Source organism: Salvelinus namaycush, chromosome 42 (assembly GCF_016432855.1).
Source record: "Salvelinus namaycush isolate Seneca chromosome 42, SaNama_1.0, whole genome shotgun sequence".
In the NCBI taxonomy this organism is placed as follows: Eukaryota; Metazoa; Chordata; class Actinopteri; order Salmoniformes; family Salmonidae; genus Salvelinus; species Salvelinus namaycush.
This window is the reverse complement of record NC_052348.1, coordinates 883,273-1,171,630: the sequence shown is the minus strand read 5'-3', so window position 1 is coordinate 1,171,630 and position 288,358 is coordinate 883,273. Positions and strand designations below refer to the sequence as shown.

The window sequence follows — 288,358 nt, the reverse complement described above, 5'->3', positions numbered from 1 at the left end:
GGATGTTTTTCAGCGACTGGGAGAGTCAGGAGTCAGGAGAGGGAAAGATGAACGGAGCAAAGTACAGAAAGATCCTTGATAAAAACCTGCTCCAGAGCGCTCAGGACCTCAGACTGGGATGAAGGTTCACCTTCCAACTGGACAATGACCCTAAGCACACAACCAAGACAACGCAGGAGTGGTTTCTGGACAAGTCTCTGAATGTCCTTGAGTGGCCCAGCCAGAGCCCGGACTTGAACTCGATCTAACATATCTGGAGAGACCTGTGCAGGTCCCCGTCCAACCTGAGAGCTTGAGAGGATCTGCAGAGAAGAATGGGAAAAACTCCCCAAATACAGGTGTGCCAAGCTTGTAGTGTCATACCCAAGAAGACTTGAGGCTGTAGTCACTGCCAAAAGGTACACTACCGTTCAAAAGTGTGGGGTCACTTAGAAATGTCCTTGTTTTCCATGAAAACGTACATGAAATGAGTTGCAAAATGAATAGGAAATATAGTCAAGACAAGTCAAGTCAATATTGACAAGGTTATAAATAATTTTTTATTGAAATAATTGTGTACTTCAAACTTTACTTTCGTCAAAGAATCCTCCATTTGCAGCAATTACAGCCTTGCAGACCTTTGGCATTCTAGTTGTAAATTTATTGAGGTAATCTGAAGACATGTCACCCCATGCTTCCTGAAGCACCTCCCACAAGCTGTATTGGCTTGATGGGCACTTCTTACATACCATACGGTCAAGCTGCTCCCACAACAGCGCAATAGGGTTGAGATCCGGTGACTCTGCTGGCCACTCCATTATAGACAGAATACCAGCTGACTGCTTCTTCCCTAAATAGTTCTTGCATACTTTGGAGCTGTGCTTTGGGTCATTGTCCTGTTGTAGGAGGAAATTGGCTCCAATTAAGCGCCGTCCACAGGGTATGGTATGGCGTTGCAAAATGGAATGATAGCCTTCCTTCTTTAAGATCCCTTTTACCTTGTACAAATCTCCCACTTTACCAACACCAAAACATCCCCAGACCATTACATTGCCTCCACCATGCTTGACAGATGGCGTCAAGCACTCCTCCAGCATCTTTTCATTTTTTCTGCGTCCCAACAATGTTCTTCTTTGTGATCCGAACACCTCAAACTTCAATTCGTCTGTCCATAACACTTTCTTTCAATCTTCCTCTGTCCAGTGTCTCGGTTCTTTTGCCCATCTTTTCTTTTTATTGGCCAGTCTGAAATATGGCTTTTTCTTTGCAACTCTGCCTAGAAGGCCAGCATCCCAGAGTCGCTTCTTCACCGTTGACGTTGAGACTGGTCTTTTGCGAGTACTATTTAATGAACCTGCCAGTTGAGGACTTGTCATGCGTCTGTTTCTCAAACTAAACACTAATGTACTTGTCCTCTTGCTCAGTTGTGCACCGGGGCCTCCCACTCCTCTTTCTATTCTGGTTAGACCCAGTTTGCGCTGTTCTGTGAAGGGAGTAGTACACAGTTTTGGTCGAGATCTTCAGTTTCTTGGCAATTTCTCACATGGAATAGCCTTAATTTCTCAGAACAAGAATGGAATGACGAGTTTCAGAAGAAAGGTCTTTGTTTCTAGCCATTTTGAGCCTGTAATCGAACCCACAAATGCTGATGCTCCAGATACTCAACTAGTCTAAAGAAGGCCAGTTTTATTGCTTCTTTAAATCAGTACAACTGTTTTCAGCTGTGCTAACAGAATTGCAAAAGGGTTTTCTAATGATCAGTTAGCTAATCCACGTTTATCATTTTAAAAGGCTAACACAACGTGCCATTGGAACACAGAAGTGATGGTTGCTGATAATGGGCCTCTGTACGCTTATGTAGATATTCCATGAAATCTGCCGTTTCCAGCTACAATAGTCATTTACAACATTAACAATGTCTACACTGTATTTCTGAAAAATTTGATGTTATTTTAATGGACAAAATAAATTGCTTAATAAAAAAAAAAAGGACATTTCTAAGTGACCCCAAACTTTTGAATGGTAGTGTACCTCAACAAAGTACTGAATAAAGGGTGTGAATACTTATGTAAATGAGATATTTCCGTTTTTTAGATTGATGAGGGAAAACGACTTAATCCATTTTAGAATAAGGCTGTAACGTAACAAAATTTGGAAAAAGTCAAGGGTTCTGAATACTTCCTTCTCGGGACTAACACCCGTGCCAATATCCTCCAAACACTTAATTTTATATAACTGCCATAACATTGCTGGACCCCCTTGGCAGCAGTAGATGGGGATCCTTAATAAATACACTGGCTTCTAAGAAGAAGATTTTAACCCACTTAACCCCAACATTTCGCCAAGTTTTTACCATCATTGTAAAGCCTTAGTTATTTTGTTGCTTTGACAAGGTCCTTTCTGAAGATTATTATTTACTTAATTTGATTAGTGATTCATTTACGTTTGTCCCTAATTTTATGGTCAACCCTTTTACGTGACATTAACTCTTTTTAATATGGTGAAACTAATTCCTTAAAAAAAATAAAAAAAACATTGAACATTAATAGTCAAATCAAAGAGTAAAAACAGAAACTGAGCGGGGGGCGCTAGAGAGCGTGCTATATTTATCTTAACCTCTCGCCACCTATAACTTCAAACATTGTCTGACACTATGACAAAGCGAAAAGGCACCAAAAAAGGGGGCGCTAAACAAGATAATTTAGATGAGACAAACAACGAACCAATTTCAACATCGCCAACCCACGAGGAGTTAGCTGAAGGTGCTAGCTCCCAAGAGCTCCCCATAGAACCTACTCCAACCTACTGGCTGCTATAAACTCACTAAGCAAGAAGGTGGGCACAAGGTTGGCTGACATCTCAAAGAGTATTTGGACTTTAACTGTGAAGACAACTAAGGGCAGGGTGCATGAGATCGAGCAGACAGTCGATCACGAGGCCAGGCTACAGGACATAAATAAACAGTGCACACCATTCAAAAATGACTAGATCACTGGCAACAAAACCAGCCAAGGGTGCGCCACCAAGGCCATTCATCGCACGGCTGCACTATCCCCAGACCAGGGATCTCATCCTCAAGCTCGACAGTCAAAAGTTCCCCCTTAACTACAACTACCAGGTTGTCTTTCTACTCAGATCTTCCTTTGGAGGTGAGTAACCAACGGAAAGAGTATGATGAGTTGCGCAAGAAATGCAGGGTCGAGGGTGGCCAACATCCGATATGGATTCCTCTTCCCAGCCCGGTTTAAGGTGACAGCCGATAGGATCAACACGTATGTTTAACAACCCAAAAGAGGCCGACCTGTTCTTGTCAAGCATGCTCCCTGGCTGAGGATACAGAACTGCTGTGTCAACCGGCTAAGTGGCCAAATATAGGCCAGGAATGTGTTTGAATTTCCTGCCTATGTCTTTTCGATCAGAAATTGGGACTTATAATGATGTTATTGCTTATATAGCATTGTTTAGCCTATCGTGTTTTAGCGCCACTCACCCCCTAACGTGAGAGTTAAGTGTTATATAATATTTGTTTATATGCGGAGCATCTATAGATGACGAGTTAGGGTGCCTAGACATGAAGCCGGAACTACGGTTTGTGTGTTAGTCAAGGAGTGCTTCGTTTGGGCAAGTCACTCAGTAATGGGACGGGAGGGGGGGGGGGTCTGTTTTATGATCACTTTTAATACAGGTGGCATGACAAGCTCCTGCACGGAGGGACGTTTTTCTTTTGAGTTTGGTATGACAGCAACAATTTGCTCTAAAATAAGAAATGCCACATAGTGACCGGGCACAGAGTAGACCTGGTGTGTTTTCACAGTGGAGGGAGAAGGGGCTCACAACAATTATACATTGATGGTCAGTTAGCTTCATTTCAACAATTACAGTGTAATAAGTTTAACATGCCAAAAAAAAAAAAATCAGATACCTCCAAATCAGGAATTACTTAAGGACACATATCCCACAGTATGGCATTAAGACAAAGAATCCTAAATTAGATAGCCTGATCCTGAAACCCCATTCAAAAGGGCCGGTCTCTAGACTGTATGATGTGCTACAGGCCCACATAGAGGTATCTACAGACACTGTTAAAAGGACTTGGGAGCAGGAACTTAGTTCAGAAATTTCAGATGAGGACTGGGTAGAAGCTCTCATGATTATAAACCACAGTTCAGTGAATGCCAGACACAACCTTTAAGGTGATACACAGGTTACATTACTCAAAACAAACTGCATAAAATATTCCTGGACACCTCACCACTGTGTGAGAGGTGCAAGCAGGATGAGGGGACGTTGACCCACTTATTTTGGACATGTCCTAAATTACATGCTTACTGGGCTCTCATTTTTGATTACTTATCTAAAGCCTTTGATAGAGTTATAGCCCCAGACCCATTGATCGCTCAGTTGATGAGAATAACCAGGAAGGGAAGGCTGTCTCTCTTTGTACTCTATTAGCCAAAAGGCTCATATTGCAATTTTGGAAATTGGAGACTATACCTACCTTTGAAATGTGGTTACGGGATTTAGGGATTGTAATGCATATGGAAAAGATTCGATGCAATACCTCCAATAGAAGTCCAATGTTTTACAAAATATGGCAGCCGATACTGGATAAATGGTCTAGTCCTGCTTCATAACTGGGTTGATAATCTGCTGCTACTCTGTGCTGCACTCGACTCAATATTTATTTTTGATTGGAGTGCAGCACATAATAGTTTTATTTTTTATGTGCGAGTTAAGTTTTGTTTTGTCTTCTAAAATGTGCCATCCCATTCAACAATACAATGAATGTCAATGTCTTTTTTATTGGAAAATAAAAAAATACTTTAAAAAAGTATAATGTTTAACAGTTAAGCTGTTTCTACTCTTTTTGGCCATTTTCTGGTGGAAAACTGAGCGTGTCGAGCATAACACGTCAACCCTGATACCCATAGAGGCTAGAATTATTTTAACAATTAAAAATGTTTGAAGCTTGCATTAAATTGCCACTCTCTGTTGCACACAACACGCTTCCATTCCCCATCACAAGGGGATTTCTGGCTGATTTAAGATGAAATCATCAACCCTGTTACAGTCAACCATGTTACTTTATTTGGCACATAATAGGCACTGACTATAGTCATTTAGTTAACCTCTTGAGATGGGAAAAGGTGTAAATTAAGTTGAACATGTGCTCTTTATGACAGAATGTTACAATTATGTGAAATCATTTTTTTGGGGGACCAAGTTGCACTCCTCAAAATGCACCGAACTGGTTGAACAACCATCCTGATAAAAAAAATATAATTTACTATTCCAATGTAATTGTCGACACCAAGATCAACCAGTTATGGTTAACAGAGGGAGTGTTTTTGGGTGGCGTGGCTAAAACAAGCCGGGATATCTTTGCACCGAATCACCTCAGTGAGCTGCTAACATCTTCTACCCAACAACAACAAACTTAAACCTGGACTGTGTACATTAGGCACCAAACGGAAGAAAATAAACTGAAATAGGAAAGGACTACCTGGACTTATTTAATAAGAAACGTTTTGCTTAGGTGTGAACCTACTGAACACAGCCAAGTGCAGGCAGATTACGTAAGAAATCAACGCAAACATTTCACATAAACCTGAGACACAGCTAGTCCATTCACAGCACAGCCCTGCCTACCTGAGCCTGACAAATACAGAGGAATGTAAACAATTTCAGCATTCGGTCAGCAACTTTAACTTGCTATCAACAGGTCCCAATAATTTGCAACCCTGACAGGATTACCTTGGTTCCCCTTTGCACTGAGCAGATGTAAACCTAACTAAAGTGTGATGCCCAGTACACATCCTTTTTTTGGTGGGAATACAAACCCCCCCCAAAAAACTGGTCCAACTTAAGTGATATTATATGTCAGGGTAAGGTTAGGAAATGGGCACCATTTCTACGTAAAAATGGAACTAGGCAAATTCTACTTCCCATCAAACAATTGAAAGCATGTTTCAGTTCTGCGCCAACTGTCAAAAGGTTTACACAACCTAAGTGACCAGGCATTTGAAAGCTTTTCAAATAGATTTTATCCTAGGTTCAATTAAAAGAAGCCTCTGCTGTCTGCAGGTATTAACGTGACAGTCCGCCGTGGCTTCACTGATAATCAGTAAAACTAAAACTGTAGTGTTGTCCTGGATTACATAACAAGTCAAACATAACAGCTGCGGCATACTTCGCCAAAATGCAAGGCACACCGCAGCACTGACACAACTCATTACTTGAAATTCGGGACGTTTCTGAGGTGTCATCATGAAACTCTTGCATCATAGTGCCAGTAATGCAGGCGAATTAAATCATATTTGCATCTATTTAGCCAACTTCATTGATTTGAATAGCTAGGTTATTTTCTCTGTAGCATAGTAAATGTTAGATATGAGATGGAGTTCAAATTAAATCATATTTTATTTGTCACATACGCCCTTAACCAAGCATTTCACGGTAAGGCTCTTCTATTCCGCGAAATAAAATCTGTTAGATATGTATGAAATGTAGATATTTCAGACAGGGCTTTGCTATGCTGTTCAGGGACACACTCTTATTGCACACTTCAGACAAGTAACAGGGCAGGCCACACGCCAGGTATCCTTGGCAAGTTCTTCCCTCCTCCATTTGGACTCCTCGCTTCAACCATAAATCCTCACTTTTCAAACAGAAACACGTTTAGCTGACTTCGCAAAATATAACAACAATGAACAGTTTGACGAATTAGAGAATACACAACAGTGATACAATGTAGCAGTAGCAAACTAATCTCCTTGATATGATTGCGCTCCAAGGCACGTCCAAACCGGAGCTAAACAACGGGGTGATATACCCATGCACATGTGAGGTGGTAGGCTTTGTGTGAAGAAATATACACTAACGTTAAAAAGTTTGGTGTCACTAAGAAATGTCCTTGTTTTTGAAAGAAAAGCACATTTTTTGTCCATTAAAATAACATCAAATTGATCAGAAATACAGTGTAGACTTTGTTAATGTTAGTAAGCTACAATAGTAAGTGACTATTGTAGCTGTAAACGGCTGAATTTTTATGGAATATCTACATAGGCCCTTTATCAGCAACCATCACTCCTGTGTTCCAATGGCACGTTGTGTTAGCTAATCCAAGTTTATCATTTTAAAAGGAGAATTGCTCATTAGAAAACCCTTTTGCAATTATGTTAGCACAGCTGAAAACAATTGTCCTGATTAAAGAAGCAATAAAACTGGCCTTCTTTAGACTAGTTGAGTATCTGGAGCATCAGCATGTGGGTTCGATTACAGGCTCAAAATGGCCAAAAACAGAATTTTTTTCAGAAACTCGACAGTCTATTCTTGTTCTGAGAAATGAAGGCTATTCCATGTGAGAAATTGACAGGAAACTGAAGATCTCATGCAACGCTGTGTACTACTCCCTTCACAGAACAGCGCAAACTGGCTCTAACCAGAATAGAAAGAGTGGGAGGCCCCTGTGCACAACTGAGCAAGAGGACAAGTACATTAGTGTCTAGTTTGAGAAACAAACAAGTACTCAACTGGCAGGTTCATTAAATAGTACCCGCAAAACACCAGTCTCAACGTCAACAGTGAAGAGGCGACTCCGGGATGCTGGCCTTCTAGGCAGAGTTGCAAAGAAAAAGCCATACCTCAGACTGACCAATAAAAAATAAAAGATTAAGATGGGCAAAAGAACACAGACACTGGACAGAGGAACTCTGCTTAGAAGGCAAGCATCCCGGAGTCGCCTCTTCACTGTTGAAGTTGAGACTGGTGTTTTGCACAGGAGTGATGGTTGCTGATAATGGGCCTCTGTAGATATTCCATTAAAAGTCAGCTGTTTCCAGCAACATTTGTCATTTACAACATTAGCAATGTCTACACTGTATTTCTGATTAATTTGATGTTATTTTAATGGACAAAAATGTTCTTTTCTTTCAAAAACAAGGACATTTCTAAGTGACCCCAAACTTTTGAACTGTAGTGTAAATGGCTGACTGTCTTTATGTAATCTGCAACTAAGGTTTATACCAGCTCAATAAATTGGGTACTGCATTTACCTGAGTTGGGACTACTGGGTCAGCATCCTCAGCTTGCCAAACCTCGACCACGCTGGACATTTGACTCAGGGCTTGGTGGGAGGGAAGAGAGGGGAAAATAGGTAAACAATGAAAAGCTTGAAGAAACAAGAACAAGAAACTCGCTGTCAAACAGATCAGATAGCGGTTAAAGAAATACTGTCTAGATAAAATGCTCTACCCAGTGTATAACCATGGAGCGTGGACAGCGCAAACGGTTGTTTGTCAACGTTTAGCATAAACTTGTGCAAATGCTTGACTGACAAAGGCGTGTATTCAACTGTCCGTGATCCCACTCCCCGAGTGTGTCTCAGGGAGAGTTGGGATATGCAAGAAATCACATTTTCAATTCACACATGCGTATTAATACACACTTGTACATGTGTTAAATAGGCCAATAAGCACCCGCCAAATGATTATTGTTATTATTAACTGGCTAGCTTGGTTTTAGGTTAGCTTGTAAACACATAGCTTTAACGTTTATAAAAGCCGAGCTATACATGTATAACATAATCAAAAAAATTGAAACATTTAAAACAGTCAAAACAATGGCATTTGGCTAGCTAACTATAATTAAACGAAGTTCCCTTGTAGCTAAGTTAGCTAGCTACTGTAAACGCGACACTTCACTGAAATAACGTTATAGCTTGCATGAACCAGCACAGGAAACTGGCCACTGATTTTTTTTTAAAGAAATACTAAATAAAATAGTCTTAGCCCTTATAAGTAAATAACGTTAGCTACATGTCTGCATACATCAACATATTTGACACTATCGTTTTTAATCTACAATACAATGGTTGCAGTAGCATTCCCGTTTTCGCATAGCGACTTGTCTTCACTGTCAACTCAGTAACGTTACTGGCAGTTCTCGCCGACATTTTCGCAATGGGTGTTTAATTATTTAAGAGAAATGTACTTCTCCAGACCTTGTAATTGAGCCCCTCCATGCTGTATGCAGGGCAAAAGTAGCTGTAGAATTCCGAGTATAATATTAATCCACGTTGTTCTGTGACAGCGGCTGCCTTGTTGGAACTCCCGTACCCCCGCCATGCTGTCCTGTTCATCTAGCAGCCTGCCTTGTGCTACGCTTGGCTTTCTCTTTCTCTCGCTCCCCCGTCTCGCAAACCCTCCCACTCTGTTCTGTTCCTCAACCCTCGCCCTCTTTCTCGCTGTGTGTGTGGAAAGTATGCGCCGACTACAGCCAAGCGGTTGCATTCATCTGCCTGCGTTGGCTGATTTTGGCACAATGAGGCTGACCAGAACATGACAAACTAAACGCACCAAATTATTAAACTGATGGGAATATCGCGTGGCCAGTCCAATGCGCAAGTAAATCTGGCAGAGAACAAAGTTTATGCGAAACATTCTATTTCGTTTTTTCCCCCGCTGGCAAACAACTGTCATGCGGTCAACCAAAGCAAATCTAGGTTCTGATGATGTGCTTGTTTACCCATTGTTTATAAATGACCTATACTACCCCACTACTACCGAAGTTGAAAAACATTGTGCCAATCAAAAGATCATGAACAAAGTCAATAACATCATCACTCCAAAGGTTAAGAGAGATTCCATCACGTGGTTCCCATATAGAATAATCAAACTGCCATATTCATAGTGCTAGAACATCTGAATTTCCTGCAAACTCAAATTATTCCATGAGAACCCTTTCACATAAAACACATTTATTGCACTTTATCTAATACTAGCTTTATAACAAGTTATAAAGGTCATTGGTATTCAAGTTCAACATTGAAACAGGTCATGTGCCAGTGTTAGGTTAGCAACAATGGTTGGTAGACAATTAGTGGCGTACATAAAAGTCAATAGCCTATATCTAAATTAAGTACACTTTGGACACAACTGCTCAAGGGTGAACAGTTTTTTTTGGTGCAGACTTCAAAGTTGGCACATTCGGGTCAACCTCATGAATCAGAATGGACAGGCTAAGCAGGGTCAGACACAAATATCACACATACTCCGTGGTGGGTGTCATTGTTCAAACGTTTAGGCCAAGCATGTTTAGACTAGGTATGTTATGCTTGAAATAATATCTGCACACTGTAGTGGGCAGAGGGTTCAGGTAAAGTATACTGAACAAAAATAAATTCAACATGCAACAATTTACTGAGCTAGTTCATTTAAGGAAACAGTCAATTGAAATTGTCATTAGGCCCTAATCTATGGATTTCACATGACTGGGCAGGTGTGCAGCAATGGGGGGGGCTTAGGAGGGCATAGGCCCACCCAAACATAATTAGTTTTTCCCCACAAAAGGGCTTTATTACATACAGAAATACTCCTGTTTCATCAATTGTCCGGTTGGCTGGTCTCAGACGATCCCGGTTGTGAGGTCGTTTGGACGTACTGCCAAATTATCTAAAGCGACATTGGAGGCAGCTTATGGTAGAGAAATGAACATTAAATTCACTGGCAACATCTCTGGTGGACATTCTCGCAGTCAGCATGCCAATTGCACGCTCCCTCAAAACATGAGACATCTGTGGCATTGTGTTGTGTGACAAAACTACACATTTTAGTGGCCTTTTATTGTCCCCAGCACAAGGTGTACTTTTGCAATGATCATGCTGTTTAATCAGCTTCTTGATATGCCACACCTGTCAGGTGGATGGATTATCTTGGCAAAGGAGAAATGTAAACAAATTTATGCACAAAATTGTAGGGAAATAAGCTTTTTATGTGTATGGAAAATTTCTGGGATCTTTTATTTTAGCTCATGTAAGTAACACTTTACATGTTGCGTTTATATTTTTGTTCATTATAGTATTAGTATATTTGTAGCAGCAGGTCCTACTGGGTGGCAGGAGCCTGGCTGGTAATCGAAAGGTTGCTGGATCAAATCTCAGAGCCGCCAAGGTAATAATCTACCGTTCTGCCCGAGCACGGCAGTTAACCTCCCACAACAACTGCTCCCCAGGCCCTGATTACATGGATGTCAATAAAGCCACCCCCTACACGCCTCTGATTCAGAGGCATTTGGTTAAATGCAGAAGACAGTTTTCAGAAGAATGCATTCAGTTTTACAACTGACTAGACAGCCCCCTTTCCCTATGTACAATAATGCTGAATCTGCTCTAATGGGAGCATGGAATTATGAATACATTAAACATTTTGAACAACATGCATAAGGATACAGCAGTAAATAATTGCAGTGTCAATCCATGTACAGTTTGAGCAACATGAAGAGATGGGTAGGATCTGTGTGGATACTTTCATTTTGAACAAATGGGTTGACATTTCACCCCTAGTAGTATAATGGCATCTGGAGTCAACTCCATGAGCACAGCAATTCTACCCATTGCTTGTGCAGTTTTACAAACACAGTCAAAACTTCAAGTCAGCAAAAGCACAAAAATTATTCTGAACCGATCACGACTACAATACCCCTTCTGCTCTTACCACGTTGGAATAAATCCCGGCGTACAGCAGAAAAATGCTGCCCTTTATGTTTGAGAGGTTTTCGCCACGTTCCAGGTCTGACAGAAAATGAAAGGTGATGCGTTCACCCTGTTGCTTGGAAATTCAAGGCATATGAAATCAATTAAGGTACATGTAGGCCTGTGGAAAAACAACAGTTAAGTAAGAAAACATAACATAAAGACTTTGAAATGCTAACGGGTCATTCACCTCTCCATTCAAACAAATCATCCATCATGTTTTCAACAACAAAACCTGAACTGCTCAGTCTCGAGTCTACAGAGCCACAAGACTATAAAGCACATTTACAGGGAGTTATAATGTATGGCTCTTCTAAATTGTAAACATATCCCCACTGTAAAGCCTCCTCATTTCAGTGGCGCTTCTGTGTGTGTTTCGGTGCTCCTTGCATTGCTCTCCACGCCACTGCGTTGTCAATCACCAAGCACGTTTTGTCCACAACGACCCTCTCCGTCTTGATTTAAACAGGAGATAAGGAAAATTCAGTCAATCCTGGTGCCACAGTGGCAGATGCTTCTTTTGTCAAAGTAAATTACGAAAAGAGAGATGGGGAGAGCAAAAACAACATGAGTGGCTGTTTTCATTTCCATCTGTTTAAAACAGTTAAGATCAGATTTTTAACATCGCATGGGAGTTTGATGTGCCGCTTCTTTTTCTGTGTGTAGAGTGCTGAACACAACTCATTTCCGTGAACGACTCTGGGCGCTTGATTTTCATGCGAACAGGTGTCCCAAATGTAGGGCCCCCCCACCACGGACGAAACAGCCAAAAGGTTAGCACAGCGCCTTCTCAAGTTCCACAGAAGCAGCATTTGCACCTGCGAGGGCCATGAGCGAGCGTCAAAATGGCAGCTGCCCCAAGTCAACTACAAAAAGCATAAGGCTGTTTTTTGAGGGGCTTGTCTGAGTGGATTTAAGTAACATGTCTGACTTGTGTTGCAACCTGTGCAGTGGCTGTCACTCAATTAACAAAAACAATTAATAGAAATTACAGATCGTGCAGTCAGTCCATGTAATCAAAGTCTTCAGGTATCCCGAAGGCTTTATCGATGCGTCCGTCATCGAAACCAAACTTCCTCTTGGCCCACGACTTGATAGCAAAGACATTATCTGTAGACAAAAATTCAATGATTAGAAAACTACTTTATTAAACAACTCATGTTTCTTACTGATCTCATGTGTTCAAAACTGACTGAAATGAGTTAATTTGAATCACAAAAGTCAAATTAGAACAATTGGATCACCGCATATTGTTGTGTTCTCACTCCGATGCGTCGCATTATTCATCAAACGGAACAAAAATAACTTACGTCAGAATTGTTTAAAATGTGACTTCAATGTTGCCAAATAGAGATTTGTTGTGAGTAAAAGTTGATCCTTTATGAGAAGGTTAGCAGAGCACTTTCACTCCCTGGGATCAATGGATAGGTCTAATTGCACCTTTAAGTGACTTGTCAGGCTTAACAATAAACCCAGGCCGGATAAACATTCACTCGCTAACGTCATGCAATGACACTATTTACAGAGTGGGTGGTGGTGTGATCCCTGGGGTGTGTGCGCTCATGCAAGGCTTTGTGTGATAGTGAGAGGGAAAGCCTGTGTGTGTTCACCCAGTGTGAAAGGCCGTAAATTAAAGGCGAGTTATCCACTGCAACACGATAACTGGTATGTAAATACTAACCCTGCTCCTCACTAAACTCCACCTAGTAGCCCCTAACTCCCTGTAGTCCCTCCCCACGACCATAATCACCCTGAGGTCACTGGTCGCCCCAGGTTACTGCCGGGGGTCACGTAGTGCACATGGAGCCTGTGCAGGGTATGCTGGGAGTTGACACAGGCCACAATGGGGAGTGCTTAGGGCTGCAGTTAGTTAGTAGGTACTGTGTTTTCAGCTTTGTCATCACAGAATGGGATTCCCAGAGAAATACCACTTTGTAATGGATGTGCCTTTTCCTACACGACTCAAAAAAAGGTCAGGGGAAGAAAACGTGTGTGTGTGTGTGTGTGTGTGTGTGTAAATGGCCAGTAATGGTGAGTGTGTGGGGCCTTTCCCTACACCACGTTGAATCATGCAACCCAGTGTAATGTCCATACGGTCTGGCGGCCTGTTCGTGTGTGTGTGTGTGTGTCAGGTTTGTCTTTCAGTTGACTTACCTGTCCATCTGGACACTGCCTCTTTAGCTGTGACATTGGACTTTCCTGCAAGACACAAACTGACCATCAACACATAGGAACTGTACTTATGAAACTGTCTGCAATGTTAGACAAAGACCAAAAACAAAATCAGACATTGAGGGTAGGTATCCCTGACCCAGTGCCTACTCCTGGACTTAATGGCAAATGTATCTGGAAAGGGCTTTGAGCATGCATTTTATTCCAGGAGTCATCTGGGTCTGAGAACCAGCCTCAGTCTTTCATCAGAAAGAGTTGATGCATTTATTAGAACATTTGTACATATCACTTGACTACAGGAAACAAAAAAGGTAAAGTTTATACACTACTACACAACCACTACAGTGCCAGTTTTACATCGAGTCCTTTGTACATTATGCTGTGGAGTGCGTTTCTTTTTCAATGCTCTGACCAGAGAAATCCCTTCCACAGTCCGACACCCCAGCCCTGACGCCGCTTTGTAAGCCAAACCATCACTTTGAGCGCACAAAAACCACTTTCAATTCCAAAGTGAGAGTTACCCTATGTGCGCCATCCATTACAGCCCTTTGTGAATAGCCGTGGCGGAGATGGCAGGTCAATCTGCTATGTCAGTGTAACATGCGCCGAGGAGAGTGCAGCGCTGGGGCTCCAATTTCTTGGCAGAGGGGCACGGGAGTGCCAGCCAAGGGAGGAGCTGGGCCACGCAAGCTTGGCCAAAGCCGCATTCGTCGCTGGAAGCCAAGTAAGACCTCCGTCTCCAGGGAAAAGATGCCCTCGAAGGAACGGTTGCTGGATCAGATTTGACACCGGTGATGATATGCTGAGTGGTTATTAGATGAAAGGAAATCTTGCTTCGGATCAGCAAGTAGAGGCAGGGGGTTAACTTGATTTTTAGCTATTGCTGTAGCAACAAATGCAACAGAGTCATCTGAAATAAATATAATTTAATGTCATTTGTGGCCTTTTTTGTTTTGTCACAGGCCTATGTCCCCAAAGAAGAACTCAATACAGCTCAATCAGGAAAAGGATAGAGCTATACCGTTACGCTCTCTTAAACTACAACTAATTAACCAAACCCATTGAGACCAAAGAATACATAACAGTAACTGTGTCCAAGTCAACGTACTTACACAGGTTTAATCACAAAGGCTGTGTGGGAAATGGTCAAATGAGTAACAATAAGTAATTCTCATGTAAGAGAGAGAGGATACTAAAAAAAAATGGTTTTGGGGAACAAACTTGACATTTCAGAGGACGCACTTTGAATTGCAAATTCCATTTCCCCTCTTGCTTGCTCAACTGGATTTCACTGGCAACTCAAATTTTCAAGAAAAAGTTGTGCAAAGAAATAAAAGCATAAAATGATCAAGTGTATAAAGTAAGCATAAGTCAAGGTTTATGTCCACACAGATTTGATGCTGGTCTAGGATTTTTTGTTTTACATTTTACTTAAGCAATCCGATTGAAGCTGAAAGACAAGGGCCAACTTGAACTGAACTCTATTCTTTACAAAGCAACACGCTATCATAGCTCTTAGACACCAAACAAAGCACTCATGTCAGTCTTAACACTAAACCCTGACTTTATAACCAAGATTAAACATCCATTGCGGACTTACAGTATATCCATAGCGCCTGTGTGTAAATGTTGTCCCTGGCAATAACGACAAGAGTTGCTGTGCTTTAGAAGGGAGTTGTTTACCGATCCTTGATGTCTCTGATGCTGCTAAAAGGACGGCAAGTTAAGACAAGCAGCAGTGTAAGATCAATTAAAAACTGCTGAAGCTAGTTGAGCTGTAAGAACTGAAATTCAGGTTAAAAATGGACATGAGTGTTGACTGACACAGGCTTTTAAAGTAAATCTGCTCGGAGTTTCACCTACACTGAACAAAAAGATAAAACGCAACAATCTCAAAGATAGACTTACAGTTTATATCAGACAATTGAAATAAATAAATTAGGCTCTAACCTATGGATTTCACATGCCTGGGAATACAGATATGCATCTGTTGTTCACAGATACCTTAAAAAAAACGGACTGAAATATAGGGGTGTGGATCAGAAAACCAGTCAGTATCTGGTGTGACCACCATTTTCCTCATGCAGCAAGACATCTCCTTCGCATAGAGTTGAGCAGGCTGTTGATTGTGGTCTGTGGAATGTTGTGCCACTGCCCTTCAATGGCTGTGCGAAGTTGCTGGATATTGGCGGGAACTGGAACACGCTGTCGTACACTGCGATCCAGAGCATCCCAAACATGCTCACATGGGTGACATGTCTGGCGAGTATGCAGGCCATGGAAGTACTGGGACATTTTCAGCTTCCAGGAACTGTGTACAGATCTTTGCAACATGGGGCATTATCATGCTGAAACATGAGGTGATGGCGGCAGATGAATGGCACAACAATGGGCCTCAGGATCTCGGTCTGCCATCTGCCCAGTAAAGTTAAAACGCTGAAGAGTACACTTCTTCAGCGTGCCAGTGAGCATTTGCCCACTGAAGTCTGTTACGATGCCAAATTGCAGTCAGGTCAAGACCCTGGTGAGGACGCAGGTGAGCTTCCCAAGACGATTTGACACTTTATGCAGAAATTCTTCAGTTGTGCAAACCCACAGTTTCATCAACTGTCTGGGTGGCTGGTCTCAGACAATCCCCCAGGTGAAGAAGCCGCATGTGAAGGTCCTGGAATGGCGTGGTTACACGTGGTCTGCGGCTGTGAGGCTGGTTGGACGTACTGCCAAATTCTCTAAAATGACGTTGGAGGAGGCTTAAGGTAGAGAAATTAACAAAATGATCTGGCAACAGCTCTGGTGGTCATTCCTGCAGTCAGCATGCCAATTGCACGCTCCCTCAACTTGAGGTATCTGTGGCATTGTGTTGTGTGACAAAACTGCACATTTTAGAGTGGCCTTTTATTGTCCCCAGCACAAGGTGCACCTGTGTAGTGATCATGCTGTTTAATCAGCTTCTTGATATACCACACCTGTCAGGTGGATGGAATATCTTGGCATAGGAGAAATGCTCACTAACAGGGATGTAAACAAATTTGTGCACAAAATTTGAGAGAAATCAGCTTTTTGTGCTTGTCTGGGATTTTTTATTTCAGCTCATGAAACATGGGACCAACACTTTACATGTTGCGTTTACCTTTTTGTTCATTATAATAAAAGAAAACTCATACAGTGCTTTTCTGAGTCATGTTGCCTTTGACAGCAAAGGTAACAGTTTATTTTTGGGTCAATTGAAGAACCACATGCTGGATAGAAGTTTTGGACTCCCTTGTGGCGCAGCGGTCTAAGGCACTGCATCTCAGTGCTAGAGGCATCACTACAGACCCTGGTTCGACCCCGGGCTGTATCACAACCGGCCGTGATCGGGAATCCCAAAGGGTGGCGCACAATTGGCCCAGCGTTGTCCGGATTAGGGGAGGGTTTGGCCTGGGTAGGCCGTCATTGTAAAATAAGAATTTGTTCTTAACTGACTTGCCTAGTTAAATAAAAGGGTAAATAAAACATTTTAATAAAATAAGTTAGTCTCACTCCGGCAGTTACACTCACTCCAGCAGTTACACTGTGTGTACAGAACTAGTTTATTTTTTGCCATAATTTTCAATGATGTGAATTTGCTAGGCCCACTCCTCAACCAAAAGGGACACGCCTCATGCTTTTTTGACGGAGCAATCTGGCCGCCTGAACTTAAAATAACCGCACTGCAGCCAGTCACATATAGAAGCCTTTCTCTTCCTGGTTTGACAGGAAGTCCCTAACTGAGTCCCGAACTAAACAGAACTGTCACAGACATGTATTAGACAGCAGTAAAGACATTCTGGTTGAATCGGAAGGCCATAGGTAGTACATGGAGATGTAAAGGTCTGAGAGTATCTATGACAACATAGACAGCATTGACAGGGGTGAGGCAGAGGCGAGTAAATATGAATATCTACAGCAACATCTTGTCAATACCTACAGCAGTGCAGGCAGCCTCAGAGGCCTTGACCCCCAGCACAGAGACAGAGGGACACACCCCAAGGAGCCAACCAGTAGATAAGCATCCCGTTTTGGAGATCTCAGCGAAAAAGAGCTGCTGCAGTATGTCTGGGGTTGTTGTGTATTCTTCTACTGGCTGGGATCACTATACTGGAATGATTCTCAGGGCGAGCGTTTTTAAAACCCACTGCGCTGCTGAGAAAGACCAGTGACGGGCTCTGTGCTAGAGCAAAACTCTCAACGGGGATGGAGATATTTAAGCTCCAGTTTCTACTACCTCTCATGACGGTGAGTGTAGTGTTTATACTAAATCCTGGGAGGAGTGCAAACAGGACCGTCTAAGAAGAGGAACAGACCTGGTGATCATAAATGAAGTCGTCGACAAGGGATTCTGGATTGGTCTAACTGACCGAGATGAAGGGACCTGACAATGGGTGGACGGCACCCCATTGACCACAGTGTACTGGGTGTAAGGGGAGCCTATAACAGCTATCAGGGCAAGAAAAAAAGAACTGTGTGGCGTGATAGACAGAGGAGAGCTAGCATAATACACAATGCAGTGAATTGCTCCTCTGGATCTGTGAGAAAGTAGCATATCAATAACTGAAACTCCAAACCCATCAGTGCTAAGGGGCTAACTGCTAAGTCAAAGCAGGCTCACATGGAGTCAAGATTTCTTATAAAATGTCAATTTAGGTTTGAAGTACCTCCATTTACTTTTCCCACATCCATTGGAGACTCTGTATTGCTGAATTTAAAGTATCAGTTCAATGTTTGAGTTTTCAAAGATAAAATGACCTAACTACTGGGGTACTTACAGTGCAGAAAGTATTAATACCACTTGACTTACTGCACATGTTGTTGTGTTACAGCCTGAATTACAAATAGATTAAATACATTTTGTGGAAGCACCTTTGGCGGCGATTACAGCTTTGAGTCGTCTTGGGTATGTCTATCAGCTTTGCACATCTGGATTTGGTGATTTTCTCCCATTCTTCCTTGCAAATTTTCTCAAGCTCTTAAGTTAGATGGGGAGCGGCGGTGAACAGCAATCAAGTCTTTCCACAGATTTTCAATGGGATTCAAGTCTGGGCTTTGCCTGGGCCGCTCAAGGACTTTCACATTCTTGTTATGAAGCCATTGCTTTGGCTGTATGCTTGGGGTCATTGTCCTGTTAGAACGTAAATCTTTGTCCCATTCTAAGGTTGTTTGCTTTTTGAAGCAGGTTCTCAAGGATTTGCCTGCATTTGGATCCATTCATTGTTCCCTCTATCCTTACCAGTCTCCCAGTCCCTTCGCTGAAAAGCATCCCCATAGCATGATGCTGCCACCACCATGCTTCACAGTAGGGATAGTGTTAGACGGGTGATGAGCTGTGCCTGGTTCTCTCCAGACAGCGCTTTGCATTCAGGCCAAAGAGTTAAATTTTTGTCTCAGACCACAGAATCTTTTGCCTTATGATCGATCTCGGTCTTTCACTTGCCATTCTGCAAACTCCAAGCATGCCGCCGTGCCTTCCGTTTGGCCACTCTCCCAGAAAGCCCAGATTGGTGAAGTGCTGTAGAGACTGGTTCTCCCATCTCAGCCAAGGACCTCTGTAGATCTGTCAGAGTGGTCATTGGGTTCTTCACCTCCATGACCAAGATCCTTCTTACCCAGTTGCTCAGTTTGGTCAGAGGGCCAGCTGTAGGCAGAGTCTGGGTAGTTCCATATTTCTCAATGATGGAGACCAGTGTGCTCTTGGAAACATTGAACACTATAAAAATAGTTGTACATCCTTCACCAGATATGCCTCATTACAATTATGTAGGAGATTTGACATGCTTTGTCAACAGTGGGACTTTCTATAGACAGGTGTGTTTTCTCTCTAAATCATGTCCAACAATTGAATTGGCCACAGGTGTACTCCAATCAAGTTGTAGTGACATCTCCATCTCCTTAAGGAGCATTTAACATCATACAACAGAATCTGTATGATTTAAAGCTGATTCTAAATTCGGTTAAAACAAAATGCATGGTATTTTCAAATGCCAGGCATGTTACAAATCATGTCATTGCTACATTGGCTGGACATACTATAGAGGAAGTTAAAGTGTACAAATATTTGGGTGTGTGGGTTGATGAAAAGCTGAGCTTCACTGTGCATGTAGAGAACTTGATAAGGAAGCTCAAGCTGAAAATAGGATTTTATTACCGGCATAAGGCTTGTTTTTCTTTTGAGGCCAGGAAGGAGCTGGTACGATGTACATTACTGTCGGTTTTAGATTTTAGTGAAGTTTTATATATGCAGGCCTCAACCACTACCCTGAGAGCACTTGATTCAGTGTATCATGCAGCCCTCAGGTTCATTACAAATCAGAAACGTCTAACACATCATTGTGATCTCTACAGCGCTGTTGGCTGGTCGTCATTGACCTTGCGTAGGCTTAAACACTGGTATACACTGATTTATAAGGCCATATTGGATAAAATGCCATTTTATCTCTGTTCTTTTTAAGTCAGGTCAGTAAATAAAAATCATTTACGGTTTCATTCTGATTTGCTTCTAACAGTACCAAAAATTAGAACAGGTCATGGTAGAAATAGTTTTAGTTACTTAGCACCGTGGTCCTGGAATTCTCTCCTGAACATTTTAACATGTGATGATCTAGTTTCGTTGGTGGAGTTTAAACACTTGATCGATGTATATATATATATATCATAGAAGAGTGTAATTGTTTTTAGGCCAGCTGTTTTTAGTCAAGATGTTTGTGTTTTTAATGTAATATGTAATTGTTGTACTGTATGTGTGTTTATAGTTTTGTTTAATGTTGTGTATGTAAGTTATTGTCTGAAACGTTGTTCCCCCTGCTGCTATTGGACCAGGTCTCTCTTGGAAAAGAGATATTTTCTCAATGAGAAAAAAACCTGTATAAGTAAAGGTAAAATTAAAAATAAAAACAATTCTCAAAGATGATCAAAGGAAATTGGATGCACCTGAGCTCAATTCGGAGTGTCATAGCAAAGGGGTGTGAATACTTATTTATGCATTTCATTTTCAATACATTGAACATTTCTACAATGTCAATCAATGTCAGCAGTCAAGTGAGTCAGCTAGCAAGCTACACTCCCAAGTTGTCTCCCCACTTAAAGATAAAACTACTTTAAATCAAATATTTAGGCACAAATGTTAGTAAAATGATCGCACTGTACAGCCCTGAAAGTGAGGTCACATTCTATTAGGAAGTCACAGGCATATTGGAATATGATTGAACAGAATGAGCTTTTAAGAATGAGTTTGTTATTTTGATCATTTGCTTCAATGTGGAAAAACTACAAAACTCTGCTCAAGCCCGAGTTTGTATCGAAAGTCAAAATGCCAATGCAGAGAAGTGTTTCACTTAGCCGACGACACACTTATGACTTTTTTCAAAAGAGCGAGTTTTTTTTGTCATTGTTTTCAAAGGTCAAAGCTATTTTTTGCAAGTCTGTCTTCCTATCATAGCATCCTGTTTACTGAGGGAGATAGGCAATACAGCATGTAACTGGCCAGTATTGTCACAGAGCTTCTGTATTTTAAGGTATTACTGCACTGTTGGAGCTAGGAACATAAGCATTTCGCTACACCCGCGATAATATCTACAAAATATGTGTACGCGAGCAAAAAAACTCTATTTGACTTGAGCAGAGACCCATGCAACAGTACAGTGCAGACATTTGTTTTTTGGGGGGTAACTCAGTGACATAAGTAGTGGAGAAGTCTGAGTATCTATGGACACTACTGACAGTGGTGAGGCAGAGGAAAAGATGATGGAGCTCTATGTTAATACAGACACCCTCAGGGGTCATGGTCCTAGCATCAAGAATGAGGGGAAACACCCCAAGGAGCCGACCAGGAGATCTGATCCAAGATGAGATGATCTTCAGCTCTCTGCGCAAGAGCAATATTCTAGATGGAGCCATTTCAGCTCCAGTGTGTACTACATCTCTACGGAGACAAAATCCTGTGGGCAAAGCCGACAAGACTGTCTAAGGGAGAGGAGCATGCCTAGTGATCATAAACAGCAGAGGCCTGGCCTATCCATAACTCAAACTCAAAGCAAGCTTCTCCAACTACGAGGATATCAGTGCTAGGGGCTAATTGTTAGCTCAAAGCAGACTCACCTGTAGGCGCCAACACAGCGAAGTATAGCTCAGCTGCATAATATGTACAGTACAGAATAATGTTCATGTTCTTTTTCCCCGTGATGCTTTTGTATTATTTGTTATACAAATGTCCCGAGGTTTGTAGTCTATTTGCTTTTAATCTTTTAATTGTATCCCTTGACTGTCCTTCAATGTAAAACATTTGATTAATTCAGTTCAATTCATAGTTGTATTAAGTGTCAATCTCTTGATAGCAAGTCTAATAGTAGGTTCTTAATGAACCCCTATGCCCACAGCCTTCTGCTAGACCAGAACCGGACTCTAGGGATGCCTTAGCACACTGCAGGCTGAATCCACACCCCGTTTGAACCTAGGCACAACACGGTGTCCTATAACCTCACAAGAACCACAAGCAGCTTTGGAAATACAATTAACGCTTCATGGGGGAAACATGGAGACGATTATGTGAAAATGTGTGCGGGGCTGAACGCCCAGCCGTGTGGAGCCCCTCCGGCAACGAGACAGCTGCGGGGGGAGAGATAGATGGTGGTGAAAAGAGAGAAGCGGTAGGGGCGGAGTCCTCCTTGGCATCTGCCTGCGCCGGGGTATTCAGTTCGCACTGCCGACAACAGCGTCACCAGAATCAATCAGTTCCTGAAGGACATGTGGGCAAACCCACTAGCAGGGGGAACCAGAATAGGGGAGGTCCCCCTCCCTCCCTCCAGCCATCCATCTGGGAGTGCCATGCATCTGTAGGATATGGATCACGTTATTCAACTTTCACGCCTCATCATTCAGGCTTAAGCAGAACACACACGGGGTGAGGGTTTGACAGTTTGCCGTGTACTCGTCTTTCAGAGCTCAGGGGACGGGCTGTGGGGGCTAGGGTGGGGAAAGGCGGGAGGCATCCACTTTCACTAGGGAGCCACAGTAGATGGGCCACAATTAGAAACCATTTTGGGGGGGGGGGGGGGGGGGGGGGTTCAGATACCAGTCAAGACAAGTGAGTGATGGGGGATGCCTTCAGGGGTTGCAATGCACACGAACACGCACGTGCTCACACATACATTCATTCCACACACACACGACTCTTACTTTGATTGCAAAATAAGGCACCATTTTAACAGTTGTCCCCCAATCTCGAAAACAAGTGTAAATATTAAATTGTGCCTTCATGTATTGTGCCTTCAGAAAGTGTTCACACCCCTGGACTTTCTACACATTGTGTTTTAGCCCAAATTTAAAATTGATCAAATTGAGATTTTTGGGTACTGGCCTACACACAATACTCCATAATGTCAAAGTAGAATTATGTTTTGAAATTTTTACAAATTAATTGAAAATGAAAAGCTGAAATATCTTGAGTCAATAAGTATTCAACCCCTTTGTTATAGAGCCCCATAGTGGAGATGTCATAATACCTAGCGGTCAAACAGGGAAATGGTTCCAATAATTTCTCCACCATTCATTTTTCCCATAGGGGATTTTAGGAACACTTAAAATAAGTGCTGTGTTTCGTGTAGGTTTAACCTGGTGTTACGTTTTGATAACCATGTAAATCTCTCGGACAAGGTGACTTATGAATATATTTCAGGTTTACTCACTCTGATTCCAAAATGCTAATTAGCCTCAATGTAGACATCATCCAAGACTACAAAGCCCTGCAAGCACGTCACCTTTAGCTGACACCTTTGCTAACAGGTATTGTGTCAGTGGAGGCTGCTGAGGAGAGGACAGCTCATAAGAAAAGCTGAAATGTGGAACCACATGTTTGATACCATTCCATTGACTCCATTCCAGACATTATTATGAGCCGTCCTCCCCTCAGCAACCTCCACAGAATTGTCATGTGCAGACCAGCTGGCTGTTGTGTTCTGACATTTTCAATCTCTACCTAGCTCAGGCCTCTATACCCACCTGCTTCAAGATGTCTACCATCATCCCTGTGCCCAGGAAAGTGAAAGTAACTGAACTGAATGACTAAAGACCAGTAGCACTCACTTCAGTCATCATGAAATGCTTCAAGGCTAGTCAGACCATATCACCTCCTCCCTCCCCGACCCTCTCCAATTCGCCTACCGCCCTGACAGATCCATGGACGACGCATTCGCCTTTGCACTGATGGTGTCGCAGGAAGGCCGCAGGAAGGTGTCGCAGGAAGGCCAAGAAGATCACCAGGTACCCCAGCCACGCCCTGTTCTCCCCGCTTCAATCACTCAGACGAAAGCAGTACAGGAGCATCATGGCAAAAACTGAAAGACTGGCCAATAGTTTCTACCCTCAGACCATCAGGCTGCTGAATAGCCACCACTAGTCAGCTACCTGGTCCCCCCTCTTACTCCCCCTATGGACATTCCCCCCCACATTGAATATCCCTTTGAGCATGGGGCAGTTCTTAATTACACTTTGGATGGTGTATAAATACACCCAGTCACTACAAAGATACAGGCGTCCTTCCTAACTCAGTTGCCGGAGAGGAAGGAAACCACTCAGGGATTTCACCATGAGGCCAATGGTGACTTTAAAACAGAGTTTAATGGCTGTGATAGGAAACTGAGGATGGATCAACATTGTAGTTACTCCACAATACTAACCTAATTGACAGAGTGAAAAGGAGGAAGACTTTACAGAATAAAAAATATATCCTGTTTGCAACAAGTAATAATCCCAAAAATGTGGCAAAGCAATTCACTTTTCATCCTGAATACAAAGTGTTATGTTTGGGGCCAATCCAATACAACACATTTCAAGCATAGTGGTGGCTGCATCTTGTTATGGGTTGTAATTGTTAAGGACTGGGGAGTTTTTCAGGATATAAAAGAAAAACGGAAGGGAGTTAACCACAGGCAAAATCCTAGAGCAAAATTTGGTTCCCACCAGACACTGGGAGATGAATTCACCTTTCAGCAGGACAATAACCTAAAACACAAGGCCAAATCTACACTGGAGGTACTTACCAAGAAGACGGTGACTATTCCCGAGTGGCCAAGTTAGATTTTCACTTAAATCTGCTTGAAAATCTATGGCAAAACCTGAAAATGGTTGAGTAAATAAATGGGCATATGGTGCACAATCCAGGTATGGAAAGCTCTTAGAGACTTACCCAGAAAGACTCATAGCTGTAATCGCTGCCAAAGGGTGATTCTAACATGTATTGACTCAGGGGGTTAAATACTTACCTAATTCTAGACATTATGCATTTTATTTTTCATATTTATTTTTACAAATGTTAATAGTTCTTTCACTTTGAGTCGTGTGTAGATCGTTGACAAAACATTACAACACAACCATTTGAATCCCACTTTGTAACAACAAAATGTGGGAAAAAAATCAAGGGGTCAATCAAATGTATTTATAAAGCCCTTTTTTACATTAGATGTCACAAAGTGCTTATACAGAAACCCAGCCTAAAACCCCAAAGCGCAAACAAGCAATCCCGATGTAGAAGCAAGGTGGCTAGGAAAAACTCCCTCGAAAGGGAACCTAGGAACACAGCCATTAAGGCCAGATCGTTAAGGGGGGTGAATACTTTCAGAATGCACTCATGCTAAAATGTTTATTCTATTCTAGTGAGCGTTTTACCTTGTCCGTATTCTTTGTTATTGTTGTTGCATTGTCAAGAAGGAACCTGCATGTAAGCATTTCGTTGGACAGTATACTATGTGTATCCCGTACATACCACTAGAAACTTGAAAACACACACCTGCTAGGGCCTTCACTGGTGCACTAGGGCCTTCACTGGTGCGCTTGCGCCTATTATTTTGATGTGCAGAGCAATTGCACAGGCAAAATGGAACGAATCCGTTCAACCCATAAAAGAACAGACTAAAAGAGTTCCCTGTCGCGGGAGCCACACAGCTGTTGTAGCGGTTTAGCCGTGTGAGTACAGCATTGGGAATGGGCTGTTTTTTCAAGGGGACAACGTAATGGACATGAGGCCAGATGTTTCCCCAAAATTCTGAGCACAGTCCGTGTTTTAAGTCACTCTGGACTGTAATGGCTTCTTCAGAGAGAGTACCGCCCTGTAGCACTCACTTCTGTCATCATGAAGTGCTTCGAGAGACTAGTCAAGGAACATATCACCTCCACCTTTAACGTCCACCCAAGACCCACTTCAGTTCGCATACCGCCACAACAGGTCCACAGACGATGCAATCGCCATCACACTGCACAATCCCATCTGGACAAAAGGAATACCTATGTAAAAATGCTGTTCATTGAATACAACACAGCATTCAACGCCATAGTACCCTCCAAGCTCATCATCAAACTGGAGGCCCTGGGTCTCAACCCCACCCTGTGCCACCGTCGCGGCCCTCTAAAAAGGACTGCGCCCCCCCCCCCCCCCTTCTCCGTGGCTGACATGAGTAAAACATTTAAACGAGTTAAACCTCGCAAGGGTTAAAGGGTGGGGCTCCAGCTCAATCATCAAGTTTGCAGACGACACGACAGTAGTGGGCTTACCAACAACAACGAGACAGCCTACAGGGAGGAGGGCACTCGGAGTGTGGTGTCAGGAAAACAACCTCTCACTCAATGTCAACAAAACAAAGGAGATGATCATAGACTTCAGGAAACAGCAGAGGGAGCACCCCCCTATCCAAGTCGAAGGGACAGCAGTGGAGAAGGTGAAAAGTTAGGTTCCTCGGCGTACACATCAGACAAACTGAAATGGTCCACCCACAGAGACAGTGTGGTGAAGAAGGCGCAACAGCACCTCTTCACCCTCAGGAGGCTGAAGAAATGTGGCTTGTCACCCAAAACCCTAAAAAACTTTTACAGATGCACAATCGAGAGCATCCTTTCGGGCTGTATCACAGCCTGGTATGGCAACTGCACCGCCCTCAACCGCAAGGCTCTCCAGAGGGTGGTGAGGTCTGCACAGCGCATCACCAGGGGCAAACTACCTGCCCTCCATGACACCTACAGCACCCAATGTCACAGGAAGGCCAAAAAGATCATCAAGGAGATCAACCACCCGAGCCACTGCCTGTTCACCCCGTTATCATCCAGAAGGCGAGGTCAGTACAGGTGCATCAAAGCAGGGACCGAGAGACTGAAAAACAGCTTCTATCTCAAGGCCATCAGACTGTTAAACAGCAATCACTAACTCTGAGAGGCTGCTGCCTACATTGAGACCCAATCACTGGCCACTTTAATAAATGGATCATTAGTCACTTTATACAATGCACTCTAAATAATGCCACTAATAATGTTTACATATCTTACATTATTCATATCACATGTATAGACTGTATTTTATACCATCTACTGCACCTTCGCTCATCCATATATTTACATGTACATATTCTCATTCACCCCTTTAGATTTGTGTGTATTAGGTAGTTGTTCGGGAATTATTAGATATTACTGCACTGTCAGAACTAGAAGCACAAGCATTTCGCTACACTCGCATTAACATCTGCTAACCATGTGTATGTGACAAATAAAATTTGATTTGACACACACACACTAAAGCCACTACAACGATTCCTTTTTAGACTCCAAATAGCCAATCGCTTGTCGTGCCTATACCAGTTGAGAGGTGTGTAAAAATAAACAGTCTATAAAATCAGGACACGGGCAGACCGTTAAAAGCTGTCAATCCCGACCGGTTAATGTTGTGTATGCAATAACAACTATGGGCTTAGTTGGAGTTCCTGGTTTAAGAGATGGGTTAAACTGAGTTGTGAAACCAGAGAAGTCGAGGAAGGGAAGGCACTGAACTAGAACAGCTGGGAAGCATAGATTTGGAGAGGGATAGAACGGGCATTCCGATTTAAAGCCATATGCAGTAGCGGTGGACCGACGGGTGTTTAAAATTGCTATATTTGGAATGCTCGATGACTAGATTCTCAGTGCATCAGTTCTTTACCTTTTTTACGTGCTTCACGCAACTGCAAGGTGCACAAATCTGATGGCGTCGCCATTTTGGATTAGCCATGACTAATCATGAGGAGTGTCTGTTCTATGGATCCTATTTCATTGTGCTGGACTGGGTCCATGTCCAATCTATCCATTCTATTTCTACCCACTGGAGCAGATCCAGATTTTCCAAACTTAACCATGGACTCGTAGGCTACTTGTATAGGGCTGCTTGATTGCTTTCTCTTGGACGCTGTCCAGGCTTCTCAGTCTCTGGGCTTCCACCTGCCTGATGGACAGCTGTGGATTGAGCCATCTGTCCAGACTAGGCACTTGATGTTTCATTGGATTCCCTCCTTTTATTAATTCGATCCAAACTGAATTTGTATGGGGAGGTTTCAACAATGGCGAAAGTTTGAAGATACACAAAATGAGGGCAAGGTTCAAAATCCAGTCAAATGAGCTTGTGGTTAAAGCAGGACACATTGTTGATATGACATATAAAATACTAAATAGCCTCTTTCTCGAGAACCAAAAAGAGTACGGATAAAAGTTAACACCTGACATTTGGAGGGACATCTGGGTGTATTTCCATGTGTATCCCAATGATTCCCCTATTCCTTGTTCCTGAAGTGTGCACTTGTTCATCTCCCTTCATGGAAATGACTAGTAGAAGAAAATGGTGTTAACTCCCTCTAGCTCAGGGGTGTCAAACTCATTCCACGGAGGGCCTAGTGTCTGCAGGTTTTTGGTTTTTCCTTTCAATAAAGCCCTAGACAACCAGGTGTGGGGAGTTCCTAACTAATTAGTGATGTTAATTCATCAATCAAGTACAAGGGAGGAGCGAAAACCCGCAGACACTCGGCCCCCCGTGGAATGAGTTTGACACCTGTGCTCTAGCTCATTCCTACACCAATCCAATGCTTGTAAATTTGTGGTGAGTAGTGAACGAGTGCACACTTCAGGAAAAAGGTTAGATTATTGGGATGCAGCCTCCTTGTTTTTGAGAGGCTGGTTACAGGGTACTCACTCATCTCCTCGGTCACTTCCGGGTCACACTCCCTGTACTTCTCCAGCTTTGCCTTCAGATGACTACTCTTCTCCCTCAGAGCCTGCAGCTCCTTTAGAAGAGTGGCCCGCTCCTCCTTTATAGGTGGACACACACACAGGTGAAAACCCAAAAGACAGACACACACCAAGTGTGCAAACACATTAGGGCAGGGAATTGCCAGGGATCTCACGATACGATACTATCACCATACTTAGGTGCCGATATGATACAGACGGCAATTCTCACGATTCAATATGTATTGCGATTCGATACTGATTTTATTGCGATTCGATGTTCCAAACATACTTCTCACCATGTCTGCTACAGAGAGACAAAATACATTTATATTTGATCAGTCAGGGAAATGTGTTGAAAACAAAATTGGCTCCCCATTTAAAAAGATTGAGAACAAGCTATGAAGGAAGGAGTTTGTGCAGTACAGTCAACTACCGCTAAAATAATATTGCGATAGTCAAAACAATACATTGTCAAAAATATCCCAAAATGTAACTTGATTCACCCCCCATCACCAATACCCTGACACATCGCTCGCGTCGCGTTGCGTGCGCTCACGTCGCAAAAATGTATTTAGAAATCGATATAATTCAATTATTGCACCCACACTGCTTGTGCGCGTCAACCAGCGTCTGCGGTGCCAAGGGCTAAAATAGAAGTCCTTTCTATTTCTGACGCAGATCGCAGTGCAAGTCCTGCCTCTCCCATCTCCTCATTGGTTTATAGAAGCAGGTACCCACGTGCCATCTCCTCATTGGTTATACCCATGTGGGTGATTGAAAGACGAACTGTGTCGTCAGTCGTCGTGGTAATACTATGAAAGTTTAGATGCCAATCACCATATAAAGTTCAAAGAAGCATTTCAGGTAAAATAACAACTCAATGTTTATATCCAGGACAAATTAGCTAGCAAGTGCAAGCTACTTCTATGTCATACTATGAAAGTTTAGATGCCAATCAACATATAAGTTCAAAGAAGAAAAAGCCTGGAAGGAGGAGAGATGACTTTTTCGTAGAGCTCCGTGACAGGATTGTGTCTAGGCACAGATCTGGGGAAGGATACCAAAACATTTCTGCAGCATTGAAGGTCCCCAAGAACACAGTGGCCTCCATCATTCGTAAATGGAAGAAGTTTAGAACCACCAAAAACCTTCCTAGAGCTGGCCGCCCGGCCAAACAGAGCAATCGGGGGTGAAGGGCCTTGGTCAGGGAGGTGACCAAGAACCCAATGGTCACTGACAGAGCTCCAGAGTTCCTCTGTGGCGATGGGAGAACCTTCCAGAAGGACAACCATCTCTGCAACACTCCACCAGTAAAAAAGGCACATGACAGCCCGCTTGGATTTTTCCAAAAGGCACCTAAAGTCTCTCAGAGCATGAGAAACAAGATTCTCTGGTCTGATGAAACCAAGAATTGTTCTGAATGCCAAGCGTCACGTCTGGAGGAAACCGGAAACCATCCCTTCTGTGAAACCTGGTGATGTCAGCATCATGCTGTGGGGATGTTTTTCAGCGGCAGGGACTGGGAGACTAGTCAGGATCGAGGGAAAGATGAACGCAGCAAAGTACAGAGAGTTCCTTGATGAAAACCTGCTCCAGTCACTCAGGACCTTAGACTGGGGTGAAAGTTCACCTTCCAACAGGACAACGACCCTAAGCACACAGCCAAGACAACGCAGGAGTGGCTTCGGGACAAGTCTCAGAATGTCCTTGAGTGACCCAGCCAGAGCGCGGACTTGAACATCTCTGGAGAGACCTGAAAATAGCTGTGCAGCAATGCTCCCAATCCATTTTTTATTCTTAATAAATTAGCAAACATTTCTAAAAACCTGTTTTTGCTTTGTCATTATTGGTATTGAGTGTAGATTTATGAGGGGGAACAACAATTTAATACATTTTAGAATAAGGCTGCAACGTAAATGTGGAAAAAGTCAAGGGGTCTGAATACTTTCCAAATGCACTGTATATGCAACAAAATACACACCCCAACCCCCCTTAGAGGTGTGGATTCTAGTCCTTTTATCTTACAATACAAAAACTATTTCTCAATTATTGCAGATAATTGATAAAATGAAGGATAATAAAATGGCCTGCTTTCCCTTTAAGGCGTAAATGTACTTACGGTTTCTTCACGTCCTACTTTTGATTTGTCGACAGCCTGCTGCAGAGACATCTTCCTTTGTTTCTCCTCGGTATGCTATGGCGAGAAAATACATTTAGAATTATCACAATTTAACATCACAGTTACATTTTCACATCAATGTTGTGTTTTGTGGGCTTGAACTTCAATTTCACACATGGAACTATGCATCACACACACATAAATATGAACTAAATAATCATGCAGATAACTAAATATCATACACATACATTATCAAATTCTTAATCGTGTCTGCATGAAACAGCTGCCATTAGGCGATATACCGTTTATACTGTATATCAAAGTATTTCGAAATACCAACGGTATGATTTTCAATAACTGCGGGGTTGCGTACTACTTAAGTATAACTATAAGAAAGCTAAGATATGTCAAATAAATGATATCGAGCTCAGTGCTCCAGCTTGCATTTGGTTTGTTAACTAAGAGGCTAGATGTCAAGATCAAGCTTCTTGGTTTCAGCAGTGACATTCAATCCCCTCCTGGATCAAAATACCTGTTGCCGAGAATTGTTTTGCGCGTCAAAATAAATAGTGCTCTGTGTGTGCACTTCCGGTAATACCGTAGAAACAGGTATGAAAATCTGGATACTCCTCAACTCAGTCATCCCCATGGTAACAGAAGGCAAGAGTCAGGCAGCTATAATATTTCTCACTCAATCAAAAGTCATGGCAAAGAACTATGAGCCAAAATTATTCTGCACTGGTTAGTATTCTTGCACATTGGCTCTGTCCCCCTATGGGTCCTGGTCAAAAATAGTGCACTACACAGGGAATAGGGTGTCATTTAATTTACATCTCTCTATACATCATAACTCGCATTAAATTGTTTTTTTCAAAAGTTCAGACAGTGACAAACCAATAACTCAAATACAATTTTAATAAAAGTTTATTGACTATAAAACAAAGAAACAGTCACCTTCCTTGTACACTGTTTATAGAATGAGAGACGGGAGGGTTCCCATATAAATATGTCACCGATAACAGACCACATATTCACGCCAATGTGTTAAATTTCCAACTCGGCGGCCGCCGCAATTAGTTGCACCACTGGCGACTAGAAGCCATTTATTCACCGCCCAGTACACGCCTTCATACTGTCTGGTCTGTGGCGTGGGGAACTTGGTCATCACGAGGATGAAATGCTAACGAGAGGACCACCAACTGTTTAAGTGACACCGCCACCTGCGACAAGCCACACAGCCACCACCTTCAGCGCTGCTACTGATAACGAGTCACTACCCACAACTCTGCAATGAGATTATTAGGTCTTAGACGTAGGCTATTTTGGTTCTGAACCTAGAGCTTCCTCGTGATCATGATCAAATGAGACAGAGTTGACAATGTACTCCTTACACATGTTATTTTTGGGGGGGATAGATAGTGAGAGAAAGACAGGGAAGATGGGAGAGAAGATTGTGCCAGAAGGGTGTGGGCTGGATTTCGAACACACGCCGACATGGTAGACTGTGTGAGTGCTATGAAGACAGCGGTCTTAACCGCTCCCCTCAAACTCAACTCTGGACCTCGAAGCCAGTCTAGGTACATTTTAATTTTGTCTTCAGTCATTATTTTGAAGATATGTAAAGTGCCATTTGATTAACAAAATGAAATACTGATCATACAACATGGACAGTTCGAGTTGTGTGCAAACATTACACTCTGTTTCGTATGTCTAATCACGTTTGAGTGTTGTAGTAAGTGTTGTAGTACCTCCCACTTACAGTGAAAGCATATGCTTTACTGCAAACAAGTGTGCCTGCTTGGTGTGCTAGCTACAGAAATCAGAGTACAGTTAAGAACAGATAACGCATTTGGGACAGGAAATGCCCCGGTCTGTCTGTGGGCTTGAGACTATGCAGATAAGGGCAGCATCCCAAATGGCCCCCTATTCTCTATGTAGTGCAATACTTTTTACCAGGGCACATAAGGTAATTTAGTTAAGTATGGAAGTGCACTATAGAGAATAGGGGGCCATTTGGGACACAAACTAGGTACATGAGGTCTATAGGCCTGCGATGTTCTGTAATAAGAACCACGTGAATCGCCGGCGTGAACTCGATAAAGAGTCTAGCAAGCTCTTAAAACTGGAGGGGAGAGAGGCCAGTAGACCCTCAGCATTAGCTTAAGGTTAGAGGTCAGGTGGGGGGGTGACAGTGTACTTTGCCCTATTGAAAATCAAAATACACCCCCCCCCCCCGCAGTGTCAGAGAAGCTCACACAATTAAGGGGGATGTCCCACACATATTGTGTTTATTGGATAGGAAAAATAGAAGATAGAATTTCTGTAGCAGTGGGTCAGATTCTAACCCATGCTGCAGCGGTATGCTCTGGAGGCAGTGGCTTAGACCACCATAGGCCACAATACACCCGTTAAAATCACCTGCTTGTCCAGCTCCTCCAACCTGCGCTTGCGGGCGTGCAGGGCCTTGCTGGGGAAGGCCCAGTAGTAGTTTGAGGTGCCCACTCTCTCACAGTCCACCATGTTGTCATCCACCAGAACCTCCTTCACTGACATGGGTGCTGCAGACAGGAGAGGCTCATTCTCAGTTAATCTTTCCTGGGTTCGTCGCATCCGCTCTCCTCACCTTCTCAAAACCCATTAGATAAAAAGGTCAGAGTGGAGGGACCTTGGACCATCTCCTCCAATATGATTGAAAAGGATGTGAGGAATCACAGAAAGGTGAATTGATGTAGAGCCCAGGAGTGTGTTAGTGCCCTAGTTCCCTAGGAAGTGCACTTTATGTCTGAATTGAGATTGGGGTGGCAGGTAAGTGTACTTAGTGGGGACATGTTACTGTACCTCAGTACCCCTCTCTCAACCTGGTCATTAGTGGACGGCAAAACCTGTGGTTCTTGTAACCTCATTGTCATTCTTGTAACCTCATTGTCATTGCTAGTGTCAAGTGCACCATCTGGGACTCATCCTAATGATAGTGCATTGCAAAAGTATTCATCCCCTTGGTGTTTTTGCTATTTTGTTGCATTACAACCTGTAATTTAAATAGATTTTTATTTGGAAATCATGTAATGGACATACACAAAATAGTCCAAATTGTTGAAGTGAAAAAAAGAACTTGATTCAAAAAATTCTAAAGTGGTGCTCGCATATGTACTCACCCCCTTTGCTATGAAGCCCCTAAATAAGATCTGGTACAACCAATTACCATCAGAAGTCACATAATTAGACAAATAAAGTCAACCTGTGTGCAATCTAAGTGTCACATGATCTGTCACATGATCTCAGTATACACAGTTGAAGTCGGAAGTTTACATACACTTAGGTTGGAGTCATTAAAACTTGTTTTTCAACCAAGTCGTGCATGACAAGTAATTTTTCCAACAATTGTTTAGAGACAGATTATTTCACTGTATCACAATTCCAGCGTGGAAAATTCCAGAAAATGATGTCATGGCTTTAGAATTAGAGGCTAATTGACATAATTTTTGTCAATATGAGGTGTACCTGTGGATGTATTTCGAGGCCTACCTTCAAACTCAGTGCCTCTTTGCTTGACATCATGGGAAAATCAAAAGAAATCAGCCAAGACATCAGAAAAAAAAATTGTAGACCTCCACAAGTCTGGTTCATCCTTGGGAGCAATTTCCAAACGCCTGAAGGTATCATATTCATCTGATCGAACAATAGTACGCAAGTATAAACACCATGGGACCACGCAGCCATCATATCGCTCAGGAAGAAGACGCGTTCTGTCTCCTAGAGATGAACGTACTTTGGTGCGAAAAGTGCAAATCAATCCCAGAACAACAGCAAAGGACCTTGTGAAGATGCTGGAGGAAACAGGTACAAAAGTATCTATATCCACAGTAAAACGAGTCCTAAGTTGACATAACCTGAAAGGCCGCTCAGCAAGGAAGAAGCCACTGCTCCTAAACCGCCATAAAAAAGCCAGACTACGGTTTGCATCTGCACATGGGGACAAAGATCGTACTTTTGGAGAAATGTCCTCTGGTCTTATGAAATAAAAAAATAGAACTGTTTGGCCATAAAAACCATTGTTGTGTTTGGAGGAAAAAGGGGGAAGCTTGCAAGCTGAAGAACACCATTCCAACCGTGAAGCACAGGGTGGCAGCATCATGTTGTGGGGGTGCTTTGCTGCAGGAGGGACTGGGGCACTTCACAAAATAGATGGCATCATGAGGAAGGAAAAATATGTGGATATATTGAAGCAACATTTCAAGACATCAGTCAGGAAGTTAAAGCTTGGTCGCAAATGGGTCTTCCAAATGGACAATGACCCCAAGCATACTTCCAAAGTTGTGGCAAAATGGCTTAAGGACAACAAAGTCAAGGTATTGGAATGGCCATCACAAAGCCCTGTCCTCAATCCTATAGAAAATGTATGGGCAGAACTGAAAAAGCGTGTGCGAGCAAGGAGTCCTACAAACCTGACTCAGTTACACCAGCTCTGTCAGGAGGAATGGGCCAAAATTCACCCAACTTATTGTGGGAAGCTTGTGGAAGGCTACCTGAAACGTTTGACCCAAGTTAAACAATTTAAAGGCAACGCTACCAAATACTAATTGTGTATGTATGTGTAAACTTCTGACCCACGTGATGAAAGAAATAAAAGCTGAAATAAATCACTACTATTATGACAGTTCACATTTTTAAAATAAAGTGGTGATCCTAACTGACCTAAGACAGGGAATCTTTACTAGGATTAAATTTCAGGAATTGTGAAAAACAGTTTAAATGTATTTGGCTAAGGTGTATGTGAACTTCCGACTTAAACTGTATACACCTGTTCTGAAAGGCCAAAGTGTCTGCAACACCACTAAGCAAGGGGCACCACTACGCAAGGGGCACCACCAAGCAAGCGGCACCATGAAGACCAAGGAGCTCTCCAAACAGGTCAGGGACAACATGGAGAAGTACAGATCAGGGTTGGGTTATAAAAAAATATCAGAAACTTTGAACATCCCACAAAGCACCATTAAATCCATTATTAAAAAATGGAAAGAATATGGCACCACAACAAACCTGCCAAGAGAGGGCCGCCCACCAAAACTCATGGACCAGGCAAGGAGGGCATTAATCAGAGGCAACAAAGAGACCAGAAAAACCCTGAAGGAGCTGTAAAGCTCCACAGCGGAGATTGGAGTATCTGCCCATAGGACCACACTCCACAGAGCTGGGCTTTATGGAACAGTGGCCAGAAAAAGCCATTGCTTAAATAAAAAAAATAAGCAAACACATTTGGTGTTTGCCAAAAGGCATGTGGGAGACTCCCCAAACATATGGGAGAAGGTACTCTGGTCAGATGAGACTAAAATTGAGCGTTTTGCCCATCAAGGAAAACGCTATGTCTGGCGCAAACCCAAAACCTCTCCTCACCCGAGAACACCATCCATGTTTTTCCACCGGCAGGAACTGGGAAACTGGTCAGAATTGAAGGAATGGGGCTAAATACAGGGAAATTCTTGAGGGAAACCTGTTACAGTCTTCCAGAAACTTGAGACTGGGACAGAGGTTCACCTTCCAGCAGGACAATGACCCTAAGAATACTGCTAAAGCAACACTTGAGTGGTTTAAGGGGAAACATTTAAATGTCTTGGAATGGCCTAATAAAGGCCCAGACCCCAATGCAATTGAGAATCTGTGGTATGACTTAAAGATTGCTGTACACCAGCGGAACCCATCCAACTTGAAGGAGCTGGAGCAGTTTTGCCATTAAGAATGGGCAGAAATCCCTGTGGCTAGATGTGCCAAGCTTATAGAGACATACCCCAAGAGACTTGCAGCTGTAATTGCTGCAAAAGGTGACTCTACAAAGTATTGACTTGGGGGGGGGGGGGGGCTGAATAGTTATGCACGCTCAAGTTCTGTTGTGTCTTATTTCTTGTTTGTTTCACCCCAAAAAATATTTAGCATCTTCAAAGTGGTAGGCATGTTGTGTAAACCCCCGCAGAATCTATTTTAATTCCAGGTTGTATGGCAACAAAATAGGAAAAATGCCAAAGGGGGTGAATACTTTTGCAAGCCACTGTACATTCACACTCCATAGCAAAACAACTAGATTTGTTTCAAATCATCATATTACCGAGTGAAGCCCATTATACTATCCAGGCTCATATAGCTTCAATCTTCCAACTCTGTGGTCCAGATGTACCAAGAGCAGAATCAATCTGCATCCCATTTGGCATCCTATTCCCTATATAGTGCACTACTTTAGACCAAAGCGCTAATGGGCCCTGGTTAAAAGTAGTACACTATATAAGGAACAGGGTGCCATTTGGGACGCAGCCATAGCCCACTCATCTGCCACGTAATCGCTTTACATTTATTACAGCGATAAGGGAAAACGTTGATTTAAATTTGCAGAGTCCAGGGCTCTTCTGTGTATTCCCTCCCTCTCTTAACTGATCCCAAATCAGCTGAGAGTAATAAAGCTAGTTTAGCATTTTTCCCACAATGGTTAAGGATAGATTGGGGAAGGCAAGCTGGTCCTAGATCTCTACCTAGGGGAAACTTTACCACCAAGCATAATAGAACGTTCTAACATCTGGAACGAGGACGTCTGGTGAAATGTGATAGTCCCACATCATGCACTGTTCTGTTCCTCTGCCGTAGCACTAATAAAGTTGATCTGGTGTGTTTTGGAACGAGCTGTGTTATAGAGAAAGTTCAGTATTTAACAACTTAAAGTTAGATGGCGCCACATCCTGAAAGTAGTCTATGGCCAGGAGAAACTGTAATCCATTGTTTTGTTTTCTCTAAACAGCCACTACAAACTTTAGCTATGTATCGTACACTGTGAATATGAAAAACACTGAACTTCCCCTTTAAGTACTGGGAGGATGTTGGGCAGCAGGGAGAATCAAACTAATGGGCCCTGTTTAAGCAAACTCTGGAACAAGGATTTCAGGGGCCTCATTTATCAACATGCTTAAATTTCTCAATAGTCTGGCACATCTGGAATTGCTAGTTTCTAGTCCCTCTGTCTCGCTCGTTTGCCTCTCCGCCTTTCTCTCTTCCATCGCTCACTCACCATTTCTCTCCTGAGACTTTTTAAAAATATATAATTCCCTCCTGTCCCTCAAGTAATCACTGATATAACATAGCTGGATTGGTGGAAAGCGATGTAGTTGAACCCTTGGTTTTGCTTATCCAATTATTTGAAATCAGTGATCAGGCTACATCAAGGAAAAGAATGGATGCATATTCAACGTTTTAAAGGAGGGCCCCTGATCTCACCCTCTCCCCCTCTCATTCTCTCCCTCCTTCCCTCTCTGCAGTGTGTGATAAGTGACTGTTATACACAGCAGATGCCAGAGCAGGGCCTTTAAAAACATGTGATTCTAATAATTTGCGGGCAGCCCGATCAAGTTTCCCCAAATTAATGTAACGTCCACTGTAAAAAAAGAAAAGGAAAATAAAGACCCGTTTGGGTGCGTACCAAAACAGCACAGCTCTGTTTCTCTATGGTGCCAGCACTTAAAACATGTGCTTTTCCCTATTGTTGTTCTCCCTGTACACACCCCCCCCCACACGTTAGTGCCTTTTGGCAGTAGTGTCGTCCCACTCCATACTACAGGCTAAATTTAGGGATGAATCAAAGTGATTTGGGCTAGACTCGGTTTCCAAGATGATGATGTTGGGACTATTTTATCATTATGTTGTTACGGGTGCGTGAGGGCAACTTTCAGTGTTGACACAGACCGCACATTCATGGGAAGAAAATGCGCAGAACTACTTCAGGCATCCGCAAAATGCTCGCCCCAAAAACATGGATACACTTAACTTCAAGAGGTGAAATAAAGACCTCTGGAAATGTTAGTTCGCCGGTCTTAAAGATTTGGGATCCATATGCCGTCACTGAATAGAAAATGCACATTGGCATCGCAGGGACATTTTTTTAATTTAATGCAGAGTTTTATTTCATATAGAAAATAAATCACGAGTCCCAGGTTTCACTTGTAAAACGATCCATCTGGTTCATCTCAAATAATCATTATTCACTTATTCCTTTAGTCTTGGGGGCGATTTTCTCTATGTCCTTCAGCTGAAACACTTCTTTCTGGTGAGAGAGACAAAAAAACAACTCCATACTAATATATTTTATTAAATTTAAAAAAAAAAGTATGAGCAAGTTAGACAGGGTGCCAAGCTGTCCTAAACTAATACTCTAGAAACTGGGCCATAAGAGAAAATAACCCCTACAGGCCAAATGCATGCATTCAGTGAGTCAACATTCTTTTTTTTTTCTTTTCTTTTTTTTCACCTTTATTTAACCAGGTCGGCCAGTTGAGAACAAGTTCTCATTTACAACTGCGACCTGGCCAAGATAAAGCAAAGCAGTTCGACACATACAACAGAGTTACACATGGAATAAACAAACGTACAGTCAAAAACACAATAGAAAATCTGTAAACAGTGTGTGCAAATGAAATAAGGAGGTAAGACAATAAATAGGTCATAGTGGCAAAGTAATTAGCAATTAACACTGGAGTGATCGATGTGCAGATGAGGATGTCCAAGTAGAAATACTGGTGTGCAAAAGAGCAGAAAAAAAAAAAATATATATATATATATATGGGGATGAGGTAGGTAATTGGTTGGATGGGCTGTGTACAGGCGCAGCGATCGATTAGCTGCTCTGACAGCCGATGCTTGAAGTTAGTGAGGGAAATATAAGTCTCCAACTTCAGTGATTTTTACAATTCGTTCCAGTCATTGGCAGCAGAGAACTGGAAGGAAAGGCAGCCAAAGCAGGTGTTGGCTTTGGGGATGACCAGTGAAATATACCTGCTGAACCACGTGCTACGGGTGGGTGTATGCCTTATGATTAACGAGACGTGGTGTGATCATAACAACATACAGGAACTCAAGTCATTCTGTTCACCTGATTTAGAATTCCTCACAATCAAATGTCGACCGCATTATCTACCAAGGGAATTCTCTTCGATTATAATCACAGCCGTATATATTCCCCCCCCAAGCAGACACATCGATGGCCCTGAACGAACTTTATCTGACTTTATGTAAACTGGAAACCACACACCCTGAGGCTGCATTCATCGTAGCTGGGGATTTTAACAAGGCTAATCTGAAAACAAAACTCCCTAAATTCTATCAGCATATCGATTGTGCTACCAGGGCTGGTAAAACCTTGGATCATTGTTATACTAACTTCCGCGACGCATATAAGGCCCTCCCCCGCCCTCCTTTCGGAAAAGCTGACCACGACTCTATTTTGTTGCTTCCAGCCTACAAACAGAAACTAAAACAGCAAGCTCCCGCGCTCAGGTCTGTTCAACACTGGTCCGACCAATCTGATTCCACGCTTCAAGACTGCTTCGATCACGTGGATTGGGATATGTTCCGCATTGCGTCCAACAACAATATTGACGAATACGCTGATTCGGTCAGCGAGTTCATTAGAAAGTGCATTGACGATGTCGTACCCACAGCAACGATTAAAACATTCCCAAACCAAAACCGTGGATTGATGGCAGCATTCGCGTGAAACTGAAAGCGCGAACCACTGCTTTTAACCAGGGCAAGGTGACCGGAAACATGACCGAATACAAACAGTGTAGCTATTCCCTCCGCAAGGCAATCAAACAAGCTAAGTGCCAGTATAGAGACAAAGTGGAGTCGTAATTCAACAGCTCAGACACAAGAGGTATGTGGCAGGGTCTACAGTCAATCACGGATTACAAAAAGAAAACCAGCCCCGTCTCGGACCAGGATGTCTTGCTCCCAGACAGACTAAATAACTTTTTTGCTCGCTTTGAGGACAATACAGTGCCACTGACACGGCCCGCTACCAAAACCTGCGGGCTCTCCTTCACTGCAGCCGAGGTAAGTAAAACATTTAAACGTGTTAACCCACGCAAGGCTGCAGGCCCAGACGGCATTCCCAGCCGTGTCCTCAGAGCATGCGCAGACCAGCTGGCTGGTGTGTTTAAGGACATATTCAATCAATCCTTATCCCAGTCTGCTGTTCCCACATGCTTCAAGAGAGCCACCATTGTTCCTGTTCCCAAGAAAGCTAAGGTAACTGAGCTAAACGACTACCGCCCCGTAGCACTCACTTCCGTCATCATGAAGTGCTTTGAGAGACTAGTCAAAGACCATATCACCTCCACCCTACCTGACACCCTAGACCCACTCCAATTTGCTTACCGACCCAATAGGTCCACAGACGACGCAATCGCAACCACACTGCACACTGCCCTAACCCATCTGGACAAGAGGAATACCTATGCGAGAATGCTGTTCATCGACTACAGCTCAGCATTTAACACCATAGTACCCCAAAAAAAAAAAAAAAAAAAAAAAAAAAACACCATAGTACCCTCCAAACTCGTCATCAAGCTCGAGACCCTGGGTCTCGACCCCGCCCTGTGCAACTGGGTCCTGGACTTCCTGACGGGCCGCCCCCAGGAGGTGAGGGTAGGTAACAACATTTCCACCCCGCTGATCCTCAACACTGTTGCCCCACAAGGGTGCGTTCTGAGCCCTCTCCTGTACTCCCTGTTCACCCACGACTGCGTGGCCATGCACGCCTCCAACTCAATCATCAAGTTTGTGGACGACACTACAGTGGTAGGCTTGATTACCAACAACGACGAGACGGCCTACAGGGAGGAGGTGAGGGCCCTCGGAGTGTGGTGTCAGGAAAATAACCTCACACTCAACGTCAACAAAACAAAGGAGATGATCGTGGACTTCAGGAAACAGCAGAGGGAGCACCCCCCTATCCACATCGACGGGACAGTAGTGGAGAAGGTGGAAAGTTTTAAGTTCCTCGGTGTACACATCACGGACAAACTGAATTGGTCCACCCACACAGACAGCGTTGTGAAGAAGGCGCAGCAGCGCCTCTTCAACCTCAGGAGGCTGAAGAAATTTGGCTTGTCACCAAAAGCACTCACAAACTTCTACAGATGCACAATCGAGAGCATCCTGTCGGGCTGTATCACCGCCTGGTACGGCAACTGCTCCGCCCACAACCGTAAGGCTCTCCAGAGGGTAGTGAGGTCTGCACAACGCATCACCGGGGGCAAACTACCTGCCCTCCAGGACACCTACACCACCCGATGTCACAGGAAGGCCATAAAGATCATCAAGGACAACAACCACCCGAGCCACTGCCTGTTCACCCCGCTATCATCCAGAAGGCGAGGTCAGTACAGGTGCATCAAAGCAGGGACCGAGAGACTGAAAAACAGCTTCTATCTCAAGGCCATCAGACTGGTAAACAGCCATCACTAACATTGAGTGGCTGCTGCCAACATACTGACTCAAATCTCTAGCCACTTTAATAATGGGAATTGATGGAAATTATGTAAAAATGTATCACTAGCCACTTTAAACAATGCCACTTAATATAATGTTTACATACCCTACATTACTCATCTCATATGTATATGTATATACTGTACTCTATATCATCTTGCCATCTTTATGTAATACATGTATCACTAGCCACTTTAAACTATGCCACTTTATGTTTACATACCCTACATTACTCATCTCATATGTATATACTGTACTCTATACCATCTACTGCATCTTGCCTATGCCGTTCTGTACCATCACTCATTCATATATCTTTATGTACATATTCTTCATCCCTTTACACTTGTGTGTATAAGGTAGTAGTTGTGGAATTGTTAGGTTAGATTACTTGTTGGTTATTACTGCATTGTCGGAACTAGAAGCACAAGCATTTCGCTACACTCGCATTAACATCTGCTAACCATGTGTATGTGACAAATACAATTTGATTTGTTCCTATGGAGACCAGTGAGCTGAGATAAGGCGGGGCTTTACCTAGCAAAGATTTATAAATGACCTGGAGCCAGTGGGTTTGGCAACGAATATGTAGCGAGGACCAGCCAACAAGAGCATACAGGTCGCAATTGTGGGTAGTATATGGGGCTTTGGTGACAAAACAGATGGCAATGTGATAGACTACATCCAGTTTGCTGAGTAGAGTGTTGGGGGCTATTTTGTAAATTACATCGCCGAAGTCAAGGATCGGCAGGATAGTTAGTTTTACGAGGGTATGTTTGGCAGCATGAGTGAAGGAGGCTTTGTTTCGAAATAGGAAGCCGATTCTAGATTTAACTTTGGATTGGAGATGCTTAATATGAGTCTGGAAGGAGAGTTTACAGTATAGCCAGACACCTAGGTATTGTTGTCCACATATTCTTAAGTCCGAACCGTCCAGAGTAGTGATGCTAGGCGGGTGGGTGGGCACGGGTAGCGATCGGTTAAAGAGCATGCATTTAGTTTTACTAGCGTTTAAGAGCAGTTGGAGGCCACGGAAGGAGTGTTGTATGGCATTGAAGCTCGTTTGAAGGTTTGTTAACACAGTGTCCAAAGAAGGGCCAGATGTATACAGAATGGTGTCGTCTGTGTAGAGGTGGATCAAAGAATCACCCGCAGCAAGAGCGACATTGATATATACAGAGAAAAGAGTCGGGCCGAGAACTGTTTATTTTTTTTAATCGATGGTGGTTATGATATCGTTTAGGACCTTGAGCGTGGCTGAGGTGCACCCGTGACCAGCTCGGAAACCGGAGTGCATAGCGGAGGGATTCGAAATGGTCGGTGATCTATTTGTTCACTTGGCTTTTCGAAGACTTTAGAAAGGCAGGGCAGGATGGATATAGGTCTAACAGTTTGAGTCTAGAATGTCTCCCCATTTGAAGAGGGGGATGACTGCGGCCGCTTTCCAATCTTTAGGAATATCAGACGATATGAAAGAGTGGTTGAACAGACTAGTAATAGGGGTTGCAACAATGGCGGTGGATAATTTTAGGAAGAGAAGGTCCAGATTGTCTAGCCCAGCTGATTTGTGGGGATCCAGATTTTGCAGCTCTTTCAGAACATCAGCTGTCTGGATTTGGGTGAAGGAGAAGCAGGGGGGCTTGGGCCAGTTGCTGCGGGGGGTACAGAGCTGTTGGCCAGGGTTGGGGTAGCCAGGTGGAAAGCGTGGCCAGCCGTGGAGAAATGCTTATTGAAATTCTCGATTATCGTGGATTTATCGGTGGTGACAGTGTTTCCTAGCCTCAGTGCAGTGGGCAGCTGGGAGGAGGTGCTCTTATTTTCCATGGACTCTACAGTCTACCAAAACGTTTTGGAATTAGTGCTGCAGGATGCACATTTCTGTTTGAAAAAGCTAGCCTTTGCTTTCCTAACTGACTGTGTATATTTATTCCTGACTTCCCTGAAAAGTTGCATATCGCGGGAACTATTCGAAGCTAGTACAGTGTGCCACAGGATGTTTTTGTGCTGGTCAAGGGCAGTCAAGTCTGGAGTGAACCAAGGGCTGTTTCTGTTCTTAGTTCAATTTCTTTTTTAAAGGGGCATGCTTATTTAAGATGGTGAGAAAAGGCACTTTTAAAGAACAACCAGGCATCCTCTACTGACGGGATGAGGTCAATATCCTTCCAGGATACCCGGGCCAAGTCGATTAGAAAGGCCTGCTCGCTGAAGTGTTTCAGGGAGCGTTTGACAGTGATGAGGGGTGGTCGTTTGACCGTGGACCCATAACGGACGTAGGCAATGAGGCAGTGATCGCTGAGATCCTGGTTGAAAACAGCAGAGGCGTATGTAGAGGGCAAGTTGGTCAGGGTGATATCTAAGAGGGTGCCCATGTTTACGGATTTGGGGTTGTACCTGGTAGGTTCCTTGATAATTTGTGTGAGATTGAGGGCATCTAGCTTAGATTGTAGTTTGTTGTTTCTTGAAAAGACAGTGAAAACTGACATTTATTGGTTTTTCTTCAAATCAAAGAGGGCATGGAAAACGTTAAAGGATATCAAAAACCGGTATAGGCCTATAATTCATGATCAAACATGTGATTAAGTATTTCTATGGTTTTAAACCTTAGAAAGACGTCCGGTTTCTAGCAGTTATTTATCCCGGGAAAAGGGAGTTGGTTTGGGTGGGAAATCGCAGTAACCCAGTTTCCGTTATTCAACCGCAACTTTACTCTGAATCAGCAATACAGCATGCATTGTCCTGAAAACCTCTTCTACTGGTTAACCCCACCTTGGAAACCAAGTTCCCTGCCCCAACATGTCAGAGAGTGTTTCACACTAGAGGGAGAGCCGGTGTGTGTGTGTGTGTCTGAGAGATGGAGGCACGCTCAAGGTGCTATGTATGGTCTGTTTACTTTAGCTCAGGTGTCATAGCCAACCCTGGCATCAGCGGCAGCTTTCTAACTGCGACACGAAACCAGTCCTCGGTTTCACCAACTGACTCAAAACTCCCACAATCTTGCTACTCTCCATGGATACTCTTGGACCTCCATACACAGCTTGAAGTGAAACGGCATTTGTGTTATGAAATACACCTAAGTGTCAAATTATTAAAGGGAGAGTTCACCAAAGTTACATTGGTTTCCTTACCCTGCAGGCCAGCAATTTTGCCGTAACACTACACAACTAATTCAAACTGTCAATGATTGATGATTGGTTGATTATTTTAATCAGCTGTGAAGCGCTAGGGCAAAATCAAAAATGTGCACCCCTTGGGGTCCCTAGCAATTCATGCTTTGGTTTAGTTTCCCTGGCACTGTTTCCACATGCTAACGTTTAAGAATTTGTGGCAGAAATCCCATTCACGTTATGGAACCGATTAGCAAAGACACCGATATGTCATTTTGGTGAACTATCCTTTTAACTCACTGTCTCAAAGAAAATCTCCATCATGCGAGTCCTCTTCTCCTCAAGACTGAGACCTTTTTTTTTGGACTGCAAAACAAAAATACAGAAGAAATAAAACAAGTCAGTTGTAATGTGGCAATCTGTAATCGGTACATGCATTGACTTTCAACAATTCTTCAAGAATCAATCAATGAATGAATGAATGAACTTTTAAATGCCTCATGATCCTAGTTCAACTGTCATACACCATCATAACCACAAATATAACTTTAAAAAAATGTATAGCCTCAGAACATGGATAAAACTATAAATGTTAATCTCATGGATGGTCAGTCCTTGCATCCGACGTCTGAAGTGGCCATACAGCATTTAGTGAGATGCTGCAGACTTCAGGGTGCTGCAGACTTCAGGGCTGTCATACTTCTTGCGCTTAGCGGAGCCGAACTATTGCATAGGAAGTCAGTTTGTTTATACTGGACCTCCGGTCCCCACCTATCGTTAACCAATCATGTCAATTCGGGGCCCTCCACATTATTACAACATTTTAGAGGCACACGGCGATGTGGTACAGAGCTTGATTTGACCTCTTCAAGCCTCCACAAATTGCGTCATACCTTCCATACGAAGCATCCGACCACAATTTCGGATCAAACAGAAAGTATTTGTCTACATCTCTCCATCCCTCAGCTATTTACCGAAAACAGAGGTGGGGTTGACATTGCAACCCCTCCCCGTTTAAAACATAATGTGCCTCTTGATATATTAGTGGCAATGAAGCTTTGCAGACTTTCGCTGAGGGGCCGTGGCAAGCGGCTTATTTATACACTGGCAGACAAGCTCGAAGGAGCATGTGAACATAAATAAACGCCAACCACATAACGTCCTAGCTAGCACATGGACTAACTGGTTATTTTCTGTTGTTGCAAAGAGACATGCGAAGCTAGCATACATGCTAGTTAGCTTTATGTAAGTGTGCTAGCAAGTTAGCCAGTTGAAGAAGCTTTGGTTGAACTCTATCTAGCTATGCCATTTAGCCAGTGTGCAATTGACTGGGAGTAAGGGTGTTGACTGTGAAAAGGTTTAACTAACTTACCATTTTGCAATGTAAATAACCTTCACGGACTGAGTTTCTCCGGCTTCAGTGATACAGTGCAAGCAATGAGTTTCCCGCGGTAATTCAAAGGTTGTCAACGAGGGAAGGGGGGCGGGATATTAAACTCACCTCTCATACCCTGGCGCCATCTGTTGTCAGTTTAGGAGAGCTACAGTCCTACACAGTACAGCCTACTATGCAGTCCCTCCAGGATTCTGAGTACGCATAATTCAATCCAAAAAAATCAACCAAACCGCGCATATTGCGCGAGAGCTCGCAATTTTAACAAATTCCCGCACTTTCAGCGCATAAAAGGGTTCAATCAAAAGCGGGTTCGTAATTTTGACCAATTACTGCACTGTTACCGTGGAAAATGGCCCAATCCAAATACACGTCAACAACGTTTTTTCCCCCTGGCCTGTCAGCGTATTCACGTGGGAAGATGATGGCTGATTATTGATGGCTGACAGGCAGTACAATGAACAGAAATCAATCTCATTTGCCAACAAAAATAACAGCTAACGACAGTGCGAAACGACCACTCTACTAAAGCTAAGGTTAGCGGAGTAAAAGTTTGAGTAAAACGCCACTCACCTTGAGTCTTTCAGCATTTGCCAGTCTTCCCTGCTACCACTTCAGTCATGGTGATCTGCAGCTGCTGTGGGAACTGTTCTAACGTTCTCATATGCTTTGCTGATTTGAAGTGACTGTTGATTGTCGACTTTCTCTAGATTCCAAAAACATTTGGAAATTGTTTCGCACTGTCGTTAGCTGTTATTTTTGTTGGCAAATGAGATTGATTTCTGTTTATTGTACTGCCTGTCAGCCATCAATAATCAGCCATCATCTTCGCACGAAAGTGGTCGGCACTCTGCTCTCCCCAGTCTGTCAATGGAGAACGCTGCTCAAAGCGCTGAGTGCAATTTGTCAGCATTGCCGTTTTAAACTCCAAAACTTAATACGGATCACGAAGGCACAATCTTTCTGGATTTTTTAGAAATGTAATAACAATCAACCACAACTCTATTTTTCCGTGTTCTGTTCTTTATCTCCCTTACGACCCTTTCAGAAGAAAAATCACAATCAAGAATTTTGAAGACAACTTATTTGAAAGAAATATCGATCATCAAATTGAAAGTGATTGATCAGCTTTGAACCTATTTGGGTTTTTTTAAGAGGGAGAGAGAGAGTCCGTAGGAATGGGAGGTGCATCTCGTTGATAGCAAGCCCCAAGCCTGATGGAGAGGTGTGTGAGTGGATTATGACAGAGCTGTTTGTTCAGGAAAATAAACAGAATTGAGCACTTTAGATGTTTCTAATTGTTTTTGTATGATGTATTCTGCTTAAAATCACATGTGACTTTTGTTGCTTTGTGAAATTAACGTGTGATTTTTTTTTTTCGCTAAATGAAATTCAGAAAAGCTGCAGAAATCCCCAAAATTTTGCGAAATCCTGGAGAGACTGACTATGGTTATAATCAGTGATGTAGTGGTGGGGAAAAAAAGTGGCAAGTAAACTCTGATCGCAGGTCGCGGTGAACGCTCCCTATACTTTCAATGCATTTTCTGCAAAAGGTGGGTGCTATGCCCAAGTGCGCCAATTGATTTTGTCCCCCACACCAAAAGCGATCACACAGGTTGAAATATCAAAACAAACTCAACCAATTATATTAATTTGGGGACCAATTATATTAATTTGGGGACAGGTCGAAAAGCATTAAACATTATGGCAATTTAGCTAGCTAATTTGTCCTATTTAGATAGATAGCTTGCTGTTGCTAATTTGTCCTGGGATATACATATTGAGTTGTTATTTTACCTGAAATGCACAAGGTCCTCTACGAAAATTAATCCACACATAAAACTGTCAATCGAATCGTTTGTAGTCATCTCTCTTCCTTCCAGGCTTTTTCTTCTCTTGACTTTATATTGCAATTGGCAACTTTCATAGATTAGGTGCATTACGGCCACTGACCTCGTCTTTCAATCACCCACGTGGGTATAACCAATGAGGAGATGGCACTTGGGTACCTGCTTCTATAAACCAATGAGGAGATGGGAAAGGCAGGACTTGCACCGCGATCTGCATCAGAAATAGAAAGGAGTTCTATTTTTAGCCCTTGGCAACGCAGACCGCCGAGCAGTGTGGTGCAATAATTGAATAACATAGATTTCTAAATTTATTTTGCAACGCGAGTGGTGTGGTCAGCCTATTAGCGCCTGGCAACGCATATGCTCGTTGGTGTGTGTCTGCGTAAATGTATTTTGCGATGCGCACGGGCTTGTCCGGCTTGGTGTTAAAAAAGGTGAGTTTACCCTCCACTACCCAGTGTTTTTCCCTCATTAAAATGCAAATCAATTTATAACATTTTTGACATGATTTTTTTGTTGTTATTCTGTCTCTCACTGTTCAAATAAACCTACCATTAAAATTATAGACTGATCATTTCTTTGTCAGTGGGCAAACGTACAAAATCAGCAGGGGATCAAATACTTTTTTTGAAAGGGGAATAGCACTGCAATTTTTAACAGGGTGTTGTGTAAAGTTGGAATGTATGACATTCATAACACTTGCAACAATACACCATTTTCAAAAACGTTTTACATACACATTTTGGGGGTGGAATGGAACAGCACAGTCATTGCAATGCCACTAAAACGTAGTTTCTGTACAAATATGTTCAAATTGCATATCACACTTGCTGCATTACTGAGAGCTAAACATACAGAATATGGGCCCTTCTTCCATTGGCATCAGGGTATCAACATGGACGAGGAAAACAAAAAACTTAAGGACAAATACAAAATGGCTGCTTGAAACTAATGAATTCAGTCAAGTGCTTTCTAATCTAAATTAATCAAAACAGATGCATGAAGAAAAAAAAAGATAAGGAGAGCATTTTTTTAAGGCTGAACCTATTAAGATGTAGGCTAATTACCCTTTTGAACAGAGCGCAGTGTATTCACACAGATTGCATCTCGACTGTTAAGCCATTGTATGGTTTTTTAGATATACTATTAGACAGTGTCAGCTACAGTATCAGAATACTACACCTGAGTAGTATCAATAGTTGTGACAACAGACAAAAGGGCACAACAATTGAGGATGGGAGGTAAGAGATGACAGGTTTGTAATATCAGTCTCAATATCGTCGTTATTGTTTCTAACAGTTCTACAATGACCTACAGTGCAGAGTAGCAAGAATAACACATGTATAACTACATTTTTCATTTCCAGGACTGATTGAAAGTGAACTAAACATCCCAGAATGCTTTGAGCCATCATAAGTAGTATCATAAAGAGTTTAATGTTAAGTGTCCCTCATTGTATTTTACACCACGCGTGCGCACGCACACACACTATTTTGCATTGAGCAACAATACCTAGTCTGTTATTATTGTGGAAGAGAAGCAAAGTGTAAAACCACTGGACTAGAGGAGATAAGATACTATATCATACATTGAGCAGTATGTGAAATCCTTATTGTTAATATATGTAAATATCAAGTGGTGGTGTGTAGATTGAAAAAAGCACTCCCACGAAGAACTATCTCCTAAGCAGAATGTAACAATTGGGCAATGTCACAAAATGTGTCATCTGATACCAAACTACGATAGCTTCGATAGCTTCTTTGACAAACGTTTCGCATATGTTGGTGAATGATTTACACATGTTTGTGGGAAGGTTTTTGGACAGCGTTGCATGCACTTGTTATAAATACCATGCTTTAAAAATACCCTGATTATATTTTAGGTCCTATATGTATGAAATTGAACAGGTGAGGTGGGTAGAGAACTCATTTTCACTGAGAACATTTGACTAGAAGCTACTTTACCCGGAGATTACTTTGTGGTGATCATTGATGCCAAATAATAATCATGGGATGCCAAGAAAGTGAAACAATCTAATTGATTAAAATTGGGGAATGAGACATATTTTTGAAGCTAGTCTGTGATCAAAGTCCAGGCACTTTATTTTAGATTTTTACTTCCCTTCAATCTCACTTCCATACACATTGGTGACTGTCAACATATATTAGCAACAACCTCCATACTTGCATGATAAACCTTAATTTCCAGTTTTACATCAAGTGCCATGTCACAACAATAAATAACAAAAGGAAGAATTGGTCCAACCTTACCATGATACCCAGTTATCATTTCTCATTGTCCCAACAAGGATCCCTTTAAACAAAAGGGATGTATTGTATATCAGCTCTGGGTTGAAGTTTCCCCTAAGTTCAGATCTAGGATCAGCTTCCACTCCACCAATCCTAACCTAAACTATTGGTGGGGAAAATGCTAAACTGACCCAAGACCAGCATCTAGGAGCAACTTCACCCTACTACTTCTGTATATCACATTAGGGGCAGGGACAGAAACGAGTCGAATAAATCTCCATCCTCCAATCCACGGAGATCTCAATCATAGTCCCTCCCACCTACAACACATCACCAATTCTCGTTCTCTTCTTCCTCTTCCCCATGGCCGACAGTAGAAAAAGTTTGAGGAAATACAGGGTTGCTCTTGTGAACTCCAGGGGGTCAGTGGAGGACAATGTTAAAGGTCAGAGGTCATGAAGGAGGCTACAGAGGCACATGTCAGGGTGAACGGCTAGAGAGAGGTTCTGTATGGCACGGTGTTGGATGGCGGGATTGAATTAGTGGGGGAAGTGGATGAGTGAAAATCCACCCATTTACTCCGTACTGAGGATGGTGTGTGTGTGCAAGTCTTCGTGTGTGTACACTAAGTGTGCGAGGGCTACTGCAGGTAACGGTAGACTTTGAAGCAGTGGTTCCCAGAGTCAGCCACCACCACGTGGCCATCGGAGGTGAGGGCCAGGCCCTGGGGACCGTAGAGAGGGTCTGCCGATGTGTTGATGTAGGAGAGGAATGAACCACTGCCATCAAACACCTGAGAGAGAGATTAGTCATATTCCAAATTTAACTGACTATTCTAGATGCAAATATAATAAATCTAATCAAAATATTTGATAATAAAATTATACTTTAAAGTGCATTCTAGGGGACAGTATTCATTTTCTCATTTACAGTTTAGTTAACACCAAAACAAGGTCTCTCACTTCCCTGACCTTGGTCTCACTTCCATGCTCTTTGGCCTCACCTGTATTCGGCTATTGCCCCAGTCTGCCACGATGATGTTGCCGTTGATGTCTACCGCTACCCCCGTAGGGGCATTGAACTGGCCGTTCCCCTCCCCGTTGGAACCAAACTTCAGAAGAAACTCCCCCTCAGGGTTGAACACCTGCAGAAAAGGTACACATCCTTTTTTCAGAAGGGTACACAATCCCTTTTTATTTAAAGAAAAGGTACATATCATTTGGTTCGGTGGGTGCCATTTTGCCGTGAGGTCGCCTAGGCAGAGAGCTGCTGCACATTTTGTAAATATTTAATTCATACATGTTTTTTTGTTGGAATCTTTTTTCTTTATTTTTGGTTTTGAATAGCCAAATGTTTATAGATTATATCTGTATTAAGTCTATTTGTTTCCTGCCCATGAATTCATTGCAAATCAGTGTCTCATGATAGCTAACAATGCTACCAGGCTAGCTAGCTAACGTTAGTGTATTTAGATTTGAAAACTCCCAACCTATTTTTTTGTTGTTATTTCTACGGTCTTATGACCCAATGAGGAAGACTAATGCATGACGAGCTGGCAGTGACGTCATCTCGGGAGGTTTCATATGAGCGGCCTGTCATCATATCTTTAGTGACTGGAGAGCTCAAAAACAAACTTCTTCTCTTTCTACGCTACAAGACCAGAGAGTCAACAGCTATGGAGAAAATCTCAGTCAGATGGCGGGGGGGACGACAAGGCGCCACAGTTCACTCTCAATGGAGAATGAACTGTGCTGTCTGCCTGCCAGTCTCCGGAGGACCTGCTCATCTCTCCCCCATTGACCTCCTTTCTCTGTTCAAGCCATGTGGTTCCATCTTGATTGTCACTCCACCTGTTGGAGGATTGAAACACTCAACTTTCAACACTGTCTGAAAATTATTGTTCCTGATCTACTCTATCCTATAGCTGTTTTATTTTATTGTTTTTTTGTTGTTGTTTTGTAGCCTTGTCGTTTGAATTTCATATGTTGAACAATTCAGAAAACAATGTTGAATTGAGCTTAACCAACTTTAGATTTTCTCCCCCCAAGACAATGGGTCGTACAAATGGCTCGACACCTAGGGGTGATACCATGTGACCTAGCATGACTATAAAAGTTCTGCTCCCCTATCTCTTACCCTCTTTACTCTGGACCTCCATCACCAGCAGGCTGACCATAGGTCCTGGACCTTTGCCTTTAATGGCCAGAACTGGTAACTGATCATTTAGGGAAAAAGTTTATTTTAGGGAATAATACCTGTAATCCAGTACAGACATTGGGAAGGAAGTGCCCACGCACTAAATAGGCTTCGAAGAAGAGTTAGTATCAGAAGAAAACATAAGACTTAAAAGAGCTAGCGTAGCCTGAACGGTACACGTAAGCTAACAGTCTTCAACCCAACCCCTCTGAATCGGAGAGGTGCGTGGGGCTGCCATAATCGACATCCACGTCATGGACACCCGGGGAACAGTGGGTTAACTTCCTTGCTCAAGGGAAGAACGCTAGATTTTAAGGAGAAGACAATTAGAGCACAGCGTCTGCAACTCAAGCAAGGAGCAAACAGAGAAGAGCAACAAGCATAAGGACACCAACTCTGGACCAAAGGAGCAACCTGATGGAGGAACCCCAATTCAACAAGACTGGACACACAGCCATCTTCTTTCTTTGTTTTCCGCCATGCAGCCATCAAGAAGCCACAACAGACTTTGATCACAGACTGAGTACAACATCATTTAATGTTCAGGATCTCAAGGTCTTCATTTGTCTTCCAATCTATTTCCTACCTTTTCATGATCATTCTCATTTTGTTTAAATATATTGATTATTAGTATTATTAAATGTTGATTGTATAAAGAAATTGTGTTTGTCTTGGTTTTCTGGTAAAGCACTGTCGTGACGTGACTACCATTAATGCTTTGATGATTATTTTACCAAATCAATTAACTGTTTAATTATTACGATGATTAAATTAATCATGTAACAATTAACTCATTAGCAATCTTGGGGCACCACGGAAAAGGTTTGTTTAATGAGTTACCGTTTACCGAATTAACTCAAGAGTATCAGAATATCGTTATCTTAGTCATCCATTCATTATTATTACCTCATATCAGTCTCATTCTGAACGTTGCATAATCCGTTAAATCTGCACGAACCCTAGTCTACAGTCGTGGCCAAAAGTTTTGAGAATGACACAAATATACATTTCCCCAACACTGCTGCCTCAGTTTGTATGATGGCAATTTGCATATACTCCAGAACGTTATGAAGAGTGATCAGATGAATTGCAATTAATTGCAAAATCCCTCTTTGCCATGCAAATAAACTGAATCCCCCAAAAAACATTTCCACTGCATTTCAGTCCTGCCACAAAAGGACCTGCTGACATCATGTCAGTGATTCTCTCGTTGACGAGGACAAGGCTGGAGATAACTCTGTCATGCTGATTGAGTTCGAATAACAGACTGGAAGCTTCAAATGGAGGGTGGTGCTTGGAATCATTGTTCTTCCTCTGTCAATCATGGTTACCTGCAAGGAAACACGTGCCGTCATCATTGCTTTGCACAAAAAGGGCTTCACATGCAAGGAAATTGCTGCCAGTAAGATTGCACCTAAATCAACCATTTATCAGATCATCAAGAACATCAAGGAGAGCGGTTCAATTGTTGTGAAGAAGGCTTCAGGGCGCCCAAGAAAGTCCAGCAAGCGCCAGGACCGTCTCCTAAAGTTGATTCAGCTGCGGGATCGGGGCACCACCAGTACAGAGCTTGCTCAGGAATGGCAGCAGGCAGATGTGAGTGCATCTGCACGCACAGTGAGGCGAAGACTTTTGGAGGATGGCCTGGTGTCAAGAAGGGCAGCAAAGAAGCCACTGCAGCAAAGAAGCCACACATTCTCCGAGAGCAACTTCTCCCAACCATCCAGGAACAGTTTGGTGACGAACAATGCCTTTTCCAGCATGATGGAGCACCTTGCCATAAGGCAAAAGTGATAACTAAGTGGCTCGGGGAACAAAACATCGATATTTTGGGTCCATGGCCAGGAAACTCCCCAGACCTTAATCCCATTGAGAACTTGTGGTCAATCCTCAAGAGGCAGGTGGACAAACAAAAACCCACAAATTCTGACAAACTCCAAGCATTGATTATGCAAGAATGGGCTGCCATCAGTCAGGATGTGGCCCAGAAGTTAATTGACAGCATGCCAGGGCGAATTGCAGAGGTCTTGAAAAAGAAGGGTCAACACTGCAAATATTGACTCTTTGCATCAACTTCATGTAATTGTCAATAAAAGCCTTTGACACTTATGAGATGCTTGTAATTATACTTCAGTATTCCATAGTAACATCTGACAATAATATCTAAAGACACTGGAGCAGCAAACTTTTTAAAATTAATATTTGTCATTCTCAAAACTTTTGGCCACAACTGTACATGATGACTCAGTGATACACAAATTGGCTTAATTATTTATTTACTAACTAACTAAATAATCACACAGAATTACATAAACACACAGGATAGCTTATACATTGATTACTACATAATGCAATGAAAAGTCCCTAGTGGACTAACCCAATATGACGGCTGGTTACCCAATGAATGTGGTGAGGAAAGAAAGAGTAGGAGAAGGAGAGACAAAATAATTCAACTATCGTACATACAGTTGAATAATACGCTCATCGTAAATATGGATATTTGGCACCCTAACAACCGCTCATTCGGATTTAGAAATGCAATGTACATATTTACGCTTGTATGTCTTTGTTGTCTCTCTCTGTTGAACTCGCCCGATCAGTCTGTGGCGAATAGTTCGACAGAAAGTCTCTGGTTGTGTAAGTCTCTGGTTGTCCACCAGAGGTCACCATGTCCTTAGTAGTTGTAGTAGGTTTCCTTTTGTTCTGGAAGTGTCTGTTAGAATGGAAACATCAGACGTACCAATGGTCGTTTGATAGGGCAATATTATTTTCTCGTCTTCGCTCGAGTTTCCTAAACTACGTTACATGCAGAGCTGCAGGCGGTGCATGTCTAGTCTTCTTCTTTGTTGAGTTTGAGGATCTTAACATTTTCTCTTTCTGGAAGAGTCTAACCGTTTTACACGTGTAGCCACAGCTCCACGCTTTCTGGTCTAGTAGTTTTAAACCATCTGTGACGTCCGGCTTACCGTCCGTATACTGGTCCAATGTAAATTTCATTAGGAGTCCTTTTATAAATGTTCCATCCATCCTTTTTGCATAATGCCTGTGCCTGTGCTCACGTGGGGTCGGTTACTGACTGGGTAAAACTTTACATGAAAACAATTCTCATTTAGAAGGCTAAAATTACATTTCATCTTCTCACAAATAGTTTCATATTTAATCATATACGTTTTACAACATTTAGATGTAACTCTGACATATACATTGTAAAAGCTCTTAAAGTTAATGTTTACGTTATAAATTATTTAATGATATCACAGAACAATAACTGATCTGACATGATTGTTCTTTAAGTCCCTCCTGACCATTTCCCACATTTATGTTAGAAATATTGTTTCAATGTCCAATCTTTTGATGTTAAAGTATTAAGGCCAGAGTCTCTCTCTACACACAAAGGATTTTTAACTCAATACTACAGAGCAGAAGTGAGGGTTTCTGCCAGGTATTTACGATCTGGTTGTTAAGTCATAAAACTCTTGTGGAAGAGAGAGAAGGGGGGGGGGGGGGGGGTCTGGCTGTCTGTCAGCCCTGTGCCGAGCTGATCTGGCACCTATGATCCTCACCCATGGGAGAGAGAGACTCATGACAGAACTCCAATTGATTCTCATAAGAATTCATACCTTCAGATAAGCCAATAATTACTATTGTTAAAATGTTAGTCTTATAGAGTTATTGGTAAAATAACTCATGAACCAGGTCTTCTTAAATACAATTTTTGTCCAATACTGGACTGGTGCTTCGTTAATAATCTCATAGTAATAAGTGTACACACTATTTTATAGCTTTTTCAAGTGCTTTGAGAATTTTTGTAATGAAAAGCGCTATAGAAGTTGAATAAATTATTCATTATTATATCCCTTTTTCAGAAAGGTGCACATCATTTTTCAGAAGGGTACACATCCTTAAAAAAAAGTTACACTTTTTTCAGAAAGGTACACAAACTTTTTATGGGAAAATAGACATACTTTTTTCACAAGGGTACAAATCATTTGTAATTGATGAGATGGTCTTACCTTCACAGAATGATTATGGAAGTCTGTAACAATTATCTCATTGTTATGGTTCACTGCTGCAAAGTGAGGACCTGGATCAAACCGAGAGATAGGAGCAAGGTTAAATGCATGTACTATAGCAATGTAAACAACGAAACAGAGGAAAGTGGTGATGGCAGAGACATGAGCATTGTCATAGCCTACTCTGGACTACCGATGAATAGTGAGCTTTTTGGCGCCAGGGAATCACCCAAGTGGGTGCTACTTGTTTGTATGGAGGAATGGCTACAAAAGTAAAGCGGCTATGCTACGGACGGCTGGGGACGTCGAGGTGCGCTGCTAAACAGCTCCGGACCTGTCTGGCCCTGATCCACATCCCTGTGATGCTGCCTCCCACCGCTCAAGCCATTGTTTGATATTATCAAGACCAACTGCTTCAGCTCCCATCCTGACTTCCTGAATTACTGTTTTTGTTTCCTTGTTTAATTACATTTGTGCTGTATACATAATTCAGCTTTAAGCTGGCATACCACGGCCTACATGTAAATGCAATAAAACTACTACTACTACTAGTAGTGACTTTGTCACTGCTGACAAAGTCGAAAATGGCTTGATTTAAAACAATGTATCATTTGATGTGATATGTTTATGAAAGACATGCCAAAACACGCCTGCCAAAACACACGTAGATACTGATTTCACTGTTTGTATTTTTTTCTTTTAAATTGTAAGTAAATATCATCATAAACTATAATCATAAACACATTTTTAAATGAAAAGACATGTATTTAACTGAAATGGAAAGCTACAGGGAAGAGTGGGGTAAGTTGAGCAAAGGGGTCAGTTGAGTCACCCTTGTTTCTAGGAAACCATAAACAACATTTACAATTTGAACAAATATTTAAGAAAGGTTATCATTTCATGGAGTCTGTAAAGGAAGAAACCATATGGAAAAAGTGGTCCCATTTTTTTTATTTGTACATTTTATTTTTACAAAAAAGCGATCGTAATTGTGTTTGGGAAATAAAGAGACATGGTTTTAAAATGGTACTTGTAATATGTGACCCATTTCAGGAAACTAGGCGTATGTCGCGGATCACAACTTCACACGGGAGCCATTTGAATTTTTTTTTTTTTTTTTTTTATCTAAATGCGTTTTTTGGCAGAAATGCCTTCTGGAACATGTGAACTTTCATGTGCCTTAATAACAAACTTGTATGCCATCTGTAAATACAAATACAATTGTTAAAATGACAAGTCTAGTTGGTTTAGCCACAAAAAAAGCTAGCAACCTTCCCGCTAGCCATGATTGGCTGAGATAATGAGTGGGCTGGACATGCCGAGAGATGAGTTTGGATTGGTCTGCCATATAGCGCGCTTCTGTCTATTTGATCTCGTTAGAATGTGTAGGTAATCCTGTCTAATGTGGCTTTTAAAAATATTATATTGCTTAGAACTGCAAAGGTGTTGATCTCCACTTTCTGGAGGACCGAGTTTTGAAATCAGTGGAATTAGAGTATGATAGCTAAGGAGATGGAGAAAACACCTGTCTCCGGATTACATCTTGAAACTATGAGCAACCATGGCATCCGTGACAGGGAAAAGTGTCCAACCATGATGTATACGAGTAAAATAGTCTAGCTAGCTACATTTTCAGATATTACATGTTACTAATTTTGACAAAGTCGTTTATATTTCAAGTTAGTGTACCGTTAAATTGTTGAAAACAGCCTAACCAGCTCTCCTAGGGCAAGTGAAATGGTCAGAGTAGGGTGTTCTCATTTGTGTCTGGAAGTAGCTAGCAAGCTAGACAATGTTAGCAAGTTCGCTTGGATGCTTGACTGCCGTTGTGAGGTCAGAACGCTCAGATTAACCCTACTCATCGGCCAGAGCGTCCAGTGTGCGCTCTGAACACTCCCGAGAGCGAAACGCTCTGAATTTAAGAATGGACAATCTGACAGAACAGTTGCAGTCACCAACGCTCTGGATAAGATAAAAACAGCCTAACCAGCTCTGCTAGGGCGAGTAATATTCAGTTAGCTGTTCTCTCATTTTGAAGTAGCTAGCAAGTTAGCCAGTTAGCTTGACTGCTGTTGTTGTTAGTACAGAACGCTCGGATCAACCCTTAAAAGAGATGGGTCGGGCTAAAGCTTAAGAGGGTGTGAACGATGCTGAATGGGTGTAGACAAAGAAGAGCTCTCCAGTTGGTAGCAAAACATTCAAAGGCCATTTTCTCAAAAGTGAGGTAACAAGTTTATCAAATTTAAAAGCAGAATTACTTTCCCATTGTTCCTCAAATGCAGTGTATGATATACCATTTTTTAGCTCTGTCTCTCTGCTTTTATCCAATGTAAAAATAAAAAATTTAACATTTGAAATTTTGCTACATAAGACTGGATGAATCAAGGCGGTCGGTCACATATTTCATTCGGTATAGAAAATGTGTAGGCGGCTTAACTTACCCTGTCCCGCAGCTCAACAAGTGCCAAGAGACTACTTTTCAAAACTGTAATGCTTACTTTAATTCTGATTATTTCCAGGGATACACAACATCCTGAAATATATGTAGATATTTTTGTTAGAAAGAATACTATATTTCCCTTGACGGAGTGATGATGAATATAAAAAATCTAATCAAATCAAATTATATTTGTCACATGCGCCGAATAATTCACCTTAAAGTGAAATGCTTACTTACAAGCCCTTAACCAACAATGCAGTTTTAAGAAAAATACAACAAAAAATAAATAAAGTAACAATTAAAGAGGAGCAGTAAAATAACAATAGCGAGGCTATATACAGGGGGTACTGGTACAGAGTCAATGTGCGGGTGCACCGGCTCAACTTACCCCACTCTCCCCTACTGGATGTTTTTGACAGGTTATTTGCTATTTATGTGTATCCTTAGGCCTACAGTGTTTTTTTATTTTTAATTTTTTTATTCATTTGTTTTGTTTATTTATTTACATTTACTATGTAAATCATGATTTCTGACTTTGATGCAATAAAGAAAGTATTGGATAGATTATATTTGATAGTCCCAGTCGGTATTAGAACATCAAGGCCGCCGGTGGGGAAAACAACCTGTGGTTACCTAGGTTACCCCCATTGGCTCACAGCTCACACCTTTTTCAAACGCAATGTTCTTGTTGTCTGCTTGTTTTAGTCAATTACAAAACTACATGGAAGAAAAGTACAACATGCCTAAAGATTACTTTACTTTTTTTTTTTTACTGCCTGCTCCGGAACACTGCCTGCTCCGGACTACTTAGAAAAATGTAATGTTGTAGGGCTTCCCTCATGATGGTGCAAGCTAGCTACCGACAAGAACATTAAGCTAGCCAAGACCAACAACACAAACAAACGGACTATACTAAATAAGTTTAATGTCATACCTGTGATCTACACACAACTACTTGTAGCATACTTGGACACCGGGTTCCCACATTTCCCACTCTCCCACTCCGAATACCCTGAAGCCACAGGGCTCTTCTCGCAGGCTCCATTTCCCTACGTGGGAGCATTGCAAACCTTAGGTTGGGATTTTTTTTACCGCTTTTTCTCCCAAATTTCGTGATATCCAATTGGTAGTTACAATTTTGTCCCATCACCGCAACTCCCGTACGGACTCGGGAGAAGCGAAGGTCGAGAGACGTGTCCTCCAAAACAAGACCCTGCCAAGCCACATTGCTTCTTGACACACTGCTCGCTTAACCCGGAAGCCAGCCGCACCAATGTGTCGGAGGAAACGCAGTACAACTGGCGACCGAAGTCAGAATGCATGCGCCCAGCCCGCCACAAGGAATCGTTAGAGCGCGATGGGACAAGGACATCCCCGGCTGGCCAAACCCTCCCCTAACCCAGACGACGCAGGGCAAATTGTGCGCCACCTCATGGATCTCCCAGTCGCGGCCTGCTGCGACAGCCTGGGATGGAACCCGGGTCTGGAGTGACGCCTCTGCAATGCATTGCCTTAGACTGCTGCGCCACTCGGGAGGCCGTGGGTTGGGATTTTTGACCTGGGTACATTGAACAACATTGCAGCTTTTCGGCATGTTTTGTTATTTCAGTATAACAAAAAAAAATCTACGAAGTTGGCTCTTTTACAGAAACCCCAGAGCCTCCCCTTTACATTGGTGATCTTCATCCTGAGGTTACTGACGCCAGGTCGTTAGGGACCAAATCACCCATTGTTCACTGACAAGCACATATGTCAACTTTCTTAGCTCAGCCAATACAGAGCGTGCCCTGGACACGAGAAACTTTGAAAGCATCCATGTAAAACTTATGCAGATCATGTGGTCGCAGCATGACCCATCCTTGAGAAAGAGCAGGGTAGGTAATACTTTTGTTAAGAACCTGGACAAGACCATCTGCCTTCAGACATTGTGTCCAGTAAGCTGGTTTGTGACGAGAATGGGCAGTCTAAAGGCTATGCCTTCGTTCAAGGAGACTTCTGAAAGAGCCATAACAAAATTAAACGGAATGCTGCTAGTGTAGCGCTTACTCCTCAGCCTAAAGTGTCCCCACTTGCGCCACAGAATAGCTAGCGTTTTACATGGGGCAGACTGGTAAGATGCTGCAGGAGGATGGTCATGTGTGCTAGCAAGGCAGAGGTCCTTTGTGTCCACCAAGCCAATATATGTGGCCCCAGCACAAGGCTCAGCGTGTCAAGTTCCTCACGAACCAAAACAAGGAGAGGATGGTCCGCTACAAGGAGAGGACAAGTAATCTAACAATTCCCCAACAACTACGTAATACACACAAATCTAAAGGGGTGAATGGGAATATGTACATGTAAGTAGGGTTGGAAACTTTCTGGTAAACTACTGTAATTTTTCCGAAAATTTTCCATGGGAAGTTAAGACTGGGGAATTTTGCTTAACTTCATCAAAAAAGTTAGCAAGTTAGTTTTTGCTACCATGTGGGTTTTAGCTTGCTTGAGCCTGCTAACTGAGGACTGTTAATTCAGCTGTTTTCATACATGTTTACTTTGAAAACATTTATCTTACAAAGGAGTTGTTTAATCTAACTGCTTAACTATTTATCGCTACATGGAATTTTATTTGGTTATTTTTTTACTCATTTGTTTCTAATCTTTACAGGGAAATGCCACGGGCACCGTCTGATGTGTGGAGACATTTCACTGCAGCTAATATAGAAGGAAAAGGTGTGTACATTTGCAAATACTGTGCCAAATCATATGTAAAGAATGAAACAAAGATGCAGAATCATCTGACCAAGTGCATAAAGTTCCCTCAGCGCTCACAACAAGCAACCTCTGACAAAAGTCCCTCTACTTCTATTCGAGGTGAAAATTATGAATCAGACACCTTATCGATAGCAACAGCTCATGGTCCTCCTGGAATCAGAAGGTTTTTTTTCACTCAATAGAGGAACGTAGCCAGAGAAATGCTGATGAATGTCTTGCTCGAGCAGTGTATGCAACTGGTTCACCTCTGATGCTCACAGGCAATGTCTATTGGAAGAGATTTCTGAATGTTCTTCGCCCAGCATACACCCCTCCAACCAGACATGCTTTATCTACTCAATTTCTGTATGCACAGTTCAACAGAGTTCAAGTGAAGGTCAAGCAAATCATAGAGAAAGCAGAGTGTATTACAATCTCTGATGGGTGGTTGAATGTTTGTGGGCAAGGAATAATTAACTACATCATCTCCACGCCTCAACCAGTATTCTACAAGAGCACAGACACAAGGGACAACAGACACACCGGTCTCTACATTGCAGATGAGCTGAAGGCAGTCATCAATGACCTTGGACCACAGAAGGTATTTGCACTGGTGACAGACAATGCTGCGAACATGAAGGCTGCTTAGTCTAAAGTGGAGGAGTCCTACCCTCACATCGCACCCATTGGCTGTGCTGCACATGCATTGAATCTGCTCCTCAAGGACATCATGGTACTGAAAACAATGGATGCACTCTACAAGAGAGCCAAGGAAATGGTTAGATATGTGAAGGGTCATCAAGTTATAGCAGCAATCTACCTCACCAAGCAAAGTGAGAAGAATAAGAGCACCACATTGAAGCTGCCCAGCAACACCCGTTGGGGTGGTGTTGTCATCATGTTTGACAGTCTCCTGGAGGGGAAGGAGTCTCTCCAAGAAATGGCCATATCACAGTCTGCCGATATGGACAGCCCAATCAAGAGGATCCTCCTGGATGATGTATTTTGGGAGAGAGCGGTAAAGCAGCCTGAAACTCCTGAAACCTATAGCAGTAGCCATTGCACGGATTGAGGGAGACAATGCCATCCATTCTGATGTTCAGACTCTGCTTGCAGAAGTAAGAAAATAAATCCGTACTGCCCTGCCCACTTCATTGTTGCTCCAAGCAGAGGAAACTGCAGTTCTGAAATACATCAAAAAGCGTGAAGACTTCTGCCTGAAGCCCATACACGCCGCAGCGTACATGTTGGACCCCAAGTATGTTGACAAGAGAATCCTGTCTGGTGCAGAGATCAACAAGGCCTATGGTGTCATCACTACCGTGTCTCGGTTCTTGGCAGTCTGGCGAAGTACACTTCCAAGCAAGGGCTTTGGGATGGAGATGCAATATGGCAGTCGTGCCAACATATCTCATCAGCCACCTGGTGAAAGGGACTTTGTGGATCTGAGGCTCTTTCCCCTGTTGCCTCCATCATCCTCCAAATCCCACCAACATCAGCCGCCTCAGAGCGCAACTGGTCCTTGTTTGGGAACACACACACCAAAGTACGCAACAGGCTGACCAATACAAGGGTTGAAAAATGTATGGCCATCCGGGCAAATTTGAGGCTTTTTGAGCCTGATAACGAGCCATCATCCACAAGGTTGGAAAGTAACAATGAAGATGAGGCCTCAGAGTCTGATGTTCAAGAGGTGGACATTGAGGAGGTCCAGGGAGAAGACATGGAAGCCTGAGAGGAAGACAACCAAAGCTTTAGTCTCTAGACTATCATTTTACAGATGTATGTTAAAAACGTTTTTGGGAGATGCGATGGATCATTTGGGATCATTCAATATTCCCTTTCTGTTTCTCCATATGATATGGTAAATATATCCAATGCAAAAACATCTATATTTAAATGGTATTAATATTAATTTGCATATATTTCCGTTGATTCCCATATATTCCCGTTAATTCCCACGGAAAGATTCCACCTCTGAATATTCCCCAAACTGTGCAACCCTACATGTAAGTATATGGATGAGCAATGGCCGAGCGGCATAGGCAAGGTGCAATAGATCGTATAAAATACAGTATATACATATGATATGAGTAATGTAAGATAGGTAAACATTATGAAAGTGGCATTATTTAGAGTGCATTGTATAAAGTGACAAGTGATTCACTGGACTCTTTCACGTCTAGGTAAGGTTAACCCATACCTTTTTAAAGCAGCAATCAGCAGTTGAAACAATTACAAAGCATACTCCCCACCACTGTTTCTGTAAAAAGAGGGGGGGATGCAGCAGAAGAAATGTAACCACTCAAATTCAATATGTATAGTTTTAATCATGTTTTGAGGCTATACAGTGTTTGTTTACATTTACTTTGTTTACAAACATTGGAGTAAAACAAGCTATATTTTGGGTTCTGATGGGGTATATCTGTTGAAGTAAGCTGATGAGGCACAAGTTACTTTCTTCAAGAATCAATGGGTATATATCATTAAGTACAAAAATGGATGTAGCAACTGCTGATTGCCCCTTTAAGATAAGGTTGGGTTAATTTCAAATCAAAATCAAGTTTATTTTATATAGCCCTTCGTACATCAGCTAATATCTCGAAGTGCTGTACAGAAACCCAGCCTAAAACCCCAAACAGCAAGCAATGCAGGTGTAGAAGCACGGTGGCTGGGAAAAACTCCCTAGAAAGGCCAAAACCTAGGAAGAAACCTAGAGAGGAACCAGGCTATGAGGGGTGGCCAGTCCTCTTCTGGCTGTGCCGGGTGGAGATTATAACAGAACATGGCCAAGATGTTCAAAATGTTCATAAATGACCAGCATGGTCAAATAATAATCAGGAATAAATGTCAGTTGGCTTTTCATAGCCGATCATTAAGAGTTGAAAACAGCAGGTCTGGGACAGGTAGCACGTCCGGTGGACAGGTCAGGGTGCCATAACCGCAGGCAGAACAGTTGAAACTGGAACAGCAGCAAGGCCAGGTGGACTGGGGACAGCAAGGAGTCATCATGCCCGGTCGTCCTGACGCATTTAATTTAAAATTGAAACATTGAATTGAATGGAAACACACACACACAAACACGCATGACTGACAAAAGCAATGGGCTTCGAGACAGTAGGAAAAGCATGCGGGAAGTCCCCCTTGATCAAATCTAATGTTTTTGCTCGAAAGGTCACGGTCACGTTCTAAAGGTCACTCGCCTGGGGGAGTCCTCATTCCGCATGCTGTTGGTGAGAGCAAAAGAGAGGGAGCTGAGAGGGGAGTGCAACACCATTACCATTGAGTGTACCTGCAAACTGCCGGTCGCCGTTTCCGCGGTTACCAAACTTGGTGACCAGCTTTCCGTTGGGCTGGAAGATGAAGACGCAACATGCCTTGTTGTCCACGATGATGACGTGGCCGTTCCTGTCCACCGACACACCTTTGGGGCCCATCAGCTTGCCCGAGCCAATCTTATTCTGAGATAGAGGGACAGTGGATAATACCCCAGTATTTCTGTTGGTTATTTTATATAAAGAAATAACAAACAGGTTCTCGCAAGTTAATGTTTCAGGCTGACATTTTCAATTCAGGCTAACGTCAAAGTCTCATAGTGGCATGGGAACATATTTTTCAGGTGCTGCTGGGTAGAAAAAGACTAAGTTAGAAAGCATACCCACATTGAGTTATCCATTATCAGTAAGTATCAGCCATCCAAAGCATCACTTAGGATAAAGCAATTCTGACAGCAGCTATTGATATGATGGAAAAGACTGGAATCCAAACTGAATAGCCCTCCATTTCAAAATGTTTTCACTTCAATGATGAAGTCTGGACCTGCTCCAACAGAGAGGCACTCGGACCGACAATTGGGGCAGCTAGAAAGCAGCACAAAGGATTTCAATGAAGGCAGGTCCAGACTGAGGGTTCCGGATCCAGACTGAATCAGTAAAGTGGAACAGAGCGATATCTAGTGTGGATTCCAGGATGAATGACAGCATTGTATAAACTTTGAACTCACCTTGAACTTCCCGTCGCTGGAGAAGATGCTAACCCACTTGTTGTCGTAGTCGGCTATGATGATGTCACCGCTGGGGTGCACCGCCACTCCTGTGGGCCGCTGCAGTTGCCCTGGAGACCGTCCACGCACCCCAAAGCGACTCTTGAACAGACCGTCGTTAGAGAAAATCTGCGAAAGAAACACGGGGCTGAATCACATGACTGAATTTGATCTGATTGTCAAAATGCTTTGAAATATAAAACTTAAATCAACGGATAGTCAGTGCTCTTTTTTATTCAAATCAAATCAAATGTTATTTGTCACAAACACATGGTTAGCAAATGTTAATGCGAGTGTAGTGAAATGCTTGCGCTTCTTGTTCCGACAGTGCAGTAATATCTAACAAGTAATCTAACAATTCCCCAACAACTACCTAATACACACAAATATAAAAGGGTGAATGAGAATATGTACATGTAAGTATATGGATGAGCGATGGCCGAGCGGCATAGGCAAGGTGCAATAGATGGTATAAAATACAGTATATACATGTGATATGAGTAATGTAAGATATGTAAACATTATTAAAGTGGCATTATTTAGAGTGGCATTGTATAAAGTGACTAGTGATCCATTTATTCAAGCGGCCAGTCACTGATACCCAATGTAGGCAGCGGCCTCTGAGTTAGTGGTTGCTGTTTAGCAGTCTGGTGGCCTTGAGATAGAAGCTGTTTTTCAGCCTCTCTGTCCCAGCTTTGATGCACCTGTACTGACCTCGCCTTCTGGATGGTAGCGGTGTGAACAGGCAGTGGCTCGGGTGGTGATGTCCTTGATGATATTTTTTGCCTTCCTGTGACATCGGGTGCTGTAGGTGGCATGGAGGGCAGGTAGCCCCCGACATTGTGTTATGCAGACCACACCACCCTCTCGAGAGCCTTGCCTCCACCCTGTAGGCTGTCCCGTCGTTGTTGGTAATCAAGCCCACTACTGTTGTGCCGTCTGCAAACTTGATGATTGAGTTGGAGGCGTGCATGGCCAGTCGTGGGTGAACAGGAAGTACAGGTGGGGGCTAAGCACGCACCCTTGTTGGGCCCTAGTGTTGAGGGTCAGCGAAGTGGAGATGTTGTTTCCTACCTTCACCACCTGGGGGCGGCCCGTCAAAGTCCAGGACCCAATTGCACAGGGTGGGGTTGAGACCCAGGGCCTCCAGCTTGATGATGAGCTTGGAGGGTACTATGGTGTTGAATGCTGAGCTGTAGTCAATGAACAGCATTCTTACATAGGTATTCCTTTTGTCTAGATGGGATAGGGCAGTGTGAGTGTGATGGTGATTGGGTCGTCTGTGGACCTGTTGGGACGGTATGCAAACTGAGATGGGTCCTAGGGTGGCCGGTAAGGTGGAGGTGATATGATCCTTGACTAGTCTCTCAAAGCACTTCATGATGACCAGTGAGTGCTACGGAGCGGTACTAATTTAGTTCAGTTATCTTTGCCTTCTTTGGTACAGGAACAATGGTAGCCAACTTGAAGCATGTGGGGACAACAGACTGGGATAGGGAGCGATTGAATATGTCCGTAAACACACCAGCCAGCTGGTCTGCGCATGCTCTGAGGACGTGCTAGTGGCCAGCAGCCTTGCGAGGGTTAACATGTTTAAATGTTTTCCTCAAGTCGGCCACGGAGAAGGAGGGGGGGGGGGGGGGGGGGGGGGGGCAGTCCTTGTTAGCGGGCCGCAATGGTGGCACTGTATTATCCTCAAAGTTGGCAAAGAAGGTGTTTAGTTTGTCTGGAAGCGTGACGTTGGTGTCCGTAATGTGGCTGGATTTCTTTTTGTAGTCTGTGATTTCCTGTAGACCCTGCCACATACGTCTCGTGTCTGAGCCGTTGAATTGCGACTCCACCTTGTCCCTATACTGGCATTTCGCTTGTTTGATTGCCTTGCGTAGGGAATAACTACACTGTTTATATTCAGTCATATTCCCAGACCTTTGTCCATGGTTAAATGCGGTGGATCGCGCTTTCAGTTTTGGCGAATGCCGCCATCCATCCACGGTTTCTGGTTAGGGTAGGTTTTAATAGTCACAGAGGGTACAACATCTCCAATAACACTTCTTTATAAACTCACTCAATGTTGTTATCTGAGGCTGACTGGAACATATCCCAGTCCGTGTGATCAAAACAATCTTGAAGCGTGGCTTCCGATTGGTCGGACCAGTGTTGGATGGTTCTCGTCACTGGTACATCCTGTTTGAGTTTCTGCCTATAAGACGGTAGGAGCAAGATGGCGTCGTGGTCGGATTTTCCGAAGGGAGGGCGGGGGAGGGCTTTGTATGCATCGCGGAAGTTGGAGTAGCAGTGGTCGAGGGTATTGCGCATGCGTGTAGCACAATCAATATGCTGGTAGAATTTAGGTAGCCTTGTTATCAAATTTGCTTTGTTAAAATCCCCAGCTACAATAAATGCAGCCTCAGGATATATGGTTTCCAGTTTGCATATTGTCGAGTGAAGTTCCTTGATGGCCATCTTAGTGTCTGCTTGAGGGGGAATGTACACAGCTGTGACTATAACTGACGAGGATTCTCTTGGTAGGTAAAATGGCCGGAATTGATTGTACGGAATTCTAGGTCGGTGAGCAGAAGGAGTTGAGTTCCTGTATGTTGTTATGATTACACCATGAGTCGTTAATCATGAAGCATACACCCCCGCCCTTCCTCTTCCCAGAGAGGTGTTTTTCTCTGTCGGCGCAATGCATGGAGAAGCCCGGTGGCTTAACCGATTTCCGCCATCATATCCCGAGAGAGACATATTTCCCGTGAAACAGAGATGTCTCTCTGGAAGGCAACCCTTGCTCGAATTTCGTCTACCTTGTTGTCAAGACTGGACATTGGCTAGTAGTATACTCGGGAGAGGTGGGCGATGTGCGCGTCTACGGAGCCTGACCAGGTGGCCGCTTCGTCTGCCCCTTCCGCTGTTTTGGGTCGACTACTGGAATTAGATCCATTGTCCTGGGTGGTGGTCCGAACAGAGGGTCTGCTTTGGGAAAGTCGTATTCCTGCTGACTCAAAATTAATGTGTGCTGTAGTAAATAAATAAATTAAAACCTTTGTCAATTTCCATTATTCATCTGGTATTCAAGCCATGTAAATCCACAGATCAACATCGCCTGTATGTTCATTTGACGGAACATATTCTCAGCCCTTTTCAACTCAAATGCATTAAAGGGAGGACGGACAGCTGATGGTTGGTCTCCATGGAGATGACAAAGTGCAGCTCTCACCAAGCGAATTATGTTCAATAGCGACGATGAGTCATTGTGCTCAGCCTACCAGCATCCCACAATTCCTTCAGATATTTCCCTCAGGCCAAGAGAAGAAGCATAATGTGTTTGTTGATCCTACCCTGAACAACTGGTATCATCTGAATATAAAACATTCTACTGTACAATGTTAACCACTTTGAGATGTAAACTCAATCTATTATTGCAATCCGTTATATGACTGCTAGTTATCTTTTGAAGCCAAATGATTTTAGTGAGGTAGTTGGCTGAACTACATTTGTGTGACAAGTAACCTTGCCTTGAGACCTCTGCTAGGTCTAACAGTAACGCCTGAGCATTAGCTCAACAGGCCTTGGTCAAAAGCAGTGCACTAAGGAATAGGGTGCTATTTGGGATTCAGGCATGGTCTTGAGTCGCGCCAATGACACGGGTTTAATTAATGATCAATGAAATAGAGCTAGAGATGGCATTCTCCAGCCAGTTCCCTTACCTGAACACACTGGTTATTGCTGTCTGCTATCAACACCTGGCCTACTGAGGAGGCAGCCACACCCTGTAGATTGGTGAATTCCCCTTTGTTTCTTCCCTTTGTACCTGGAAGGCATGAAATAAGTTTCCATGTTAAATCACAAACAAAGTACTACGGTAGTAAATTGATGTTTGGTTCCGCTGTAAACTAGCAAAGTTAGCCTACATAGCTTGATGCTACCCGTATCTTCTTGCATTTTAAAGTGTTCTAGCCTGTATGGACATTGTTTTGAGAACAGTAATTAACAGTTTCAACATGCCGTTTCGCATTATTTAAGTGTGTTAACTTCTGTGCAGAGTGGGGAGCTAACATGATGCAGTCCAGACTCCCAGTGCAGGCTAGCAATGAGTAAGTGTAGCAGGCACGGTACGCGCCTCACACTATAACGGGACATCGCTGAGCTGATAGAGTTGATCCGTGAGATACATTTTGACAGAAGTACTGAACGTAACCAAAATTCAAGTACCAAACCAATTTTCATGTTCTAGTATCGAAAAAGTACCGACGTTTCTGTATACCGCAGTGGTGGGAAAAGTACCCAATAGTCATACTTGAGTAAAAGTGACGATATCTTCATAGAAAGTTACTCAAGTAAAAGTGAAAGTCACCCAGTAAAATACTACTTGAGTAAAAGTTTAAAAGTATTAAAAGTTGCTAAAATATGCTTAAAGTATCGAAAGTAGAAGTAAAAGTATAAATCATTTCAAATTCCTTATAATAAGCAAAGCAGACGGCACCATTTTCTTGTTTTAAAAATGTACGGATAGCCAGGGGCACACTCCAACACTCACACATTATTTACAAAATATGCATTTATGTTTAGTGAGTCCGCCAGACCATAGGCAGTAGGGATGACCATGTGTTCTCTTGATAAGTGCGTGAATTTCACAATTTTCCTGTCCTGCTAAGCATTCAAAATGTAACGAGTACTTTGGGTTGTCAGCGAAAATGCATGGAGTAAAAAGTACAATATTTTCTTTAGGAATGTAGTGAAGTAAAAGTTGTCAAAAAATATAAATAGTAAAGTACAGATACCCCAAAAAACTACAACATATAATTATGTATTAGGTGAACTGTCCCTTTTAAATGTGTTAAACACCAATGATAAGACAACCATTACCGATCCTGAAAATTTGGTCATCTTCGATGGGGTTCTCTTTCCTCTTCCCCGTGCTGTACATACTGGCTGGCCTCTTGATGACCTTCTGCTTGACGTGGCTACTCCCGGGCGACTTCAACCTCTTCTTAGCGCTCTCCGTACTGGGCGACACATCCGCCGACTTTGTCGCTTTAATCTTAAAGGGACTCCCCTTAATATGCTGGTCATACAGACGCAGCGACAGCGTCAAACTACCCTCTTTCGGCGCCGTGTACAGATACTCGTACGTCCCGTTCTTGTTGTCCAGTATCTCGCCGTCGCCCACGCTACCGTCCGGCGTGGCGATCTCCGCCGTGATGTTTGCTTTCCCCATCTTACACAGCTCACCGTCCTTGTCCTTGGTCGTGATGGTGACAGAGGTGGGCAGGCCCGCTACGCACTGCCTCAGGCCCTCGCCTGTGGCCACCGTCTCGGACGCCACGGCATTTGTGGTAACTATAGTACCCAGGTTGTGGATGGACTTCTTGAGGCCCTCTGTCTCCACCAGGAAGTCCAGCTGGTCATTCTCACCGGGCTGGAGGGGGAGCCCTTGGCTGGCCAGCTCACTGAGCCGCTCGCTCATCTGCTTCTTGACGAGCAGGACCTCGGCCTCGGTGCCGTGGCTCAGGGCCTGTTCGGTGAAGTTGCAGCTGCTGTTGATGCCATCCTGGCCCTGGAATAACGTGTCCAGCTGGGCTTGGAGTACCTGGGAGAAACATAATGTAGAGAGGGCAAAAGAGTGAGGGGGTGGGATAGTAGAGAGGGTGAGGGCGTAGAAGGGTGTCAGGTGGGTGTGAATGGAGATGCACATGTGGGCATGCAAACAGGGGCTGTTTGGGCTGACAACACACACACACACGTGTAAACACTGTATACAATCTGTCAATGTACACACATGGACGCATGTGCACACACACACATATATACAATCTGTCAATGTACACACACAATCTGTCAATGTAAACACACAAACATCTGATCAACAAACACATACACCGGCCTCCCGGGTGGCGCAGTGGTCTAGGGCACTGCATCGCAGTGCTAGCTGCGCCACCAGAGTCTCTGGGTTCGCGCCCAGGCTCTGTCGTAGCCGGCCGCGACCGGGAGGTCCGTGGGGCGACGCACAATTGGCTTAGCGTCGTCCGGGTTAGGGAGGGTTTGGCCGGTAGGGATATCCTTGTCTCATCGCGCTCCAGCGACTCCTGTGGCGGGCCGGGCGCAGTGCGCGCTAACCGAGGGGGCCAGGTGCACGGTGTTTCCTCCGACACATTGGTGCGGCTGGCTTCCGGGTTGGAGGCGCGCTGTGTTAAGAAGCAGTGCGGCTTGGTTGGGTTGTGCTTCGGAGGACGCGTGGCTTTCGACCTTCGTCTCTCCCGAGCCCGTACGGGAGTTGTAGCGATGAGACAAGATAGTAATTACTAGCGATTGGATACGACGAAAATTGGGGAGAAAAGGGGATAAAATTAAAAAATATATATATATATATTAAAAAAATAAATAAAATAAAATTAAAATAAAAACACATACACCTAACAAATGTGCGGACACAGACATGCAAATATATACTGTAAGCAGGGCACTGGGAACATACACAACAAATTAAAACAGTCATCTGCTTTTAGACAGCTGTCCACATGCCACATGAATAACAGTCAATTTGCTGTATTGAGAATAAAGCAACATTTTCCATTACCAAGAATAAACATAGAATTGCAGAATACGCTAAGTGGACTTTTGACACATCCACTGGTATAGGCATATGGTAGAGTGTTGACTAACTATCATATTTATCACTTGTTAACATATCACCACAGCACAAAAATGCTACAGGGTCGGGTCAAAACACTGAGCATCGCACACACGCACACAGTCTCACTGTCTCCCTCACACACACACTCACCTGCATCTGGCTATCACACTCATCCTCTTCGACAACACGAGCGGCCATTGAGCTATCAAAGTCCCCAGCCAAAACGACTTTCTCCACCACTATCTATATCAACCCTTGCTTCATACTGTATAAGACTCACACTCTGAAAGACTAACACAAATATATTCCAGATAGAGAAAGAGGACGCACTAAAGGCAGGGAGATACAGTACACACTCACACCACTGTACCTACCCACTTTATCAACCCCTCTCTGCTTCCAAGACTCACCCTCTCTTTAAACATGAACAGCTCAGCTAGCTTGCTAGAAGATACAGCACTTTCAAAGCCTAAATTACCAACTAGATAGACATAATGGCAACACCAAAGCCTAGATATAGAAAAGTAGAAAGTGTCCACACCCTATAGGAAAGGGCAGACAGATAAAAGTAATTTATGCAGCACTCTGCCTGCTCTAGCCAGCCGGTCCTACTTGTGAATCATTCCTATGTGATGGTGCTCTCCTCCCTAAGGGGGAGGGCGCTAGGCCAGCCTGGGTGATTGGTTCTCTGGGCTGGGTGAGGCGTCAGCTTTTCTGCCCTGGCAGTCCGTCTCTCCAGCCCTCCCCAATCCATGTTTTATTTAATCATTTATCAGAGAACTGCCTGATCGACAGCTGAGCCACTGGCATGCAAAGTAGAAACAGTGTTAACAGAGCCTCTGCTGCTGTGTGGGATAGTAGAACTGAGGACTTTATTTCTATGTTATTTATCCTTTATTAGTACAGGTTTAATTTAATTGAGATTAAACAATCTCTTTTAGGCAGGCACATTGGAATCAGAAAACGTTTCAGTTGTAAAATTACCACCTATTGCTTTCAATATATACTACATTTTCAAATTGGGAAGCATCTATTTTCAGTATTTTTCTTGTTCACATCGTGAGTATAATGCCGTTCATTCTTGGTTTAAAAACTATGCCCATGTTAAGAAATGTCTTTCCTTTATCTCCTAATCATATATCTGTTTACTTTCATGGACCACCTGCCTCTAATTTCATATCATATTGTCTGTGTTCACCAAACAGATTGACAAAACAGAAACCCACAAGAAAAGGTTGTAATAAATGTCCCACTCAACCCTCCCCCCCATTTATCAAACATTGGGGCCTCACCTTCTGCTTGAGGCCGTAGTTGACCTCAAGCTCCATGAGCAGGACACTCTTGCGGACGTTCAGGGTCTTCTGCAACTCGTCGAACGTGGTGTGGATGTCCCCCTCGATGGAGCTCTTCTGATTGGTCAGCTGCTGCAGGATCTCCGACAGCACCTGCAGAGCTGAGTCGATTTCAGGCAGCCTGAAGGAAGGGAGGGAGTCAGAAGGTGGGTGCGATCAGTCATAGGTCAAAATTAGCTGACTGTGACTAAATCGCTTTGAAGGATGGAGTGTTTTGACCCTCAAACTGGGCCATCGGGGATAATTCTTAGGTTGCCTCTGACACATATTTTACACATGTTGTTAGGTTACACTTTTTACACGTTGTTAGGTTACAGCCTTATTCTAAAATTGTCCCTCATCAATCTACACACAATGCCCCATAATGACAAAGCAAAAATTGTTTTTTAGAAATGTTTGCTAATTTATTCAAAATAAATCACATTTACATAAGTATTCAGACGCTTTACTCAGTACTTTGTTGAAGAACCTTTGGCAGCAATTACAGCCTCGAATCTTCTTGGGTATGACGCTACAAGCTTGGCACACATCTATTTGGGGAGATTCTCCCATTCTTCTCTGCAGATCTTCTCAAGCTCTGTCAGGTTGGATGGGGAGCGTCATTGCACAGCTATTTTCAGGTCTCTCCAGAGATGTTCGATCGGTTTCATGTCCGGGCTCTGGCTGGACCATTCAAGGACATTCGGAGACTTGTCCCGAAGCCACACCTAAGTTGTCTTGGCTGTTTGCTTAGGGTCGTCGTCCTGAGCGCTATGGAACAGGTTTTCATCAAGGATCTCTCTGTACTTTGACCTGTTCATCTTTACCTCAATCCAGGTTTCCTCCAGATGTGATGCTTGGCATTCAGGTCAAAGACTTAAATCTTGGTTTCATCAGACCAGAGAATCTTGTTTATCATGGTCTGAGAGTCTTTAGGTGCCTTTCGCAAACTCCAAATGGGATTTCATGTGTCTTTGTTAGGTGAGAATTATCGGTTAATAGAATGATTAGAATATTCCGCCCTGAAACATATAATTGTATGGAAGTGATTTGAATGTATAACATCATAATCAATAAATGTGTAGTCTAGTCAGAATTAGGGTAAAGACAATATGTCTTTATGGTATTTTAAACACAGACTGTCTGAGCTTGGTGCCGACCTGACTAGAGATTTGGGAGAAGAACAGGGTGTATGTCTCAAGGACAAGGTCACTAATCTCTGGCGGCTGGGTAGCAGGACATGTGTGTGCGTCTGTTTGTATGCATGTGTGTGTGTGTGTGTGTGTGTGTGTGTGTGTGCGTCTGTTTGTATGCACGTGTGTGTGTGTGTGCGCGTATGGTTGTGTGAATGTGTGGGCGTGAGAAGTCAGTATAAAATGAATTGTTTTGTATTCCTGACTTTAGAACGTTCCGTGAATAAACCTTTTTTGACTATCTATTTTAGCTGGGCCTCCGTCTGTTTCAATCGACCAGGATCTTACAAATTCTGGTTTGCAGACTGAGTAATAATTAAATTGGGTTATATACCTTGAGAACAAAATTCTCTTATCAGTCTTTTACTGAGGAGTGGCTCCCGTCTGGCCACTCTACCATAAAGGCCTGATGGTGGAGTTCTGCAGAGATGGTTGTCTTTCTGGAAGGTTCTCCCATCTCCACAGAGGAACTCACCTCCCTGACCAAGGCCCTCCCCCCGATTGCTTAGTTTGGCCAGGCAGCCAGCTTTAGGAAGAGTCTTGGTGGTTCCAAACTTCTTCCATTTAAGAATGATGGAGGTCATTGTGTTCTTGGGGACCTTCAATGCTGCAGAAATGTTTTGGTACTCTTCCCCAGATCTGTGCCTCGACACAATCCTGTCTCGGCACTCTCCGGAAAATTCCTTCGACTTCATTGCTTGGTTTTTGCTCTGACATGCATTGTCAACAGTTTTACCTTATATAGACAGGTGTGTGCCTTTCCAAATCATGTCCAATCAATTGAATTTACCACAGGTGGACTCCAAGTTCTGGAAAAATCTCAAGGACGATCAATGGAAACAGGATGCATCTGATCTCAATTTTGAGTCTCATAGCAAAGGGTCTGAATACTTATGTATAAGGTATTTCTGTTTCTTATTTTTAATACATTTGCAAAGATTTCCCAAAAACGGTTTTCGCTTTGTCATTATGGGGTATTGTGTGTAGATTGCTGAGGAATTTGTTTTATTTAATCCATTTGAGAATAAGGCTGTAACATAACAACATGTGTAAAAAGTCAAGGGGTCTGACTGAATACTTGGGTAGATTAAGAACTTTGAGTCTAATAGTAAAAATCAATACACTAGTGCAAATTGGAGAAGAACATATGGTGTACATTATTCTGTGTACAGATGCAACCAAAGATGGCACCATTAACCCACTTTCCCCAAGGGTGTGTTGGGCCATTACCTTTTTATTTTATTTTATTTATTTATTTTGGTTGTAATTTGTTTTTATGGTTGTAAATATGTTTTATAACGTCCCCCAGGGGTATGTATTGGCCCCTACCGGTTTTTGACGGCGTCAAGCTGGTCCTGCAGCGAGGCCTTGTGTTGCTCGACCACATCTTTGAGGGGCACAGTGGGGTGCTCGGCATGCTCAGCGCTCGTACACTCCTGGCACATGGCTGTCTCACACGGTGGACAGTAGAACTCCATCACCTAGGCAAGAGCAAAGCAAGAGTTTAAAGGTCAAGGTGAAGAAACGGTATGAGAATCCGTTTTCTCCTCTCCTTTTCCTTTCCTCTGACATGATTGCAAATGCATACTGTGCAGGTGTGCGAAAGCACTACCCAAATATTCCCAGAATATATGAGGGTACAAAATACTGTAGATATCTACTAACCCTAAAACGTATTTCCAATTAACTATACAAAAAAAACACCACAATTAATCTCAAATAATTTTTTCCCCAAAACATCACACCCTGTAGTAAACCTCTGTATCAAGCTTTGAAGCAAGTCACTTAGGAGTTCAGTGCCAATGTGGTAGTGCCCCGTGCCAGTATCCCATAAAAATAAACTTGTTGCTATGGTGACGAGCTAGAGCAATATGCAAGAAAGTCGAATGTCACGGAATCTCCTGCTGAAGTGCCACAGACATGTCTAGATTGTTAAATGCCATCGATATCACCCCCCCCCCTGACCATCACTGTAATTTCAACAAGGTGACCGATCGGTAGAATCATTTACTCCTGCAATAACGTTATATGGACACTGATGGATGGAAATTATTAGCTGTGTGTGTGTGTGTGTGTGTGTGTGTGTGTGTGTGTGTGTGCGTGCGTGCGTGCGTGCGTGCGTGCGTGCGTGCGTGCGTGCGTGCGTGCGTGCGTGCGTGCGTGCGTGTGTGAGAGAGAGTCTGTCTGTCGTTATATCCTACATTTCCCACGTGGTTGAGGCAAGAGAACGGTTGTCCCGTGGCCACAGAGTTGATGGTCTCCAACACTGCGCTCTCCTGGCTGCAGCTGTCGCTGGGGGGCCGGTGCAGCACATCCATCAGGTTGGTTATGAAGAAGTTGCTCTGCAGCGCCGCCGCGCCCTTCTCCGGCAGGATAGATGTCTGGCGGCACACGGGGCACGTCAGCGTCAGGCTGTGGGCGGGGATGCAGTTCTGCAGGCACCTGGATAGGGTAGAGGAGGGTAGAAGGGTGGAGTCAAATGTCTGTGATGTAGATATACTTACTAGTGTTTCTAGACTATTTCTATACCGCCACAGCCCTAATACCTGTCATGACAGAAAATACAGGCTACATGCTTGTGTCCCAAATGGCACCAATGGGCCCTGGTCAAAAGTAGTGTCCTAACTAAGGAAGAGGTTGTCATTTGGGATGCAACAACAGACATTGTATCATACTTATATGTTATTATGACTCTCGTCTAGTATATTCTACTTGAGTCAGGCAAAAAATAGTTTTCATTAGATTCGATGGCTTTACAGGATCAAATCCTAAAATGTTGCAGTATGCAGACATGGGGTCATTTCCACCATACACCAACAACTCTGACTTGTAATACCAGTGCGTGACTCTATAACACATTGTATGAAGCGGTGGGATTCACAGTCACACACTACCTAGCTTTAGATAGCGTCCTGCAATACGTGTAGGTACTTGATACATGGCAGAAGAACAAAAGCCCAGAAAAAGGTCCCACAAAATATATATATATATATATACACTTTAAATGGTCTACTGAATTGCTAGTTTGATATAATTTTGTCATACACAATTTACACAGAGACGCTGATAAATTAAATCACTGTTTAATTCCCTGATTAATTAAGTTGTCCGATGGTAATCAAAGTCAACGCGGAATTAAAATGGAAGAAAAACCTAACATGTCAATCAAGTTAAAGTTTTCCTCCCCTCTAATACAAACTGAATTTTTAAATTCAGCACACAGTTGCCTGCACCACACTGAGTCAGAAATGAACAGAGAGAGACCAGACTGAAAGATGGAGAGAGGGACAGAGTGGGGGGGAAAGAGGATGGGAGAGAGAAGACAGATAGAGGGGTAGTTGAGAGAGAAGACAGAGAGAATGAGAGAGAACAAGCGAAAGATGGAGAAAGAGCGAGAGCATCTTGATTCAACAGCGTCATCAAATCTAAATGAGTATTGTCACGCTCTAGATGCTATACAGAACAATGAGACAGGCAGAGACAGGCACTGAGCTCTCCCTTCTCTCAGGGACAAAGACAGCTAGTCTAGGAGAGTGACACGGACAGACCAAACGTAGTCACAGAAAAGACAGACATTTTGTGAAGATACAGTATTTAGTTTCTATATTCAGCTGAGTTCCATGACAAAAAGAAAGACACTTTCTTTGGTTAGGTCATCTTTAAGGAAAGGGGGATACCTAGTTAGTTGTACAACTGAATGTATTCAACTGAAATCTGTCTTCCACATTTAACCCAAATGAATCAGAGAGGTGCGGGGGGCTGCCATAATCGACATCCACATCTTCAGTGCCCAGGGAATTAACTGCCTTGCTCAGGGGCAGAACGACATATTTTTACCTTGTCAGCTCGGGGATTTGTCTTCCACATTTAATAAAATTTGATTTGATTTGATTTGCTCCAGCAACCTTTTGGTAACTGGCCAAACGCTCTAACCACTAGGCTACCTGCCGTCCTTTTAATCTAAGGTTGTGTGATGAGCAGGCATGAGCAAGCATCACCCTTAATTGGCAGAATATTCACATGTTTGCCAACCAATAAATCTCACTCTCAAAGACAATCAAGCTCACCCACTCTCCCAAACTGGACATAAAGAACAAAATGAGACAGGCAGGCAGCACGCACACACACACAACTCACCTCTCACAGAAGGTATGGAGGCAGGGCAGCACTTTGGGGTTGTCGTAGCGGTCCAGGCATATGCTGCAGATCAGGAACTGCTTGTCGATCTGTCGCACCACAGGGCTGGAGATGCTACTGGAGCCGTCACTGGCCATCCTAATACTCTGTCATAAAGTTCCCTCTTCCTCTCACCCTGCACCCTACAGAGAGAGGGGGGTTAGAGGGGTTCACACACACATTAGCACTGATACCCATGCTAAGACTTGGACATAGAGGGAAGTGGGTTTAGGAGGTATGCACACACACATACAAAAGTCTCCAAAATGTTGTTCGCATTTTCAACCAGTATGCATTCGCACGCACACACACACACACACACACACACACACACACACACACACACACACACACACACACACACACACACACACACACACACACACACCACACACACACCACACACACACCACACACACCACACACACCACACACACCACACACACACACACACTGCCAAAGAGAGAGATCAAAGGCAAATTCACATACACACAAATCAGCTAGAAAGAGAAATAAAGGTCAAAAAGAGGACACACACACACACACGTCAGCTGCTGTCTTCCTCCCATCCTGCCCCTCACTGAGACAGGAAATGCCAAACACACAAATTACAGTTCTGTCACAGGCTGAACAGACAAACAAATCTCAACATTGTCCACATACCAGTATGTATATGAACAACACAGGGTCCAAGTATTAATGTATTATCTTAAATAATATTTCCCACAATATGGCCTATAAGCCTAAGGACATAACCAACACACACAATGGCATTATGAGATTGTACTGCTTAGTAGTAGTCATCAAGAAGTCTATAAAATAAATCACCCTCAAACGCATGGAACAAGACCTAAGAAGTTAGCTGCTCACTCAATGACTTACATAACGAGAGCATACAGATTCACTACCAACCAAATGAAATCCACTCGTGTGCTAGCCTTTTAGTATTTTCACTAAATCACAGTCCTTTCAAATGAGACACAGACGCTGTGGCTTTGGCTGCTTTGGGAACAGATATGATCCCCAGGGGCTGGTCCCAGACCTGTTTGTGTTTGTGCCGCCTTGCCAACTCCTATGGTCATTGTCATGCCAAAATAACCTATAGATTGGGGACCAGGCTAACATGACTGGTAGGGGCAAAAGACCCAGGTAGGAGGTCAATCTCATGCCATGGCACCAGCTGAATAACAGCAGTAGAGCCAACAACTGGGGACCAAGCAATTCTGGCTATGGCTACTAGCCACAGAAGGGAAGAACGTCCCCAAAAAGGAGAGAAATAAAATAATTATCCTCTGTGGTTTTGGGGCCTTGCTGTCAGTACTCTTCAAGGCTGAAACTTGCCAGGAGCCCCAGGCCTAGACTGGCCACCTCGCATCCCTACCTAGGATTGAGAAACCAAGTTGGGGCTCGGTTTTAAGAGAGATGGGAGTCCTGGATGACCTCAAAATAGATTTGAGGAGAGCTGCTATTTCATGCCGCCAAGCTTTTCGCTATGGCTTCAGTGCTATACTAGGTGGATGTTTCCAGAAAAAGCACTGAGTGATAAATAGTTGATAACAAAGTGAAAGCAAAGCAGTACATGTACAGTATAAGCTTAGTGCAGCTACAGTGACACCCCTGAGGACAGAGTTGAGTGCTGAGCCATAGGAAAAGTAAAGTACAATATACAGTTCAATATAGGCAAAAATAGTAGGCCTCAGATTCACGGGATTCCTCTAACACGGGTGTGCTTCATATCAATACATTTACAAGCTGATACTGGGCAATTCAACTCCAGTAGAGTATAGTTCAGTACAGTACAGTACAATATACTGTACAATAATGTATTGTACTGTACTCTGGATAGCACAGTGAGAAGAGCACAATCTTGTGAAACGTGTCTAACGTGTTCAAATTTGGTCCAGTTCGGTCCGTCTTTGGACCTTAACAACAAGGCCAGGGTGGACTGACCAAATTTAAACTAATTTTCAACGTCCATGGATGTCCAGTGTCGATCGGTGCTCAGAGGGTGAGGATGCTGGTTAAAGTAAATAGAAAGAGAGGGGGCTCATGGGTAGGTGTCAGTAAGAGCTGGGAGAGGTGACTGGAGAGTGAGCGAAGGGTTTGGTAGGGTTTTCCAGACTGTTTTAACACTCTTGCTTTGACCACCAGACAACAGAAAGAGAAATAAAACAGTTATGAGCTGAGCATAACAGTATGCCAGTGGAAGGGAGGACAGTAGCAGGTGACCCAACTGTGGTTTGTAACTACTATAATTTCTCATTGTAGCCAATTCAGTTAAAGTAATTCCAGTATTGATTTTTGGTTAATTCCGTTACCAATTTGGTAACAGAATTACGAGTTTTAATCACTTAATAATTCATAAACAAAATGAACATTAGTAAAATCACTATAACTAAACGTTCATTATTCTCCATCCTCATGAGGGAGAGAAATGAGAAAATACAGTGGGGAAAACAAGTATTTGATACACTGGCGATTTTGCAGGTTTTCCTACTTACAAAGCATGTAGAGGTCTGTAATTTTTATCACAGGTACACTTCAACTGTGAGAGACAGAATCTAAAACAAAATTCCAGAAAATCACATTGTATGATTTTTAAGTAATTCATTTTATTGCATGACATAAGTATTTGATACATCAGAAAAGCAGAACTTAATATTTGGTACAGAAACCTTTGTTTGCAATTACAGAGATCATACGTTTCCTGTAGTTCTTGACCAGGTTTGCACACACTGCAGCAGGGATTTTGGCCCACTCCTCCATACAGACTTTCTCCAGCTCCTTCAGGTTTCGGGGCTGTCGCTGGGCAATACGGACTTTCAGCTCCCTCCAAAGATTATCTATTGGGTTCAGGTCTGGAGACTGGCTAGGCCACTCCAGGACCTTGAGATGCTTCTTATGGAGCCACTCCTTAGTTGCCCTGGCTGTGTGTTTCGGGTCGTTGTCATGCTGGAAGACCCAGCCACGACCCATCTTCAATGCTCTTACTGAGGGAAGGAGGTTGTTGGCCAAGATCTCGCGATACATGGCCCCATCCATCCTCCCCTCAATACGGTGCAGTCGTCCTGTCCCCTTTGCAGAAAAGCATCCCCAAAGAATGATGTTTCCACCTCCATACTTCACGGTTGGGATGGTGTTCTTGGGGTTGTACTCATCCTTCTTCTTCCTCCAAACCCGGCGAGTGGAGTTTAGACCAAAAAGCTCTATTTTTGTCTCATCAGACCACATGACCTTCTCCCATTCCTCCTCTGGATCATCCAGATGGTCATTGGCAAACTTCAGACGGGCCTGGACATGCGCTGGCTTGAGCAGGGGGACCTTGCGTGCGCTGCAGGATTTTAATCCATGACGGCGTAGTGTGTTACTAATGGTTTTCTTTGAGACTGTGGTCCCAGCTCTCTTCAGGTCATTGACCAGGTCCTGCCGTGTAGTTCTGGGCTGATCCCTCACCTTCCTCATGATCATTGATGCCCCCACGAGGTGAGATCTTGCATGGAGCCCCAGACCGAGGGTGATTGACCGTCATCTTCCATTTTCTAATAATTGTGCCAACAGTTATTGCCTTCTCACCAAGCTGCTTGCCTATTGTCCTGTAGCCCATCCCAGCCTTGTGCAGGTCTACAATTTTATCCCTGATGTCCTTACACAGCTCTCTGGTCTTGGCCATTGTGGAGAGGTTGGAGTCTGTTTGATTGAGTGTGTGGACAGGTGTCTTTTATACAGGTAACGAGTTCAAACAGGTGCAGTTAATACAGGTAATGAGTGGAGAACAGGAGGGCTTCTTAAAGAAAAACTAACAGGTCTGTGAGAGCCGGAATTCTTACTGGTTGGTAGGTGATCAAATACTTATGTCATGCAATAAAATGCAAATTAATTACTTAAAATCATACAATGTGATTTTCTGGAATTTTGTTTTAGATTCCGTCTCTCACAGTTGAAGTGTACCTATGATAAAAATTACAGACCTCTACATGCTTTGTAAGTAGGAAAACCTGCAAAATCGCCAGTGTATCAAATACTTGTTCTCCCCACTGTATCTTAAAGATATGTGGGTTTTTGGTAACAGAATTACAAGGGACAAGGCAATATTTCTTAAACTTCCAGAAGGTAAAGAATTTCTCCAAAACGAAATATTGGTGTTGGCAGGGGTCTTTACGTGAACATTCTCGTGTTTCGATGCATTTCTGATACCTTTTAAGACTTTCTGGTAGATGTTCTCTCTAATCGCTTTTCCATCTGTTTATCCAGAAATAAAAGCCTTTACTTGTGCCTCATTTTTAAGATGGAAAATGGTTTAAAAATGTATCTATGCCCCCCCCCTGTATCTATGCTCCTATGAACTTCATGTTGGTGCTCATGGGTCCTTTTCGATAGAAATGCGTTACTGTATTCTGCCCTACCAAGCAAAAGAGCAGTAACTGCTCAGAGTGAAACTGCGAAAAATTACTTCAAAGTTGTTTTATTGTACAGCCAAATTAAATGTAGGCAGATCATTGGTTATCTGTTGTCTTACTATGAGTTTACTTTTTCTTCATATTGATCCTGACCTCTGTTATGACCTTTGACCCTAGACGGCAGTCACATAGTTACATACATTGTCGTATAGTTTGATACGTGTATCAGCGAAGAACAATAAATAATATCAAGGGAAACAGTAGACACTGCATCCCAAAGCTCAGTGAAACCAAGTTAAAAGGCAGCAACTGATGGTTCCACTGTAACTTTTTTTGCAGTTACTGCAAACATGACCCCCCCCCCATTTCCTCCATAACACTACACAATGGAGGCATGACATTTGTCCACGTGATAAAGCATGTACTTAAAAGGATCGGTGTCCCTAAACCGGGACGGTTGTTGCTCAATATGCGATAATGTGACTAGAAAACATTTCCAGGACATAGACATGTCATAATTGGGCAGAAAGCTTAAAATTCTTGTTAATCTAACTGCAGTGTCCAATTTACAGTAGCTATTACATTTAAAAAAAAGACCATGCTATTGTTTGAGGATAGTGCAAAACAACAAAACACCATCACGGCAACTGGTTTGATACATTCACCTCTAAAGGTAAATAATGTACTTACATTCAGTAATCTTGCTCTAATTTGTCATCCTGAGGGTCCCAGAGATAAAATGTAGTGTAGTTTTGTTTGAAAAAATAATACAAATAAAGGAACTGTGTTCTACAGTTTGACCCCACTGCTGTCACTGGCTCCACACCCACCCCGCCCGGCCATCTAGATGTGTCTTTTCTGTAGGGAAGCTAATGATCCATCATGTATGACATTCTCGGGAGTGTGTAAACTTAAATTTGTATTACCATAGCATTTTTGTATGTTCTCTATAGTTATGTACTTATACGTTTAAAATGTATAAATTGACCAATTCAGCACATTTGGGCAAACTCCTGGCAAACTTGGTGCAAAATGTTGTGTATTGAGGTAATTCTTCACTGGATCAGTCTGAAACTTTGCACACACACTGCTGCCATCTTGTAGACAAAATCTAAATTACATCAAGGCTCCTATGTTAATGTATGGCCGTTCTCTTGCATTTCAAAGATGATAAAAAAATGAAAATAGAAAACGCATGTTTTGTGTGTGTATTATCTTTCACCAGATCTGATGTGTTATATTCTCCAACATTAATTTCCCATTTCCACAAACTCCAAAGTGTTTCCTTTCAAATGGTATCAAGAATATGCATATCCTTGCTTCAGGTCCTGAGCTACAGGGAGTTAGATTTGGGTATGTAATTTTAGGCGAACATTTTAAAAAGGGTCAGATCCTTAAAAGGATTTATTAATGTATAAAAAAAATGTGGAGTTACTGCTCTTTTGCTTGGTATGGCAGTATTATAGACTCAGTGGCCAGTTTATTAGGTATACCCCCCCGTTAACAAAAATGGTTCGCTCCTACAGACAGTGAGTCACATGCCCGTGGCTTGCTATATAAAGCAGGCAGACAGGCATTGAGACATTCAGTTACTGTTCGACAACATAACAATGGGCAAAACGAGTGACCGTAGCAACCTTGAACGTGGTATGATCATCGATTTGGTGTAAGCAGCATGAGTCCATGGCCCCATCCTGCCTGTTGTCAACGGTACAGGTTGGTGGCGTAATGGAGTGGGAAATGTTTTCCTGGCACACATTATGTCTCTTAATACCAATTGAGCAACGTTTTCATGCCCCGAAGAATCCAGGTTGTTTTGGAGGCAAAGGGGGGTCCGACCTAGTACTAGATAAACTGGCCACTGAGTGTATGCATGCTTTAATTTGACATACTCCTATGAACTTCACATGTTGGTGTTCATGGGTCCTTTTCGATGGAAATACCCTACTGTATTATATGCATGTATATGTTGTTGCTGTTTTTTGAAGAATCAAATTTCTTCCTTTATTAATAAAGTTCATTAAATTAAATTAATGTAATGCAGCTACCACCCCCATAGGACTTTATATTGTCAACGTGCAGTTTGTCATTTTCTCTTAGACTGTCATCATGAATCATCAGATTCATATGTGCCAGTCATAAGGATAGTAGTTTCTTACCACAGTCAGTAAAAGCATAATTTTTCTGACATGTTGCAAGGCTGGCTAGAGGATAGGGGACACTTGTCAGACAAGACTCAGTGTGAGCAGAGTGAGCAAAGCATGTGGGTCAGCTAGCTAGCGGTCTCAGGATGTATTTAAGTCAGGCAAAGAAACAGGACGCCTCTGCCGCTTGTAGAAAAAGACCCTGAGGGAGACTCTCCTTCCCTTGCTGATGTCTCGTATAGTATGTGCCAGAAAATAGCTTGACAGGAAAAAGACCATTGCCATAGCTACCAGGATGGAGACCCTTGGTTTAACCCTTTCCGTATAGTTTGTTTAAATCTTAAATGCTGACTACTCGACAGTACACAGCAGAAGTCAAGTCATTCATAGTGTCTGTCGCTAGCTTATCTAAGCTACAATATTTACATAACTTTGGTTGTGCGGCCACTGAAGCTTAGTGGGTTTTAGCCAAATTGGTGAATTGATGTAAAAAAAAAAAAAAGAGAAAAAAAAGTGATTTGAGGTCAAATCAAGCTAGATTTATCTGGAAAGCTTTATCTGGAAAGACATCATTACACAATCCTTTTCACTTCCTGGGTCAACGAAGGGTTAACTCTCCACACGTGGGATCTTTAAGAGAATGACAATCTGGTTCATGGTGTATTGAGATACCACCGAATATTTATGACACCATAACACTCAAACATAAAGAAAGAAAGGCGGACACTCTTATATGCTCCCAACAATTGAATAGTAAACCTAATAACCAATGTTTTGGCAACGCAGTGCCTTCTTCAGGGTTACATAATGAATGCTTGAACCAGGTTATGTAGGAATATTTTTGGGTGTGCGTCAGCTCATGCTTTTTATCATAACACTCAATATCTCAAGGGAATCTAATAAAATACACTATACTGTTGATCACAATTTTTACATTGAAAAAGCTACCGGTATATGCAAACACAAACCCAGCGCAACGAAAGCCTTGTCAATCAAATAGACGATTTGATGAATCAAAATCCAGCTCCTTCCCTGATTTATCAATTCCATGAAATGTCGCTGCATATCTAGGTGGATTTGCAGCACATGAAAGTGACTATGAAACTATTCCACACATCCTTCTCTCAGACGCAGACACAGCACAGCCACAACAGAGACACGCAGACACAACAAGGGCACAATAACTCAGACACAACAGACAAAGGACACAACGAAGACAACACCAAACAACATACAGGACACATACAAAGCTCCTGTCGTCTCACAAAGGGAGGTCTCGCTGTTACATCATCTTTATGTAAGGCAGCTTGAAATGCAACTAAATAAATCCTGCTTGATTAGTCCATCAACATACCACTAGCAGAGTCTCATAGGCAAAATATGACTGACAGGCATTTCTGTTGAAGATGTCCAATTATCTTCACCAATCAGAGAAGCCGAGTGCAACTTACATGAAAAAAACATATTTGTTAATGTCCTTAAGTTCTGTAGATATCAGCATTAACAATGACCCTATTTGAAAATGCCCAATGTTAATCAATCAAATCAATAAACAAAACCACAAATCCATTACTCAAGCACATAGAGTGCGTCCCCCGACTATATGACGACATTGCAAAGGCACTATATGAATCACTCTAAAATCCCTATCCCAAACACAGTCACAGCATCTGTGAAGCAATCAACAGGCGTCACCGCCAAGCCGATATAGTCAGTGACACTGTCACCCACCCAGTGCTACCCGTGCCAACATAAGACTGTGCCACCATGCCATTTACCCACCACGTTCTGCAGGAGCCCTACCATCGCCGAGTCATCCTCTGAGTAAAACGCAGAGCATGCTTCTGCCCTCTAAAGACGCTCCTGTCCAGGTAGCAGAGAAATTACGAGCTGCTTAAAGAGCTGCTAAACTTGAAAAGAGATGACGGCACATATCAAGAGGAGGGAGAGTGAGAGAGGAGGATTAACTGCGAGAGCCAACAGTGTGGACCTATGTCTGGACTCGTAGCCAATCAATGTCTTACATCTCTTCCCCTCTCCCTCCCTCCGTTGCTTTCCTCCCTCCCTCTGTCGCTTTTCCTTTTTCCCCTCACCCTCTTTCTGTCTCCCTCCCCTGTTTCCCACTCACCCTCTATACCCCTCTTTTCCCCCTCACACTCCCCCTCCCCCTCTCCCCATCCCTCCCTCTCTCTCTCAAGTTAATGCTGGCTCACTGCAGAAGAGCTGGCAAAGGATCCTGGGAACGGGATGAAGCAGCGTCAGTAAGCAGCAGGGAGCGGATTGGCTGGCATCTTGAAGAGCGACCAATGAGACGGGGAGCAGCCGGCGTGGGTCAGCTCGGCAACCAATGAGGCGGAAACTAACATGATCAAAGGGAGCAGCAGCGTGCGTGTGTATACACATATTGCTGACTCACTGCACAGGCAGCGAGCGGAGAGGGTAGAGAGAGTAATGCTAGGGCAAAAACCAAAACGTGCACCCCTTGGGGTCCTGAGGACCGAGTTTGGGTAACACTGGACGAGAGAGAGAGACGGAGAAGCAGTGTGCTGCCAGTCGGCCTAGATCAAAAAGGCAGCCTCAATTGCACAATGCATGCAGACACAAATAGACACACACACATAGATAAACACGCACGCAGACTGTGACTCGCAGACACAGCCGGACACACACACACACACACATGCATGCAAATGTCAACATTAAACAGCGACAGCGGGGAATTAAGGTCAACAGCAACTCGCTACGTAGTACGATCATTAGAAATGACAAGACACTTCTTCTGATCACAAAATAACTAAGATATGGCAAAGCTGCTGGCTTCTGTCTAGATAACATAGCCTATAGCATTTTACAGTGAAGAACTACAAAATATTGAGAGGGCATCCAGAAACATGACAGTATGCACGTGACAATTCAAGCCTTCTGCATAGACTTGGGCTGCATCCCATTCTCTATTATAGTCCCTAAGGTCCCTGTTCAAAAGGAGTGCACGACTGTATGTAGAGAATAGGATGCCATTTGGGACACACCACCCTCTTTGCTCTTGCGTAATGAAACACCAGGTTTCATCTCACTCCCCACTTAGTTCATTATTAGGGTGACACTGTCACCTCATTGAGCAGGTCCCTATGTACTATGATTAAAAAGGAAAGTGGAATTCCACTAGCCTGGTCCTTGTCATGCCAAGGAGGGGCATGATGGTACAAACAGACTGGTACTCGGGCAAGAATTGCCCTCTTATCTTTAGTATGTTTTGATAGCATGAAGCCGATAGGGAGATAAAAAGGAGACACAGTAGGAAGAGTGTAGATGGGGATTGAAGCCTGGTCTCCAGTGAGGAGGCATGTCCTGGCCAGGAGTGTTACCCACTTGACCACGGCTCTGGACAGTACTGCATGATCACCAGGATGCTTGGGAGGCTCGTAGACGTCTAGAGAAATTAGAATCAGGTCATGTGTGATGGATGGATGGACGGACTGGGAAGGCTTTTATCAAAGTGAATTGCGTGAGCTGTACCAATAAGGGCACTTGTACAAGCGCAGATCCAATTCATTGCCCGCAAATTTCAAGTTGAGATGCATCACACCAAGAAACACCGTCTCCTTTCCAAGAAGTGCAGACAGAAGTGTTTTCCGGTACCATTATGCTGCTGCACATTCTTATACCTTAATGCCGCCCGAAAACAGAGCATACGCAAAGACAAAACAGGGTGGAAAAGAAAGAAAACAATCCGCTAAACAAGACACTGCATTCAACGAAAGGATTTTCCTCTTTTAGTGGGTCTGAATCAGAACTCACTTGACCAAACTTGACCCATAGCCATAGGCTCATAGCGTAGCATACTGATGGGGAGTGTTCCAATCCAGTGCTTTACACACAAAGATTCAGTCCCAAATGGCAACCTACTCCCTATATAGTGCGGAGGCACTACTTTTGACCAGGGCCCAACTCTATAGTGCCATTTGGGCCGTAAACTTATTATCAAGGGTTCTTGCTGCTCATGCTATACAGCTCAGAATGAGGAGTCATCAACACATTAGTAACTGCGCCAAAATGCGCATGTGGAATGCCAGGAACATGCACAGCAAAATAATGATGTTTTTCTGCAAGGATTTGTAGGATAGCTTGATATTGGCAATTCCACGGTAATGGAATTGCGTTGAGTCGCAGATATTTCACTTAAAATATATGCCAAACAAAGCCATTGATTTCATAGTTTAACATGCATGCCTTGTGCCATTGAGGCTGCCTTTTTGATCTAATAATATGCACAAGGACTACTCTTAACAATTTACAATGAACATTTTACAAAAACACATTTACTGGAAGAACTGTGCAGAGGAAAAGTTTGGTGAGAGAATTTTGGTAAAATCTCCTTCAGTTTGTGTCCATGTTAAAATATATGCTCCGAATTAAGATTCAAAGATGTTTGCAGAAAGAATAGGGATTCAGCTATGACATGACACATTGACTTTGAAAAAAATCTTTTTGGGTTATTGAACTACATTAACTGAAATGGATTTACACCCTGTAATGGAAATGCGGTAACAGAATTTCATCAAGGGTCCCTGACCTGTACTAAACAGAAATCCATAATCTCTCTCTCTCTCTCTCTCTCTCTCTCGACCAGGGGTTGCATACACAAAGCATTTTAGTCAATAGCAGAAGGGTTTATGGATATACGTTTTCATTCTCAGTGCAATCAAATTGTGTCATTGGTCTGTGTATCCGCTAGGAGATCGGGCTGCTAGGAAATTAACTAGTTCTGTGTAACCACAACAGAGTGTGGAGAACCAGAGAGACTAGAAAGAGATCACAGACTACAAACTAGTCCCTTACTGAGAATAAAAAAAGAACAGATCAGAGGGATTGTGGAGGAGGTGAGAAACCTGGAAAGTAGATGCATGCATGCTTGTGCATCCACACCACCCAGTCAGTCCATTTCACCATTCCAGCTGTGAGCTCTGATTGTGTGTGTGTGTGTGCGCATCTCTAAATGTGTCCACCTTCTCCTTTTCCAGACGCCAGATTGAAGATTACATCACCCCATCCAGAGGGAGGTCTGCGTGACTGTTGGCATCTGTAGACGCCCCCTACCCCACCACCCTCACCCCTCTGGACACAAAGACACTGGGCTGGAAAGAACACTCGATAAAAAAATGGCAAACTTGTGTTTTTGCCTCTCAGATCAAGGATATGTGGTACAGTAGGCTTATGACGGCCTCTCAACTTCTCAAATGTAACACACACCAGGTCAGATATATTACTTATACTGCCAATATAGGCCAAAACCCTATTTGATTAGTTTATAAAGTCTTCATTTTTTCCTTCTTTCAAATAATATCAGATCTGACACGATTGGAAAAATGTGAAAGCCGTTCAGTTTCAATCTATCCAATGTTGTTTGACCTATTTTTAAAAGTCAATGTGTTTGACCCACAATACCTAAGGGAAGGGAAGAAGTAGTATTGGACCACAGCCCAAGCTCCAAAATCAACTCCTCATATATATATATATATACCACTCACTCATCTCAATGGAAAGCAGTGTATGTGTGCAGCCCTGTCTCGTCCCTCTAAGTCTTGGCCTGAGGTTATTGGCGTAATATGGCCCAATGTCAATACTCAGCTCTGCACTACTACCCTTTCCATCCCACAGCTCTTTCCAGAGCACTGACCTCAGCGGTTTCCCCTGACGCTCCCTCTCTCGCTCCATCTCTCTCTGGGAACAACAAACTGCTTTGTCATGCTATCACAACGGTGACGCTGTCATGCTATCACAACGGTGACGCCGGCGACATTTTCTAAACGTAAACCAGTGTGCGATGGGGACACAAACACGCCGTCACGCAAACACATGACTAAAAGGGACACAACAGGGTAGAGCAGAGGGCCCAACGTCCCATAATGAAATCACTAGTAGCATTAGCATCATGCTAACACACCAACTAACTGTCTGAGACCGTATACAGACACATGGCTTGGTTTTCAGTGAGTGGAGGGATTATTTTCAGAACTGTAGACAGTGTGTGTTAGAAGAGGCCCAGTGTTCCAAAGGGGAATCCTAACAGGTTTTTATTGCTTGGGTTTACTAGCAGTGCCAAATACCGAGCACACACACAAACACGCATGCAGGCACAAACAAACACTCATGCACAGAACACACACACATACTTCACCTGGCTGGGGTATATATTATCCACAGCTAGACTGGCCACGCAAACAAGGAACATAAATGGACACACCCGCCCAATTGCTGTGCACTTTGTTACCCGAGCAACGACCGGGGCCCCCGCATTGTAATTGGGCTCTAAAATCACCATAATGTCAAAGGACATTATGGACTTAATGGCTGACATTAAAGTCCTCCTACGTTATAGTGTGCATCCCAAATGGCACCCTATTCCCTACATAGTGTAATACCTTTAACCAGGGCCCATGGGGTCAAAAGTTGTGCAACCATAGGAAATTGGGTGTCATTTGTGTTGGGTTAAATAACAGCCATTTCTGTGAGTATTCATTTGATTTAAGATTAGTCTTCGTTAACTGGGGAATACAAGTCTTGTTCAATGGAAGGCAACAAAGCTAAATTATAGCATTGGTCTATAATTAAATGGACAATGAGAATGACAACAGTCCATGAAGACTACAACAATCCTGAAACGTTGGCACTGCTGTAGATCAACAACTAGCACAAAGCACTTATCATTCAGATGAATTGGGCAGGATAGTGATGCAATTACAAAACACAATTAGAAATGACCTATCATTAGCACAAGACCACCTATCAGAGCAATTAGAGCATATGAATCTAACCAACATAGCAGGTCTTTTTCATTATATTGAATTATTCTAGCCAGTTTCCATTTAGCCAGTTTGTGAGGCAGATGCAATCTTTGAGGCATCTACCACTATTATCAGTGACTATAGAATCCACAGCGCCGAATAGCATATGTAATTATTCCTTAAAAGGGCAATCTGCAGTTGCTACATTCATTTTGGGATTTATAAATTAATGATATGTACCCATTGATTCTTGAAGAAGACAACTAAATATGTACACAATGCCTTCGGAAAGTATTCAGACACCTTGACTTTTTCCACATTTTGTTACGTTACAGCCTTATTCTAAAATTGTTTCTTTTAAATGATCCTCAGCAATCTATACACAATACCCCATAATGACAAAGCAAAAACAGGTTTTTACACATTTTTGCAACTGTAATTCAAAATAAAAAACAGAAATACCTTATTTACATAAGTTTTCAGACCCTTTGCTATGAGATTTGAAATTGAGCTCAGGTGCATCCTGTTTCCATTGATCATCCTTGAGATGTTTCTACAACTTGATTGGAGTCCACCTGTGGTAAATTCAATGGATTGGACATTATTTGGAAAGGCACACACCTATCTATATAAGATCCCACAGTTGACAGTGCATGTCAGAGCAAAAACCAAGCCTTGAGGTCGAAGGAATTGTCCGTAGAGCTCCGAGACAGGATTGTGGTCGAGGCACAGATCTTATGGAGGCCACTGTGTCCGCAAGAACACAGTGTCCTCCATCATTCGTAAATGGAAGAAGTTTGGAACCACCAAGACTCTTCCTAGAGCTGGCCGCCCGGCCAAACTGAGCAATCGGGGGAGAAAGGCCTTGGTCAGGGAGGTGACCAAGAACCCGATGGTCACTCTGACAGACCTATAGAGTTCCTCTGTGGAGATGGGAGAACCTTCCAGAAAGGCAATCTTTATGTAAACGCACATGACAGCCCACTTGGAGTTGGTCAAAAGGCACCTAAAGACTCTCTGGTCTGATGAAACCAAGATTAAACTCTTTAGCCTGAATGCCAAGCGTCAAGTCTGGAGGAAACCTGGCACCATCCCTACGGTGAAGCATGGTGGTGGCAGCATTTTCAGCAGCAGGGACTGTGAGACTAGTCAGGATCAAGGCAAAGATGAACGGAGCAAAGTACAGAGAGATCCTTGATGAAAACCTGCTCCATAGTGCTCAGGACCTCAGACTGGGACATTGGTTCACCTTCCAACAGGACAACGACCCTAAGCACACTGCCAAGACAATGCAGGAGTGGCTTCGGGACAAGTCTCTGAATGTCCTTGAATGGCCCAGCCAGAACCCGGACTTGAACCCGATCGAACATCTCTGGAGAGACCTGAAAATTGCTGTGCAGCGACGCTCCCCATCCAACCTGACAGAGCTTGAGAGGATCTGCAGAGAAGAATGGGAGAAACTCCCCAAATACAGGTGTGCCAAACGTGTAGCGTCATACCCAAGAAGACTCGAGGCTGTAATCGCTGCCAAAAGGTGCTTCAACAAGGTAAAGGGTCTGAATACTTAAGTAAATGTAATATCAGTTTATTTGTTTTTATAAATGTACAAACATTTATAAAAAACAGTTTTTGCTTTGTCATTATGGGGTATTGTGTGTAGATTGATGAGGGAAAAAATTATTTTATACATTTTTAGAATAAGGCTGTAACGTCACAAAATGTGGAAAAAGTCAAGGGGTCTGAATACTTTCCGAAGGCACTGTGCATTCAATATAACTTAACCTCATGAGCTTGGTTCAACTGTCGTATCCCCTTCAGAACCCAAAATAAAAGCTTGTTTTACGCCAATGTGTGTAAACAAAATAAATGTAAACAAACACTGCATAGCGTCAAAACATGGTTAAAACTATACTTTTGATATCACGGCTGGTCAGTCCTTGCATCCATAGTTTTGTTTATGAATTTGAGAGTGATTACATTTCTCCTGCCGCATCCCTCAGCTTTTTAATCAAAATTGGCAGGGAGTATGCTTTGTAATTGTTTCACTGCTGATTGTCCCTTTAAATCTATTATGTTGAAATTGTTGCTTAAATTGTTAGGATAATCCTCATCTGGGCTATCTATACCTTGGTGTTTTCATCTCAATCCCTCTCTGTTGAGAGGGATTTGTCGGTTCAATGTGTGTTTACTGTTGGAAAGGGTGCGTTGAGTCCCCCACCCCCGCTCTGTGCGTGGACACACACACACACACAAATCTAAAGCATCCACTGGGCCCATACATTAGGGATGGGATGATGAGGGATTATGGAGATATAGGGAAGAGGAAGGTGGATGGTAGAGTATCTCATCCTCCCGCCCCCACTGCCCTCAAGTATACCACCATCTCCCACCCACAGCTATAGAGCAATGCTTTGGTCATTGCGGTTCAAACCAAAAGGCATCATGATGTTATTAGATGTTGTTACGTAATGCCACGGCAGCCATTTTTTGTGCCTGCTGGGCAACGTTGACCCATAGCAGTTCAGGGAATGTTCTGAATGCTCAATATACTGCATCTCTTCTCCCACTCCCTGGCAGTCAGAGAACTATAGCTATATACCGGTATGCATGCTTTACTGAGAAGAATACTCTAACATTGCCTACTGTTCTTTGTACTCAATGTCGAACATTATTTTTCCCCTTTGCTGGCTGTGTATACGGGTGAAGGCCTGTCTTTTTGAAAAGCGGTTTGTCCATGACAATAACATGGGAAAAAGAGGATGTGCTTCAGAATGGTACTCCTTCAGTGGCTCACACTCACTCTGCGCATCTAGCGACAGCACTGTCTGAGGATAGCAGATATGGCAACGGGAAGCATCAGTGTGTGTGTGTGTGTGTGTGTGTGTGTGTGTGTGTGTGTGTGTGTGTGTGTGTGTGTGTGTGTGTGTGTGTGTGTGTGTGTGTGTGTGTGTGTGTGTGTGTGTGTGTGTGTGTGTGCGTGTATGTGTGTTCCAGTGACCTTAAATTAGGGCCTGCAACTGTGCTAGCGTCAGGGCAACAGAAAACGTGGACTTTGCACATCTGTCAACCAGAGTCAGATACACTTCCCAGTTCAGCCCTCACTGACCAAGTCAGCCATACGACGAAATACACTGCATCTGTGAGACTGAGAAGCAGTACTGTTAAAGGATCACTTTACTGAAAAACTGTCTTTTGGCATTTTGTTAATTAGTCCACTGTTAATACTACCCCCCAAAACAGTGCACGCCAGCAGTAAAAGTTTTCAAGATAGAGCACGTTCAGTACAGAGCATAAAATGTGATGGGTTTTGCATGGTTTCATGTTTTTGACGCAAACTCAATCACAAATGTGTTAGCTAAATGCAAATAGAAAGGGTAAACGTTTCAGAGCTAACATGAACACAGTATAATCCACTTGGCTCAATATCAACCATCAGAATATCAGAAAGACATAAAGAAAACAGTTCATGGAACAATAAGGGAAATAGGAAATATAATTTCATGAGATGAAATACAAAGCAGACCTCAACAAAATAGTTCATTAATTCCCAAATATATTCCAAGCAAGATGAACTCCCATGAAATTGTGAAATAATCATTAAAATAGCATATTCAATTCCAATTATACTCTGGATGGAATATGATTGTATCGCATCATAACCCAATGAAGATTTCAGGGCTTGACTTGTTACAGAGCCCCACACCCATTGTAGCCCATAGCTGCCCACAACTGTCTGCATGATGAACAGTGAACCAGTGTAACCGCCAGATATCAAGTTTCATCACCACAGCAATCAATACATAGGCCGTGTCCCAAATGGCACTCTTCCCAAATATAGTGCACTAGTTTTGACCAGGGCCCATATGGCTCTGGGCAAAAGTAATGCACTATATAGGGACTATGGTGCCCTTTGGGATACACAAACACTCTCACAGCCCTCCTCCTATCAATGTATCATCAGTGTCTGGTTTCCTCGCATGGGCGTTAGTCTACAGCCTGACCCTGCTGATGAAACTCAACACACACACGCACGCACACACACACAATGGGAGAACAACTGCAAGTGACAAACAAAAATACTGTAGACGAATGCACACACACATGTACACACAGTAAAATCTAAGTTCAACATTCAGCCACCACACCATTGCTCATTGTGTTGTGATAGGATGTTCCTATTCAAGAAAATGATTCCAGTAATATTTCAAGAGATATGAGGAAATGAGGAAGTCTACTATGGATCTTTCCCTTGACATTGTATGTGTCGAGTCAACTCATCATCTCTGACTGTTTGTGCTAGAGGGGCAGACCTACAGAGACACACACTTAGTGACATTACATGTAGACTTCACACACACTCACCCAACTATCACCCCAAAGGAGACATCACACAGATAATACAACTGCCTCCCTTCTTCATTTATCTCTGTCAATGTCCCTCCCCCCCCCTCTCTCCATCTCTCTTTATTCCCTTTCTCCATCTCACTCTCTTTCCATCCTCCCTTCTCCAAACCCAGAAAACACCACTTACTTGAACTCCATGTCTGTTCTGTTTCTATCTCCTCTCTTCCCTCTCGGTATGTGAGAACGTCCACACACATCTCCCTGTCACATAAACCCTCTCATCTCTGTGTGTATGAGCGGCTGGAGATGTTACAATAAAGCAAACAGACTGACAGAAAAGCCACCAGCTGAGCGCAGACGGGGGTGGGGGGGCGCTGTCAGGGGAGAGGCACTGACCAATCACAGAGCTCAGTGAGGCTTGGGGGCAACCACACGTGTGTGTGTGTGTGTGTGTGTGTGTGTGTGTGTGTGTGTGTGTGTGTGTGTGTGTGTGTGTGTGTGTGTGTGTGTGTGTGTGTGTGTGTGTGTGTGTGTTTGGCTTGTAGCCCCACAGGGCCAGAGGCGTCAAAGGCAGAAAACAACAGACTTCACAAGTTAAGGAGGGAGAGAGGAAGGGATGTGTAAAAAGAGGAGAGGAGAGGGGGAAACAAACAGGACATGCTGTCGATTTGAATGTCATGTTTTAGAAGAGCATGTTTTGCATAAAGGGATGATATTTGTATTTACAATTGTGTTTGTGTTTTATACTCACTCTCCGGGTGAAAATGATAGTCAAGCTATTTATTTCAGTTCTATTCAATCCAAGGTAAAAGCACTATGATACCGTACATAATACATGCATTTTCGTAAGATGTAGAACCAGTATGGGAACCTATTTCACATAAATGTATGTTTTATAGTACAGTACTGAATGAATCAGGCACCTTTAACTGGTTTAAACTTCAGGACTCCTACATAAAGTCCCTGATGAGGAGTGGGGGTAAAAACATCATTCCCCATTAGCCCTCAAAACCAAACAAGCGGTCGTTGAGTTCTCCCCCATTACGGTTTCATGGTCTTGTCCACACCTCTGATGGTTGGCAAACCATTCACTAACCAGAGATTAGTATTTTTATTATGGGGGTTTATGCATAGATTGGTGAGGGGAAAAAACGATTGAATCCATTTTAGAATAAGGCTGTAACGTAACAAAATGTGGAAAAAGTCACGGGTCTATGGAGACAGAGGCCTACTATGACCTATTAGCATCACCATCACATTGCCATAACCAGGACAATCCTACAATAACATACACAGTTACAATGTTTACCCCATTTTTATTTTATTTGTCAGGGACCATGCACAAGAACTGTATTTCATCAGATGTAGCCAAATAGCTAATTTCTATCTGTGGCCCTGGGAAAACATAAAACATCATGACATCACAGAATACAGCGTACAATGTGTACTTAAGCACACTGGGACAAAGTGTACTTGGTTGACTCAACAGAGGTGTGTATACAGCCTAGCTAGCCTCTGTGTTGATAGATAGTAGAAGGGATTCTTTACAGAAGACAAACACACACTTACTGGGATACAACAGCAAGTGTGAAAGATAGAAATAGTTGGTGTCTGGAGTGTATCTCAATAGTCTAAATATAGCTTCCTCTCCTCATCTCCTTTCCTTCATCTACACTGACATGAAATGACTAGGCGGGCAAAAGCGAAATCTGGGTGGACACTCACCACTGATTGGAAATTAGTACAAAGTAAGGGCAGGAAACAAGGAGAGGAATCCACAGACTATTGAGACCAACCCCTAGAATCACCCTTCACATACAAAAAAATCATCTCAATTTTAACCTCAACCATGATGTGGATGGAACATTATCTGATCAGGATTCAGTGGTTAGGAGCCACTTCAATGTATGCACGCTCACATATGTTGGCCTCAGCGGAAGATAAGTGAAGGGAGTTGGTCTAAATCTGCTTGGAGAGAGAGAGAAACAGAGGTTCCGTCCCAAATGACACCCTATTCCCTATATAGTGCAATACTTTTGACCAGAGCCCATTTGGGGCACAGGCAGAGAGCTTACATGCTATTTCATGCTTGGATTGGCTGCAAGATGAGAGCCTTGGAACTACTGTACGCATACACAGACCTAGACATGTAGAGACAGACAGACAGAAAAACGCACACACAGGCAAGCAAACACACACACGATTATCCTAGGTAAAGCATTGCGGGCAGGCAGCGCTCATCCATTTATACAACTATCTTCTTCGCTAAGACAACTCATTAGTCCATGAACGTTTCCTAAATCTACTCTATTGGTTCTCTGAATGTAATCAATTACGAGCCATCTTTTCAGGGTACATTAACCCATTTCCTTTTCAGAGGAGCACGCCACTTTACACCATAACATTATGGGTGCCATGGAAACAAGCTATTCTCTGTATGTGTGTGTGTGCGCATGTATGTACGTATGTATGTATGCACGTATGTATGTAATACAGTATAGAGGGTAGTAGGCCACCCGTGAATGACATGCTGATATGTCTCCAGCACCACCATATTAAAATGTACTTTAACCTCTCCAATGTGTGTGTGTGTCACTCATAATACACTGCATCACAAACAGCAAGAGAACTCTCCAGTGTTATACCTCCAGCATCTACATCATGCTCTCGGGGTGAAGTTTCACCAAGCTACAGATCTAGGATCAGCTTCCCCTCCCCCAATCCTTACATTAACCATTACTGTGCGAAATGCAAAACTGACCCTAGACAACCATCTCTTTTGTTGTTGTGAAGGTGTGTGTGGGAGAATTTCTCTACAATGGTGGATTTCATGCATTGATTTATGAGCTCATTCTCCTTTTGTGAGTCATTGACATCCCCTACTGGTATGAGTGGGAAATACACTTGTTGTGAGTCGGTATTTGCGCGTGTGAGTCTGTGTGTGTGTGTGTCTGATTTATAAGTGTGTGTGTGTGTTGCAACCAATTACCTCCAGCTAGTCACCCTGCACATTGACAAGCCCCAGCCAGAACCAGCCTGGCTTCCAGCAGCAACCATTGCCATCGACCCACATCCCCACACGGGTCACCAAATGTCAAAGGACACCAGTGTTGTAAGCCTTTAGGGCCCAGAGGCTGTGTCCAAACTGGATAAGTCAATACGTGGTCAACTGTCCAGTAGCCGAGCCACTACAAACAATCAATACTGCCATGTTTGGGAGGCAAGGCTATATTGCCACGCATGGTTTGAGCAACATGTATGAAAAATAGTGATATCCACTGCATGCAATAGAGAGATTAACCTAGACACTAAGTCTTATCGACCTCTCCAATGTGTGTGTGTGTGTCACTTTTAGATCTGATGAGTGGATAATGTGAATAAGCAATATGTCATTTAGCTAACCAGAAGGCTATGCAGCGCTACTGCAACTTTCTTATACCCATCCGATCCTTAAAATCTACGAGGGCCCAAACAAAGGAGTGAACCGCATAGTGACTGGTACCTTCCTCCTGACTATATACACGTAGAGGTGTTTCTCAATACATTCCTGGAGGGAGCCGCCAGGGTTGCAAATGTTTTGTTCCAGCCCAGTACTATCTCAATTCACACCTTTCAACTCAACTAATCCCCATGCTCTCGATGAAGTTAATTAGGTGTGTTAATACTAGGAAATAACAAAAACCTGCACCCCCTGGGTATTACCACTCTTAATCCTAACCTTAACCATTATTGGAGAAAAAGTTCAACTGACCCTAGATCAGTGTCTAAGGGCAACTTCTCCCGACTCCTGAAATGACAAAACACTGCATATACAATCTCCCCAAAATACAATATATGTAGGCCATGAGAAGAGCAAAACAATCTCTCAGGTCCAGCTCTGGGGCTGCACTGCACTGGTGCAGTAGTGGAGGAACGCACATCCGGGCTAACATACTGTGGCACCCGTCCCACGCTACTTCCTGTTTCTGAGAAATAGTCACTGCATTGATGAGCCACTGATGACACAGGGAGGACTTTGCCACAGTCTGGTGGGTAGCCATCCAAGACAAAAAGATGGGGAGAGAGGGGGGTTAGAGGGAGAAAGACAGCGAGAGAGTGGATACCCACTAATTGTTAGAATCCAGAAAAGAGCCATTCAATTCTACAACCAGCTGAAAGGAAGCGATTCCCAAACCTTCCATAACAAAGCCCTCACCTAAAGAGAGATGCACCTAGAGAAAAGCCCCCCCAGCAAGCTGGTCCTGGGGCTCTGTTCACAAACAAACAGACCCCACAGAGCCCCAGGACAGCAACACAATTAGACCCAACCAAATCATGAAAAAATGACTTGACACATTGGGAAGAACTAACCAAAAAACAAAGCAAACAGGAATGGTATTTGTCCCTAAACAGAGAGTACACAGTGGCAGAATACCTGACTACTGTGACTGACCCTAAACAGAGAGTACACAGTGGCAGAATACCTGACTACTGTGACTGACCCTAAACAGAGAGTACACAGTGGCAGAATACCTGACTACTGTGACTGACCCTAAACAGAGAGTACACAGTGGCAGAATACCTGACTACTGTGACTGACCCTAAACAGAGAGTACACAGTGGCAGAATACCTGACTACTGTGACTGACCCTAAACAGAGAGTACACAGTGGCAGAATACCTGACTACTGTGACTGACCCTAAACAGAGAGTACACAGTGGCAGAATACCTGACTACTGTGACTGACCCTAAACAGAGAGTACACAGTGGCAGAATTCCTGACTACTGTGACTGACCCAAACTTAAGGAAAGCTTTGACTATGTACGTACAGACTCAGTGAGCATAGCCTTGCTATTGAGAGAAGCTGCCGTAGGCAGACCTGGCTATGGAAACTGAGCTGCACTTCCTAACCTCCTGCCAAATGTATGACCATATTGGAGACACATATTTCCCTCAGATTACACAGACCTACAAAGAATATGAAAACAAATCCAATTTTGATAAACTCCCATATCTATTAGGTGAAATATCACAGTGTGCCATCACAGCAGTAATATTTGTGACCTGTTGCCACAAGAGAAGGGCAACCAGTGGAGCACAAACACCATTGTAAATACAACCTATATTTATCTGTCTATTTATGTTTCCCTTTCTTACTTCAAATATTTGCACATTGTTACAACACTGTACATAGCCAGTAATATAACATTTGAAATGTCTATTCTTTTGAAACGTAATGTTCACTGTTTATGTGATGTTCACTGACTATTTTTTTTCACTTTTGTTTGTTATCTATTCCACTTGCTTTGGCAATGTAAACGTGTTTCCCATGCCAATAAATCCCTTTTGAATTGAGAGAGAGGCAGAGTAAGAGAGATGGAAAGAGAGAGAGAGAGATGAAAAGAGAGAGAGAGTGGTGTTTATGTAATAAGACATTACAGTGTGTTCACTGACACGTTCTCTTTAGAGGAACTGGGGGGTCTGAGGAAAAGGAATGTACTGAATGACTGTATGAAGCCGTGGCTGAGGCAACGTTATTGATTATTGAAGACTACTGGAGCATACCAAAGTACAGGATGAATGCAAGAATGCCTGGATTTCTTACAAACTTCACGAATGAGTCTAAATGAAAGAAAACAGCAAATTAGATAGTAGTACGTGCAACCACAGACATACCATCTTATCCAGCAACCGACAATGACCGAGTAGTGAAATAAGTAAGCTGAAGCAATCACATTTTATGGCCATTGCAAGTAAAACGATTCAACAAAAACAAGGCGTACAAAAAAAGTATAACCTAAAATGCTTACATAGCATTAATCCAGCGCAGGCCTACGTACTCCAGTCCTGTCCTGGGGCTGTTATGGATCAAGCATCTCAGAGTAGGAGTGCTGATTTATTAAATATTGTAATGAAACAGGCAGGGAGCAGGTCTCGAACCCTCGACCTTCTAGCCCGAAGTCCGGCGCGTTATCAACTGTGCCGCAAAAGCATGCTCGAGCGGCAGAGTCGATTTCCGCGCTTATAAACACAGGGTCGTTACAATATATTATATATATTAAATCAAACAAGACGGCATATGACACGCATTGCTTTCTTGTGCTGATAAAGCAAGTGATGAGAGTAACTGAAACAATGAAACAACATTTCAACATATAGTCACTGAAACAATCTTCGGACAATAACGCATGTGTCCCACGCATGCGCTCTAGACTACATGCATCGTTTGATAAAACGAATTGCAATCATTTACAATAACGCACCAAACAACGAACACATTGAACAGATCTCAGAGTACCCCTCCAGGAATAACCTGAGAAATACTCACGTTTTGTCAGTCAGTATGCTCAGGGCAATATTTACGAGAGAGGAGCAAAAACTGTGCGCCCTCTGCCTTCTCTGTCAATTTCAGTGGAAATTAAGCAGTGGGTTGAATCTAAACTGCAGCATTAAAGACATATCTGATCTGACAAAAAAGCGAGGCAGGGAGGCAATGCCAGCGGAATACACACATGAATTAACCCAATCAGCTTTAAAACGCTATCAATATTCATTGGATGGTCACAGCAGATGTACAAAAATAAACGAGCTATATTTCATTCATTATTCAAGTGCATGCTGCTTTTGTGATTATTTTTGGGGGGTGACAGGGTGGAGAATTTACTGTTTTGTTTGTTTGTTTTCTATTTTATTTTAACATACACATATTTATATGATCAATGTTATATACACAACCAGTCAAAAGTTTTAGAACAGCTACTCATTCAAGGGTTTTTCTTTATTTTTACTATTTTCTACATTGTAGAATAATAGTGAATACATCAAAACTATGAAATACCGCATGTAGTAACCCAAAAAGTTTTAAACAAATCAAAATAAAATAAAAATCGTAGTGAATTTACATTTATGAATATGAAATTTTGCGATTAGCACAATTAGATTTATGGGGTAAAATTGTTTTTCTTTATCCATTTTAGAGTTAAGGAAACCGAGCAGCACATTCTCCCATAAAAAATAAAAAAAAGTCATCAAGAATACTAACAATTATAAACTTTGAATATCTTTCCATAATTTCTTTACATGTAGACAATGCCAAAATAAATGCAAAACTGTTCCTGGATGGTCAACACAAAAAGTACAGTTAATGTTAATGTCTTTTTTTTAGTTTCTTCAGGTAATGATTCGCAGGGTCATATTTATGGTTAATTCTGAAAGAGACATGTTTGACCTTGTTACCAAGCAGGTATTTATGTGGTAGTAACCATACTTTTTTCCCAACAGATATTATTGACAATTGTATTGCAGTAAGTTGTGACATAAGGAATGGATACAATATCCCTTTGAAATAAAGCACGTATAGATCTGTTGTTCTGAGGGAGCAAGGAGAAACACATTTGTCCTATTGGAGAGTCAACTGGGTTAAGAGAGGGTAGGTCAAGAAGATGAGGTCTGGTTACACCTCCAAGCAACATGAGAGTCCCAGATGGAATAGCATCAAAGACTATGGCGAACTCTCTTGGTGTAACAGGGATATTGTAACGAGATAAAAATTCCTCATAATTGAGTAACAATCCTTCTGCATTAAAACATTGACTCACCAGCAGGATATGATTATTAAAACAGTTGTTTAAAAAATAAAGACGTGTTTCTATACAAAATATCCTTTTTGTTCAAAATGAAATACCTATGCGGGGATTTAAAAAAATATATATTAACAATCACGCTAAGAATACTTGTCTATGAAAAGCAGATCATTTTGCAGGAATCTTATCAATGTTATAGTTACAAAGTAACATACAATTGAAACCACCAAAACGGGAGAAGATATAATCCGTTTGAATTAACTTTTATTTGGCATTTTTCAGTTACAAGAACAAATATTAGGATAAAGATTTTCATGCTAAGAGCTTTACATCAATGTTAATTCATGGTTTAGCATTGCTCCATGGCAATGACATTTAATGACAACTTAAAGGACTGATTGACACCAAAATAAAAGTTTCACAAAAGTGGTCCACTGTTGAGATCAGTCCACCTCCCAGGCCATTTGTTAAAAAGATACAATTTTATGATAAGGAAAGACAGGGAGCACCGAATTTTGGAATGTAATGATGACAGAGGCTGATTGCTGCATACTCTATGTCTAAATGTAACCAGTGAATTTAGTTTTTGTACTAGATGCTGTATTTACGTTTCGCTATTGTCTATTATGTTCTGTCTTTATGTATACCCTTTAAAATACATTTTTTTAAACAATTGCAACAAGGCAACAGTAAACATGCCGTCCCCCATGAATGACGCATCACCTCCTTGGTCAAATCACTGTAATTTTGTAAATTATCGATCTCTATGGCAAGACTTGACATTCACCCACGTTTTGTCAAAATCCTCCCAGTGGTGTCTGAGATATCATGTGGCTTAGCTAGACTCAAATCCTTGAGCATGTGTGCCAAATCTCAGTCAAACAGATCAAGAGATTATAGCGCCACCGTGAGGTTGGTATGTTCTTGTATATGTTGAGTCTTGACAGTGTTTGCAATATGTGTACCAAATATTGCGTTGAGAGAACTTTGTCCATAGATGACACATTTCAAGTTCATTGCATATTGGTCATTCGGTGCCAGAAGAGTAGCGTTTGAAGTATTTTCCTCAAAATTCCAAATTGCGCAAAATCCATGACGCACATTATGGGTCTCTGACGCAAATTTGTTCCTTGTGAGGAGAGGGACTTATATACTTAATGTCATGACTTTAGGTTAAACAGGGTGATGGGCGTGACCTTTCAAAGTTTGTATTTTCAATCGCTTGTTATAGCACCACCATCTGGCCAATCAGTGTCATTTTGTAAATGCTGGATCTCTATTGCAAGATGCATCATTCACCCAAGTTATCGCATGTGACTAACAAATGAACGAACATACTAACGGACAGAGACAGATCCACAGTTCCCTCCCCGATTTAATCGTGGGTGTCGCACCCTGATCTGTTTCACCCGTCTTTGTGATTATCTCCACCCCCCTCCAGGTGTCACCCATCTTCCCCATTATCCCCTGTGTATTTATACCTGTGCTCTCTGTTTGTCTGTTGCCAGTTCGTCTTGTTTGTCAAGTCAACCAGCGTTTTGCGTCTCAGCTCCTGCTTTTTCCAGTCTCTCTTTTCTCGTCCTCCTGGTTTTGACCCTTGCCTGTCCTGACTCTGAGCCCGCCTGCCTGACCACTCTGCCTGCCTCTGACCCTGAGCCAGCCTGCCGACCTGTACCTTTGCCCCCCTCTGGATTACCGACCTCTGCCTTACCCTGACCCTGAGCCTGGCTGCCGCCCGGTATCATTGCCCTACCTCTGGTTTACTGACCCCTGCCTGCATTGACCTGTCCATTGCCTGCCCCTGTTGGAATATTAAACTATTGTTTATTTGACGTGGTCTGTATCTGGGTCTTACCTGATAGTGGGGGACAATAATTATAATGATGACAGGGGTAATATATATGTTTTTGTCTGTTTCATCACAGGATATCTTGGAATTACGCAATATCACTTTGAGCACTATCACAAATTCATATCACCCTGCGTCCTCACAGTCTCTTAAATGTCACTGCCTATCACCCTTAAAAACAATGCCCTCCTTACTCCGACCATGGTAATGAAGACAAGAACCTACCTAATATGACCGGACATCAGAGAGTGGTGACTGTCTCTCTGCAGTGGCAGGCACTCAAGCACCCCACCAAGTAGGCTACATTAATGCTGAGACACCCATTCTGAGATACCCAATGTCACTCACCTGCAGTTCGGCATTAGAGTTGGGTACATACTTCATCTGATAAGCATCCAGCTGTGCCACCACCGTCATGTTATGGCGACATCTCTCTTTCTGCCTTGGGTAAGAAACAATGTGCTATGTTTAACCCATTTACCATTGAAATAGTCTGACTCCTAGTCCAACTGTTCCTTCATCATCTAATTTCAAAAGAACTGAGAGAAGAAAATGGATAGAATAAATCATTTCATTAATTTATCCGTATTCTTGGTGTTTACAACTGCTCCCCACTTCATTTGTGAGAAGATTAGTCCCTCGGAGACACAGAGTGAAAGTGAAGACGTCATTCAGCAGGTGTGGTGGGGCTGAGCCAGGGGATAAAGAGGGATTGGGATGGACTGAGAGGGAGGGAGGTAATCCCAAGCGCATGGGTTGATCTACAGATAAACGTGTCAAGGCCACGGGAGTCTGTCAAACTGGGGGTCCGTCACTAAGACATATTTTCTGTCATCTGTGGCCCTGAGCGCCAGAAGACTGTGTTAGCCTGCTGAGCTAAAGCCATGGCATTAGCATGGGGAGCTAATGCAGCTCTTCAGGTCTCAGGCAATGTTACTGCCTTACATGTCACCTCTCCTGCCACTGTGATTGTCTCAGTGCCTCAGATTTAAGACCGGAAGCAACATGGAGTAAACTTGACGATCATAGGATGTTCAAGAGTCACTTTGCAGATTATAAACAACTTTAGTAGGTCTCGTACGTGGTGTAGATTGCGTTAAACTGGTTGTTCTTCTCGTTCTGTATCATTGACAGTTGGTTTGGGTGCGGAGTGCTGGGGTAGCATAATTCAGCTTTCTTGTTAAATGTAGTTAAGTTCAATCAGTAAGTTCTGGTCTGAATGCATCTCCTCACATTACTCTTTGATTCAGTATCCTCTATCATGGGCATAGCAGGAACAGTGGGTATTTCTGTCTGTGATGTTTACAAAATGTAATGTTCTCGACAGCACAGCGGCATGTCACTCCTCTACTATCAATTAGCCAAGTGCGGAATGTAAGTCACCTATTATCCGCTAGCCAATGAGGACAGCAGAATGAGGTAACGTTACCACGCTTGCTAAATAACCAATGGGCATACGTGTGCAATAATCACCTTGCTCTCTTCTAACCAATGGGGGCGTAAATGTTGTGATGTATTTAAATGATTGCTTACCCCTTGTTCTCTCACTTGCAGGGGTTGAAGTGTATTAGGCTCAAAATACTAGTCTAAGTAGTCTAGACGTAATGGTGCAGGAGGTTGAACACGTACCCTGAAACCCCAGGGTTGCTGGTTAAAAGACCTGCCTCAGCTATTCCTACTCAATTGCAACAACAACAGTTAACCCACTCTTTATTTGAAACTATAAGCATGTAGATGTAGGCCTACCATTGTAGCAGTTAGTACGAGTGATGTACAAGCAAGTTCCTCTTTTGATACCTAAAATTGAGGCATTGAAAAAAAAACATTCATGAAGATATACAATGCATTAGGAAAGTATTCAGACCCCTTGAATTTTTCCACATTTTGTTGCGTTACAGACTTATTCTAAAATTGATTAAATTGTTATTTTTTGTCATCAATCTACACACAATACCCTATAATGACAAAGCAAAAACTGGTTTTTAGAAATGTTTGCAAATGTATAAAAAAAAAAAATTGAAATATAACATTTACATAAGTATTCAGACCCTTTACTCAGGACTTTGTTGAAGAACCTTTGGCAGTGATTACAGCCTTGAGTCTTCTTGGGTATGACGCTACAAGATTGGCACACCTGTATTTGGGGAGTTTCTCCCATTCTTCTCTGCAGATCCTCTCAAGCTCTGTCAGGTTGGACGGGGAGTGTCGATGCACAGCTATTTGCAGGTCTTTCAAGAGATGTTCGATTGGCTGACTAGTCTCCCAGTCCCTGCTGCTGAAAAACATCCCCACGGCATGATGCTGCCACCAGCATGCTTCACCGTAGGGATGGTGCCAGGTTTCCTCCAGACGTGACGCTTGGCATTCAGACCAAAGAGTTCAATCTTGGGTTCATCAGACCAGAGAATCTTGTTTCTCATGGTCTAAGAATCTTTAGATGCCGTTTGACAAACTCCAAGGGGGCTGTCGTGTGCCTTTTACTGAGGAGTGGCTTCAGTAACCTCCACAAGCCTGGTTCATCCTTGAGAGCAATTTCCAAACGCCTGAAGGTACCAGGTTCATCTGAAAAAACAATAGTACGCAAGTATAAACAACATGGGACCACGCAGCCGTCATAAAGCTCAGGAAGGAGACGTGTTCTGTCTCCTAGAGATGAACGTATTTTGTTGCGAAAAGTGCAAATCAATCCCAGAACAATACTGTATTCCATATAAAGCATACAGACCTTATGAAAGTTGCCCAGTGTATGCAAACTTCCGACTTCAACTGTACATGACACAGGTGTATTTCTAGTAATAATAACTGATAGAAACCAGGCATATCAATGGATAGAAATAGATAGAAATAGAAATAGATAGAAATAAATAATACAATTAAAAGTAAAAGAGAAGCCAGATGTGGAGGTCCTGGGCTGTCCTGATTCTCCCTTCTGATAAGTCTCCAGTGTCAACATTTCTAAGCAAACAAAAACAGGGAGAAGGGGGAATCTGTAGACTGAGATAAAATAACATACTCTTTGCCAGAATTCAGCCAGCCTTCACAAGACCATAACATATGCAAATATTTCCCCTTTTGTGTTTTACACCTCCAGCAGAGGAAGTACATTTTCTGAGTGCCTGTAATTCAGTTTCACTGGCATATAGTACATTCTATAGATGGTCTTAAACTGCAGTAATTTATGTCTGCGATTATATGAACATGACAGGGCATTCAAACATATCTGTATAAATTCATCATAATTTATAATTAATCATAATTTCATAAACTCCACCAGGTCTTCCTCACATTTTTGTTTTACATGTTTTGTGTCATCGGGAAAAGCCTCTGTCAACACTTGATACAGTTTGGAACTCAACTTTGGAGGTTTGTCAAACTGCCTTAAAATAGTTTCAATCTTTGAAGCATCTGGCTTGTCCAATGTTTGCTGCACAGAGATAATAGGGTGTTGTATCTGCAAAAATTCCCTGGTTGCCTGACCCTGCGGAGACCCCTGTCACTATCTGACCCTTCTAAGATGAGGCATGTCAAAGAAGTACCTTGGTGTACATTTATACATGATATTATCCAAGAATATAATTAATGGTTCAATCATTTACATGATTCTGAGATCCCAGACTGTATCTTTAAGCTTAAGCTGCTGTCCTGTAGCTAGTGTAGGTCTACCCATCAACTCAAGATGTAACATTCACTGATATTGTTAATATACTGCAAAATTGACCTGAGCTCCGTAGACTGGAATTCCCTGGATGTCTGACCCTGCTGGGACACCTGTCACCATATGACCCTGCTGAACATAGTATTGTGTAATCATTTAGGCAGGTTACCTTCGCTTCCTTGTGCAAAGGGACTATGGTGGTCTGCTTGAAACATGTAGGTATTACAGAGGTTGAAAATGTCAGTGAGAGGTTGAAAATGTCAGTGAAGACACTTGCCAGTTGGTCCGCACATACTTTGAGTACACGTCCTGGTAATCCGTCTGGTCCCGCAGCTTTGTGATTGTTGACCTGTTTAAAGGTCTTGCTCACATCGGCTACCGAGAGCGTTATCACGTAGTAGTCCGGAACAGCTGGTGCTCTCATGCATGCTTCAGTGTTGCTTGCCTTAAAGTGAGCATAAAAGGCGTTTAGCTCGTCTGGTAGGCTCGCGCCACTGGGCAGCTCGGGGCTGGGTTTCCCATTGTAATCCGTAATAGTTTTCAAGCACTGCCACATCCGACGAGCGTCAGAGCCGGTGTAGTAGGATTCAATCTTAATCCTGTATTGACGCTTTGCCTGTTTGATGGTTCGTCTGAGGGCATAGCGGGATTTCTTATAAGCGTCCGGATTAGTGTCCCACTCTTTGAAAGGGGCAGCTCTAGCCTTTGGCTCGATGAGGATGTTGCCTGTAATCCATGGCTTCTGGTTGGGATATGTACGTACGGTCACTGTGGGGACGACGTCGTCAATATACTTATTGATGAAGCCGATGACTGAGATGGTATACTCCTCAATGCCATTGGATGAATCACGGAACATATTCCACTCTGTGCTAGCAAAACAGTCCTGTAGCATAGCATCCGTGTCATCTGACCCCTTCTGTATTGAGCGAGTCACTGGTACTTCCTGCTTTAGTTTTTGCTTGTAAGCAGGAATCAGGAGGATAGAATTATGGTCAGATTTGCCAAATGGAGGGTGGGTGAGAGCTTTGTATGCATCTCTGTGTGTGGAGTAAAGGTGGTCTAGAGTTATTTTTCTTCTGGTTGCACAAGTGACATGCTGGTAGAAATTTGTTAAAATGGATTTAAGTTTGCCTGCATTAAAGTCCCTGGCCACTAGGAGCACCGCTTCTGGATGAGCATTTTCTTGTTTGCTTATGGCCTTATACAGCTGGTTGAGTGCGGTCTTAGTGCCAGCATCGGTTTGTGGTGGTAAATAGACGGCTACGAATAATATAGATGAGAACTCTCTTGGTAGATAGTGTGGGCTAAATCTTATCATAAGGTACCTCAGGCGAGCAATATCTCGAGACTTTTTTGAAATATTAGACATTGCACACCAGCTGTTATTGACAAATAGACACACACCTTTGTCCCTCGTCCTACCAGACGTAGCTTCTCTGTCCTGCCGATGCATGGAAAATCCCACCAGCTCTATATTATCTGTGTCGTCGTTCAGCCACACTCGGTGAAACATAAGATATTACAGGATAATCTTGATCGTAGATCATCCATTTTATTTTCCAATGATTGCACGTTGGTCAATAGAATCGATGGCAGTGGGGGATTACTCACTCGCCTACAAATTCTCAGAAGGCAGCCCGACCTCTGTCCCCTTTTTCTCCGTCTTTTCTTAACGCAAATGACGGGGATTTGGGCCCGTTCCCGAGAATGCAGTGTATCCTTCGCATCGGACTCGTTAAAGAAAAAATATTCTTCCAGTTCGAGGTGAGGAATCGCTGTTTTGATGTTCAGAAGTTATTTTCGGTCATAAGAGACAGTAGCAGCAACATTATGTACAAAATAAGTTTAAAAGAAAGTTACAAACAACGCAAAAAACTAACAAAATAGCACCGCTGGTTAGGAGCACAGCAGGCATCTCCTCCGGAGCCATTCCTATGTAGATGGCATAACATGGCATAAGTCATGGCAAAATGGGTAGAATTGCAGGAAGTTAGCTTTAAGCTACAAAAGAATATCTTTGCCCCATGGCAAAATGAGTAGAAGTGCATGAAATGTGTCATAAAATTGCTAAATGTTCTCTCCGCCCCATGTGTAGAATTGCAGGAAATGTACTTTAAAACATACAATTTTCTCTCCACTGGGCATTTTTGTCTCTGCATGCATTTGGAAGATAGTGCAAGGGCATTTCTTGAGCAATTACGAATAGGGTTCCTATAGTCATTGCGCTAACGCTATTAACAATGGCTCTGATAAATACCTTCAACTACCTACAAACTGTAACCAGAGACATAAAAATGGTAACCATCTGACTCTGGGTAATGGCCAAAATGTCACACTGTCCCTTTAAGGTAACCATCTAGTGCAATAGTGTGCAACTGCAGCCTGCAATTCTGGGCGTTCCTGCATGTGGGCATGCCTGCATCTGCAGCTATGTAAACCCCACGCCGCCTCGAGCATCCAATTGGTTCCATCATAAACACACCTCCTCCCTCGCATCCCATTGGTTCCTGCATGATAACCCCTCCCTTGAGCATCCCCCCCACACACATAATGATACTTACTCCAGTGTCTGTAGTTTACAGCTTGGATCCTCCAGTCCAGAAGCGAGCAGGGTAACTCCCAGTGGTGTAGTGGTGCCTGGAGAAGTTGGTATACTCTAATTATGCCAAAATGTTTCCAAACGGCCAAATTGTTTCTAGCTTTCAAATAGGCTAGATTCTACAAGTGGACCTAAACCATAGCAGGAAAATGCTCCCCACACCATAACATATACATACTTTGTATGCAGTTACCGGTATACCTATAGTCGGCAAGTCCGGAGTTTGGGCAGCATGGTTGCCAAATATACAGGTTGTTATGGCCATAGACATATAATCCATAGAAGGGTTTTGTAACCTCATACCCTGGCAATTTGACTGTTAAACTCGCAATGGATGCCAGTCCTGACTTGAATGGGAACTGCCATTTATCGATTATATTTCTATAGTCTATGGCTGTCGGTTTGCCTTTTGCAGATACAATACAATTGCGGGAAAAACAGTTTGGAAAGCAAGTGCCGACTGCTGAAAACAGAAGACTAATCTGTCTGTCGAAAAAATCCCAAAATGTTTTTCTCAACAACTCCCAATTCTTGGTTAACAGCAGCACTGTTTTTCAAAGTATCTCATCTTGAGATAGGGTATTGCCACGATGAGCGCATCAACCATCACCGTGAGTAGCCTATGGCTTCATCTTCATCATTAGGTGAGTCAGTGTGCCACTGGAAATTGTATTTAGTAGTCTACTGTAGCCCATGATACAGTATTATATACACTGTATATATATTTCCTTCCAGGGGGCCTATAAAAAAACAAAGCCCCGTGGCCTATGAGCTCTTAATCCAGCCCTGTGCCTGACAGATGATATTTTTCAGAAATATGCCTATGTGTACACTACTTTGATATGCATCAGTTGGGATTAAGAAGTGAGTATATGCAGTGGCGTCATTGGCCTGGGCTTCCAGGATTTTATCCCCGGATGTTTTTGTCTTCTTCTTTGTTATGCTTTTACGGCGGACTACATCCAAAAAGTTGCATTGCAACCACCTACTGTTTGGGATGAAAATAAAAGTTATGTGGATATAAATGTTCATACTGACTACCAGAAAGACACTGAACATGCTCCTTGCCTGTACTGTTAAAATCAATCATCTATGTCTGATCCCTTCACAGGCTCAGAAGCCTGGGAGAGCGGCACATCTCCCGTCGCCAAAAAACCCTTGCAACTCTTCTGCTGTGAATTCCTGAAGCCCCAAATAATTTCCTGCCGCAGCCACAATGATGCCCAACTTCTTTGACTTCCTTGCTACTCTAACCGTGCAATTTATCACAGTTGCAATGAACGCCACAAAATCCCTTTCTTTACATACAACATGTTTGGTTCTCTTAGCTGACAAACATTCACTATGGTCTGTTGTGCATCCACAACCATCTCCTCAACACTAGGCGCCACTTTCGCTCTCCATTCTTTTGATTGCCTCTGCATAGGAGATCCGATTGACTGCCCACCTCAACCTTCTTTGCCCTTACAGAGCGCTCCGCGAACTCTGCGTCATGATCCCGGCCACATGGCCGTTCTTCGCTCCGATCTTTTGCATACTCCTTCCATCTGCACACATTTGAAACATGACCAAAAGCACTTATGTTGTACCTCATATACTGCATCCTAGCTTAACATGCATAGGGAGGTATTCACTATCAAAAAACAACAGCACCGACAAACTTTCTTCCTTTCCTCCCTTCACCATGCAGGTCAGGCGACGGACCCTAACCACACCTGGGAAACTCATCGCAAGGATTTCCTCCTTTATTTCCACTGGCACCCCTGAAATGACTCCCTTAACAGGTGCTCTACTCTGGAGGTCGAAGCACGACACATCAGATGTCCCAACTCTCGTGATGCCCGCTGCCTTCTTCCTTTGTTCCTCAGACACACAATTAATCAGGACATGCCCACTCCTGGTGACTCTGATTGATCCCACTTTTCCCAGTACAAGATTCACCTTCTTCGAGACCCCAAACGGATCTCCCAGATTCACCTCGTCATAAAAAAATTGCATCCCAACAAGAAACTAATCGTTGTCCAACATACACTTATCATCCCCTTCAGTTTTCAACACTTTTTCCATTCCTTGATTTTATACTACTGTTCTCCAATCTTCTTCTCCAACTCCACTCAACTCACTTCTCGTTTCACTCTCAACATCCACTTCCGCCATGATGTTTTTGATCAGCAGAGTTAGCCACAGGTTTGGGGAGGGTTAGTGGTAGCTAGTCTCCCTCAGCATAAGGGTTGGCTAATGCTAATAAGCTAGCATTAGCACTCAGCATCCTAAAGCTATTGTGTGTCATTCAGAGTTATTTAACCTTTTATTGCAGTGGGCTAAATCAGGGTCACACAGTGTTTCTTGGGAGTCTTAAACAAATCCACTTTGAAACAAAAGTATACACCTTACACACATGGTTATGGGCTTAAAAAAAGAAGCCCTGTACCATGTCATAGTTCAAATGTATTACATTTTGAGTTTGCATCCCAATATTACACTTTATATACATCACAGAAGACTGAAATATAACAAAACCATTTGACATAGAAACAGCTGATTTTTGCCGTTTTTCTTTTTTATAATGTTGATTAATTATTGAAATTATGAAAAATATTAATAACATTCCACCCATGAGGCCACTAGAGGGCGATTTGGTCATTTGACTGAAGGAAAGTGGTCAGTTTGGCTCATTGCACAGGACAGAGTCTGTTTGAAGTTGTTGAGTGGTTTTTCATGATACACTGTAGATGTATGTAGATGAGTGTTCCAGAGTAGAGAGGTGCACAATAGCAACTGGAATTGAGTACTGGCAGTGTCTGTTGTGGAAGGGGCAAGTTACCTGAATAATATCTAATCTCTCAATATTCTAATCTTTCAATGTTCATTTCAAAGTGCACCAAATTCATGCATTTAGCTGTTGAAATTATTTTTTTATTTGCAGGGGGAGAATGTCCCTGGAACCCCCTACTGGCTTTGGGCTAAGCCCCCAATGTCTTCAAATCCTAGAAACGCCCCTGAGTATAGATAATACCCACTGAAAAAAAGTGGGAATATGGTGTACACCCGTTTACAACCCCCACTACACCACTGCTAACTCCTGAGTCCTACAGGCTCTTGTCTCTCAGCTCCAGCTGTTTCAGTTCTGAGTTGGGTGAATGCAGAAGTGTGGCCAGATCTGCACAGCTACCCTGAATCAAACCACACTGACCTAGGCTGCTGAAGGAAGGCAGTTAAAAGAAGCACGTGATAACTCAAGATCATCAAGATAGTTCACACACACAATGGTAATAGCCTGTTTCCAAGAACCCTTTATATTTGATAACTGTGCCAGCAGTGGTCTGGATATTTCATTTCCTTTAAGGCCTATGTGAAATGGTAGGCTATGTATCAACTTTAGAACAACTTTGATTACCGAAGAACGGGAACAAAAGCGTGCACAGGCAGTAGCTCTCTGGGACCGGAGTTAGAGAACCCTGTAGTAAAGGGTTTTGAGAGAAATCATACACGGTACTCTTCTGCCCTCTGGTAGTTTATCCTAAACTCACTCTGATAAAATCAATTCTTCAACAGAATTATCAAGGCTGTTTCTTTCACCGCCACTGATAGTAGACAACAATATTTTGTAATATCATCAATCAATCCCACATATCATCAATCTCACGTATGAACCCTGGGTTGTGTTCAGTAGGGTAAACCGTAGCAAAATGAAAAAAATAAACGTATTACTTACTTATTAAATATTGGACAAATTTAGGTAGTACCTCCCCGTTTCAAAACGTTTTCTCCCTACTGAACACGACCGTGGTCATTGGGTAGCTCTAAAGATTGCCAGAAAACCGTTAGATATCAACAGAATACACAGCCATACACCTCAAGGTAGTAAAAGTGATCTATAGACACAATCACAGTCTGGAGTTGACTGATCTACACTCCTAGAAACAAAGGTTTAGATTTGTACTTAAATGAGTCTTTTATACCTTTTAGTTATAGGTACATAGTTGTACCCCGGTTCATACCTCAGATAGTTTCTTCCTTATATACAATGCCTTCGGAAAGTATTCAGACCCCTTGACTTTTTCCACATTTTGTTACATTTACAGCCTTATTCTCAAATGGATTAAATCGTTTCCCCCCTCATCAATCTACACACAATATCCCATAATGACAAAGCAAAAACAGGTTTTTAGAAATTTTTGCAAAGAAACAAAAAACCCCCCGGAAATATCACATTTACATAAGTATTCAGACGCTTTACTCAGGACTTTGTTGAAGCACCTTTGGCATCAATTACAGCCTCAAGTCTTCTTGGGTACAAAACTACAAGCTTGGCACACCTGTATCTGGGGAGTTTCTCCCATTCTTCTCTGCAGATCCTCTCAAGCTCTGTCAGGTTGGTTGGGGAGCGTCATTGCACAGCTATTTCCAGGTCTCTCCAGAGATGTTTGATGTTGGAAGGTGAATCTTTGCCCCAGTCTGAGATCCTGAGCGCTCTGGAGCAGGTTTTCATCAAAGAGCTCTCTGTACTTTGCTCTGTTCATCTTTCCCTCGATCCTGACTAGTCTCCCAGTCCCTGCCGCTGAAAAACATCCCCACAGCATGATGCTGTCAGCACCAATCTTCACCGTAGGGATGGTGGCAGGTTTCCTCCAGACATGACGTTTGTCATTCAGGCCAAAGAGTTCAATCTTGTTTTCTTCAAACCAGAGAATCTTGTTTCTCAGGGTTTGAGATTCTTTAGGTGCCTTTTGGAATAATTTGTTCTTAACTGAATTGCCTAGTTAAATAAAGGTTAAATTAAAAATTTAAAAATAAAACAAATTGGCAAACTCCAAGTGAGCTGTCATGTGCCTTTTACTGAGTGCTTTCTATCTGGCCACACTACCATAAATGCCTGATTGTTGGAGTGCTGCAGAGATGGGTAGCCTTCTGAAAGGTTATCCCATCTCCACATAGTGTCACGGTTGTTATGATAGACGGACCAAGGCGCAGCGTGATTAGAGTTCCACATATTTTATTTAGTGAAACTTTAAATAAAACAATAAACGACCGTGACGAAACGTAGTGCTACATGCACCTACACAAAACAATATCCCACAAAGCAGATGGGAGAAAGGGCTTCTTAATTAAATATGATCCCCAATTAGAGGCAACGATTACCAGCTGTCTCTAATTGGAAACATGCCAATCAGCCACCTAGAAAATAACTGACTAGAACACCCCCCTAGTCACGCTCTGACTAAACACCATAGAGAACCAAGGGCTCTCTATGGTCAGGGCGTGACACATAGGAACTCTGGAGCGCTATCAGAGTGACCATCTGGTTCTTGGTCACCTCCCTGATCAAGGCCCTTCTTCCCCAATTGCTCAGTTTGGCTGGGCGGCCAGCTCTAGGAAGAGTCTTGGTGGTTCCAAACTTGGTACACAATCCTGTCTCTGAGCACTACGGACAATTCCTTCGACCTCATGGCTTAATTTTTGCTCTGACATTCACTGTCAACTGTGAGACCTTATATAGACAGGTGTGTGCTTTTCCAAATCATGTCCAATCAATTGAATTTGATTCCAAACAAGTTGTAGAAACATCTCAAGTATAATCAATGGAAACAGGATGCACCTGAGCTCAATTTTGAGTCTCATAGCAAAGCGTCGGAATTCGAAATAGTGTGCCTTGCCTTTTCGAGTGAATTCGTTCATTTTCAGTCCTGTGGTCTTCACCAAGTGAGTTCCTAGGCTAATGTTATCATAAAAATGTAACTATTTATGACAATAAATTACATATCTCATAAGGCCTTATTTTGCGGCCTAGTTTTACCCTAATACAGTCACCTTAGCTCATGGTTTACAGGCCACAAGTAAGTACAGGCCTGCAAGTAGGGTTGCAAAATTCTGGTAACAGATTTCCTGCATATTCCCTCCTGTTTCCAACAATCTTCCAACCGGGATTCCTGGAAAACCTGGTCGTTTTGGGAAAGTTACCAGAATTTTGCAACCCTACCTGCAAGTCACATTATGCTGGCTTGGAAAGTGCTGTGGATTTTCCTATCAGAATCCAGCCAAAGTTAGGTTATCCAACAATTTTTACTCACCTGCAACCTGCATTCAGATTGAGAACTTAAACCATTGAAAATTGAACAACTATTTCAGTAAAGGGTGCAAAAAAATGCAACTGATTGCATTAGTTTAGAAAAATATGTTATTTATCTTTGCATAAGATTACTCGATCAATCTACATTAAAGATAAATCACAGATATTCAAAACATTTCGAGAAAATCAACCTGCATTAGAGCATGCTGGGAAATATTTTTATTATAATGATTATAGTACAAATTTGTATTTTAGGGTACGACCACAGTGACAAAGCCATTAGTTCCTTTTAAGTGGCAAAAATACATCATTATACCATGACGGTACACAAAATACAGTACGTTTGTATTCTAAAAAACAAACAGAAAAATAGCCTCACAGTAGAGTGGGATGATTGTATATTTTATATTCAAAATATAGGGTACAAAAATGTACCATTATACATGGTTATCTGCACATATACCCTAGAAGGTACTGAACAGTACCATGTAAGATTATTATGTGTACCTCTAAATGTACATTATGTGTATTTGGATATTTTTTACCCCAGGGAACAATTTGTACCCTATCCGTACCCTTATATATCATTTTTTTGGTGCTTTTTTGTTGCTTTTCCATAATATTTTTTTACAAAAATCTATAAGGTTTTACCACTGATATGTTACAGAGCTGTGAATTCAGAAGGTGTTAATAGACTACTTAAAGGGATAGTTCTCCCAAAATGTTTGCCAGCATTTTCATGTCATAAAGACCAGGGACGCAATTAGCAGGACGCAACGTTTTGGAACGTTCAGATAGAAATAGGCTATGTAGAACAAACATGCCTCTCCAACATGTAGAATAAGGAATCACGTATTCATGGCATTTCTATCTGCAACATTCGAGAATGTTTGGCAACTGAACATGGCCCAGCTGGCCATGTTCCACTTCATGATTGGTTACTCTCCCTTTAATTAATAAAACAGATGAGAGAAAGGGGGTTAAATGTCTAGCACACTGTAGCGCAGCCCTCAGTATGTCTGCTTAGAACAGCCCCTTGTAGAATGCATACAAAAAACAATATGATCCATGCAGAGTTTCAGATTCACAACAATGTCCATTCCTGACGGAAAAAAAGCTGAGAAGGACAGAGAAAAAAGCTTCAAGGCTTCAAAGAGACACAGCATCAGGTGATTTTATTGATTATGTTTCACATCATAACTTTTAAAAAGTATCAGTGCTGTAGAATAACATTATATTATTCAGCCCTGTGTAGTCTAGTGATTACAGTCATTTTCTCCAGGTAGAAGTTTGAATTTATTAACAGTTTATTAACAGTTCGAAGACAGTGACTTGGAGAAGAAGGCGGCAAAGCAGAACCAAGGCAATTAAGTGGAGCAGCTATATAGAGTGATGGGAACTCCAGCTAAGATATGCGTAGTCTGATCCCCATAAAGAATCACATTAAAACAGTTAAAAACACCAAGCCTGGTCCCGGATCCGTTTGTGCTGTCAGGCCATGACAACAATCATATCGTTGGCTATAAAGCACAAACAGATCTGGGATCAGGCTAGAAAACATTCCTCCTTGCTTTCAGTTCCAACACACAAGCACCATCACCTAGGTCCATCACCTAGGAATCCATGCCAATAGCTCACACTGTGATTTAAGGTCAACATTTGAAGGTGAACATGAACTGTAGCCTACTGTGGATGAAGTCACTGTATTGTGTACGTGCAACTTCTCGAGCTGGCTTGAAAAACCACCAACATCAATCAATCAAAGGGAAAATCTTAATCGCCACCATTCGGTTTGGGTTGGGCAACATTGGACAAATGTTTCAACACCGTTTTGGGTTGCCAGGCGCCTGCTCTGTCATGATTAGGAGTCGGGCCTAAGTTTAGAAAGGCTAAGGCTATTAGTCAGACGGACCACTTCTAGTGTTCAGTCCCACAGCGTCCTGACTGAGCTGCTGGACCGGGATGTCATGGTTACCATCACATAACAAGGAAGTGGAGGCAGAGTGGTGGGTGGATGCACATTCCGTATTGAAGTCCCACCGTATTTAGTGGCTCTGACGCAAGACCACCAATTGTCGGCATGCCCCTCTTAAAATGAGCCCAGCAGCAGGAGGCATTGTGTGATAAGATGTGGGAGGCCGCTCTTGTAAAGTGCCATCCTTGTAAAAGACTGGACATTGTGTTAAGTCTGGTGGACAAGAGATCTATCATACAGTTTGACTGTAGATGGGAAAAGAGAGGGAGAGAGAGGAGCATTGTGTCTCGCTCTTTAGTCATTAGCCATGTCGTAGGCCGGCATCCCAAATGGCACCCTATTCCTATATAGTGCACTACTTTTGATCAGAGCCCTATGGACCCTGGTCAAAGGTAGTGCACTATATAGGGAATAGGGTGCCATTTGAGACGCAGTCCCTCTGGGCTGACGTATGGCCTCTGGGTCTTTTGTGACATTCACTGCCTCACTTCATTTGCATTGCAGAGAGCAGGGAGATACACATATCATGGCCCACTGCAGGGATGTGGCCTGTAGGATCGATTTAAAATGGGCTCTTTTAAGCTTACTCTGAGAGTTGCAGACAGAAATGGTACAACAATCACAACAGCAGCAAGGCAGCGTCTTACAAAGCTCACACCCTAATGAAGACACAAACACAGTCCTCAAATTGTCAAAGCTAATTAGCAGCATTCAAACATTTTCAGTAGTGGGTTTTCAACATTGCAGACAGACATGGTACAACAACTGTATAGATGCTTGAGATATCCTCGGACTTAGAGTACAGTAGATTGACATTGTTGATTCAAGACAAGTTGAACTGAGTGCCTCAATGTCTGTGAACAACGATGCTGTTCATTGTGACAATTTCAAGAAAGGAAAAAGTCTGGTTAACCATTTCCTCTTGTCAACAGGATCCTTTCACCTTCACTACTTCCAAGCCTCCATATACAGTTTGCTACGTGTAAACATATTGCGAGCTCTACGTATAATCAAAAATAATATGTCTTTACACTATGTACACAGAGTGGACAGCTAATCGGCTAAGCCCGTGATTTGTAGTATCCAGTCTAATAGCTATTTTGATAGGTGCAATGGAATGTAGGGAGGAGTTCTACTCTTATTTACAATTTAGGAGACACTGATTATGGGACGGCTACATCAAGCTTCAAGTTAATGCACTCTAGTTGTCGTTGTTTATGTCAATGGCACAATGCTGTTTGAAAGGCAACTGGTGTGACAAGCTGGCCTGGTTCCAGATCTGTTTGTGCTCGCTTGCCAATGACCATAGGAGTCAGCAAGACAGCACAAACTGATCTGGGACCAGTCTAGTGAGGAGCAAGTGCAGGGCTGAAGAATCAACAGTATTACTTTGATCACGACCGGTGGCGGTCAAGGAACACAATTACACGATATCAAGTAGTACAAAAATCAGGAGATAACAACATTCCCAGTAGAAAAGTCAAGAATTACAAAGACGATTATTGTGACAAAACGCAGAGACAAACAACACCATGTTGGGTGTTACTTCAGTCTGAAGAGCTACATGTTCAATGTTGTTTTTCGTAGCGTTAGTGTTGGTCTAGCTATAGCATAAAGCCGGAAAAATATTTCCTTCGTGTGCACTTCTACTCCATGCTAGAATGGAGGCGTTTTATCGAGAGCATTTAGAAACATTGCTTGTTATTGATACATACATACAAATGTCAAAAGTACCACAAGTACATGAACATACATTGCATGACAAAGTACACCCTTGGCATGTACTGTATTCTAAGAGGTAAAGGTAAAACTTTACAGTGGAATCATACCAAAGGACTAACTGGAGTATCATAAACAGAGGATAATGACTCAATAACTTTCTGTACTTGCTAATAGTAATAGTTCATGTATTTGACTCAGTACACAATAGGATACCTGACTCAATCAAACACTGACTACCAGGTATCCAAAACTTCATTGACATTAGAAATCAAATATAGTTCAGTTTCCTAATGTCTGACTACACATATAATTTTGTCCAAGACAATGCAGCACATCAACAATAATGTCTATTTATCTTAACCCCGGAAACCTGGATACCCGGTTGGATTGAATAGGGCCTATGGGCATTTTTTCTGTGGCCTTTTATTTTAGATTTTTTTTACTATATACTATTTCTGCAATGTCAAGTATAACCGAGGTATAACTTCAGTGGAGCGGGAAAGGAACTCAGTGGCCAACTGCTGAGGAGTACAATGACACTGAGCCAGGGGCATATTCATTAGTGCAAACGGGAAACGAAAACAGTTGTTTCTTTGTTTGGTTTCTAGTTTCCCGTTTGGTTTCTAGTGAATAAGGCCCTGAATAGTTATTTTCATTAATGTCCCACACATAGTATCTGAGAAGACACTGATTGGGACCAGCTCTTTTTTGTCAATTCCAAATGAACCCTATTGGATCAGACTCAGACTAAATCAGTAAAGTGAAAAACAGAGCAATATTCAGTGTGGACTCCAGGCTACTGTATAGTACGGCTGTGCAAAGGAAAGTAGAGAACCACAGAAATCAAAGTCACAAAGTCACAATCACAACAGAAGAAAGGTAGCTCACACCCTGAATGAAGACACTAACACAGTGCCCAAATTGTCAAAGCTAATTAGCAGCATTCAAACATGTTCAGTAGTGGGTTTTCAGTAACACTTCGTTTTCCAGTCACTGTTTACCAGGTAGTTACCTAGAAAGTACTTGTTTAAATGGTCATTATCTAATAATTTCATAGTAATCACATGATATTCATTGACACACGTGTCTCTATGTACCATTTGGTAACAGTCAATTACCAATAGTGTTGAATTCTTTGAGGTGAGTACCAGACAATATCCATTGTTACTACCACATCGTTTTTAAGTAAATACCATGTAAACACCATCTGAAAATGGGTTGTAAAAAAAGCATAATCATTTTTCTTCTGTTTTGACATGTTATTATACCTTATTACATATAGTTTAAGACCACAACACAGGCAAAGAAGGAAAAAAGGGGGATTTTGCCTTTTTTTTTGTCAGTTCTGTCTCCCCGTGAAGAATGCTCAAAAACAAACGGGGGCTCATGACGAAATAATCTTATACAGTGCATTATATATTTTTGCAGTTCATACAATATGTGTTAACGGAGCCCTGTATAATGACTTCATATGGATGAGGTGGGCTGTCTTAGAGTAGCTAATGAAAGAGGACACAAAATGTCAGTCTACAGCATGTGGGGAAAACCATAGTACATTTCTTCCTCTCTTGCTCCAATCAAGTTCCACCATGTTTGTGTTCTACTTCCAGGTGGGCTTGATGGTCCTACATGACGTAGTGGATTGGACAGATTTTTCGGAGAAGCTGCTGCTCTTGCGTGAGCGCTCGCGGGTGGGTGGCGATGGGGGGGTGTCGCTACGCTGGGTGCTCGCTCGGCTTGATGCCCTGACGCTCTGCACCCTCTGCAGACCACCCCCTTGGGCCTTCTCCTTCTCCTCCCTCTGGGGTGAATGCTGCCCCCCTTTGGCAGGAGATGTGGTTGTGGCAGCGGCTGGAGGCCGAGCGGGTGCTTGACTCTGGGAGCTGCTCCGGGATAGGAGAGAGGGGCTCCTGGAGGGGGTCGGGGGGTTGGAGAGGGTTGGAGCGAGTTCCTTCTTGGTGGTACGAGAGGAGGAGGCCACAGTGTTGCGTGCCCAGCCAGGCAGGGTGGCAGATGGGGTTTTGGAGCTGTGGGTAGCGCTAGCCTCAGAGGGTGTCCTAACCTGACCTTGGGCCTGAGCAGCCAGGGCTCTCATGGTGGAGCGGCACATCTTCTCCTCCGGCGGTGGCTTGGGCAGGTTCCTCAGCGGCTTGGCGCTGGGCTTGCGGAAGGAGGGCTTTCGTGGGTTGAGGTCACGTGCCCAGCCAGAGAGGCCAGCGTTCCCCTGGGATTTGGTCTCCTCTGGGGGCAAGCTGGAGTGGCGGGCGGGCCTACCGGTCTTCTCACCCCGCTCCCTGGCTGGGGTGCTCTTGTCGATGAGCGGCTGCCTGGCACCCTCATGGCCCCCGACGGGTCTCTCCACCCGCCTGACGTTGCTGCCAGTCCGGCTGAGCTTGGTGATGGGCACCACCTTCCGCATGTCCTGGTTCTCAGTGGTGGTCAACATCCTGACGCCGCGACCCACTTTGCTGTTTTTGGAAACTTTTGACACTTTCTTGGTCTTGGCGTGTGTTGGTTTAGGGCTATATGTCTGTACAGCTTTCTCACCCACCTGCCTAGCCTCCGCCGTGTCCCAGCTATCTGTGTCCCCCTCTTCACTGGTGACGAGGGAGCCAACGGATGGGGCACGTTCGTCTGTGGACACCGACAGCTCATTTGTGGGGGCAAAGACGGACTGATCGTTTTTGGATGTGGAATCAAAATGGGAGTTGGAGGATAGTGAGCTGGGGTCTCGAAGGTTCCCCTGGATGTTGTTGCAGTCAGTGTTTTTTACATCGGGGACCAATCCTTCCCTCATTAGAGGCGAGCTTTCGATCTCAGAGTAGTCAAGCGCTACGGAGCAGTCCGTTTCTGTGCAGTCTAAGATGTAGAACACCGGTTTCTTATTTGATACGGAGGGGTCAAGAGGTAGGGGCATATCGCAGGTGGTTGAGGAGACGGTGCTGCTGTCCTCCTCTTCCTCCTTCTGAAGCGAGCCCACCACAAACTGAGAGGACGGAATTTTACCTTCCCACGCAACTTCCAAACTCTTTGGACAAGGAGGAGGGGTATCCAAAACGAGTGCCTTTGGAGATTCCTTCTCCATTTCCAAGTCTGTCACCACCACGTCTTTGTGGTCAACAAACTGCATGTGATTTGTGTTATTGTTCGGACTGGGGAGGTCAAACTGTTGAATTCCCGGGACTAGCGTGTGTCTCTCCACGCTGACGTTCATGTGTGCCGTGACGCTCGCTCCGGGGTTGGGTGTCTTCTGAAAGACGTTACGGTTCTGACATGAGCGAGGCAGATAGCTCCCCTCGGACACGGTCGTGTAGTTGTTATTATTGTTATACAGTTCCTCGTTGGCATTAAAGCCCATGGAAGAGTACATGGCCAAGGGGCTGATGGGCTCCGTCTCAGCCCGGTGTGACGTGGCCAGCACCTGCTGCCCATTCTCCAGCTTGTGGTTGTCATCCTGGGACACAAGCCAGGGGGCGGTTCTCCGATGGAGGGTGCGGCCGGAGCGCGGCAGGCTGTTGAACTTGTTGGCATAGTCCGCTGGCAGTGTCGTGCCACTGCCGAACAGCTCCAGGTAGTCGTGAAGCTCGCGGTCGGCCATGGCGGCCACGGTGTGGCGGTGGCGACGGGCGCTGGCTGAACGACCCAGGGGGCTGTGGGGACGCTGCTGGAGGAAGTCCAGGAGGCCCTCCTTGGTGAGCATATCCACGTCGTTCTCGCTGCTGCTGCGGCCGAAGCCGCCATTACCGGCGCCAGCCGCCTGCTGCTGGTCGGCATTCCAGGCAAAGCGCTTATTCTCCAGCTCTCTGAGACGCCGCTGCCTGGCCGCCTCCTTATGCTCCCGCTCCAGGTTATCCTGACAGAGACAGCGAAAGGACGGGCTAATAAATAACATATTGTGTACAGTGCCTTCGGAAAGTATTCAGACCCCTTGACTTTATCCACATTTTGTTATATGTTTACATACACCTACATCAGTATGTCCTTTTGAAGAGTTTATTAGTTTTGTTACTTCAGGAAATGCAGTGCAGGTTAATGTGAGTGTGCATTTTGTAGGTTAGATAGAGAATGTGAGTTACATTACTTATCTGAAACTTCATAGTAGAGACTTAAAAGATTTGAATTTAAATATTTAAAGAGAACACCTCTCACCTTGACAGCCTTTTTGAACTTGAGACAGAAGTCCTGAAAGATGCGGAAGCACTCGTCCAGCATGAAGGTGTCCTTGTCTTCACAGAAGAAGTCAATAAGCGCATTACCCTCCTTCCGCAGGTCCAGCCTACACCTCTTCAGGTCCTGGAGTGTCCTTGTGGAGCACTGTTGGGGATGGCAGACAATGGATGACACACACAGATTAGATATAAAAGAATTATAACATATTATTACCATCAAAATATACCTAAAACAGGGGGCTTGGTGATACAGTATATCAGGGATGTAGGATGTTGGCCCATATTGGCCAATATTTTGTTATGCTTATAGGGTGTTCTTGCAATTGAGACCATAGTGGTAAGTTATCTGATATACATTTCTTTGTTACAGTCACCCTAGGATCCGCTTTTGTACCACAACTGGCTAAGGATGCCTTCACTGTGTGCCGCCCTCATGCACCGTAATCAGCATTCACAGAGCAGAAATGACAAATTTAGATTCTGACTGAATGTGCTGCCACCTGCAGGAAGGGGTCCAGCTGCTCCAGGAGCTCCGGGTCACTCTGGACCTTCTCCTCCAGGGATCTGGTCCTGACGTAGAGAGACGAGAACTCCAACTCAATGTTTTCCACTGATATTCTGCGGGGATATGCAAATCATCCAAAGGCTGTTAAAATACATTGTGTGGCTCAGTTGGTAGAGCGTGGCGCTCGCAACATCAGGGTTGTGTGTTTGATTCCTGCTGGGACCACCCGTAAAATAGATGAAAGTGTATTTTAAATGGCGTATATTATATACATATATATTATAATGAATGTGAGTAGTTTAAGATTCTGGAACTTTGTGGACTGCTGTAGCAGATGGCTATGTTAGCATTGTAACATGTGACTGTGTAGCAGATGGCTATGTTAGCATTGTAAAATGTGACTGTGTAGCAGATGGCTATGTTAGCATTGTAAAATGTGACTGTGCCTTCCTGAGACTTGAAGTACTGCTGACCCTGAACACAGAAATGCCTTGGCTTGTATCAATCAGTGGTATTGATGGTGCTTTAGAAATTGCTATGTTGTTGGGAACTGGTTCACCGTGGCAGAAATGGACCATGTTACACTGTAATGGCACTTCAATTCAAAGGCCTATCTACAGTACATTCGATAAAGGTGACGGCACGACAGTCAGAGAAGGCTGAAAGTAAGGATGATGTGTCAGCATATCCACAGCGGAGCGTTATCTGTTGGCACACCAGGAGAGAGGGAGAGCTGAACTGTAGCATGCAGAGGTCACCTTGTAAAAGATCTTGACAGCCACAGGGAAGATAATGCATCCTAAACAGTGCAGTCTACTCCCAACGACATTGGGAGCTCAAATTCATTTGAAATTCAACTCAAGGCGTTAGAAGGGATCTGTGATTTCATTCAATGCTGCTATTATTCTAGCCAATTACCAACTTCTTCATTTGATTGCATTTAAACTATGAATATGTATTGTACCATATATTATTTTCTATGTCATTAAAGCTGCAGTCTGCGATTCATAAAACAACAAAGTGGGCACCTCGCCACTTGGTAAACAGCTGAGGTATGCGGCTGGAGAAATGTAACCAGACTTAAAGCTGCAGTCTTATTAAAGCAGCGGTCTGCAGTTCAGAAAAACTACAAACAGGTCACCCCGCCACCTGTTTAGGTAAACAGCTAAGGGATGTGGGTGGGGCTGCAGAAATGTTACCAGACTGCATCTTTAAGCACAGATCATCCTCCAGTAGTAGTCATATAAAGGCAACATATACAGATAGGGCTAATGGAGGGAAATAATCGTGCTAATGCTCTCTAAGAGCAGTGGCTGAAGCAAGAACCTATAGGCTACACATAGCATTCCAGGAACTGAGTTAGTGATATTGATTGTGAAAAGAGCCCTATAAAAGTCCTTATACAGTATAGGGCATTCATAGATAACGGGTGTGGAATTGACTGGGCGTCTTCTAGGTGAACTAGTTCTAAAACTCCTGTCAAAGGAAAGCAGTGCAGATGCTGCGTTCTCTACGTCAGAGTGTTTTGAAACAAAACTTACAAACTCTGAGCATTAAGTTGTATGTATTCACGTGCTTTGAAGTCATTGAAAATGCCAATTGGCTAACAGCTAACTAGGTATGTCAACCATAAACTACAGTTATTATGGTCACAAACAAATTAGTGTTCAAAAACAGTATAAATAAACCCAGCAAAAAAAGAAATGCCCCTTTTTCAGGACCCTGTCTTTCAAAGATAATTCGTAAAAATCCAAATAACTTCACAGATCTTCATTGTAAAGGGTTTAAACACTGTTTCCCATGCTTGTTCAATGAACCATAAACAATTAATGAACATGCACCTGTGGAACAGTCATTAAGCCACTAACAGCTTACAGACGGTAGGCAATTAAGGTCACAGTTATGAAAACTTAGGACACTAAAGAGGCCTTTCTACTGACTCTGAAAAACACCAAAAGAATAGATGCTCAGGGTCCCTGCTCATCTGCGTGAACATGCCTTAGGCATGCTGCAAGGAGGCATGAGGACTGCAGATGTGGCCAGGGCAATACATTGTAATGTCCGTACTGTGAGACGCCTAAGACAGCGCTACAGGGAGACGGACAGCTGATCGTCCTTGCAGTAGCAGACCACGTGTAACAACACCTGCACAGGATCGGTACCTCCGAACATCACACCTGTGGAACAGGTACAGGATGGCAACAACAACTGCCCGAGTTACACCAGGAGAGAGAGGGGCTGGACTGAGGGCTTGTAGGCTTGTTGTAAGGCAGTTCCTCACCAGACATCACCGGCAACAACGTCACCTATGGGCATAAACCCACCATCACTGGAACGGACAGGACTGGCAAAAAGTGCTCTTACCTGACGAGTCACGGTTTTGTCTCACCAGGGGTGATGGTCGGATTTGCGTTTATCTTCGAAGGAATGAGCGTTACACTAAGGCCTGTACTCTGGAGTGGGATCGATTTGGAGGTGGAGGGTCCGTCATGGTCTGGGGTGGTGTGTCACAGCATCATCGGACTGAGCTTGTTGTCATTGCAGGCAATCTCAATGCTGTGCGTTACAGGGACGACATCCTCCTCCCTCATGTAGTACCCTTCCTGCAGGCTCATCCTGACATGACCCTCCAGCATGACAATGCCACCAGCCATACTGCTCGTTCTGTGCGTGATTTCCTGCAAGACAGGAATGTCAGTGTTCTGCCATGGCCAGCGAAGGGCCCGGATCTCAATCCCATTGAGCACGTCTGGGACCTGTTGGATCAGAGGGTGAGGGCTAGGGCCATTCCCCCAAGAAATATCCGGGAACTTGCAGGTGTCTTGGTGGAAGAGTGGGGTAACATCTCACAGCAAGAATTGGCAAATCTGGTGCAGTCCATGCGGAGGAGATGCACTGCAGTACTTAATGCAGCTGGTGGCCACACCAGATACTGACTGTTACTTTTGATTTTGACCACCCCCCCCCCCCCTTTGTTCAGGGACATTATATTCCATTTCTGTTAGTCACATGTCTGTGGAACTGGTTCAGTTTATGTCTCAGTTGTCTCAGTTGAACATGTTGTTATGTTCATACAAATATTTACACATGTTAAGTTTGCTGAAAATAAACGCAGTTGACAGTGAGAGGACGTTTCTTTTTTTGCTGAGTTGAGATTGATTTTGATAAATAATGTATTGTTGTTGCATTTAACTGCTGAAAATGCTGTCTTCTAAGTAATTTCCTGAATAGGTGACGTAGTAGTTGCGGCACATATTTGACACCTGAGTGTGCTACTTTACGGAAATTATGAGTCGGAGGATTGTTCAAACGGCTTTTTCCCAGTTTGCAAGTTTCCGACATCATGAAGACCGCATAATGAAGGACTATTTACCTGGAAGCGCTCTGGATGCCCTGAAGTTTCTCAGGGAACTTCAGCAGCTTCTCGTCCTTCTTCTGTGCCTCCTGAGTAGATAGAAAAGGAATTATAATTAGCCTTGTATAATGCTTTATTACGTGTTCTGTACACCCATATCCCACTTGTAATTTCCAATCTGAAAGCTTGAAAAAAGCTTGAAAATACATAAGGATGGTGGAACTCAACTCCTTAACATCTGCCATTCTGCAATATTCAACATTTCTCTCATTTAGTCTCTGTTTACTCAAACATCGATGTCATGGAATATTTACGGGTGACAACTTCTCTGCCGTCTAAAGGGCATCTGTGGAAAGCCTCTCCTTTTTCTGTGTCAAAAAAGACGTATTCACACATTTCAAATTCTAATAACCTGATTCAAACAAACTACTGAATTCTGACCCACTGGGCACACCACGTCATTTAAACGTGGACATTTTGGTCAAATTTGGTTGACACGTTGATCAATGAGAAACCTTTATTCACCCACTCAAAAAGACAGCCAGAAGTTTGTTGAATTCCCAATGTGTCACTATGCTTTCAATCTTCTAAAAGCAAAACCAAATTCCAATGAAAAAACTATGTCTGATGTTTGGTTTAGTTGTCATCTAAATGTGTTATCACTGCACCTTCCATCATATAGAAGCACAACAAAGTTCAAATGGGAATACAATGTCAGATATTTTGTATCCATACACTGAGTACAACAAACTTTAGGAATACCTTCAATAAGGGATCAAAGCTTTCACCTCGATTCACCTGGTCAGTCTGTGACATTGAAAGGGCAGGTGTCCGTAATGCTTTATATACTCAGTGTACAACAACTTCATGTGTTCTCACTGTGCTTCATCTAATAGCAAAACCAATGTATAGCTGTGAGCAACAACGAACAGGGTTTACAGGATGACAGAAAGGACACGAGATCAGTTGGATAGCAAAGCAAGCACTATATCATGTGACTATATTCATTTATGTGCAATCAGTGAAAGCATTACCATGTTTCTCTTTCAATACCAAAAGTGAAGTTTTGTCTAGTGCTGTAGGTTGGTTACCTTTGAATGCAGCAGGTAATCATTCTTAAAGTCATTACTTAATGTATTGAGTTTATAAACCAACTCTGGGGTCAATCTGACTAATGATTTATGTTAAGATTTGTGTTTATTGGTATATTGTGGTCATCTTTGAAATCTGGGGCTCCCGAGTGGAGCAGCGGTCTAAGGCGCTGCATCTCAGTACAAGAGGTGTCACTACAGTCCCTGGTTTGATTCCAGGCTGTCCAGCCATGATTGGGAGTCCCATAGGGCGGTGCACAATTGACCCAGCGTCGTCCGGGGTAGGCCGTCATTGTAAATAAGAATTTGTTCTTAACTGACTTGCCAAGTTAAATAAAGGTTCATTTAAAATGTGTCAATCTGTTTTTGGAAATGATTTAAATCTCAGTTGGTACACCCCACATTAGCATTCCAAAATACTTCAATACACTCTCGCAGCTGTAATACGCTGACTGCGCAAGCGGCAGGACCCAAATAAAATAGCCACTTTTCACTAAGTTCAGACTACATAAAAGGGCAACTACGTGTGATTATACAGATATACTAATCACAATACATCACATTGTTCGCCTGCATCATTTAAACTTAACACTCATTTGCATGAGACAAAGTCCACCTGATTAATAGTTATTGCTATAGTATCCTATGGTGCCACTGGTGCCAATGACATCTATGGTGCTACCGATTCGTCTGGTGCAACCATCTAAGGTTGCAGTGACTTTATATTCATATAAGATCTACATGACACATTTCATGGCCCCATGTCCATCGGTTCAGTTCTTATAGCCATGGTGTGACATGGTGCAATCTAGTGGTGTACTGTGGCCGACTTTGAATGCAGCACCTTATAATTCTAAAATTCATTAGAGGCTAATTCATGGAGTCTATTTAGAAAATCTTGAGTCAATCTGACTTAATAACGTTTTGCTGCATTCAAATATGGCTCCACTGTACCTATAGGTGTGTCACGCCCTGCCCTTAGAGATCCTTTTAATTCTCTATTTGGTCGGTCAAGGTGTGACTAGGGTGGGAAATCTATGTTTTTATTTCTTTGTTGGCCGAGTATGGTTCCCAATCAGAGGCAGCTGTCTATCGTTGTCTCTGATTGGGGATCATACTTAGGCAGCCCTTTTTCCCACCTTCAGTTGTGGGATCTTGTCTTTTTGTGTTGCAGGTGTTGCACTCCTAGCTTTACGTTCGTTGAGTTGTTTATTGTTTTTTTGGTGGCACATTTAAATAAAAAAAGAAAATGTACGCCTACCACGCTGCACCTTGGTCTTCATTTAACGATGGACGTTACAAGGTGTACTATAGCAAATAGGATAATGCTAAAAATACTTTTAAAAATTAACATTTTCAAAAGTATTTGTAGCATTAGCATATGTGCTAACATGCATCTATAGGTACAAAGGTCTCAAAAACCATTAAAGACTGATGTAATGAGTCTAAATACAAAATCTGAAGTGATTCTGACATATTTTTCATGAGGATAAGGTGAATGCAGATGATTTTGAGCATTAGCGTTACACATGCAAAGAATGAGTTGTTAAAATTAATAGTTTCCTTGTTTTTTGAAAAATCAATACCAAATTCAGTTTGGTTCATTTTAGGGATGGCCATGATAGCAATGATAAGTTTCAAGTTGATAAGCCACTGTGGAGTCGATTTACATTGTTTAAAATGGACAAGGGAAATCAGGTTTTTGATTTGTCAATAACTCAGCCATGTTTTGGCCAATCCCTTAGCTTTTCAACTAAGTTAAGACATGTACAATAGGCCTACATTCCACAGTTGGTGTGTACATTCAGCAAATTTTAGCATATTAGTGTATGTGCTAATATGCATCTACTGGTATAGTGTGGACATCTTTGAATGCATCAACATAGGGACTATGAATCTGACTTTTAGTCCATGAGAAGATTCTTTATAATTATTTTAAGCATTTGCGTAAAAAAGTAAATTGTTAATAGTTTCCTTATTTTTTAGGATATCAATGCCAAACTTAACATGGTTCATCATGGTAATGTCTCTGACGGATGTAAACGGTTTCAAGTTGATAGGCCATTGTGGAGTGGATTTACATAGGATTTAAATGGAGACGTAAAATCTGATTTATCAATAACTCAGCCATTCTTTTTGAAGTTACTTATGGCCTCTAGTTTCTGTGTGCTTCACTGTGAACCCTGAATTACCTGGATTGTAGTTGAGATTACATTAAATGTACAAGTAATCAATGCTGTTTAATATTCTGCACAGATTATTATAACAACTGTGAAGATTTCCATAGACCTGCGACCTTTGCATACTATCTTGAACATGCACGCTTTCTATGATTACAGAAGAAGACCTTTATAGTTACAGGAACCTCAATAAGCGGCTCTGGATGTGTTACTAATTTTAAGGTTGAATAAATACTGTTACATTAGTTTGTAAAATAGCATAACTTTAGGCTATTAACTGTATTACAAAAGTTATATTTGTAATACAAATATTAACATTTAAAGGAGCTGTAGCTAATGCTTGGATAGTTTAATCTGAGGCACACGCTTAATCCTATTCTTGAAATTATATTTTTGTTTTAGTTGGAGACGTGAATCCAACATATAATTTGTTAACTTGTAGACAAGTTAATAGGAAAAAGTGCATTGCAAAAGTGATATTGAATTGTGTTTATTGTCCCCGCAACCAAATATCAACATTTTAAGGAATTGTATCTTTTGTACCACTGACTTAGTCTGACTTTAATTCCAGTTTATCAACAAGTTAATAATTAATATGTTGAAATAACTGTCTCCATCTCAATCAAAAATATAAGTTAAAGATCATGACAAAATCAAATCAAACTTTATTTAAAGTGCATTTACTGTTTTATTTAATTTAATTTAGTTCATTTCTTTTAAGTTAGATGTTTGGCCGAAATGGAGACGTGAATCAAACATATCAATTATTCATTTGTAGACAAAGTGGATTTAAAGCCAGACTAAGTCATAGGCACAGATGGAACTATCAAAGCAAAAAATACATCCGGGGATATTTGGTTGCGTTGAACCTGCCAAATACAATTCAATATCTTGTTTGTCTACAAATTAATAATTGATATGTTGGATTCATGTCTCCATCTCAACCAAAAATCGAAGTTAAAGAATAGGACTAAATCAAATCAAACTTTAAACACACTTTAAATAAAGTTGCAAATTCTAAAACAATAATAATATTTATAATACTAATAATAAAAGGCAAAATATAGGCCTAAATAGTATCATTGATGATATATGACATATAAAGTATGGTTAAATTTGTTCTGTTAAACCCATCTCTTGAAATTACTTCGATAACAACAGTGAATCTATTTAGTTATTAACTTCTTCGGGGCAGGGGGCAGCATTTTCACTTTTCGATAAATAGCATGCCAAAATTCAACTGCCTGCTACTCATCCCCAGAATATAAGATATGCATGTTATTAGTAGATTTGGATAGAAAACACTCTGAAGTTTCTAAAACTGTTTGAATCATGTCTGTGAGAATAACAGAATTTATGTAGCAGGCATAACCCCGAGGACAAACCATTCATATTTTATTTTTTTTGATGTCACTGTCTTTTCAATTTTCTTAGAGACACCAGATTTCTAAGGGACTTGCTTGCAGTTCCTCCCGCTTCCACTGGATGTCACCAGTCCTTGGAAATCGGTTGAGGTTATTCCTTTGTGTAATGAAGAAGTAGGGCTATCGTAAATGAGGGTCACATGAAGTAAATTGTTTGAGAGATGCACGTTACGAAAAAAGTTGCGTCAGTTTGTTTTCTTTTTGTATTGAACACAGATCATTCCGTCTTCAAATTGATCGATTATTAACGTTTAAAAATACCTAACGTTGTATTACAAAAGTAGTTTGAAATGTTTTGGTAAAGTTTACATGTAACTTTTGATATATTTTGTAGTGACGTTGCGAAAGTTAGAAGCTGTGTTTTTCTGGATGAAACGGTCCAAATAAATTGACATTTTGGATATATATCGACGGAATTAATCGAACAAAAGGACCATTTGTGATGTTTATGGGACATATTGGAGTGCCAACAAAATAATTTTGTCAAAGGTAAGGCATGATTTATATTTTATTTCTGCGTTTTGTGTCGTGCCTGCAGTGTTGAAATATGCTACTCTCTTTGTTTACTGTTGTGCTATCATCAGATAATAGCATCTTATGCTTTCGCCGAAAAGCCTTTTTGAAATCTGACATGTTGGATGGATTCACAACGAGTGAGGCTTTAATTTGGTATCTTACATGTGTGTGTCACGTTCCTGACCTGTTTTCCTTGTTTTTGTATGTGTTTAGTTGGTCAGGGCGTGAGTTGGGTTGGGCATTCTATGTTATGTGTTTCTATGTTGGGTTAAATGTGTTGCCTGATATGGTTCTCAATTAGAGGCAGGTGTTTGACGTTTCCTCTGATTGAGAACCATATTAAGGTAGGCTGTTCTCACTGTTTGTTTGTGGGTGATTGTTCCTGTGTCTGTGTCTGTTGCACCACACGGGACTGTTTCGTTTGTTCGTTCGGTTGGCTAGTCTTTCCTGTTCGTGCGTTCTTCGTGTCTATATGTAAGTTCTCAAGTTCAGGTCTGTCTACGTCGTTTTGTTGTTTTGTATTTTCCAAGTGTTTTTCGTGTTCGTCTTGTCTTTAATAAATATCAATTATGTCTGCATACAATGCTGCGTTTTGGTCCGAGCCTTACTCCTTCTCCTCATCCGAGGAGGAATTAGACAGCCGTTACAGTGTGATTTAATGAAAGTTTGATTTTTATATCATTTTATTTGAATATGGCGCGCTGTATTTTCCCTGGCTATTGGCCTGCCCCAGAGAGGTTAAGAGATCGCTCAATAATCATTCTCACGATAACAAATTGGTATTAGTCAGTGACAAATTCTAAAGCTAAGTAGAGCTGGGTTTAGTTAAAACTTCTTAAGGCTAGGGTGCAGTATTTTGACGTCCGGATGAAAAGCGTGCCAAAGTAAACTGCCTGTTACTCAGGCCCAGAAGCTAGGATATGCATATTATTTGGATAGGAAACACTCTAAAGTTTCTAAAACTGTTAAAATAATGTCTGTGAGTATACTAGAACTGATTTGGCAGGCTAAACCCCGAGGACAAACCATCCGGGGGGGGGGAAATTTAGGTAATAGGATTTCCCAATATTTTTCTATGGGAAACCCTATTTATGAGGAACCTGGTTGCATTTCCTATGGCTTCCACTAGATGTCAACAGTCTTTAGAAATTTGTCAATGTTTTTCTTTTGAGAAATTAAGAAGTACAGTAATCCCTCGTTTATCGCGGGGGTTACGTTCCGAAAATGACCCGCGATAAGTGAAATCCGCGAAATAGAAAACTTTTTTTTTTTTTTACAATTAGCAACTATTACATGTATACAAATACAGTGACTCACGTGTAGGCCGTTTCACTGCTCTTCAGACTGGGCCGCTGCATCCTGACTGCGCTCTGCAGTGTTCTCTTCTTCTGAAGCCCGCGGTGCAGGTGTGTTTGTTCGGGAGAAGAACATAGTGATAGGCAGCTGTTGTCGCTCTTTTTTCTTCTTTGCAAAAAGATCCTTGTACACCGACATGCCACCATCGATTACGTTGGAGAACTGTAATGAACGGCTCATCAAAGGGTCCCATTCCTCAGCTACTCGCTTAAGTTCAGTGGCCATTCGCACCATGGTTGCTAAGTTCGAAATTACAAGATAATTTGGCCAACTTAATGTAAATTTGCCAAGCTGTTTTATGTACGTACACATAACTGCACGAGACGACAAAATGATAGCACAATTCGTAGCATGTTTTGATACAAGAAGCGGGAGTGAGTTTTTAGCGAATCAGAATGCAGAGCACAATGCACCAAAAAAAAAAAAAAAATGCATTATGAAAATCCGCGAAATAGCGAATCCGCGATAAGTGAACCGCGAAGTGGCGAGGGATCACTGTAGTGCAATTCATTCCATGTGTCACTCTGAAGGTCCCTACTATTTTGGTGCGCGTGAACAGGAACGCGCTTCACGTTGTTTTCTTAAATTTGATTGATTATTTACATTTTAGGATACCTGAGGTTGGATTAGGAATGTTGTTTGAAATGTTTGGACCAAGTTTACAGGTAACTTATTAGATACTTTGTAGTCATGTTGGGTGAGTTGGAACTGCTGTATTTCTGAATCAAACTGAATCAAATAAATTGACATTTTGGGGATACAAAGAAGGAAATTATCGAACAAAACGACCATTCATTGTGTCACTGAGACATTTGGGATTGCAAAAAGAAGAAGATCTTCAAAGGTAAGGCATTCTGACTTTTGTGTCTCGCCTGCCTGGTTGGAAAATGATTTTCATGTATGCGGGGCGCTGTCCTCAGATAATCGCATGATCTGTTTTCGCCGTAAAGCCTTTTTGAAATCTGACACAGCGGCTAAATTAACAAGAAGTTAAGCTTTATTATGATGTATTACACTTATATTTTCGTAAATGTTTAATATTGATATTCCTGTAGTTTGAATTTGGCACTCTGCAATTTCACTGGATGTTGTCAAATCGATCCCGCTAAAGGGATTGGCGCGTGAAGGGATCACTAAGAGGTTAAAATCCTGGATGAGAGACCAAATGGATAGCTGTAGATAGATCAGCTCTCCAGTAGGATGTGCTTCCCAGCTTATAGTTTTTTTTCTGATAGTGGATATAACGTTGAAGATCTGATGTTGTTTCAAATGTACAAATTGAACAATGTTGAATTTGATAAAAGGTATTACTATGTTGAAAATCCTGTGGTTTAAATTTGATCCTCAAAACAACAGTTGATGACTTTTTGCAAATTCAATGTATTTTCCACTAGATTCCATGTCTCAATACATTGACAAATTACATTGAAACAACATTGATTCAACCAGTTTGTGCCCGGTGGGTAGTGTCTGTACTATGGTCGAATGCCAAAAGGATCCACAGGTCAGCACACTGACTCATAGTCCCAAACGGTGACACTTCATTTTAAAGTGAGCATGACCAGCAGACGAAACCTGAAGATATTCCTGCACACTGCTTGCTTTACAAAGGGATTCCCCACTAATCTGACTCTCTGTGTCTCCTCCAATCTCCCCTACCCAATTAAGGTGCCATCAATATCCTGTGGTGTGTGTGCAAGTCCGTGTGTTTCCCCCAGTGTGTCTCCTTCAGTGTCTCCTCCCATCTCTCTCTGTCAGACTCACCAAAGCCACAAAATGCAGCAGGTTCATGCCAGGTTTGTTGGCCTTGGTGTCGGCCAGCGAGAGGAGCGATGACAGCTTGAAGCCCACGGCGTTGCCCGCGTAGCCACCCTGCGGGACAAGGAGGAGGATAAACGAGCAGTGTCATAGTGGTGACATAAAAGCCATTATCCCACCTCAGCCATCGTCATATTAGACAGATAAGGAGAGAGGGAGAGAGGAGAGATGGGGAGAAAGAACGAGACAGATGTCACAGGTTGATGGAGAGAGAGAGAGAGACCGACTGAGTGAGTGAGAGGGTGAGTGAGTGATTGAGGAGAGAGAGAAAGAGAGGAAGAGAGAGTGAGGATAGCTAAATAGAAAGGGGTGGGGTGGGGGGGTGGGGGGGAGTGAGAGATAATGGCATCGTTGATTTACAGCGTTCATGATGTTTCCAGCCTGCAGGACCAGGTGGAGGATGGCGTGTAGTTCCTCACAAGTCATCAGCTCTACAGAGAGAGAGAAGAGAGGGGTCAATACAAACTCATAGCACACAGAGCATTCAGCAGCAACCTCCATCAGATTTGGGTTTCAAATACTTTACCTGTGCCTAGTTGAGCTTGCCTGGCTTAATAAACTAAGAAAAGTTCCAAAACTGCAAACCCCGCCCATCTGGCACTCCAGGCAGACTCAAGCAAAGTATTTGGAAATACTTTTCAAGTATTTCAACCCAGGTCTGCCCCCCATCAAACACCATCTCTGTTTGGAATTAACTTCCACCATACACTCCACTACAACTCAAGCTAGCTTTCAACTGAGGTATACAACTGTATAGAGATGATGTCATAGTTCTAGCATGACTATAGGCCTATTTATATTTCAAATACTGTACAATACAGCTAGCTACTCATTAGGAGTAATGTCGGCCCACACCAAGAGTCTGGTTTCACTAGTAATCACAATCAGGAAGTAGCCTGTCTGTGACTTGACCTTTGTTTAAATAGCGAATGGACAACAGCATAACAAAATGCATCATATATGTACATGCACATCCTAGATCAAAATCTATTCATGATGAGATGGAGTAAACACAAAAAACACCCACAAAATAACCACGGCTCATACCAACTTTTCCAACGTTGCATCAATGTGCAGAGCTGTGGTCGAGTGGATAACACTCCCGACACGTGTCACGTAAGGCTCTGCACTGGAGATCAGGGCTCAATCCCTTCTACCTGTGTTATAAAAGCCCCAAATTCACTGAGAGGTGAAACTCTGTGTCAAGACGTTTTATGAATCATTCAAAAACCCTGCGTCATGCCCTAAAAGGCCTCACAATACAAATGTTACAGCAGCCTGCACTCTCAAGACATGGTTAGCTCACTAAATGTATCAGGGCAAATAATTAGCTAAATTGGTGCTGCTCTTTAGGCACTACCAAGCTCATTTGAATGCATTAGCTACAGTAGCTGCATACCAACAAATCATGCATATATAATCACCGCAATAAATGTCAACGACTTGCATATTTCAGAGCCCAAATTAGCAAAACAAGTTGCCTGGGGATCATATGATTGGTTTCAGACGCAGAGCTTAATGGGCACCCTACAACATAACAACACTGACACACCGTGGCACCATCAGCACAGTCTGTTTTGTCCTTTGCGATCATTAACCATTAACCAAATGAGGTTTACTGTCCCTACCCCTGAAAAAATCTCCAGGTGCATCCATCCATGTCTCTATATATCTGTAAATACAGTATGTAGCTCAGTATCTTTCTATCTCTGTATCTCTGTATTTACATGTCTGTTCATTGCATGAACCCCCATTTATGTCATTAACCTGAAAACCTCCTCTGCATGAACCAGGGTTTGGGACCAAAATAATTTTTCAGTCGATTAGTTCTGAACAGAACCATTATTTATTTTGTTCCGTTCCACTGTTCTGACCAGAAAAATAAAGTTCTGAAGCGGTATGAACCCCCCCAAAAAGTACTGGTTTATATCATTTCTTTCTGTTCCTTTGTAAAACTCTGAAATATTTGTCTTTACATTTAGCTCGACATTGAAATTACTTCACCAATCAGTGCGGATAGAGAAACTTGCTGTGGAGCAGGTAAACAATTTAATCTGTATTAGGTCCACAGAATTATACCTACGGAGCGGCTTCTATGGAGGAACTTTGAATGTCTTTGCACTTCCGAGTTGGTTTAACGTTGGACCAGCAAACGTTAGCGAGAATTAAAAACGGGTCTTAGCTTTTGTAGCTAATCAATCCAATGTGAAACATGATAACTATAGTATCCTTAACAAGCATTGAAAAAGTCTATCCATTCTTCTCTAATTAAACATCTCTCCCTAATTTTTGAATTACGCTAGTAATGTCGTCTGTAGGCTACAGTAACCTATGCTTCAGAGGGGAGGGGCATGTAGCCTACACATACACGCACACCCACTGGCAAAGATTTCTGGCTGGCAGGCAGACTCTGGAATACGTTTCTGAGTGACAGAATGAGGGCTTTGCATAGGCGCTTTGTTGCGATTTTTTGTCGGACTGGACGAAAATGCCCCGAACGTAAAATAATATTATTAACCGGTTCCCATGCTTTCAAAATAACAGTTCTGTTACGGAACAGTATAGATCACTTTTGTTTTTGGTTTGGGTTCTGTTCCTCAAATCATTTTGTTATTTTCCGGTTTTCTGTTCTGTTCCCTGAACCAGTTCCTTACCTGCATCTATCACTCATCTACTTTATAAATCTGTCTGAATACAGCACCAGCTCATATAACACGCAGGCACCCGTACATACACACTGGGTACTTGTCACACCTCAGTGCCGGTGGCCGCTGGCGGGGCAGTGGTGTGTCATCATCATTACCTTTTGTGGCCACGCGGATGACATCGATCTCATGGCTCATCACAGCGCAGGACTGAAAGAACTCCTCACGCAGGACCATGGCCTCGATGCGCAACTCAAACCTGGCAGGGGCGACAGAGAACAGGGGGTGTCAGATTCACTGGCACACGGAACTCCAGGCCCTCGATCTCGTGGGCCAAAGCACTGCTGGTTTTCATTCTCTTCTAATCTGGTACTGATTTACACTTGGCCTTGATCAATTAACTACCAGGGAGAAAAACAGCAGTAGCTTAGCCCTTGAAGGGAAATAGAATAGACCTTATGTACAGTACCATATACTGCACACCCTTTTATTTAATTGAAGTAAGTACTCAGTCAATTTCTCAAACCTGCATAGTTTATGCTATAGCATATAACCATGCATTTTTCTTTTGAGCAAATTAAATTGCAGAATGAACAGTTGTGGGTACTGGAAAATACTAGCAAGGTAGGTAGACTCATGGCTGATTTGATTGACAAGTGAATCAAGATTTGATTGATTCATGCAGTAACAGGGATGGACTGAGTCCAGAAATTGTCTCTTTCATTTCTAACACGCCTGCCTAACGTTTTCCTCGAGGCACCCACACCGGCCCATTTATTTTGTTGAGGCCCTCTTTATTAGGCAAATAAGGATCGTTGAAGATGGACCAGCATTTGTCCAAACTGCCCTGTGGCCAATCCGTTTCTGTGCTGTAATACCAATGAGTGCAGCTTACCGAGGCACCTGGATCAACAGGTACATGAAGGAGTCTGCCAGGGTCAGTTTGCTGGAGTCCCCTTTGAACGCCCTCAGTTTCTTTACCTGTGGATACGACAATAAACATATAAACATGTTCCTGTGTGGCTCAGTTGGTAAAGCATGGCGCTTGCAAAGTCGGGCTGATGGGTTTCGATTTCCACTGGGGCCACCCATGTAAAAATGTATGCACACATGACTACCTGTAAGTCACTTTTGATGAAAGTGTAATAATATTATTAATATTATTTTGTGCTCCAATAAGTGCAATCCATAAGAAACAAACCTCAACAACACAAATTTACCTTAAAAATGTGATGATGTACATAGTTGTCACGTTCCTGACCTGTTTTATGTTATTTTTGTATGTGTTTAGTTGGTCAGGGCGTGAGTTGGGGTGGGCATTCTATGTTTTGTGTTTCTATGTTTAGGTCACTTGTAATTAGCCTTATATGGTTCTCAATCAGGGACAGGTGTTTGACGTTTTCCTCTGATTGAGAACCATATATAGGTTGGCTGTTCACACTGTTTGTTTGTGGGTGATTGTCTTCCGTGTCTGTGTCTATGCACCACACGGGACTGTTTCGGTTTGTTCGTTCGTTAGTTGTAGTCTGTACCTGTTCGTGCGTTCTTCATGTTATATGTAAGTTCTCATGTTTTAGGTCAGTCTACGTCGTTTTGTTGTTTTGTAATTTTCCAAGTGTTTTTCGTCTTCGTCTTCGTCTTTAAATAAATTCATGATGTATTCACAACCCGCTGCATTTTGGTCCTCCGATCCTTCTCTCCTCTCCTCGTCCGAGGAGGAGGAAGATCTAGACACCCGTTACAATAGTAACTTAGAAAATGTCTGTCATTGAATTAAATAATTGAATGATCGTGCTCCATCCATTTGAGAATGATTTAAAGGCATTTATAAACTGGATGGTTAGAGCCCTGAATGCTGATTGACTGATAACCATGGTATATCAGACCGTGTACCACGGGTATGCCAAAACATGTATTTTTACTGCTCTAATTACGTTGATAACCAGTTTAGAATAGTAAAAACGGCACCTCTGGGTTTTGTGGTATATGGCCAATATACCACGGCTAAGGGCTGTGTCCAGGCACTCCGCGATGCGTCTTGCCTAAGAACAGCCCTTAGCCATGGTATATTGGTCATATACCACACCCCCCTTGTGCCGTATTGCTTAATTATATCATAGACATAGAGGAAGCCTATAGTAGCTGGGCTGTGCTAGTATCCTATTCATAAACTGTGGTGCATCGGTGCCTTGCTTGGCTGGTACATTATGTGTGTGTGTTGTGTGTGTGTATGTGTCCCTCTCTCTTTCACCCTCCCTCCCTCCCTCCCTCCCTCCCTCCCTCCCTCCCTCCCTCCCTCCCTCCCTCCCTCCCTCCCTCCCTCCCTCCCTCCCTCCCTCCCACACACACACACACACACACACACACACACACACACACACACACCTCTTCAGACTCGGGCAGGAGTTTGAGCAGGTCTTTGAGGAGTTCAGCGCCGTACAGCTTGCCGTCTCCCTGGCGAATGTCCTCCACGATGGAGTGATTGGACCTGGATGAGATGGACACAGTGATAACCGCTATAGTGCATTACGATGCGGTTATAATGCATGGCAAGATTTGTTATAAGCATGTACAGTATTAAAATATCTTATGAACATCTCATAAGGATCCTGACTGAATAAAAGCCATTTTGAGTCAGTTGACAATTTGGTGCAGAGAGACTTAACACGCTATAAGCCTTGTTCTAAGAGGCTCTTAACAAGTTATAAGCATTATACCCGTCGGTTAAAGAAACATAACATATTATACACCTTATAATAGGACATCCTAAAGGCTCATACAAAACAAGTTATAAAGCCTTATACCCATTGGCTTAAATGGTACCAAAACAGTCAGTTCAGTTCATTGGTAAACAGCACAGGCTCTCACTCTCTGTTTGCACGTAGCAGTAAATCCAGCCATTCATCACACAGGCACTCCGATGTGTGAGCCTGATGCCCAGGCCTGATATGGATTTATGAGCCATGGGACTGGAGAATCCATGAATTGAAAGGGGTTCGGGGAGATGCGGTGGGAGCCCGTGCAACTGCAACAACATGCCGCTAATTCAGTAAAAATGAAATATATGTGGAAATTTGAGTCATATCAAATCGGGAGAATCACTTCAAATATGATATTCTCATTAGAGGTCAACTGAAAGGAGGAGAATGTATGTTTCAAATGTCTAGTTAGCTTAGTTAGCATTATCAACCTGCCTCTTTTCTGCATTCAAGGTTCCCATCGACATGAATAACGAATAACATCCTGTAAGTAGCTAGAGTTACTGTTAGCAACATGCTAGCTGAGAACGGCTGGAGGCTATGCTAGCCACATGCAAAAAAAATTGGCGATATACTGTACTGCACTAGCGACTGTGTTACATAAACGAAAGTGTCCAAGTCCAGTGTGGACGAGGCAGTGTTAATAGGTGCTCCTGTGATAAGAGTCAAATGCTATGAAAATTACAGGGGGAGCCATGCAAAATGTCCTATGAGATCAGCCCTCTGATCACACTCAAGTTAAGTTAAGTTTACTCAAGTACACACTCAAGTTGTACAACTGATGTAAAATGCATTTGGCAAAACCGTTGTGATACAAGGGAGAGTTTCTCTGCACAATTGTGTAGACAAACTCTCCGTTAGTATCACAAAAATATCAGTTAAATCACACCCATTGTGTCAAATGTGTTGTACAAGCTGAGTGTATACAGCACATGCTCTGTGCTGGCATGCAAATCCCGAGCTACAACTCTCCTCTCTCCCAGTCTACCACTCCACAGTGAGTTAGCATTAGCCACTCCAGACTGCTTATGTAATACATACAGTAGGACATATTGCTAGCCAAAGCTACAGCCACCCTGTCAGGCTGTATCACCGCCTGGTACGGCAACCACCTGGTACGGTAGCACGCCTGGTATGGTAGCACGCGCTCCAGCAGGTATATCTCACTGGTCATCCCCAAAGCCAACACCTGCTTTGGCCACCTTTCCTTCCAGTTCTCTGCTGCCAATGACTGGAACAAATTGTAAAAATCGCTGAAGTTGGAGACTTATATCTCCCTCACTAACTTTAAACTTCAGCTATCTGAGCAGCTAACCGATCGCTGCAGCTGTATACAGCCCATCTGTAAATAGCCCATCCAATCTACCTACCTCATCCCCATATTGTTTTAATTTACTTTTTTGCTCTTTTGCACACCAGTATTTCTACTTACACATCATCATCTGCACATCTATCACTCCAGTGTTAATTTGCTAAATTGTAATTACTTCGCTACTATTGCCTATTTATTGCCTTACTTCCTCACGCCATTTGCACACACTGTATATAGACTTTTACTTTTATTGTGTTATTGACTGTGCGTTTGTTTATTCCATGTGTAACTCTGTGTTGTTGTTTGTGTCGCACTGCTTTGCTTTATCTTGGCCAGGTCGCAGTTGTAAATGAAAACTTGTTCTCAACTGGCCTACCTGGTTAAATAAAGGTGAAAAAAACATTTTTTTTAAAACTGCACCGCCCACAACCACAGGGCTCTTCATAGGGTGGTGCAGCCTGCACAACGCATCACCGGGGGCAAACTACCTGCCCTCCAGGACACCTACAACACCCGATGTCACAGGAAGACAAAAAGATCATCAAGGACAATAACCACCCGAGCCACTGCCTGTTCACCCCGCTATCATCCAGAAGACGAGGTCAGTACAGGTGCATCAAAGCTGGGACCGAGAGATTGAAGAACAGCTTCTATCTCAAGGCCCTCAGATTGTTAAACAGCCATCACTAGCACAGGGAGGTGGCTGCCTACCTACAGACTTGATATCATTGGCCACTTTAATAAACGGAACACTAGTCACTTTAATAATGGCATTTTAAGAATGTTTACATATCTCACATTACTCACCTCATATGCATATACTGTATACTTCACTATCTATTCTTTACTATCTATTGCATCTTAGCCGCTCTGTCACTGCTCATCCATATATTTTATACTTATATATTCTTATCCCATTCCTTTACTAGATTGTGTGTATTAGGTTTTGTTGTGGAATTTGTTAGATATTAGGTATTGTTGTGGAATTTGTTAGATATGACCGGTTAGATACTGCTGCACTGTCGGATCTAGAAGCATAAGCATTTCACTACACTCGCAATAACATCTGCTAACCATGTGTATGTGACCAATACAATTTGATTGGTGATTTGATTTGAACAATGTGGACCTTTTCTCCAGGATTATCAACCCAGATCATCTGAGGGTCAGTTTTGTGATATTACTAAAACCCTCTATTTTGTGTGTGTGTGTGTGCGCGGCTGCATGTGTGTATGTGTCCGTGTGTATATGTGAGTGTGTATTGTATGCCGTGCATTGCTCTTTCTGCGCAGATATCTTCAGTGCCAATACTAATATTCCTCTGTAAATGCAGGAATTAGTCCAAAGAAATTATATATATTTTTTTACATAAAACAACTTTGCAGGGGCCTTTGTAGGACATGCACAGACAGCGATGAGGTAAGACCAGACTGTACTTCTTCTGCAGGCCATCATGTTCCCATGCCATACTTATTAACTGTGTGTCTGGGCTGAGGAGAGCACTGCCAGTGACACACACACTGAATAATACAGTATATGCCCAGTCAGGCTTGGTAGAGAAATACTTTGATTATAAAACCAATTCTAGAGGTTTTTCATTAAAACGACTACTGTATAAAGCATGGAGATTTTAGGGTGAGGGACTTAAACATTTGCACTATAATGGTGACTACCGGTGCCCACGAACTGTTAGGGCCTACATAAAGCTGTCCCAACAGCGGAGCTTTCCTTTCAGCACCATGGAGTGAATCCTTACCACTGCTACACCTGGCTATCAGCGGAGCCTCGTCCGGCAGCGAAACAGTTCATTCAGCCTCATTTACTTCCTTTTTAAAACCATAGCTGATATGGCTGACTTACTTAATGAATAACAGACATAAAACAGGACAGGAACAGCGTCTGGACAGGGTAACGACATCAATGCAGACACAGGGAACAAACAGAGGAAACAGACAGATAAAGGGGAGGCAATCAAATAATGATAGCATTCAGGTGGGTCCAATGAGGCGCAGGTGCGCGTAACGAAGGGGACAGGTGTGCGTAAAGATAGGCAGTCTGGCACCCTCAAGAGGGCGTGACAACAACATACACTTAGTATTTACTTTCTTAGCTACAGTCTACATATCTCCCTGGCATATTACATCATTTATGCAGCAGCATACAAGACATTTTTGGACTCACCTTGTTGTGCTGTGCTCACTTTGAACAGGAAGGTGGCAGTCCTTTGTGGGCAAATTTTGTCATCAAACTTTGCCATCAAAGTCTGGCATTCTCTGGATTTATGGTGCTTTCAAGACAACTGGGAACTCGAAGAAAAAAAGATGAATCATGATGACGTCAGTGATCTTCAGGTGATTGCTCTTTCTAGAGGGCAGAGTTCCGAATGTACAATTCCAAGTTGGATGAAAGTTCAAAACGTATTTTCCCAGTCGTAGCTCGTTTTCCCGAGTTCCCAGTTGCCTGGAACTCACTAAATTCTGATTTTGCAGTTCCGAGTTAAGTTGTTTTGAGCGCGGCACAAACCATGCTTCATTGACATGCTTGGCCAATGTTGAATGTTTATCATTTTAAACTAGGAAAAGAGACCATTATTCTTAGACTTGGGACCACACAGCCACTCCACTGAATAGCAGGCAAATGATTGCTTTGCAATGCTTACAGTTAGCCATACTAATTCCTTCCAAACCACTCATTGTTGAATTTGCAATTTTCAACTTGTTTAATGTTTATGTCCAATGGCCGATGAGCACCGATATGCTCTGCCCCACCTGCCCTGAATGACGGGTCGCCACTGTCCCTATGTTAGTTTCCAAAAGTCTTAGTCGAGTATCATTACGATACCGCTACGTCCTTCGCTGAGTCGATTACAGAATCGACTAAGACGAAGTCGATTACAGAATCGGAAACCTTTATCAACTGGTTTTTCTTGGCATTTAGGGAAATTGTAGCCTGTTGACACTGTTTCTGCATCCAACCATACAGCAGTGGCACCTTGCCAAATAAGACAACGACAAGCATAAAAAGATTGGCAACAAGCTCAAATTTACCCAAAAGGATTTCAATAGCATTTTGATTTAAATATCTATACTGTCATGGCAGGTTGTACTACAATAAAGTATCTTCCTATATAGAGTAATAGGTTTGATAATATTGCGTAAGTGATCTGAGTTTGGATTCATTCAGAATGGTCTTGATCTGCTTTAGTCACTGAAATGCTGCATCAGTGAGGTAGTCACCTTGGGAGTTGGGACCATTTAGCATTCGAGCTACATTGTTTCGCAATGGAAAAGTCAGCTACATAAAATAAGGGATAAAGCTGGGTCTGATTACGCTGGGGACCAGTGGGAGGAGAGCTGGACTGTCCACTAAACACTAGGTTGCTATGGAGATAGGTACAGAGAAACAGATTAATGACGCAAATATGCACACACGAGAGCGTGGGAGCATGCATGCGCATGCACACACACACACCTGCACAGAGATATACACAAAAACACCTGCACAAACACGCATGCAGATACAAACACAGGACACGTGTTCGGTACACACAATATAAAGGTCACTTATACAGTGCCTTGCGAAAGTATTCACCCCCCTTGGCATTTTTCCTATTTTGTTTTTTTACAACCTGGAATTAAAATGGATTTTGGGGGGGGGGGGGGTTTCTATCATTTGATTTACACAACATGCATACCACTTTGAAGATGCAAAATATTTTTTATTGTGAAACAAACAAGAAATAACACAAAAAACCCAGAAAACTTGAGTGTGCATAACTATTCATCCCCCCAAAGTCAATACTTTGTAGAGCCACCTTTTGCAGCAATTACAGCTGCAAGTCTCTTGGGGTATGTCTCTATAAGCTTGGCACATCTAGCCACTGGGATTTTTGCCCATTCTTCAAGGCAAAACTGCTCCAACTCCTTCAAGAAGGATGGGTTCCACTGGTGTACAGCAATCTTTAAGTCATACCACAGAGTCTCAATTGGATTGAGGTCTGGGCTTTGACTAGCCCATTCCAAGACATTTACATGATTTCCCTTAAACCACTCGAGTGTTGCTTTAGCAGTATGCTTAGGGTCATTGTCCTGCTGGAAGGTGAACCTCCGTCCCAGTCTCAAATCTCTGGAAGACTGAAACAGGTTTCCCTCAAGAATTTCCCTGTATTTAGCGCCATCCATCATTCCTTCAATTCTGACCAGTTTCACAGTCCCTGCCGATGAAAAACATCTCCATAGCATGATGCTGCCACCACCATGCTTCACTGTTGGGATGGTATTCTCGGGGTGATGAGAGGTGTTGGGTTTGCGCCAGACATAGCGTTTTCCTTGATGGCCCCAAAAAATATTTTAGTCTCAACTGACCAGAGTACCTTCTTCCATATGTTTGGGGAGTCTCCCACACGTCTTTTGGCGAACACCAAACATGTTTGCTTAATGTTTTCTTTAAGCAATGGCTTTTTTCTGTCCACTCTTCTGTAAAGCCCAGCTCTGTGGAGTGTACGGCTTAAAGTGGTCCTATGGACAGATACTCCAATCTCCGCTGTGGAGCTTTGCAGCTCCTCCAGGGTTATCTTTGGTCACTTTGTTGCCTCTCTGATTAATGCCCTCCTTGCCTGGTCCGTGAGTTTTGGTGGGTGGCCCTCTCTTGGCAGGTTTGTTGTGGTGCCATATTCTTTCCATTTTTTAAATAATGGATTTAATGGTTCTCCGTGGGATGTTCAAAGTTTCGTTTTTTTTGTTATAGTCCAACCCTGATCTGTACTTCTCCACAACTTTGTCCCTGACCTGTTTGGAGAGCTCCTTGGTTTTCATGGTGCCGCTTGCTTGGTGGTGCCCCTTTTTTTCATTTCACTTCACCAATTTGGACTATTTTGTGTATGTCCATTACATGAAATCCAAATATAAATCCATTTAAATTATAGGTTGTAATGCAACAAAATAGGAAAAACGCCAAGGGGGATGAATACTTTTGCAAGGCACTGTATGTCATGCTGTAAACAACAAATGCAACAGGCACAGACAGTACAAACTAGTTGTACTGTAATTTGCCTCGCCCCTCTATTGAAATACCCTAACCCAGTGGTTGTCAATCCTGGACCTGGGGACACAAAGGGGTGTAAATGAATTTTTTTGCCTCAGCAAAATCAATTCACCATCAAGCTTTGGTGATTTGAATCAGGTGTGTAGTGCTGTGGTAAAAAAAAAAAAAAAAAAGTGCACCCCTTTGGGTCCTCAGGACCAGGATTGAGAACCACTACCCTAGCAGATTGACAACTCTACAGGGGCAGCAGGTAGCCTAGCAGTTAGAGCGATAGGCCAGCAATCAAAAAGTCGCTGGTTTGAATCCCCAAGCCGACTAGGTGAAAAATCTGCTGATGTGCCTTGAGCAAGGCACTTAACCCAAATTACTCAGGTAAATTGCTCTGGATAAGAGCCTCTGCTAAATGACTAAAATGTAAATACAGCAAACACCATAATTACGACACACACACACACGTGACCTTATCCCCTAGCATGCCAGACTAAGGAGGCCACCACTTAAAACAAGTTACACAACGGTGTCGTGTTTCACCCAAGGCGTCTCGTTTCTCTCCCTCAGGCCGATCGGTGGAATTTTATCCCCGCTTTATGTAAGCTAATCTAACAGAACCGGAGGAAGACTTACTTCTTGAACTGCCTGAGGAAAATGCCCACGTTCATGCCCCGCTTGGAGTCCAGAATGCTGATCTGAGAACAGTAGAAAGAGAAGAACACGATTCAGTACAGGAGGATCATGTGGGAATGATTGTGATGCTAGATTAGGGTTGCAAAGCTACCGGTAATTTATCAAAGTTTCCGGGATCAATAATGTTGGTAAATAACAGGTGACATTCTACAATTAGTACACAAAACATTAAGAACACATGCTCTTTCCATTACATAGACTGACCAGGTGAATCCAGGTGAACGTTATGATCCCTTATTGATGTCACTTGTTAAATCAGTGTAGATGAGGAGGAGGAGGAGAAAAGTTATTGAAAGATTTTTAAGCCTTGAGACAATTGAGACATGGATTGTGTATGTGTGCCATTCAGAGGGTGAATGGGCAAGACACAAAACGTAAGTACCTTTGAACGGTGGATGGTAGTAATTTACGCTTGTATTTATGTATTGTATTAATGTTTTATATCTGCGTCCATATTGTCCACGAGTTTCAAGTGGATAGACCATATGGATCAAGAGCAAGTTGCCTCGTTAATGAAAAAAATAACAACTAATCAACAATGATATTATTTTCAATTAACTCTGCAACTCTTCCAGACCTGGGATAACTATATGTTTAACTATAGTTAAAACTATAGGGGGTGAAGATTCTAAAAAAGTACTACTTTTTAAAACTATTTTAATACAGATCTGAGAAAGCAACTACTTTTTTTTTTTTTTTTTTTTTTTTTAACAGATCTCAGGAAGTGACTTTTCCGAAACTATTGGATTGGCTGCCTTGTATCTGGATTGTATCTGGAACTGAATGTTGAAGATAAAAAATAGAATGAATAAAACACAATTTCCTATACTATTACAATTTATCTGACAGTCATATTTGATCTACACAATAGATGTATATCTGAGCATTCTGTAAATGTCCGTTCCCCTGAATGTCCATTGCCTCAGGTGTACATAATCAAGTCAAACAAAAACCAATTATATTTTGTACAGATAAGTATGACTCTTTGGAAACTCTTTTTCCATCTGAGGGGAAGTGTTCTTGTTTCAAACATACTATTCCAGGGTTCCCCAATTACATTCAGCCGTGGGACGATTTTTCCTTGAGCGGATGGTCGTGAGACCGGAACATAACTATAAATAATTTGTACACTGCAAATTTTGACTGCACGAATCCCAAACTGATATACAGTTGAAGTCGGAAGTTTACATACACCTTAGACAAATACATTTAAACTCAGTTTTTCACAATTCCAATTTAATCCTAGTAAAAATTCTCATTCCTCCTGACAGAGCTGGTGTAACTGAGTCAGGTTTGTAAGATTACTTGCTCGCACATGCTTTTTAAGATCTGCCCACAAATTTTCGATAGTATTGAGGTCAGGGCTTTGTGATGGCCACTCCAATACCTTGACCTTGTTGTCCTTGAGCTATTTTGCCACAAATTTGGAAGTATGCTTGGGGTCATTGTCCATTTGGAAGACCCATTTGCGACCAAGCTTTAACTTCCTGACGGATGTCTTGAGATGTTGCTTCAATATATCCACATAATTTCCCTTCCTCATGATGCCATCTATTTTGTAGAGTGCACCAGTCCCTCCTGGTGCACGCTCTTTGTCCCCAAGTGCAGTTGTAAACCATAGTATGGCTTTTAATGGTGGTTTTGGAGCAGTGGCTTCTTCCTTGCTGAGTGGCCTTTCAGGTTATGTCGATATCGGACTCGTTTTACTGTGGATATAGATACTTTTGTACCTGTTTCCTCCAGCATCTTTATAAGGTCATTTGCTGTTGTTCTGGGATTGATTTTCACTTTTCGCACCAAAATATGTTCATCTCTAGGAGACAGAACGCGTCTCCTTTCTGAGCGGTATGACGGCTGCTTGGTCCCATGGTGTTTATACTTGCGTACTATTGTTTGTACAGATGAACGTGGTACCTTCAGGCGTTTGGAAATTGCTCCCAAGGATGAACCAGACTTGTGGAGGTCTGCAATTTATTTTCTGAGGTCTTGGCTGATTTCTTTAGATTTACCCATGATGTCAAGCAAGTTTGAAGGTAGACCTTGAAATACATCCACAGGTACACCTCCAATTGACTCAGATAGTGTCAATTAGCCTATCAGAAGCTTCTAAAGCCATGACATAATTTTCTGGAACTATCCAAGCTGTTTAAAGGCACAGTCAACTTAGTTTATGTAAACTTCTGACCCACTGGATTTGTGATACAGTGAATTATAAGTGAAATAATCTGTCTGTAAACAATTGTTGGAAAAATTACTTGCGTCATGCACAAAGAAGATGTCCAAACCGACTTGCCAAAACTATAGTTTGTTAACAAAAATTTGTGGAGTGGTTGAAAAACTAGTTTTAATGACTCCAACCTTAGTGTATGTAAACTTCCGACTTCAACTGTAGTATTTGACAAAAATAGAATCATTTCAAACCTGGATTACATTGAGATACTACGATCACGTATGCCTCTACATTTATGAGTGGGAATACTTGGGAACAGATTTCCTAAATTAAAATCAATTTCCGGGTGATTTCACAGCATTTTATGTCCAACAACGAAAACAATTTTGCTCAGAAAACTTGGGGGTGGGCAAATAAAATATAGTGCAGGGTTCCCTTATTGGGGAATAGTTTAGAATACAAACTAACATGATTTTCGACTTACCTTGGCTGTAGTTGATTCAAGACGGCAGTTTTTGGATATTTAGTTTCCTTTCGACACTTAATAGCCATATTTCGTTACTGTTAGCATTCTCAGTAACACTTGACATTAAACTGTTCTTGTACCTGTGTAATAAAACTGTAATTACTTTTGGAGAAACATTTTATTAGCATGTTACTTAATACTTTGTTAATTGCATTTTAATCGCATAGCAACGGGGTGAGCGTTTTCGGTTCTTCATCAAATATTTGACAGCCTTCAAATAAATATATATTTTTCAAATATTATTTGTTTTTCTGAGGCCTGTATTTGAATATCAAAGAAAACAGTTGCCTTTTAGTTGAAAGTCTATAAGAGCTACATTCGACTACCTCAAATATTTGAAAAGGAGAGATGGAGACCCGCACACTGTCGAAAAAGTGGACAAATCCAAAACTGAGGTTTAAATGCAAAAATAGAGATGATTTATTGGGACATCATGATGCCCAAAAAGTGCATTGGGAAGAAAAGTGCATAAATTAAAGGTGAAAAAACAAATCAATTTTCTTTTTATCAAGCCATCATCACTATTTACACTAGCATACGGCAGAGGGATTGTGTTAAAAGCAAAATAGGGCATACTTCCTTTTGGAATTTATTTTGTATTTACATTTATGTTATTTAACTAGGCAAGTCAGTTAAGAACAAATTCTTATTTACAATGACGGCCTACACCGGCCAAACCCAGATGACGCTGGGCCAATTGTGCACCGCCCTATGGGACTCCCAATCACGGCCGGTTGTGCAACATTGAGGTTTGGTTAATAACTGGTGCCACAGATGGTGACATAGATGCCAGCCAGAAGAATTCCGATCCAAGTTTTTTATTGTACACCTGCCCAGGGTCTGGTGATGAAAATTTGCTGTACAATGCTGCCACAATCAGCTCGTACAATGCATTAGATTGCAGTCTCAGAGATTTATGTTTTAGTTGTACATGGTCCCTGACAAAGGAACTGCATAAAACAATAAAATATGTCATAAAAATACCTATGACTTACAGTTATTGCGTTAATGCTAGTTAGCATTGGCTTGTGAAACGACCTTTAACTTCCTTCATAATGGACGCTGAGACATAAAAACGGTATCCACGAGTTCTGGGGAAGTACATGTATATAATGGGCTTCATTACATGTATATAATGGGCTTCATTACATGTATATAATGGGCTTCAATCGCAAAGTATCCCTTTAAGGTGTAGCACCACAAATTCTGGCATTTGTGATGCTATTGTTTCTGTATCCACAGTGACTTCCGAAAGCATTCATACCCCTTGACTTATTCCACATTTTGTTGTGTTACAGCTTGAATCCAACATTTATGAAAAATTTTAAAAATTATCTCTCACCCATCTACACACAATACCCCATAATGAAGAAGTGAAAACATGTTTTAAATTTTTTTTGGCAAATGGATTGAAAATTAAATACATAAATATCTCATTTACGTAAGTATTCACACCACTGTGTCAATACTTTGTAGAAGCACCTTTGGCAGCAATTACAGCTGTGAATCTTTGTAGTGAATCTTTCTAGGTTGGTCACTAAGAGCTTTCCACACCTGGATTTTGCAACATTTGCCCATTATTCTTTTCAAAATTCTTCAAGCTCTGTCAAATTGGTTGTTGATCATTGCTAGACAACCGTTTTAAGTCAAAACTCAGGAACATGCACTGTCTTCTTGGTAAGCAACTCCAGTGTAGATTTGGTCTTGTGTTTTAGGTTATTGTCCTGCTGAAAGGGGAATTCATCTCCCAGTGTCTGATGGAAATCAGAAAGTTAATTGCTTTGCCAGATTTTTTGCAGCATTACTTTAGTGCCTTGTTGCAAAGAGGATGCATGTTTTAGAATATTTGTTATTATGTACAAGTTTCCTTCCTTTCACTCTGTCAATTAGGTTCCTCATGTCCTTTGGTACTGGCATTTTAACTATCCGAAGCCTAGGACCAAGGAGCATGAAGAGGCAGCCTTTAGTTATTATGCCCCCATCCTCTGGAATAGCCTGCCAGAGAACCTTAAGGGGGCCGAAACTGTGGACATATTTAAAACACAGATCTTAAAACATCTTTTTAGCTTTGCTTTTCCTTAGGGTGCTTAGTTGTTCGGTTTGTATAATTCTTTAGTTTTTCATCATATTGTGTAGTAAATATTTCAGCTTTTATGGTCATTGTTTTTTTCCCTGTAAAGCACATTGCGTTGCATTCCACGTCTGAAATGTGCTGTATAAATGAAGCATAATTTGATTTCGTATTGTGGAGTAACTACAATGTTGATGATCCATCCTCAGTTTTCTTCTATCACGGCCATTAAACTCTTTAACTGTTTTAAAGTCACCATTGGCCTCGTGGTGAAATCCCAGAGCGGTTTGCTTCCTCTTCGGCAACTGAGTCAGGAAGGACGTCTGTATCTTTGTAGTGCCTGGGTGTATCGATACATCATTTTTATCCATCTACCAATAGGTGCCTTTCTTTGCGAGGCATTTGGAACCTCCATGATCTTTGTGGTTGAATATGCGTTTGAAATTCACTACTTGACTGAGGCACCTTACAGATAATTATATGTATGGGGTACAGAGATAAGGTAGTCATTCAAAAATCATGTTAAACACCATTATTGCACACAGAGTCCATGCAACTTATTATGTGACTTGTTAAGCACATTTTTACTCCTGAACTTATTTAGGCTTGCCATAACAACAGGGTTAAATACTTATTGACTCAAGACATTTCAGCTTGCCATTTTTTTATTAATTTTTAAACATTTCTAAAAACATAATTCCACTTGGACATTATGGGGTATTGTGTGTAGGCCAGTGACAACCTCAATTTAATACATTTAAAATTCAGGCTGTAACAACAAAATGTGGAAAAAGTCAAGGGGTGTGAATACTTTCTGAAGGCACTGTATATCCTACGTACAATCACAGGGCTCTCAGGAGTAGCGCGTAGCATGTTGCTATATTTGGAGTCCCTTGAGGAATAGGGGTTGTGAAATAACAGACAGTATTCCCTCCAGGTTGCTCAGACTGTCAAACTGTGACATAAGCTTCACTAAGCCTCACGTGGGCATAACTTTACAGTTCGTTCAAAGCCTTTTTCAGAGGTATACAATGATTTACATTACACTCACCATCGATGCGTTTCCTGTTTCCAGATACGCATGCCATACAACTGGCTTTTGTATTGGTAGTGTTGTTCCCATGCCTCGAGATGAAGCTGATTGTGCTGTGCTGTGAAGTGGTTGTGTTAGCTTGCGTTCTGTGATGAGTACAGTGACTTCCAAGAATAACCTTTGAGATCAGGTTCAGGTACAGTATATACTGTCTGTCTATACTGGTCTTGTTGTTGTCAATTTATGTTTTGTTGTATTGTTTTTACTACAGAGAACTGCCATACCAACCAGTCAATCTTAGTCATGTTAGCGCAAACCCAAAACTCTTTGTTAAGCACATTATACTGCTAACATCTTTTTCTAGTGAAGTGGACCTACCAGCACTCTTATGTCCTGTAATTCCACCAGTAAAACAAAAACAGGTCAGGGCGTATTCCCATCCACCATTCACAATCCACCCAGTCAGACTCACCTTGTCCTTGTTCTCCTTGAAGGACCTGGACCGGGTGATGCGGGCTGAGGAGGATCCACTGGGGGCGGGCACACACCCCCGGCCCTGCACTTCCTCCTGCTGGCCGAACAGCTCCTCCACGGAGCGCACGTCGATCTGGTACTGCTGCTGGCAGCGCACCGCCATGGTCCAGATGTTGGGCTGGCCCCGCACCTTCTCCTCTGGGATGGGCTTCCAGAAAAAGCTCCGCACCTGCCGCTTCTTCCACACACCGTGGCTGGAGAGGGACGTTGGTGGTGGGGGAGGGGGAGGAGGGGTGTTCAGGGGCAGGGGTGGTGGTGGCGGTGGGGTGTAGTGGTGTGGTAGTGTGGTAGGGTGCAGGGGGGGTTCATTGGGGAAGGGAGAGGGGAGAGTAGAAGCGGAGGGGATGTTGCCCAACATTGGGGAGAGGCCGGAGGTGGTGCTGGTGGTCCTGGTGGTGCTGGCGATGGTGGCGGCACTGATGCTGCCCTCGCTGCTGCAGTTCTCTGTCTCATTGGTCAGCGACGGGCTGCTCATAACATGCATCACACTAGCGTGGGGCTGGGGTGCGGCCTAGTCCTGAGAGGCCACTGAGTCAAATTCTCTCTGCCCTCAATTTCGCTCTCAAGAGTTTGAAGTAGCCCAATCAACTCACAACCTTTCATGCAACTTCAACTCAAGTTACTCAAGTTATTCAGGTATGTCGAAGAAATCATAAACTGATAAACTAATAAAATCACGAGTCAAGGGTTAAATGGCAAAATAGCTAGAGCACAACAGTTTTTCCCTGAGGCGAATGAGATGAGGTGTCCGTCCGTCTGTCTAGTCACGGCGAGGTTAGCATGCTCTCTGATTCCGTCTGTCTCCATCTTGCTACCCGTATACCATCACTCCAAAAGGGGCCTTGATAGGGTTTGTAGGAGTACAATTACACACATGGATAACATATAGAGGTATAAGATAGGTGAACAGTATAATTGCATTTGCATTTGGGTCATTTGGCAGACGCTCTTGTCCAGAGTGACTTGCAGATTGGTGTATTCACCTTATGATGTCCAGTGGAGTGGCCACTTTACAATGGTGCATCTAACTCTTTTAAGGGGGGGGGAGGGGTTAGAAGGGTTACTTTGTCCTATCCTGGGTATTCCTTGGAGAGGTGGGGTTTCAGGTGTCTTCGGAAGGTGGTGATTGACTCCGCTGACCTGGCGTCGTGAGGGAGTTTGTTCCACCATTGGGGTGCCAGAGCAGACATAGACATAATAACATACATGTCAGACAGAGTGGCGCCTAAGGGCAATTGGACACTAGACATATGGTCTGACCATTCCATTACAAACATACATGTCAGACAGAGTGGCGCCTAAAGGCAATTGGACACACTGGGATAGAGGGTCCGGCCACTATTATAAACAAATGGAAAGCAGATGGTGGTGAATGACTTCATAGGGGACGGACAATACTATGTGTGTATAAATAGAGTAGCTGGAGTTCTGAGAAAGTGTGTGTTCCGCGGACATTCCAGATTGCAATACAATTGTAATAAAAACATTTATTTGAGTTCACAAAAGTTCTTGTAAGAGTTATATTTGAAGTGATTTTCCACGACATAATTGGCGAGCTTGCCAGGAGTGACAGGGACGGAGACGTTCTTGGCTGATGACGGGTTCTTTGGACAATCTAACAAACAGAGGTGGCCACCCAACTATATGAGGTAAGCAAGTTCTTACAATAGTTGAAATGTTTGTGTAGATTGCTTCAGAGTCCTGTCTCAGCGGGAGGAATGTCATGTAGGTCTCTCTCTCAAATTTCCTAAAAACGAGAAAAACGAAAGAGCTTTTGAATTCAAATAAATGTGCATGCATGTGTGAATTTGGGTTTTGTATGAATGCGCATGTCTAGAGATTGAGTGAACTGGAACTGTGAACTTCGCTTGTGTTGGGTGTTTGGCTGGGGGGAGCGGGCATTTGTTCTGGTTGGACTGCTCGAGACGGGCTCATGTGTCTGGTTTGATTGGGGGAGTTGTTCCGTCTGATTCTGCTTGGCCGGGTTCGACCGTATCAGGATCTGTTTTGGGATGTGCGTAAACACACCTCAGTCAACCTGAGCGGGCGACTCGTGTCGAGTGTGTGTGATTCGGACTGCCCCTCTCGTCGGACCATTCATTTTGAGCAGCCTTGTGTGGGCTGATCGGCGCGACTGTTTGTACTCTCTAGTTGAGCGGCTGGGCTCAGGCGCAGGGCTACAACTAGCAGTTTATAAGGTTAAAGCATAAATAAGTAGATAAAAAATAGGTAGAAAATCCTGTGATACCTCTTCAATAAAATTAGTAGAAGGAATGCTTGGACAGGTTACTTATGAATAACGGCTCTAAAAGATAACAGAGAACTGCATAAATAAGTAGTTAGGAAGCCATGATACCGCTCTTTAAAAAAAAAAAGGAACATTTTTAAAGAGGTCTGCTTGGTTGGGATATTCGCGGCAGAAGGGTCTGTTGGTGAATATTTAGAAGGCAGAAAGAACGTTAGCCCGATTGTGCGGCGTTCAACTGCAAAAGTAGCTTATACGTCAAAGCATAAATCAGTAGTTAAATAAATATTTCATGGTTAACGCTCTGAAAGGAGGATTGTACGGGTGAAATATTAGGTTGCAGGAAAACGTTGGCCCGATTGTGCAGCGTTCAACTGCAAAATTAGTTTATACGGTCAAAACATAAATCAGTAGTTAAATAAATATTCATGGTTACCGCCCCGAAAGGGGGACTGTACGGATGAATGTTTAGGACGTTTGCCCGATTGTGCGGCGTTCAAATGCAAAAGAAAATCCTGCGAATAAAAAACCGCTCTGTCTAGCTAACAGGGTTTTGTAATTCAGTAGGTCACGCCACAATACTACTCTAATAATAGAAGTAAAGATCAGTATTGGGGGGGGTGAATAGAATATGAAGACAAGCTGATCCGATTAGACAGTAGTCTTGTCATATTGTAGAAATCCTAGAAGTCTAGGCTTATGTAGGAGGAAGTGAATTAAGTCAATAAAGAAAGACTAAGTTGTTTTGAGGTAAAAACAAAGGGATTGAATGAACAGATGAAAAATAAAAGGATGAATGAAAATGTTGTAGGTAATGAGTAGATCTGTGTAGAGATAGAACATTAGGAAGAAAAAAGGACAGGTTGCGTGTGTGTAGGCAGAACGTTCAGAAGAGGGAGCGCGCAGCCTTCCTGTGACAGAGTAGAAGGTTGAGGAAGGGTGCCTCTAACTACTTAGATAGAGGGAACTGAATTAAGAAAAGTCGAAGTAAAATAAGTTGTAAATCAAGGATAAAAACACAGATGTGACAAAGTAATAAGCGACCATAGTAGAATACTAAAAAAGGTGTCAAAATAAATAATGAATAAAGATAATAAAAGAGGTTTAAACCGAATAGTATAAAAACGAATAGAAAAGTGTGAAACAAAACAGAAAATAGGAGCGCTAATAAATTGAAATTATACTATAAAGTTAAAAAATGAATCTAGGTAGGTTAAGATAAATAGTGGAATCCAGGACATAAAGAATTCACGTACGGTGAAACAAAGGAAGAGGAAAAAACAGGCCGTAAATCACTCTGTGTCTACAGAAGTTACAGTCTAAAAATAGCCTGAAGAGCAGAGAGGGGTGCAAAATCGAGTGGCCAGGATATACAGGGGAGGCTTGACTCACTAATCAATTGAATATAGGATCAAGCAATAAAGAACATGAAGTAGAGGTAAGAAAGTATAAACAATATAAATAAATAAAGGTAAAGATAAGGTATTAAAAAGAAATCATAAAATTGATTAGAACTATAATAAAATGAATAGAACACCAGTAGAGATCTTAGGGGCAAGGCATCCCTTGAGTAAAAAAGAAATAATAAAAACTTCAATAAAATGGGAGAAACGCACAAGAAAACTAAATACCAAATGGCCAGCGGTGGGAACATTAGATGTCTCGGTGTGTGAGGAAATGGAGACACTAATAAAGAACCACAAACCAAATGACAAGAAACAAAAAAGAAGAAATAAACGAGAAAGAGAGAATGAAATACTAAAAATGTTCAAAGAAGAAGGATCTGGTTTGTTGAAAAGCATGAAAACGGCAAGAGAAATGCTGAAGAAAGATGACAAAACAATGAAAAAGAAAAAAGAATGGATGCCAAACCCCCCACCTTATTTCAATGGACAATTTCCAATGATAAAGGGTCATTTGGATATACAAGGCGAAATAGACTTAACAGAAGGAGAAGAAAGGGCTGAGCCTGAAGCAGCATGTGCATCATCTTATTCAACAGAAAAGGACCAGAGAAAGACTACAAAAGATTCTAGGATTGAGGGAGATGGCTTCAATTGTTATGGGGGTTTAAGAAAGGCTCTGGCAGCATTAGAAACAGCAAGAGTAGATAAGGAGTTATCAGAAGAAGAAGAGGAAGATAGTGATAGACACTATAGGGACAGACTAGAAGAAGAGGGTCAATTACTTGGACAAAAAATAGATAAGGAATTGGAACTATTAAAGTCAAAACTAGAAGAAAGTAAGAGAAGACTAGAAAAACAAGAAAAAGCTCGGGCCCGCAGCACAAATAAGGACATAACTGATGAGTTGGTGGAAAACTATCCCAGGGCTCGTAGAGAAGGGTCAAGAAAAGAATCTGGCTTTTATGGAAAACAATGTCCGATTCTGATAAAAGGCGATCAGGGACATTATACGCCATGGGCTACACAGGATTTGGAGGGTTTGGTTGTCCGTCTACCTGATTTACATGAGGGGGCAGGTAAATGGATCAGAACATTTGAAGAACATACAGTGGGGAAATTGCTGGCGGTGGGGGACATAAGGGCATTACTGGCCAGGGTGACGAGCATGCATACTATGGGAGAGATCATGCAGGACGGTGGCATCAATGGTACAGATGGGGGAGTGATAAATGATGGATTACTGTTCGACAGATACAGACCAGCCATCTGGCGTGCTTTAAGAGAAACATATCCAACAAAAGTGGATCCCAAAGCACTAAGAGGTGGAATTATCGGGGACACAGAAAACCCAGCTACCTACCTACATGGACAGTTGAAAAGGTGGAGGATGGAAACAGAGCAAGACCCTGAGGGCAATGAACTAATGACAACTATGTTCCGAAATTCAATAATAGAAGCCATGCCCCAGCCAGTAAAGAGCAGGCTGGAGGATGTGGTGGGACTTACATCAAAACCTTACAGGGAATTCTGTGACTACGTGGTCCATGCAGTAGAGAAACACAGAAAAGATGAACAGAGACAGATGGATCAAGGAAAAGACATTCAGAGAAGACTGATCCAGCTGCAGTTGGATGAACTAACCAACAAAGGGAAGAAGAAAGTCCAGGCTGTCGTCACTACCCCTGGGCCAAAGATGGGAACAATGGCTGCTGACTCCCCAGGAGAGCCACAGCTGTTCGGCCCTGGGCGGGCCCAAGTGTCAACTGCACCGCCAGTAGTAAATGTGTACACACAGCCCCCGATTTGGAATGAGGGGAAAAAACAACAGAAAACTGTACAATATGATAAAGGCAAGGGATCTGTAGACTCTCGAGGGCCACCTGGCACCTGTTGGGGATGTAGGCAAACCGGACACAACAGGCGAGAGTGCCCTACACGCCCATGGCAGAATCGGACTGAGGGAAATAGAAATAGTAGATCGCCACCGACGAATAATGCCCCAAACTTCCAACAAAATCAGAATGGTTGGAATCAAAATAACGACTGGCGGGGCAACCCTAACCAACCTTCAAGTCCTGTGAACACATGGTCAGGGCCTAATCAACAAAACTAGGGATGCCCAGGGAATCCCAAAGGGGAGGGTCAGTTTCCAATAATTACAACAAGGGCTGATCAAGAACCTATACTGCAGGTTCAAATAGAAAACAGAGGTACACCCATGATGATAGATACTGGAGCTACTTACACATGTGTGAGTCCAAAATATGCCTCTCATCTCCCCATGTCTGGTAAATATGCCAAAACAATAGGATTCTCGGGAAATACGCAGTTAATTCCAATGACCGCTCCAGTTCGTCTAACGACTGAAGGTAAATCAGTCACAATTCCAATTTTAGTGTCAGATCAATCACCAGTTAATCTATTAGGAAGAGACGCACTATGCAAGATGGGCTTACAAATTAAATGTTCTCCTGATGGAGTATTCATTGAAAAAACAGGATTACAATTACCGGTGATGGGTACAGAAGGAACGGCTAATGTATATTGGCTAGGAGGCATTGAAGCAGATGTAGATAGAACTGTCAGGAAATGGGGTAAATTCATCCAGGCCCAAATACCTAAAGCAGTTAGAGCTAAATCTGAATATCATTGCACAATGCAATTTGACCCACATCAGGACCCATTGCTTGAACAACTTTGGGTTATGGGGGCATATGGAAGGAAAGCACAGATAATGTCTCAAATTATAGTTATTGGAAAGCAGGGAGCCGCAATGGATGTGATGGATGGAGATGGGTCTGACTTTGTGCAGAAATGGTTCAATGTCTCTGACTCTGTTCCTCACATTACATTACTGGTAAATCAGGGTTATACATCTAAAGATCTAGGATTGATGATGAAGGAAGTTGGGAAAAAGAAGTGGGATAAAACTGACAATCCACTAATCTTTCATTCAAAGGATAAATCATTCATCAAAATAGTTACTACTACTATGTTGATTGGTGATCCAAGGGAGGTAGAGGTTAGTGCAGGCCAGCAGGTAGTGTTAGGTGAAGGAATAGGATTAATCAGTGAACTTAGAGCAGAAATGGAGAGAACCATACCAACTGAGGTATGGTCGCAACACGATACAGATGTCGGACTAGTTAAATCTGCTAGTCCCGTTTTTGTCAAAATAAAACATGATGCCAAACTCCCATGGAAAACCCAGTATCCTATGAAGCCTGAGGCTGAAGAAGGAATAAGATTGACAATAGAAGGACTGCTCGGGGCAGGAGTATTGATAGAGATGCCCAGTTGTTGCAATACACCCTTGCTACCTGTTCTTAAAGCTGATGGTAAAAAATGGAGACTGGTCCATGACTTAAGAGCTGTTAACGATATAGTGCAGGATTGTCCTGCTGAAGTCCCAAACCCTCACACACTGCTGACCAATGTTCCCTCGGAGGCCAAATACTTCACGGTTATTGACCTATGTGGAGCGTTTTTTAGTATACCCCTGGCGGAGGAGTGCAGACATTTGTTTGCATTTAGATATAGGGGCAAAACTCTGTCTTATACTAGGACCCCACAGGGTTTTAAGCATAGTCCGCATTTTTTCAATCAGATATTGAGAGCAGACCTGGAGGAATTAATGTTAGATGGCACACTGATCCAATATGTGGATGACCTGTTGATCTGTGCCTCAACTTTGGAACAATGTCATTCTGACTCACTAAAAGTACTGCAACGCTTAGCAGAAGGAGGACACAAAGTCTCTAAAACAAAATTACAGTACTGTCAACCTCAGGTTGAGTACTTAGGCAGAACAATAGCTCATGGTACTAAAGCAATAGCTCCTGGACAGCTAGAGGGTATTAGCAAAGCACCGTTACCACAAACGGTAGCTCAAATGATGACCTTTTTGGGAATGACAGGATTTAGTTCTGATTGGATAGAAGAGTATGTAGTTAAAACAGCTCCTCTGAGAGAAATAATGAAAGAAGCTGGACAGCTTAATCTAAGAGCAAGACTAGATTGGAACACTGATGCGTTGGTTGCATTTGAAACACTTAAAACAGAAATGCAAACAGCACCAGTTCTAGCCACCCCAGATTACACTAAACCATTCTTGTTATACGTCGCAAACAGGTGCAACAATTATGCAGCAGCTGTTCTTATGCAAGAAACTTGTAGTGGTAGGAAGAAACAACCTATTGCTTATTATAGCTCTAAATTAGATCCGGTAGCTCAGGGATACCCACCGTGTTATCAAGGATTAGCAGCATTGCATTATGCATATGACAAAGCATCAACTATAACCATGGGGTATCCGGTAATTATCAGCACTCATCATAAAATAGTGGAGTTGATAGAACAGGGTAAATTTGTGTTAACTAATGCAAGGACGATGGATTATATGAGCTTACTCACGTATCCAGATGTTCTCATTAAAAGATGTAACACTGTGAATCCAGCAGAAAGGATTCCATTTGATTTTGAAGGAGAAGCACATGATTGTGTAGCTGAGGCTTTAACATTTACCAAACTACGTCCAGACTTAGAATCAATTCCATTAATAGGTCAAGAGGGATATGACCTGGAAAGTTACTTTGTAGATGGTTCTTGTTTTAAAGATTATACAGGTAATCATGCAGGGTTTGCGGTAGTTAAGCAAAAGGGGAAAGCTTTCACTGAGGAAATATTAGAGCATTGTCCTCAGCCTTGCTCTGCCCAGCTAGCTGAATTACAGGCTCTGACTGCAGCATGTGGGCTAGGAAGAGGCAAAACAGTTAATATCTATACTGATTCCGCTTACGCACACGGCGTATGCCATTTGTTTGGTGCAGTCTGGAAACAGAGAGGATTTCAAAAGAGTGATGGAACTCCCATCCAACATCATGCACAAATTGTTAAATTAATGACAGCATTAATGTATCCTCGGAAATTAGCAATAATCAAGTGTCAGGCGCACAAAAAAGGTAATGATTTTGTAATTAGGGGCAATAATGCAGCAGATGAAGCTGCCAAAAAAGCATCCAAATGCATTGTCCCTATTCTCATTGCACCTTTAATGGACATGGTTGCTATTACACCTATTACATCTCCAGCTGAGCTAATTCAAATTCAGGCTCGGGCTGGAATTACTGAACAAAATACCTGGCTACAGAGGGGGGCCTCTGTAGATAGACATGGGATATGGAGAACACATGATGGTGCCATACTAGCCACCACCACTCTCTTGACGCTACTTATTAATGATGCACATGATATTGATCATTGTGCAAGGGGGGAGGTGATAAGAAAAATCAAAAAACAAGGTTTTTGGTCACCGTATCTACAGGCAACAGTAGATGAGATTTTGTCAAAATGTGAAATATGTGCAAAAAACAACATACGTAAAGGTATAGTTACGCCTATAGGTCACATACCGGTTCCAGAAGGCCCGTTTAGACATATTGTGATGGACTATGTAGACATGATAAAACCTATACGGGGTAAAAGGTACATGTTAGTTATCATAGACAGGTTCAGCAGATGGGTAGAAGCAGTACCATCAGTGGATCAGGGGTCAGGAACAGTGATAAAATTCTTATCAACAGAAGTAATTCCCAGATTCGGGATTCCGTCTGAAATTAGCTCAGACAATGGTTCAGCGTTTATACAAAAAGTTGTAAAAACAATAATACAGCAGCTAAGGATGAAACAAAGGCTGGGATGTGTCTATCATCCCCAATCGCAGGGGATGGTTGAGAGAGTTAACGGTTTTCTGAAAAACAAGATAACAAAGATTTGTAGATCTACAGGGCTTAATTGGGTGGATGCTTTACCGCTTGCACTAATGAGTTGCCGCATGGAAACTAACAGAAACACGCATCTATCGCCGCATGAAATGCTTACGGGTCGACCCATGCCTATACCAATGTTAGGAGGACTGTATAAAGGTCCCTCCTTGGATATATTGCAAAGTGAATTAAAATCATATGTGATGTATCTAACCAAAATACACAAAGCTATATATTCACAGGAGAAAAAGACGGTGCCGGAGCCTGGACCTGAAGGACCTCTCCCAGTGATACCAGGAGATCTGGTCTACGTTCGAGTGTTCCGAAGGAAGTGGGATCAGCCGAGGAGAGAAGGACCCTACGAGGTGGCAACAGCCACAAAAACAGCAGTCCAAGTGAAAGGAAGCAAGACGTGGTATCATCTAAACCACTGCACACGAGTCCCAACAGAGAGAAGGATACAACCACATAGAGATGAGAACACAGAGGATGCTGATACACCAGGCGGGAGCCCGGAGGGAGCAGGAGCAGAGGAAACGATCGAAACGCCAGGGAGGAGTCAAGAAAATGGCAGACCAGACACAAGCCAAGATACGACGAGTGCATCAACTAAAGCTCTCAGAAGAAGTACCAGGGGAAAAAAGTCTAAACAGGAAAGGGAAAAACAACCAAAGCTTCCTCAGGTATGGTCAGAAAGCCCAGAAATGGGGGGAAGTAACATGCCTACTGCTCCTGATGACATACCTGCTGTGGCAGACCTCTTTGACAGAAGCCCTCCACAGTGGGATCCCGAAGTACCACCTGCAGAATGGGAACATCTCTTCCCTGAAATTGATACCCTTCCAGATGAAAGCCCAGTCCGGCCTGAGGAGGGAGCCTCAGGGGAAGAAAGAGGAAGAGAAGCCTCACGAGAAAGGGAAGGGGATTTCCCCACAATTGACTTTTCAACTCTTGAAGGGTCCCCCTAACAAACAATTGAAGTTAGAATGGCAGAAGAAAGACATTGACATAGTAAAAGTAATAATGAATACTAGTACAGAAATAACAGATTCACACATGATCAAGAAGTATGGTGGAAGCAGGAAAAGAAGAGAGGAATCAGCCGAACAATTAAAAAAGACTGACCAGGTTAGAATCTCTGTTCCACCTCAACTCATAACTGAAATAGGAGAGCAGAAGACAATCTCAATCAAAAGGATCAAGCCTCTACCTGAGATTGCATTCTGTGGATGGACACATCACCAAACAAAGGGAGAAGTCATTTGGGACCCAAAAGGATGTGACCTGACAGTAACCAAAGAAGCAGACGAGTGGGTGCTCTCCATGAATCAGATTGAACCAGTTGAAGGTGAAGAATTAATAGTTGAAATAACAAGAACCAGATGGACCGAAGGGAGTAGCACCACAGTCATTAGAATTGGTCCTACGCCAATACCTAAACAGGAAGAGCCGGTGATAACTAAAACGACAACAACAGTGGAAACTGCTGCAAGAATTACAGTAGTTACCACCAAGGTACCATCCATTACTATTAACAAGCAGTCCAATGTACCCACAAAGAAACCTGAGGCATCAGAACCAAAAGGGTTTTTTACTAACATTTGGAACTTTCTGAAAAACACTAACAATCTGCCTCGAGAAAAGGACAATGTGACTCCAACTGATACTTTAATCCCAGAACTATACAAGGACAAATCATTGAAGAAATTGGTAGGAAATGAATGGTATGACTGGGCTCAATATACAGCGATGAAATTAAAACTGACAAATTGCTTACTATGTGCACCCTCTCCACTGACAGAATTAGTGGTGGTACCAAGTCCTTATGATTATAAGGACTGTGCTGATTTTAATAAGAACTTTTGTCATTTAAGTAAACCAGAAAGGCCTTATTGCCCAGCTGAATGTTTGTCATATTTGGGTAATCCATATTATCATCAGTATTACAACCAAACTGGCTGGGGTAAGTGGTGTAAAGAATTGGATATAAGGATGGAAGTACAGAAGCTAGAGGTCCCATATAGATATCGGATAGATTATCAACAAACATATGAATGTTTTAACAGCACAAAAGGACAGAATGGGATAGGGAAGTTTAAAGGTAAATGCGAGATCACATGGCACTTAACTACGGATACCACATGGAATGCTGACACTCCAGGAAGAGCTACTTATCAAGCAGCTGGAAGTTGGGTGGGTAAAGTAGTCATTCATGATAGTTGTCAAAATCAAACTCTAGCACTACCCTTAATTGCACCGTATGAAGAACAGACCAAGGTAGTTGCAGATTTCTTCTGGATATGTGGGGGGAAGAGATTAAGGGCAACATTGCCAAAGGGATGGACAGGCCTCTGTGCAAGAGTTAGGTTGATTCAACAGATAACTATCACTGAATGGGATCCTAGTGATGCTAGGCAACTAAATACTAAAAATAGAGTAAAAAGAGAATATAAGTCTGACCCCAAGGTCTATTTGGATGCAATAGGCCAACCTAGAGGTGTTCCTAATGAGTACAAAGCAAGAGATGAGATTAAATCAGGATTTGAATCAATCTTTTTGTGGATAACACCTAATAAGAATTTAGAGTGGATTAATTATATATACTATAACCAACAGAGATTCATTAATTATACCGACTCGGCTCTAACAGCATTGGGGGAACAGGTACAGGCTACCAGTAAAATGACTTGGCAAAACAGACAGGCTCTCAATTGGCTATTAGCGGAGAAGGGTGGAGTTTGTGTTATGTTTGGAGATGATTGTTGCACTTTTATTCCCAATAACACTGCGCCTAATGGATCCTTCGCAATCGCTATGGCTAAACTTAAAGGTTTACGAGCAGAGGTTAAGGTAAATGCTGGGTTTGACTCTCATGTTTGGGATTGGTTGGATCTAGCATTAGGAAAGTGGGGAGCTATGTTTGCTAGGATGGCTATTATGCTGGGAGGAGGGTTATTGGCTCTGGGTATTGTATTTTGTTGTGTTTTACCCTTGGTAAAATCACTTGTGGTCCAGACAACAGTCAAACAGATGTCTGTAAGGAGTGCTGACCCTCCTGTGGTAATTAATCCTGTACCTGGAAGCCCAGGCCATTATACTAATAGATATGGAAAGCCATGTAATGCGGTTGGTGGACCTCTGGACTGCCCCTTTGGCAATCCAAACTGTCTCTATGGAGTGATGCCGGGAGGTGGTCATGCTTGCCATGATTTCCGTAAGGATGGTCTACCTGTATATGCTGTATTCCCAAATTCAGACGAATGTCTACTTGTACATGTCCACAAAAAATGTCATTTGCGTCATAAGTGCAAGTGGTGCACCAAATTTAATGTGGAAGGCCATGACCATCATGGAGACCCCATGTTTTGTGCAAAATGTCAAAGAGGAGATTGTAGAATCTGTCAGGATGAGGACTGTGCTCCTATGTAAGGATTTTAGTATATCTATTTTTTGTTTAAGGCCTTGTGTTTTTGTATGTTTGGTTGAATTTTTAGATATATATATCAATGAATATATCTGCTTTCCTTTAATTAAAGTTAGTTATGCCTTCTAAAAACTAGGTTAATTTTAAAAACATGTTAGGTAACAGAGGGTATTCCGGTTACAAGTGTCTATGGACCATGTCCTTAATCTTCTAAACAAAGGTTGGTATCATTGATATCACTTTATTAGAGAGGTGTCTGCGAGGGAGGATCATGTTGAAATGCTTAAATTTAGAATGATGTTGTGTCAATTTTCTTTTGTAACTGCATGTAGGTCTTTGATTTTTTTCTTATTCATTTATTATGATACTCCTTGTATTATTTTGATTTTCACATAACTGAGATAACCTCAGGCAAGGCTAAGTACCTACACGCACATGCTTCATCAAATCTGTAATATTTTATCTTTCTTAATTTTTACACCTAATTAGATCTTTTACTCTTATGTAAACTGGAGATGTTTGGTCTAGTTAGGTTTTTATTAATGTTTCTAATTAGATCTTTTACTCTTATGTAAACTGGAGATGTTTGGTCTAGTTAGGTTTTTATTAATGTTTCTAATTAGATCTTTTACTCTTATGTCAACTGGAGATGTTTGGTCTAGTTAGGTTTTTATTAATGTTTCTGATTGGATCTTTTACTCCTATTTTAAGTTTTAATCATTTGAGGATGTTTGGTCTAGTTGGTTTATGTGCTTTCTTCTGTTTTTGTATTTTCTTGTATATCGTAGGTATTCTCATTTACTATCCCAAAGTCATGTTTCTATTATTTATGTGGCTAATTAGCCCCAGAGGTGGGATTGTAGGAGTACAATTACACACATGGATAACATATAGAGGTATAAGATAGGTGAACAGTATAATTGCATTTGCATTTGGGTCATTTGGCAGACGCTCTTGTCCAGAGTGACTTGCAGATTGGTGTATTCACCTTATGATGTCCAGTGGAGTGGCCACTTTACAATGGTGCATCTAACTCTTTTAAGGGGGGGGGAGGGGTTAGAAGGGTTACTTTGTCCTATCCTGGGTATTCCTTGGAGAGGTGGGGTTTCAGGTGTCTTCGGAAGGTGGTGATTGACTCCGCTGACCTGGCGTCGTGAGGGAGTTTGTTCCACCATTGGGGTGCCAGAGCAGACATAGACATAATAACATACATGTCAGACAGAGTGGCGCCTAAGGGCAATTGGACACTAGACATATGGTCTGACCATTCCATTACAAACATACATGTCAGACAGAGTGGCGCCTAAAGGCAATTGGACACACTGGGATAGAGGGTCCGGCCACTATTATAAACAAATGGAAAGCAGATGGTGGTGAATGACTTCATAGGGGACGGACAATACTATGTGTGTATAAATAGAGTAGCTGGAGTTCTGAGAAAGTGTGTGTTCCGCGGACATTCCAGATTGCAATACAATTGTAATAAAAACATTTATTTGAGTTCACAAAAGTTCTTGTAAGAGTTATATTTGAAGTGATTTTCCACGACAGGTTCTGGAGCATTATGTGGAGGTCGTGGTTGGGGGAACCGCCATGGAGCTATAGGGAGGTACAAAAACAACACAAGAGAGGATTATTTGGGGGCAGTCATGCGTATTGTCCCCAGGACAATCTAAATTAGGGGAAATTGAGGGGTGCGACACATCAAAAGAGAGAAGGGGGAACCCCCCGGTCGAGGGGAAACCACGGTATGGATATGACAGACTCCATTGTTCTTTTGAAGTCCTTGAAGTCAACCTCTTGGTTGTAAAATGTCCGGTGACACTAGTCTACACATGCTTACGCCCGTGGTTACTGGAAGGTTTTCCAAAGCACAAGTGCAGACAACATGGATTTGCCAGGAGTGTTTTTAGTTTTCCACAGGTTAGCGAACATGCCATTTCTTTACATTTTCCCTTTGTGGATTTGAATATAGTTTTAGAGTATAAAACCATTGAGTTAGATTGCTTTTCATTTGTACTAAAGTTTCCAGTCCATTTCTCTGTGGAAGTTTTCTCATGTAGGAGTTAAATATCATAGATTGGACGATAGGTTGTTCTACTGACCTACCTTTATGAGTGGGAGTGGGCCGACCAATCTACTTCATGAGTGACATCATCTTACACCTTTGTATGAAATGAGTAATGTTCCATCGACGTTCGCATAATAACCCACATTTCTAAATACAAAGCACCTGATATCACAAAGACAGATGTTGCCAGAAGAGCAGCACAAAACATAAAGGGCAACTTTGAGAGAAAGGTACCTCAAACCAGAGCAAATCCCCTTATAGGACCTTAGTTTCTACCAAACCTGAATGTGATGCATTATTCCTGAAAGGAAGTAATTGAACCAGTCCTGGCACCAAGATCATATTTCATGCAATGCCTGATTGCTTAAATGTTGTTTTGTGTTTCATACCTAAATCATCTTAAAGTTACTTTATTGAGCTATACGGTCAATTTTAATTCAGGATGATGTGTACATTAAATGCAAAGCTTGTTAATATCGGGGATATTGACTTGCATTGGTCCTTGGAGAAAATGCTAAATAGTTTGGAGAAAGTGGCAAGGTTAACTAAACCAAAGCATGGATTGCTATCTTTTCTACTTGCATGGTAAGGAAACCAATATATCATTTTGTAATTTGGGTGAGCCATCTCTTTAAGTTCCGCTTAAACAATCCCTTCTGTTGTACAGTACTTTCAGGTTTTCTCTGACAATAAGAATGAAAGGAGTAGCCTCCAGGAATACGGATAGTAGAACAGAAGACTCAATCAATTTCTCTCATCCTAATCCCTTTGTCTGTTTGATAAAAGACCAAGACCATAAGGAAGGCAAATAGGGTCTTCCTCCCTTTTCAAATCGATGCCCATAGTTCTGTGATGGTGACTAACTCTCTTTCAGAACAACACATTACTCACAACCTAAGCTGACATGGCCTTGGTCATGTGATAGCCACTCATGTCCAAACAAGTAAATGGATAGCTGACCTGACAAAACAAGGAACTGGATATGAGGCATAATAATGGTACAGTGGAAACATCGGTAAAAGGGAAGAGGTGCTCCAGTCTGCCCCTAAGCACTGACTTAAGAACAGATTTTCCTACTCCAACTCTAACATTAACCATTTGAGCCGAAACAAACTCAAACTGACCCTGGGTCAGGGATTTAAGGCATTTATGCTAACCCTTTAGTCTATTTTAACCAAAGGCCTGCTGTTTCCTGGATCTTGCCGTGTCATGGCAACGGTGCTACATCCGTTAGCGCCCTGTCCACCGGATCCCACGGGTCCTTTACTAATTCATAGGGCTGACGTCACGGCCGGTCTCGTGTTGCCTGCTCGCAGTGCAACGTCAACTGTCCTGTCCTCTGTCCCTGGCTGGGTCACTCATGTCTTATTCATGGGGCCTGTGAGGAGCACTTGACCCCATGGTGAGTCATCTTCTAAAAGGATGCTGCTAGATATGTGGTGATTAGGTAGGCTAGGCTATGCTAGGAGATGCTATTGGGAAAACAGGCTTCTGGACATCAGAACAGCTATCACTAACCTCGATTTGGAGAAGGACTTGTACTTCAACGAGTCGGAAGCGAAATATACACTAGCGTTCAAAAGTTTGTGGTCACTTAGAAATGTCCTTGTTTTTGAAAGAAATGCACATTTTTTTTGTCCATTAAAATAACATCAAATTGATCAGAAATACAGTGTAAACATTGTTAACGTTGTAAGCGAGAGTGTGAGCGAGAGGAGAGATCTCTGCAGAGTAAACGAGTAAACGATGGAGCGAGCAGGTGGACATGTCAACTGTGTGAGATTAAAAACACGCAGGCATTTACGTACACAGACACACACAAACACAAACACACACAGTTACCCAGATACCCAGACAAAAGAGCCGCTCAGCCGAATAATCTCTTTTAATGAAAAGGATATGAAATGACGCCTTATGGGTGCGTGTGGCAAACGGGGACAGATGCTTCCAGTACACGCTGTACAACAGCAGCAGAGACACCAAGTACATCATTTACACATGGCAGGAGATGACAGATTGCATCAACAATGCATCTCCTGTCTCGGGTGATCCCGATACTGCTGTTAGTCTACTCTGCTCGTAGACTTGTCTACTCTGGTCTATCCACTTTCATACATCACTGAATCCACCGCAACTTCTGTCATGCAATATGTGTTATTCAGAACAAAATGTGTCACTGTACCTGACGAGTCGAGGTTTGAAATGTTTTGAGTGCAGACCAAAACCTCATCCGTCTACTCTTATGAATATAGACAACTAGCTCAAACAACAGATTAATAAATCTGCCATTCAGTGTCTGGGATGTCAGGCAACGATGTGAACAACAGAGGCTTTTATTAGACAAATCCTGATCGGATTCAGGAAGGAAAATGATTAAGATCGAGATTAAGACTGAGATTAGTGCTCGGATGGAGCCTGTATTTTCTGATTGGACATTAAAGGCCAGTGTAAGTGGCCCTAGTAACTGAAAATGGACATGTCCCCTATGAATATTCATCTCTCTTCCAGACTGAACTAAAAAATGTCCAAGTTGCTGTCCTAAGCAAGTACTGACCTCTAGGTTTCCTGGCACCCTATTCCCTATATAGTGCACTGCAGTGATTCTTCCTTTAAAAGTTGTGTGATACTGCAGCACAGCTTGCGGGGTGCAGCAGAATTCTATGGCATGTTAAGTGTCAGCCATTGTTGCCATTAATGCTAGTTAGACCACCAGAGGGCATCTTTGAGAAGTTAAATGACAAGAAAATAACATGGAGCTGTAGACCTAAGAGTCCTGTTTACTGTAGCTGTTTTAGAATAACTTACTTATCGGCATACAGGCTTACTTCAATATACAGTATATCAATTAATCATTCATTCATTTGTGCATGTCATCACACAGCATACAAGTCATCCATGTCTTTAAATACATTCAAGCATTTATTATAAAATGAAATAACAAAGGGAGCCTTGAATATTTAAACAATGAATAAACCTCAACATGTTGGCTAAAGCGATTGAACATTTGACTGTTTTTAATATTAGGAAAATATGATGCTGTACAACGTGACCGGTCAGGAGTAGGCCTAGGCTACTAAGTGACTGCGAGTGAAGAGCAAAATAATCCTAACATTTCCACACCCTAATTGTAGTCTAACCAATACCCAAACGGAGATTCAGTGAAAATAAAAATCTCATTGATTTATCAAGACCAGTCCCCATGCTTGTCTCAGAGCAGCACAAAACAGTGCTGAAATAGTTGCCCACACACGGGTAGGCTATTGCTTCAAATCCTGCTGTAACAATTGGATGACTTTGGGAGTTTCAGTAAGCAACAGTCTGTTGCCTTCATTAGCCTACTTTATACCAATATTTCTGTTATCAGTGATATTTATGTCCATAGTAATTCGTTATCATCCATCCAGATGTGGTTAGAAAACAGTGCATTTGGTGGGCTATGCAAAGAGATGGGAGAAGTAGCATGCCTCGCAAACACCCATGAATACATTTAAAGTCCCTAAACTCGGCAAGAGACTATTGTCCTGCTGATAGTCCATCAAGGGCGGAAGGCTTCTTTTGTATTCTTAAAAGAACTCCAGCACAGAGAAGAGAAAGGAGCCTTAATTAAACAATGAATAAACCGCAACATGTCAGCTAAAGCGATTGAATTCAGGAATGCATTTGACTGTTTTTAATATTGTCCATCAACCAAAAACACAGCATCTACCGTGGTAGAAATACGTTATTGAATTAGATATATATATTTTTTTACTACTTCAAAATACATATGTTTAGTAGGCTACTGTGCGGAGTATTTAAATACAATGCTCACCCTAACCTCCTTTCCTATTGTCCTGCTAATAGCCCATCATGGGTGGGTGTATCACGTTTCAGGGAAGACACAGTGTCGAAGTAACAAAAGTGTATTACTAGAACAGGGGGCAGGCAAAACAACAGGTCAAGGGCAGGCAGAGGTCAGTAATCCAGATCAGAGTCGAAAAGGTACAGAATGACAGGTAGTCTCAGGGTCAGGGCAGGCAGGGATCAATAATCCAGTGTGGTGGGGCAAGGTACAGGACAGCAGGTAGGCTCATGGTCAGGGCAGGGTTCTGACTTACATTTGGTAAAAAACGCACAAACATTCCTGAAAATGAAAACAGTCTAATCTCCACAAAAGCCAACCTAACTAAGAAATACATTTTGTTGGTTGCCATGGTGAATAATCCAATAATAATTGGTAAGACACATAAAAGGAAACATCAAAGAGTTTACCGGAATCTCTAAATAAAAATACTGGCAGATCAATAAAATGTCCATGTAGATCTAATTAAATTTAGAGGATTCTAAATTAATATCTAAGGGGCTTTTATACAATTATAATGCAGGGTTATTAATAAATGTATATATTTGTAGGGGTTGATGCATTTTTTTTGTTGGGGCAAATCTGGTCGCAGAGTACTTAAGCATCGAATACCTTGCAAGTTTGCCCATTTTGGCCTTTAGGCTACACTTTACAATAGGACTCAACTCTGACTGACTCTGATTGGTACAAATATATTATTGAATTCGATACAACAACAAAAAAAGTTTTATAATGTATATGTTTATTTTAAGCTACTGTGCAGTCTGACAAGTAAACCTACAGTACATAGTAAACATGGTGAAGTGCCTAATTCCTTACATAAGGGAGAGCAGGCTATGTCCAGACTTTCTCAGGACTCATTAACTCTGTGTTTAATGCTTTTTCGGGTTGTATCAGTCATGGACAGAAACTTCTGAGACACCGTATTAATGATGAACACCCGGAGGTTCACTGGTAAGCCACTTTTGCCTCGGAATCCATCCCAGTTGGTATTCTGTGTCCACTCGTGATATCTCTCTTCGGTTACACATCCTTGGAATAGCAGAACAGCATAACGGTCCGGGCGGCCCTTGCTGTGCCTGGTGAGCAGTTTGTCAAGTTCTGTTGTCAGAAGATGAATGGAAATGTCAGGGTGAACCGACGACCCGACGAATCCGCCACCTATGTTGACCCTGTCTGTTGGAGGGGGAGTTCCAGAGCTCACAGGTGTGCCTGGCATGGATTGTGACTCCATCTCGTTCCTCGCCCTCTTCAACGCGTCATTCTACGCCTGACTCTCCGCCAATGCCTCCTGACTCTCTGCCAATGACGAGTGACTCTCCGCCAATACCGCCTGGCTCTGGATCAATGCATCAGCTGTCTCCCGTATCTCTGCCCTCAGAATTAATTAGTTAATTAGTTCCTTGTGCTGCTGGACAACTAAATGCAAAGTAAATTGTATTGGTATATGTACTTATGAATCTAGTGCAGTTGGAACAGTGGTCGTTTGTGAGTGAATGTATTAATGGCCTCTATGTTGTTAGTTAAGGCAACATGATGGACTGACAGGTTTAAATGTGTATGATGTGAGAATGTATGTGTATGTGATTCTTTTAATGGAAGGTGATGGACAATAAAGTTTTACTCTTTTCTATTAATATTATGGTGTTTCTATTCCATGAAAAACGAAAATGCATTTCTTACTGGTGCCGATTGTCATGATTCTCCTGTGAGGATCCAAGAGATCAGCTTACAGTGGATCAGCTCTACAGAGCTCTCTCTCTCCCGCAGAAGGGGAGAGGGATGGATGTGGGGGTCTTATGACACCTCACGTCGATTGTAAACCATTAGGCAGCAGACGAGTCCTTTGGGGTCTAGTTTGGGTGATCGGAATGTCTGTGTGCCTCATGAAGAGACAACCACGCCCAAAACCAAAAGATCAAACAATGAACACGGGAACAATATAGATCGAATTTCCGAGCTGACAAGGTAAAACATCTGTCATTCTGCCCCTGAACAAGGCAGTTAACCCACTGTTCCTAGGCCGTCATTGTAAATAAGAATTTGTTCTTAACTGACTTGCCTAGTTAAATAAAGGTTAAATAAAAATAAATAAAAATAAAAATAGTTCATCCTCCAAATATCAGTAATGATGAGAGATGGAATGTGGAAGATTAATGTCTATTTTGTGATGTCATTGAAAGTTAAATGAAGACGCTATAACGAAAACATTGTAACATTAGGAGTATTCCTACGGTGTATATCATGTTTACATACTTTACATTGTGTGGAAAATATCCAGGATAAAGGGAAGATCACAGGAAATTCTGATACCTTGCCTCGTAACTAGTTACGCCCCAGGGAACCCAGAGACCGGGTCAGCAAGACGGAGACGCCCCCTTTCTACCCGAGTTAAGTTAAGTTAAGCATTTGAGTTAAGAATTAACATATCAGACTAGGATGACCACGAGCTGCAGCCGAGGTCTACGTTTAGTCGCGACCCCGAAAACGCAACACAAGGTCGAAGACAAAGGAACCTCTTAACAATCAATGCTACGGTTGAGTAGCTGTTCTGTAGTACTGTATCCAAGAAGGTGAATTTAAGCAGGACCATCCGGTTATTCTCTTCAAGTCATCGTTTGTCTACACTGCTTTCATCCCCACGCTGGGATCATCTACACCAGTGGTTCCTAAACTTTTTATAGTCCCGTACCCCTTCAAACATTCAACCTCCAGCTGCATACCCCCTCTAGCACCAGGGTCAACGCACTCTCAAATGTTGTTTTTTGCCATCATTGTAAGCTTAAACATAAGAATGAGTGTGAGTTTTTGTCACAACCCGGCTTGTGGGAAGTGACAAAGAGCTCTTATAGGACAAAATAATAATATAATAATAATCAATAATTTTGGTCTTTATTTAACCATCTTACATATAAAACCGTATTTGTTCATCGAAAATTGTGAATAACTCATCACAGGTTAACGAGAAGGGTGTGCTTGAAACGATGCACATAACTCTGCAATGTTGGGTTGTATTGGAGTCTCAGTCTTAAATAATTTTCCACACAGAGTCTGTGCCTGTATTTAGTTTTCATGCTAGTGAGGGCCAAGAATCCACTTTTACATAGGTACGTGGTTGCAAAGGGCATCAGTGTCTTAACAGCGCGATTTGCCAAGGCCAGGTACTCTAAGCACAGCCCAATCCAGAAATCTGGCAGTGGCTTCTGATTAAATTACATTTTCACAGAACCGCTAGTTGCAATTTCGATGAGACTCTCTTGTTCAGATATCGGTAAGTGGACTGGAGGCAGGGCATGAAAGGGTTAACGAATCCAGTTGTTTGTGTCATTCGTTTCGGGAAAGTACCTGCATAATTGCGCACCCAACTCACTCAGGTGCTTCGCTATATCACATTTGACATTGTCGGTAAGCTTGAGTTCATTTGCACACAAAAAATCATACAATGATGGAAACACCTGTGTGTTGTCCTTGTTAATGCAGACAGAGAAGAGCTCCAACTTCTTAATCATAGCCTAAATTTTGTCCAGCACATTGAATATAGTTGCGGAGAGTCCCTGTAATCCTAGATTCAGATCATTCAGGCAAGAAAAAACATCACCCAGATAGGCCAGTTGTGTGAGAGAACTTTAAGCTCGTCTCTCAATTAAAAAAAACATGTCAATACTATGCCCCTTGATAACTAGCACACTTCTGTATGTTGTAAAAGCTTTACATGGTCGCTGCCCATATCATTGCATAGTGCAGAAAATACACGAGAGTTCAGGGGCCTTGCTTTTAACTTTTTTAGGATAGGGGGCAGCATTCGGAATTTTGGATGAAAAGCATGCCCAAAGTAAACTGTCTGCTACTCAGGCCCAGAAGCTAGGATATGCATATCATTTGGATAGAAAACACTCTAGTTTCTAAAACTGTTAAAATTATGTCTGTGAGTATAACAGAACTTATTTGGCAGGTAAAACCCAGAGAACAAACCATCCATGAATTTATTTTGAGGTGACAGTGTTTTCAATGGGTTTTCTTTGTGGATCTAGATTTCTAAGGCACTTGCTTGCAGTTCCTATCGCTTCCACTAGATGTCAACAGTCTTTAGAAATTGGATGATGTTTTTCTTTTGAGTAATGAAGAAGTATGGCTGTTCAGAACGAGGGTCGAGTCTAGTGTACTGTTGTGGTTGGGGCGCACGACCTGAAAGCTCGCTACACTTTGTTTTCAACCAGTATTGAACACAGTTTATCCCGTCTTAAATTTTATAGATTATTTACATTAAAAAATACCTAAAGGTGTATTAGGAAAGTTGTTTGAAATGTTTGGATCAAGATTACAGGTAACTTATTAGATATTTTGTAGTCATGTTGGAACCAGTGTTTTTCTGAATCAAACTCGCCAAATAAATGGACATTTTGGAGATATAATGACGGAATTTATCGAACAAAAGGACCATTTATGATGTTTATGGGACATATTGTAGTGCCAACAGAAGATCTTCAAAGGTAAGGCATGAACTATATCGTTATTTCTGAGTTTTGTGTCGCGCCTGGCGGGTTGAATTATAGCATAGCATGGTTTGCTTTTGCCGTAAAGCCTTTTGAAATCTTACACGGTGGCTAGATTAACAAGAAGTTAAGCTTTAATTTGGTGTATTGCACTTGTGAATGTATGAAAGTGAAATATTTCTAATAATTTTTTATTATTATTATTATTTATTATTATTATTATTTGTGTGTGTGTATTCTATTATCATTTAGCTTGTTAGTAAATAAATAATCAAATCAATTTGTGTGGTACAGAATGATTAGTGAGACCTGGGTTTGTGCAGATTTACGGAGTCTACGATGTTCAGAATGAGACTGATATGAGGAAATGATTAATTGATGACTAGTATGATGTCTATATTTTGGAGTTAGTTCGGGAAATGGTAACTCATTAAACAAACTTTTCCCGTGCTGCCCCAAATTCAATTCAAATCAAATTGTATTAGTCACATGCGCAGAATATGAGCCCCTAATCAACAATGCAGTTTTAAAAAAATTATATGGATGAGAATAAGAAACAAAAGTAATAAGTAATTAAAGTGCAGCAGTAAAATAACAATAGTGAGACTATATACAGGGGGGTTCCGGTACAGAGTCAATGTGCGGGGGCAACGGTTAGTTGAGGTAATATGTGGGTTGAGTTATTGAAGTGACTATGCATAGTTGATAACAACAAAGTAGCAGCGATGTAAAAGAGGGGGGGGGGGGGCCAATACAAATAGTCTATTAAAATGTATTGGAGTGAGATCATTTCTTTCTTTCAGGATATGTATACCGAATATGTCCACATCACCGTCAGTCCATTTTATTGGTAAACTACACGGTAATGTAAAAGTTATATATTTTTTGTGATCCTATACATAATATAGCAAGTTAAAAAAAATCAAGCTTGCAACACGGATCTGATTATTCATTATGAATAGGATTTATTTCTTCATTGTAACCACAATGTCACAAATAATTGAACGCAACATGAGCAGATTAAATTGGTCAAAACAGTCAAAACATTTCTTTATTATTGTCATTCCCTGACCTTAGAGATCCTTTTTATGTCTCTATTTGGTTTGGTCAGGGTGTGATTTGGGGTGGGTATTCTATGTTCTTTCGTTCTATTATTTGTATTTCTATGTTTTGGCCGGGTAGGGTTCTCAATCAGGGACAGCTGTCTATCATTGTCTCTGATTGAGAACCATACTTAAGTAGCCCTTTTTCCTACCTGTCTTTGTGGGAAGTTCTCTTTGTTTGTTGGCACTATAGCCTTTAGGTTCACGTTTTTGGGATTGTTTATTGTTTTTGTCGGCGTCATATAAATAAAGTAATATGTACGCTCACCATGCTGCACCTTGGTCCTCTTCATTCAACGGCCGTAACAATTAAAGACTATCAGAAAGAATGTTAGTACTTATTTATTTTGATCCAAAGCCATGAATGAGTGAGTCACTCAACTTTATGCTGACAAATCCTCGCTGGACTCTCTTTCATTCCGTTTCTTCTTCACACCAGCAAAGGACTCTGTGTTTCAGAAACTCACTTCATATAGAGGAGCTATCACTCTTTCACACACGTAAATAAATCCAGTTTGTTATTTAGAATTATTTATTTTGTTTTTTCGAGGGAGAGAAACCAAAAGCCCACAGTGCCTATTTTTAGAAAATCGTCAGTCCACATGTCAAGTGTAATTCCTCCATTACCCAAGTCTCTCTCAACTCCAGGACCACCACCAGCATTTTTTGTTGTTGCCTGATGCAGGACTCTAGTGCCAGAGAAGAGAGACTCTCGGACTGAAAACACTTCCGTTCATTTACGAAAAGATAGTCAATTTGTGCCACAGTTTAGACTACCGATAGATCAGCGTTCTAACTCCCCCTTGTGATAGTGTGGTGCAATGACAGAATGCCACCATCTACCACAAACGGTCGCAGCATAAGCTCAAAACTCTTAAAGGAAGAACCACTGTACTTTTGACCAGAGCTTTTGACCAGAGCACTATGGACCCTTGTCAAAACTAGTGCACTATACAGGGAATAGGGTGCCATTTGGAATATAACCAGACAGACAGCTTACACAAGCTTCTGAGTCAATGCAATATTCAACACAGCGAAAGCAACATGTACTTGCTCCTATGCAAATATATTATGAATTCATGATTCTCAAAGGAGCTTTTCCTTTGAAAGTTTGAGCCATTTCTACCAAGATACTTCCTAAGATGTCACTGCGCATTTCATGGGGCATCTTCTATTATACATTTTCTATTATGAATCAAACTAATTCAAACAAATGAATCATTACAGAAATACAGTTGGATTATGCTACACACAGATAGGCCTAGATGCTCTGGGAATCAAATAGGAATATTTTTAAGATAAATACACAACGCAGAGGATGAGAGGACTAGAGTTAACGCTCAATAGGAGTTGGTTTTCAGTTCAAAATCTGCTGAGAATCTGTGGAATGTCACTCCTGAACACTCCTGAGCTACGTGTGCTGCGTGTGCTACGTTCTGTACATTGAGTCGGGAGCAGCATACTTGTTATTTGGCCATTGGCCAGTTGTACTGCAAGGACCTCTGATTGGTCAACCCCAGGCTAGGGTGAGGGGTTATAAATGGCATCTTGTTCCTTTGTTCGGTGGAGAAAAGCTGAGGAGAGGGGAGACTGAACATCTGAACATCTACCTCCCAGCGTAACATCTTGATTTGCCCTTCTCAAATAAACCTATTTTTCTCCCTCTGATTTGCTTTGTAGTTTGTGTTATTGAAGAATGACATCAATTGCTAACAGAGGGGAAGTGGGTTCCATACCGTCTTTAGACTTTCTACTAACGTTAAAACATGAAATAACAGTACACCAAGTCCCTTCCCTGGGTTAAAACCTCCCAGCTTTGAACCTCATCCCTAGAGACAAACAACTCACCATTTAGACTCTTGCTGAGGAAACATTGTATCTTATCTACTCTGTCAAATGAGCTCCTTATCAAGTGAAAGCCCTCTCCCCACACACACACACACACACACACACACACACACACACACACACACACACACACACACTTTGCTGGAAAATTGTAAGATAAGGGAGAACTACTGCTTCACCTCTATTCCATAGCATCCCAAATAATAAAATGCAACCTGTACATTATCAGACTATAGGATCTGCTGCTGGTTCAAGCTGGACTCAGGGGTAGACATAATATAGTAAATGTAAATCCGGGACCCTCCAATTAGTATGATATGTTATGTTTCGTATAGGAGTGTATTAATTTGTGGATGTCTATCAATCATTTCGTATGATATGTTACGATTTGAAATTCGTACAATATTTTGCGAATTGCAATTCGTACAATATGTTACAAATTTGCTAACCATATGATATGTTACGAATTCCAATTTGTTGTGGCTAATGCTATGTAGGAAGCTAACTCTAACTAGGCTAAGGGCTATGGTTAGTGGTTAAGGTTAGGGCTAGGAGTTAGGTTAAAGGGTTAACGTTAGGGTAAGGATTAGCTGACATGCTAAGTAATTGCAAAGCAGATAAAAAGTAGTAATAGTTGCAAAGTTGCTAATTAGCAAAAATGCTAAAGTTGTCCGTGATGAGATTCGAACACGCAATCTTTGGGTTGCTAGATGTCCTTGTCATACGCCCGACCAACCACTTTACTTTTGTTTTTGCCTTAAGTAACCTTCTTTCTTACGTAACCATACCAAACGTAACATATCATACTACTTTGCGTTTACTATCTTACATCTAGTCTATGAGACAAGGCTGGCTGGTTAGGCATATTCTAGATGATCAAGGATACAAACAAACAACCAAAGCTGTGTATGGGACAGGTCATTATACTGGGTGTAAGGGTGTAACAGAACTCAAGAGTTTATTACAAATCTCCTGGCTGTTAATGAGCTTTCAGCAGATTATCACAGTTTGTTGTTGGTGTACTAGCAATTATGGACACTGGAATAATGGCCACAGAGGATAAGGCCACGGTGGACTTTGCAATGGGTGATCAGACTAAAGTAGTTATACTAATCAAATACATTCTTTGTGAATAATATAGAAGTTCACCTCGCAATATTCAGACGAAACATTTATCCAAACTAAACATTATGTGGTAATCGATTAAGCTACACAATTTTATGTGCATGCACTTTATGGTTTGGAAAGCAGTCCTAACAAATGACAATCAAAAACATGAAGGTAAAGTTATTTTCAAATCTCTGGGATCACCAAAATGATCATCATTCTTCCTCCAAACTGTCCCCATGTCTCCCTGCTCTGACTCAACAGTGGCCTACAGAAAATAAAATAAAAATCCAAAAGCTGCTATAAATACACTGCTATTAATTTTCTCTGCATCATAATCTCTTTTCACGGTGCGAGAGAGTACGGCTGAAGGTGGCTCATTACACTTAAATCAAATCTCTATTCAATTTTCTCTGCGTGCTCCAATTACTTCTTCCTCCTCCAGTTGTTTTGTAATTGAGTAAAGGAAATTGGGGATACGGAAGACACGGATGGCCGCCTCCATATTTGTCACACCGTGGGATTATCCAGATGAGTTGTGGTGTGATGGTGTCGTTCAGAAGTCAGACAGACAGACAGACAGATTAAACAATAAAAAGGATACCTACACACTCTTACAGAGGTGAACATTGGTAAGATACACTGTAAGTAAGAGAAGGCCACTGGCCATTCGAATGTCGTGTTTCAACCATGCAAATTTCTCTCCAACTTTGACATGCCTTCAGAATGCATGACTGATAGCCTTCATTATGTCTGTACAACATCCAGTCTTACAGTTCTTGTCAGTATAGGAGCATCACGGCAAAACGTAAGATTTTTGATTTGTTTTTATTTTTTGGTAGCTGATTAGCCACCACTAGTCAGCTACCTGCCCCCCCCCCCCCCCCCCCCCCCACTGTACCCTGTAATTGCATCTGCAACCCTGTACATGTGACTATTAAACTCTCTAGTCTCTAATCTAATCTCAATCGATCTAACAAAATGGAGGTCAGAAGGTGAAGCAGATGGTCAAAGGACTGGTTGGATTAATGCCACTATAGCGAAAGATTTTAGGACATGATTATGTCTTACAGAAATAAACCTGCCCGAACCATCTTCTATCCTTTCACTCTCTTTCTTTTGACACACACACACACACACACATACACAGACATACACATACACATACACACACACACACACACACACACACACACACACACACACACACACACACACACACACACACACACACACACACACACACACACACACACAGACACACACAGACACACACACAAATGGCATCACTACAATAACAAATCCTCCAAAACAAAAATGGCCTTAATATCTACTACAGCCTTTCTACATTTTGTTAATGATTTTGTTCACTTCTTCTCATCCATCTGTCGCTTATATGATGTAGTACAAAAACTTCTCTAATGCCAGATCCAGACCGTTAGACTTCAGTGGAAACCAGCCAGTGAGTGTGTGGGAGCTAATCACCACCCCATATTTTCTGTCTGGGTTTCACCACTGATCCTCTGAATCATTAGAGAAGGTAAATCTGGGGAAACAAAGTGTGTGTTTGAGATTGACTACATTGCAGTCCGACTGCCCATGCAGTGCTCAGAATCACGTGATCGACAAATCACATTGCATCCCAAGGAACGACTCATGTGATCAAGATCACCTTACTCAAACTGATCTCTTCAAACACACTAATAGGGAGGCCTACAGCTGGCCATCCATTCCCAGGAGTGGCTGGACAGTTGATTAAACCAATAAGGCACAGTAAGTGGGTTTCTGGGTTAGATAGTCCACGTTGTAAAACCAAACCACTGTCTATTTGAGGCATTGTCTTAGACTACAATTCAGATGAAAAGGGGAGTTATGTGGGTATCGAGGAAGCTGATTACGTATGAAACTCTTCGTACTACAAAGTAGAAGTCTTACTCTGTTGTCAGATGTGTAACTTTAGGCAGCATCTTGTTACCTGTCTTGTCCAAAATCTTCAGCATCCACTTTGAACACATTGCTATACTGTACTTTGTGTACTATAGTGTTGATATCAAAAATGTTGATATGAAAATATAGCAATAAAGGCTGGTCTGGGGCTCGACAATAATATCAAGTAATCTGTGTATTTGCTTCGAGACCGAGTGAAGACTGAATACAACATTATCCAAGTCCGAAACAATAAAAAAGCAGTCTCAAGACCGGATTTGTGACTGAGACCAGTCTTGAGTACTACAACGCTGCTATAGTGCATACAATACACCAACTAGTGAGGTACATGAAAGCATCTCTCTGATCTCACAATCATTAACAGTGTCACTTTTGGATCTACTTCATGAAAGTGTCATTAGTGTCTTCTCATCATGTTACGTCTATCAAAGACATACTGTATCTTGCAAATGATGCTGAGGCAGACAGAATCTGAGTTCTCCTTAATGCAACTTGGTCATTCATGTACTTTCTTATAGAGTGTACAACCTGACAGTATAAGGAAATTATTAATGAAATGGGATATTTTATTGAGGGTCCCTAGAACATACTGTAATTGCACCCGAGGAAGGATTGATTGCATAACTCATTCACAAATCCTACACATGGACAGCCTACACTGATCTACATAAATGCTGTCATGGAAATGTAGATAGAAAGACACAAGGCATTGCCAAGGAAATAGGATTCCAGATCTCTTTTTTTTTTTAAAGTACCGGCAAATCTCAGTGCGAATAGTTGAATCACATATCTCTCTATGGAACCTGCAGCCCCGATAGCAGCACAAACACCTGCAATCTCATTTTTATTCCAGGCTTTTCGTGCTATAGACTTCCAACACGGCAGCATATAACAAATCCCAGAGTTTAGGATCCATCCCTTAATCTTAGCCTGGGAGTCTGAGACAAAGCGTTTCAGAATGGAGAGATTCAATTCTGGAAGATTTGCTCTGTCATTTTTGCATTCAAAAGGCCTAATGTACAGCAAAAAGCTATATAGAAGCTATACTTATAGCTCCATACTTATAAGCAGCATCCCAAATGGCATCCTATTCCCTACTTTTGATCAGGGCCCAAAGGGGCTATAAGAAATTATATAGGGAACTATATAGAGAATGAGGTGCCATTTGGGACATACAGTGCCTTCAGAAAGTATTCACACTCCTTGAATTTTTCCACGTTTTGTTGTGTTACAGCCTGAATTAAATGTCGATTTTTTTGTCACTGGCCTACACTCAATACCCCATAATGTCAAAGTGGCATTATGAATTTCGATTTATTTTAACAAACTAATTCAAAATGAAAAGCTGAAATGTCTTGAGTCAATAAGTATTCAACCCCTTTCTTATGGCAAGTCTAAATAATTAAAGTTGCATGGACTTACTCTGTGTGCAATAATAGTGATTAACATAATTTATTCATAACCACCTAATCTCTGTACCCCACACATACAATTATCTGTAAGGTCCCTCAGTCGAGCAGTGAATTTCAAACATAGATTCAACCACAAAGACCAGGGAGGTTTTCCAATGCCTCGCAAAAGAAGGGGATCTATTGGTAGATGTGTAAAAAAAAAAGCAGACAATGAATTTTCCTTTGAGCATGGCAAAGTTCTTAATTACACTTTGGATGGTGTATCAATACACCCGGTCACTACAAAGATACATGCGTCTTTCCTAACTCAGTTGCTGGAGAGGAAGGAAACTGCTCAGGGATTTCACCATAAGGCCAATGGTGACTTTAAAATAGTTAAAGAGTTTAATGGCTATGATAGGAGAAAACTGAGGATGGATCATCAACATTATAGTTACTCTACAATACTAACCTAATTGACAGAGTGAAAAGAAGAAAGCCTGTACAGAATAAAAATATTCCAAAACATGCATCCTGTTCGCAACAAGGCACTAAAGTAATACTGCAAAAAATTGCGAAGCAATTCACTTTTTGTCCTGAATACAAAGTGTTATGTTTGGGGCAAGTCTAAGACAACACATTACTGAGTACCACTCTCCATATTTGCAAGGATAGTGGTGGCTGCATCATGTTATGGGTATGCTTGTAATTGTTAAGGACTGGTGAGTTTTTCAGGATAAAACATAAATGGAATGGAGCTAAACACATTAAAAATCAGTATGCTTTCCACCAGACACTGGGAGATTAAATCCACTTTCAGCAGGACAATAATTTAGAACGTAAGGCCAAATCTACATTGGAGTTGCTTACCAAGAAGACAGGGAATGTTCCTAAGTGGCAGAGTTACAGTTTTGACTTACATCTACTTGAAAATCTATGGCAAGACCTGAAAATGGTTGTCTAGCAATGATCAACAACCAATTTGACAGAGGTTGAAGAACTTTGAAAAGAATAACGGACAAATGTTGCACAATCTAGGTGTGGAAAGCTCTTAGAGACTTACCAAGAAAGACTCACAGCTTTAATCGCTGCCAAAGGTGCTTCTACAAATTATTGACTCAGCGGTGTGAATACTTATGTAAACTGGATATTTCTGTATTTGATTTTCAATCAATTTGCAAAAATGTCTAAAACCATGTTTCCACTTTGTCATTATGGGGTATTGTGTGTAAATGGGTGAGAAAAACAAATATTTCATACATTTTGAATTCAGGCTGTAACACGTCAAAATGTGAATACTTACTGAAGGCACTGTAGTCATAAGATCTAGCCGAATGTAACTAATACATAGAATTCTATAGTAACTGTAGTATACTGTAGAATACTATACTACACACTGTACTACCCCTTGATCATGTGTAGTACTTAATATAGCATGTATTTAATTAGCATATACCCCTTCTCATTCTCCTAACCCATATCGCAATTTGTGCCAGCCATAAGTGAAAACCTACAGTACATGCCAAGTATAGACCCTACAGGTCATAGAAAAGAGCAGAAGCTCTGAACTATCCGTTCAGACCTCATTCCTGCCTACCTTCTGAGGGAGAAAGGCTCCACTTCTATGTCAAATATAATAAAACAAAAACACTATAGTAAATACTTCAATAATGTCTGCAGAAACACTATAGTAAATACTACAGTAATGTCTGCAGAAACATTATAGTAAATACTACAGTATAATACAGCATGCAAAAACACTACAGTATATACTACAGTTTTCTTTTACTACAGTATTTATACTAGTGTTAAATGTGAATACTACAGTATTCTACAGTATACTACAATAAATCAAGTACATTTTTATTTGTCACAAGCGCTGAATATACAGTAACAGCATAGACAACAGTCTATGACTTGGGTGGCTGGAGTCTTTAACAATTTTTAAGGCCTTTTTTGTGCCCTCTTCACGACTGTGAATTACAATTGATAAAATGCAATTGTGTTCGTTGTCCGTAGCTTATGCCTTCCCATACCAGAACCCCACTGCCACTGATTCCTCAGTGAAGAGCACAATTCTACATCGTGCCAGTGGCCATCGAAGGTGAGCATTTGCCTACTGAAGTCGGTTACGACGCCGAACTGCAGTCACGTCAAGACCCTTGTGAGGACGACGAGCACGCAGATGAGCTTCCCAGTGACAGTTTCTGACAGTCTGTGTAGAAATTATTTGGTTGTGCAAACCCACAGTTTCATAGCTGTCCGGGTGGCTGGTCTCAGCCGATCCCGCAGATGAAGAAGCCAGATGTGGAGGTCCTGGGTTGGCATGGTTACACATGGTCTGCGGCTGTGAGGCCGGTTGGAAATACTGCCAAATTCTTTAAAAAGACCTTGGAGGCGGCTTATGGTAGAGAAATTAACATTACATTCTCTGGCAACAGCGCTGGTGGACATTCCTGCATTTTAGAGTGGCCTTTTATTGTCCCCAGCACAAGGTGCACCTGTGTAATAATCATGCTGTTTAATCAGCTTCTTGATATGCCACACCTGTCAGATGGATTGATTATCTTGGCAAAGGAGAAATGCTCACTAACAGGGATGTAAACACATTTTTAGAGAAATACATGTTTTGTGCGTATGGATAATTTCTGAGATCTTTTATTTCAGCTTATGAAATATGGGACACAACACTTTACATGTTGCGTTTAGATTTTTGTTCAGTATAGAATGAGAGCCCCGAGAGAGGTGGAGGCTAATCACTGCGTGTTGAAAGCCATTCTGAGAGCACAAATGAAAAACATCACATCACAAAGAAACTGGCTCTAAATCACCAAGCCTATCGAGAGTTAAGAAAAGTGGGGATGTTCATTGGGAAAGGTAAGTCAGATCAGAGAAGGGAACACACAGAACAGGGAAACACAGTGAATTGAGATAAGCATCAAAACAGAGGTTTGAATCCGTCCCCTTTGTTCCAGTTAACAGGTGGTGACTGTCTAGCCCGGCTATGATGGAACACTGAGTTCTACTAACTGAGCCTCTAGTGTTGCTATCTAGAATTTTTGCTCGAATAACCCCTTTTTATGGCACCGTATAACCAGATTTGATTTTTTAAATATACTTTAATGCTCATCTAGGGACAAGCACTGGAAATGAGTGTGGGTTAAAGTGTGTGGCTGTTGTGTATTCAATGTGTCAATGGTGTCATTGTATCTGTCTTTATTCCAAATAACATTTTAAATTTAAATGACATTTCAAAATGGCTTCTTCAGTTTGATCAAAATGTTCAACTCTGACACAGAAAGCGGGCATTGGCCTAGGCCCTAGACAGATGAGGAAGGGACGCTGTTGAGGTTACCATAGAGATAACAGGAGGGGGAAGCAGAGAGGAACTGAAAAACACCTGGTGTTTCCTTGAGAGGGGAAAAACAAGGTGCCCAGGGCAATAGCTCAGAGCAAGACAAATACCCCAGGCCCTTGTACCCTGAGTAAGACTGATTATAGGTGACCCATGTGTGCGGTTTAAATTACAAGAGTGCTTAATGATACTACGCACCCTCTTAATAATAAAGTTGTTTTTGTATTGCCAAGGCCAATCCTAAACAGTTCAAAAATATTAACGTTCATCTAACTCACAGAGTAAATATGTAATATGAATCCTGAAGATGTGCTTTATTGAAACCTCAAACCTGATACGGTTTGTGTTTGAAGTATATCGTCACCGCGAGTTATACAGACTTTTTTACAAGTCTCATTATTCTCCTTCCGATGCATATTGCGGTTTGTAATCCGTCAGTGTTGTAGATTAAGACATTGCATTTTCCACTCCTGAACTTTACAGCGCTCTGACCTTTTCCATGTCCACGACAGTGCAGCGCACGAGGTGAAGAGGATAAAATGTTTCGGCGACCTCCTTTCAGAATCACATCAGAATCAGAATCACATTCCAATTCAAATCCGAGGAAGTTTTTTTTTTTGTGTGCAATAAGCATGGGGAAACGGAACCTTTTACAACAATCTAAGCTGTAACACATTCATAGACATGATTTAAGAAAACAGAACTGTAGAACTTAAAGTAGATCCAAACTTCCCACTCTTTTTTATTATCCTGCCCCTGCTCCCAAACAAATCAATCAAGCCTCCTCCAAGGCCCTTTCTGCTATAAGATGGCGTCACAAAATGTAGTTTTTCCCCGCTGGTCCCGATATCCACGGTAACGGGGGTGATACCAACCCACCCCCTTGACCAGACCCGGTGAGGGCAGCACCTTTTCTTTTCTTGGGCATTGTTCCCTTCACTTGAATGGATTGCCTTTAATTCATCTCAGCATGAGAAATGGCATACAAAGGCCAAGGAAGAGCAAGGGGTCTTGGGATTAAACCAACGCAGGCAGAGTTGCAAAGCCTGTACATGTAGCCTCGTAGGTTGAGGGGTCACAGAGCAACTAGTTGACTTCCGAACATCCACAATAACATTGGAATTGCTTTTGAAGAAGTTGTCATTTTCACTCTTGTTTTAAGACGATTGGGTAAACTGCAACATTCAACATTGTTGCCAAATGCAAACATACTGTACTGTATGTATACAGCAATGGATGTGTTTTCAGAGAGATTGGGCAGGTGTTTTAGTGGAAGAAATAGAGTTGTTTTTGTATGGTAATACTATTTTCACACAACACAATACCGTAAATCTTAGATGGGCTCGTGTAGTTTAGTAGACTTTACACAGTTTACAATAAATTCAAGGCAAGCCAACAAAATCCATTGATGGCATTTGGCAAACTTACATGATCAATTGGTGGCAAAGCTGAATCAATTAGAACGTTGAATAATCACTGTTAATTAATTCACATGTCCTTAATTGAATACAATTATGTCATGTTAAAGCCAAATACAAGCATATTGATTATTTTAACATATAGATATTTGGCAAAAATGTAACTACTTGTATTATTTTCTGACAACAAATAATGAATATACAATATGGTATGCTCACTCACACATGACATGAAATGTGCATTGTTAGCAAAAATACTAAGCTACAATATCTATATCCTGTGACATGTCCTATCCATAGAATTAGGAATCAGTGTTGGATGGAATGGCCTATGCTGTACCATTCACATAGTAGGCTACAACATGTTGTAAAATAACCCTAAAAACGAAGGAACGAATTTAGGCTGGCAAGTACATGAAGGCTAAAACAACCTTACGCGCAGACATCTATACAAAGAGCGAATAAACTTTACATAAGAATAACTGTTTAGAAGCACTGACTTCACAGTTGTAGTGAGTTACCTACTTAATTGCAGACTAAAAAAAGCAAACCATTTACTGATGAATCACTTACCGAGAGAGAGAGGAGGGTAAAATGCATACTAGGTCATCTGCACGGATAACGTTTCAGGTAGTTAGGCGTACTTTTCAGGGACAGAAAATATGTGTATTGTTATTATTTGGTTGTTAGAGCAGCGACCGTTTCCTCTGTTCGTTGCGGCTGCGTTGAGGGACGAGAATCTATTGAAGGGCGGCAGAGACGACAGCAGCAGCAGCCACCGGGCAGCAAAGCCAACGCATGCACAATCTCAAACGTGATTGGCTCAGGTACATGCGGTGTGAGGTACACACCGCCGGTGAGAAATGTTATTACAATTTGGTGCAACGCGTCTTGTTGCGGTTATTGATGTCTTATTACAATGTAATAAGCATATGTTGAACGGCAACATTTTGACACCATATTTGTTAGCTATACACTTTCGTTTTCCAAACTACGTATATGTAGTTTGCAAACAGGCCTCTGCAATTGTATTAGTCAGCTTTTCTTGAATATTTTTTTTTTTTCGCTACCTGTGGGCAAACATATTATAGGCTAGCTACTGATGTCTCTGAAGGTGACTATTTTGGTGGAGGCCACGAAGATGAAGGGAGTGCCTGGAGATTGGAGAGGAAGAGAGAGGACCTGAAGAGAAAGAGGATGGTGAGTAAGATAGTAGAGGATAGTACAGAAAGGTGACAGAGGCTTGGGAGCATTTAAGGTCAGGGGTAGAACATTTCTAGAACTATTAATCGTTAAATTCTGACCCTGACCCATTGGAAAGGGGAATATTTAAGATTAATAAAGTTGTTATTCAGTTTAGAGGGATTAACACAATGCTTAGCATATTTATGTGTTTTCTCTTTCTATAATACACATGATTTCCAGTGTTCTTGTTGTGCAAGGTATGGGTTGATGGACTTGATGCTGTATGTTATGGATTAAACTCATACTGTATCTGTTGATAGTGATTGACTCCAGACTGGTGTTTGAAGGACCAAGGACACTGATTTTTGTTGTATTCTGTGAAACACTGTGTGATTCTGTAGCAGCTGACAAAGTTTTTTTTAACTTCCTACAAGCCTCCCAGGCTGTTGTTTATAGGACATTTGGTGCTATGTGTTTAGGATATAAGGGCCTTCTCTGCTAAGGCCAAACTAGACGTTTTCTTTGCTTCTGTGCTGGGTGTGTCTCCCTGTTGCAACCTGTAATTAAAGATGATGATTCTGATTGATTTGACAGCTCTCCTTTTTGTTCACCTGGACATTTCCATTAGACCCCTCACCTTTGACCTGAAGATGAACCCTATCTCCCCTACTGTATGTCCTGGGTTTTTTTTGCTTCCCAATGACTATGGGCTGTCACTGGACCTCTGTTTGGTCCCTAAGGGTAAGCCACCTTGAAGGCTGGACCCCCAATTTTAAGTTCACAGGCAAAAGGTAGGCTACCCCATACATCCAATTATATACACTGCTCAAAAAAATAAAGGGAACACTAAAATAACACATCCTAGATCTGAATGAATGAAATATTCTTATTAAATACTTTTTTCTTTACATAGTTGAATGTGCTGACAACAAAATCACAGAAAAATGATCAATGGAAATCAAATTTATCAACCCATGGAGGTCTGGATTTGGAGTCACACTCAAAATTAAAGTGGAAAACCACACTACAGGCTGATCCAACCTTGATGTAATGTCCTTAAAACAAGTCAAAATGAGGCTCAGTAGTGTGTGTGGCCTCCACGTGCCTGTATGACCTCCCTACAACGCCTGGGCATGCCCCTGATGAGGTGGCGGATGGTCTCCTGAGGGATCTCCTCCCAGACCTGGACTAAAGCATCCGCCAACTCCTGGACAGTCTGTGGTACAACGTGGCGTTGGTGGATGGAGCGAGACATGATGTCCCAGATGTGCTCAATTTGATTCAGGTCTGGGGAACGGGCGGGCCAGTCCATAGCATCAATGCCTTCCTCTTGCAGGAACTGCTGACACACTCCAGCCACATGAGGTCTAGCATTGTCTTGCATTAGGAGGAACCCAGGGCCAACCGCACCAGCATATGGTCTCACAAGGGGTCTGAGGATCTCATCTCGGTACCTAATGGCAGTCAGGCTACCTCTGGCGAGCACATGGAGGGCTGTGCGGCCCCCCAAAGAAATGCCACCCCACACCATGACTGACCCACCGCCAAACCGGTCATGCTGGAGGATGTTGCAGGCAGCAGAACGTTCTCCACGGTGTCTCCAGACTCTGTCACGTCTGTCACATGTGCGTGTGAACCTGCTTTCATCTGTGAAGAGCACAGGGCGCCAGTGGCGAATTTGCCAATCTTGGGGTTCTCTGGCAAATGCCAAACGTCCTGCACGGTGTTGGGCTGTAAGCACAACCCCCACCTGTGGACGTCGGGCCCTCATACCACCCTCATGGAGTCTGTTTCTGACCGTTTGAGCAGACACATGCACATTTGTGGCCTGCTGGAGGTCATTTTGCAGGGCTCTGGCAGTGCTCCACCTGCTCCTCCTTGCACAAAGGCGGAGGTAGCGGTCCTGCTGCTGGGTTGTTGTCCTCCTACGGCCTCCTCCACGTCTCCTGATGTACTGGCCTGTCTCCTGGTAGCGCCTCCATGCTCTGGACACTACGCTGACAGACACAGCAAACCTTCTTGCCACAGCTCGCATTGATGTGCCATCCTGGATGAGCTGCACTACCTGAGCCACTTGTGTGGGTTGTAGACTCCGTCTCATGCTACCACTAGAGTGAAAGCACCGCCAGCATTCAAAAGTGACCAAAACATCAGCCAGGAAGCATAGGAACTGAGAAGTGGTCTGTGGTCACCACCTGCAGAACCACTCCTTTATTGGGGGTGTCTTGCTAATTGCCTATAATTTCCACCTTTTGTCTATTCCATTTGCACAACAGCATGTGAAATTTATTGTCAATCGGTGTGGCTTCCTAAGTGGACAGTTTGATTTCACAGAAGTGTGATTGACTTGGAGTTACATTGTGTTGTTTAAGTGTTCCCTTTATTTTTTTGAGCAGTGTAGAGAGAGAGAGAGAGACCGGTCTGAGTGTGTGTGAAGAAAAGAGATTAACACTGATAGGAAGGCAGGTAATAGGTTGTTATACTGTATGGACTGGTTTCCCAGACACAGATTAAGCGAAGTGAACAACATTTACACTTATTTGCTACTTCAAGATGAATGTCATGCAACGCTACAGATCCCATATCTAACGGCACTGACCAGCCCATAGTCTTAAAGCCCTAAATGCTGAATTATTGACGTGATAGTAAGCTTTCTGCTTATACTGTAACCATCTTAGATCAAATGAACTGCTACTACAGTATAAGGCGTTACAATTTCAGACCTGATTTTCCCATATGAAAAATGTATCAGCTCTTACAAAAATGTCCATGGATTATAATCCACATTTACTGTTGCTGCAGGATTGTTTTCCTGCTGTTGCAAACTGTCTCAAATCTTCATATCCGCCATATTTGAAATCATATGGCAGTGATAGACAATTTTCCAAGTCTCATAGCCTAGACAGAGGTTGATAAATAAATTAGAACCTACTGTCAAGGAGATTAATTAATAAACACATTAACTAGTTCTCAGTCCTTCCATGCAAGGACCCATTTCGAAATGAAATACATCCACTCTCCTCCCTCTTCCCTCGAGCTATATGTCTCTTGCTGAGGTGGCGGCTCAACTAGTTTGAGGATGAGCATATTATAATTTTACTCAACTAGAGATTTGGAACACTTATGTAAAGTGGAGAAGATGCATAAACTTGAATTGTCCTGAGACAGAACTGGATGACATTGTTATATGCATTAGTTGATGAAAAGTGTACCTGTAGCGGATTTCTTAATTCAATTACCCTTAAAAATTGGGCACACATGTTGAAGAAGTGATTTGCAACAAGTATACACAGGGATCTACAGTATACTTGGTACAAAAGTAATAAAAAACCTCACTGATTAGTTAATTATTTTTTTTAACCTTTACTCAGTGCAATTTAAAAAAAATCTAGACTTAGCAGACATAAATCAATGGTGACCATAAAACACCGGATACACATCAGCTGCTGGTGGTGTTGGTCTTAATGACAAATACCAATCAATTTCTATGACACCCTCTGGGAGGCAGACGTTTTGTGAGTGTGCTGTGTAATTGCTAAGTGAACCTTTTGCTAAATGGGCCTTTGACCCATGTGTTATAGCGGCACAAAATGTCAACACATACGTACACACACACATAATGTCGATTTAAAAAGTTGAAGTTTGATCCTACCGTTCACATAAGTCCCCCATAAAGACTTGGGGACACTTAGCCTAGCCATCAGGACAATGCGGTACTGGACGCTATGCTAATTCACTAATGCGCCTGGCTAGGCTAACTGATGACTGGTGGCTGTTGTGTAAATGGCTAATCCGATCGGTTTCCACATGCTTATTTGGGGCACATAAACCATTTAGAGCCCTTCCAGAATTCACCACTCTCTCAAGAGAGGGCCGTGTGGCCTGGGGTGACAGAGAGGGAAAGGGTGGGGGAGCGCCACTTTGTCACCGTCACTGTAGTGACAGATGTGTTGTTGGTGTCAAGGTTTTATGGTTACTGTTATTGGTGTTTAGTCCTGGGATGAGCTAGTATACGTGTTTGCGTCACACCTCGAGGCACACATGACTTCACGCTGGTGTTTAACATGCCAAACAGTTACACAGAATGGATCATTCTATATTACAGTAATATATCATCCAGGCAAACAAAGAACATATGCCATACAGACAAAGAGTCTATGCTTATGAATAATAGATCCGGTGAGTGAGCACTTAACACTGTTAATGTCTGATGACCACAAAAGGACTGTTTAAAACTGATAGGCTTTGACTTTCTGAAATTGTACAATCAAAAAAAGGACAAACAATAGAATATGAGGTTTGAAATAGTTAAACTGACCAGGAGTGAGAAAAGTTGAATTGCTGACAAATTGCCGAGCGACAGCAATTAATTAAGCACAAATCAGTTCCACAAGCACTTGCTTTTACTTTTGTAATGGCTTTGAGAAGACCGTCGTTAAACTTCACAACCATTCTGTTTTTTAACGAATCAGTTAGATCCTGTGACGCTTCAGACCTTTGGGTGTTGCAGGTAGGTGATTCTAAAATAAAACGCTTTCCACTTGGAAAAGCCTCAATTCAAAAGATGTGGAATTGGAATTGTTAAAAAACCACAAATATTCCACTCAGTTTTAAGATGTGCTTTAGTTATATACGAGATGCTTCCATAATGAATTATTCCCTTTATCAATAGAAAACAAGCTACGCCAATGTGCATTTGAGGTTTTCTTAAGAAAGGTGACACCAGAAAATGATTTCTTTATTTATATACTGTAGCTAAGCCTTCTCAATACCAGCCCCTGGTGGCAGCACCACATGAAGCTAAATCATCCAAATGAACACACACAAATCATACAAAGGCACCAAATGCAAAGACATTGTGAAAATATAAAATGCCTGCGCTCGATTATTGCAAACATACAAAAACACCAAAAGGAGCCATTTATGAAGAAAACATTTTATTATTCCCCCCCCCAAAAGACATTGCACAACATTCAGAAACCTGTTTTTGAACACCTGTTAAATCAGCATGAGAAAAATGCCCCATGGCTTCATTCATATACCCTATAATATATCGAAGGTAAAAGAGGAAATTACAAATATATATATTTATCTATGCTTACATCATGTCATTGAACAACAGATTGATGTACAATACACACACACTGTTGTACAGCAGGAACAGTACTGTAGGTACAAGTAGAAGACAGGAACCCCAGTGGGCAAAAGTGGTTGCAATAACGTCATTATCATGTCTTTTGTGAACATTATGGTCAGGTTCTAAAGGGAAGGTGTTTAGATATAATTTGACCAGATAACCAAAATATGGCGTCATGAAAAAGAGGTCTTCACCTGGTTGTCATCTGGCTATCTAACATTTCAACAACCAGAATATGACGTCATTATGAAATCCCATGCCATATTTTGCCCGCAGGGACGAGACAGCTGGCTAGAATAACTGTGGTCCTTTCGAAGGAAATAACTATAGTATTCAGAAAATAACTATTCAAAAGGTTACAAGCTTAGGAAAAGGATGCTGGTCTTTCCTATGTACAAAAAGTTTTTCAAGTCCACTTTCATTTAGGTTTCATCTCATATACACAGTTCATACACAAGTGTTTTTTGTTGTTTTCTCATAGTACATAAATGTGCGATATTATATACTTGAGAGGAGGATAACGTTTTAAAAAGTGACTGCAATTGGAAAGTCAAGGGAATCACCCTATTTCACTATAACTAGCATAGAGATTGTCGCTGTACAATACCAAGACTGAACTTCTGATTCCAAAATGCAAACATTTATGTTCTCGTTTAGCATATAGGTTAGTTTTAAAGCAGATAAGTCTCATTATTTAATTAGCAGCTAAATCGCTAGCTGTTTACTCGTATTTACCCCCCTTCTCAAATGCGGCAAAAAGGATTCTACTCACACAGCGAGGTAATAGTGAAATAGGACAATTGAGTGGTTTATGTTGGTTTGGAGTGTATGTAATGTAGGTATGTTTGGTCCATTCTTTATCCATCTACTGCTATGTGGTCCTGAAGCTGGCAGTGTGAGGGGTCTGTGTTTAGCTGAAACACCAGACAGAGCGAGAGAGTTGTACAGACATAAAACAAGGCACATCAAGTTCACGTGGTAAGGCTGGTCCTTCAATTTCTCTGGAATTACAAAACATTTCAATTCAATAATTAATATTGTCCATCATATACCCATGATTAAAGTCAAATACAAACACAAATGGTTAACACTACTTGAACATCATTACTGCAACATAATAGCACCGTAAACATGACATTGACGCGCGTTAGAAAATGCTCAGCGGCGCTATTCATTACAGTACAATGACAAACAGTGAAAACCAACCATCTAATCTACTGTATCGAATTCCAAGGTGGCGGTAATCCATTTCCTACAGTCATACACTGGGTATAACAGGTGTCACATCAAGCTTATGATACATCATGTCAATTTAATGATGCCTCTCATTAGTGTTACTTCATCAATGGGTGGCCAGACTTTTACAAAAAGTGGAGATAAATTATCCAACTGGATGCAGAGCCAAATAGACGACGGCCATTTTGTCCCAAAATGTCTCTGCGGTATCGAGCTACAACATTAATAAGCTGGAGTAAAAAGGCCATACACTTTTCAAAATGTATTTAACATCTCCGTGCTTCTCACTAGATTTGTCAAATCAACCCCAAAAAGTGAATTTCCAATGATTCGAAAAGAACTGCAAGAGTTCCAAGTAAAAAAGAAGGGAACGAGAGAAAAAGAGAGATTGCCACTTCACGATTAGAACAAAGGTCAATGGATTTCCTTGTACAGGAAGAACAAGAGCATAGTAGAAAACAGAACTTACAGTTTATCAACCAAGAGATGGACAAATATTTTTGTGTTTTAATTAATTCTTTGTCTTAGTGTTGCTTTGCCTAAAAACCTTTTACAATCCTGAAGAAAAGTGTGAGGAACTGAGGCAGACAGAGAGCGGAGAGCGTTTCCTGTTATTTCACAATAATTCGGGAGCCTCTCCAGACCAAACCACAGTGGATTTTTTGGGAGGGGTGGGTCGGTTGATTAGTGCTCCTCCAGCCAAGATGGTGTATCCCCGCCGGGCATTTTCAACTTGATGTGGAACTGCTTGAGCGTCTGATCCAGCTGCTGCTGGTTTCCTGCATAGTATGCCGCGATGGCATTGTGGAAGAGGATCAGCTGGTTGTGCAACACTTTCACCTGGGAAAGGGGTCGGAAGGAGGAGAAAGAACAGAAAGAGGACATGAGCACTCACACCAGAGTAAACAAACACATACTCGCATTCAATGCCTGTTGAAGAACTGTGTAATGGACAGGTTTGTTTTGATTCAGCAAATATCCCAGCAGTCTTTTCAAACAGCAACACAGGTCAGTTTTAGATTTGGCCAACCTGGTCTCAGAGCATTTTGTATTATTCTGTACGTAAATCAGAGACACTCCATTTAATATGACATGTCACGTACGGTATGTATTAATTTGTGGCTGTCCATTACCCATTTCGTATGATATGTTACGCATTACAATTTTCGTTTTTACCTTAAGTAACCATACCAAACGTAATTTATCTTACAATTTGAGTGTCCCGGATTTGATTTTACTATGTTAGGTCTAGTCAATGAGACCAGGCTGACTTGGCAGTAATGATGAATATTTTTCTGAAAATGTATCAAGTTTTAATAGCGGGAATAATTCATATTTATTCAGAGAATCCCAGGAAATACTGCAAAAATTGAAGGTGCACATTTAAAACCAAGATATGGTCACTGTGCCAGGGTTCTCCCTAAATAAGAGGGGCTCTGCTACGCCACTACGTAAGAGCATGCGCAGACCAGCTGGCTGGTGTGTTTACAGACATATTCAATCAATCCTTATCCCAGTCTGCTGTGCAACTGGGTACTGGACTTCCTGACGGGCCGCCCCCAGGTGGTGAGGGTAGGTAACAACATCTCCACTCCGCTGATCCTCAACACTGGGGCCCCACAAGGGTGCGTTCTGAGCCCTCTCCTGTTCACCCACGACTGCGTGGCCATGCACGCCTCCAACTCAATCATCAAGTTTGCAGACGACACTACAGTGGTAGGCTTGATTACCAACAACAACGAGACGGCCTACAGGGAGGAGGTGAGAGCCCTCGGAGTGTGGTGTCAGGAAAATAACCTCTCACTCAACGTCAACAAAACAAAGGAGATGATCGTGGACTTCAGGAAACAGCAGAGGGAGCACCCCCCCCTATCCACATCGACGGGACAGTAGTGTAGAAGGTGGAAAGTTTTAAGTTCCTCGGCGTACACATCACGGACAAAATGAAATGGTCAACCCACACAGACAGCGTGGTGAAGGCGCAACAGCGCCTCTTCAACCTCAGGAGGCTGAAGAAATTCGGCTTGTCACCAAAAGCACTCACAAACTTTTACAGATGCACAATCGAGAGCATCCTGTCGGGCTGTATCCCCGCCTGGTACGGCAACTGCTCCACCCACAACCGTAAGGCTCTCCAGAGGGTAGTGAGGTCTGCACAATGCATCACCGGGGCAAACTACCTGCCCTCCAGGACACCTACACCACCCGATGTCACAGGAAGGCCATAAAGATCATCAAGGACAACAACCACCCGAGCCACTGCCTATTCCCCCCGCTATCATCCAGAAGGCGAGGTCAGTACAGATGCATCAAAGCAGGGACCGAGAGACTGAAAAACAGCTTCTATCTCAAGGCCATCAGACTGTTAAACAGCCACCACTAACATTGAGTGGCTGCTGCCAACATACTGACTCAACTCAAGCCACTTTAAAAATGTAAATATTGATGGAGATATGTATCACTAGCCAATTTAAACAATGCCACTTCATATAATGTTTACATACCCTACATTACTCATCTCATATGTATATACTGTACTCGATACCATCTACTGCATCTTGCCTATACCGTTCTGTACCATCAGTCATTCATATATTCTTATGTACATATTCTTCATACCTTTACACTTGTGTGTATAAGGTAGTTGTTGTGAAATTGATAGGTTAGATTACTTGTTGGTTATTACTGCATTGTCGGAACTAGAAGCACAAGCATTTCGCTACACTCGCATTAACATCTGCTAACCATGTGTGTGACAAATAAAATTTGATATAATTTCAGAGCAAATGAAACTGATATTTAGTAATGATAGTTACTTTATCTTTGATCGCCAATGACATTGTGGTGAATTGCGAAACAGTCCGTTCATAAATTCCGAGCGTTACCATGTTCCTCATTTAATTCAGCACATTTCAGCAGCACTCTCGACACAGAACACACTCAGGACGCACCCTGAGTATTTTATTTTTGTACCTTTATTTAACTAGGCAAGTCGGTTATGAACAAATTCATATTTTCAATGACGGCTTAGGAACAGTGGGTTAACTGCCTTGTTCAGGGGCAGAACGACAGATTTGTACCTTGTAACCGAAAGGTTAAAATCCCCGAGCTGACTAGCCCAACGCTCTAACCACTAGGCTACCCTGCTACCCCACGAGTATAGCGTTATCGAATCATACAAACTTGGTAACAAAACTTTGTACCAAAAACAGTCAAACAAAAGTAAAACGACCAAACTTGCTAAGCTTGCTAGAGAACATTCTTCAACAAATGACAGAATACCTAATTTGGTGAAAGCAAGTTGATTATACAGATCATCTCCCCTTTATTCATGAACTGAAGAGTGGAAATTGTTTAAATAAAGTATTTTAACAAGGACCAACTCTGTTTTAAGAATATCCATATCTACTCTCATATTGTTTGTTGATCACACAATTCTCAACCGAAGCTTTCATATAGTCAGCAAGCACAAGACAGCGCAGGGAAGCGGAGGAAATGTTATAGCGGTAGTTTGACACACAGGCAAGAGACGTGCTTTGACAATACAACCTATGAATTACAGAATAAAGTTAGGAATTTTCATGCGAGACAGGAGTCAGGATTTTGGTTTCAGTGGGAATGAATAGGAAAATAGCCTTGGCTCTAGGTGAAAATATAATTCCCCATCATGCCTCTCTGAATTGTTAGCAGACTTAATGTAGTAAATTGGGCATAGGCCTATAACATTTGTGACTGTCTGAAGATTCACAATGACAGCTCAAAGCAGCACTCATTTTATAGGCTATACTTGTGTTTATTAACTGCATTCGGGTTGCATGTGCGGTCCAGCAGTGTCAATTAGGCATGTGCTTTGAATTTATGATGACTTTGTGTGAAAAAATACACCAGGCTAAAGAAAGCTGCCATGCGACAACCTGCTTGGATAATGTGATATTTGTTTTTTTGCTAATCTGCCGATGCGCATGTCGTGTATTTTAAGGAATTACATTAGTGCCACATTGGGGAAAAAATATTGTAATTTCCTAGGTTATTATTTCGGGAAATGTGAAGTGTTCCCGAGACAGTCCTGGGATCCTGGTAACCCATGTTAATCCCTAGTTGACAGCAAAGGTTCCAAGACAATTACATCCTAGTAAGGACGCAAAATCTGGTCACATGTCTTCTGTACTAGCCCTTGATGCTGAAAAAAAAGACTAAGAATACTCATGTCTCCTGAAAATGGCAGCAAAAACTAGCTTCTGAAGTACCTTATTCTCTTCCAGGAATTTGAGCTTGACGGAGACGTCGTTGCGCATCTTCTCGTACTTCTCGCGGTGGATCTGGAACTGTTGCTGGGAGTGTTCTATCTTGGGCAGCGTGGCGGCATCCCGCAGGCCCAGGTTCAATTCCTCCAGGTCTGTGCGGTACGCGTCGAACTCAACCCTACAGGGGGTGTCAAAAAACAGACAAAGGTCAACTACATACTCTTTTTTTCACTTGCCAACGGTCAACGTTTTTCCAGACAACGAGGAGTTGGTTATACAACACAAACAGATCTGGGACCAAGCTAGGGGTAGTAACACGACCAACAGTCAAACAAAATCCTACAAAACATTGATGAAACCTCCCCAAATCACTAACTTGGACATAGCAATATCCTAAACTGCCTAGGAATAACATACGCTGTCAAAATGTTCAAAAAGAGGATGCAAGTCAGTCAACGAGTAACAGTAAACCAATTTAAAACTAATATTCTCATATTACCTGGCAATTTCATACTGTTTGATGTTGATCATAGTGTCCTCAATTGTTTTGTCCACCAGTGTGTTCACACTGGCAATGAAGAAGTTGATTGCTCCCAGTAGACTCTCCCCATTTTTGGACAAAAGTTTGAGAGTGTCAGCATTGTAGCCAAACTCCTCCTGAAAGACAAGATTGCATCACACACGTTAGACAATTCAATAAGATATCAACTATCATAGAACAATTGTATTATCTGAGCAAGCATAGTATCGTTGAATATGATCACAATACTAATTCCCTAAAATGATGCATTTCCTAAAGAGATGAATGGATATTGAGTGAACCCGCAATCAAATAAAATTGTATTTGCCACATGCGCCGAATACAACAGGTGTAGACCATACAGTGAAATGCTTACTTACAAGCCCTTAACCAACAATGCAGTTAAGAAAACAAATTTAACAAGTAACAAATAAAAGTAACATAATTAAAGAGCAGCTGTAAAATAACAATAATGAGGCTATATACAGGGGGTATTGGTACAGTATCAATGTGCGGGGGCACCGGTTAGTCGAGGTAATATATACATGTGGGTAGAGTAATTAAAGTGACTTACGCATAGATAATAACACAGAGTAGCAGCAGCGTAAGGGGAGGAGGGGGGGGGGGGGCAATGCAAATAGTCTGGGTAGCCACTTGATTAGATGTTCAGCAGTCTTATGGCTTGGGGGTAGAAGCCTTTTGGACCTAGACTTGGCACTCCGGTACCGCTTACCATGCAGTAGCAGAGAGAACATTCTATGACTAGGGTGGCTGGAGTCTTTGACAATTTTTAGGGCCTTCCTCTGACACCGCCTGGTATAGAGGACCTGGATGGCAGGAAGTTTGGCCCAGTGATGTACTGGGCCATACACACTACCCTCTGTAGTGCCTTGCGGTCAGAGACCGAGCAGTTGCCATACCAGGCAGTGATGGAACCAGTCAGGATGCTCTCAATGGTGCAGCTGTAGAACCTTTTGAGGATCTAAGGACCCTTGCCAAATCTTTTCAGTCTCCTGAGGGAGAATAGGTTTTGTTGTGCCCTCTTCATGACTGTCTTGGTGTGCTTGGACCATGTTAGTTTGTTGGTAATGTGTGTACTACTCCCTTCACAGGACAGCGCAAACTGGCTCTAACCTGAATAGAAAGGAGTGGGAGGCCCCGGTGCACAAAATATTTTATTTTTATTGTCCAGTCTGAGATATGGCTTTTATTTTGCAACTCTGCCAAGAAGGCCAGCATCCCAGAGTCGCTGTTGACGTCACTGTTGACGTTGAGACTGGTGTTTTGCGGGTACTATTTAATGAAGCTGCCAGTTGAGGACTTGTGAGGCGTCTGTTTCTCAAACTAGCCACAAATGTACTTGTCCTCTTGCTCAGTTGTGAACCGGGGCCTCCCACTCTTTCTATTCTAGTTAGAGCCAGTTTGTGCTGTTCTGTGAAGGGAGATCTTTGCCAGTGTGTGTAGGCTACCTCCCCTCCCTCCTGCATGCTCCTGCATGCTTCATGCAGTCTACTGTAGTTACAGGCATGATTCAAATTACAGGGGATTTTCAAATTAGGGAACAATGGATTCACTTTTTCAATTCTGGTTAAAGGATACTACCGATATCACGTTTCACATTGGATTTATTAACTACAAAAGTATTTTTTAATTTAAATTCTGGTGCCACTCCACACACACTAGCTAGCTCTGGTCTAGCGCTTGAAAACTCTAGGCCACATGATGTGTAATGGAACTGAGAGTCATGATCAAGGGCTAGCTCTGGTCCAACGTTAGTTAAGCCAACTCTGAAGTTCAAAGACATTCAAACTTTCTTCAAAGACGCCGCTCCTTCGTAGATATAATTCTGTGGGTCTAATTCAGATCATGCATGTCATAACAACATGCCCATTGCTTCATGCCCAGCGCTCTCCTCGCCCTTCACTACACTTGTCTGTCCAAAGCATTTACATATCTTGCCCCCTCCATAGCAAGCTGCTCTATCCACTCGTGAAGTAATTGAATGTAAAAAAAAAAAGACTGATTTCAGAGGTTTAAAAAGGAACAGAAAGAAACTATATAAACCATTACTTTTTGGGGGGTTCGAACCGGTTCATAACTTCATTTTGCTGGTTGGAACAGTGGAACAAAAGAAAATACGGTTCTGTTCAGAACAAAACGATTGGGAAATCATTTTGGTTCCGACCCCTTGTCAGGATGGATAGATAAAACAGAGTAGCAGCAGTGTATGTGAAGAGTGTGGAAGTGTGTATTTGTGAGTGTAGCGTCAATATGCATGTAGGCGTGTTGTGTGTATGAGCGTATGCAGTGTGTGTGTGTGTTGGAGTGCCAGTGTAGTATGTGTGAGTGTGCATAGAGTCAGTTCAAGAGAGTCAGTGCAGGGGGGGGGAAAAGGAATTTTTTTAGTATTTCATACTATTTCAGTGCACATCAACGCATTTACTACAAATAATAAAATGATGCATCATGTATGAAACAGCTAAGTCACATAATAGGTCTGGCTTTGCATTGAGCGGTCTGTCTTTTAAACCCATTTTATATAGAGACAAATGAAAACAATTTATCAAAAGGCTTTTAGTGCGTTTGAGAATTCAACACAAGTGAACCCACTCAGAATCATCCGCACTGAGGCAACCTGAAGCAGCTCAAGTAAAAAAGAAAATCACTGACTGATCTGACAGGTGAATGCAAAATAGTGGAAACCTATCCAGTTCTTTCACCTAGCTATCAGTTTTTCTTTTTTTGTCTTCCTCCTCAAGAAATGCTGGCGGGCATGACAGATCAGTCCCCCGTTTTGAACATGTAACTCCATACTGTTCAACATTAGTTGCGGCTGAACAGTTTGTTTGTGTGTTTAACTCTGCCTGTAAACACGCTGGATGATTCTGAATCCATTGAAGAGCTTGTACGATTCATTGACGAGAGATACTTACGAACTCAAAGAAACATGTCGCTGGTTTCGGAGGATTCAAGCATTGTTAAGGACAACCAACCCAATCAACAAAACAAACCAAAACCAGGTTGGCCAATAGGTATCAACGATGGAACCAAACCATCACCTAGTAAGAGGGCGAGTGGGGAGAGGTTTACTGATATGGATGTGGACTTGTTAAAATCCATCAATGAAAGGCTTGCCAAACTTGATATCTTGGATATATTACGAGAGGACATCAATGCATTATGTGCTAGTCTAGAATTCAGCCAACGTCAGATTGATGATCTAAGGAAAGAGAACACGGCGCTGAAAGGTACTGTAGACTCTATTCATAGCAAGGTGGAGGTGGTGCAAAGGGAGAACAAACAACTTAAAAGAAACCTTGCTTGATGTACAGTGTCGATCAATGCGGAACAATCTAATATTCTCAGGGATACCGGAGAATGACAACAGCAGAGGCTGTGAGGACAGTCCGAGACTATGTCAACTCAACTAAAACTGCCCACTGATGTTGTGCGTAATGTCACTTTCTCCAGAGTCCATAGAATAGGTAAAGCCTCTGGAAATAGGCCACGGGCTATTATTGCATGTTTTGACAAATTTAAGCAAAAGGAAATGACGAAGAACACGGGGAGAGAACTCAGAAACACTGATTTTGGGATGAATGATCACTTTCCCACCGAGATCAATGAAAGGAGAAAAAAAACGATATCCCATCATGAAGGAAAAGCGTTGCCTGAATCAACGAGTCTCCATGGTGATGGATAAACTTTATATCAACGGGCAATTGTATCAGGACTCTAGAGTAACTCCCTGGCTATTTTAATTTAATGTTCAAATCTGAGTTTGTGTGTTGTAGTGTATCGTGACAACTTCAACTATAACGAATACATGCTCTATTGATCTCCACTTGACAAGGAAAGGGCTGCATATAGCTCAGGTTAATGTATGTAGCCTTCCTAACAAAATACATGAGGTTTTTAACTTGGTCAACATAAATAATATTCATATTTTGGCTTTGACCGAAACGCATTTAGATGCATCTGTAAATGATGGGTAAATTAACATTCAAGGATATAGTCTACTGAGAAGGGACAGGAATCAAGGATATAGTCTACTGAGAAGGGAGAGGAATAGGAATGGTGGGGGTGTAGCACTGTATATTCAGAATCATATACCTTTTAAGAGGAGGGATGACCTTAATGCATGTCAAATAGAGGCACTATGGGCTCAGGTACATCTGCCTCGCCAGGCACCCATATTGGTAGGATGTGTGTATAGACCTCTTAGCTCTAAGGTGTCCTATCTGGATGACTTATGTACTGGGTTTGACCAGGCCACAGATAGCAACAGAGATGTATTTATCTTGGGTGATTTCAATATAAATTGGAAGGATCACAATAATTTGAATAGAACAAAATTGATGAGATATGCCAAGAACTGTGGTTTGAAACAAATGGTTAATGATACTACTAGATCTTCAATTAAGTTGGGTCATCGTTCAGACACATGCATTGATCTGATTTTCTGTAATATACCATTGCAATGCTTAAAAGCCAGATCAATGCCAGTGGGCTGGACAGACCATAATATTGTGACCATAACCATGAACACCAAGGTTCCAAAGAACCTAGGACCTGTGACCTAGGATTGTGGTCAAAATAAATGTTAAAACATTTAATCATGAGCTATTTCTAAACGATTTGGCTGCTGTACCCTGGGAGCTGATTTGTCTAGAGGATGATTTCAATCACGCTACAGAATGTTTTATTGATTTGCTCACTGAGGTAATGGACCATCATGCCCCTATAAGAAAGAGTACAGTTGGTGCCCGTCCATCTCCATGGATTGATGAACTGGGTGAGGCTTTTTCTCAAAAAAATATGGCAAAAGTCTTAGCAGCCAAGTCAAAATTAGAAATTGATTAACAGAATTATAGAACATTACATAATTATGCAGTTAAATTGAATTGAAAGAAAAAAATAGTTATTTTACAACAATGCTTTTATTGATTGTAAAAATGATTCTAAAAAAGGTATGGAACACAGTTAAGGGCTTCCTTGGTACATCTCTCATCATGCCCATCTAGTGTGGAGGTTGACGGGAGAATCATAACAAAACCAGTTGATATCGCCAATCATTTTGCAGATTTGTTTTACAAAGAAAATGTATTTACTGAGCAACAATGTAAACATACATTCTTCCAAACAAGCTATTGTCCAATGGATTGATGATCATATTATGAGCAACAAGATCTGCTCTTTTAGTCTGCAAACGGTGTCAGTGGAGGAGGTGTTAAACCTATTGAAGTCATTACCTGATGGTAAATCTACAGGTTATGGTCTTATGGACAATTTTTTGCTTCGCTGTGCTGTTCCCCAGATTGCAGTTCCACTGAGATACATATTTAATTGGTCACTGGAAAAGGGGATGTTTGCAAATGTATGGAAGCATGCGAAACTGTGTCCTATTCCGAAAGACTGCAAAGAACCCATTACGCCTGCCAATAGTCGACCAATTAGTCTACTCCCTACACTCGGTAAGATATTGGAGGGTATTGTGAGTTGACAAATGTGGGAGTACATGGAAAAGAATGATCTGATTACAGCCAATCAGCATGCTTATCGCAAAAACCATTCCACTACCACTGCATTGGTTGACATGACTGACCAGTGGCTCAATGCTATGGATAATGGCAAGTTTGTGGGTGTACTATTTTTAGATTTCAGTGCAGCATTTGATTTAGTGGATCATGAAATAATTTTGACAAAATGAATGCATTATGGTTTTAAGGAGGTAGCATTGAATTGGGTACAGTCATATCTAACTGACAGGAAACAGTCCACCTATATCAATGGTTCATATTATTCCCCTCGTGTGTTAAATTGCAGGGCAGCTGCCTTGGGCCACTTCTTTATTTAATATATACCAACGACCTTCCCTATGCCTTAGTTGAAACTCAAGCTACTATATTTGCAGATGATACTACAATTTATGCAGCAAGACAATCGGTTCAACAGGTACAGCAGGCTTTACAAGGAGATTTGGAGAATATCAGTGAGTGGGTTTGCCAAAACAAACTTGTTTTAAACACCAAGAAAACCAAAGTTATGTTGGTCTGTTCAACTAGGAAAAGGCCAAAACAGCATGGGATACAATTAAGTATGGGAGGAGTACAAATTGAAGAAGTGGCAGAAACCAAACTATTGAGAGTGCAGCTAGACAACTGCTTATCATGGTCGTCTCAAGTAACTAATCTATGTAGAAAAAATATTAAAACAGCTTGCATTATCAGAAGGATAGCTAAATATTTACCAGAAAAAAAATATTCAGTAAATAACACAAGCATTAATTGAGAGTCAGGTGAACTACTGTTCTGTGGTCTGGGGAAATGCATCATCAAGTGAAGTTAGGAGGCTGCAGAATGCACAGAACAAAGCAGTAAGGATTGTTTTAAGGTGGAGATATGGTTCTTCTGTTGCAGTCATGCGCAGTGTTCTTGGTTGGTCATCAAATCGACAAGATAATTGAAAAAAACATGCTTATTTTATTTCAGAATATACATCATTTAAAACGGCCAAGTTTTATTCACAACGGTATTCAGTTGGTAAGAGACAGACATTCAGTAAATACTAGGAATAGATTGTCCACCATCTATGCGTTATCCAGACAGAAAAGAGAAATAGGCAAAAGAACATTTCGATTTAGAGCAATAAAGAAATGGAATAAATTACCTGAGCAAACTAGAAACCTTTCAATATATACATTTTAAAATGATTTAAATATAATAGATAGAAATGTTGTGGGACTATAGTAGATGAAGAATGTATATTTTTTAGATTGAGTATTTGTTGGCTCATTATGTTAGTATATTATGTATGTTTGTAATAGTGTGTTATATGTGAAAATGCGTTTGTATTATAAATTGTATTTTAATGTTTAAGGACTCTTGGAAGATTAGTCCAAATGGGGACTAAAAGAGATCCAAATCAAATCAAATCAGTGGTTATGAGAAAAAAAAAGTGACGAGGAAAGGTTGTCCTTTCAGAGTATTGACAAAGAACCAGAGCCAGAAATGGCCATCCTTACAAGTTATGCCCCAAACCACAGATCTAGGATGAGGTTACTTTACCCCCAATCCTAACCTTACATTAACATTACGGGCATAAAGAATAAAAAAAAAATCCTATATCAGTGGTTAGTGTCAACTACTTCAACCTACTCCAGCTTCAGGTTGCTCGGTAAGGTCAAAGTAAAAAAATAAATAATAATAATAAAAAGAGTGTCTGACTCACATGGAGCTCCGGCGACTTGAGGCCGAGGTCAGCGAAAGCGTCGCCCAGCTGCCGCTGAGTCTGCATCATCTGGGTGAGCTGGTTGGCCAGAGTCTGGGTCAGCTTGACCACGTGCTCGTACTTGAGCTTGTTGTCGCGCAGCACTTCGATCTGCCCCTCCAGCTCCAGGTCCACCGTCCGTGAGCCGCGGCCCAGCTTCTCCGACAAGATCTGCCTGGTGCACTGCGGGGAGAGAAGTGTTAGCATTCCTAATGTAACTGACAACATAAATGGAACGATTTAGCATTAGCATTCTAAAATAACGGACCTTGCGTTTCAAACAAGTTAGCGTTAGCATATATTATCCCAGTGTAACTGACCTGGGGTTTCGAACTACTTAGTGTTAGCATCGTTAGCATCCGAGAGTAGCTGATCTTGGTTTCAAACGAGTTAGCACTAACATTGTTAGCATTGAGAATCCAACATCAGATACACAGTCAGAATCCTAGTGTAACCAACCCCAGGTATCAAACCCAGGTCATCGACTTGTCTCAAGACCATGTTAGCCCTCCAAGCTAAAGCCTGTGTGTTGGCTCTGGGAACAGACAGATTTTATTTAACGGTTATCTAAAGCTGTGATCACATTCAAGGCAATATCTTTAAATGGATATTAATAATGTGTATATAGTGTTGTGTATTATCACTGAGAAACAGTTTGGCTGCATCAGATGTTCTACAGCAACCCTTTTGTCTCGTTCTTTTGTAAGTGTACAATAAAGCAGGGGAGCCATCGGTAAACATTCACAGCACAATGGGGAATTATGGACAGATGAGATCATAGGTAGCTCACCAATCCAACTATGGCTATGAAAAGCTGTGTGTGTCTGTTGCGATGCCAGCTGCAGATGCAAGCCAGTTTGAAAAATGAAAGGAAAAGGGGTAGTTTACCTGTCCAAGTCGGAAATGGATTGTGGGAGGGAGGGAGGGACTAAGGAAAAAGCAAGGTTGAGAATATTTGAGTGAGAAGGAGGGGGCAGTAGGTGCTGGTGGCAAGTATTACTTTGTACGTGTTGATGCTCCACTTCCTCACTAGGTCCAGTTTCTCCATGGCCGGGTTCTTCTGGTCATCTGCCAGGACCACCGGCCCGCTGTGTGGCTGCCCTTGCATAGTGCCTGAAGAGAAAGGCGACTGTCATGAATGTTGAGAGAGGCTGTATCTGTTAGCTTGGAGCTCTGGTAAGATATCATAAAGTGTTAAGAGAATATAAAATGTAGACGTGAGACTACGGTGAATCAATCATAGGATTGATATGCAATTTCCAGTCGTGTCAGACTGGAACATGGAGACACCGAGTCAAAGTTAGATGCTGACTATGATACTTTGACAATTATCATCTTCAGCTAAAATACCACAAGTATATACGCTTACCTGCAGGGAAAATACAAGCAACTGCAAGGAGTTTCATTTAGAGTAGAAGGGACAACCTTCAAGGAACTACAGGAGCCCAGTGATGCAAGGAGGATACAGGAGTTAAGCAGGGATGCTGATTAAAACTCGGGTGAAGCTGTGTAAGGCTTGGTTGGTACTAGCAAGTGTGTGTTTGTGAAATGTTGAAACAAGACGAGGACCCTTACAGCCAGCTATGGGAGAAATGCAGACAACCGTCAGAATTAGTTGCCAGTAGCCTAACCTCAGCTGTTACGAACCAGGGACCACCGTCAAGCTTTCAGGTAGTCACATCCTTCACAGCTAGAAGCCAAAGGTGAAATTGAACGAATAGGGAGAGAGAGGGGAAGGACGCGAAGACAGAAGAGAAACGGCAGTAGAAGTCGATGAAGGACGTGGACGATGGATTTTGAAGGAATGACAGAGCCTTGATAAAAGAGGGAGCCAGAGAGAAAATCCCAACCAGAAAGAAGAGAGGGAGCAGAAAGCAGGTCCGTATTTCTCATCTCTGTTGCTGTAGGTACCTTTCTGTATCTCAGTCTGACTATCGCTGATGGGTCGCGCCAGGCGGCTAGCCACGGCCGAGCTGGGAGCTACAGGTGCCACGGGAGACGTGGGCTGGCTTGCCGACACTGGAAACAGCAGGCAACAGTGGCGATTGATTAGTGAGTCAACACCCCCCTATCTAGAGCTGTCAAATGGAACCTCCCATGGGTCCTCCTTGGGTGTTCCTTTAAAATGGCACTATAAATGTGGCGGCACACCACTAAGACCAAATAAGGGGTGTAATCTGGAGATGACAGGCACATAACAGTACCACTGGACTAAAATGGGATCCAATGGGTTCAGTGGCGCAACTAGGTTCATATTGTACCAAGTAAAGACTCCTAAAGCAATTGGACTACCTGACATCACATTGGACAATGTACTATACCGGCACCTTGATATTTGGTTTGATGTTACTTCTCAGTGAAAACTCCATAGGGTAAGCCTATGCTTGACTTTTAATGAAAAGCACTGAGATGTTGCTGTAAAATGACAGTGTTCTATCATTATGGCCTTACTGTCTTCATAGACTTGCCTTTGGATGCTTTTATGGGTTAGCCAGTTGAGATGGGACAGATCAGGTTGGGGCCTGTATTCATAGTGTCTCAGAGTAGGAGTGCTGATCTAAGATAAGTTTAGCCTTTTAGATCATAAAGAATGATATATCATACAGACAGATCCTAGATCAGCACTCCTAGATCAGACACTGAATACTGGCCCAGGTCAGGAACATTCTCAGCGTGTTGATGTTTCCTCATGAACACCACATACCCACAAAACACACAGACAGGCAGGCAGGTATACAACAAACAGCAGAGTTAAAAGTTGGTTCGACCCAACGCCGCCTTGCTGGTGATGACTGGGCGTTAAAGCACATGCTAAGTATGTGGCTACTATCAACCAACAGTAGTGTATGCTACCATATCTGCTAGCCATGTCAGAAAGGACTACCCCTTTCAAAGTGTACCCACTTCATTATGATTATTAACACCCATGTATTTTTTCAACTGTGCTGTTTCATAAAAGTCATGAACCTTTCTATTCTCATAGTTTCTACAGATTGTAAATGAAAATGTTTTGTTAACCTCTCTTGGCTAGGGGGCAGTATTTTGACATCCGGATGAAAAGCGTGCCCAAAGTAAACTGACTGTTACTCAGGCCCAGAAGCTAGGATATGCATATATGTAGATTTGGATAGAAAACACTCAAGTTTCTAAAACTGTTAAAATTATGTCTGAGTATAACAGAAATGAAATGGCCACCCCTCTGCCCCAAAATATTCAGCCTACCTCTATTTTTAATGGCTATCACTTTAATTATACGGCTATGTCCTGCCAGATTGCAGTTCCTAGGGCTTCCACTAGATGTCAACAGAAAGAGTTTCAAGCTGGCTTTTCTAGGTGGCTCCCATTTTGGCTGTAGTGTTTCCAAGCGCGTGGAAGAGAGCGCGTTCTTTGGTACTTTTCTCCGGTAAAGACAATAACGATTCTCCGTCTTAAATTTTGAGCGTTTATTTACGTATTAGGGTACCTAAGGTTTGATGGGAAACTGGGTGGATTATTGACTGAAGCGCGAGTTATGGATATAAAGGCCATTATCGAACAAAGGGACCTTTTGGAGTGCACACTCTTGGCATACTCTCAACCAGTTTCATGAGGTGGAAAATATTTCAATTAATGTGTAATTTCTTTCCCTCAATGCGTTTGAGCCAATCAGTTGTGTTGTGACAAGGTAGGGGTGGTAAACAGAAGAGCCCTATTTGGCAAAAGACCAAGTCCATATTATGGCAAGAACATCTCAAATAAACAAAGAGAAACGACAGTTATTACTTAAGACATGAAGGTCAGTCAATCCTGAAAATTTCAAGAAGTTTAAAAAGTTTCTCAAGTGCAGTCGCAAAAACCATCAAACGCTACGACGAAATTGGCTCTCATGAGGACTGCCACAGAAAAGGAAGACCCAGAGTTATCTCTGCCGCAAAGGATAAGTTCACTAGAGTTACCAGCCTCAGAAATTGCAGCCCAAATAAATGCTTCACAGAGTTCAAGTAACAGACACATCAACATCAACTGTTCAGAGGAGACTGCGTGAATCGGGCCTTCATGGTCGATTTGCTGCAATGAAACCACTACTAAAAGACACCAATAATAAGAAGAGACTTGCTTGGGCCAAGAAACACGAGCAATGGACATTAGACATTAGACTGGTGAAAATCTGTCCTTTGGTCTGATGAGTCCAAATTTGCGATTTTTGGTTCCAACTGCCGTGTCTTTGTGAGATGCAGAGTAGGTGAACGGATGATCGCCGCATGTTTGATACCCACCGTGAAGCATGGAGGAGATGTGATGGTGGGGGGGTGCTTTCTGGTGACACTGTCAGTGATTTATTAGAATTCAAGGCACACGTAACCAGCATGGCTATCACTGCATTCTGCAGAGATACGCCATCCCATCTGGTTTGCGCTTAACTTTTTAATAGGGGGGCGTTGTTTTCACTTTGGAAAAAATCGTGCCCAAATGAAACGGCCTCGTACTCTTTTCTAGATCATACAATATGCATATTATTATTACTATTGGATAGAAAACACTCAGAAGTTTCTAAAACTGTTTGAATTATGTCTGTGAGTAAAACAGAACTCATTTTGCAGCAAACTTCCATGCAGGAAGTGAAAAATCTGAAAACGAGGCTCTGTTTCAGGGCCTGCCTATTCAACTGGCTTATATTTATCGATATACATGCACTTCATACGCCTTCCACTAGATGTCAACAGGCGGTGGAATGGGGTGTCTAGCTTGATCTGAGGTCGAACAAGAGCTTTTGGAGTGGCAGGTCAGCCATTTTGTTAGTTTTCCAAGGCGCGCGAAGGACCTCGACATTGTTTTCTGATAAGCGATCGGTATACACGGCGAATATCTCCAGCTCTGATTTTATTTGATACATATTAGAAAAACATCATAAAGTAGGTTTTTTCAACCGAGTTTTATCAGTTTATTCAACGTTTATTGGGACTTTTCCGTTCTTTACGCCAAGAGAGGATGGGAATGTTACCAACTTTGGCTAGCATTGTGGCGCGAATTCGACAGAAGAAATGGATTCTAAAACCAAACAATTCTAAAACCAAAAATTCTAAAACCAAACAACGATTTATTCTGGACCAAGGACTCCTTGTACAACATTCTGATGGAAGCTCAGCAAAAGTAAGAAAAAATGTATGATGTTATTTCGTATTTCTGTGTAAAATGTTGAGTCCTATTCTCCGCCGTTTTGGTGAGCGCTGTCTGTTATGGTAAAGTTATTTAAAAAAATCTAACACAGCGGTTGCATTAAGAACCAGTGTATCTTTCATTTGCCATACAACAAGTATTTTTATGTAAAGTTTATGATGAGTTCTTTGGTCAGATTAGGTGAGTGTCCAAAATATCTCCGGAGATTCTGGTGAATCGATGCTACGTATTCACAATGTATAATCAGGATTTGTAGCTCTAAATATGCACATTTTCAAACAAAACATAATTGTATTGTATAACATGATGTTATAAGACTGTAATCTGATGAATTTGTTCAAGGTTAGTGATTCATTTTATATCTTTTGCTGGTTTTTGCGAAAGCTACCCTTTGCGGTGAATAAATGCGTTTGTGTGTTTGGCTATTGTGGTAAGCTAATATAATTCTATATTGTGTTTTCGCTGTAAAACACTTTTTTTTTTAAAAATCGGAAATATTGGCTGGATTCACAAGATGTTTATCTTTCATTTGCTGTACACCATGTATTTTTCAAAAATGTTTTATGATGAGTATTTAGGTATTTCACGTTGCTCTCTGTAATTATTCTGGCTGCTTTGGTGATATTTTTGATGGTAGCTGCAATGTAAAACTATGATTTATACCTCAAATATGCAAATTTTCAAACAAAACATAAATGTATTGTATAACATGTTATAAGACTGTCATCTGATGAAGTTGTTTCTTGGTTAGTGACTAATTTTATCTCTATTTTGTCGGTTTTGTGAAAGCTACCTATGCGGTAGAAACATGGTGAAAATATGCGGTTGTGTGTTTGGCTATTGTGGTTAGCTAATAGAAATACATAGTGTTTTCGCTGTAAAACATTTTAAAAATCGGAAATGATGGCTGGATTCACAAGATGTTTATCTTTCATTTGCTGTATTGGACTTGTGATTTCATGAAAATTATATTATATGATATCCCTGTCCCGTTAGGCTAGGCTATGCTAGTCAGCTTTTTTGATGAGGAGGATCCCGGATCCGGGAGAGAGAAGCGGTAGAGGATAAATGGGACTATCATTTGTTTTTCAACAGGACAAAAAGCAAAAACTAAAGCAGGAAGTAACAGTGACTCACTCAATATGGAAGTGGTCAGATGACGCGGATGCTATGCTACAGAACTGTTTTGCTAGCACAGACTGGAATATGTTCCGTGATTCATCCAACGGCATTGAGGAGTATACCACCTGTCACCGGCTTCATCAATAAATGCATCGACGACGACGCCGCCATCATAGTGACCCTACGTACATATTTTAATCAGAAGCCATGGATTACAGGCAACGTCCGCTATCATTGAGCGGGACACTAACCCGGACACTTATAAGAAATCCCGCTATGCCCTCCGACGAACCATCAAACAGGCAAAGAGTCAATACAGGACTAAGATTGAGTCCTACTACACCGGCTCTTATGCTCTTTGGAAGTGCAAGGGCTTGCAAACTATTACAGACTACAAAGGGAAACCCAGCCGCGAGCTGCCCAGTGACGCGAGTCTACCAGACGGGGTAAATGCCTTTTCTATTCGCTTTGAGGCAAGCAACACTGAAGCATGCATGAGAGCACCAACTGTTCTGGACGACTGTGTGATCATGCTCTCCGTAGCCAATGTGAACAAGAATTTAAACAGGTCAACATTCACAAGGCCGCAAGGCCAGATGGATTACCAGAACGTGCATTCCGAGCATGCGCGGACCAACTGGCAAGTGTCTTCACTGACATTTTCAACCTCTTCCTGAGCAAGTCTGTAATACCTACAAGTTTCAAGCAGACCACCATAGTCCCTGTGCCCAAGAAAACGAAGGTAACCTGCCTAAATGACTACCGCCCCGTAGCACTCACGTCGGTAAGTCCTTTGAAAGGCTGGTCGTGGCTCCCATCAACACCATCATCATCGCGGAAACCCTAGATCCACTCCAATTCGCATACCAACCCAACAAATCCACAGATGACGCAATCTCAATCGCACTCCACACTGCCCTTTCCCACCTGGACAAAAATAACACCTATGTGAGAATGCTGTTCATTGACTACAGCTTAGCGTTCAACACCATAGTGCCCACAAAGCTCAACACTAAGCTAAGGACCCTGGGACTAAACACCTCCCTCTGCAACTGGATCCTGGACTTCCTGACGGGCCACCCCCAGGAGTTAAGGGTAGACAACAACACATCTGCCACGCTAATCCTCAACACAGGGGCTCCTAGGGTAAGTGCTTAGTCCCCTCCTGTACTCCCCGTTTACCCACGACTGGGTGGCCAAGCACGACTACAACACCATCATTAAGTTTGCTGACAATGGGCCTCCCAAGTGGCGCACTACAGATCCAGGTTTGATCCCGGGCTGTCGCAGCCGGGAGACCAATGAGGCGATGCACAATTGGCCCAGCATCGTCAGGATTACGGGAGTGTTTGGCCGGATGTCCTTGTCCCATCGCGCTCAAGTGACTCCTGTGGCGGGTGGGGGCATGCACACTGACACGGTCGCCAGTTGTATGGCGTTTCCTCCGACAAATTGGTCCAGCTGGCTTCCGGATTAAGCGAGCAGTGTATCAAGAAGCAGTACAGCTTGGCAGGGTCGTGTTTCGGAGGATGCATTGCTCTCAACTTTTGCCTCTGAGTCCGTACGGGAGTTGCAGCAATGGGACAAGACTGCAACTACCAATTGGATATCACAAAAATTGGGGAGAAAGGGGTAAAAGTACCAAAAAAACTTAATTGATTGAACAGTATAACCCATCTTATTGGCACCGGTGGACAATATCAGCCATATCACCACTGAGTGTGCATATTCACTTTTTATCATTGTTGGGTCAGTGCCACTTAAATTAGTTTTTGGACAATAATTTCCTATTCCAGGTTAGATGGATGTCATATAGAGTACCACAGTAGGAGTCATAACACCCATAAAACCTTGCGTTCAAACAAGGAAATGGTTCCAATCGTTTTTCCACCATTCATTTTTTCAAACATTTAAAATAAGGGCTGTGTTTCGTGTTGGCTTACCCTGGCGTGACGTTTTGATAAGTCACCTTGTCCTAGAGAGATTTATCAATTTATTCGCCCGTTTTACCCACCCCCAAAATAAATGCTAATTAGCTGCTAATGTGGCTATCATAAAGAACTACAAATGCCATGATCTGAACGAGATTGCCGAATCAAGGCAAAGGTAAGAATCTCTTGATTAACTATGTTAGCTAAATTGAGTAATTCATCAATTGGCTACATTTCTTTAAAATGGACACTTCTGTGTACAATCTTGTGCAAGTTTAAAATCGTCACAAGACCTGTTAGCAAAGGTTGCAGGGATGTGTGGTCTTACTCTCAGATTCGAAATTGCTAATTAGCATCTAAGTGGACATCATGCAAATAGAGCCAAATATATTGATCAAATCACCTTGTCCGAGGGATTTACATGGTTAAGTAAAACTTTACGCCAGGGTAAACCTACACAAAACACAGCTCTTATTGTAAGTGTTTCTAAAATACCCTATGGGAAAAATTAATGGTGGAAAAATGATCGGAACCATTTCCCTGTTTGACCGCTAGGTTTTATGGGTATTATGACACCTCCACTGTGGGGCTCAATTGTAGGCTATTAGTGTCTCCCCTTCTCGTCGACCTATATGATTCAGTCATAATTTATATTGAACTGTTTGTCAGTCAGCAGAGTAGGCTACCCTGTAACTTTTGTCATACTAAAAAAGTTAATGCTAACGTCTCCAGTCATATAAAATGTAATAGAATTGTATTTATAAAAATCCAAGAAACGTATCTCATATAGCCTATAGCAGGGGTGGGCAAACTTTTTTGCTCGAGGGCCACATTGGGATTTTGAAATTCAAAAGGAGGGCGGCATTTTTTGGGGGACCAATTGTTTGTTAAAATCAATTTGCGGGGGCCTCCCGAGTGGTGCAGCGGTCTAAGGCACTGCTTGAGGCGTCACTACAGACCCGGGTTCGATCCCAGGCTGGTTCGATCCCAGGCTGTGTCACAGCTGGCCGTGACTGGGAGACCCATGAAGCGGCGCACTATTGGCCCAGTGTCGTCTATAGCATACTCTACGCCACTACGCACTCAACCATGAATTGAAGTATTTTTTGCTAACACTGATTGAGGTATATTAGCCTAAATCATGACTACCCAATCTACTCATCACATTAGGAATAGTAGGCTTAGTAGTAGTCTGCAAATGCGATGATGCAAGGAATACTTTATTATAAAGGTGCAATTTTATGGTGAAAATTTGGTCTGTCTGGTGCCCACCTAACTAAAAGATACCTACACAAAAAATAACACAAAAACCTGACCTCAAATTGTCCCCTAATGTGGTTTAAGCATTGATGTGGACTTAGAACATCCATAAAATGTATGTAGGTTCAGAACTTTTGTGAAACAGCACAGTTGAAAAATATATGGCAAATAGAAATCAAAACTGGATGGTCTTCAGATAGATGGGAGGGGTTGAGGGTAGCTGAAAGATGGGAATAAAACCAAAAGGTAACTATTGTAAAATATACAGTGTACTTAAAATGTATATAGTATATATATATAAGCTGGAAGTAGAAGCCTAAATGTTGTTGTCCATTAGTTTACTCCAATTAGGAGGGGGGTGGTAGGGTTAGGGAAAACTAATACTAAAGAGAAAAAAAATACATACATATCATATGTACAAAAGTTTAGGGTCACTTAGAAATGTCCTTGTTTTTGAAAGAAAAAAGTACTAATTTTTTGTCCATTAAAATATAAAATTGATCAGAAATACAGTGCAGACATTGTAAATTACGAATTAATGGAATATCTACATAGGTGTACAGAGGCAACCATCACTCCTGTATTCCAATGGCAAGTTGTGTTAGCTAATCCAAGTTTTTCATTTTAAAAGGCTAATTGATCATTAGAAAACCCTTTTGCAATTATGTTAGCACAGCTGAAAACTCTTGTCCTGATTAAAGAAACAATAAAAAAAAAACTGGCCTTCTTTAGACTAGTTGAGTATCTGGAGCATCAGCATTTGTGGGTTCGATTACAGGCTCAAAATGACCAGAAACAAAGACCTTTCTTCTGAAACTCGTCAGTCATTCCATGAGAGAAATTACCAAGAAACTGGAGATATCGTACAACGCTGTGTACTACTCCGTTCACAGAACAGCACAAACTGGCTATAACCAGAATAGAAAGAGGAGTGGGAGGCCCCGGTGCACAACTGAGCAAGAGGACAAGTACATTTGTGGCTAGTTTGAGAAACAGACGCCTCACAAGTCCTCAACTGGCAGCTTCATTAAATAGTACCTGCAAAACACCAGTCTCTACAGTGAAGAGGCGACTCGGGGATGCTGGCCTTCTAGGCAGAGTTCCTCTGTCCAGTGTGTTTACTTTTGCCTATCTTTTCTTTTTATTGGCCAGTCTGAAATATGGCTTTTTCCTTGCAACTCTGCCTAGAAGGCCAGCATCCCAGAGTCGCCTATTCACTGTTGACGTTGAGACTGATGTGTTGCGGCTACTATTTAATTAGCCTTTTAAAATGATAAACTTGGATTAGCTAACACAATGTGCCATTGGAACACAGAAGTGATGGTTGCTGATAACGGGCCTCTGTATGCCTATGTAGATATTCCATTAAAAATCAGCCGTTTCCACACACACACACAGAGAGTTGAAGTCGGAAGTTTAAATACACCGTAGCCAAATGTATTTAAATCTGTTTTTCACAATTCATGACATTTAATCCTAGTAAAAATTCCCTGTTTTAGGTCAGTTAAGATCACCACTTTATTTTAATGTGAAATGTCAGAATAATAAAAGAGAATTATTTATTTCAGCTTTTATTTCTTTCATCACATTCCCAGTGGGTCAGAAGTTACCATACACTCAATTAGTATTTGGTAGCATTGCCTTTAAATTGTTTAACTTGGGTCAAACGTGTCGCACAGCCTTCCACAAGCTTCCCACAATAAGTTGGGTGAATTTTGGCCCATTCCTCCTGACAGAGGTGGTGTAACGAGTCAGGTTTGGAGGCTTCCTTGCTCGCACACGCTTTTTCAGTTCTGCCCACAAATGTTCTATAGGATTGAGGTCAGGGCTTTGTAATGGCCACTCCAATACCTTGACTTCGTTGTCCTTAAGCCATTTTGCCACAACTTTGGAAGTATGCTTGGGGTCACTGTCCATTTGGAAGACCCATTTGCGACCATACTTTAACTTCCTGACTGATGTCTTGAGATTTTGCTTCAATATATCCACATAATTTTCTATCCTCATGATGCCATCTATTTTGGTAAGTGCACCAGTCCCTCCTGCAGCAAAGCACCCCCACAACATGATGCTGCCACCCCCGTGTTTCACGGTTGGGATGGTGTTCTTCGGCTTGCAAGCCTCCCCCTTTTTCCTCCAAACATAACGATGGTCATTATGGCCAAACAGTTCTATTTTTGTTTCATCAGACCAGAGGACATTTCTCCAAAAAGTACGATCTTTGTCCTCATGTGCAGTTGTAAACCGTAGTCTGGCTCTTTTATGGTGGTTTTGGAGCAGTGGCTTCTTCCTTGCTGAGCGGCCTTTCAGGTTATGTCGATATAGGACTCGTTTTACTGTGGATATAGATACTTTTGTACCCGTTTCCTCCAGCATCTTCACAAGGTCGTTTGCTGTTGTTCTGGGATTGATTTGTACTTTTCGCACCAAAGTACGTTCATCTCTAGGAAACAGAATGCGTCTCCTTCCTGAGCGGTATGACGGCTGCGTGGTCCCATGGTGTTTATACTTGCGTACTATTGTTTGTACAGACGAACATGGTACCTTCAGGCATTTGGAAACTGCTCCCAAGACTGAACCAGACTTGTGGAGGTCTACCATTTCTTCCCCCTGAGGTCTTGGCTGATTTCTTTTGATTTTCCCATGTCATGCAAAGAGGCACTGGGTTTGAAGGTAGGCCTTGAAATACATCCCCAGTTACACCTCCAATTGACTCAAATGATGTTAATTAGCCTATCAGAAGCTTTTAAAGCCATGACATCATTTCTGGAATTTTCCAAGCTGTTTAAAGGCACAGTCAATTTAGTGTATGTAAACTTTCCACTTCAACTGTATATATTTATGGGATTGGAAATGATGCAGACAATTACACTGATGGAAGCCACAATCTGCAATATTAAAGCTGATCTACCTAGAAAAGGAAAAAACAGTAGAAAAGGAAAAAAACGGATACAGTCTTTACATTCAATTTGCTGCACGACATTTCTTGATAGTCTGGTTACTGTACCTTTGTATGGTCCTGATTCAATGATGCCCTCTGTCATCGAGGCAAAGTTGCCGGAGCTGATGTGGCTTTCTGACAGGTTCAGGTCACCGTAAGAAGGGTCCTAAAGTCAAGGAGGAAAAATGCATCGGTCAGAGGATAGGGGTTCACATGGAATAATACCCCAGTGGTGTAAAGTACTTAAGTCCAAATATTTTAAAGTACTAAAGTCGTTTTTTGCGGTATTTATAATTATATAAAACTTTTACTTCACTACAGTCCTAAAGAAAATTCTGTACTTTTTTACTCCATATATTTTTCCCTGACACCCAAAAGTATTCGTTACATTTTGAATGCTAGCAGGACAGAAAATGGTCCAATTCGCACATTTATCAAGAGGACATCCCTGGTCATCCCTACTGCCTCTGATCTGAAGGACGAACACAAATGCTTTGTTTGTAAATTATGTCTGGATGTTAGTGTGACCCTGTCTATGCCAAAATAAAATAAACATTTGTGCCGCCTGGTTTGCTTAATATAAGGAATTTTAAATTATTCAAACTTTTACTTTTGATACTTAAGTATATTTAAAAACTAATACTTTTACTCAAGTAGTATTTTACTGGGGCATTTTATATTAAAAAATGTATCTTTACTTTTACTCAAGTATGAAAATCGAATACTTTTTCCACCACAGGAATACGCTCATGAGTTTGACGCATTCTCACGGTTTACAGAAACTGAACAAATGCAGAATTGAAATGATCAAAAATGTGCCTATACACAGACAACATCAAAAGTGTCATAGACTGTCACGAAATGTAACTACAATCATCACTAAAGATGAAAAATACTCCTTACAACTGAAGGACTTCAAGAAATAAGTGTCCTGCACAGGTTTTATGAGCATAGATTTTCCCTTTAACTTCTCTAGGGTAGGGGGCAGCATTCGGAATTTTGGATGAAAAGCATGCCCAAATTAAACTGCCTGCTTCTCGGGCCCAGAAGATATGATATGCATATAACTGGTAGATTTGGATAGAAAACTCTAAAAAGTTTCCAAAACTGTTAAAACAGTAAAAAACCTAGAAAAACCCTGGAATTAGTAGGTGTCCAAACTTTTGACTGGTACTTGCTTAATTAATATTATGGTGTTTCTATACCAAGAAAAACCCTCTCAGTTTCCGTTAGGTTGGAACGGAAAATATGGAGCTGTACAACGTGACGGTCGGGAGTAGGCTACAGTACTTGGCCATTTAGCTAAAGAATCCCTGTGAGACCCGGGTTCAATTCCCCGACGGGGAGGAAGGACTGGGATGTCCTTGTAAATAAGAATTTGTAAACTGACTTGCCTAGTTAAATAAAAAGGTTACACTAAGAGCATTACATTTCTACACCCTAATTGTAGTCTGACCAATACCCAACCGGAGATTAAGTGAAAATAAAAATCATTGATTTATCAAGACCAGTCTCCATGCCTGTCTCAGAACAGTGCGAAACGGTGCTAAAATAGTAGTAGGCTATTGCTTCAAATCCTTTTGCTTCTAACTTCAATATGCTCTTTAAATAAATAAGACCTACCCCACTTAACAGCACATTACTCAACACTAGTGAGACTCATGTCGCCTACAGTATATCGAAAAATATGACGTGACTCTCCGCCAATAATTACATATAGAGGATTGGAGGATTCTAAATTAAAACCAAAAGCAGCCTCATGGGTCTCCAGGTGGCAGCCGGCACGGGTAACATGCATTTTGCACTGCGATGACTTAGACAGCTGCACCACTGGGGAGGCCCAATCCACAAAGTATCAAAATACAGAGAGGTGTTGGTAAAGGTATATTGTCCTGCTAATAGCACATAATGGGCTATTATAATATTGTACATGGTGTCCAGGTCAGGATAACCAAAACATTTCTTTATTAAAAGACTTTCAGAAAGAATGTTGGTACTTATTTCTTTTGATCCAAAGCCATGAATGAGTGAGTCACTCAACTTTATGTAGGTGCCAGGCTATATGACTGTGCCATCAACTTGATAATATATAATGATATTTGAGGATATTTCATTTTCCAAAAAATTAAAGTGAGCATTTGTAATCTGAATAAAAGGTCAAAATAATATTTGTAAAGGCCCAAAACATTTTTAGAGGGAGAGAAACGCTGGGCCAATTGTGCGCCGCCCTATGGGACTCCCAATTACGGTCGGATGCGATACATAATAATACTTTGTATTATTTGTTTTGTCTTCTCTGGTGAATTAAACTGAAATTGCAACCAATCACGGCCGGTTGTGATACAGCCAACCTAACTTCGAATTCTCCCCCTACCCTCCTAGGCAAGTCTACTGTCCAGCTACCTGCTAATAGCCATAATGGCACTGTACAACGTGAAATAGTATTTTCCAGTAAGCAACCATTTGTTCACCTTCATTAGACAACTTTGTTCCAATATTTCTGTAATTCAGTGATATTTATTCCCATATTAATCGTTATGGATCCATAACTAAATAAACATAGGCATTTTGAAAGAGTATTTAACATTATTTTATTAAGAAAGCATAAAGATGCCATTATTAGTTACATTGTTTTAGTTTGAACGTGCAGACTGGCACAAAGAACAGCGGGAACGTGGGGGTTGTGCACCACAATGGGATATTGTCCTGCTAATAACAGGGTTAATAATATATATCTGTGAGAATATCTAAGGGGCTTTTATATAATTCTAAATTAATAAATCAACGCTTTGTTTAAAAAATATATTTTGGAGATTATTTAATTTTAAAATAACGTAAAATGAGCGAGAAAAAGGCCATTCTTGAACATGGGGTGAGACATTGTTACTAATTTGTAAATAAAGCCAGTTTGTTATTTATAATTATTTATTTCTGTTTTTAGAGGGAGAGAAACCAAAAACCTACAGTCATCTCATGGGTCTCCCAGTCAAGGCCGGCACAGGTACTGAACCAGTATCTGTAGCAACACAGCTTGCACTGCAATGCAGTGTCTTAGACCGTTCCGCCACTGTACAACGGCGCTGTACAACGTGACTGGTTGGGAGTGGGCTACAGTACTACAGTAAGAGCAAAATAATCCTAACAAAATAAAACCATAAAAACCTCAGTGTAGCAGTTTTAGTAAGTAATACTGAAGTCGTGCCCAATTATCAGTTTCTATTTAGGTTTAGGTCACCCATTCATTTTCAGTTAGAGACACTGTAGGACCCAAAAGCATGATCAGTGCGCTAACTCCCCCTTGCGCTGGTCTGGAGCAATGAAGTGGTGATGCAGGGTACCATACTAAACCACAAATTACCTCTAAGTCCCGCAGCATAAATCACAAAACTTTTAGTGGAGCAACCACTGTATGTGAAAGCTATAAACCAATCCACCGATAGAAGTAAGAAAATATTCCTGCAAGTTATAAAAAATATTGATTAAGTGTGTTTGGGAACAGTACTGGGTGAATGTGATTGGAGAGTTGTGTGAGCGTAGAAATAAGATATAGAAATGTGCATAATAAGACAAGTGAAATTTGGATAATACGCTTTGAGATAATGTTATCTTGGGGTTCTGTCCATCCCTGCCCATCATAGAATATCCCGGGGTGGTATTGAGAGAGGGGTGGTATTTTAGAAAGTAGAGGCAAGTCTATAATTTCTGGAAGTCTAGAGAACGTGAAGAGCATTATTCCTGTGACCAGCAAGACCGTGTCCGGGAACTTTCAGGGGGGTTTTCCCGCTGGGAGATTGCTGAGCCAATGAATTGGTTGATGTGAGTACCTAAGAATTTCTAACATTCTATATGGATTATGTGAAGATATGAAAATTTGATGAATTGTATGTGTGTATAATCGATTTTTATTCTTCCCAGTATGGGAGGAGTTGATATATTTATTGAATAAACCTTTTTCCATGAAATTAGAGCGAATTAAAATGGAATCTCAACGTAACTTATAACGTCGTACAAAGCCGAGGGTATTCATCATACTAATTATCATTGCAGGATTAATGTGAGGTAGTAAAGTAATTGAAATATGTTGCATGAGAAAACAATCTGGTTATATTAAAAAGGGGACATAGTAACTAATACTGAAAAGGGGACATGCGTAAATGCCAAAAAAATAACTTTTTGGTCAGTGTGGTGTGTGTAACCTTTATTTTCAATGACAGCCTACCCCGGCCAAACCCGGACGACGCTGGGCCAATTGTGTGCTGCCCTATGGGACTCCCAAATCACGGTCAGATGTGATACAGCCTGGTCTCGAACCAGGGACTGTAGTGACGCCTCTTGTACTGAGATGCAGTGCCTTAGACCGCTGCGTCCATGTGTTAACTATTGAACTGTACTAGAATGCTTAAAAAGGAGGCAAAAAATGTTAAATATCGTTATCGTTTTTTTTGGGCAGGAAAAATATTGGATATCAGCCAAAAATGTCATATCGGTGCATCACAACTGACAACCAATTATCCTCCTCAGAGTGGAGGAGAATACCTGCTGCCTGATCCTACTGATTACAACTACAATCATGTAGCTAAAGTGGCAAGCTATATGAAATTAAATCCTTTATTGAATAATTGTATGGTACTAGGAATAGGGTTAGACTATCTTTGACAAATAGGCCTAGACTATCATTGCTGGGGAGATAATTTGGTAACTCTTTACTTGACACCCAGTGTCATGGTCATAACCATGTCATATGTCATGACAGCTGATATGACAGGTTATGACAAGTTATACGGTCATGACCCCTATATTTACAAGTGTTGTGACATATATTGCGTTATGTTATGGCTGGTTATGAAACCTACATAAGTGTCAAACCCCACTTTTATTCATATTATATATTTTTTCAGCCAAGTAGTTTCCTTTGGTTTGAATCTTAAATCCTTTGTTGTTGTTATGAACTCTTTACGGTCATGTTTTTTCATCATTTTTTAAATAACTTAAAGAAAATATACTTTATGACACCGTCATGAAGCATTATGACCATCATGTGTCACTTTACTTGGACTAAGAAAATACCCTAACAATGTCAAGAAGCATTATGACCATCAGTCATATAAGCCAGATGTCTTTAAATCTGTCATTAGTCAAAAAGAGGGTGTTTTATCCTGCTCCTGAAATCTGCTCTTGCATTCATCCCAGTCATCAGCAACAGCGCATTGGGGTAGGTACATGTCTGACATCAATGTGTGCGCAATAACATTGATAATTTTACAACAAACATAGTCATGTCCAAAAGTTTTGAGAATGACACAAATATTAATTTCCACAAAGTTTGCTGCTTCAGTGTCTTTAGATATTTTTGTCAGATGTTACTATGGAATACTGAAGTATAATTACAAGCATTTCATAAGTGTCAATGGCTTTTATTAACAATTACATGAAGTTGATGCAAAGAGTCAATATTTGCAGTGTTGATCCTTCTTTTTCAAGAACTCTGCAATCCGCCCTGGTATGCTGTCCATTAACTTCTGGGCCACATCCTGACTGACGGCAGCCCATTCATGCATAATCAATGCTTGGAATTTGTCAGAACTTGTGGGTTTTTGTTTGTCCACCCGCCTCTTGAGGATTGACGACAAGTTCTCAATGGGATTAAGGTCTGGGGAGCTTCCTGGCCATGGACCCAAAATATCAATGTTTTGTTCCCCGAGCCACTTAGTTATCACTTTTGCCTTATGGCAAGGTGCTCCATCATGCTGGAAAAGGCATTGTTCGTCACCAAACTGTTCCTGGATGGTTGGGAGAAGTTGCTCTCGGAGGATGTGTTGGTACCATTCTTTATTCATGGCTGCGTTCTTAGGCAAAATTGGGAGGGAGCCCACTCCCTTGGCTGAGAAGCAACCCCACACATGAATGGTCTCAGGATGCTTTACTGTTGGCATGACACAGGACTGATGGTAGCGCTCACCTTGTCTTCTCCGGACAAGCTTTTTTCCGGATACCCCAAACAATCGGAAAGGGGATTCATCAGAGAAAATGACTTTACCCCAGTCCTCAGCAGTCCAATCCCTATACCTTTTGCAGAATATCAGTCTGTCCCTGAAGTTTTTCCTGGAGAGAAGTGGCTTCTTTGCTGCCATCCTCCAAAAGTCTTCGCCTCACTCTGTGTGCAGACGCACTCACACCTGCCTGCTGCCATTCCTGAGCAAGCTCTGTACTGGTGGTGCCCCGATCCCGCAGCTGAATCAACTTTAGGAGACGGTCCTGGCACTTGCTGGACTTTCTTGGGCGCCCTGAAGCCTTCTTCACAACATTTGAACCGCTCTCCTTGGAGTTCTTGATGATCCGATAAATGGTTGATTTAGGTGCAATCTTACTGGGAGCAATATCTTTGCCTGTGAAGCCCTTTTTGTGCAAAGCATTGATGACGGCCCGTCTTTCCTTGCAGGTAACCATGGTTGACAGAGGAAGAACAATGATTCCAAGCACCACCCTCCTTTTGAAGCTTCCAGTCTGTTATTCGAACTCAATCAGCATGACCGAGTGATCTTCAGCCAAGTCCTCGTCAACACTCACACCTGTGTTAACCTCTTGACACTAGGGGGGCGCCATTTCGACTTTGTAAAAATTTGTTCCCAAATTAAACTGCCTCGTACTCAATTCTTGCTCGTACAATATGCATATTATTATTACTATTGGATAGAAAACACTCTCTAGTTTCTAAACCCGTTTGAATTATTTCTCTGAGTGAAACAGAACTCCTTCTGCAGCACATTTCCTGTCAGGGAGTGAGATTTCAGAAATCGAGGTCCCTGTTCTGAGGTCAGTTTATAAGTCCCCATGTAAGCCATCGGGCTACATGCACTGCATACGCCTTCCTCTAGATGTCAGTAAGCGGGGAGAATTTGAATGGAGTGGATTGCGCAATCTGGGGCCCTATATAAGACCGTGGAACGGAAGTACCGTTCTTTTCAACGGGGCGCCTGGCGCAGCAGGGACATCACAATGGCCTCCTGCAAAGCTTTCGTTTTAGCAGTTCTGTATCTCCGGTCATGTTTTTATTCGTTATAGTTGTTAAAGACATCATAAGGTAGTTAATTTAAACCGACTTATAGCAGTTTATATCAGTTTATTGCGATTTTCCTGGATTTCTTTGTGATGCGCTTTCACGAGTTGGACACCTCTCCAGTGGGTGGCTATCGTTAGCTGCTATTTCCACATGAGAAGAGGACATCTTTCAACCAAAAGACGATTGTTCTGGAGAAAGGACACCTTGCCCAAGATTCTGATGGAAGCTCGGCAAATAGTAAGCAATCTTTATGTTGTTAATTCGTATTTATGTTGACAAATGTCAAATAATAATTCCGCCATGAATTTCGGTGCGGTCTCGCTTTAGCGCACGCTGTATGCTGAAGTAACGTTAATTTTAAAAATGTAACACAGCGATTGCATTAAGAACTAATTTGTCTTTCATTTGCTGTCCAACTTGTATTTTTTAGTCAAGTTTATGAATAGTTTTCGATTAGAATAGGTGCCTCTCCAAGATGGCGCCGGACAGATTGCTTGAAGTTTTGGCCACTAATCACATTGTATAACCACGATTTGTGCCGCTAAATATGCACATTTTCGAACAAACTCTATATGCATTGTGTAATATGATGTTATAGGACTGTCATCTGAAGAATTCTGAGAAGGTTAGTGAAAAAATTAATATATTTGTGGTTTATACGTTATCGCTATTTTTGGCTTGAATCAATGCTGTTGTGATGTTTGCTATTGTGGTAAGCTAATATAACGCTATATTGTGTTTTCGCTGTAAAACACTTAGAAAATCTGAAATATTGGCTGGATTCACAAGATCTGTGTCTTTCAATTGCTGTACGCTGTGTATTTTTAAGAAATGTTTTATGATGAGTAATTAGGTAATACACGATGGTCTCTGTAGTTATTCTAGTCATTTTAGTGAGAGTTGTGATGGTAGCTGCAATGGTAAACTATGATTTATACCTGAAATATGCACATTTTTCTAACAAAACATATGCTATACAATAAATATGTTATCAGACTGTCATCTGATGAAGTTGTTTCTTGGTTAGTGGCTATTTATATCTTTATTTGGTCGAATTTGTGATAGCTACTGATGCAGTAAAAAAATGGTGGAGTAAGAAAAGTGGTGTCTTTTGCTAACGTGGTTAGCTAATAGATTTACATATTGTGTCTTCCCTGTAAAACATTTAAAAAATCAGAAATGATGGCTGGATTCACAAGATGTGTATCTTTCATCTGGTGTCTTGGACTTGTGATTTAATGATATTTAGATGCTACTATTTACTTGTGACGCTATGCTAGGCTATGCTAGTCAGCTTTTTTACTGATGGGGGTGCTCCCGGATCCGGGTTTGGGAGGAATTAGAGGTTTTCTTCTGGCTGCAGGGGCAGTATTGAGTAGCTCTGATAAAAGGTGCCCATTTCAAACGGCCTCGTACTCAATTCTTGCTCGTACAATATGCATATTATTATTACTATTGGATAGAAAACACTCTCTAGTTTCTAAAACCGTTTGAATTATATCTGTGAGTAAAACAGAACTCATTTGGCACAAACTTCCTGACCAGGAAGTGGAAAGTCTGAAAACGATGCTCTCTTCTAGGTCCTGCCTATAAATGGGCATGATACGTATTAGTATACATACACGTCATACACCTTCCCCTAGATGTCAAGAGGCAGTGAGAGAAGAAATGGAGTGTTTATCTTGGTCTGAGGTGGAATAAATCCTCTTGGAATGACGTGTCACCCATTTCCTGTTTTCTGGAAAGCGCGTGAAGGGACCTGGTTTTGCCTCCTGAAAAGCTGCCGTTATAGACGACTAATATCTCCGGCTTTGATTTTATTTGATACATGTGACAATATCATCGTAAAGTATGTTTTTTCAATATAGTTTTATTAGATTATTGAAATTTATTCGGGACGTTAGGCGTGTTGCGTTGTGTGCCTTTGTTCAGGAAGGAGAGCTTCGCGCCACTTGGCTAGTGCGCTTGCTAATTCAAGAGGGAAAAAGGACGTTCTAAATCCAAACAACGATTGTTCTTGACAAAGGACCTCTTGTACAACATTCTGATGGAAGCTCATCAAAAGTAGGACCCATTTTATGATGCTATTTCATATATCTGTCGAACTGTGTACTATTAGTTTTGCGCCCAGGTCTTGGGCACTCGCTCGCCATAACGTAAGCCTTATGTCGTAATGAAGTTATTTTTAGAATTCTAACACTGCGATTGCATTAAGAACTAGTGTATCTATCATTTCCTATACAACATGTATTTTTTAGTAATGTTTATGAATAGTTATTTGGTCAGAATATGTGAGAGTCAGAAAAATATCCGGACGTTCTGGGAAAAAGATGCTACCTTAGCACAATGTGTAACCACTGATTTCAGCTCTAAATATGCACATTTTCGAACAAAACATAGATTTATTGTATAACATGTTATAAGACTGTCATCTGATGAAGTTGTTTCTTGGTTAGTTTGGTTGGTTCTTGGTTAGTTAGGTTGGCTTTGTGCATGCTACCTGTGCTGTGAAAAATGTCTGTCCTTTTTTGTTTTTGGTGGTGAGCTAACATAAATATACGTGATGTTTTCGCTGTAAAACATTTTAAAAATCGGACATGTTGGCTGGATTCACAAGATGTGTACCTTTCAAATGCTGTATTGGACTTGTTAATGTGTGAAAGTTAAATATTTAAAAAATATATATTTTGAATTTCGCGCCCTGCACTTGAGCTGGCTGTTGTCATAAGTGTACCGACGTCGGGCTTGCAGCCAGAAGAAGTTAACAAGAGAATCACTGACATGATGTCAGCTGGTCCTTTTGTGACAAGGCTGAAATTCAGTGGAATTTTTTTTGGGGGGGGATTCAGTTTATTTGCATGGCAAAGAGGGACTTTGCAATTAATTGCAATTCATCTGATCACATGCAAATTGCCATCATACAAACTGATGCAGCAGACTTTGTGAAAATCAATATTTGTGTCATTCTCCAAACTTTTGGCCACGACTGCACTGTTGATACTTAGGCTATGGTGTAATGTAATGGTTTGCCTTGTATGGTAGCTTTTGTGGGTTTTGACACTCATGTAGGTGGCATAACCAGCCATAAAATAACACCATACCATATGTCACAGCAGGTCCAAATATATGCGTTATGACCATATTATGACTATGACGCTGGGTGTCAAGGTATTTCTTGCCCAATTTATCCATCATTACATTTGTGGATTTTTTATTTTTAACAAGAACAATGGAAGCCAAGCCATCTGTGCCCTACGAATGACTATAGAAATTATGCCAGTCAGTGCAGGGCTATTCATTATGTGGAGGCTGGTGTGGCTCTGACTTGGGCAAACTGCTGATTTCGACATGTTCCAGGAAGTAACATTGTGTATCCACTTGCCCAATCGAGCAGTGCATTGTCCCACTGGCTCTGATTGCAAAGTTGCTTAAGCCTACCTATTCATTCTGTCCTCGTTATTATGTCGCAATAATGCGGTTCCCTTTCAAATAAAAAAACTAAAGTACAAACTCAGTTTTGAGAAGCAGTGCGTGCATGTAATTATGTGTAGTGAGTGAGTGCAGTGCCAAAGGGGATGCTCTTTCCAGCCTTTACCCTGAACACATCCTCGTGGTTCTCCTCCAAGTCTCCATTGCTGGTGACCGATATCTCTGCCGCAGGGCTCCTGTGGACCTCCTCATCCATAGTGCTGTCCTGCAATCACAAACAGATATGGTAAGATATTAAACACAGTGTTTCATACATTGCATGAGACTTAGCTCAATTTCCTCTTCCAAGTGTGCACGAGTGAAGCTGTAGGCCTACGCTTTTAACCTAAAGTTTGTCTAGAAGAGTAAGTAGAGGGCTCTCAACAGAATTGGATGACTATGGGCTGCCATCTTGTGGTCACTGCCACCAGAAGTGATGAACAATACTGCAAGATGTTATCTTATTAGAATGGTTTTTAAACAGTCTCAAGCTGAGCTATTGCATAAAAAGGAGATCAGTCAACTTTCAGAGAATTACACAAGTTACCTCACATGCAAGCTCACCTGACCACTTCATAGAGCAAGAATAATAGGAAAACTTCAAATGTTTTTTAGAGCACTGATAAGGATTGAGAGATGTGGTTTAGTGAGGAAGGGGGCCGAGGTCAGGTTAGGGGAGAAGGAACAGTTTATGGCCCACATCACTTAATTTACTGCCTAGCAATAAAGATGTAATGTTTAGAGAGAAGGAGACTCCACCCAAATTGGGATATATTTATTCACCCATTGTCTTATGCAGCTGTATGACCCAGTGGGTGAATAAACTTGGTTTGAGCTTGATTAACTTCTTATGCTGCAGGGGCAGTATTGAGTAGCTTGGATGAAAGGTGCAGAGAGGTGCCCAGAGTAAACGACCTGCTCCTCAGTCATAGTTGCTCATATATGCATAGTATTATTATTATTATTGGATAGAAAACACTCTGAAGTTTCTAAAACTGTTTGAATTATGTCTGAGTATAACAGAACTCATATGGCAGGCAAAAACCTGAGAAAAAAATCCAAACAGGAAGTGGAAATTCTGAGGCTGGTCGAAAGATCCCATTGAAATTACAGCGAGATATGGATGAGTTTTCACTTCCTACGGCTTCCACTAGATGTCAACAGTCTGTAGAACTTTGTCTGATGACTCTACTGTGAAGGGGGGCCGAAGGAGACAGGAATGAGTCACCACTGCCATGAGGTGACCATGCTTTGACCATGCGCATTCACATGAGAGGGAGCTTCGTTCCATCGCTCATCTGAAGTCAATGTAATTCTCCGGTTGGAACGTTATTCAAGATTTATTATAAAAACATTCTAAAGATTGATTCAATACATCGTTTGACATGTTTCTACGGACTGTTACGGAACTTTTGGACATTGTCAGGTTTTAGTGAATGCGCTCTTCTGAAGTTGGATTTGTATACCAAACACGCGACAAAAATAGCTATTTGGACATAAATTATGGATATGGGTATCTTTCATCAAAGTTTATGATGAGTATTTCTGTTATTTGACGTGGCTCTCTGCAATTTCTCTGGATATTTGAGGCATTTCTGAACATGGCGCCAATGTAAACGGAGGTTTTTGGATATAAATATGAACTTAATCGAACAAGACATATATGTATTGTGTAATATGAAGTCCTATGAGTGTCATCTGATGAAGATCATCAAAGGTTAGTGATTCATTTTCTCTCTATTTGTGCTATTTGTGACTCCTCTCTTTGGCTGGAAAAATGGCTGAATTTTTCTTTGAGTTGGTGGTGACCTAATAATCGTTTGTGGTGCTTTCGCTGAAAAGCCTATTTGAAATCGTACACTTGTGGGATTAACAACAAGATTACCTTTAAAAATGGTATAAGACACATGTATGTTTGAGGAATTTTAATTATGAGATTTCTGTTGTTTGAATTTGGCGCCCTGCACTTTCACTGGCTGTTGTCATATCGATCCCGTTACCGGGATTACAGCCATAAGAAGTTTGTGTTATGACTGAGTAACAGATTCTCAAATTGCCTCATTACCTCAGACAAAGCAGAACTATCTGGGTCAAGCAGAGTTATTGTACTGCTTCACATTTATGAAATAGGACTCCTCCATGGAATCTGGGCAAGGCAAATTCAACAAACACAAGGGTGAAGCCACTGTCAGTAAATATACAAAAAAAATTCCACATACCAGACCAAACAAAAGTTCCAGTTGTCAAAACAGATAAGGCTAAATGTCTGGTATGATATTGTTAAGAAGAGAGTCAAAGGGCAACCTTTCAAGCCATTTAGATACTTCAGTCACATGTCGTCACCCATAGGGAGAATATGTAGGACTGTGAAAAGCAGAACATTCACACCTTTTCCCACAGAACCACACTGACTGTCTGAGTCACCGTCTGAAAAGGCTAAAAATACAGATGGGCGTACTTGCTAAAGCAGCAACACCAACCCTGTTCATGCAGCAGGAATTGTGTTGGTCAATTAAGCATGAATCTGTGTGTTTAAAGGCTTTGCTTAAAGCATGGGTCAAGGACAGCTACAATTTTAAATAACTATTCATTAAAACACTTCAAAGATTCATCAATTCCAAATTCTCTATAGGACATAAATTATTATTAGGCTATAGGTAGAAAACCTTGTGACATTGTCATCATTGACCCATAAGGAATTACTGGAACGGTGGTTAATAATTGGCTTTTTGATGTTAGCTATAAAATGTTAATGGCATAGGCAGCTGTATTACGTCAGTAAGTCAGGCTTTGACACATTGGATTAAAACACTACCGTAACTTCCTCTTGCAAGTTGGACACAGTAGAATGGTGTTCACACACACTTAAACAAAAGCCTGAATGACAAAAACTTTGCATTTTTAGGGCCAGGATACCAAACTTGGCATAGCTACGGTGGAAGGCTAGCACTTTTATAGCACCCAGTCAGTATAAAGCTAACTCATAGCAGCTATATTATCTGCATTTCTGAAACCAACGTGGTAGGATAGGTTGGCACTTGACATGGTCCCCTGGCATTGTCAAGGGTTTATTATTACTTGGAAATACCAAAGTCGAACATGAACTCCGCCCCTCAGTTGCCTTGGACTGTTGTCTAAATAATAGATAGCTAGCCAAGAAAGGCTAGCACTAGCGTAAATGCTTGTGTGAAGTGCAGGTATGCTTAACTGCTCCGTTCACAGACCATGCTAACGAGATCAAGCAGTGCTAATGCGAACATCAAAATGAGAGGATGAGCCAAGCCCTTAAGAAGATTTAAAATGGCATCACAGAGTGAGCCAAAATCAACCGGCGAATGGGACAGGTCTGCTTCATTGGAACCAGATGAGATCAAGTTCATGAACCAAGAGTAGGCTATCTGGAGGATACACATAAAATGTGTTGCTGCCTAAATATTACTATTATTTCGCACTCCACACAAATGGGAAAATACACTATAAACAAGCGCAAACACAGAGCACTGCTTTGTTTATGTGTGTGTCATTTGGTATGTGCATGAGTGCATGAACCGCTCCAGAAGACAAAACCTAATAAAGACAAATAATATTTTGGAAGCTCATCCGGGGAAGAAGTAAGCCAGTATACTTTCTCCTTATTCCATTGCATTAGGACAAAGCATAGGTCCTAATGCATTTCCAATAGTTCAATAGGATTCAGTGTATGAAGATATTCTCTGTCATTGGACTTGTTTTAAACATTGCCAAAAACCAGCTCCATAAGAAACAACGAGCTTCGTGAAATGATTTGGACTGCTTTGGCAGTGGAGTGTGCCAACGGTGCAGAGAGAACCAGGTATCAGAGAACACACAACGTGAAAAAGGCCACAAGACGCCCACATGCAGGCAGGCAACAGAGACATCCACAGGTAGGCTTGTCTAACTGTTGAGGTAGATAAGACAGACTCCCATCCATCTTGTCCTCCCAGAGTACGAGTTGTAACAAGCCAATATAGCTGTACCAATTCCTGAAGAACAAAGACTGGTTACAAGACACAGAAATGGTTCTAAGGTACTGAAAGGGTGAACATGGGGGCAAGGTTTGGCATATCAGAGAGACAGAGCTCAGGCCCCTGGAGTTCAGTAGCCTGGAAACTAGCTAACAAGTGGGGGGAGGGAAGGATAACAACAGCAGCCTCCTGATCAGCTGAGCTGAGGGAGGAAACCAAGGCTTGCTTCTTAAAGAGCAGGGCAGAACGTAAGGCAACCGGGGCTTACTAGCGAGACGGGTAAAGTGATTGCATAGTATGTGACTACTTCATGCAGCCCATTACAGAGATTGAGTGCATAAAAGATAGCCTTTCTATCAAAATAAAAAAGAGGCAGTTATTATGAATCCACGACACTTCCGGAGGGCATCACCACCTGAAGCACACTCCATTAATGATGCACAATTACTCATTTGACGTTGGCAAGGACCCAAGTGAATCTGCATCGAACTAACAGCTTGGAGTGGTCGAACACAACAGCAGGGGATCTGACAGTGACTGGGAACATCGAGGCAGCAGTCCAAATCACTGCCTACAGCAATTACCCAGCCATGTGACAGGCCTATTAAAATCAGGGTGCTGTATCCACACACACCCAGGAAACACTGGGTGTGATTCTTATAGGCTGACTACACCACTCGTCGCGTGCGTGAGCGTTGCAAAATACATTTAGAAATCTATGTTATTCAATCATTGCACCCACACGCCAATGAGCGTCTGTGTTGCCAAGGGCTAAAATAGAACTCCTTTCTATTTCTGACGCAGCGCAAGTCCTGCCTCTCCCATCTCCTCATTGGTTATAACAACGTGGGTGATTGAAAGACGAACTGTGTTGCCGGTCGGTGTAGTAATACTATGAAAGTTTAGATGCCAATCACCATATAAGTTCAAAGATGAAAAAGCCTGGAAGGAGGAGAGATGACTAGAAACTATTAGTTTGGCCATTTTATGTGTGGATTAATTGTCAGAGTAGAGGACCTTTTGCATTTCAGGTAAAATAACAACTCAATGTTAATATCCCAGGACAAATTAGCTAGCAACAGCAAGCTGGCTAAATAGGACAAATTGCCATAAAGGTTTAATAGTTTTCGACCTGTCCCAAATTAATGTAATTGGTTCAGAGTTTGTTTTGATATTTTAACCTGCGCGTCGTCAGCGTGTTTGGTGTAGGGGGACAAAATAAATGTGCGCACGATGGCGTACGCGTGGAGCCGGTTTGGGTTCCGTGTTACGATTGCTGGGATCAGTCACACGTACAGGCCACACCATGGCAAGGATGGGACAATAGTGTCACTACTGCATAAAGGTGGCTGCTGGTATGCTGAGACTTGAAGGCAAACATAACATCATGGCTTGTACCTGTAAACACAACTCAATTAAAGTTATTCAATTAAAATACAAATTTAATGAAACAATTGTATTGGCATTAGGCGGAGAATGCATGCAGGGGAATTCACAGGAAGCATAGGCCATCACCAGCATTTTCACTGGTGCTACCAAACACCACAGTACAACAACTAACCAGGAAGTATACCCCATAAAACTAAGATAGTTACGCAAAATTTAAACCAACAACACAAATGCACTAGCCCATACACCTACTAGAGTTGCACCAAGCAGACAAATTTGAAAGGTAAGGGGTAGGCACAAAAAAAAAGGGATCAACTATTAAAGGAAATTTAAAATCAATAATTATTGATTCAGAGCTTTAACTCTAGTTCATGTTGTATGTTGTTAAGAAATGGTTCATAAGCTATATCAGCATTGGATATCATAAAAATAACGATATCCTGAACTATGGTGTAATGCTATCCACGTTTTTGTGACATATAGCAACATGAACTAGAGGGCTGAAATTAATGATTCCCAGAGCTGTTCTCTGCATTGAAGATAAATATCACCTTTGTATGAGTATCTTCATTTTTCTTTTGTTCCTTTGGTGTATCATTATCAGTAGTCACTGTATGGCAATTTTCCCTTTTAGCACCGGCATTGTCAGAATGTGCATTGACACTAGTGTTTGGATCATCATCATCATCATCATCATGCTCAGCATTCACACTGTTTTGCGTAATTTCATTGTCGCTCTGAACATTATCCTTTTGAGCGCCATCGCTGTCGTCAGCATTATAGTTGTCATTTTGAACATCACTGTTGTTTTCAGCTCTGTCATCATGAGGAACTTCATCATTGTTCAGTACATAGTCAGTACAATCAAAGCTGTGAGCATCCTCCTTGCTCTCGCTTCGAAAGTCCTCAGTATTCTCAGCCTCCATAGATGAACCCACTTGCATGTCCTGGGCTGGAGCCTTCCTGGACTTAGCCTCAACACTGACTTTGGACATTCCTGAAAACAAACATAGGAGGGCATGAATAGGTCCCTGCCAGCCACCACATTTAATAACGTAGAGGGCATCGATCCAGGCAGCTGCATTGGAGGCCAACACCTCAAGACGCAAGATAACCGTCCTTTCAAGTTATTGATTTGCTGGGGGGAAAGAATGTAGCCTAAACTCATGGCACGCTTGCTTGTCCGGTGATTCTGTTTTACTAAGACTTAACAAGGAGTAAATAAGTGTGACAATATTACACAGGCTGACTATTGTTAAGAAGAAATACTAGGACTATTTTAAATGCAACTCCAAAGAGTGGCATAAAGAACCTGGGCCACTATTCCAAAGAGACAAATGTCAATGCACATTCTTGCATTCAATGGCAATTGACAAATTAGGTGAATAGCTGTGCTGCTGGATAGGCTAGTTCATCACCACACAATCATTGTTTGTGCAGGGATCTTGACCAATGTCTGCAGGGGCGATTCCAGGCAAAAGCGACATAAGTGGTCGCTTAGGGCCCCCAGCTGCCAGGGGGCCCAGATTGAAAATGACTAACAAAAACACTCAGATATCACAACATGGCATAAGTCATTACAAAATGTGTATAATTGCAGGAAATTACCTTTAAAAATGCAAAAATGTCTTTCCACCCCATTGGAAAAAGTGGCAGAATTGCAGGAAATTAGCTGTAGAACTGCAAATGCGAAACTGATTATAAAATTGAAATGTTCTCCACCGGACCCCATTGCAAAATGTGTAGAATTGCAGAAACATTGTTTTAAAACTGCAACTTTTTCTCTACGCCGAATGGCAAAATGTGTAGAATTGCAGAAACATTGTTTTAAAACTGCAACTTTTTCTCTACGCCGAATGGCAAAATGTGTAGAATTGCAGAAACATTGTTTTAAAACTGCAACTTTTTCTCTACGCCGAATGGCAAAATGTGTAGAATTGCAGAAACATTGTTTTAAAACTGCAACTTTTTCTCTACGCCGAATGGCAAAATGTGTAGAATTGCAGGTCACGAAATTTAAAACTAAAATGTCTCTCTTCAGTCAAGAGGAAGGCCACTAAAATGTTTTGAGGTGCGGGTCCCCTCAACCAAATCTCATGTAGGGCCCCCAAATGGCTAGAGCCAGCCCACTCTGACATTCAAGAAAATTTGAAGGACTAGAGGGTCTTGCTGATTCTTTTCTGTCACAACTTTATGACTTTTTATGACTGTTAACATAATCTCTCTTCCTGGTGGAGGAAACAAAGTAATTTTAATCTTAGGTGCACTTGTAGTATACAAAATATTAGGAACACCTGCTCTTTTCATGACAGACTGACAAGGTCAAAGCCATGATTCCTTATGGATTTCACTTGTTAAATCCACTTCAAATCAGTGTAGAAAAGGCGAGGAGACAGATTAAAGGATTTTTAAGACTTGAGACAATTGAGACAAGGATTGTGTATGTGTGCCATTCAGAGAGTGAATGGGCAAGACAAATTATTTAAGTGACTCTAGAGGGTGTCAAGAACTGCAACGCGGCTAGGTTTTTCAGGCTCAACAGTTTCCCGTGTGTATCAGGAATGGTCCACCACCCAAAAGACTTCCAGCCAACTTGTAGGAAGCATTGGAGTCAACATGGGCCAGCTGCGGGAAGCATTGGAGTCAACATGGGCGAGCATCCCCGTGGAACGCTTGACACCTTGTAGAGTCCATGCCCCGACAGATTAAGGCTGTTCTGAGGGCAAAAGGGGGTCAACTCAATATTAGGAAGGTGTTCCAAAATGTTTTGTACACCCAATGTATAGGCCTACTAATCTATGACTTTGACCATTCCTGCTTTGTAGGCAAACATAATTGTTCTCTTTGATCTCCTGGTAATACCACAAGACTGTGGCTCCAACTGTAAAACAGTGCTTCCTGTAGATGACCAGATATTAGACCATATACATGTCATGAAAAAGAGTTCAAAAAACAGATTTAAGGTGGCAAAAAATATGACCATTTAGACCTCTGAACAGAGAACATTACTCTTCAACATTTTACTCATAACATTGAAGTAATGTTTTACTTTAAAATGAGGGCGCTGATGAATCCTGTTCAGTGAAGGAAGCGATTGTCATGATGACATGAAGCAAATATATCCAAATGAGGGGATGAGGGAAACAGCTGGTTATGTTGGATATCAATCAAATGTATTTATAAAGCCCTTCTTACATCAGCTGATGTCACAAAGTGTTGTACAGAAACCCAGCCTAAAACCCCAAACAATGCAGGTGTAGAAGCACGGATATGGTTGTTATTTGGCTATGTTATCAACCAATTCAAGTGTGATCAGAATTGATTAATGTAAATTACATTTCATGTTTTACACTTTAACAGGGGGTGTTGTTGACATAAATGTCTGACTTTAGTGATATGTAGGCCCATATAGATAATAATGTAAGCAACAGGGAAATTTCGTTTGGCATGACCCGTTGCCCCGGGTGGGTGGAGATTTTTGCAAAACATGCAAAACCCACCGGTCTAAATGTCATAATGGACACGTAAACGGTAGTCAGTTCAGTAGTTTGCTATCTTTAAAAAAAGAGGACATGCTAATTAGAAGCCATCTATAACGTTCTAATTTATCGAATGAAAATAAAACTATTGGCTAACTTTTAATTGATTGCGAGCTAAACCCTGAAAAATGGTCTGGCTTTGCTGCTACCCTAGTATTCCATTATAACAAAGCAACACTCACTTTGGATGTAAAATAGTAACTAACCGCTACCTAGCGAACGTTATAATATTTCTTAGTTAAAACATTAACGTAGCTTGCTAGATAGCAGGTACAGAAACAGTTGCCTGTTAGCTGTAACGTTACTGTTAACTATGAATGACAATGTCGACACTGTCAATCAGAAGAACGTAACTAACTTGTTGCTTAACGTTGGCATTTGTCCAGCTGAGTGATCACCAAACGCGGAAACACGAGAACTAACTTTTAGAACTAATCACGGTAACGTTACTAGCTTTCTATACACAAATGTCATTGGTAATCCCATAGAACGGTGCACAATTGGCCCAGCGTCGTCCGAGTTAGGGGAGGGTTTGGCCGGGTAGGCCGTCATTGTAAAGAACAATTGTTCTTAACTGACTTGCCTAGTTAAATAAAGGTTAAATAAAAAAAGCTAGCTAAGTCACATGACACGGTCATAGACCGTCACTGCTAGCTAAAGCTAGTTAGCTAAACTTAGCTAGTTAGCTTGACCGCTTGTTGTTGTGCTGAAAAACTTAAATATGCAACTAATAATGTTCAGAAAATGTACCTGCAGCTTTTGTCCCGGACCTTTATCTCTGTGTTTATTGGTGCAAAAGGTTCCACTCCCGGGATTTGTGAAGAAAATATAGCTAGCTTACTACTTACTCACTGTATAAAATGTATTTCAGCGCCCATTGGGTCCCTGGTGCCCCTGGCCTGTGTGAAGCTACCCATAATAAGGACGTCAGTGGAATTTGCAGTTCGTATTCAAAATAAAAGTTCCCCACTGAAACTGATCCAAACGGATACAAATAGTGGAATATTACTAGATCATTCTAAACAAGGTTGGGATGTTGTTATATAACTTAAAAATAAATACAATACAAAATTAATTTGACAAACAGTAAACAAAGAAACAACAGTTCAAATAGCACTGTGTATGTATTAGACTGCATACTTGCATTAGGGGCATACATACACTGAGTGTATAAAACATTAGGAACACCTTCCTAATATTGAGTTCCATCCCTTTTGCTCTCAGAACAGCTTCAATTCATCAGGCATGGAATCTACAATGTGTCAAAGGTGTTCCATAGGGATGCTGGCCCATGTTGATTCCAATGCTTCCCACAGTTGTGTCAAGTTGTCTGATTGTCCTTTTGGTGGTGGACCATTCTTGAAACACACAGGAAACTGTTGAGCGTGAAAAACCTAGCAGCATTGCAGTTTTTGACACACTCAAGCCGGTGCACCTGGCACCTACTACCATACCCCTTTCAAAGGCACTTAAATATTTTGTCTTTCCCATTCACCTCTCTGAATGGCACACATACACAATCCATGTTTCAATTGTTATCCAATACACACATTTGAATGACTGGTGAGGTGATTTCACATAGTCAAAGTCCTGCAATAAGAGCTATGACGATAATATTTGTGTAAATTCTTTGGAAATGTAATCTGTGGGTGTCACTGTGTAGGCTGATACCCAATACAGTGCATTCGGAAAGTATTCAGACCCCATTAATTTTCCCACTTTTTAAAAAAGTTACAGCCTTATTCAAAAAAAAAAATCCTAATCTATCTACACACAACACCCCATAATGACAAAGTGAAAACAGGATTTTAGAAATGTTGCAAATCTATTAAAAGTTTTAAAAAACAGAAACACCTTATTTACAGTACATACGTTTTCAGGCCCTTTGCTATGAGACTCCAAATTGAGCTCAGGTGAATACTGTTTCCATTGATCATCCTTGAGATGTTTCAACAACTTGATTGGAGTCCACTTGTGGTAAATTCAATTGATTGGACATGATTTGGAAAGGCACACGAATCAAATCAAAATAAAATGTTATTGGTTACATACACCTGTCTAGCAGATGTTATTGCTGGTGTAGGGAAATGCTTGTGTTTCTAGCAACGACAGTGCAGTAATATCTAACAAGTAATATCTAACAATTTCCCAACATATACCCAATACACACAAATCTAAGTAAGGAATGGAATGAATAATATATACATATATGAACGAGCAATGTCAGAGCGGCATAGAGTAAGATACAGTAGAATAGTATAGAATACACTATATACATATGAGATGAGTAATGCAAGATATGTAAACATTAAACATTAAAGTGACTAGTGTTCCATTTATTAAAGTGGCCAGTCTATTTATATAGGCAGCAGCCTCTATGTGCTAGTGATGGCTTTTTAACACCTGTCTATATAAGGTCCCACAGTTGACTGTGCATGTCAGAGCAAAAACCAAGCCATTGTGGTGACCGAGAACCCGATGTTCACTCTGACAGAGCTCCAGTGTTCCTCTGTGGAGATGGAAGAACCTTCCAAAAGGACAACCATCTCTGCGGCACTCCACCAATCAGGCCTTTATGGTAGAGTGGCCAGACAGAAGCCTCTCCTCAATAAAAGGCACATGACAGCCCGCTTGTAGTTTGCCAAAACTAGACCATGAGAAACAAGATTCCCTGGTCTGATGAAATTAGAGATTGAGCTCTTTGGCCTGAATGCCATGGGTCACGTGTGGATGAAACCAGGCACTGCTCATCACCTGGACAATACCATCCCTACGGTGAAGCATGGTGGTGGCAGCCTCATGCTGTGGGGATGGTTTTCAGCGGCAGGGACTGGGAGACTAATCAGGATCGATATGTGATATTTTAGTTTTTTTATACTTTAGCAAAAATTTCTAAAAACCTGTTTTTGGAAAAAGTGAATGCTTTCCAATTGCACTGGATCTTTATGTTCCCAATGCAATTATGCAGTCTAATACATCCACAGTGGGATTAGAACAATTTACATAATCACATTCCAACCTTGCTTGGCATTATCTAGTTCAAATATGGCATTATTCAACTATTTGTATCCGTTTGGATGAGTTTCATTTGGCAACTTTTATTTTGAAGTTGAACAGCAAATTCCACTATTGTGGATCATCCTTGTTTGTGGCTAGTTTCACACAGGTGTTTCTTCAGTAGGTTTTATGTTGCCACAAAGTCACATTCCACAGTCACAATGTCAAAATTGGCAACCAAAATTTGCTTTTTGGACTTAATTTAAGGTTAAGGCATAAGGTTAGCAGTGTGGTTAAGGTTATGGTTACGGTTAGGGTTAAAATCACATTTTAAGAAGATAAATTGTAGAAATGGGCGGGTTTTATGATTTTGTGGCAATAGAAGCTAGTGTCAACCCTGTTTGAGCTCAGACCAGATCCAGAAAAGGACACTGTGGCCCGTCCAAAGTTAGCCCCGGATAGGGCCAACCAGGAAGGATATAACCCCACCCACTTCGCCAAAGCACAGCCCCCACACCACCAAAGGGATATCAACAGACTACTAACTTACCACTAACTTACTACCGTCAGTACCATCTGGAGCAATGTCTCATAGTGATTCTTTTGAAGGTCTATGTCCCTAGAAATGGAAAATGTGTCCTAGTATTTCAGCAGTGGTAGCTCTCTGTGTGTTATCACTCTTTCTTTCATCCCTCCATCCCATTCATTTGCACATAGGATTTTACCCTAGGACAAATGATGGCAGTAGAGAACAAGTTATTACACATTCATTCATCATATATCATTGGAAAGCTTATGTTCGTGGCAACTAACCTTTTGACCTTTGACCTTTAGGCTACATATCAGAAATTACCTAAATAAATAGCTTTAAAAAATAAACAGCTAATACGTTTATAAAAATCTTTGTTTCTCAACCATTAAGAACAAAAAAGGTAGCCCTATTACATCCGCTGAGCTAAATTACAAAACTTTAATAAAGCCATTGCCCTGCACATTTTAAATGGCTTTTCAAAATGGGATTGAATTGAAAAATGTGATTTGGGCAATTTCAAGCAATCTCATTTGTGAGAGGGAAGTCTGTAATAAAAGTGTTTTTCCAGTGAGCAGCACAGGAAGCCTCTACACAGGGCAAAGAGATGGAGTCCAAACAGCCACCTGCAAGTCTGATTAAGTGAAGGCATTACTATTATGGTCAAAGTAATAATGAGGTAATAACTTTGAAATATGCATTTGGTGGTGGACTATATTGATATTATATATGACTTAATAAAAGTTAACAACGTTATTTGGGTAAGAGTCAATTCAACAGAATAAATAAATACAAATACTAGATTTTATTTGGACAGTTACTTTAAGACATACATTATATTAGGACCATTTAGACTGAAGAACTGAACTTGATTTCTATTCTTTTTTGCAGAGCTCTGGGCAGGCCAGGCTGGCGGACCCCGACCCCTCTGTAAGTCATTGTCATGTCAGTGAGGAAACTGAAATCCAAAAATACACACCTAAAATGTCTGCATGTCTGTCTGTTTCACAATATGTAGACATACAGTATATGTGCACCCAAGGAAAGAAAGCTAAGAGCAAGTGGAATTGTCTCTCTCTTTCTACAGGTCTGTAAGATGTAAGGACGCACCCCTTTCAAGCTAAGGCAGCGGTGAAGAGCAGGCTGCTGCTGAAGCAGCACCAACTGCTGGAAAATAGTCAAGTCAAGGTTTTGAATGGATGAAGGATATATAGTGCCATCGGAAAGTATTCAGCACCCTTGACTTTTTCCAAATTTTGTTAGGTTACAGCCTTATTCTACAATGTATTAAATCGTTTCCCCCCCTCATCAATCTACACACAAGACCCCATAATGACAAAGCAAAAACAGGTTTTAGAATTTTTTGCTAATTCATAAAAAAAGAAAAGAAATATCACATTTACATAAGTATTCAGATCTGTTACTCAGTACTTTGTTGTAGTGCCTTTGGCAACGATTACAGCCTTACGTCTTCTTGGGTATGATTCTACAAGCTTGGCACACCTGTATTTGGGGAGTGTCTCCCATTCCTCTCTGCAGATCCTCTCAAGCTCTGTCAGGGTGGATTGGGAGCGTAGCTGCACAGCTATTCTCAGGTCTCTCCAGAGATGTTAGATCGGGTTCAAGTCCGGGCTCTGGCTGGGCCACTCAAGGACATTCAGAGACTTGTCCCGAAGCCACTCTTGTGTTGTCTTGGCTGTTTGCTTAGGGTCATTGTCATGTAGGAAGACAAACCTTCGCCCCCAGTCTAAGGTCCCGAGTGCTCTGGATTAGGTTTTCATCAAGGATCTCTCTGTACTTTGCTCCGCTCATCATTGCCTCGATCCTGACTAGTCTCCCAGTCCCTGCCACTGAAAAACATCACCACAGCATGATGCTGCCACTGCCATAATTCACCGTAGGGATGGTGCCAGGTTTCCTCCAGGCGTGATGCTTGGCATTCAGGCTAAAGAGTTTAATCTTGGTTTCATCATACACGAGAATCTTGTTTCTCATGATCTGAAAGTCTTTAGGTGCCTTTTGGCACACTCCAAGTGGGCTGTCATGTGCTTTTCACTGAGGAGTGGCCTCCATCTGACCACTCTACCACAAAGGCCTGATTGGTGAAATGCTGCAGAGATGGTTGTCCTTCTGGAAGGTTCTCCCATATCCACAGAGGAACTCTAGACGAAGTTCTTCCCCGATTGCTCAGTTTGGCCGGGTGGCCAGCTCTAGGAAGAGTCTTGGTGGTTCTAAACTTCTTCCATTTAAGATTGATGGAGGCCACTGTGTTCTTGGGGACCTTCAATGCTGCAGACCTTTTTTGGTACCCTTCCCCAGATCTGTGTCTCGACACAATCTTGTCTCGGTGCTCTACGGACAATTCCTTCGACCTCATGGCTTGGTTTTTGCTCTGACATGCACTGTCAACTGTGGGACCTTATATAGACAGATGTGTGCCTTTCCAAATCATGTCCAATCAATTTAATTTACCACAGGTGGACTCCAATCAGGTTGTAGAGACATCTTAAAGATGATCAATGGAAACAGGATGCACCTGAGCTCAATTTCGAGTCTTATAGCAAAGGGTCTGAATACTTATGTAAATAAGGTATTTCTGCTTTTATTTTGTATAAAACCTGTTTTTGCTTTGTCATTATGGGGTATTGTGGGTAGATTGCTGAGGATTTTTTAAAATCCATTTTAGAATAAGGCTGTAATGTAACAACATTTGGAAAAGGTCAAGGGGTCTAAATACTTTCCGAAGGCAGGGTAATGGATGAGGAGAGGAGAAAGGAGCATGAAGACCTAAGCACAAGGACCTAATAACCAATATTCTGGCATTTGAGCAAAAAGTGAAATGGGAGCAGAACTAATCTTTAGAGCTGGACTGGACACGGCACATGGCCAGGTTCTCAGACCAGTGGGCCCAGCAGGAGAGGGTCTGAAAGAGGGAGCGGGGAGAGATGACGAGGAAGATATACTGCTCAGTGCTCACCACCAGAGATATTCAGGATACTCATGAGAAAGTGTAGAAAGAGAAAGCTGAGATGTGGGTAAGAGCTTTAGGATGCAGAAGATCTTAAGCGCGCCTCCAAGCAGACCAAGGCTGAGAACGCAAGGGCAGAGACGGAGAAAGCTACCCTCCAGGAAATTATTCACACACTTAAAGAAGATGAACGAGGATATAAACGGTGAAGCCTAGTTAATGCAATGAACAATCTGTCATGACCTAGTACAGATCACTTGACTGAAATGATAAATACTTGCCCACTCCCCCTTGAGGACACATAATTGCATATACCTGTAGCATACAAATTGCCACTTGCATTGATGAACAGGCGTGGTTATGAATGGGATCATGAATGGTCACTTCTGGTGTTTTTCCCAATTTTGGGGATGCAGTCAGAAAACCAGTTTGTCATTATCCATCTCACCAGCACTAACGGAAAAAAACATCATTTCCCATGAATCCTCAAAGACAGAGGGGGGGACGTACTGTTGCAACGCAAGCTCGAGCAGCCAATTCCTGTCCAGTGGCCATATTGAAATCTCAAGTCTATTAGGACTCTAAAGGTACTGGATGGCTGTCTAACTGGAAGTCTTTAAAATATCGTATTTTTATAACAGAGGGATTTGAGCCAGACATTCCACCTGAGACTCTGCCTGTACTGGACGGCAAGTTGTCGCTGACTTTTGTGGGAAAATGAGTCCAACCGATGCTAAACGAGGAGCTAAACGCAGGAAGAACAAGCGGGGCGGTGGCAGCAGTAGCACTGTCTGCAGTACCAGTGGCAAGGCCGGTGTTTCAGCCACGGCCCTGAGTCCTCAAGCCACGGCAACACCCGTGTCTGCCATGGGCTTTTTGACATCAGGGAGCTCTGGAAATGGGAACATGGTCTCTATAACAGGCCTGAACGGAGAGGTGAGAATATACAGTCGACGTGTTGAACACTAACGTTAGAGATCGCGTTTAACGTTACACATAATCGAGAGACATTTGAGGCCTGACATTCTTCAGTAACGTTAACTAAGCCACTGAGGTAGCTAGTTAGTTAACGTTAGCTAACGTTAGTTAACTCGGGAAATGGCAATCTTACGTTGACAACAGCCAACAAGTTCGTTTAGCTGGCTAACTACGTTAGTAAACTTTCTAGATAAGGTAACGTGTTAGCTACTTGCTCAACTTGAACATAAACTAGCCTGGCTGACGTTTCTAGCCATCTTGTTCTAGCTACTCGACAACTACAATGTTGACAGCCCGAAAATAGCATAATTTGCTTACTCGACAGTCGTTATTTTATTAGCTAACTGTTCGCGACGTTGTGTGAGTGGATGTTTGTTACTTGCTAGATGGATAACTTAGTTTACACGCTAGATAGTTAGCTAACGTTAGCTATGGCCAAGCTGACCATCGACACTGCACTGTGCCCTTAAACTGAATAGTCTCTTGTAACTGACTAGCAACTAGTTACAGAATGCAGCTAGCTAACAATTTCGCATCAATTTGTACAGCCAGTTGGCCGTACAGTTCTTGTCTGATGTTTTCATATTCACAATTTTAGCAGGAGTAGTGGCTCACCAGACTAACGTTACAGGAAGTCTCAGTCGAGTCTGTCAGTGTCATCGGATTTGCCTGCTAAGTAACAGTAGGCCTATAGTTTGTTTACTCAACCGAATTATTTAATAGGTATGTCATTACTAGTTAGGTCGTCCCCTGCGTTTACAGACACAATAATAATGTGTAAGACAACGGCAAGACTACTGTCACACAGCCAAGCCAGCCAAAGAACTTCCACAACCACGATCCTGCAATATACCAATGGCATAGCTAACATAACAAAATTACATACTTTGCTGTGAAATGGCATATTGAGTGTCTTGCTTTGTTCTAGGTTTCTTACCTCCTCTCCATATATTGTAGCTATGCCTTGTCAGTCTCTCTATATCACAACAGTTGCCAGGGAAACAACATCCACTAATCACCAAAGACTAGGCCTATCATGTGTACGTCACATTGGTTACTACTAGGTTTACCATCTTTAGGGCTGAAGGACTTTCTCATATGATGAGCCAATATTCCCAAACAAGTCCATAATGCAGACTTGTTAATACCTAGTCACTGTCTAAGCAAATCCAAGGAAAGTCTGATTTGAGTAAAATGCAACGTATTGCACTCACTCATTCAAAGATTGAGTTTCATTAGAATAACTAGCCTATATGCCAGACATTTTCTCCATTATGTACATTCAGTAGGCCCCATCTCTTGCAGGACCAGTTATTGGTCAAATTATTCATCTTGTTGGTTGTGTACTCAAGGAAAGAGAAAGACAGCTGCCAAGAGATGCTGGGTAGTGTACTTACTTTACATGGCATCTGCTGCCTGTCTTTGGGAAGGTTTGGGGTCAGTCCCACTAAAGACAAACAAAGCAGCTAGGCCAGGCTACTTATTGTGGAAGGAATTTGCATAGATCTGGCCAGCATTTACATTAGTCAGGACTATTATTTTCATCTAAGAAGTAATATAATTTTCTCATAACCTTTTGTTTACCTCAATGTCTTTTGATTCATTCTTCAGATGTTTACAAAATCTTTGCATAGTGCATACATACACTGCATTTGATCTATCAACTCCAAATCGAGACTACACTCCGCGTATGTAAAGATCAGCTGTTGAAGACAGAAACAGCAGGTGAACTTGCTGGCCGTGTCAATATACTGCTGAGCTGAGCATTAATATGAAACGTAATATCTGCATATGTTCCTTGCAATATCGCCAGGACACATCATCAACTGCTTTGTGTTTTATTTGTAGTTCAAATAACATAATTCGGAGACAAACCTTAATTGTGTGTGGCCAAGTAGCCCCCAGCCAGGTCAAGTGCTAACATGCTTCAGATGGCCTTGTAATTGACGCTTGGCATCGGTGCTAATGAGAGGGGTGACTCCGGAGGTGTTGGTTCATGTCGGGCCCTTTGTGTCCTCCAGGTCCCTATGAACGGTAACGTTACACCACAATTTTCGGAGGGGCCGGTGAATTCCGACTTCTCTGGAGTCCTTCAGGTAATACATCACTCACTGTCTCTGCAGCTACTCATGTTAGGCCTACGGTAACATAGATCAGCATCAGTTTATCTGCTGTGAGTATCACTGTCTGTGTGAACTGAAAAGCCCCGGGGTGGCGTTCAATAGTCACAAACTGTATGAAAAAAATGGAGATGGCCCATCCTAAACTTTAGGACCAATAATAACTCTACCAATCACTTTCCAATAAAAAAATGTTCCTACCTGTTTGTGCTTACTGCTCGTGACATTGTCTTAATTAACTTTAGAACCTGCTTGGGTAGGCTTCATATTGGAGGACTGACTAGTTAGTAGCTACTGGTTACTGCCACTACAGTAGTGCTACACACTCGTCTAACTGACATCCACTCCGTCTCCAACCACCAGACCCCGTTCACATTTGGCCTGAGCCAGAGGGCCCCATACTCCACTACCGGTGACCGCTGCCTCCTGTGCCGGAGTGAGCGCAAGCCAGACAGCACCCTCCATCCTGACATGGGGCTCCCCGGGGCGGGGCAGAATGGTATGGTGCAGTCCCCCAGCACACTGCATCTGCCCCTGTGGGTGTGCTCCGACTGCCGGCGCACGGTAGAGAAGGAGGACCGCCACGCCTCCCTGGAGCAGTCGCTGGTGGTGAGTCACCACGGGCTGGTGGAGGGGTGTGGGTGGAGGGGGGGGAAGTAGGGTGGTGAGAAGGTGATGCTGGACCAATGAACTGAATGACAAAGGCTGTTTAAATTTATATTTGTGTGCAGTTAGTGGATAGCCAAGCGCTAGATAGATGCAGGCAGGCATTGGTGTAACATCATAACATAAACATTTTGTCTAGGCCTTTCAAAGTGTGTTGCATTATGGGGATGAACATTTTCTGACTTGCACCTCCAGGTCGACTGCAGGAACTTTCCCAAAACCATGTGATCAAAGGTCATGCAGTTTTTTTATGAAGTCGCCTTCAAGTCGCTGCAGTTGCTTCTCACCAACTCCACCATGCAGCCATCACCTGCATTGTGGGAGGCACTATTTGTCAACCGATCATTAGGGTGTTTTTGGTTGACCCGTGCGAACGTGACCAACTACCTGACTGAAATTTGAACCAACTTTACTGCTATTCTACAGAAACAGGAGATGCAAACGAAAGTGATATTTGAGAACTCTAATCAATACATTTTACACACGTTATGTTTTCATGTGTGTGATATGGGGGTACAGACATTTTTATAAAGGAAAAACTTTTATAAAAAATAGCAGACAGTTCTATGTTGATCTGAGCCTTGCTGTTAGAAAACCACCACAGTGTCTGACTTTCGGCTGTCGCAGATACCTTCCCCGACTTCACTCGCTGACTTTCGTCTACTGTCGGCTTTGCTAGCGTTACTGCTCGAACACATCCATAGTCGGCGCAAAAGCGTGATGGCGACAGGCATACTAAAGGTAGAGCACAACAAGGATTAAAGAGGTAAGGAGACAGAGGGCTTGCAGCCGACTGACTGATCTACAAATTAGCTTGCCATAAATAACTACTCATTATTATTTGTAGATTAGTCATTCAGCATTTACTCAAATGCATGACAGATTTGATGATGTCGAAAAACGACCAAATAGAGAGACACCGACCCGTACCACACAGACGCGTAACACACACGCACGCAGAGAAAGTGGGGGAAACAGGCAAGCTACAGGTGGAGGTGTAACAAGGAGCAGAAACACCTGAGTCCTGAACAAACGCACACATTGTATAACATTAGTTTCCCTCTGTCTGATGACTCAGCATTATAGAGGCTTTGGCTCCTCCTTTCCTATCAGCGGGAGATAATGACCTAAGACAGAAAGCCACACCAGTGTTTAGACGTCTCTCTTGCTAATGACTTCATGTTAATGGCTGTTCCGCGTACACTGTCTTGCCTCACTCGTAAGAGCCACTCTGTGTTGGCGACGTCTAGCGGCTAATTGAATTCCGAAGTTGGGGAGAGCCCGACAATTCCTGGAGTGACCCTCTGGCCTGGAATGCGCTTGTTTTTCTTTCCATCTCTTTTTCTGCTATATTTGCTTGATTACGTTCTCTAATTTCCCTCCTGTTCTGGAATTTTGTCTCTAGTCAAGTATAACGAGCATCGACTTCTATGTGCACTTTGCTGCAATGAAATAATTCAGAATACAAACCTAAGGTGACAGTTGGTAAAGTTATGTCACTTTTATGGTCACGCTTGGTTGCATTATCACTGCTGTTTTGCACTTTCTGATGCCCTGTAATATCTCATTCCCCCAGAGCCAAGACTTCCTGTTGCAAATGCCTGTGGGTAATGGAGGCTTGGGCCAAGAGCTGCCAGCCACAGGGGGCAGACTGACCAATGGTGGCACACCCCCAACCCTCCCCACTCTCCCCATCCCAGACCTCACCACCTCTATGACCGCTGACACCGTGTGCAGTTGTGAGGCCTGCAACGAGAGACGGTGAGCTGGATGGACGCATTTGTGGTGGTCACTAGACAACCACACTAGAAAGGACGAAAGTGTATCGTTTGACATATTGAGCTAGCCTAGTATATCAGCTATGTGTTCAGGAAGTTTCAAGAAGCCGCCACCTGTGCTACCATCCTTTCTAGCATTGTCAGATAATGACTAATCTAGTCCACCAGCCGGCTCTCTCTCTGTCGAACAGTCTGGAGTGGACGACCAATCCGCTGGTTTTATTGGTTGATCTCTGTCCATCAGCGTCTTTTCTTTTTCTTTCAAATACTTTAACTTCACTTGATTGATTACCTGTTTGCTAAAACTCTAATAGTTCACCTAATTTCAGTTTGACAAAATAAGCTAAACTCAGCAAAAAAATTGCCTTTTTCAAGACTCTTGTCTTTCAAAGACAATCCCAATAACTTCACAGGTCGTAATTGTAAACGGGTAAACACTGTTTCCCATGCTTGTTCAACGAACCATAAACAATTAATGAACATGCACCTGTGGAACGGTCGTTAAGACACTAACAGCTTACAGACGGTAGGCAATTAAAGTCACAGTTATGAAAACTTAGGACATTTAAGAGGCCTTTTTACTGACTCTGAAAAACACCAAAAGAAAGAAGCCAAGGGTCCCTGCTCATCTGCGTGAACGTGCCTTAGGCATGCTGCAAGGAGGCATGAGGACTGCGGATGTGGCCAGGGCAATAAATTGCAATGTCCGTACTGTGAGACGCCTAAGACAGCGCTACAGGGAGACAGGACGGACAGCTGATTTGTCCTCGCAGTGGCAGACCACGTGTAACAACACGGTACATCTGAACGGAATGAGCGTTACACCGAGGCCTGTACTCTGGAGTGGGATCGATTTGGAGGTGCAGGGTCCGTCATGGTCTGGGGCAGTGTGTCACAGCATCATCGGACTGAGCTTGTTGTCATTGCAGGCAATCTCAACGCTGTGCGTTACAGGGAAGACATCCTCCTCCCTCATGTGGTACCCTTCCTGCAGGCTCATCCTGACATGACTCTCCAGCATGACAATGCCACCAGCCATACTGCTCGTTCTGTGCGAGATTTCCTGTTGGACCTGTTTGATTGGAGGGTGAGGGCTAGGGGCTATTTCCTCCAGAAATGTCTGGGAACTTGCAGGTGCCTTGGTGGAAGAGTAGGGGAACATCTCAAATCTGGTGGAGTACTTGAGGAGGAGATACACTGCAGTACTTAATGCTGCTGGTGGCCACACCAGATACTGACTGTTACTTTTGATTTGGATCCCCCCCTTTGTTCAGGGACACATTATTCAATTTCTCTTAATCACATGTCTGTGGAACTTGTTCAGTTTGTCTCAGTAGTTGAATTGTTGTTGTTGGTCATGTTCGTTTCATATAAAGCAGTAAAAAGTAATATGTGCTCAGTACTAGTACGGTTTTAAGCCGAATACTTCTCTATGCTGCCTGCCGCATAATCTGTTTTCTATTGCGCACATATGATAGACAGTTGTTGGTCTGAACACGTCTCTGGAGCCATTGAGACAGAGGAGCATGTATCAATCCTTCACTGCAATTCATTGATTTATTGCGGCCAGCAGTTCAAACAAAATAATAATGATTCTCAAATCAGTCGAGTCATATTTTTTTTTTTTTTTTAACCGACTCGTTCGCAAACTGCACATCACTACCACATATTTCCCTGTTATCTCTTCGGTCATGGTGATCTGGCTCTGCTGTGGTGGCTGTTCAGACCAGAGTATGTGAGCGAAGCTGGAGCGGATCGAAGAGTGGAGCGTGCCCAGTGTGACTGGCGCAAGATTCCCAAAGGCTGGAGCGTCAGCCTTCTCTCCAGCTCCAATTTCGCTGCAGTAGCGCTCACTTCACGAACTCAGGGCATGCCCGGCCCAGGATGCATTTGTAGTCTCCTTGTGTGCTGCTGCTATAGCCCCTTGCTTTAGCTACTGTGATGGAGTTCACAAAATATTTTCATAAAGAAACTGATAAATCAAGGTGACTTACAAAGATGAGGACCAAGAGCAAGAGAGGGATTCGATGATGTAGTGTCCACAACTAAAGAATCTTTGTCGAATCTGAAAAGACACATCCCACACTTACTATGTGTACACAGTGGTGGAAAAAGAACCCAATTGTTATACTTAAGTAAAAGTAATGATGCCTTAATAGAAAATGACTCTAGTTAGTCACCCAGTAAAATATGACTTGAGTAAAGTCTAAAACTATTCATTTTTAAATATACTTAAGTATTAATCATTTCAAATTCCTTATATAAAGCAAACCAGACTGCACCATTTTTCTTCTTTTTAACCAGGGGCATAACTCCCAACACTCAGACATAATATACAAACGAAGCGTGTGTGTTTGGTGAGGTCCGCCAGATCAGAGGCAGTAGGGATGACCAGGGATGTTCTCTTGATAGTGTGTGAATTGAACCAACATTCAGAATGTATTGAGTACTTTTGTGTGTCAGGGAAATTTATGGAGTAAAAAGTACATTTTATTTTCTTCAGGAATGTAGTGAAGTAAAAGTTGTCAAAAAATATAAATACTAAAGTACAGATACCCCCCAAAAACTATTTAAGTAGTACTTTAAAGTATTTATACTTAAATACTTTACACCTCTGCCTGTACATGCTAAAAGAAAGGAACGAGTTGGGTAGATAACTAAGTGCGTCATTGTAGCAAAGTATTTATAAACAAAAAATCTGATCTCAAACTTTTTGTTCTATTATCTATACAATAGACCATCCTTTTTTGGTTTTAATTTGTATTTCATTCTTACAGTTGAAGTTGGAAGTTTACATACACCTTAGCCAAATACATTTAAACTCAGTTTTTCACAATTCCTGACATTTAATCAATCCTAGAAAATTCCCTGTTTTAGGTCAGTTAGGATCACCACTTTATTTTAAGAACATGAAATGTCAGAATAATAGTAGAGAATGATTTATTTCAGCTTTTATTTCTTTCATCACATTCCCAGTGGGTCAGAGGATAAAAACACACAAGTAGTATTTGGTAGAATTGATTTTAAATTGTTTAACTTGGGTCAAACGTTCCGGATAGCCTTCCACAATAAGTTGGGTGAATTTTAGTTACACCAGCTCTGTCAGGAGGAATGGGCTGAGTCAGGTTTGTAGGCCTCCTTGCTCGCGCAAGCTTTTTCAGTTCTGCCCACAAATATTCTATAGGGTTGAGGTCAGGGCTTTGTGATGACCACTCCAAGACCTTGACTTGGTTGTCCTTAAGCCATTTTGCCACAACTTTGGAAGTATGCTTGGGGTCGTTGTCCATTTGGAAGACCCATTTGCGCCCAAGTTCTCATTTAATACTGCGACCTGGCCGCGATAAAGCAAAGCAATGCGACAAAAACAACACAGTTGCACACAAACAAACGTACAGTCAATAACACAAAAGAAAAGAAAAATAGAAAAATCTATGTAGTGTGCAAATGTAGGGTGGTAGGCAATAAATAGGCCCTAGAGACGAAAATAATTACAATTTAGCATTATTACTGGAGTGATAGATGTGCCGATGGTGATGTGCAAGTAGAGGTACTGAGGTGCAAAAGGGTAAGTAATAATATGGGGATGAGGTAGTCGGGTGTGCTGTTTACAGATTGGCTGTGTACAGGTACGGTGATCGGTAAGCTGCTCAGACAGCTAATGCTTAAAGTTAGAGCGGGAGACTCCAGCTTCAGAGATTTTTGCAATTCGTTCCAGTCATTGGCAGCAGAGAACTGGACGGAAAGGCGGCCAAAGGAAGTGTAGGCTTTGGGGATGACCAGTGCAATATACCTGCTGGAGCGCGTGCTACGGGTGGGTGTTGCTATGGTGACCAGTGAGCTGAGATAAGCTGGGGCTTTACCTAGCAAAGACTTATCGATGACCTGGAGCCAGTGGGTTTGGCGACGAATATGTAGTGAGGGCCAGCCAACGCGAGCGTACAGGTCGCAGTGGTGGGTAGTATATGGGGCTTTGGTGACAAAACGGATGGCACTGTGATAGACTACATCCAGTTTGCTGAGTAGAGTGTTGGGGGCTATTTTGTAAATGACATCGTCGAGGATCGGTAGGATGGTCAGTTTTACGAGGGTATGTATGGCAGCATGGGTTTGTTGCGAAATAGGAAGCCGATTCTAGATTTAATTTTGGATTGGAGATGCTTAATATGAGTCTGGAAGGAGAGTTTACAGTCTAGCTAGACACCTAGGTATTTGTAGTTTTCCACATATTCTAGGTCAGAACCGTCCGGAGTAGTGTTGCTAGTCGGGCGGAAGGGTGCGGGCAGCAATCGGTTGAAGAGCACGCACTTAGCTTTACTAGCAGTTGGAGGCTACGGAAGGAGTGTTGAAGCTCGTTTGGAGGTTTGTTAGCACAGTGTCCAAAGAAGGGCCAGACGTATACAGAATGGTGTCGTCTGCGGGGAGGTGGATCAGAGAATCACCAGTAGCAAGAGCGACATCTTTGCTATATACAGAGAAAAGCGTTGGCCCGAGAATTGAACCCTGTGGCACGCCCATAGAGACTGCCAGAGGTCCGGACAAGAGGCTCTCCGATTTGACACACTGAACTCTATCTGAGAAGTAGTTGGTGAGGCAGTCATTAGAGAAGCCAGGGCTATTGAGTCTGCCGATAAGAATGCGGTGATTGACAGTCGAAAGCCTTGTCCAGGTTGAAGACGGCTGCACAGTACTGTCTTTTATCGATGGCGGTTATGACATCGTTTAGGACCTTGAGCGTGGCTGAGGTGCACCTATGACCAGCTCGGAAACCAGATTGCATAGTGGAGAAGGTACGGTGGGATTCGAAATGGTCGGTGATCTGTTTATTAACTTGGCTTTCGAAGATTTTAGAAAGGCTGGGCAGGATGGATATAGGTCTGTAGCAGTTTGGGTCTAGAGTGTCTCCCCCTTTGAAGAGGGGGATGACCGCTGCAGCTTTCCAATATTTGGGGATATGAAAGAGGTTGAATAGGCTAGTAATAGGGTTTGCAACAAATTTGGTGGATAATTTTAGAAAGAGAGGGTCCAGACTATCTACCCCAGCTTATTTGTAGGGATCCAGATTTTGCAGTTCTTTCAGAACAGCTGTCTGGATTTGGGTCAAGGAGAAGCGGGTGGAGTTTGGACAAGTTGCTGCAGGGGGTGCTGAGATGTTGGCCGGGGTAGGGGTAGCCAGGTGGAAAGCACGGCCAGCCGTGGAAAAATGCTTATTGAAATTATCGATTATCGTAGATTTATCGGTGGTGACAGTGTTTCCTATCCTCAATGCAGTGGGCAGTGGGAATTAGTGCTACAGGAAGCACATTTCTGTTTGAAAAAGCTAGCCTTAGCTTTCCTAACTGACTGAGTATATTGGTTCCTGAATTCCCTGAAAAGTTGCATATCGCGGGGCTTTTTGACTCTTGTGCAGTACGCCACAGGATGTTTTTGTGCTGGTCAAGGGCAGTCAAGTCTGGGGCGAACCAAGGGCTATATCTGTTCTTAGTTCTACATTTTTTTGAATGTGGCATGCTTATTTAAGATGGAGAGGAAAGCACTTTTGAAGAGCAACCAGGCATCCTCTACTGATGGGATGAGGTCAATATCCTTCCAGGATACCCGGGCCAGGTCGATTAGTAAGGCCTGCTCGCTGAAGTGTTTTAGGGAGCGTTTGACAGGGATGAGGGGTGGTCGTTTGACCACGGACCCATTACGCACACAGGCAATGAGGTGTATTTAGGTGTATTTAGTTGGTCAGGGTGATATCTAAGAGGGTGCCCATGGTTACGGATTTAGGGTTGTACCTGGTAGGTTCCTTGATGATTTGTGTGAGATTGAGGGCATCTAGCTTAGATTGTATGATGGCCGGGGTCAGCGTCCCACCTCGCCAACAGCCAGTGAAATTGCAGGGTGCCAAATTCAAAACAACAGACATCTCATAATTAGAATTCCTCAAACATACAAGTATTATACACCATTTTAAAGATAAACTTCAAAAAGGCTTTACGGCGAAAGCACACCATGCAATTATGTTAGGTCAGCGCCTAGCCACGGAAAACAATACAGCCATTTTCCAAAGAAGGAGAGGTGTCACAAAAGACAGAAATAGCGTTAAAATTAATCACTTACCTTTGATGATCTTCATCTGATGGCACTCCCAGGTCTCCATGTTAGACAATAAATGTTCGTTTTGTTCGATAAAGTTCACATTTATGTCCAAATACCTCCATTTTGTTCGCGTTTAGTCCAGTAATCCAAAATACACAAGGTGTTAAGTCCAGACGAATAGTCAAAAAAACTTTCCATTACAGTTCGTAGAAATATTTCAAACGATGTATATAATCAATCTTTAGGATGTTTTTATCATAAATCTTCAATAATATTCCAACCGGACAATTCCTTTGTCTTTAGAAATAAAAAGGAACGGAGCTCATGCTCACGGCTGCGTGCGTGACTAAACTAAAGGCTTTCAACCAGACCACTGGTTCAAACAGCTCATATTCTCTCCCCCTTCACAGTAGAAGCCTGAAACAACTTTCTAAAGACTTGACATCTAGTGGAAGCCTTAGGAAGTGCAATCTGACCCCATAGACACAGTGTATTAGATAGGCAATCATTTGAAAAACTACAAACCTCAGATTTCCCACTTCCTGGTTGGATTTTTCTCAGGTTTTCGCCTGCCATATGAGTTCTGTTATACTCAGACATCATTCAAACAGTTTTAGAAACTTCAGAGTGTTTTCTATCCAAATATACTAATAATATGCATATCCTAGCCTTGTACCTAACAGTACGAACCGAACTCTGAAGATAGATGGCAGGGATCAATTCACATATGGTGTCCAGGGCACAGCTGGGGTCTTTAACAAGCGGCAACTGTGATGGACTTGTTTCTGGAAAGGTGGATTTTAAAAATAGAAGCTTTAATTGTTTAGGCACAGACCTGGATAGTAGGACAGAACTCTGCAGGCTATCTCTGCAGTAGATTGCAACTCCGCCCCCTTTGGCAGTTCTATCTTGTCTGAAAAAGTTATAGTTAGGGTTGGAAATTTCAGGATAAATAAATGTGTGGATTCGTTGATTTGTGTTGAATTATGCAATCACAGAATTGTGGAATCCTGGAGGGACTGGATATCAGTCCCTCCAGGATTCCACACTAATACTTCTACTATATGGGTTGTATTCATATAGTAAATGAAGTAGGAAACGCTCATTTTTGTTTTCTGTTGCATAATGTTTGCTTGCCCTAATGAACATGACCCTGGGTCCCTTGTCGAAGAGCACCCAGTGTCCTCTCACTGATGCATCACAATTACCTCTTTGACCTTCACCACCTCCAGGGAGATTTCGGCCGAGTCAGAGCGCGAGTCCCAGCTGCTGCAGAACCACTGGTCGGAGGTACGCTACCTAGTGCGGTGCATCTACCGCCAGACAGGCACGCCGCTGGCCGACGACCACGACCATCCCCTGGACCGCGACAAGGAGGGCATGAAGGAGCTGGTGGACAGGTAAGAAGACCCAGCTAGAAAGAAGGCAGCATGTCTTCCACCCTCTTTCCCTCAGTCTGTCTCTGCCTTCTTCCTTCCTCCCCTCTTTCTATTCCTTCCATCTTTCCTTCCCTCCTACTTTCCTTTACACACTCTCCTTCCTACCCTCCATCTCTCGCTGCTTCCTGCCTCATTCCTTTCTTTCCTTTTGCCCTCCATGCTCTCTCCCATCCCTACCATCCTCTTTTCACTTCCATCTTCAAGGTGATCAGTTATCTGACAAGAGTACCGCAGTAATCATTGAGGAGTGGTTACCTCACTTTCCCTTATTCAATTTTGCCGGAAAAGAGATTACTTTCAGAAAATGGTAAGTCATTTCAGAGGCTAAACCTTCCTGTGCTACTACTTGGTGCTAGACCAGTTGTTACGTCGTTCCAGAAAAACTAAATCAAACTCGAGTCATTTGAAAGTGTTTGAGATGCATTTGACTGACCACCATAGATAATCACTACAAGTATTAGCATATTGTATGATATCCATCTTGCCCACCTCCTGTTCAGGCTGTGCGAGAAGGACCCATATCAGCTCTACCAAAGGCTGGAGCAGCAGGCCCGCGAGTACGTCCTAGAAATGAAGGTGCGCTTGCTCAAGCACCTGTCGACCGGCTCCAAGGCTGCGGCGGCTGCCGCCCAGGGCCCCCCGCAGGCCCACCAGTTCGTCTCGCTGCTCCTGGAGGAGTACAGCGCCCTCTGCCAGGCTGCGCGCACCATCAGCAGCTTCCTCCTCACCCTGGTGAGTCTTCTGCTGTTAGCGATAGCATTAAAGATAGCATCACGTTAGCATTAGCAATAGCATAGTCTTAGACCAGTGGGCTTTTAAACAGTCTTGCTCAATAACTTTCAGGGTTGGCATTTCCGCTAGCCTTAGTGTTAGCCTTAGTGTTAGCCTTAGTGTTAGCTTGTGCGTTAGCCTTTATCAAATCAAAGTTTATTTGTCATGTGAAATGCTTACTTACAGGCTCTAACCAATAGTGCAAAAAAGGTATTTGGTGAACAATAGGTAAGTAAAGAAATAAAAACAACAGTAAAAAGACAGTGGAAAAACAGTAGCAAGGCTATAAAAAGTAGCGAAGCTACATACAGACACCGGTTAGTCAGGCTGATTGAGGTAGTATGTAGATATAGTTAAAGTGAATATGCATATATGATAAACGGAGAGTAGCAGTAGCGTAAAAGAGGGGTTGGGGGGGGCGCACACAATGCAGATAGTCCGGGTAGCCATTTGATTACCTGTTCAGGAGTCTTATGGCTTGGGGGTAAAAGCTGTTGAGAAGTCTTTTTGTCCTAGACTTGGCACTCCGGTACCGCTTGCCATGCGGTAGTAGAGAGAACAGTCTATAACTGGGGTGGCTGGGGTCTTTGACAATTTTTAGGGCCTTCCTCTGACACCGCTTGTTGTAGAGGTCCTGGATGGCAGGCAGCTTAGCCCCAGTGATGTACTGGGCCGTGCGCATTACCCTATGTAGTGCCTTGCGGTCGGAGGCTGAGCAATTGCCGTACCAGGCAGTGATGCAACCAGTCAGGATGCTCTCGATGTTGCAGCTGTAGAACCTTTTGAGGATCTCAGGACCCCAGGCTTTGCCGTGCCCTCTTCACGACTGTCATGGTGTGTTTGGACCGTTCTAGTTTGTTGGAACTTAAAGCTCTCAACCTGCTCCACTACAGCCACGTCAATGAGAATGGGGGCGTGCTCGGTCCTCCTTTTCCTGTAGTCCACAATCATCTCCTTAGTCTTGGTTACGTTGAGGGACAGGTTGTTATTCTGGTACCACCTAGCCAGGTCTCTGATCTCCTCCTTATAGGCTGTCTTGTCGTTGTCGGTGATCAGGCCTACCACTGTTGTGTCGTCTGCAAACTTAATGATGGTGTTGGAGTCGTGCCTGGCTATGCAGTCGTGGTTGAACAGGGAGTACAGGAGGGGACTGAGCACGCACCCCTGGGGTGCTCCAGTGTTGAGGATCAGCGTGGCAGATATGTTGCTACCTACCCTCACCACCTGGGGGCGGCCCGTCAGGAAGTCCAGGATCCAGTTGCAGAGGGAGGTGTTTAGTCCCAGGATCCTTAGCTTAGTGATGAGCTTTGAGGGGACTATGGTCTTGAACGCTGAGCTGTAGTCAATGAATAGCATTCTCACATAAGAGTTCCTTTTGTCCAGATGGGAAAGGGCAGTGTGGAGTGCAATAGAGATTGCATCATCTGTGGATCTTTTTGGGCGGTATGCAAATTGGAGTGGGTCTAGGGTTTCTGGGATAATGGTGTTGATGTGAGCCATTACCAGCATTTCATAGCACTTCATGGCTACGGACGTGAGTGCTACGGGTCTGTAGCCTTTTAGGCAGGTTTCCTTTGTGTTCTTGGGCACAGGGACTATGGTGGTCTGCTTGAAACATGTTGGTATTACAGACTCAATCAGGGACATGTTGAAAATGTCAGTGAAGACACCTACCAGTTTGTCAGCACATGCCCGGAGCACATGTCTTGGTTACCTTTACGGTTGCCTTTGTGTTAGCCATTTTGTTAGCATCAGACTAGCACAGCTTGGTGCTGCTCAGTGTCTCTTTAGCGGTTTAGCCTGAATTTTGGCGACAACAACAGTTATACTAGACTTGCCCCCAGTACGTGAAGGCTAATAAGTAACGTTGCCTCAGTAACTCGCACAGGATTAACATGGGCTTTAGAATCTCCACAGAACTCCGGGATAAGCCAAAGACGGTGTCACAGAATGACTCATACTTTTCGGAAGCAGCACAGATGTTTGTCTGAAAGTTGTCACCTTAGATTAGGGACAATAGTCATCAGCCTAGACAGCTGCCACTGCTGTGGTTCTGGAATACGGGGTAGCAGCCATTTAGCCACCTGACAATGGTGTCGCTCCAGTTACTTTATACACACACACACACAGTGAGGTCCAGATTATTGACAACCTTGATAAAGATGATTTAAATACTGAGCTATATTTTATGCTCAAAGAAATTTGGTAAATCATTTTATACTAATACAATTGCTCAGAGAAAGTGATTTTGTTTATCAAGTAATAAAAAAAAATCTCTCAAAGGTAGGGGTCAAAATGATTAATGTTTCAATACTTCACCTTTTGAGGATAACGGCACTGAGCTGAGATGGCCATTGCAAAATGTAGATTTTGTGACCAATTCAAGCATTTCTTTGGATTTTGATGTGTGCTTGAGCATACAATATAGCACAGTATTTTGATTTTTCTATAGTCATTTTTGCTTATCTTTATGAAGGGTGTCAATAATTTTGGACCGCACTGTATATTAAGGAATTTTCTGAATTATTATTTTAGAAAAAAAAGAAAATGTGTTAACAGATAGTGAAAGAGGATGATAATGGGGAAAGACATCGAGGTTGTGTCAAACGTCTACTGTGTTCGCATAAGGCCATGTGTGCCTGAGGCTGCGGCATTACCGCTTGACCAGCCAGGACGCATGAACTTGGTTTCTAACTCTTTTCTTGTCTGGGTTCCACAGGAGAACGAACACTTGCAAAAGTTCCAGGTGACGTGGGAGCTGCACAACAAGCACCTTTTTGAGAACCTGGTGTTCTCTGAGCCCATCCTGCACAGCAGTTTACCTGCACTGGTTGCACAGCTGAGGTAAGACTGAGTCTAATGACAAAACAGCCATTAAGAAGAGGTGTTATTAAAGTGTATGCTTCTTTTTCATAGACTCCTTATATAATCCCTTTGTTTTGTTTGTCTTAGTATAGCAACATCATTAAACCTGGTCTATCCTAAAACCTAAATAGGCCATTGGTATGATAAACTGGCCTAGCTGTGTGTTTCCAATGTTTTCTTTTAAAAAATGATGCAATTTCTGATTAGGCACGGCACGGCCTCCCTCGACTCGTACAACGAGGACATGTACAGGACCCTGCTGGAGAGCTACCAGCAGCTGGAGCAGGAGATGGCCGCCGTGGCGGCCGAGTGGCAGGAGTGTGAGAAGAGGATTGACGACTACGTCGACGAACAGGTACACACACACACACACAGACCGAGAGAAACGCGTCAAATACACACACAATATCCCTGTCTCTGCTACACTCCACGGGCTGTTCCTTGTGTGTGACAATGGAACTTAAATACGTGTAATTTACATATTGTGATGTCCTGAAGGTTTTTAACACATACGTCTCCTTTGAATGGTTTCTTTTGGTTTTTCTGATGCTTAACAACTCGTTTTCTCTTTCTGGCAGCTGCTTTTTAAGGTGGAGGGCCAGAATCTCACAAATCAACGGACAGAACCACATAAGTCTTTAATTAGCAAAAATGTAAGTGGTTTATCACACAACTAAATTTCAAGTAATAAGACAATTACTCTAGGTATCAGCATTGGCTATCTTTTCATTCCCTAACCCTTACCCATTTTATTTATGTCATATTTATATAGTCCAACAGAGAAAAGGTGAATAGGTGCGCTAATTTATTAAAAAACAGGCGACACTTTTCGACCTCAATCTGTCAAAGCGCATAATTAATGTCTACCTATTTCCAGACTTTGAAAACAAAACAACGGATGCTGAAGGAAGACTGGGAGTTCTTTAAGCAGAGGAGGTTTATAGAGGAACAGGTATGATGAACAAACAGTCTATAGAAATACTTTTTTTTTTTTGTGAAACTGGTCGGACAGATTTTGACCGTGTACATTTTTAAATCTGCTGTACATTAATTGTATTATTTTTCTCTTTGCAGTTAACCAACAGTAAGAAGTCTTTAGCTGGTGACAGTAACTTTACAGACACGATGAGAATGCTCTCCTCTCGTCTCAGCATTCCAGACTGTCCAAATTGCAATTATCGAAGACGGTGAGTTTGGAGGATTCATTTTGCCTGCGATTTACAGATGGTGCGTTTGTTTCTTTGTAGCGTGTAAAGTAAAATACTCATTTTATTTTAATATATATATATTTTTTTACCTAATGTGGGTATTGTATGACATAAGTCCAATGAGACATTCAAACTTGTGTGCGAGGTATGTTTTTAATCATAATTTATTAACCCAAAGTAAAACAAACCGATGTTTCTAACCAGTACCCAGTGACCTTATTCAGTGACCTGAAAGGAAATGGGGTATAAAAGTGTTTAGCATCTCATGAACCACATCAATATAATATATTAACCACAAAAACGATGACCTGGAGCACAAACCGATTTTTCTAACCAGTACCCAGTGACCTTATTCAGTGACCTGAAAGGAAATGGGGTATAAAAGTGTTTAGCATCTCATGAACCACATCAATATAATATATTAACCACAAAAACGATGACCTGGAACACCACCACTGGCCACCTGCGACCCAATCTTTGTGAAACCTCCTTTTAATTAACAACCATCCCTCCTCTCCCAGATGCACCTGCGACGACTGCAGCCTCTCCCACATCCTGACGTGCGGCATCATGGACTCGCCCATTGCCGAGGACCTCCACATCAAGCTGCCGCTTCAGGCCACGGAGCCCCCACAGCACCGGGACTACCTGGCCGAGGTGCACCCCCCCAGTCTCTCCTCCGGGGGCAGCTCAGCCTCCGCTTCGGCCTCCAGCTCGCCCATCACCATACAGCAGCACTCGCGCCTCATCCTGCCAGAAGGGGTCGCCACCACCTTGTAAGTCCACCAGGGGTGGCGTGTTCTTTGTTGTAAAAATATGTATTTATTCAGCAGATTATAGCAAATTTATTTTCAAAACAAGACCTTAGTATATCATGTAAAGCAATAAAATATCACAGAAATTTTTTAAAAAAAAAATACATTACAATAATGTAAAAAAAATACCTATCTATCAAAGATACACATTACTAAACAAAGTAATGAACAAAGAACAGGCTTATGAGTTCATGCTAGTGCTGGGACGATCAACTGAAAATTATCAACACATTATCGTAGACATTATGCTGATATCGTTCATTACGATAAATAACCTATAGGGCCCTAGTAGGTAGCCTAGAGGTTAGAGCGCTGGGTCAACCGGAAGGTTGCTGGATCGAATCCCCGAGCTGACATGGTAAAAATCTGTCGTTCTGCCCCTGAGCAAGACTGTTCCCCGGGTGCCGAAGACGTGGATGTCGATTTAAGCCCACCCCCCAGAGGGGTTGGGTTAAATGCGGAAGACACATTTCAGTTGAATACAATCAGTTGGACAACTGACTAGGTATCCCCCTTTCTCTAGAGAATTATTTTACCTTTATTTAACTAGGCAAGTCATTTCAGAACAAATTCTTATTTACAATGATGGCCTACACTGGCCAAACCCGGACGACGCTGGGCCAATTGTTTGCCGCCCTATGGGACTCCCAATCACAGCCGGATGTGATGCAGCCTGGATTCAAACCAGGGACTGCAGTGAAGCCTCTTGCACTGAGATGCAGTGCCTTAGACCACTGCGCCACTCGGGTGCCCTTAAATGTGAAGTATGAAATGAGTTTGCTAATACGGGTAGTTGTTAATGGGACAATTCATAGCTACAGTATTCAAAGTAGGAGTTTTAAGGGTAATATTACAAAAAATAACTGTTGGACATTGTTATAAAGTTATTGTTCAATTATCATTCATCCAATTTATCGTGATGTGTATTTTTTTTGTCCAGATTGCCCAGCTCTAGTTCATGCTACCAGCAGGATTTATCCCAATATCTAGTTGATGTTGTTATAGATGTATTTATTGTGGTTATGGTTAGTCTTGTGGTATATGTAGTTATAACTCCTTGTTATCAGGTATGTGCTCTCCAATCATGTAATTTCCTATAATCATTTTATCATGTTAACAGGGCCACTCCTGTTTTGGTATTCACCTTCATTATTTTCTCTTTCCCTATCTCTCCTTCCTCCTAGCCATGGTAGTGACGACGATGAAGTGCCTCCACTGTTGGGCAAGTTTGCGGACATCTACCCCATGGGCGGCTATGAGGACCCAGGGGTGGTGGCCGGCATGAACGGCCTGCACAGCGAGCTCAACGGTGGCGGGGAGAACATGGCGCTCAAAGATGAGGTGTGTGGGTGGTTGATGGCCCCGAGGTGTAGTTTACCCTAGGTACAGATCTAGGATCAGCTTCCCCCCCATCCTGACCTTAACCATTAGTGGGGGAAATGCAAAACTGGCCCAAGATCAGCATCTGGGGCAACTTCACCATACACCGTGAGTGATGGTGCCCTTGATGCAAGTTTAACACATTTAGCTGCTGAATTTCTCTGTCCAAGTTCCTGGACTGGGAAATATTTGATTGAGGAAATGTTCTTTGACTCTTACTTATTCCTGCTTCCTTTCTCTCTCCCATCTCTATCCTTCTCTCTCCCTCTGGTTTCTCTCATCTTCTGCCCACTTCCTCCCATCTCTCTCTTTCCATTTCCCTCACTCTCCCCTCTTCCTCTGACTACTCTCTTCCCCTCTCCCTCCAGTCTCCTGGAGGGAGCAGCAGTAGTTCGTCGGAGGGCGACGAGGAGGAGGCTGACGAGGAGTGCTGCGGGGAGCCTCCGGGCCAGCGGAGGGAGCATTCCCCAGGGAAGAGCAACAGCCCTCCGCCCTACTACCAACAGCAACAGGTACAACCACACTACACAACTAGGGCTTGAGGTAGAATTGGAATCAGGTTAACCTACTGAGATGTAGAATACCTAGAGAAAGATTATATTAAATTTGAATAGATTCCAATGCATGGGGAACACAGCCAATTGTGTATGTCGCCATCTAGCGTAAAATGCTCACATTGGTGCAAATGAAGTAAAACTCACGATAGCCATCTTGTTTCTCTCTCATTCCAGGTGGAACAGCACGCCTGTGAGTGCCACGTGTGCAACCAGGACCTGTCCTCCTCCCTCCCCCCCCTGGGCCCAGCTCCCCCCCTCTCCCCCCGCCAGATCCACACGCCCCCCTCCGGCCACCACCATCAGTTCTTCACTGAGGGCAACAACCAGACCCCCAGCCACTCGGCCCTCCACCTCTACCCCCACATCCACGGCCACCTGCCCCTGCATAACCTCTCCCACATGCCCCGGCCCCTGCTGCACCCCACACTCTACCCCAGCCCCCCCCTTTCACACAGCAAGGTGAGTGAACACACGCATACCACCAACAAGGGTTAAGGGTAGATGTTACCCTTAACCACAAATCTAAAGTTAGATTATTACCCTACTCCCAATGCTGACCTGGGGTGTCCGAGGGGGCGGGGTGAATGAAATCTGACCCCGTGTCAGTGGTTAGGGGCAGCTTATATTAACTCCTGAATGCTCAACAGATACAGGCTGTGCACCAATAGTCTTGAACGGCTTCCTTTACTTGTGTCCCTTACTGATCTTACCACTGCTCTGTAAGGGCGTTGATAGGTGAAAACCATTTCAACGGTCTTGAGGGAGAGGAGACAATGAATGGAAGTGATTTATGGGTATTGGGATACAGCCATAGTCACACAGATATGGCTACCACAGTTATTGTATAATCAGTTATGGACAATCACCATGAACAAAAAATTATAATCGTCATAATAGTATTAGTACATACATTTTAGGAGAATGGGGGATTGAACTATGAATAGTTTACCCAATAGCAGTTTCATTTTTACATGAATTGGGTAAAATTGGTAATAATTTTACGAGAGGTCGGGAGGAGAAGCTGAATTTCCAAAAGTTCCCAAGCAGTCAAAACCATTTGTTTTTGAGACAGTGGTGTCACCAAAGCTGTGTTATATTCATTAGGTATGTTGTAGCAAATTTTCAAAGATGCATTATAAGCTCAAAACATTATTCAACACAACGACAATTGAGTAACCGTGGTCATTTGCATGATAATTGTTACCAAAAATTCCATTATTGTCACAGCCCTAGTTAGACACTTTATTGGCTATACTTTGTCTAGAAAACTGATGGGGATTTACATTTATTTAAGTTTAAGGATATGATTTGAGTGGTAACACCTCTCATCCCTCTTAACTGGTCATTTTGGGTGTTTTCACCTTGGGAACTTTTCATTGGTGGAGTTTGTTTTACATGGCCCGGTGCCCCGGGTGGGTGGAGTTTTTGTATTTTGGACCATTCCATTGGTCCTTAAGTGAAATATCCACCCAACCGGGGCACCGGGCCATGCAAAACGAATTTGCCCATTGATACATTCCCTTCAGGGGATTTACATCATCACAAGGAAGTGATTCAACTATGTCATACCTTTTTTTTGGTTGGATGTTTCACTGTAATTCCATGGATATGTCACATGGTCGCACTGTATCAAATGAGCTCTTATCTACTATGAGAGATTGCAGCTTGGTTATGCCAAGTGTTGTTGTAAAAAGCTGTCACTATGGAAAATATCCTAAGGTTCCAAGCAAATACAGTTGGTTCTGTTTCCTTATTGCATTTATTGGCATTATTTTGGCAGTTTTTTTCACAGACACCAAATTAATATGGGCTGAGGGTCCAAGCACCAAGGGCCAGTTTCCCGGACCCAGATTAAGCCTACTCTTGGACTAAAAAGCAAGATCAATGGAAAATGCTTTTTAGTCTAGGACTATCAATCAATCACATTTATTTGGCTAGGGAAAAACTCTCTCGAAAGGCAGAACCCTAGAGAGGAGCTAGGCTGAAGTCATCAGGCACACAGGACAACAGATAAGACAGGATAATTACACCAGATAGGATAGACTGAACCTAGGCCCCTGGCACAGACTATTGCACCATAGATACTGCACCCGTCCTAGGGCCGGCATGGTGGAGCACTAGTAAGCCAGTGACTCAGCCCGCGTAATATGGGCGGAGGCAGAGAATCCCAGTGATTCGTCATTCCAGTGTCTTGCCGTTCACCTTTGCACCCCTGGGCCAGACTACACTCAATCATAGTAAATAAGAATTTGTTCTTAACTGACTTGCCTAGTTAAATAACAGTTCAATAAATAAAAAAATAGGACCTACTGAAGAGATGAGTCTTCAGTAAAGACTTAAAGGTTGAGACCGAGTCTGCGTCTCTCACATGGGTAGGCAGACCATTCCATAAAATGGAGCTCTATAGGAGAAAGCCCTACCTCCAGCTGTTTGCTTAGAGATTCTAGGGACAATAAGGAGTCCTGCGTCTTGTGACTGTAGCGTACGGTAGGAGCCCATGTAATGCTTTGTAGGTTAGCAATAAAACCTTGAAATCAGCCCTAGCCTTAACAGGAAGCCTGTACTGGAGTAATATGATCAAATGTTTTGATTCTATCCAAGATTCTAGCAGCCGTGTTTGGCACTAACTGAAGTTTATTTAGTGCTTTATCCGGGTAGCCGGGGAGTAGTCTAATCTAGAAGTGACAAAAGCATGGATTAGCTTTTCTGCATGATTTTTGGACAAAAAGTTGTAGATTTTTTTACGAAGATGGAGAAAAGCTGCACTTCTTTAAAATATTCTTGATATGTTCTTCAAAGGGGAGAGGTCAGGGTCCAGAGTAACGCCGAGGTCCTTCAGTTTTATGAGACAACTGTACAACCATCAAGATTGTCAGATCAAACGGAACTATTCTATCCTGTTCCTAGCCTCTCCCCCCTTCCCCCACATCGAGCCACACAGGGCCCAAGCAGCAGGCCTTCAGCCCCTCCCTACCGGACCACGTCTACCAGAACTGCTTTGGCGGCGGCGCTGGCGACTGGAACAGCTCGCTGCAGTGCCTCTCGCTCAAGTTCGAGAACATCTGCGACGCTGCCATGATGAAGAATTGGAACCCATCAGTGCTGCTGCAGGAGCCCCTGCCAGGTGAGAACATACCTCTTCATGGATAGCCCATGGATGACCAACCTTCCTCCTGGAGAGCTGGTGTAGGGTGAAATCGCCCCTTGACGCTGGTACTGGGTCCATTTAGCATTTTCCGCACTAATGGTTACAGTTAAGATTGGGGGAGGGAAAGCTGATCCTAGATCTGTGTGGGAACTTAACCACGGAGCTAGCTACCCTACTGCAGACTTCACTACAAAACCTAATATAGCCCGCCTGATTCTACTAACCAGCTGCTCACACGGAATAATTCATCTTAATTAGCTAAATCAGGTGTGGTACAATGGGGGTGGAGCAAAAGCCTGCATACCAAGTAGTTCTCCAAGAGAAGGATGATTCTGCCATCCCTGCTGTAGGCTAAAGGAGGGGCTCATTTTTATTTCAGCTCCCAGCTCCATTGCCTGCAACTACATGCCTGATCTTGTAGTAAGAGTTCCACTCCCATTTCAGCCTCCTTCCCCCAGCTCCTCTTCCTTCTGACTTAGTCTCTGTAGTTTACACAAGGATGGGTCCCGACAAGGTTCAGTGTTCATTCTACTATAGTATAATTGTTGCCATAGAATTCAATGTACAGTGACAGCCATCCTTATTGTTTGTCCGATGTTCTTTCTCACCCGTCTTAAGTCTTTAGACTTACACAGGATCTTACACATGCGGCGAACTCTTGTTTTTCAAATGTTTTTCGCCAGGCCATCCTTGTAAATAAGAATTTGTTCTTAATTTACTTGCCTGGTTAAATAAAGGCGAAATAAATACAAATAAAATGTTTGTCTTCATCTCCAGGGGACATGCTGGGATCACCCCACCACCCCGGCGTGCCCCTCCCCCCGCCCTCCTCCGGTTATGGGGACCATGCCCACACCGCCTCGGCCGAGTCCACCCCCCTTCACCTCCCCCCACCCTCGCCGTCGGAGCAGCTACAGCCCCTGCCCAGGGAGAGGAAGAACACCGCCAAGAAGAAGTGTCTCTACAATTTCCAAGATGCCTTCCTGGAGGCCAATAAAGTGGTGATGGCCACCTCTGCCTCCACCGCCTCAGTCTCCTGCACGGCAACCACTGTCCAGTCAAGTAATAATCACATCCAAGTTTCATCTAAAAGACCCAACTCCTTAGGTAAAACTGAGGAGGAGGAGGAGTGCAGCTTTGGGCTAGCCCGATGGCACACTGCTACGCTCCAATATCCATACTTACACACCACCACATGCATACGTTTGGTTAATTCTAAAGGCGTCAGCATGCTTCATCACCGAACTAGTGGGCTCGCATACTCCCTTAAAAGATCTTCGTTTGAAAATTTTGATAAAAGCAGCAGTAGTACTGTTTGTCCATTTTGAGACGCTGTAGTCAGAATTCATCTAAGAACTCAAGAAATCCGTCCATTAGTTTTGACGAGAAGATCTTAGTCGCGCATTTTTACATTTAACTAAGATGTTTGGTGCAGCATTTCTCAATTAAAAAGTATGTCGTAGAAGGACAACAAAGACTATTGAAGAATATCTACTGTTGACCAATCACCAACGAAGGGGCGTAGACTGGCTACCGACTTCGTTTTGCCTCCCCAAAAAAATAATAGTGCCCGAACAAACAGTCCAAAACAAACAATAATATCACAATGTCTTCATAATAAACTCTTCTGAACTTTTTCGGTTGGGATGCATGCAGAAGCTATAAGAAGTATGTTAGTGTGGGTATTGGAGCAGAGCCATATCTGCATACTCTAAAGTCGCATCATCTCCATGTCTAGTTGATATGTACATATGTGACAAAATGGGGGGGGTGCTTACGGCTAGCAGTCACTAGCCCCAAGGCTGCGTCTCAATGGCCTGGATTAGCTTCTTCTCATTGACATCTCCTTGATCTGTACTGATGTCACAGGAAAGCTGCCTAAGAAAGGGAAAGTGTTAAGTGTTTGCAGTATTGGTTGTAAATTAACATGTTCCAAATACACAATAGACAAGCAGAGGTCAGAATATATCAGATGACCCAAATACATGGGTGTGACTTATTGTTGGTAGATTGTAAATGTATTTCCTCCATTGAGGCATTTGAGATGACTTCATGTAAATTGTCTCCGATCTTCACTGACCAGCTGCTGAATGTTCATCATTTCGTATGCATTTGTTTTTTTTCTTCTGTCTCTGCCAGGTGACGTATTTCACAATATAGGTAAAGAGGACCATAGGCAACAACCTGGCCCCATCGCCCCTAGGAACAGCCCCACGGGCTTGGCCTCCCTCCCTCCCCTCTCGTCTGGCCCAGCCCTGCCACCTGCCCCTGGCAGCACCGCCCAGCACCACTACCCCAGCATGGGCTCGCAGCCCTTCCTAACGACGGCCGCCCCAGGCTTCATGGAAGCCCACCACCAGGGCATGTGCCTGTCCCCAGCCGAGCCGCCTGCCTCCGCCCCAGCCGACGGGGCCATTAGCGCCCCGCCCAGCGTGTGCAGGTCATTCCCTTGTTTAAGTTTCCTTTTAACACAAATCTAAGATCAGATTAACCTACTCCTGATACTAACATTGACCATTAGAGTGATGAGAAAATATCAAGGCCTGAGCGTACTGCAAGCTTTATTTTCAAAGCCTTTTACATTTTAATTCAGCTCGTGTCATGCTAATTTTGCTTTCTGCGACCTGCAGAAGACAACTTGGAAGACGTTGACCAAAAAAATGTATAATCCTCAAAAGTTTCAGCGAGAAAGCTACACTACTGTCAACAGAGCTCGGTGCTTATAATCGGAATTATTAGGTTACAAAATCTGGCGTTTTGGATATAATGATGTTGTAATGACCCTGGGTTTATAAGCGCGGATATCGACTCTGCCGCTCGAGCATGCTTTTGTGGCACAGTCGATAGCGCGCTGGACTTCGGGCTAGAAGGTGGAGGGTTCGAGACCTGCTCCCTGCCTGTTTCATTACAATATGTTAGAGAAAGAACCCACAGAACGATTCAGAACAGGAAGAATCATATTTGTCTTGGTAAACTGTAAAGAAGGCAAATGTCATCACCAAAGTGCGTTTTCACCAACTCTGGTCAGAGTAGGGGAACACCCTAGCCTGTATCAGTGGTTAGGCATTGGCATGTCAGTTTTTTTTTTTTTTTTTTTTTTTACAGTTTCCTTTAACCACCACAGCTCTAGGATTAGATTAACCTATTCCCAATACTAATATTGGCCATTTAATTAGTCTGATCCTGTATCAGTTGATAAGGCAAAACTTCTGCCTAGTACCGCTCCATGGCTATTGGAGAGCATTGAATTGTAACCACCCATTGATGCTTTGAGTGGGCTTCTACACAACTAGGTCTTACTCATAACCAGAACATTGGAAGCCTATCGCTCCCTTCTATACTTCATAAAATGGATGAGCTACATGCCAATGTTAAGTTCCAATGGGCATACTGAGAGGGCCAACTTGATCTGTCTTACTGAACCATGGTTAGATGACACATCATTGACTCAGAACTGATCTTTGCTGGATTCGGAGCACCATACAGGCATGACCCAGACATGGGAAAAGCACTGAGGTGGTACATTTCTATGGCAACGAGTCATTCAGAACTAACTTGCTCCAGGTCAGGCTAACTCCATTTACCTTGAATGAAGCTGTCTGAGCTGTGGTTTGAGGACCAATGAAATCATAATCCCTCCCTCTCTGAAAGATTGTGTCATCATCCCCTTTAGTTGAAGAAGATGACTGAGTAAATCTTGTATTTATTATTTTGTTAACTATAGTAATTTTAGAATACCTAGCACATCATACATTTATTCATGACAAAATGCCTCTGAAACTTCACACACCTTTGTATGACTAGGCTAATACAATTATTTTAGGAGCGGGGGGGGGGAAGCTGCTGTTGCATTGATTAGCACACCAAAGACGACATTAAATAGACGGCACTTCTAACGGCCTCTTTCACACCATAGCCTGCTGAATTAGCAAGATAACTCAAATCATTTTGAATCAAAAATGTGGCACTGACTCGCTCATCGATTTTTTTTATTTTATTATTTATTTATTTATTAATTGATTTTTTTAGACTTTTCAGCATTGTCTCAATCAAGAATTCGGTGTTCGACATGCACGCCCCGCTACAAGCCTCATAGAGTTAGCGGCAGGCATACGAGCAATATCCACTGTCGTAGTACGAATGAAGTCTCAGCTGGAGTGTGAAGCTAACTGACGTTGGCTAGCTTTATAAAAGCCTGAGTAGATCTAGCTTGCATTGTAGTATATTGTACCACTCTGGAATCGCACTGCTCATCAGATGTGGCGCTACTATCCCTCTCCTTCAGACCAAAGTATTTTAGTCAAACTGGGTGATTTCAACAGCTGTACTCTCAAAAAGACTCTTCCTTCTTATCAGCAATATGTTACATGTGCAACAAGGCGTAGTAGAACACCAGTCTATTCAGAAGGCTCCTCTAAGCACTGCGGCTCATAATGCAGTCCACCTCATTCCAGCCTACCGAACTAAACTACAGAGAGAGGGAATGGTCTATAAATGAGTCAAACAGTGGAATGAAACATCCAGGGCAGTGCTGCGAGACTGCTTTGACAGTACAGATTTGGACTGTTCTCGGAAAATGTCACACTGGATGAGACTTTAGAGGCTTTGTCTGATTATAGAATTGGCGGCCTTGTGTTTTCAAATAATATGCCCTGCATTACAAAGGAACTGAAAACGACGTTAAATTCGAAAATAAATAGCATTTTCCTCTGGTAATAGGGCTGGAATCAAAGCGTATTCAGCTGAAGCTGAACAGACCACTTTGTAACCCTTTTTGCTTATTTTATTGAAGGGTGAAGGACTATTCCAGGATGGAAAGATGAGGGGTACTTGGAAGGGCCTAAAACCCTCTCTGGACTACCAACTAACCACACTGAGCTCAATGTCCAATCAAAAGAACATTGCATTGAGTTTTCCAGGAGTCTGAACACTTTTTATTCTAGGTTTGATAGTCTGGACTTCAGTACTGAGGAGGATGAGCTGTTGTGTGAATTTTTATCTTTAGCACAAGGGAAGCTGATTTGGTTATAGAGGAAGCATACGTCGATAGGGTGTCACATCTAATGTCAGTAAACAAAGCCACTGCCTCAGATAACATCAGCAACTGAATTCATGCCCCAAGGAATTGTCAGGTGTGTTCTGTGAGCTGTTCAATCGCTCACTGAGGGAGCATACAGTACCAGCCCTGTGGAAATGATCCATCATACTCCCAGTGCCCAAGAAGATCCGCTCTGCTGTCCTCAGCGAATACCACCTTGTTGCATTAACGCCTGTCATAATGAAAAGTTTGGAGTGTTTGGTTTTCTCCCACATACGAAACCCCCTTCAATTTGCCTATAAGCAACGGCGTGGACGATGTTCTTGTGTTCCTACTGTACTACACCTTGCTAAGTCCTATGCCTGGATGGTGTTTGTGGCCTTGTCCAGTGCTTTTAGCACTATACAGCCATATCTAATGGGTCAGAAACTTTTGAAAATGAACCTAAGTCAAACTCATTCTGTGGATTTTATATTTTTTGTCAAATAGACCACCATTGGTGAGATTCAACTGTGAGTGCAGCATAGGGCTACCTATACGGAGGACTGTAGGAGCACCTGCCCTGAGAGAACATACAGTACATAAAATATTCAGATGACACTGCTAATCTTGGCACATCTGATGACCTGATTCAGTCCACAAGTGGACAAGTTTGACCTCTGGTGCTGAAATCCAAAGACCTAATCGTGGACTTTAGGAAGCGGCCGTCGAGCTGATTTGCTCCAAGTCAATCGCCATCAGTACAATAGTTAACAACAAGCTGAACTTTGGAGCCAACTTTGGGACAGTGTTATCTAAATACCAATCCAGACTGTACTTCCTTCGTAAACTTAGAAGGCCTGATGTATATCTGTTTGTCCTTTTTACAGATTGTTTTATTGAGCCTGTCTTAACATTTAGTGTAGTTGCCTGGTTTGCCTCCCTCACAAGTCAGAATACCCTAGAGAGTTGTGCAGGTCAGTGGTAAGATTGTAGGGAGAAGGTAAAAGGCTCTCCTATGTTTACAAAGAGGGGTAAAGAAATACTTTTGGATCTCACACATCCACTGGACAACCAATATGCAGTACTGCCACCAGGGAACAGGCTCAGGTCTTTTACCTCTTAAAACCAAGAGCGCTACTAACAGTTTTGTATCGGTATCAGTACGGCTTTTAAGTGAAGAATGTATTTGTGTGACTTACATTATGTTTATCTTGTATAGCACAGCTCTTTAATGAAGTAGATATTTATGCCACACATTGATCTTGCGTATACCTTGTAAGCATTTGTATCAGTCATGTGTGAATGTTGCTGGTTATATGTTTACTATAGATCTTTGTCTAATCAAACTTGTCACAACTGAGGTTCCTTCTGGAAAAATAAAATACATTAAAGTGGAAGCGCTTTATTTGACAGTACAGAAAGTTCCGATATTTATTGGGTGAAATTAACCTACCGGGGCTTCAACTACTACATATTGGCATGACATTGACATTTTGACCTTGGCGTTTGACCCCATCTAGTGACCCCGAGTGTGAGGGCCACCGTTGCGAGGGAAACGGGGCGTATGACCACCAGGGCTACGACGGGGAGGAGAGCCAGGACGAGGACAGCTGCTCGGAGCACAGCTCCTCCACCTCCACCTCCACCAACCAGAAGGAAGGGAAGTACTGTGACTGCTGCTACTGCGAGTTCTTTGGCCACGGCGGGGTGAGACATGCACGCACTCGCATATACTCATGTACTAATATGAGTATATTACTATGTATCAACTTGCAGAAAAGTCAGAAACAGAAGTCTGTAATAGTGTTTAATGATATAGACTGACATTATGTAGAATACCATATCTAAATCTTTACTAGAATGGCCTGTTGGACACTGTCTAGCCAGCAGCTGAACGCGCCTAGTCTAGAGAGCTGGCACTTTCAATAGAACCTTTGATTAGGTCCCCGACACATTTTACATTGTATGGGGGTAACTCACCCCAGATAGTATTGAGGGCTCTGATATTCCACACAAAATTTAACTCAAACTACCAGAATAATCGAACCCTATTTCCTTGTTTCCTCCCCTAGCCCCCGGCGGCGCCCACCAGCCGCAACTATGCGGAAATGCGCGAGAAGCTGCGCCTACGTCTGACCAAGCGGAAGGAGGAGCAGCCCAAGAGGGAGGAGCAGCCGGCCGTGGTGGAGCGTGACAGCGCCGCCGACGGCGTGGAGGACCCCCGTCGGGTGGAGGACCCCCGTCGGGTGGAGGACCCCCGTCGGGTGGAGGACCCCCGTCGGGTGGAGGACCATCGGCGGGTGGAGGACCATCGGCGGGTGGAGGACCTGCTGCAGTTCATCAACAGCGCCAGCGACAACAAGCCCGCCTCCAGCTCCAAGGCCGCCAAGCGGGCCCGCCACAAACAGAAGAAGGTATTGATTTAAAGAGTTTTTCAACATTTTGAAGGTGTTTCAAGTGTTATCCCTTTTTGTTTAGACGACAGTGTTGTGATTAAAGTGTCACTTTAAAGTAATAGTTCACCCCAGGCATTTTGACCTCAAAAGTGGTCTATAGTTGCGCTGATAATCCACACATGATATGTTTTAGTATTTAATTTTGGGCTGAACTAACCCTTCAAGGTGTAATTTTAACATTGGTGCAAAGGAATTAGTTCAAAAAGGGAGTTGGTTCAAACCATCGTTTTTTTTGTTACTAAATGAAGCAAAGGACCAACTGGATATGAACTGTGCGTGTGTCTGTCTGTGTGTGTCTCAGATGGAGGAGAAGGTGCGTCTGGAGGCGGAGGTCCGCGAGCAGCAGGAGCGGCGGTGTCGGGAGGAGGAGGCCCTCCAACGGGAACTCCTCCGGCTGCAAGAGTTGCAGCACCTCCGTGCCGCCAAGAAGAAAAAGGAGAAGGCTAAGGAGCTCGCCACCCCGCTCCCTGCCCCCGTACCTCAGAACAACCCCCAGCCCCTCAAACAGACGGCCCAGAATGTCCTGGAGAACCTCCGCAACGGCAAGAGCCAGCTCCTGCACAGCCTCATGCGCCTCCCTGGCCACAAGGATCCCCGAGTGGAGCACCGACCCCAGCCCCGGCCCCATCCTCCCCCCTCACAGCACAGCCCAAAGAGCAGCAGGGAGAAAGCCCCTACTCCGGCCCTTTTCACCCAAAATGCCCCCAACTCCCCAGCCCCCTTCCTTCTCAACGGTACCTCCGCCGCACGCCAACCGACAGAGGCCAATGGCAAAGCCAAGCCAAAACAGCAGCAGCCAATCGGGCAATCCGCCAGCGAGACAACGATGGTCAAGAAAACGCCAGAGGCGACCACCACCAACGGTACACCACAACTACCACCAGACGTCAAAGTGACCCGACCCAGGCCTCCCGCGGAAGATCCGGTCGCCCCTCTGGCACCGGGACCCAGGAAGGAGGAGAGGAGCAACGGGAAAAGGCAGCACCATCAGCAGTCGGCGAGCCAGGCGAAAGAGGAGAAGAGCGGACCCTTGATGGAGCCCTCCCCACCCCCTGCCTCGCAGACGAAGCAGCCCCAGCAGAACGGCAAACCCCTCAGCGCAGAATCCCCCCAGCCCAAGGCCAAGTCCAAGAAGAACAAGAAAAAGAAGGCTGACAAGATGAACAACTCAATAGGTCAGCATGCTATGCTCGGCTAGGTTATGGTGTGCAGTTTTATTTATCCCTGTAGGATGGTTATTTTCAGGGCTGCAGAAGTGCAGCATACAACATCCAGACATATTGAGACGGGGACAATATGAAACATACATTTACAATTGTTAACTTGGCATTTTGTGACCGAGTGTTCTCTTATTGCAGATGACGTTTTCCTGCCCAAAGACATTGACCTGGACAGTACTGACATGGACGAGACTGAGAGGGAGGTGGAGTATTTCAAAAGGTACGGGCCTAATTCTATTCACTCAAATGACTCTTGCTTTGCATTGACTCCATAAAGCTTTGTTTAAAGAAAAAAAATGCTTAAACGATCTGTCCGAAAGCTTAGCTGCGAAGTATTTAAATTGAATCTGACTTGAAGTGAAGCTGGATGGTTTATAAACTCAGAAAAAAAAAGAAACGTCCTCACTGTCAACTGTGTTTATTTTCAGCAAACTTAACATGTGTAAATATTTGTATGAACATAAGATTCAACAACTGAGACAAACTGGACAAGTTCCACAGACGTGACTAACAGAAATGGAATAATGTGTCCCTGAACAAAGCGGGGGTCAAAATCAAAAGTAAGTCAGTATCTGGTGTGGCCACCAGCTGCATTAAGTACTGCAGTGCATCTCCTCTTCATGGACTGCACCAGATTGGCCAGTTCTTGCTGTGAGATGTTACCCCACTCTTCCACCAAGGCACCTGTAAGTTCCCAGACATTTCTGGGGGGAATGGCCCTTGCCCTCACCCTCCGATCCAACAGGTCCCAGACGTGCTCAATGGGATTGAGATCCGGGCTCTTCGCTGGCCATGGCAGAACACTGACATTCCTGTCTTGCAGGAAATCACGCACAGAACGAGCAATATGGCTGGTGGCATTGTCATGTCAGGATGAGCCTGCAGGAAGGGTACCACATGAGGGAGGAGGATGTCTTCCCTGTAACGCACATCATTGAGGTTGCCTGCAATGACAACAAGCTCAGTCCGATGATGCTGTGACACACCGCCCCAGACCATGACGGACCCTCCACATCAATCCTGCTCCAGAGTACAGGCCTCGGTGTAACGCTAATTTCTTTGATTATAAACACGAATCCGACCATCATCCCTGGTGAGACGAAACTCGTCAGTGAAGAGCGCTTTTTGCCAGTCCTCTCTAGTCCAGCGACGGTGGGTTTGTGCCCATAGGTGACGTTGTTGCCGGTGATGTCTGGTGAGGACCTGCCTTACAACAGGCCTACAAGCCCTCAGTCCAGCCTCAGCCTATTGCGGACAGTCTGAGCACTGATGGAGGGATTGTGCATTCCGGATGTAATTCGGGCAGTTGTTGTTGTCATCCTATACCTGTCCTGCAGGTGTGATGTTCGGATGTACTGATCCTGTCCAGGTGTTGTTACATGTAGTCTGCCACTGTGAGGACGATCAACTGTCCGTCTTGTCTCCCTGTAGCGCTGTCTTCGGCGTCTCACAGTACGGACATTGCAATTTATTGCCCTGGCCACATCTGCAGCCCTCATGCCTCCTTGCAGCATGCCTAAGGCACGTTCACGCAGATGAGCAGGGACCCTGGGCATCTTTCTTTTGGTGTTTTTCAGAGTCAGTAGAAAGCTCTCTTTTAGTGTTCTAAGTTTTCATAACTGTGACCTTAATTGCCTACCGTCTATAAGTGGTTAAACCCTTTACAATTAAGATCTGGGAAGTTATTTGGATTGTTACAAATTATCTTTGAAAGACAGGGTCCTGAAAAACGGACGTTTTTTTGTTGCTGAGTTTATGCATAATCTATTATGTGACTCAATTTGTCATTAAATCCACAAAAAATATAAAAACAAATGACTTGTAGTCCTAAATTTATGCTTGTGGGCGTGGAGAGGACTACTGGTGCGCCCCAATAATATACATTTCCCCCTGAAGTGTGCACTTGTTCACTACTTCCCATAAATACAAAAGCATTAGGTTGGTGGAGTCCTTTCAAATCAATGACGGGAAGTGAACAAATGCACACTTCAGGAGGAATGAGAGATAATTGGTAGTTAGCTTGAGCGTACTTCCCTCCTCCAAATGCCCCGAGTGGAAAACGTTGCATAGAGTAGATCTTTAACTCCCCATCTCTCTCCCTCCCTCCCCAGGTTCTGCTTGGATTCCGCCAGGCAGACCCGACAACGGCTGTCCATCAACTGGTCAAACTTTAGCTTGAAGAAAGCAACGTTCGCCGCCCACTGATGGGACCTCCCGTAGGGCAAAGAAAAAGAGACTGTGGCAGGAAGCAATCAGCACCCACTCCCCCCACATGCAAACTGCTATCACAGACCCCGTCATCACCTAGCCCTGCTGTGCCCACCCACGCTGCCTTGTTCCTTGTTGCTGTGCGGTTCTACCATGAACCCATCTTCTGGTCTGATCCTCAAGCAGAACTCTTGAGAGAGAATTTGTTTTTGTTTTTCTCAATTAAATGACACAAGAAAAATTACAAAATGCTACTTTCTACCTGGTTTTGTTTTTATTGCTTGTTTGTGTGCTTTTAGTCTGAGGGGCATTTCTCTTGACTTAAAGCCATGTTCTGAACTTAATTTTCTCTTTTTTTGGGGGCTGATTCGTAGTCAAAAGATGCTTACTATGTATGCCTTCTGAAAACAGACACACATGGAAATAATTTGGAGAAAAAGAGATGTATCTAATGAATTAGCCTTTCATTCAGTTACTGTGGCTTACTATCCCCTTGTTACCCATGATTCCTAGCACGGCATCTCATTCAGTTAACTGACAAGGGAATGGGCATGGTCTGCCGCACTCCCCTGCCCCACTTGGCTTAATACTTGACAACGTTCTTTTTTTTTTCTTTTTTTTCAGTTCCATTTAACAAAAACGATAAGTGAAAGTGTACCAGTTACAGTTTTTTCTTTCCTATTTTTGACTTGTATCCAGCTTGTATCACAATACTTTCAGAATGAAATTGAAGAGAAGAACAATGCACACTATCAATCTGTTATAGAGTGTATATTGTATTAACACTGAAGCCAAACCGGCTACCTTTTAACATATTGTTAAGTAATATTAAAATCTTATCTTTCTTTTTTGAAAGATGGAATACAGTAGTATGGCAGGATGTGTGTCTTGTCTGTGCTTATTTCCTTGGTGGTGCATCTTTAATGCAGTGTGGGGGGGTATATTTAGTATAGTTTAATTTAGGAGTATTTTTTGTTGTAATTGTACATTTTCCCCAAATGTATAGGGGAGGTCCATTCTCACCTTCGTACCTGGATGGACCTCCTCTGGTGGAGATTGTAAATCATGTCCATCTGCACATTATACATCGAAATAGATTCAAGAGAGCTGTAGGCTAAGAAGATTCTGTAGCACTATCATCCCTTCAACACTAAGTGACTTTAACTGTTCACCATTACCGTCCTCCTCAAGGTGATTCATATTTACTGGTTGTGCTCTCAGGGAATGTTTGGCATATAAAGACATCACTGATGCTTCTCCATTTGGGGTGTGCAGCCACACTAGACGACGGGACAATGAGTCACGTGGAGTACCGTGTGCTTTCCTGGATCTCTACCACTGATTGTATCAATCGGTAGTGGACCTATGACTGAGTCCTGTGGGACCCCATGTTCTCGTAGCAGTGACTGAAAAGGTAAGGGGCTGACTTGACTATCATGACTTGACTGTGTTATTTGTGCCCTCAGTCCTCTAGAAGAACATACGTCGCTCTGGCTCTTCGATACTCACAGAACTCTGGGGGGAAACGTGGTTGATGACGGTGTTATGAAATTGATGGTTTTCCCTTGGAGGGTAAATGGGTGATGTGTGTTTGTGGAATGACGTGGTAGTCTGGTAGAAATGAAGGTCCTAGATGCCCAAATACCAAACCAATGTATGACACTGTTGCCATTGTCTGACCCTCTTATTATATTCTTATTAAATTATATTTACTCGAAATGTAATCTGTGTGAATGTGCCTTCAGAAAGTATTCACACCCTTGACTTTTTACACATTTCATCCTGAATTTAAAATAGATTAAATTTAAACAAAAATAGTCACTGGCCTACACAAAATATTCCATAATGACAAAGTGGAATAGTTTTTTGAAATGTATTACAAATTAATTAAAAATTAATAGCTGATATATTTGGGGTCAAGTATTTAACCCCTTTTTTTATAGAAAGTCTAAAGTTCAGGAGTAAAAATGTGCTTAAGTTGCATGGACTCACTCTGCAGTAAAAACAAGTGTTAATTGCTCAAGGATTTCACCATGAAAGCCAATGGTGACTTTAAAACATTTAGAGTTTAATTGATGTGATAGAAGACAGGATGGATCAACAACATTGTAGTTACTCTACAATACTAACTTAATTGAGAGAGGGGAAAAAAGGAAGCCTGTACAGAATAACACATATTACAAAACATGTATCCTGTTTTCAACAAGGCACTAAAGTAATACTGCAAAGCAATTAACTTTTTGTTAATGCAGTGTTTGTGGTGATTCCAGTAACATTACTGAGTACCACTCCATATTTTCAAGCATAGTGGTGGCTGCATGTTATGGGCATGCTTGTAAATGTTAAGGACTGGGGAATTTTTCAGGATAAAAAATAAACAGAATGGTGCTAAGCACAGGCTAAATCCTAGAGGAAAACCTGATTCCGCCTGCTTTCCACCAGACACTGGGAGATGAATTCACCTTTCAGCAGGACAATAACCTAAAACACAAGGCCAAATCTACACTGGAGTTG

At 42.3% G+C, this 288,358-nt stretch overlaps 6 protein-coding genes across 11 annotated transcripts in view; 1 reads left to right on the top strand and 5 right to left on the bottom strand.

The window, feature by feature from the left end:
• The window catches only part of LOC120034983 (transmembrane protein 131-like), a 244,245-nt gene extending 235,114 nt beyond the window's left edge, over window positions 1–9,131 (bottom strand). Inside the window, exons 1-2 of the mRNA XM_038981709.1 lie at window positions 8,981–9,131; window positions 8,034–8,104 (exon numbers count right to left, since the gene is read on the bottom strand). Of these exons, the coding sequence (XP_038837637.1) occupies window positions 8,034–8,104; window positions 8,981–9,104 (195 nt within the window). The 5' untranslated portion in view covers window positions 9,105–9,131. The remainder of the gene's footprint in view (window positions 1–8,033; window positions 8,105–8,980) is intronic.
• Window positions 9,132–12,512: 3,381 nt separating this feature from the next.
• LOC120035171 (meiotic nuclear division protein 1 homolog) lies at window positions 12,513–47,080 on the bottom strand. The gene is made up of 8 exons (XM_038981994.1): window positions 46,608–47,080; window positions 45,536–45,601; window positions 38,847–38,904; window positions 33,246–33,385; window positions 30,828–30,902; window positions 28,671–28,785; window positions 13,664–13,708; window positions 12,513–12,619 (listed from the first exon to the last, which is right to left on the bottom strand). Exons 1-8 carry the CDS (start codon window positions 46,608–46,610, stop codon window positions 12,513–12,515), a joined length of 609 nt encoding a protein of 202 aa, XP_038837922.1. The 5' UTR covers window positions 46,611–47,080.
• A 2,110-nt stretch (window positions 47,081–49,190) lies between these two features.
• Window positions 49,191–97,466, bottom strand: LOC120035152 (tripartite motif-containing protein 2-like). 2 transcript variants are annotated; one of them, XM_038981960.1, is made up of 12 exons: window positions 97,340–97,466; window positions 79,444–79,625; window positions 77,508–77,748; window positions 76,636–76,787; window positions 74,075–74,255; window positions 71,015–71,738; window positions 69,856–69,959; window positions 66,110–66,277; window positions 65,387–65,567; window positions 56,937–57,007; window positions 51,731–51,871; window positions 49,191–51,520 (listed from the first exon to the last, which is right to left on the bottom strand). In XM_038981960.1, the coding sequence occupies exons 2-12, from the start codon at window positions 79,578–79,580 to the stop codon at window positions 51,368–51,370; spliced, it is 2,253 nt and encodes a 750-aa protein (XP_038837888.1). In that variant the 5' UTR covers window positions 79,581–79,625; window positions 97,340–97,466; the 3' UTR covers window positions 49,191–51,367. The 2 variants fall into 2 exon arrangements, with proteins under 2 accessions (XP_038837888.1, XP_038837889.1); XM_038981961.1 differs by having other exon boundaries at window positions 65,399–65,567.
• A 26,722-nt stretch (window positions 97,467–124,188) lies between these two features.
• On the bottom strand, window positions 124,189–158,263 carry LOC120034707 (FH2 domain-containing protein 1-like). The gene is made up of 11 exons (XM_038981313.1): window positions 157,718–158,263; window positions 151,386–151,447; window positions 144,033–144,135; window positions 142,543–142,628; window positions 141,806–141,906; window positions 139,363–139,433; window positions 138,949–139,056; window positions 130,636–130,706; window positions 127,258–127,375; window positions 126,738–126,902; window positions 124,189–126,441 (listed from the first exon to the last, which is right to left on the bottom strand). The coding sequence occupies exons 1-11, from the start codon at window positions 158,261–158,263 to the stop codon at window positions 124,189–124,191; spliced, it is 3,684 nt and encodes a 1,227-aa protein (XP_038837241.1).
• A 42,222-nt stretch (window positions 158,264–200,485) lies between these two features.
• On the bottom strand, window positions 200,486–245,526 carry LOC120035013 (arfaptin-1-like). Of its 3 annotated transcripts, XM_038981754.1 has the most exons (10): window positions 245,388–245,526; window positions 241,650–242,095; window positions 235,851–235,949; window positions 225,262–225,361; window positions 214,696–214,803; window positions 213,785–213,897; window positions 212,746–212,967; window positions 205,495–205,652; window positions 204,999–205,173; window positions 200,486–201,591 (listed from the first exon to the last, which is right to left on the bottom strand). In XM_038981754.1, the coding sequence occupies exons 2-10, from the start codon at window positions 242,091–242,093 to the stop codon at window positions 201,436–201,438; spliced, it is 1,575 nt and encodes a 524-aa protein (XP_038837682.1). In that variant the 5' UTR covers window positions 242,094–242,095; window positions 245,388–245,526; the 3' UTR covers window positions 200,486–201,435. The 3 variants fall into 3 exon arrangements, with proteins under 3 accessions (XP_038837682.1, XP_038837684.1, XP_038837685.1); XM_038981756.1 differs by lacking the exon at window positions 214,696–214,803; XM_038981757.1 differs by lacking the exon at window positions 241,650–242,095.
• Window positions 245,527–251,692: 6,166 nt separating this feature from the next.
• On the top strand, window positions 251,693–286,721 carry LOC120034677 (protein FAM193A-like). Of its 3 annotated transcripts, none has more exons than XM_038981280.1 (23): window positions 251,693–252,067; window positions 254,131–254,205; window positions 254,593–254,838; window positions 256,472–256,656; window positions 263,990–264,157; window positions 264,697–264,928; window positions 267,687–267,811; window positions 268,040–268,187; window positions 268,411–268,485; window positions 268,710–268,784; window positions 268,907–269,019; window positions 269,562–269,816; window positions 271,040–271,196; window positions 271,604–271,747; window positions 271,967–272,251; window positions 274,700–274,916; window positions 275,718–276,002; window positions 277,080–277,380; window positions 281,481–281,667; window positions 282,033–282,374; window positions 282,718–283,591; window positions 283,775–283,856; window positions 285,748–286,721. In XM_038981280.1, exons 1-23 carry the CDS (start codon window positions 251,849–251,851, stop codon window positions 285,839–285,841), a joined length of 4,884 nt encoding a protein of 1,627 aa, XP_038837208.1. In that variant the 5' UTR covers window positions 251,693–251,848; the 3' UTR covers window positions 285,842–286,721. The 3 variants fall into 3 exon arrangements, with proteins under 3 accessions (XP_038837208.1, XP_038837207.1, XP_038837209.1); XM_038981279.1 differs by having other exon boundaries at window positions 275,718–276,047; XM_038981281.1 differs by lacking the exon at window positions 254,131–254,205 and having other exon boundaries at window positions 275,718–276,047.
• Window positions 286,722–288,358: the final 1,637 nt, after the last annotated feature.

What these genes read in the sequence shown, in the direction of transcription:
- LOC120034677 (XM_038981279.1), top strand. Translation starts at nt 251,849, where the DNA reads ATGAGTCCAACCGATGCTAAACGAGGAGCTAAACGCAGGAAGAACAAG. An exon ending in CCCGCCACAAACAGAAGAAG is followed by an intron (nt 282,375 to 282,717) that starts GTATTGATTTAA and finishes TGTGTGTCTCAG; the next exon opens with ATGGAGGAGAAGGTGCGTCT. An exon ending in GAGGTGGAGTATTTCAAAAG is followed by an intron (nt 283,857 to 285,747) that starts GTACGGGCCTAA and finishes CTCCCTCCCCAG; the next exon opens with GTTCTGCTTGGATTCCGCCA.
- LOC120035013 (XM_038981754.1), bottom strand. Translation starts at nt 242,093, where the DNA reads ATGTCCAAAGTCAGTGTTGAGGCTAAGTCCAGGAAGGCTCCAGCCCAG. An exon ending in TCAAGTCGCCGGAGCTCCAT is followed by an intron (nt 205,653 to 212,745) that starts GTGAGTCAGACA and finishes CTTGTCTTTCAG; the next exon opens with GAGGAGTTTGGCTACAATGC. An exon ending in AAACAGTATGAAATTGCCAG is followed by an intron (nt 205,174 to 205,494) that starts GTAATATGAGAA and finishes CACCCCCTGTAG; the next exon opens with GGTTGAGTTCGACGCGTACC.
- LOC120035171 (XM_038981994.1), bottom strand. An exon ending in TGGAGATTTTCTTTGAGACA is followed by an intron (nt 38,905 to 45,535) that starts GTGAGTTAAAAG and finishes CTCTCTCACCAG; the next exon opens with AAAGAAGTGTTTCAGCTGAA. An exon ending in GGCAGTGTCCAGATGGACAG is followed by an intron (nt 12,620 to 13,663) that starts GTAAGTCAACTG and finishes TTTTGTCTACAG; the next exon opens with ATAATGTCTTTGCTATCAAG.
- LOC120034707 (XM_038981313.1), bottom strand. Translation starts at nt 158,263, where the DNA reads ATGCATGTTATGAGCAGCCCGTCGCTGACCAATGAGACAGAGAACTGC. An exon ending in TCCTGCCCGAGTCTGAAGAG is followed by an intron (nt 142,629 to 144,032) that starts GTGTGTGTGTGT and finishes TCGTATCCACAG; the next exon opens with GTAAAGAAACTGAGGGCGTT. An exon ending in TGCTGCATTTTGTGGCTTTG is followed by an intron (nt 130,707 to 138,948) that starts GTGAGTCTGACA and finishes CTATCTACTCAG; the next exon opens with GAGGCACAGAAGAAGGACGA.
- LOC120035152 (XM_038981960.1), bottom strand. Translation starts at nt 79,580, where the DNA reads ATGGCCAGTGACGGCTCCAGTAGCATCTCCAGCCCTGTGGTGCGACAG. An exon ending in CTTGACGCCGTCAAAAACCG is followed by an intron (nt 74,256 to 76,635) that starts GTAGGGGCCAAT and finishes CCCTTCCTTCAG; the next exon opens with GCTGCCTGAAATCGACTCAG. An exon ending in GTTTGCAGGTACACTCAATG is followed by an intron (nt 57,008 to 65,386) that starts GTAATGGTGTTG and finishes GGTTTGATCCAG; the next exon opens with GTCCTCACTTTGCAGCAGTG.